The following is a 288,358-nucleotide window of genomic DNA, read 5'->3' as shown; positions in this document are numbered from 1 at the left end:
CAAAGTTGTAGTGCATCTTGAGGCTAGTGATGATGTTATTTATCAAAGTGGACGGGTGTTATCGAAGGCTCTCGTCTTCCCCAATAATTCACCACACTTGAGACACAGTGCCGTACCCCCGGCCGCGAGAGTTCGCCCCTGTTTGGTCTCCGGAGGGGAGGGGCGCACACAGCGCCAGCTGTCACCTCCACATGAAATCACGTAATGCGTTTTTACGTCGCAGGGTGACAGTTATTGGACGGGTGAAGTAATTGCATCGGTTAAACGCTCGAGCGATGTGAGGTGGTGCTGTAATGACATAACAACACAAGTTTTCACCCCAGATGTAAGCATTCCCGTTATACAGTAGTAGGCAAGCATAAGTTCTCTACATTCTGTAATTTCCTGCAGGCGATATTATCGAGTGCGCTACTGCCAAGGCACCCATGTTGATTGGTTTGATTCTGTTTAGAGCGAAGATAACAGAATATCTTGTAGTAGTGAAATCTGTCGTAGGTGTTCTACAGATGAGCAGGATGAAGCCAGAGCATTGTCAACTTGGCCTACTCTTACATGGGCTGAGTTACTTACAATATTGTATACTGTGGAAATATATTTAGACTTCTTATGGGATTTTTGTGAATTGTCACTGGGAGACGTGTGTGGAACTCTTTAAAAAACGACCAACGTTTATTTCCCGTTTTTTACTTTTAATTACTGTTGGTGATTACTTTGACTTTTGCAGTGTTACGTGTTATGTGATTGTTGTGAATTCTACAAAATGCAGTAGCTATGTTTTCACAGTTTGGCTTAGGAGGCCAAAAGTTTCCTTGTGAGACGCTCACAGTTTCTCTGAGAGATAGCTACAGAGTATCCGACAATCGCAGAGGAGGAGTGCTCCAAGCTGCAACTGATTTGGAAATTATTGTATAGTTCGACATACTTTGACACTCGACAGCAAGGCCGGCCGGGGTGGCCGAGCGGTTCTAGGCGCTACAGTATGAACCGCGCGACCGCTACGGTCGCAGGTTCCAATCCTGCCTCGGGCATGGATGTCTGTGATGTCCTTAGGTTAGATATGTTTAAGTAGCTCTAAGTTCCAGGGGACTGATGACCTTAGCAGTTAAGTCCCATAGTGCTCAGAGCCATTTGAACCATTTTTTTCGACATCAAGATGTCTCAACATTCCTTTTGTTGTGATGGAAACAGGAACTATTTGCAGGAAAAGTAGTTATATATGACCTAGTTAACGAATAATAACTTACTACGCGTACATAGTGTTGTTAAGTAAAACTGCAACAATATTCGTTACTTGGGACCTTTTCAGATTCTAGTAAAATAATACAAATAAGTGTAGCCATTCTGAAACTAAGACTGTATTTGAGCTCATAAATCCAACAAAGAAAGGTTCTCAAGCAGCACTGGAGCCTTTTCATATAACGAGTTCTGACAGCTTCCATCTAACAACTTTATGGCGAATCCACCTGAAACACCGCAAAAAGGGTAAAGTATCGTTATATGAATAACTACACCAGCAACAGAGATGTTCAAAAACTTTCACGAATTAGTAATTACAACCAGGAGATTTATCGATTTGCCTTGTGTTAATCCCCACTTACGAGTGAACCATGACTTTTGTTTTATTTCAGATATTTCACTGCACATTCAAATGGCCGTAGTAACACTCTCATAGAATTTAAACTTTCGCTTAAGTTTTCTTCAGATTTCATTTTTATTTCGTTTCATTATCCTTCAGTTAATGTAAATCAACCGTTCTCAAATTTAGCTAACTTTTACATCTTCGGAATATGAGATACCTATGTTCGTCCATCCATTTAACAAATGGGTCGTCCAGTACCTTTAAATTCTATGGCTTCGTGCGCTGTGTTATATTAACGTCACCAGTTTCCACTATTGATGTGACAGATCAGAGTCCTCCCGATAGGATCGTCTACTCCCATGTAATGTTTGCAAACAATGGGGATCGGTGAAGTTTTATTCCTAGCTGACCTGAATATCATGTAGCCCACATATGCTTCTAGTGGGGCTTATTAAATTTAAATTGTATCGAATGAAGAATAAGCTAAAATGCATCAGCTTATTTGTTGTGCTGGCAATATATTTAGAAAATACGTTAAAATGGTACATACCAGCAATCTACTGAACGAAATCACAAGAATAAACAAATTCAGGAGGTTATAAAATAAATAAAATAAATAAAAAAAATGTTGTTATTTTGAATATGTTAATTACTCTATCTGTATGATGGTGATTGTGATTGCAATTGTATTTGCTTATCTGGAACGTGGACGTTTAATTATTCGGTATCAGACGCTTGACAATGGCTTTTTCGTAAAGGCAATGTTACTCGTAGTTGACCATGAAATAAAACTGAATAATCGGACTTCGTAATTAAATCGTTTCCAGAGACTGCTGCGGTAGGTGCGGACTCTTAATCTAAATCTCAATATTACAATAATTTGCCAGCCATGCCAATATGTCGTACAGAGGTGATTGTCTACTAAACATAAAAAAGTTACACAGTTAGTTAAATCAGATATATTCAATGAATAAGCCTACAGTTCATAATCCTACTTACTTTTATAAATATAAATTCTTTACAGAATCGAGTGCCTAGTGTGGTTGCAACTTGCAGTATTCTTCTATAACATGAAATATGGCGGTGTGCCAGACAATAAAATAAAATACGTGCTTCTCGCACCACTTCAACCAGAGCTCTCTCTTTCTTAATCAAACATAAGAGTAACGTAATTGTGCTTTTGTTTTATCAGCGACACAGCGCTGCAGTTGTGTGCCATAGGCTTTATTTATTTGTCACTGATTATTTATTTAATTAATATTTCGTGTTTCCGAGGAAACTCACGCTCGGCATGCAAATGTGCCTTTATATTGCCCCCTGAATTGCGAGGCGAAAGGACACACCTGCAGGCGAGCAATTCACCTAAAGGCACAAGAAAGTCTAAGTTATCTACAACTATTTACATGACTTACATTACACATTATACACATTATATACAAAATTTGAATGACGCGGGTGCGCCGTAAAAGTTCTAATGTTGGCAGATTGAGTGCGCGCATGCGCAGAAGCGTCTGTGTAACTGCGGCACTGCCGTTATATCGTACAGTTAGATCACTCGGTACAGTATTGCAGTTCATATTGTTCGTGTGCGCGCGTTTTTCAGTCGTTGCGCAAAGAAAATATTCAACCAAGATTACATATGAAGACTACATTCTATGACAGGTAACTTAGTTTTAAATTTACAATAATTGTTATAACACAATACAACTTAGATTGTAGAATGTTCTTAGTTACATAGTATTGTTTTGAAATACTTCAAAGAAAAATGTCCTTATTTTTCAGGTCCGTTGACCTATACACATCGTGTCGTTATTACAGTTCATATTCATCCGCTGCACAATAATTTTTTACAGGTTAGTATCGTCGTGGTAAAGTTTTTTGATCACAGTAACATCGTTGTATAACAACGTGATTAATACATAAGCGTGTCCATTTCTCATTTCCATTATAGTCGTAGTGATGCAGTTTGTTGTGACTAAAAGCATTGCTTATTACAGATCAGACATGACCCGTCGAGTAATTGGTCCACGTGCAGTTCGTTTTTTACATTCCGTGGAAGCTTGGTTGCAGAACCTCGGACGGCACATAGCTGGCGTCGATCCTAGGACAGTCCAGGTAAGAGTGTCCGTCACATTTCGAGAACATTTCACTCCCTGAAGTTCCAACCAAAATTCTTCCACCCGTCGTGTTGTTTTCTGGACAGGCACTTTGTGTCCATTTAATCCAGTTAACATCTTGAAGTTGGGTACTGTAGTAATGTCACTAGACGATGCACGAATTATGCACTTCACATTTCAGTTTTTTGCTGAATATAGCTCACCTAAATGTTCGTAGTTATTAATCAAGGAAATCGTTCATCGCGTTTACATAGATACGCTGCATAATGAATGGCATGAACAGTTTCTTTCACATAGGTTTCCGCGTAGTTGCAGAGTTAGTAATGTTCGTTAATGTCCGTGAACAGTGGTTCACTATGCAATGTCTTTTTGGCACTCGTTTTGTTCAAATTTTTTCATAGTAACAGTTGCACTATACATCAGTTAAAAAAATAAGTAATTATACATACACACGTCACATATTTTCTTAGCATAAACATAATATAGTTGCACATAAACATGTTTACATCATCATTACATCGCTATAGGTTATTACATTGTGTCACATTTGATTACATGAATTGCAGATATTTACATCCTGTTTAGCGGTTTTGCTGGGATGTTATCGATGTTTTTTTTGTGATGTCATCTGAAATTAAGATAGGTTAGACACAACATTCATTACATCAGTAGGCAAGACCAGGCGTTTTAACTACTCAATAAATATTCAAAATAGTAAGAGAGAGAAAATGTTCGATTCCTCGCGTTTTGTGCGTGTGTGTAGAGTGTCTGTGTGGCCTTGACTACTGATGGATGCTTTTCGTGTTGAGAGATGTGCGTCAAATCTATTTCTCAAAGTAAAAGATCGCTTCACAGATGACGTCTGTCAGTTCGTCAGGTGTCACACCAAGTCAGTGGTACCTTCAGTAACAAATGTTCCGTGAAAAATTAATATGTCATCCACTGCTACGTAATCATAAATTTTACTTTAATATTCCGTCTTTCAATTGGAGACGCGCGCTGAAAGAAGATTTCTTCTGTATTCAACTGCGTCACTGGAACCGCTGAAATGAAAATTTCTATACTACTTATCATCTGTGTTGTAACAACAGAGTGTTTCGAGTTGCTTAGCAATATTTTGATGGGTATGACTTTGACATTATTCAGCATGAAATGCTCTAAGATCTCAGTGTGCGTATAGCCCAATAATTTTGTTAGTTCTAGGATGTTGTAACAGATACGCACCAGGATGCGGTATGTTAACAATTATATAAGGTCCTTCATATAGCAGACGCCACTTAGCGTTGCGTCGTTTCAGTGCTACAGATTTATGATGAGTACGAAGTAGTACAAGCATTCCTACCTCGAATTTTTGTTTCTTTTTATTATGTTTCTGTGATGTTTGTTTCGTATTTGTGCGTGATGTGTCAATGTAGTCAATACTTCTTTTATTTTCTGTTCAGGTGTGATTTCCTTGTCTGACAACTTAGGTAATGGTTCTATCCACTGATCGTTCTGTTTGCAATTGAACATGATCTCGTTAGGTGTGTAATTCGTATCGTAAATATTTAAGTTATTGTGTACGCCTTCGAAAAGACTTAGGTAGGACACCCAATTAGTATGTTTTGATGAAATATAGGTCCTCATGAATCGATTTAATTCTCGGAAAAGTCTCTCAGTCGCGTTACATTGTGGACTAAACCTCGAAATAAATATACTTTTAATGTTATTGTCCTTCAAGAAATTTCTCCATTTGTACCCAGAGTTGTATGCTGCATTATCTGATAGAATTGCTTTAGGTTTTCCCACGTGCGTCAGGTAATCACTTGAGAATCTTCGTATTATAGCATTTGCAGTGGCGGATTTTAAAGCATAAAGTTTTACATGTTTAGAAAATATATCGTAAAAAGCTAAGATATATTTGACGCCTCCAGAGCTTGCTGGATGCGGTCCACTGATGTCAGTACACAGAATTTCCAAGGGTTTACTAGGTAAAATAGAATGTAAATCTGTTTTTGTGGATAAATTCTGAGGTTTTGATTTTTGACATATGACACGTGTTTTTAGTTCCCTGTAAATTTTTCTTCTCATATTGCTAAAATAACAGTATGTACTGAGCTTTGCCAAACACTTTCTCGTCCCATAATGACCCCAAACTAAGTGTGTGTGCCAAATTACTGATTAACATTGAAGTCGCCCCCCAAGAATTCTTCAGCCACGACCTGGGGTTAAGTAGTGACTGTTTCTAGTTTGTTGGATTATCATTTGTACTAGGTACTGACACAGATTGAGGTTGTGCATCAGGTGTCATTTCTATTATATTCACATTCGGATATTGCCTATTATGATCTCCAAACTTTTGCGGTTGTTGTTGCTGTTGCGCATTGTAACTTACCTGTCGGTCGTAAGGTATGCTCCAATTTTGTCCTGGTGGCTGCTGTGGTAAAGCAGAGTTTGAATGAAAGTACTGATCGTTACGAGTCCAACCTTGATGCTGTCTTGGCTCGTAGTTATTATTATTTCTATTTCTGTTTGTGTTTTTGTTATTACCTTTGTATCCGTTGTTACCGTTGTAGTTATTACCGCGGTGCCTTTTGTATGGATTGCCGCATGAAATGTTATTACTGTTGTAACTATTGTTTGTATTGGAATACGCGTGTTGATTTTGATTTCCGTACTGAGACGGCATGTGAGTTTGCTGTTTTTGTTGTACCGCGTATCCAACTGTGGGCGCGCCAGAATTGTGTTGGCAAGCCTGCATGTTTTGCATACCACTAGTGTAAACATTGTGGCTGCTGTTTTGCCGCGCGAAGCGCTGATCTTCAAGTAACATGTCAACCGAATCTAAGGCTGTTAAAAAATAATCTGAATCGTCATCCGGGATATGTAGGAGTTTTTCTTTAATGTTGAAAGGCAATTTGGCCTTCAACGCACGGAGTATATCACGCGTTGCGACTGGTTCGTCTAAAAAATGTCCCATGTTCAAGTATTTTTCAAAATATCTGCGTAAGTTACCATTTTTACTGTTAAAAGTTTCAGGTTCTAAAATTTGTCTTCTGAGTCGCTCCTGGACGGATTGCGACCAGAATTTGTTCAGAAAAGCACGCTCAAACTCACTGTACGTGGTACATACGTCAGCTTGACTGTATGCCCAGACAGCTGCATCGCCTTGGATGTAACCGACAATATATGAAATCTCTTTTTCGGTCACTCCAAGTGCGTGGAAATGCGTTACTAAAAGATTTAAGAAAAATCACCGGATGAATGGTTCGTTTTTCTGGGATAAAAATCTGAAATTGCCTGTGTTTCATTAAGCTTTCATCTTCCTTCGCATTGTGATATGGATTTATTCCACTGTAATTACTGGTATGTTCAGCTGGCGAGTAATTACGATAATGTTGCTGTGGTTTACCATGATAATAGCTTGTGTTTGTGTTTCCACATCGTGGTATGTGTTGTAGTCGTGGTGTGTTTTGTTCTTGTGTATTTGTCGTGTGCGGAATGTGTGTATCATACTCGAATGTATATTGGTTTCTGAACTGTACATTTTGAGTGATATTTTCGTTACATTCAGACTGTAGTTGATCGGTGAATTGTCTCATGGGTGCAGTGACGGATTGTACTGCGTCACTGATCAGCTGTTTGTTATTAGTAATGTATTGCGCTACGGAGTCGTGCACAATTGTTGGTAAATTTTCACGTAAGCATCTATCAAAATGTTTGTCTTTGTTCTCAACCCAATCATGAAATTCTTTATTAATATTTTGAAAATGAGCTGTGGCATCTGATTGTAAGATGTCAGTCAGGTGTTGTTCAACATTGTCAAATTTATTCTGTACGTCAGTAATTCGTTTTTCAAGGCTGTCATGTACTGAAGGATATGTTTGAATTTGTTCAGTAAGAACTTCACACGTGACATTAAGGTTTTTTACTTGTGTCTGTAAAAGTGCTACGTCAGTTGTAGTCTTTTCTTGTCTCGTATTGAGCTGGGAAAATTTAGTACTGAGTTCGGTCATCTGTTTGGTCAGTGTGGCGTCTATAAGTTCCACACGCTTACATAAAGTGTAATTACCTATCTTGATTGCTATGAGATCAGATTTGATTTCGTCATTTTGTGTTTTTAACTGTTCATTTTGTGTCTCTAATTGTGCCTTTAAGGTTGCCATGTTTTCGGCGTTTTGTTTCATTAGCATTTGTAACATGTCGGCAATGTTTACCGTTTGCAAGGTCTCTGCCCCCGCCGCGTCATTAGACGTGACGTCATGCATTAACATGGGCTCTGATTGAGATTTTGAAATTTTTGTAGTGGACGGCCTATTGTCAAAATTTTCGTCAACACTTGCGTCAATGTTTGATGAATCGTCACTACCGGTTGCTGTCGTAAAGTCATTTTCTAACACTTGTCTCACGTCCGAGTCGGATTGCGTCTGAATAGTACGTCCTTGCTGTTCCATTTTTGCGTATTGTTTTCTAGTTATTACCATGCCACACGTGATATATGTTTCAAGAAAATTTTTGACACTGATTTTAAAATAAAATGTAGTTGAGCATGAATCGCTCGTAGCAACAATGACTGTCTGTTAATTTAAAAATATAAACTGAATTTGAGATTATTGGTAATGGCTGCTAGCCATGTTACATGATATCGTACAGAAGTCGGCCATATTGTACACTCGTGTATTGGTATTGTTGCATACGTTATTGTTTAGGGAAAAGTACTGAGAATGAAATTTATCACTGAAACTGTTATGCAGAAAAGAACCACTACAGAATTTACTGAAAAGCTAATACACTGAATTATACGTCTGGTCAAGCCTACCAATGCAAAGATGCTGCGTCTTACCTTATTTTGCTGGAAGTTTCATTGCGTCTTCCCGCAAAATTTCAGAATTGGAAAATATCTTCAGATTTTGTTATCTCTCATACATTGACGTCCAGGTCCAGAAAGTTGATTTTTTACATGAAACAAAGAGAACAATGTAACAAATGACAAAATAACAAGTTCGACACGCAGTCTCCAATATAAAATAAATAAAATGAATAAAAAAAATATTGTTATTTTGAATATGTTAATTATTCTATCTGTATGATGGTGATTGTGATTGCAATTGTATTTGCTTATCTGGAACGTGGAGGTTTAATTATTCGGTATCAGACGCTTGACAATGGCTTTTTCGTAAAGGCAATGTTACTCGTAGTTGACCGTGAAATAAAACTGAATAATCGGACTTCGTAATTAAATCGTTTCCAAAGACTGCTGCGGTAGGTGCGGACTCTTAATCTAAATCTCAATATTACAATAATTTGCCAGCCATGCCAATACGTCGTACAGAGGTGATTGTCTACTAAACATAAAAAAGTTACACAGTTAGTTAAATCAGATATATTCAATGAATAAGCCTACAGTTCATAATCCTACTTACTTTTATAAATATAAATTCTTTACAGAATCGAGTGCCTAGTGTGGTTGCAACTCGCAGTATTCTTCTATAACATGAAATATGGCGGTGTGCCAGACAATAAAATAAAATACGTGCTTCTCGCACCACTTCAACCAGAGCTCTCTCTTTCTTAATCAAACATAAGAGTAACGTAATTGTGCTTTTGTTTTATCAGCGACACAGCGCTGCAGTTGTGTGCCATAGGCTTTATTTATTTGTCACTGATTATTTATTTAATTAATATTTCGCGTTTCCGAGGAAACTCACGCTCGGCATGCAAATGTGCCTTTATACATATGCTTCTAGTGGGGCTTATTAAATTTAAATTGTATCGAATGAAGAATAAGCTAAAATGCATCAGCTTATTTGTTGTGCTGGCAATATATTTAGAAAATACGTTAAAATGGTACATACCAGCAATCTACTGAACGAAATCACAAGAATAAACAAATTCAGGAGGTGTGTACCTAACTTTTTCGTAACTATTTGGAAGAGAGTTATTGAAATGTACAAGTCACAGTGCTGTTCAAGGTAGAATAAAAGTGTGTGTAGTTGGAGACGATATATGGTTGTATTTAGCAGTAGACGGTTTTACTATCACATTATTCTGGAAGAAAAGATATTCCGGTCTGGCAGACCTTAAGCACAGTGTAACCAAGAACATTGTGAAAGTTATTTAGAAAACTGTGACGAATACAATTCACATTACTATTCCATTATAGTACTGCATAACACCGAGACATCTTCAAGAGAAAAATTATTTGTTTCACCGTATTTTGCTTCCATATCTGAAAACTATCAAGTGCAGTACCGAACTACCTATTAATTTTATTTTATGTCACCTTATCCTAGTCTTTTGTGCTGTAGGCCGTGGGTTGTTACCTGCCATTTCCATTTTTTACGTATTCCTTCTACTGTTAGCAGCTACTATGAACTACATTGTGCTTTATCATAGAGACTAGGAAATATCAGTTTTTATCTACGCATAATGTAAACTGCAACTGACTAGAAATGGTCCAAATTTTAACAATGTTATCATGAAATCATTACTGGGTTTAAGTCACACATCCTGATTTCGTCATATTTACTATGCAACAAGTATTCTCTGTATCACTTAAGCTTCTTTTGTTACTGCGTTATTATTTCACACAAAAGTCCTTAGAAACATGTAAAGTAAGTAACTTATCATTGTTCTCTAACGAAGTATGTTAAAATTCCCCAAATATTATTAAACTAATTCATTATTTTTGAGACAGCATTACTGTGTCATTTTCTTCGGGTTTAAGTTAACTTTACAGCCATGAATATTGCGTAATACTTTAGACTATGACAAAAACTTGGCGTCAAGGTGATCCAGACTTATGTGCTGCGCATCTGGCTCATGTCGTACCCCCATTAATCTCCCAAACGACTCTTCTTTAGTTTTGGTGAAATAAATAAAAAATGAAATAAAAACGTGCCTTCTGCAACAGCATTTTCCTCTGCAACATTATTCCCGAAAGTAAATTTTAACGTCATAACAAATCATAGTGCATAAGGGCCAAAGTATAAATAGCAGCGGCGGTTAAGGGTGCTGCAGTCTGGAACCGCAAGACCGCTACGGTCGCAGGTTCGAATCCTGCCTCAGGCATGGATGTTTGTGATGTCCTTAGGTTAGTTAGGTTTAAGTAGTTCTAAGTTCTAGGGGACTAATGACCTCAGCAGTTGAGTCCCATAGTGCTCAGAGCCATTTGAACCATAAATAGCAGCGGTGATGAACTCTCTCTGAATTCTCAGTCGATGTTAAGGCATCATTAATTTGTTTGTTTACTCGTTTGAGGTTACATCCACATGCTAATCAATTGTTGTTTGCCAATGCAGTTCAGTGAATTGCAACATCAGTTTGATTACACTAAGCGTGCTTTGATTTATGTGTCCCATGCAAAGTCACTCGCCATGCTTCTGTTATTAGCAGCATGTGAGTTTGTTTACATACCTACTACTTCATAAACAGATACACAGATAAGCCAGAATGTTATGGCCGCCGATCTACTGTCGATATAAATCCGTTCAGGCGATAGCAGCGACACATGGCGAGGAATGACTGCTAGTCAAACAAACGCACGGTGCATGTTGTATATCACAAGGGCTAGAGCGTGATGGAATGGAGTGTGTTGAGTGGTTCGATGAACACAGTCCCGATTTCCAGTTGATGTGTTGTCTCTCCCGTCTCGACACATCTAAACCCGATCGAAGACATCTGGGCATGTGGCGTCAGAGCTCATGGCACCCCTCCCCGGAATTTACGGATTTAGGTGACTTGTGTGTGCAGATGTGATGCCAGCTCCGTCCACTGACCTACCAAGGCTTCACTGCATCCCTGCCACGACACGTCCACGTTGATACCCGTGCCAGAGGTGGACATACCGGCTGTTAGGTGTATGGTCATAATGTTGTAGTTGATCAGTGTAGTTTCTGCGTTAAAGTATAGACAGTCGTTAATGAGTGAAAAATGTATGCTGAGGGCTTCAAATGTTGATTACCTTTTAGTTCCTACGTGTGTAGGGCCATATTACTTGTGGCTCACTGTGTTGAATAGCAGATGTCGGGATTATGGAGACTACTTTGTTGTCCTTAGGAGCAGTGATTTTGTAGTCACTCTAGTCTTTTGAGTGTTATCATTAATGTCACTGATTTTCCTACTCTTTTTAGAATTATACTTAGTGTCAATGATATTTCTGTTAAACGCAGTTGGCAAATGTTAATGTTTCACAAAACAGTTTCTTCCATTTCCATAGACGGAGAGGTAATGTCAGATGCAGCTCGCATCGGGGAGAGACTCGAACGAGTTTTATTCCGAAGAACCTTCCATTTGTTTCCATTAATCTACTAAGAGGAACCACCGAAATGTAGATCTTGTTGGTCGGAAGAGACTAAGAAACCACAGTCAACCCCAATGCGAGTCGTCTACACTACCACAACGCCGCCTGTTGCAAATAAAACAAATAACGAGACTTGTTATATCATCAATCCAAAGGTTTATTCGGTTGGTAACTGTGGTTTCAGGTGGTATTGGCCGCGGTATCGCGGTCGCACATTTTAGCAGCCAGACGATATTCTCCAGACGTCGCGTTGGTGGCCAAGCGTCAACACATTCAGCGTCTCTCAAGAGCTGCGCGGTGTGATGTACAGACCTCCTAGGTGGGCGCGGAGGACACCGGAGTGATCTGCCGACAAATATAAATTTCAAAATTATAAACGTCGCCCTATTATGGTGAGTTGATATAACATCTGCAAAGGAAAGTGCTTCATTATCGTAGGACCACATGTTAATAAACGGTCGTTTTCTGTATCCATAGAAGGGATGTTTCTATTGCGCCAACTCATGAACCCTAAAATACTAATTATCGCAAATATGACAATTACCGACAGTGAATGTTTCCCTATTTACTCCTCCCGGAGTGTTATCTATTGTGGTGAAATGATCTACTAAATTATTGCATCATGATGGTAGATAGTTGTAACAAGGATCAGAATATTTGTGAGATAGTCGATATCTCACGCAGACGCATGTATTATCCTCACCTGAACTATATTCATTAAGGAACGGAGAGAATTGTGACTGTTGCTAAATCCATCCATACCAAAATAGTAGAGTTTCTTAAAACAAGTTGTGTAAATGATCAGTTCAAATTCGGAGAGCTTCAAGGATAAATACGGGACAGAAAAAGAAACGATCATGCAGCATAAGAAATGGGATTAAAATACCAAGTATAATCGTGGGAGGCTGAAGGTGAAACTGCGCTGAGAACTTGATAACTGTTATGGGCGGGCGGGGACATAGGAGAACGTTTTCTGAAAGGCTCTCCCTCATCTGAAAGTGTAGGCAACGGAATTGTATGTACCACTGATTCTTGAGTTTAAGTATATGCTACCAATACTAGAGCTAAAAGATACGTATGCCGCGAAAGGATTTTGTATCTGATCAGAGTTCACAATTGGTATAAATGTACAGCAGACTATGGGTACCGAGAAAGTTTATGGGTCGACCAAAGAATTTTGTAGCCATGGTGATATATCTAAACTGACACCATTTCAGTTATGTTAAAAATCGTAAAACTCTATACTCGAATAATATCTTGAAGATTCCCCTTCTGAAGGGAGCTACCATGTGATCATGAAACGAGAAATACACTTAGAAACCAAAATCTGTTGTCCTTTACACAGATCGAAGTACCACTCACCGTAACAGCACCGCCTTAATCCTCCCCCTGCAGCCGTCTCTGCAGCAACTCCACGAAAAAGGCGTCCAGTGTGAACTGACGCTCGTGTTGGAATAGATCTTATTACTTTCATGTTATCTAACACGTGAAGTGATTCACAATTTGTGCTAGTTCCTGTCATATAAAAGTATAACGAATTGTAACATTAATCAAAAATTAGCACGGTTCAGGTATCTAAATTAAGAATATGGTAATTCAATTTAGTATCCAACTAACACAATTCGTTTCACATCTCAGATACTATTAATACTAACAAGTAACTAATATCCCATTATCTTTAACATTTTCTGTGTACGACTGGTTAATGATGTGCTTCTTAGGTTATGCCGTGTTGTTGTTCCTGCTTTATGGTCAACATTTCAACAAGTGACCGAGCCATTTTCTTCATATCGTGAGACGGTTCCTGACTGATACGAGTCAAGCAGAGAATACATTACCGCAAAGTTCGTAGCACATGAAGTTGATGGCTGGGACGTCCGTTGAAGTATTGTGCACAAAATGAACACAACAATTCGGCCTAACACCCGGAAGCAGACCAGTAACTAGTACCATCTTCGAGAGTAAGTTATCATGTAATGGGATAACGAAAAATTCACTTTGAATCCAAATGCTGCTATTCCTACTACTGTTGTAATTTACACTCACCGAAACAGAAAAGGCTTCTTTCTTTTCCTGCAGCCGCTTCTGCAGTATCTCCTCAAAAAACGAGTCCAGGGTGAACTGACACTCCTGTAAGGAAAAGAACTTATTAGTTTTATTAGTCGTAGAGCATGCTTGCTAATTCAGAGATAGCGCTAGTTGTTTACATATACATGTGTTACAAATTCTTACATTTATTTCGAATTTTTGGCATATAGGCAGTGATAGTGAGTATTCACTGACTATCAGTAGTATCAGCTAGAAATCTCTTCTTCCGACATTCACTACCATTATCCTACGTATTATGAGTTGAACTGGAATGACAGAGGCCTACAATGTAACTTCCTGAGCCATTGTCTTTTTATTACGAGCTCCTCCTTGTTCTTTGTCTGTAAAGGAAAGTAAATGGGACTGTAACAAGTTTTGCTAACAGTTCCTGTTTCTCTGTTCTCTGACTAAACTGAACATTTCCTTTGGTCAGTCTCATATTAAACACGGTCAGCAGGTAATTGGTTGGGCAACCAGATGGTCTGCAATGTCGTCTTCAACCAGTCGATCGCGTTCGCAGCATATTTAGTGCGCCTCTGCCCCTAGAATATTTTTCACCATAATATATATGATTGTTAAGTTTAGAGTTAATAGATCAGCATACTCCGAAAGGAACATAACTGGTATACAGGCTGGGCCGGAAGACTTGCTCTTATTAAGTGATTTAAGTTGCTCCACTACTCCGAGGATATTTACTTCCACGTTACTCATGTTGGCAGCTGTTCTCGATTCGAATTCTGGAATATTTACTTCGTATTCTTTTGTGAAGGTATTTCGGAAGGCAGTGTTTAGTAACTCTGCTTGGCAGCACTGTCTTCGACAGTATCTCCATTTGCTATCGCGCAGAGAAGGCATTGATTGTTTCTTGCCGCTAAAATACTTCACATCTGACCAGAATCTCTTTGGATTTTCTGCCAGGTTTCGAGACACAGTTTCGTTGTGGAAACTGTTATTGGCATCTCGCATTGAGGTCCACGCTAAATTTCGAGCTTCTGTAAAAGATCACCAATCTTGGAGATTTTGCGCCTTTTTAAATTTGCCATGTTTCTTTCGTTGTTTCTGCAATAGTGTTCTAACCCGTTTTGGGTACCAAGGAGAGTCAGCCCCATCGTTTGTCAATTTATTTGGTATAAACCTCTCAATTGCTGCCGATGCTATTTTCTGAATTTAAGCCAGATCAGGTCAACACTTATATTATTAATTTGGAATGAGTGGAGATTGTCTCTCAGGAAGGCGTCAAGTTAATGTTTACCTCCTTTCATGAATAGGTATATCTTTCGCTAATTTTTCGAGAATTTGGGGATTACAATATTCAGTTTCGCTACGACAACCCTGTGTTCAGTAATCTCTGAATCGGTTTTGATGCTCGTTATGAACTCAGGATTATTTGTTGCTAAGAGGTCAAGTGTGTTTTCACAACTATTCACGTGGTCTCATGAACTAACTGCTCGAAATAATTTTCAGAAAATGAGTATAGGACAATTTCGAATGATATTTTATGCGTAACTCTGGATTAAAACTCGTACTTTCCACAAACATATTGAGGGTAAATAGAAGTCATCACCAACTGTTATCGTATGAGTCGGGTAAGTGTTTGGAATCAAATTCAAGTTTTCTTTGAACCTTTCAGCAACTGTCTAATCTGATTTGGGAGGTCGCTAAAAGGATCCAGTTATTATTTTATTCCGGTTGCCAACGATGACCTCTTCCCAAACTAACTCACAGGAAGTATCTACTTCAATTTCGCGAAAAAATTAAATACTTCTGACAGCAACAAACACGCCACCGGAACCGTGTTTAGCCTATTTTTTCGGAACACCATTAGGTTCTTCGCAAAAATTTCGCGGAGCTTATATCCGGTCTTAGCCAGCTTTCAGTGCCTATAACGATTTGAGCATCAGTGCTATCTATTAACACTTGGAGCTCTGTTACTTCCAAAACACAGCCACAACAATTTACAACTGTTGTACCAATGGTTCCTGCATCTATGTTCTCCCTGTGTTCAGCGTGCACCCTTTGTGCCTGAAGACCTTCTTGTTTTCCCGAGCCCCCCAAACCTAAAAAACCGCCCAGTCCATGCCACATAGCCCCTGCTACCTGTGTGGCCGCCTCCTGCTTATAGAGCACACCTGACCTCTTTAGCAGAACCCGAAACCCAACCACCCTTTGGCGTAAGTCGTGGAATCTGCAGCCTACACGGTCGCAGAACCGTCGGAGCCTCTGATTCAGACCCTCCACTCGGCTCTGTACCAGAAGTCCGCAATCGGTTCTGTCGACTATGCTGCAAACGGTCACCTCTGCTTTCATCTTGCAAGCAAGACTGTCAGCCTTTACCACTTCTGTTAGCCGCTCGAAACCAGAGAGACTCTCTTCTGATCCAAAGTGACACACATCATTGGTACCGACGTGAGCAACCACCTGCAGTTGGCTGCACCCTGTGCTCATCATGGCATCTGCGAGGACGCTTTCCACATCTGGAATGACTCCACCCGGTATGCACACGGAGTGCACATTGGTTTTCTTATCCTTCTTGTCAGCCAAGTCCCTGAACGGCCCCATAAGGCGCCTAACGTTCGAGCTAACAACTACCAATAATCCCACCCTCTGCGATTGCCCGGATCTTGCAGGCTGAGTGGTTTCCTGTGATACAGGACAGGCGACAGCATCTGGCTCAACGACAGTGTAAGCCACAGACAGCACCTGGTGCCTGTTTGTCAGACAGACTGGGGAGGCCTTACGTGCGGCCGCCTGGGAAGTCTTTCTCCGCCTGCTACGTCCTGGGGCGACCTCCCACTCGACCACAGGTGAGGGGTCAGCCTCAGTGCGAGCAGTAAGTGGGTTGGTCACCGGTGAGGACCGTGCTGGACGTCCGTTGGATCCCCACGGCCGGCCCACAACAGAGGTGGCCATCCACTGCAGCCTCAAGCTGTGTAACCGAAGCCATCACAGCCTTAAGCTGAGAGCGAACTATCACCAATTCGGCTCGCAGCCCCACGCAACAATCGCAGTCCCTGTCCATACCAAAAACCGTCGAAAAGTAAACGATGCAGATAAACGGACTATCAGCAGGTGCTCCGCAAATCTACTATAGACCCTGACGAAAACGCACGAACTGTGTCTAGTAATACTCAGATATTCAGAAACCTAACTACCGAAGCACTCAGGTGAAACTAAATAATTTGTCCCTGATTAGGAACTTTTAATACGTCACAAAATCGGTTTACTTTGTAACGCAAACGAAAACGCGAGAACTGTGCCTATTAGATATTGAAATTTAACGCAGAAGCCAAAACTAAACTATTAATCAGTTACTTCCCTGTTGCTGCTTCTGTCGGATATGGCGAGAAGAATTTGACACAGCACTGGAAGATCTAAGTCGACACACGGACCATGGAGTTGACGACATTCCGTGTGTGCTTCTAACATCCTCCGGAGAGTCAGCCATGTCTTAACTACTCCATCTCCTATGCAAGAAGTATGAGACAGAGAAAATAACTTCACACTTCAAGAACAATTTAAAAATTCCAATCCCAAAGGCTGCAGGTGCTGAAAGGTGTGAATGTTACCGTATAGTCGGCTTAATAACACATGCTTGCAAAATATTGACACAAATTATTTAGAGAAGAATGGAGAAACTAGTAGATGTCGACCTCGGGAAATATCAGATTGGTTTCCGCAGAAGTCTAGGAACACGCGAGGTAATACTTACGCTATGATTTACCTTAGAATACAGGTAAAGGGAAGGCCAACTTTTGTTTATAGCTCCTGTATACTTAAAAAATGCTTTTGTCAGTGTTGGCTGTCATGTACTCTTTGAAATTCTGAAGGTAATGGAGGTAAAATAGAGGGACCCAGGGCTTATTTACAGCTTGCACAGAAACCAAATGGCAGCAGATGGGTATGAAAGGGAACAGTGGCAGAGAAAGGGAGGAGACAGCGTTGTAGCATATCCCTAGTGTTATTCAATCCGTACGTTAAGAAGACTGTGAATGCAATCAGGGAGAAATTTGTTGAAGGACATACAGTTCAGGGAGAAAAAGTTCGAGGTTTGCTGCTAACAGTGAAATTTTCTCGGAGACGGGAAAGGACTTGGAAAAGCAATTGAATGGATGGGCAATGTGTTAGAAGTTCGATGTAAGATGAACATCAAGAAAAGCAACACAAGTGTATTGGAATGCAGGAGAATTAATTCAGGGCAAGCTGAGGGAAGTAGGAACTGAGTTACTTAAAGTAGTAGATGATATAATAGATTATGACCAAAGAAGGAAGGATATGAAATATATACCGGCAATGTTAATAAAAGGGTGTCTGAAGAAGAGATATTTGTTAATACCGATTGTAGATTTAAATGCTGAAAGTCTCTTCTGATAGTTTTTGTCTGGAATGTAGCAATGTACGAAAATGAACCGTGGACATAAACAGTTCACACAAGAAGGGAATAGCGCATTTGAAATGTGTCACTGTAGCATAACGCTGAAAATTAAATGGGTAGATCACGTAACTAATGAGGAAGTACTGAACATAAATTGGGAGAAAAGAAATATGTGTCATAACTTGACTAAAAGGAGGAAGAGCTTGACAGGACAAATTCTGAAAGGTTGAGTAAAAATTAGTGAAGGAAACCAAGAGATGAATACGGTAACCAAGTATGTAAGTTGCAGTGGTTGTTCGAAGATGCAGACACTTGCCCAAGATAGAGTACCGTGGAAACCCACATCAAACGAGTTTTCGGACTGTAGACCGCAATAGCAACAATTTTGCCTATGCATTTACGTTCATACAGAACACCACAAGCCACCTTATGGTGGGCCGTACCATGCACCATTACCAGATATTTCATGTAATATTCCATTCGCAAACTGAGCTGGGGAAAAAAGACTATCAATGTGCCGCTCTACGAGCCCTAATTTATCTTGTCTTCGCGGTCCGTACGCGTAATGCACATTTGTGACAGTAGAGTCGTTCTCAGTCAGTTGTAAATGTCTGTTCTCTAAATTGTCTCGAAAGTGATTGATGAAAAGAACGTCGTCTTCCCTTAGGAATTCCCATTGCGTTTACGAAACACCTCTGTAACACTTGCCAGTTGATCGAATCTACCGACAACAAATCTAGCAGCAAGGCTCTGGACTTCTTCGATGATTTCGTTTAATGCGACCAGCTGAGTTTCCCAAACACTCGAGCTATACTCAAGAACTGGTCACTCTTCTGTTCTACTCGCAGTCTCCTTACTAGAAGATCTACGCTTTCCTAATACTGTCTCAGTAAACAAAAGCCTTCCCTACTGCAGTCCTTAAATGCATGTTATATTTCATTTCGCTTTGCAACAATTCGCCTACATATTTAATCCACGTGATTGTGTAAGTAGGTCAACATAAATTCCAGTTTAATTTAATTGAATTTATTGCAAAGACTTTTAGACCTGTTATCTGGAAACTCTAACGGGTCGTACATATTCGTTAATCATGGTGATATACAACGTTTTAAGTTACGTAGGTAGTAGCAAATCATGTTGACAGCAAACTTCGGTGATACTAATGTACAAATAAAGCCGGGTATTTGAAAGATAATAATAAGTTTAAATAATCAACATTAAGTAAAGGGTATTAACTGAGGATCCAAGTGAATGACTTCCATCTCATATTACAAGATACGTTACTAGCAGCCTCGGAAGAGCTTGAGGTTTTTCGATTAACTCCAACTTTTCTTACTTCTAAACCTATTCTTGCTACACTATTCTATATCGCTAACAGTGGTATGTGTGTGTCTCGGCAGTCCTCGATTCAACGCATACCCGTGTGGGTGGCCTTTGCATTCTTTCTCTTCTTTCCTTTTTACTTTTCTGTTATTGTTAGCATATCGCAGTCTGTCTGCAGTCTCTCTGTACCTGAAAAAAAAGAGACTCTCAGAACGACATGACCAGCCGAACCTTCCTATCCACATTCACAGACTGATGTGTTGCTACGTCCCAGTCGAAGCACATGGTTTAGGTATGGATCGCGACTTGTTAACCGCTGCATCATACCTCGAGTAGGCGCAGCGTCGCAAAGTTTGAGTCTGTTCCTAGTGCTTGGTAATACGCTATAAACACGCCTTGCCATACTGCTAGTGTCCCAGTCAGACTACCAATCATCTAAATTCTGGGCTCTTAAATGTCGTTTATTAATAACCTGTGTTCCGGTTCCAAATGGTTCAAATGGCTATGTGCACTATGGGACTTAACATCTCAGGTCATCAGTCCCCTTGAACTTAGAACTACTTAAACCTAACTAACCTAAGGACATCACACAACACCCAGCCATCACGAGGCAGAGAAAATCCCTGACCTCGCCGGGAATCGAACCCGTCTCCATCCAGTCGTCATTGAGCTATCCACCTTACGAATTGTGGACATGATAGTAGTTCCCTTAACCTTTTCAGTCAACAATTTATTCAGTCTTTGGCAGATGTCTAATTGCAGGTGTATTCCTTCAGTTTCCTGAAGCAAAGTTTTGAAGCGCGTCTTAATAGCCCTGTATTCATGGAGCCTACTACTGCCCTCCGATTGCCCTAGAGTATGTTCGTTCTTCTTGTCGATCGTACCCTTCACCTCAGAGTGGAAAGTTCAAGGCTCTAAGGGATCGTAGTCTGATTGTTTACCTTTTTCCTAGGAATATAAATGTCCTGTGCTCTTTGCAAGAGTTCAGTTAGTAATTGAGCACCCAAAACTACATGAACCGGAAGAGATTCTATTGTAAATACTCCGAGGTAGACTACTAAGCCATCTCAATCAGATTTAGTGATGCCTAACTCAATTCTGCTTTCCTCAGCTTGTCTTCTGTATTATTGTCATTTCCCTCTTCGACGATAATTGTATTATGGCCACTGTATGTTAAGTACTGGAGCACTTGTCAACTATTAATATTAGCTGCTGACATGCGGTTGCTAAAGTGACATCTGTGTTAGTAACTACACCAGCTTATTGTTCGAATGTGCTCGGCTGGTCTTCAAGATTTAAAACAATGAGCTGTAGTTCCTGTATTGCTTCCTTTAGTACATCCCCTCGTTCGTTAGTTTGCCTACTGTGCCACAGAAATGATTATACATCTGTTGTCACAAGAAGACACGCAACTTGTCTATATAGAGAAACCGCTCTGACTTTACCTATATAAGGTACGATAGGGTGAGAGTAATGCATGCTTACTACAACCCACTTTGTCTGCAGTCCTTCACTTCTATTGTGACCCTGTGCTTGTCCAACAGCGTTGCCACCTTGGGTCACACTGTATTTCCATTTGTAACGGCCGTGGCATTCATTCCCTCATCGTGGCCAGTACCTGTTAATATATCCGCACGAAAATGTGGGAGCTCATTCTTTCTACAGTATGGTTCATGCAAACTAAACATATTAACACTCAGCTGGTCAGTTTGTTTTCGTATTTCAGTCATTGTCAATTTACATCGAGCAGCATTTATCTGTACTATGTTTATCCTTTTACGTGTTTCGATTGCCAACAAAGCCCTTCGGAGAAGGAAGGCCTGGTTCAAAGATAAAGCGTCCAAACCCTTATATAAAATCCACGTATTAATGCTCAGTGTCGAATGGTACTTTTACTCTCTTAAACGCCTGTCGAAGGAGGCCACATAATTATTTAAACTCAATGCATATGTTATTTACTCTCAAATGAATTCTGTGTAGTGCATCTGGCGTAGGATACGTAATAGATTTTCCTTTCTGATGCCCACCTCTGAAAATATGTCTTAGAGCAACCTGTAACACACTGGGAGCCTCCAAACTACTTAATAAGACATTCACTTCTAAATTATTATCTGATTTGTATGTGTGTATTTGAAAATCATTTTAGTAGGACTCGAAATATTAGAAATACTTTTTTGTATAGTATAGGAGTACCTGATTTTCACTGCACTTTACTGTTTTGCGATTGTTGTACTCGTTAATGTTACTGCTAGAGACGCCTAGCGGAACAACTGCAGAACTGTTTTCTTGTTTTCTGGTGCATAGCGGTAGCGTGGGTTGTAGGCAGACCAGGTCTTTTTGTGCCGGATAGGGTGTGACCCATACAGGTGGAACGCCGTGACATGCCAGAGGTGCGTGAACTTCTGTGTATGACTAACTGCCCATTCTTCAGCAGGAACCGAAACTAGAAACGATAGCGATAGTGCACTTTGAGGTCTGGATTTAAGTCGACTTTCAATCGAATTCCAGTGAGTTATTGGTTATAAGTGGAACATGGCGCTGGCCAATCAATCTCTAGGACCTTATATAGAATGCCTAAAAGACAAGTCATTGTAGAATGACAGGAGATACTGGACTCATTTGATGAAAGAAGGAAATGTGAAAATGCAGCAGACGAAGCAGCAAACGGGAAACTCATACTGTCTGCAAACCTCTATTTTTCCTTACTCCGCCGTAGTGGGGATCCAAAACACTCGGGCAGTATTCAGGAATTTGTCGCACTACTGTTCTATATACAGTCCTCTTTGTAGATGAACTACACTTTCCTAAGACTCTCCCAGCAAGCCGAAGCCACTCCTGCTACTGTTCTCACGTGCTCGTTTCACTTCATATCGCTTTACAACTTTACGCCTAGAAATTAATCCCCTTGAATGTGTATACGAAAATTACAGTATTGTTTTTTTTTTCCCTTTCATCTGCATTAAGAAATATCTGTTTACATTTAGAGCAAGTTACCCTACATCACACTAAAAGGAAATTCTAAGCCATCGTATACCCATGTACAGTCACAAAACGACGATACAGTCTTCTTACGTCTTATACTAAAAGGTCACCTCAAGCCTTAGCAGACTTCTCCCCAGCCTATCCGTTGTTGTCCACAAATCATTGCCTCACAGACGCTGCCTTATGACATGGTTTTTTGTCATCCTTACATAAACAATCATGTTCTCCATATGTTTCCCTACTGTAGACAGTACATTTTGCTGTAAAATGTGTTATTCTTCAGCGTTTAAAGCTTAATAATTGCAACATTTCGAGCACACCATAACCAAGGAAAACACCCCAATTCCGTGACACCACATCCCTAGTTCTTCATTTTTGGCGATATACAGTGTGAGTCACTAATTATTGCCACCTAGGATAACTCCGAAAGTATGATGGTAGCTGAGATGAATGTGGGACAAAAAATGTATAGGAAAACGGGGGCTATAATATGACGTTGATTTTTTCATGCTAGATGGGGTCGCGTCAGAGATAAGAAGGTCAACTTTGTTTCTTTACATGGGATGCCATAGTTTGGTACTTACTATCTGATAGTGGCTATCGAGACGAATCCAATTACGTGTAACAGCGATGGCCGGCCGATGTAGCCTCGCGGTTCTAGGCACTTCAGTCTGGAACCGCGCGACCGCTTATGTCGCAGGTTCGAATCCTGCCTCGCGCATGGGTGTGTGTGATGTCCTTAGGTTAGTTAGGTTTAAGTAGTTCTATGATAAGAATGGAGGAGACATAACGAAATGCTTCAATTAAAAGTGGTGTAAGGGAGGTGATGCTGTCTTTCGCCCATACTACTCACTGTCTACATCGTAGAACCCATGACGAAGTTTCCAAAGTGTGCTCAAAATTCACAGTAAGAAATTACCACTGATAAGATTTGCTGGTGCCATTGCTATCCTCGGTTGAAATGAATTACAGGACCTATTGAATGAAATTAATAGTGTTCCGAGTAAAGAATAGGTACTGAGAGTAAACCGAAGAGAGACGAAAATAATTAGAAGTAGAAGAGAAACAGAACAGCGAGAAAACATCACATCTTGGGATCAAGAAGTACACGAAGTTAAGGAACTTTGTTATCTTGGAAGCAAAACGACCCATCAACCCATCTTGGACGAGGCAAGAAGAACATATAAAGCAGAGTAGCACAGGAAAAGGAGGCGTTCCTGGACAAAAGAAATCAACTGGTACCAAACGTATGTCGTAAGTTGAGTACGAAATTAATGAGGATGTACGTTTGTAGCACCGCATGGTACAGAAGTGAATTACACTCCTGGAAATGGAAAAAAGAACACATTGACACCGGTGTGTCAGACCCACCATACTTGCTCCGGACACTGCTAGGGGGCTGTACAAGCAATGATCACACGCACGGCACAGCGGACACACCAGGAACCGCGGTGTTGTCCGTCGAATGGCGCTAGCTGCGCAGCATTTGTGCACCGCCGCCGTCAGTGTCAGCCAATTTGCCGTGGCATACGAAGCTCCATCGCAGTCTTTAACACTGGTAGCATGCCGCGACAGCGTGGACGTGAACCGTATGTGCAGTTGACGGACTTTGAACGAGGGCGTATAGTGGGCATGCGGGAGGCCGGGTGGACGTACCGCCGAATTGCTCAACACGTGGGACGTGAGGTCTCCACAGCACATCGATGTTGTCGCCAGTGGTCGGCGGAAGGTGCACGTGCCCGTCGACCTGGGACCGGACCGCAGCGACGCACGGATGCACGCCAAGACCATAGGATCCTACGCAGTGCCGTAGGGGACCGCAACGCCACTTCCCAGCAAATTAGGGACACTGTTGCTCCAGGGGTATCAGCGAGGACCATTCGCAACCGTCTCCATGAAGCTGGGCTACGGTCCCGCACACCGTTAGGCCTTCTTCCGCTCACGCCCCAACATCGTGCAGCCCGCCTCCAGTGGTGTCGCGACAGGCGTGAATGGAGGGACGAATGGAGACGTGTCGTCTTCAGCGATGAGAGTCGCTTCTGCCTTGGTGCCAATGATGGTCGTATGCGTGTTTGGCGCCGTGCAGGTGAGCGCCACAATCAGGACTGCATACGACCGAGGCACACAGGGCCAACACCCGGCATCATGGTGTGGGGAGCGATCTCCTACACTGGCCGTACACCACTGGTGATCGTCGAGGGGACACTGAATAGTGCACGGTACATCCAAACCGTCATCGAACCCATCGTTCTACCATTCCTAGACCGGCAAGGGAACTTGCTGTTCCAACAGGACAATGCACGTCCGCATGTATCCCGTGCCACCCAACGTGTTCTAGAAGGTGTAAGTCAACTACCCTGGCCAGCAAGATCTCCGGATCTGTCCCCCATTGAGCATGTTTGGGACTGGATGAAGCGTCGTCTCACGCGGTCTGCACGTCCAGCACGAACGCTGGTCCAACTGAGGCGCCAGGTGGAAATGGCATGGCAAGCCGTTCCACAGGACTACATCCAGCATCTCTACGATCGTCTCCATGGGAGAATAGCAGCCTGCATTGCTGCGAAAGGTGGATATACACTGTACTAGTGCCGACATTGTGCATGCTCTGTTGCCTGTGTCTATGTGCCTGTGGTCCTGTCAGTGTGATCATGTGATGTATCTGACCCCAGGAATGTGTCAATAAAGTTTCCCCTTCCTGGGACAATGAATTCACGGTGTTCTTATTTCAATTTCCAGGAGTGTATTTCCTGTGAGGAAACCGAAAACGAAGAGAATCCAAGTGTTCGCGACGTGTGCGACAGAAGATTGTTGGAAAGTAGGTGGACTGATAAGGAATGAGGAATTTCACATCTACATCTACATCTACGGGACTACTCTGCTATTCACAATAAAGTGCTTGGCAGAGGGTTCAGTGAACCACCTTCAGGCTGTCTCTACACCGTTCCACTCCCGAGGGGCACTCGGGAAAAACGAGCACTTAAATTTTTCTGTGCGAGACCTGATTTCTCTTGTTTTATTGTCATGATCATTTGTCCCTATGTAAGTTAGTGCCAACAGAATGTTTTCGCAATCGGTGCAGAAAACTGGTGATTGAAATTTCATTAGGAGGTCCCGTCGCAACGATGAACGCCTTTGTTTTAGAGATTTTCATCTCAATTCACGTATCATGTCTGAGACACTATCTCCCCTATTTCGCGATAATACAAAACGAGCTGCCCTTCTTTGTACTTTTCCGATGTCATCCGTCAGTCCCACTTGATGCGGATGCCACACCGCACAGCAATACTCCAGAATATGGCGGACAAGCGTGATGTAAGCAATCTCTTCAGTACACCTTTTGCACCTTCCACGTGTTCTGCCAATGGATCGCAGTCTTTGGTTTGCTCTACCCACAAAATTATCTAGGTGATCGTTCCAATTTAGGTTATTTGTAATTGCCGGCCCTAAGCATTTAGTTGAATTTACAACCTTCAGATTCGTGTGACTTACAGCGTAATCGAAATTTAGCTGATTTCTTTCAGTACTCATGTGAATAACTTCACACTTTTCTTTATTCAGGGTCACTTTTCGCACCATATAGATATCTTATCTAAATCATTTTGCAAGTCGTTTTGATCATCTGATAACTTTACAAGAGGTAAATGACAGCATCAACTGCAAACAGTCTAAGTAGGCTACTCAAATTGTCTCCTATGCGGTTAATATAGATCGGCAACAATAGAGGGCCTATAGCACTTCCTTGTGGAACGCCGGATATTACTTCTGTTTTACTCGATGCCTTTCCGTCTATTACTACGAACAGAGACCTTTCTGACAGGAACAGAGGCAATACTCCGTAGGCAAGCAGTTTGGTTAGAGGACGCTTGTGAGGAACGGTGTCGAAAGCCTTCTGGAAATCTAAAAGTATGGAACCAATTGACATCCCCTATCGATAGTACTTATTACTTCATGAGTGTAAAGAGCTAGTAGTGTTTCACAAGAACGATATATTCTGAATGCGTGCTGACTATGAGTCAATAAATCGTTTTCTTCGAGGTAGTTCATAATGTTCGAATACAGTATATGTTCCAAAACCCTACTCCAAATCGACGTTAGTGATATATGTCTGTAATTCAGCGGATTACTCCTACTTCCCTTTTTGGGTATTGGTGTGACTTGACGAATTTTCCAGTCTTTAGGTACGGATCTTCCTGTGAGCGAGTGGTTGTATATAATTGCTACATATGGTGCTATTTTATCAGCATACTCTGAGAGGAACCTGACTGGTATACAATCTGGACCGAAGGGCTTGCCTTTATTAAGTGATTTAAGCTGCTTTGTTTCAGCGAGGATATCTACTTCTGTGTTTCTCATCTTGTCAGTTGCTCTTGATTGAAAGTCAGGAATATTTACTTCGTCTTCTTTGGTGAAGGAGTTGCGGAAAACCGTATTTATTAACTCTGCTTTAGTGGCACTATCATCAGTGACTTGACCGTTGTTATCGCGCAGTGAAGGTATTGATTGCGTCATGCCACTGGTGTTGTTTATGTATGACCAGAATCTCTTTGCGTTTTCTGCCAGATTTCGAGACATAATTTCGATGTGGAAATTGTTAAAAGCATCTCGGATTGAAGTAGGCGCCATATTTCGAACTTCTGTAAAACTTTGCCAATCTTGGGGATTTTGCGTTCTTTTAAATTTGGCATGCTTTTTTCGTTGCTTCTGCAACAACGATCTGACCCATTTTGTGTACCATGGGGGATCAATACCATCACTTTTTGTTTTATGTGGTATATATCTCTCAATTGCTGTCGATACTATCTCTTTGAAAACATTTCTCACATTTTCTATACTGACAGGATCAGATCGGAAGGAGTGAAGACTGTCTCTTCAAAAGGTGTTAGTGCATTTTTATCAGCTTTTTTAAACAGATATACTGTGCGTTTCTTTTTCTCCGCAAAATAGAGGAGGAAAGGAACATAAGGAAAACGACGTTTCGAGGCATAAGGAAACAAATTCCATGGTGCTAATACAACAAATAATTGAGAATATGTGCCGAATATGTTTCTCTGAGATGAAGAGATTGGTACAAGAGAAGAAATTGCGTGGAGCCGCCACAAACCAGTCAGTAGAATGATGGAAAATGGAAAAAGATGATAACTGGTACGAGCTTAGGACTCCACGATTATTTTCAGTTTCAGTAAAAACTGCTGCATAAATAAAATTACTGAAATCAATACGATGTAAAAGGTTTAATCTATTAAGTGGGCAAGTTCGCTCTCAGTTCAACGAATATATCGGACCACAGCAACCTGTCGCTTGTAGCTAATGGGAATGATGAATTCAAAGCCGAGACGTATTATGACGTTATTACTAAAGTTTCATCCTACATCAGTTAAAATAATGCATTCTCAAAGTTTTAACGATTTTCAATGTTTTTACTGCCATGGACACAAATTATGGCAGCTCCTGAAGAAAAAACTGCTTTTCGAGTTGTTCTGGAGTTCGCTAACGATTTTCATGGAAAGAATTATTGAATTTACCTCTACACCTGGTATATTAGTTCAGATTACGGTGACCAACAGACGAGAAAGCAATCGGTGTTTACGACACAATGTAGGGAAACAAAAACGAGTTCCTTTACGTCACTGAATATGAAAAATTGAAGGAGGGTAACTATTTAACAGCGTACGTCAGCTAGCAGATATTAGTAAAACAGAACCGCAAAAGAGATGTCGTGATGGTCAGGACGTTTCGTGTCAATGCATTGCATGAAGTAAACGCAAATTTTTTTGCATTTGTGATAAATATATGAGACGTGTGGCTAGAAGTAGATCACAGTTGCAAAACAATCAAGGGGCCAGGAGCAGCCTGAAAAAAGTTATCAGACCATCACAGACGTTATGTGCGGGGTTGTTTTCCAGTTATCTTGTATTAGGTTCAGGATAGGGTCTGGGGTACCTGCAACATGCACACACACTCACAACAGTGTAATTGGGCTAGGGGTTTGCAATGGGATCAAACAGTTCCTCAAACATTATTGCTATATGGGACATACATCTTGAATCTTTTATGTATATAAGAAGTAGTGACAGCCGCAGTTTATCAGTATTCTATGTTATCAACACATCTGACTGGTAAAAATGCATATCGCCTTTGCTCTGTGGTTATGAAGCCAAATTTTGCAATAATCAGTAAGCATAAAGCTGTATTTAAGATAGCTGAAGTCAATACCCTCTCCTGTGATTTACTGTACTGTAATTGTAACACACCCCACGTCTACCATAATCCATGTGTTTTAGTGCATATAAGAGGTGATCTTGACAGATAGTATTTTACTGACATAAGTCTCTCTGGATATATTTGGAAGGCGAGGAAGAAGTGATCCTGCAAATACTTTGTAGATACTTTTGGCAGTGAGAGTGAATCTAAATCATCGTTGGACACCAAAGAAACCAAGTCGTGTGGTAGGACAAGAAAAGAAATATTTTTGTACAAAATCTTTATTAATTATTGCGTAGACATACATAAGAAATGTGAAAATAACTGAACACGAAAGGGCAATACGGGATGTTTGCATTAACTGTAAATTCTGATGGAAAGTGGCAAAACACTGGTGTACATGCAGCTAATGATAGAATCGAGGGTGTCTCTACATTAGTGGATATACGAGAGATTTGTTTATAAACTTTCCTTCCCAGATGAATTAGCTGAAAGGAAGGTTCGGTATATTGTATCAACATGCTGTGGACTGGACATTGTGCATTTTATTATTCCACAAGTATTAAGACAAAAGTACCATAAACTGCTATTGTTTCCAAAAATAATTTTATTTTGCAGGTCTTAATAAATAGAAGAAAGGTAGCAAATAGACTTAACCCTTTCCCTATAAAAGAAACTAATTCTTCAAGTCTAGTTAACGAGAAAACTGAAAATGGAATAGATCGACATAAGAAAAACAAAAGCGAAAAGCGGGAAGATTTGGCGGAAACATTTGCCATGAAGGAAAGTTATGAACTGCTACTCGAAAATGCAAGGCTTACAAATTACTTTAATTTGTTGAATCTCTGCATATTAGTCTAATTTATTAGACACAGTTCCTGAGTTTTCGTCAGTCAGTCAGTCGGCAGTTGATGGTTGGAGTGCTGACTCATTATCTGAGTATCCAGTTATGCTGGCAACTGATGTGATATATATAAGGATCACATCAACCTATACCACATCAACAACAGCCTGAAGATGGCGCATTGAAGCGCTGAAACTGGTTGTAACAAAATAAAATAAAATCATAAGGACGGCTGTAGGTGTTTTATTTTGTCGCAATAGTAAACAGCCGTCTTCACAGAGACCTCCTGCCAATAGCATGGACATACAAAAACAATATTCCGCATGTCGTTAGCCATGTGTCTACATCCTGTCCTCGTACACCCATTATGTATAATGGCGTTCGTTTCTACACATTTTACTTTGAACTCGCTTGCCCGGTGTCGGCGGATAAACACGATACTACAGTGGCTATGTTATTCCGAATTACAGTGAAAAATTCCCTCGGATATGCATGCATGTCCTAAGGAACAGGCACTTCGACGACTACAGCCGTTATGAAATGCTAGAAATTTATTCACAGTTGCGAATATGGACAACCATCAGCTGAATAATAGAATGACGACAGTGAAAGACTCTGCCTGACCGGAACTCAAAACCGGATTTCCGGCTTATCGCGAGCGGTCACCTTATCGTTTGACTATCCGAGCAGAACTCATGGCCAGGCCCGAACTACGATAGATGGCGGGCCACATGTCTAAATCCTGTACCCGTACGTCCACTATGTACGAGGGTCAGACAATAATTAAAGAGACAAAATGGTATGGGGAAAAACTGTTAGTAGGGCAAGTTTGATACTTTCGTGGCTATGAGTTGGTATCACTAGGATGAGTCCTGATCAGCTGATGTATAAAAACTGTTTTGTTTATAACGCCAAAAATACATCTCAAGATGGCGAGTCCGCTTCAAACGTCCACATTAGTTGAACAACGTTCTGCTATTCGTTTTCTTTCTTGCTGAAGGCAAGAAACAAGAGAATATATACTGTAGACTGTCTTAAGTTTATGATGAGCGTTGTATAAATCGATAAAATTTTTACAAGTGTGTAGAGCAGTTCAAAAATTTTATCGACTCAGTGACAGACCAACACCGGTCTGTCCGACCTGTTGCAGTTTCCACTCCCTCACTTGAAAGTCGAATTGATGTCATTATTCGTGCCGACCGCCCTTGTGACCGGGAAATGATAGTTGATAAGGTTAAAGTTTGTGCTGACACAGTTCATAACATTATCTGTAACAAGCCGAAGTACCGCAAAACATGTGCAAAATGGGTCCCAAAGGAGTAGACGCGGCTACACTAGGAAACTAGTTTGAGAGTGTGCACAGAGCTAATGGAACGTTATGAAAGTAAAGGTGAGCACTTCTTCAGCAAACTTTTAACTTTTGATGAAACTTGAGTTCGCGATTATGAGCCAGAATCAAAAAGACAAAGCATCGAGTGGAAGCACACCAACTCACAAGTTAAGAAAAAATTCTAAGCCAAGCATCTGCAGGAAAAGTCATGTTGACGTTGTTTTGGAATACTGAAGGTCAAGTTTTTTGTGATTATCTCGAAGAGCAGGGTAGAATGTACAGCCAATATTACTCCTATTTGGTTTTAAACAACATGAAGCCAGCCATAAGAGAGAGATGTCGTGGATCTGAGAGGAGAGGTGTGATTCTCCAGCAAGGCAACGCAAGTCCTCATATTGCTCATCTAGCCCGTGAAACCATCGACAAAATGGGGTGGGAAGTACTGCCTTACAGTCCCCATTTAGCACCTAGTGATTCCCATTTCTTTAGTGCACTGAAGGAGGCATTACGTGGGAAGAGGTTGCAGGACAACGAGGACGTGAAAAATTTTGTCGAAAATTGGTTCAAACATCAAGATAAAGATTTCTTTGCAGCCGGAATAAAAAACCTTGTAGCCCGTTGGAATGAGTGCATAAATGTTCAAGGGTATTATGTTGAAATGTAGGAAAAGTATTGTTTTGTAAAAATAAACTTTTTTTTTCTCCAGACCAATTTGTCTCTTTTATCATTGAATGACCCACGAATAATCCCATACAGAGGAGGCATTTTCCTTGAAAGTCAGCTGCTCAGTGCCGGCGGATAAATGCACTACTGCAGTGCCTGTGTCATCCCCATTTACGATGCAAAGTTCCTTCGGACAAGCACGCATCCATGTCCGAAGATACTCAAACTGCGGCGACTACAGCCGTTATATGGTAAACGAAATACATTTGCAGTATATTCTCGTCAACAAATAGGTTCAATGGCTGTCTGGACGTCAAGATGTACTCACATCAAATACTCGTTTCCGTATTGAAGTATTACAATGTATTACAATTATGTATCCATGATCCCTTAATCGGAACACCATTACGACCTAATATAGGAAGAACGTAACGGACTGCTGGTAATAAGCTCCTGATTCGGCTACATACCTAGCTGTAATAGAAATAATCAAAGTAGATCCATGGCACGATAGACAGAAGATATATACTCGCATAGCCCACGTGATCCCATCGTTTGACGGAACTTTACAAACCACGAAATTGTCAGCGGAATTTGAGGGAAACTTTAACGTCTACATCTGCACTTAAGCTTCATTATATTGTGTGGCAGAGGGTAGTTATGGCATATACATAACTTTCTAATAATCCTACCTGATAATGGTCTGACTGATGAACAATACTCAAGAAATGCCGAACGAGTCTTTTGAAAACCACTTCTCTTGTGTATGAGGTAATTCCCTTCAGATTGTTCCAGAATATCTTAGATACTCCTCTGCTTCTCTATGACAATTTTTTAATTGGTCTGGCCTCTTTAGTCCATATATGACAGCTATTCTGAGGTATTTTCGGTTGTTATTGTATCCAATGTTTTATTGCCAAACTATTAACCTATGCACGTGCAGGACATTACATTTATTTACTTGCAGTATGAAGTAGACCAATCGTGAACTGTTTGCATGTCTTCCCGCATTTCGATACGGTTGTCTGTTGTTGCAACCTGCCTGTAGACAACATCTTCGTCTGACAACTGCCCCGGACAGCTTACGACGTTATCCTCTACGTCATTTACATACAGAGAATTACAAACATTAATAGCCCTGTAGAGCTCTCCTGGGCTACATCTATCGATTTTTTCCCTTTAAGTTACAACTCTTATTACTGTTTGCTAGAACGTCCTGAAACCAGCCATTTGAGCTGCTACTCGTTAAGCTTTTATCAATGGCGTTTCGCGCAGATTTTTTTAGAGGTTCACTGGAAGGTTGTCTACAAAGTTTCAAATGACTAACACACATGGTTTTATAATAGTATAGAAGAAGTACTCTATGGAAATACATACGGTTATGGTGAATGAAGACTGGTTATTCTAACGTAAAGTGTGAAGAACGTGATGTTAGTAATTGAAAGCAATGTACAAAGATGTAGCAGAACTAGTTGAGTTGGGTTGCCTACAGAATGAAGTCGTCAGCTCCAGTTTAGCGCGTAACAACTCACACAAAATGTATTTACGAGTAATTTCAGGGATTTTGCAATTTTCTGTTGAGCTGTATTGGTGGACACTTGTTACTGCATTTTGTCTATCTCGCAATTTAAACCTTTCTGTATCGGTATTGGAGTATTCGTTGTTGTTACCATATTTCGTTAACTTTCGCGATATTTGCTACCTGTACTGGTATTACTTTTTCGCTTTCTATACTGATATTTGTTTGTTTTCAGTATTGGTGTCTGGCTTTTAAGTTAGTTTATATTTATAGAGTGATATCTTCTATACCACTTGAATTTATCTAATTTGTTGCTTTACTTTTGCATTTTCGATGCAGACCTCTGCATGCTATTCTTCATCGTATTCTTCCAGTTGTTTTGTTTTGTATACGCCAGTATTTTTGGGGCTTTGTGGCTTTTACTTGAGAATATAACTCCCCAGATTCCCCTTCAGGCCCAATATTTATTATTTTGAATTTTTAAGTTTCTGAATTTTATTTATATTTTGGTTTTATAGGAACTGTTAAATATGACGTCCTAATCGCCATTATTATATCAAAGTTGTGTTGCATCTTGAGGCTAGTGATGATGTTATTTATCAAAGTGGACGGGTGTTATCGATGGCTCTCGTCTTCCCCAATAATTCACCACACTTGAGACACAGTGCCATACCCCCGGCCGCGAGAGTTCGCCCCTGTTTGGTCTTCAGAGGGGAGGGGCGCACACAGCGCCAGCTGTCACCTCCACATGAAATCACGTAATGCGTTTTTACGTCGCAGGCTGACAGTTATTGGACGGGTGAAGTAAATGCATCGGTTAAACGCTCAAGCGATGTGAAACTGGTGCTGTAACGACATAACAACACAAGTTTTCACCCCAGATGTAAGCATTCCCGTTATACAGTAGTAGGCAAGCATAAGGTCTCTACATTCTGTAATTTCCTGCAGGCGATATTATCGAGTGCGCTACTGCCAAGGCACCCATGTTGATTAGTTTGATTCTGTTTAGAGCGAAGATAACAGAATATCTTGTAGTAGTGAAATCTGTCGTAGGTGTTCTACAGATGAGCAGGATGAAGCCAGAGCATTGTCAACTTGGCCTACTCTTACATGGGCTGAGTTACTTACGAGAGTGTATACTGTGGAAATATATTTAGACTTCTTATGGGATTTTTGTGAATTGTCACCGGGAGACGTGTGTGGAACTCTTTAAAAAACGACCAACGTTTATTTCCCGTTTTAATTATAGGACAATTCTACGAAATGTATGAAACTAGTACGATCAGGAAAAACACGTAGTTCGTTAGATGCCAACTGACGATACATCAGGGTATTATTTTGGTCCCTTCCTGGGTTAAAGAACACATGCTACTAGTCACTGTTACAGAAAGTTATTTATGTACAATTACTGTTGGCGATTACTTTGATTTTTGCAGTGTTATGTGTTATGTGATTGTTGTGAATTTTACAAAATGCAGTAGCTTTGTTTTCACAGTTTGGCTTAGGAGGCCAGAAGTTTTCTTGTGAGACGCTCACAGTTTCTCTGAGAGATAGCTGCAGAGTATCCGACAATCGCAGAGAAGGATTGCTCCATGCTGCAACTGATTTGGAAATTATTGTATAGTTCGACATACTTTGACACTCGACAGCAAGGCCGGCCGGGGTGGCCGAGCGGTTCTAGGCGCTACAGTTGGAACCGCGCGACCGCTACGGTCGCAGGTTCAAATCCTGCCCCGGGCATGGATGTGTGTGATGGCCCTAAGTTAGATAGGTTTAAGTAGTTCGAAGTTCCAGGGGACTGATGACCTTAGCAGTTAAGTCCCGTAGTGCTCAGAGTCATTTGAACCATTTTTTTCGACATCAAGACGTCTCAGCATTCCATTTGTTGTGATGGAAACAGGAACTATTTGCAGGAAAAGTAGTTATATATGACCTAGTTAACGAATAAAAACTTAATACGCGTACATAGTGTTGTTAAGTAAAACTGCAACAGTATTCGTTACATGGGAGCTTTTCAGATTCTAGTAAAATAACACAAATAAGTGTAGCCATTCTGAAACTAAGACTGTATTTGAGCTCATAAATCCAACAAAGAAAGGTTCTCAAGCAGCACTGGAGCGTTCTCATATAACGAGTTCTGACAGCTGCCATCTAACAACTTTGTGTCGAATTCACCTGAAACACCGCAAAAAGGGTAAAGTATCGTTATATGAATAACTACACCAGCAACAGAGATGTTCAAAAACTTTCACGAATTAGTAATTACAACCAGGAGATTTATCGATTTGTCTTGTGTTTATCCCCACTTACGAGTGAACCATGACTTTGGTTTTATTTCAGATACTTCACTGCACATTCAAATGGCTGTAGTAACGCTCTCATAGAATTTAAACTTTCGCTTAAGTTTTCATCAGATTTCATTTTTATTTCGTTTCATTATCCTTCAGTTAATGTAAATCAACCGTTCACAAATTTAGCCAACTTTTACATCTTCGGAATATGAGATACCTATGTTAGTCCTCCCATTTAACAAATGGATCGTCCAGTACCTTTAAATTCTATGGGTTCGTGCGCTGTGTTATATTAACGTCACCAGTTTCCACTTTTGATGTAACAGATCAGAGTCCTCCCGATAGGTTCGTCTACTCCCATGTAATGTTAGCAAACAGGGGGGATCGGTGAAGTTTTATTCCTAGCGGACCTGAATATCATGTAGCCCACACATGTTTATTGTGGGGCTTATTAAATTTAAATTGTATCGAATGAAGGATAAGCTAAAATGCATCAGCTTATTTGTTGTTGTGCAATATATTTAGAAAATTCGTTAAAATGGTACATACCAGCAATGTACTGAACGAAATCACAAGAATAAACAAATTCAGGAGGCATGTACCTAAATTTTTCGTAACTATTTGGAAGAGAGTTATTGAAATGTATAAGTCACAGTGCTGTTCAAGGTAGAATAAAAGTGTGTGGAGTTGGAGACGATATATGCTTGTATTTAGCAGTAGACGGTTTTGCTACTACTGAATTTACATGTGTGTACCAAACTTTTTCGCCTTAAGGTACTAGGCATTTCAGAAGTCTATAATGTACAATATATTTCTAATCATATTTATCTACGCATAATGTAAACTGCAACTGACTAAAAATGGTCCAAATATTAACAATGTTATCATGAAATCATTACTCGGTTTAAGTCACACATCCTGATTTCGTCATATTTACTATGCAACAAACATTCTCTGTATCACTTTTGCTTCTTTTGTGACTGCGTTATTATTTCACACAAAAGTCCTTAGAAACATGTAAAGTAAGTAACTTATCATTGTTATCTAACGAAGTACGTTAAAATTCCCCAAATATTATTAAACTATTTCATTATTTTTGAGACAGCATTACTGTGCCATTCTCTTCGGGTTGAAGTTAACTGTACAGCCATGAATATTGGGTAATACTTTAGACTGTGACAAAATCCTAGTGTGAAGGTGATCCAGACTTATGTGCTGCGCATCTGGCTCATGTCGTACCCCCATTAATCTCCCAAACGACTCTTCTTTAGTTTTGGTGAAATAAATAAAAAATGAAATAAAACGTGCCTTCTGCAACAGCATTTTCCTCTGCAACATTAGCCCCGAAAGTAAATTTTAACGTCATAACAACTCATATTGCATAAGGGCCAAAGTATAAATAGCAGCCGTGATGAACTCTCTCTGAATTCTCAGTCGATCTTAAGGCACCATTAATTTCTTTGTTTACTCGTTTGAGGTTACATCCACATGCTAATCAATTGTTGTTTGCCAATGCAGTTCAGTGAATTGCAACATCAGTTAGATTACACTAAGCGTGCTTTTATTTATGTGTCCCACGCAAAGACACTCGCCATGCTTCTGTTATAAGCAGCATCTGAGTTTGTTTACATACCTACTACTTCATAAACAGATACACACATAAACCAGAATGTTATGGCCGCCGATCTACTGTCGATATAAACCCGTTCAGGCGATAGCAGCGACACATGGCGAGGAATGACCGCTAGTCAGAAAAACGCACGATGCATGTTATATATCACAAGGGCAAGAGCGTGAAGGAATGGAGTGTGTTGAGCGGATCGATGAACACAGTCCCGATTTCCAGTTGATGTGTTGGCACTCCTATCTCGACACATCTAAACCCGATCGAAGACATCTGGGCATGTGGCGTCAGAGCTCATGGCACCCCTCCCAGGAATTTAAGGATTTAGGTGACTTGTGTGTGCAGATGTGATGCCAGCTCCATCCACTGACCTACCAAGGCTTCACTGCAACCCTGCCACGACACGTCCACGTTGATACCCGTGCCAGAGGTGGACATACCGGCTGTTAGGTAGATGGTCATAATGTTGTAGCTGATCAGTGTAATTTCTACATTAAAGTATAAACAGCCGTTAATGAGTGAAAAATGTATGCTGAGGTCTTCAAATGTTGATTACCTTTTAGTTCCTTCGTGTGTAGGGCCATATTACTTGTAGCTCACTGCGTTGAATAGTAGATGTCGGGATTGTGGAGACTACTTTGTTGTCCTTAGGAGCAGTGATTTTGCAGTCACTCTAGTCTTTTGAGTGTTATCGTTAATGTCATTGATTTTCGTACTCTTTTTAGAATTAAACTTAGTGTCAATGATATTTCTGTTAAACGTAGTTGGCAAATGTTAATGTTGCACAAAACAATTTCTTCCATTTCCATCGACGGAGAGGTAATGACAGATGCAGCTCGCATCGGGGACAGACTCGAACGAGTTTTATTCCGAAGAACCTTCCATTTGTTTCCATTAATCTACTAAGAGGAACCACCGAAATGTAGATCTTGTTGGTCGGAAGAGAATATGAACCACAGTCAACCCCAGTGCGAGTCGTCTACATTACCACAACGCCGCCTGTTGCAAATAAAACAAATAACTAGACTTGTTATATTATCAATCCAAAGGTTTATTCGATTGGTAACTGTGGTTTCAGGTGGTATTGGCCGCGGTATCGCGGTCGCACATTTTAGCAGCCAGACGATATTCTCCAGACGTCGCGTTGGTGGCCAAGCGTCAACACATTTAGCGTCTCTCAAGAGCTGCGCGGTGTGATGTACAGACCTCCTAGGTGGGCGCAGAGGACACCGGAGTGATCTGCTGACAAATATAAATTTCAAAATTATAAACGTCGCCCTATTATGGTGAGTTGATATAACATCTGCAGAGGAAAGTGCTACATTATCATAGGACCACATGTTAAAAAATGGTCATTTTCTGTATCCATAGAAGGGATGTTTCTATCGCGCCAACTCATGAACCCTACAATACTAATTATCGCAAATATGAAAATTACCGACAGTGAATGTTTGCCTATTTACTCCTCCCAGAGTGTTATCTATTGTGGTTAAATGATCTACTAAATTATTGCATCATGATGGTAGATAGTTGTTAAAAGGATCAGAATATTTGTGAGTTAGTCGATATCTCACGCAGACGCATGTATTATCCTCACCTGAACTATATTCATTAAGGAACGGAGAGAATTGTGACTGTTGCTAAATCCATCCTTATCAAAATAGTAGAGTTTCTTAAAACAAGTTGTGTAAATGTTCAGTTCAAATTCGGAGAGCTTCAAGGATAATTACGGGACAGAAAAATAAACGATCATGCAGCATAAGAAATGGGATTAAAATACCAAGTATAATCGTGGGAGGCTCAAGGTGAAACTGCGCTGAGAACTTGATAACTGTTATGGGCGGGAGGGGACATAGGAGAACGTTTTCTGAAAGGCTCTCCCTCATCTGAAAGTGTAGGCAACGGTATTGTACGTACCATTGATTCTTGAGTTTAAGTATATCCTACCAATACTAGAGCTAAAAGATACGTATGCCGCGAAAGGAATTTGTATCTGATCAGAGTTCACAATTGGTATGAAAGAACAGCAGGCTATGGGTACCGAGAAAGATTATGGGTCGACCAAAGAATTTTGTAGCCATGGTGATATATCTAAACTGACACCATTTCAGTTATATTAAAAATCGTAAAACTCTATACTCCAATAATATCTCGAAGATTCCCCTTCTGAAGGGAGCTACCATGTGATCATGAAACGAGAAATACACTTAGAAACCAAAATCTGTTGTCCTTTACACAGATCGAAGTACCACTCACCGTAACAGCACCGCCTTAATCCTCCTCCTGCAGCCGTCTCTGCAGCAACTCCACGAAAAAGGCGTTCAGTGTGAACTGGCACTCCTGTTGGAATAGATCTTATTACTTTCATGTTATCTAACATGTGAAGTGATTCACAATTTGTGCTAGTTCCTGTCATATAGAAGTATAACGAATTGTAACATTTATCACAAATTAGCACGGTTCAAGTATCGAAATTAAGAATATAGTAATTCAATTTAGTATCCAACTAACACTATTCGTTTCACATCTCAGATACAATTAATACTAACAAGTAACGAATATCCTATTATCTTTAACATTTTCTGTGTACGACTGGTTAATGATGTGCTTCTGAGGTTATGCCGTGTTGTTGTTCCTGCTTTACGGTCAACATTTCAACAAGTGACCGAGCCATTTTCTTCAGATCGTGAGACGTTTCCTGACTGATATGAGTCAAGCAGAGAGTACATTACCGCAAAGTTCGCAGCACATGGAGTTAATGGCTGGGACGTCCGTTGAAGTATTGTGCACAAAATGAACACAACAATTCGGCCTAACACCCGGAAGGAGACCAGTAACTAGTACCATCTACGAGAGTAACTTATCATGTAATGAGAAAACGAAAAATTCATTTTGAAACCAAATGCTACTATTCCTACTACTGTTGTAATTTACACTCACCGAAACAGAAAAGGCTTCTTTCTCTTCCTGCATCCGCTTCTGCAGTATCTCCTCAAAAAACGAGTCCAGGGTGAGCTGACACTCTTGTAAGGAAAAGAACTTATTAGTTTGATTAGTCGTAGAGCGTGCTTGCTAATTCAGAGATAGCGCTAGTTCTTTACATATACATGTGTTACAAATTCTTACATTTATTTCGAATTTTTGGCCTATAGGCAGTGATAGTGAGTATTCACTGACTATCTGTAGTATCAGCTAGAAATCTGTTCTTAAGACATTCACTACCATTATCCTACGTATTATGAGTTGAACTGGAATAACAGAGGCCTACAATGTAACTTCTTGAGCCACGGTCTTTTTATTACGAGCTCCTCCTCTTTCTTTGTCTGTAAAGAAAAGTAAATGGGACTGTTACAAGTTTTGCTAACAGTTCCTGTTTCTCTGTTCTCTGACTACACTGTACATTTCCTTCGGTCAGTCTCATATTAAACACGGTCAGCAGGTAACTGGTTGGGCAACCAGATGGTCTGCAATGTCGTCTTCAACCAGTCGTTCGCGTTGGCAGCATATTTAGTGCGCCTCTGCCTCTAGAATATTTTTCACCATAATTCTTTTCAAATGGAGAGGGATGTTACCTTTCTCGAGCATCTCATATAGTTATTTGCTCAGTGTTTACAAAGACCACACCCAATTTACCGGAATGATAAATGGTTAGAATCAACTGTCCATGTCTGGGGTCAGTGTTAAGTTTAATGGACTTCAATACAATTGTCAGAATTGTTTAAACAGCATTCAGGTTCGATTATCTACATTAGCTTACCCAATGCGACAAGTCCGGATCTATTGTGGTAATATCACGGAGGAGAGGATCTAGGGCCAGTGGGATCCAGCGGAAAGAGCCAGCATAGTGCAGCAAAGGAGCCCTGCAGAGAACACAGCGAGAGACACAGTGTGAGGCTTCCCTGCAGGTCAGAGAATATACGACTCTGACATGCTAAAGGCTTTTTCTAAGGGCATCATACTCAAGTTTTAGAATGACGACTATTGTGAACTGTTGAGTGACTAGCACATCCCACTTCGCTCCAGTGATCAACAAATCCATCCATCCATCAGTGACATTCATTGCCGCCGGTATTTTGCATCTGATGACGATCCAGAAGAATAGTACGCTAACCACATGCTCCTCCATACAGTGACGTCTCTTGTCTGACGATGACGAGGCGGTCGATCGGTACCTTTGGAACTTCAGTGAAATGATTGGACGGAGTTAGGTAGTTAGGTGGTATTTTATATAATCGTCACAATCATCACTCGTGCAGAGATGCCTATCTAAGACGTGTTATTTACAATGACGTGTCACATGGGATGTTAATAGCAAAAAAATATTCATTTACAGTAAATCGTGACAGTCTGACCACGTTATGTACAATCAGTTAGCTCTCAGACTTTACTGCTTTGCGTGCTATGTCACTGCAATATAACGTGGCTCACCTTTACAGTACCCCGAACAGCGACCAAGTTGTTCTCCAGTCGCAGACCCTCGTCTTTCTCCCCTCCCAAACACCGGGAGAAAATCTTCTTCATGCGGCGGAACATTGCTGTAACGATAACAAACAGCACATTAGACATGACCAGACCGTGTCTACGAGTAAGTTTTGCAGCAATGTCTCACAACTCGATCGCAAGAAAAACCTTGAACCGTGACGACATGTCTGTAACCTTAGCTTTTGTAAAAATGCAGCTGCTTGCATCAAAAACGACATGTACAGCCTATATAATTGATTGAGCTTATACATTTTTTACTAGTCGAGAATTAGTTACTTTAATTTTGTGTCAGTAATTCGTAGAGCATGAATCAAAACAATAACAGTTATTCGAAATTTAGCAAGCGCTTTTTCATTAAGTGGTACTTTTACTCTGAAGAGAATAAATTTGTTTTGATAGCAACTAGCTGAAGGCTTATCTATTAGACTAAATTTAATTAGCAAGTCATTAAAATACTACGATAGTTTCAGATATACAGCTGCTTCGCCGGCCGGTCTGGCCGTGCGGTTCTAGGCGCTTCAGTCTAAAACCGCGTGACCACTACGATCGCAGGTTCGAATCCTGCCTCGGACATGGATGTGTGAGATGTCCTTAGGTTAGTTAGGTTTAAGTAGTTCTAGGTTCTAGGGGACTGATGACCACCGATGTTAAGTCCCATAGTGCTCAGAGCCATTTGAACCATTTTTTATACAGCTACTTCAGATTTTACAACTTGAGATTTTGTCATCTATTACAGCATGATATGCGGAATATCTTCCCCTGGGGCAGGAACAAGAATTTGTTTATTATGTGTGTTGGTGGTGGGATGAAGTTACTAATTAATAAACTACGCTACAATCTGATGGCTGCACCTTCCACGGTATATGACGAGAATACGATTTTTACAGCTATCCTTATTACCGAGTCAGTTTATTCACTCAGGGCTGCACTGTCCCTTCTTTGTGTCAGTCATCGAGAACCCTACATCTAAATTACACTTCATTGCCATGTGAGCTAAACAGTAACGTGCACGACGTAATAACTATATCTGTGGTTGAAATTTACCCACCGGTTTCTACATGAAGAAAACTAAAAACTATCTTATAAACAGCTAATAGGTTTAACATTTGACAGTGCTCCAAGATAATAACTGTACTTCCTTAAGTGACAGGAAAAGATAATACACTCCTGGACATTGAAATAAGAACACCGTGAATTCATTGTCCCAGGAAGGGGAAACTTTATTGACACATTCCTGGGGTCAGATATATCACATGATCACACTGACAGAACCACAGGCACATAGACACAGGCAACAGAGCATGCACAATGTCGGCACTAGTACAGTGTATATCCACCTTTCGCAGCAATGCAGGCTGCTATTCTCCCATGGAGACGATCGTATAGATGCTGGATGTAGTCCTGTGGAACGGCTTGCCATGCCATTTCCACCTGGCGCCTCAGTTGGACCAGCGTTCGGGCTGGACGTGCAGACCGCGTGAGACGATGCTTCATCCAGTCCCAAACATGCTCAATGGGGGACAGATCCGGAGATCTTGCTGGCCAGGGTAGTTGACTTACACCTTCTAGGGCACGTTGGGTGGCACGGGATACATGCGGACGTGCATTGTCCTGTTGGAACAGCAAGTTCCTTTGCCGGTCTAGGAATGGTAGAACGATAGGTTCGACGACGGTTTGGATGTACCGTGCACTATTCAGTGTCCCCTCGACGATCACCAGTGGTGTACGGCCAGTGTAGGAGATCGCTCCCCACACCATGATGCCGGGTGTTGGCCCTGTGTGCCTCGGTCGTATGCAGTCCTGATTGTGGCGCTCACCTGCACGGCGCCAAACACGCATACGACCATCATTGGCACCAAGGCAGAAGCGACTCTCATCGCTGAAGATGACACGTCTCCATTCGTCCCTCCATTCACGCCTGTCGTGACACCACTGGAGGCGGGCTGCACGATGTTGGGGCGTGAGCGGAAGACGGCCTAACGGTGTGCGGGACCGTAGCCCAGCTTCATGGAGACGGTTGCGAATGGTCCTCGCCGATACCCCAGGAGCAACAGTGTCCCTAATTTGCTGGGAAGTGGCAGTGCGGTCCCCTACGGCACTGCGTAGGATCCTATGGTCTTGGCGTGCATCTGTGCGTCGCTGCGGTCCGGTCCCAGGTCGACGGGCACGTGCACCTTCCGCCGACCACTGGCGACAACATCGATGTACTGTAGAGACCTCACGCCCCACGTGTTAAGCAATTCCGCAGTACATCCACCCGGCCCCCCGCATGCCCACTATATGCCCTCGCTCAAAGTCCGTCAACTGCACATACGGTTCACGTCCACGCTGTCGTGGCATGCTACCAGTATTAACGACTGCGATGGAGCTCCGTATGCCTCGGCAAACTGGCTGACACTGACGGCGGCGGTGCACAAATGCTGCGCAGCTAGCGCCATTCGACGACCAACACCACGGTTCCTGGTGTGCCCGCTGTGCCGTGCGTGTGATCATTGCTTGTACAGCCCTCTCGCAGTGTCCGGAGCAAGTATTGTGGGTCTGACACACCGGTGTCAATGTGTTCTTTTTTCCATTTCCAGGAGTGTATATTTGCTACAAATCCATGTCGACTCAGTATGACACTACACAGCCGGAACCTGTTTACGACTTTTCTTTTTCACCGACGGCAGAAGATAAAAGCATGAACCAACGATAGGACATACCGTATAAATGTGTAATCGAAATGGAAGGTGATAGGTGACCCCATTCTATTTGTGAAACTAAGCTATAAATTTGAGAATACATCATTCCAGCAGTTGAACCTTGGCAAAAACTCAGTGAGGATATCTCTCTCTACAAGTCAAGCATTCTCGCAACTTTCTGAAGTTACATTACATATTAAAAAAATGTACTGGAACGTAAATCGAGGCCTGTTTTCCTTTTCCAATTCAGTTCCATTACTAGTAACATTTTGCGAAGTCACATCAAACTATTTCGTAATGCTACAGTATTCTGATACTTCTCCACTACATACATAGTCATCTAAAAACTTATTCAATGTTCTAATTGCAGATGTATACTGAAAATAAATACGTGACAAATCAATGGCTCTTGCCTCTTGGTGAGTATAGTCTATATACCTCGCTTCTGGAACAGAGCGTTCGCTTCATTCAAAGCTTCTAATGCTCCCCAAGAACTAGTTCTCGAAACACAAAATCCAACACTATAACGCCTGAATCAAAATTATAGAATCTTTTACTCAAGAAACTAATTCGTTTCGATACTTCCACTACTCCAGAGAAAACGGAAGTCATTATTATGCAATGGTCCACCACAGTTAAGCTGATGTTTGTTAGCAAACCCTGCGAACAACATTAGGCAGCAACCTCGATAACTGCAGAGAACAACGTTGTACTGGAACGTCGATATCAATGGTTAAACAAGAGCTGCAATGAAAATTCTCAGTAATTTGAATCTATGTAAGACGAAATAATCATGTTATAGCACTGACAATTATGCAGGGGAGTCTTGAATGTTGAAAACGTCCGTACAGTTAATAAACTCCCAAGTGATCTAACAGTTAACAGTACTCAGAGATAGTGCTTTAATTTCCTTAAGCAACAGGGAAGTAAGAATCTCATATTATGGTGCCAAGTCAACTCTGTATAACTCTACACAGTTGTAACCAGTTTCCTACGTGTTTTCCTCTTTGCAGACGGAGGATAATTCTAGCAGTATAACCCTGCAACGATCATAGGCAATAGGTAAGTGTAATCGACGAAACAGGAAGATCGGTTACACTGTTTTCATTGTGAAAGTAAAAATTAATGCAAATAGAAACCGCTCCGAGTCTACCACGACAACCACAGAAAACTTTTACTAACAGTCCGATTATATTATAGGAGAAGGCGATAACAAGATAGACTATCCAAAAATAAATAATATTTTGTAGCGGAGGCGTTGTGCAGCTATAATGAATGTTAACAACTGTATTGTGTAGTAGACAGCTAGGACGGTACGTTTCATTAGGGACCATCGAATTTGGTCTAAAATCAGACCATCATCGGTCCCGAAAGCCGTCTCAGCTATGCTTTCGCGTATATTGCAATGGCAGTTATCAAACGTAGATAGCTCGACCATTGGTATTATCTGTATAGACATTACATTGGTAAAAATGTATATGAAGTAAAATGGACATAATGGACATGACAAGTTAATGTCAATGACGGAACACTGTACATCCGGAATTGCTATTCCTATTACGCAAGTTCATAGCTGAGATCGTTTTTAGGCTTGATGACGGTCTGATCCTCGACCGAAACATACATTCTCTCATAAAATGTACCGTTATAGCTGTGATTGCATAATGCAGTTCTTTCGAAGAGCATATAAAATGAAAGTAAGTGACTGCTGCAGAAACTGACTGGGCAGAAACAAAAAGTAAAAGTTTATAAAGCTAAGATGAATATAACGATAAAATCGAATAATATCTTACACAAATTCCTCTAGAATAAACTCAACGGAAATATAACGAAATCACAAAATTTGATTCCATAAGTTAAAAAATTGTGACTAACATTACTGCTCGTTCCTCTGAGGACAACTTCTACAATGTACTTAGGTTCACGGCTAACACCACCGTAGACAGTTCTCCCATATTACAAAAATAGCTAAAGAATTGCATCAATCAACATGATAAAAATTATCATTAATCACTTCACTCACAAAAATTTATCTTCTGCTCTTAAGGTACTGGTTAACCTCACCATCGTATATCGTTCGAAATACAGAAAGAAACAGTTAAATATATGTCAGAAAAAAAGAAACAATAATCGCTAATAAATTCTCCATTGATAATATAACCTGTGGCCTCAAGTTACCCCCTCCCCCCCCAATAAACACCACCATCGTATATCATGACATATTAGGAATAAACAGCATATTTTACAAACTTTGTAAATTAGAATAGTAACTATCACAAACTCAGATAGCATTTAATAACAGACCGCTTACACGCTCTGCAACGTAAAGTCATGACGTCAAGAGGACGTCATCGGTGAAACCACACGCATAGAATCTGAAAGAGCACTTGTCAAAGTTGTCACTGTTGAACTAAGCTGTTAATTTGAGAATACATGATGAAAGCACATGAACTTAAAAAAATTAAGTGTAGAGGTCTAACTCTACAAGTAACCACCTGACGTTTGAAACCCCATAAAAAATTTAAACCAAATGCTATTTCCCGTTATTACTGTTAAGAACTTCATATTCCGTAATCACACCACACTCCTCTACATGCTTCAATTTTCCAGTACTTCTCCACTAATACACATTCATTTATTAGCTTTTAAGATATTCTCACTCGAGATGATTGTGTATACTCAATAAATACACAAAGTTAAATGAATAGCTCATACCTACTGAGGGTCCGATGCAGCTGGCCTCCGAAGCTGGGCGTTCGCTTTGCTGAGAGCTTCTAAAGCTCCTCAAGAACTTTAAAATGTTTCGCTAGATGTGCTCGAAACACAAAATGCAAGACTGCAATTATTAATTCACAACTGAAGCTCCTTACACTCAATAACTCACAGAACGAATTCGTATGGATACTTCGAGTACTCCAAAGAATACGGAAGTAATTGCTACACAACGGTCCACAACGGTTTACGTGAGATGGCATTGTTGTTTAGATACCCAATATCCTCCCCTGGTAGCTGAGTGGTCAGCGCGACGAAAGTCATACCTAAAGACCCGAGTTCGATTCACGAATGTGTCGGGAGATTTTTCTCCGCTCAGGGACTGGGTGTTGCGTTGCCCTTATCATCGTTATTTCATCCCCATGGACACTCAAGTCGCCGAAGTGGCGTCAACTCAAAAGACTTGCACCAGTCTAATGGGAGGCCCTAGCCACACGGCGTTTCCATTTTATCTGTTAACCGAAATCCCAGTAAAGCAATAACGTTTAGCAACGTGGATATAAATGTTAGACAACCACTGAAACAAAATATTATATAAGTCGATTGAAAATTTCAACTTTACATAAAATAGCATCGAAGCATAACGACGTCGAATGCTGATGCCCTCGATCCCGCTGTTAGTCATGTATTGAAATGTTATGTCACGCGTAAAAATTGATTCCTTCAGCGCGTGTGGCTTCCACCAGATTCGACGTCCGTTTGTGTGATTCCACTAATTGTTTCCTAGTGTATTGATTTTCTATATTGAAACCTGGTTGTCAAGGGAAGGCCGTAGTCATTTATTATTGGTTGCCTTTAACAGTTACACACATTTATTATTAAAGAAGTAGTTCCAGACTCAACAATAAATTAAAAAATACCACGCTTTATTAATGAAAGCATAAACGACAGTGTAAATAATAGTGTTTTCAGTGCGTTACAATTTAGCAAATCACCATAAAATCCTGATACTGATAACGTTTAAAAAGAAAAAACAAGGCACTGTGATGATGACTGAAGGCCTTACCCTCCAAGAAAGACAGCAAATTAAGAATTTTTAAGAACTCGCTGCAATTACAACTTACAGGTATTGAAATATTAAAAGTAAGAGCCTACAAACACAGTAGAAGGTATCAGACCACACGAATGGCAGAAAATAAGGTATTAAGGCTTACTGCTGAAACAGAAATATCGAATTAATTTTTCAGAGCAAATGACCACAATCATGACTGAAGGCCTTACACGCCAGGAACGGCAATTATATAAAAAATTTAGAAACCCACTGTATAACAGCAAATAAAAGCAAAGGTTAATTAAAAGAAACAAGCAATTGACTACGAAACAGGTGAAATAATATGATGGTAATCTTGTAACACAACCCTTACACTGATACAGTCTGGCCTGCAACGGAGGGTGGAAACCTACAAACAGCACCAACGCGAGCACCAGTACGGCTCATATTCACTTCCATTAATCTCCTCATCGCGAAAATGGAAGACTTGCCAATGGGACGGATCACATGCCTCATACATAATTTTATTGGCCTCGTCCATTTTTCTTACTACTTTGTTAATACAATCAAATTATAAATTGAGCGAGTGTCCTTTTTACACAGGGTGTTCCATTGATAGTGACTAGGCCAAATATCTCAAAAAATAAGCATCAAACGAAAAAAACTACATTCGCCGGATAGTTGCGTTATTTACGGTAACAGGAAGTGTTCAGCCACATGTGTAACGTCAACTACGACCTGCAACAAATTATGAAGCCCAAGTAGGTGTTTCAGCTGCTGTCGCCGCTAAACCGCACATCAGTAGCAGACAAATTGCGCGAGAATCGGGACTCTTAAAAACGTCGGTGTTGAGAATGCTACATCAACATTGATTGCACCCGTACCATTTTTCTATGCACCAGGAATTGCATAGCGACGACTTTGAACGTCGTGTACAGTTCTGCCACTTGGCACAAGAGATATTACGGGACGATGACAGATTTTATGCACTTGTTCTATTTAGGGACGAAGCGTCATTCACCAACAGCGGTAACGTAAACTGGCATTATATGCACTATTGCGCCATCTCTCACATAGCGAAAACAGTGGTCCAACAAAAAAATTCATATTTCATTACGTACTGTACGAATATGTAATAAAAGTGGTTGTTCCTATTTTAGAAAACGCAGTTGATATCCGTTTGACTTATGGCAGCGCCATTTAGCAGGCCAACCATAGGGCCATCTGGTTTCCCCCTTCAAGCTAGACAAGTTTCGTTCTTTGTAGTTTTTTCGTTTGACGCTTATTTGTTGAGATATTTGGCCCGGTCACGATCAGTGGACCACCATGTATATTTTAATTGAAGTTCTCCTAAAAAGAATCATTTTAAAAGGCGAACTTCAAAATAAGCTAGGCTGGGTTTGAGAACAGAGGCCCAACATGCTGCCTTGAAAGGTACTCTTCCGTTCTGGAACTTTTCCTTGAATTCCCAGGCGGAAGGATACTAGCCGGAAGGTAAGATGCTGCATAGATTTTCCGTAAGGTCACCAATGCGATGTCGAGGCAGGTGTGGAGGCAGTGGAGGGAGGAAGTCTCCTTGTCACCGAGTCCTTCCTGCTGTATCGACGTCCTAGGCTACCAACTTCAGGTCAAGCTTGATGAGATCACAGCAGGAGCTTTTCGCAGCAGCTGGCGTCATACTAAATTACCCACGGAGATGATGCAAATCGTAACTATAGGTACCTGTCGTTAGATAAGATTAGAAAAGTCTACATTTCAACAACATTGGTTTGTAGCATTATGTTACAGTCTGTTAAGCAGAAAATCTCCTGCTCACTCTCCATTGCCACCATAGGCCTACCGTCATATTACTCAGTTATCCTTTCAAAGTGGACGTTCTACAATACAGTACAGTGCAGTGGAGAGCTTCACTCTTTATCACAATGCATGCATATTTCACGTTGGCAAGCAACAAGTAATTTTTAACGTTATCAATGTTAGACGATCTGTTTCAGTAACTAATGAAAGTATAAATAGTTTTATCATTTCACATTTGTTCGGTGGTTCAGAAAGTAAGTATCAGTCTAGGCCACTGGTTTGTCAGAGGTTTGTCAGAAGCATTTTTTTTTTTTTTTTACATTTGCCGCTTCTTTCAAGTTTGACAATGATTTCTGTTAGTGTGATAAATGCAAGGTTAGTCTATGGTTTGTATTCCATGTTAAACTGCAGAGCCACCTGTAGCAGACTCGCTAAATCAATTAAAAGAATGGAGGAAGCAACACTTCCAAACTACTACGGTGTTCGAACCAGCTTTCGTATTGATGATTCGAGTTTTACTATTACATTTATACGTTACATCGATTATCCTTGTATACTTCAGAAATATTTTTAAATACATTTGAATGATTAGCTGAGTATACACTCCTTTCCCCTCAGAGCGAAGGAATAAAACTACGCTAAACAAAATTTCCTTCTTTTTAGATTAAATAACGCAATGGGATTATGTGTTAGATAATACTCTGGAAAGCATAAATAAAAATTTTATTCCTTATCTTCTTTTTCCTAAAAACATTAAATCTGTCGTACAAGACATACTGTTGTTGTTGTTATGGCTTTCAGTCCGAAAATTAATTTGATGCTGCTCTCCCCCCCTACTCTCACATAGCTGCAAAACTACTGTAAATTGCATCCAGAAAAACCGGTTGTTGTCTCAGGTAGGGTCCTATCAACCAATCCCAGATATATCCTGGTTTAAAACATGTGGAAACAAAATACATTATCTGTCGCCTAAAGGGACACTATTTTTTTTTCTCAGATGTCGATGTCCGAAACTTCATGTCATAGCTGCCAAAAGGCGGCAGTGTCTGACGACGCAATAAATGCATCAGTTTCTCTTTAAGGGGACGTGGACGTGCACGGGCTGCATTTTCATAGCTCGTTCTCAGTGCACATTACTCTTCATCTACAATGAATAACATTAACTCAAGCTGTATAAGGATATTTATTAAAATATCTCCTACAGTTTAAGAATTACAATATTTTGCCTAATAGGTGTTTTTATAATTCATTTCCAATTCAGGTACCATTTTCGGTCCATCATCAGTCTAATAGCATTCAGACTGTGACAGACTGCTGTCAACATTCACAGGAACACATTATGCCTCTCGTTTTGTAGTTTGGAGTATATCTGGGGAAATAGAAAAACCCTTATTTTACCACATTATTATTTTGTCTAAAAAATACCGCTAAAATTGTATACAGAACGACACACATAGATAATTTCTGCGATGTACTACGCACAATACAAAGATGCTATACCATTCTTAATTTGCGGGAAACTTGGTGAACATGGATGAAACCATTGAGAAGTTATATGTACCTAATGTTCTGAAAACGTAGTTTCGAGAAAATGAGAAAAGAATATTCACAGTGTTTTTGACGCATCGTATGCCTCTTTCAGACATTCCAGCAGCATAATCTTCCTTGCCAGCTGCTTCTTTATTATCTGTAGACTTCTTCAGGGGCCTTTTCCTTACACTGGCTTCCACAGCTTCAACTACTCGCTGACAATCTATGGCAGTCAGACCAGATATCCTATTATTTGCTGGCTGGATGCCTTATTTGTCAATTACTTTTATCCTGATGGTTACACCATCATTGAAACACATGACAGCATCCATCGCACCCATTTTGAGTACTGTCCATCCAACAAACACTGTTTTTGGCGCTCGTTGCCACACGCAGATGTTAAAACACTCGTTAGGGTTTTGCATACGGCCATGTAGCCATTTGCAGAGTTATTTTGTATCTGAAAGGTCCCTGCATATTGGCTTTATTGTTTCCAGGACTGTGGCAGGCAAGAAATGTATATGGTGCTATTCGTTGCCTGTCGCATGAGCGTTGCTGATTTGCAGACATTTGTTCAAAGAGCGTTTAAGACCAAATCAAAAATTGAAAAGGAGATAAAAAAATTTTGTGAAACGGGATAAAATTGTCTTTCAGATGGTGACAAGAATTGTTTTCGAAAATTTCAGGCATTTCAAGTCCACGTCCACTTAACAATTAGACATATCAAGTCCACTTTTTAAAAAATTAAAGAAAATACGACGCAACAAGAAGGAATTATACCAATGGCGCGGAAATCAGTAGATGTGATATTCATGTACAGACAAATGAAGGAGTCCCATTTCAAAAACTGAATGGTTTATTCACGAGAAAGAGCTACACAAATTGAGCAAGTCTGTAAGAAAATTATCTATGTCTGGCGCTTATGCAAGTAGCTGTTCGGCTGGCATTGATTGATTGACTTGTTGCATGTCGTCCAGAGGGATATAGTGCCAAATTCGGTCCAATTGGTGCTATAGATGAGCAAAATTCAGAGTTGTTTGTAGGGCCCTGCCCATGTTGTTGTTGTTGTGGTCTTCAGCCCTGAGACTGGTTTGATGCAGCTCTCCATGCTACACTATCGGGTGCAAGCTTCTTCGACTCCCAGTACCTACTGCAGCCTACATCCTTCTGAATCTGCTTAGTGTATTCATCTCTTGGTCTCCCTCTACGATTTTTACCCTCCACGCTGCCCTCCAGTACTAAATTGGTGATCCCTTCATGCCTCAGAACATCTCCTACCAACCGATCCCTTGTTCTAGCCAAGTAGTGCCACAAACTCCTCTTCTCCCCAATTCTATTCAATACCTCCTCATTAGTTATGTGATCTACCCATCTAATCTTCAGCATCCTTCTGTAGCACCACATTTTGGAAGCTTCTATTCTCTTCTTGTCTAAAATATGTTTCACTTCCATACATGGCTACACTCCATACAAATACTTTTAGAAACGACTTACTGATACTTAAATCTATACTCGATGTTAACAAATTTCTCATATTCAGAAAGGCTTTCCATGCCATTGTCAGTCTACATTTTATATCCTCTCTACTTCGACCATCATCAGTTATTTGGCTCTCCAACTACCAAAACTCCTTTACTACTTTAAGTGTCTCATTTCCTAATCTAATTTCCTCAGCATCACCTGACTTAATTCAACTACATTCCATTATCCTCGTTTTGCTTTTGTTGATGTTCGTCTTACACCCTCCTTTCAAGACACCATCCATTCCTTTCAACTGCTCTTCCAAGTCCTTTGCTGCCTCTGACAGAATTACAATGTCATCGGCGAACATCGAAGTATTTATTTCTTCTCAATGGATTTTAATTCCTACTCCGCATTTTTCTTTTGTTTCCTATACTGCTCGTTCAATATACAGATTGAATAGCATCAGGGAGAGGCTACAACTCTGTCTCACTCCCTTCCCAACCACTGCTTCCCTTTCATGTCCCTCGACTCTTATAATTGCCATCTGGTTTCTGTACAAATTGTAAATAGCCTTTCGCTCCCTGTATTTTACCTCTGCCACCCTCAGAATTTGAAAGAGAGTATTCCAATCAACATTGTCAAAAGCTTTCTCTAAATATACAAACGCTAGAAACGTAGGTTTGCCTTTCCTTCATCTTTCTTCTAAGATAAGTTGTAAGGTCAGTATTGCCTCACATGTTACAGTATTTCTACGGAATCCAAACTGATCTCCCCCGACGGTGGCTTCTACCAGTTTTCCATTCCTCTGTGAAGAATTCGCATTAGTATTTTGCAGCTGTGACTTAATAAACTGATAGTTCGGTAATTTTCACATCCGTCAACACCTGCTTTCTTTGGGATTGGCATTATTATATTCTTCCCGAAGTCTGAGGGAATTTCGCCTGTCTCATAAATCTTCCTCACCAGATGGTAGAGTTTTGTCAGGACTGGCTCTTCCATGGCTATCTGTAGTTCTAATGGAGTGTTGTCTACTCCAGTGGCCTTGTTTCGCCTTAGGTCTTTCACCGCTCTGTCAATTTCTTCACGCAGTATCGTATCTCCCATTTCATCTTCACCTGGATCCTCTTCCATTTCCATAATATTGTCCTCAAGAACATCGGCCCTGTATAGACCCTCTATATACTCCGTCCACCTTTCCGCTTTCCTTCTTTGCTTATAACTGAGTTTCCATCTGAGCTCTTGATATTCATGCAAGTGGTTCCCTTCTCTTCAAAAGTTTCTCTAATTTTCCTGTAGGCAGTATCTATCTAACCCCTAGGGAGATAAGCCTCTACATCCTTACATTTGTTCTCTAGCCATCCCTGCTTAACCATTTCGCACTTCCTGTCGATCTCATTTTTGAGAGGTTTCTATTCCTTTTTGCCTGCTTCATTTACTGCATTTTTATATTTTCTCCTTTCATCGATTAAATTCAGTATCTCTTCTGTTACCCAAGGATTTCTACTAGCCTTCGTCTTTTTACCTACTTGATAGTCTGCTGCCTTCACTATTTCATCGCTCAAAGCTACCCATTCTTCTCCTACTGTATTTCTTTCCCCCATTCCTGTCAATTGTTCCCTTATGCTCTCCCTGAAACTCTGTACAACCTCTGGTTCTTTCAGTTTATCTAGATCCCAGCTCCTTAAATTCCCACCTTTTGCATTTTTTCAGCTTTAATCTACAGTTCATAACCAATAGATTGTGGTCAGAGTTTACATCTGCCCCTGGAAATGTCATACAATTTAAAACCTGGTTCCTAAATCTCTCTCTTACCATTATGTAATCTATCTGAAACCTTCCAGTATCTTCAGGGTTCTTCCATGTATACAGCCTTCTTTCATGATTCTTGAACCAAGTGTTAGCTATGATTAAGTTATGCTCTGTGCAAAACTCTACCAGACAGCTTCCTCTTTCATTTCTTAGCCCTAATCCCTATTCACCGACTACGTTTCCTTCTCTTCCTTTTCCTGCTCTCGAATTCAAGTCACCCATGACTCTTAAATTTTCGTCTCCTTTCACTAATTCAATAATTGCACATTATCTCATCATATATTTGATCACTTTCTTCATATTCTGCAGAGCTAGTTGGCATATAAACTTGTACTACTGTAGTAGGCGTGAGCTTCGTGTCTATCTTGGCCACAATAATGCGTCCACTATGCTGTTTGTAGTAGCTTACCCGCACTCCTACTTTTTATTCATTATTGAACCTACTCCTGCATTACCCCTATTTGATTTTGTATTTATAACCCTGTATTCACATGACCAAAAGTCTTGTTCCTCCTGCCACCGAACTTCACTAATTCCCACTATATCTAACATTAACCTATCCATTTAACTTTCTAAATTTTATAACCTACCTGACCGATTAAGGGATCTGACATTCCACGCTCCGATCCGTAGAACGCCAGTTTTCTTTCTCCCTCCTACAGAGCACCAAATGTTCTCAATAGCGGAGAGATCTGAAGACCTTTCTGACCAAGGTAGAGTATGGCAATCACGAAGACAGTTAGTAGATATCCTTCCAGTGTGCGGGTGGACATTATCTTGCAGAAATGCAAGTCCAAGATGCCTTGCCATGAAGGGCAAAAAATATCGCCAACGTACCTCTCTGCTGTAAGGGTGCAGCGGATTACAACGGAAGTGGCCTTGCTATGAAATGAAATCCCACCCCAAGATATCACATCTGGTTGTCGGACTGTATGGTGGCCAACAGTCACATTGGTAGCCCACTTTTATCTGGGGCGTCTTGAGATACATCGTGGCTGGTCATCGGGGCTCAGCTAGAAGCCAGAATCATCACTGAAGACAATTCTGCTCCAGCCAACGCTCTCCCAGGCCGAATGTACCCAGCACACTGCGAACCATCTTCTGGTTGTACATACGTCGATGGTAGTCGGCTTAAGGGGCGCCATGAAGTCAGACTTTCGTCTCTCTAGGTCACCCGTACTTATAAACTCTGTGTTCGGCGATGGTCCGCTCATTTTTGCCAGCATCGTTGAATAGTTGCGTGGTTTCCTATTCATATGTCGATCGATTGGCCAATTACTCCAACCAGCTTCTTTGAACTCAACAACATTTCTTCTTTCAAATACTGTCATCTGATGACATTGTCCACGAGCCTGTTTGCAAGACATGGTGACTGTCAAACTGAGTACACGGAATGAAATCCTCTAGTACTTTATGCGCTGGTATCATCATGAACCCTGTTTACCATTCTTACCAGGTGTGCGGTGACATTGTGCTCCAGCAGTCACACATTCATTCATCGGTCGCCGAAGCCTGCAGTTCTTCATTTTCCGTCGATACCTCTGTGAATAACCATTTGTGACCAATTTGAGTCGTTTTAGTGTCTTAGACTGTATATTAGATGTTAAGAACGAAAGAGAAGCGGAATTCTTATAATAAACGTTTAGAATCAGAAATGTGTGCTCGTTACCGTCTACGACTCACTGAAAATTGTTTTTTTTTTTTAAAGCATTCAATTAGGCTCGTTTTCAGTCGTATTACAATGATCATGTCATCGTTGTGTGCATGAAATACCTTTATGACGACCTGAACTCTGATGAGAACACTTATAATAATGTGTCTGAATTTTGGTGTAGGAACAGCTGCCGTTCTCCGTCAAATAATGAAACCAGATACGTTAGTGGTATTGGACGTTGAAGTTTGGATCAAAGTAGACTTTCTAACTCATTTCAACAGTAGTCCATTGGGTGCAGGTTGGACGTTGGGCAGGCCAATCGATTTCTGCCATGGTACATAAAACAGCTAAAAACACAAGACATAGTAGATAACATTGGATATCAAAGGAGATATTGGACATATTTGATTAAACAGAAAAATATAAAAATGCAGATAATGAAGTAAGCAAAAGGGAATAAATACGTCTAAGGAATGAGACGGACAGAAAGTGTATAATGGATAGGTTGGAATGACTAGAGAACAAATGCAACCCCACAGAAACATGTGTAACTAGGGGAAAGGTAGATACCGCCTATAAGAATATCAAAGTGAGCTTTGAATATAAGAAAATGAGCTGCATGAAATCGAGAGCTCAGATGGGAAGGCAAGGAAGGGAAACCTGAAAGGTGGAAGGAGTATATAGACATCTAAATGCACATGCATACTCTGCCAATCACATTTAAGTGCCTGGCAGAGGGTTCAACGAACCACATTCACAATTCTCAATATTTCCAATCTCGTATTGCGCGCTGAAAGAATGAACACCTATATCTTTCCGTACGAGCTCTGACTTCCCTTATTTTATTGTGGTGGTCGTTCCTCCCGATGTAGGTCTGTGTCAACAAAATATTTTTGCATTCGGAGGAGAAAGTTGGTGATTGGAATTTCGTGAGAAGGTTCCGTCGGAACGAAAACGCTTTTCGTTTAATGATTTCCAGCCTAAACCCTGTATCATTTCTGTGACACTCTCTCCCACATTTTGCGATAGTACAAAACGTGCTGCCTTCCTTTGAACATTTTCGATGTACTCCATCAGTCCTATCAGGTAAGGATCCCACACTGTGTAGCAGTATTCTGAAAGAGGACGGACAAGTGTAGTGTAGGCAGTCTCCTTAGTAGGGCGGTGTCTTTCCAATGAAGCGCAGTCTTTGGTTAGCCTTCCCCACATTTTCTATGTGTTCTTTCCAATTTAAGATGTTCGTAATTGTAATTCCTAGGCGTTTAGATTATACTGATTTATAGTGTAACCGAAGTTTAACGAGTTCCTTATAGCACTCATGTGGATGACCTCACACTTTTCGTTATTTAGGGTCAACTGCCACTTTTCGTACCATTGAGATATTTTTTCTTCTAAATCGTTTTGCGGTTTGCTTTTGTCTTCTGCTGACTTTATTAGTCGATAAACGACAGCGTCATCTGCAAACAACCAAAGACATCTTCTCAGATGGTCTCCCATATCGTTTATATAGATAAGGAGCAGCAAAGGGCCTATAGTACTACCATGGGGAACGCCAGAAATCACTTCTGTTTTACTCGATGACTTTCCGTCAGTTACTACGAACTGTGACCTCTCTGACAGGAAATCACAGATCCAGTCACATAACTGACACGATATTCCATAATCACGCAATTTCACTACGAGTCGCTTGTGTGGTACAGTGTCAAAAACCTTAAGGAAATCCAGAAATACGGAATCGATCTGAAATCCCTTGTCAATAGCACTCAGCACTTCATGTGAATAAAGAGCTAGTAGTATTTCACAGGAACGATGTTTCCTAAGCACATGTTGACTGTGTGTTACTAAATCGTTTCCTTCGAAGTAATTCATAATGTTCCAACACAATATAAGTTCTAAAATCCTGCTGCATATCGACGTAAACCTAATGAGCCTGTAATTTTGTGGATTACTCCTACTACCTTTCTTTATTATTGATGGGACCTGTGCAACATTCCGGTCTTTGGGTACGGATCTTTCGTTGAGCTAACCGTTGTATATGATTGTTAAGCATGGAGCTAATAGATCAGCATACTCCGAAAGGAACATAACTGGTATACAGACTGGGCCAGAAGACTTGCTTTTATTAAGTGATTTAAGTTGCTCCACTACTCCGAGGATATTTACTTCTACGTTACTCATGTTGGCAGCTGTTCTCGATTCGAATTCTGGAATATTTACTTCGTATTCTTTTGTGAAGGTATTTCGGAAGGCTATGTTTAATAACTCTGTTTGGCAGCACTGTCTTCGACAGTATCTCCATTTGCTATCGCGCAGAGAAGGCATTGATTGTTTCTTGCCGCTAACATACTTCACATCTGACCAGAATCTCTTTGGATTTTCTGCCAGGTTTCGAGACAAAGTTTCGTTGTGGAAACTGTTATTGGCATCTCGCATTGAAGTCCACGCTAAATTTCGAGCTTCTGTAAAAGATCACCAATCTTGGAGATTTTGCGCCTTTTTAAATTTGCCATGTTTCTTTCGTTGTTTGTGCAATAGTGTTCTAACCCGTTTAGGGTACCAAGGAGGATCAGCTCCATCGTTTGTTAATTTATTTGGTAGAAACCTTTCAATTGCTGCCGATGCAATTTTTTGAATTTAAGCCAAATGTGGTCTACACTTATATTATTAATTTGGAATGAGTGGAGATTGTCTCTCAGGAAGGCGTCAAGTGAATTTTTACCTGCTTTCTTGAATATGTAACTTTTTCGCTTATTTTTCGAGAATTTGGGGATTACAATATTCAGTTTCGCTACGACAACCCTGTGTTCAGTAATCTCTGAATCGGTTTTGATGCTCGTTATGAACTCAGGATTATTTGTTGCTAAGAGGTCAAGTGTGTTTTCACAACTATTCACGTGGTCTCATGAACTAACTGCTCGAAATAATTTTCAGAAAATGAGTTTAGGACATTTTCGGATGATATTTTATGCGTACCTCTGGAATAAAACTCGTATTTTCCACAAACATATTGAGGGTAAATTAAAGTCATCACCAACTATTATCATATGAGTCGGTAAGTGTATGAAATCAAATTCAAGTTTTCTTTGAACCTTTCAGCAACTGTATAATCTGAATTGGGAGATCGCTAAAAGGATCCAGTTATTATTTTATTCCGGTTGCCAACGATGACCTCTTCCAAAACTAACTCACAGGAAGTATCTACTTCAATTTTGCGACAAAATAAAATACTTCTGACAGCAACAAACACACCACTGGAACCGTGTTTAGCCTATTTTTTTGTAACACCATTAGGTTCTTCGCAAAAATTTCGCGGAGCTTATATCCGGCCTTAGACAGCTTTCAGTGCCTATAACGATTTGAGCATCAGTGCTATCTATTAGCGCTTGGAGCTCTGTTACTTCCCCAACACAGCCACAACAATTTACAACTGTTATACCAATGGTTCCTGCATCTATGTTCTTCCTGTGTTCAGCGTGCACCCTTTGTGCCTGAAGACCTTCTTGTTTTCCCGAGACCCTCTAACCTAAAAAACCGCCCAGTCCATGCCACATAGCCCCTGCTACCTGTGTGGCCGCCTCCTGCTTATAGAGGACACCTGACCTCTTTAGCAGAAACCGAAGCCCAACCACTCTTTGGCGCAAGTCGTGGAATCTGCAGCCCACATGGTCGCAGAACCGTCGGAGCCTCTGATTCAGACCCTCCACTCGGCTCTGTACCAGAAGTCCGCAATCGGTTCTGTCGACTATGCTGGAAACGGTCACCTCTGCTTTCATCTTGCAAGCAAGACTGTCAGCTTTTACCACTTCTGTTAGCCGCTCGAAACCAGAGAGACTCTCTTGTGATCCAAAGTGACACACATCATTGGTACCGACGTGAGCAACCACCTGCAGTTGGCTGCACCCTGTGCTCATCATGGCATCTGCGAGGACCCTTTCCACATCTGGAATGACTCCACCCAGTATGCACACGGAGTGCACATTGGTTTTCTTATCCTCCTTGTCAGCCAAGTCCCTGAGGGGCCCCATAAGGCGCCTAACGTTCGAGCTAACAACTACCAATAATCCCACCCTCCGCAATTGCCCGGATCTTGCAGGCTGAGTGGTTCCCTCTGATACAGGACAGGCGGCAGCATCTGGCTCAACGACAGTGTAAGCCACAGACAGTACCTGGAGCCTGTTTGTCAGACAGACTGGGGAGGCCTTACGTGCGGCCGCCTGGGAAGTCTTTCTCCGCCTGCTACGTCCTGGGGCGACCTCCCACTCGACCACAGGTGAGGGGTCAGCCTCAGTGCGAGCTGTAAGTGGGTTAGTCACCAGTGAGAACCGTGCTGGACGTCCGTTGGATCCCCACGGCCGGCCCACAACAGAGGTGGCCATCCACTATAGCCTCAAGCTGTCTAAACGAAGTCATCACAGCCTTAAGCTGAGAGCGAAGTATCACCAACTCGGCTCGCAGCCCCACGCAACAATCGCAGTCCCTGTCCATACCAAAAACCGTCGAAAAGTAAACGATGCAGATAAACGGACTGTCGGCAGGTGCTCCGCAAATCTACTGTAGACCCTGACGAAAACGCACGAACTGTGTCTAGTAATACTCAGATATTCAGAAACCTAACTACCGAACCACTCAGGTGAAATTAAATAATTTGTCCCTGATTAGAAACTTTTAATACGTCACAAAATCGGTTTACTTTTTGACGCAAACGAAAACGCTAGAACTGTGACTATTAGATATTAAAATTTAACGCAGAAGCCCAAACTAAACTATTAATCAGTTACTTCCCCGTTGCTGCGTCTGTCGGATATGGCGAGAAGAATTTGACACAGCACTGGAAGATCTAAGTCGACACACGGACCATGGAGTTGACGACATTCCGTGTGTGCTTCTAACATCTTCCGGAGAGTCAGCCATGACTTAACTACTCCATCTCCTATGCAAGAAGTATGAGACAGAGAAAATAACTTCACACTTCAAGAACAATTTAATAATTCCAATCCCAAAGGCTGCAGGTGCTGAAAGGTGTGAATGTTACCGTATAATCGGCTTAATAACACACGCTTGCAAAATATTGAGAGAAATTATTTAGAGAAGAATGGAGAAACTAGTAGATGTCGACCTCGGGAAATATTCAGATTGGTTTCCGCAGAAGTCTAGGAACACGCGAGGTAGTACTTACGCTATGACTTACCTTAGAATACATCTTAAGGGAAGGCTAACTTTTGTTTATAGCTCCTGTATACTTAAAAAGTGCTTTTGTCAGTGTTGGCTGTCATATACTCTTTGAAATTCTCAAGGTAATGGAGGTAAAGTAAAGGGACCCAGGGCTTATTTACAGCTTGCACAGAAACCAGATGGCAGCAGATGTGTATGAAAGGGATACAGTGGCAGAGAAAGGGAGGAGACAGCGTTGTAGCATATCCCTGGTGTTATTCAATCCGTACGTTAAGGAGACTGTGAATGAAGTCAAGGAGAAATTTGTTGAAGGACTTACAGTTCAGGGAGAAGAAGTTCGAGGTGTGATGCTAACATTGAACTTTTGTCGGAGACGGGAAAGGTCTTGGAAAAGCAATTGAATGGATGGGCAATGTGTTAGAGGTTGGATGTAAGATGAACATCAAGAAAAGCAACACAAGTGTAATGGAATGCAGGAGAATTAATTCAGGGCATGCTGAGGGAAGTAGGAACTGAGTTACTTAGGGTAGTAGATGACTTTTACTATTATGGCAGTGATATAACAGATTATGACCAAAGAAGGAAGGATATGAAATATATACCGGCAATGTTAATAAAAGGATGCCTCGAATAGGAATGCTGCTAAATCTAGCACTATCTGTGGACCTACCATCGGCACGGCTTCAGAGTATACGCCATCCAGACCAGGTGCGTTTGCAGTTTCGAGCTTCTTAATTGCGACAGCAATTTCTTCTTGACCAGACCGTATCACCAACATCTGATTGTCAAATTCGTTATTTACTGCATTTATAAGTTGTGCGTGTATCTCAGCGTCTGTGTTATCGTCAGGAGGCTGGGCAGTTAGCAGATATTCTGGTGACTCTCTCCGTCCTGTCGTCATTGAGCTATCCACCTTACGAATTGCGGACATGATAGTAGTTCCCTTAACCTTTTCAGTCAACAATTTATTCAGTCTTTGGCAGATGTCAAATTGCAGGTGTATTCCTTCAGTTTCCTGAAGCAAAGTTTTGAAGCGCATCTTAATAGCCCTGTATTCATGGAGCCTACTACCGCACTCCGATTGCCCTAGAGTATGTTCGTTCTTCTTCTCGTTCGTACCCTTCACCTCAGAGTGGAAAGTTCAAGGCTCTAAGGGATCGTAGTCTGATTGTTTACCTTTTTCCTAGGAATATAAATGAACTGTGCTCTTTGCAAGAGTTCAGCTAGTAATTGAGCACCCAAATCTACATGAACCGTAAGCGATTCCATTCTAAATAGTCCGAGGTAGACAACTAAGCAATCTCAATCAGATTTAGTGATGCCTAAATCAATTCTGCTTTCCTCAGCTTGTCTTCTGTATTATTGTCATTTCCCTCTTCGACGATAATTGTATTATGGCCACTGTATGTTAGGTACTGGAGCACTTGTCAACTATTAATTTTAGCTGCTGACATGCGGTTTGCTAAAGTGACATCTATGTTAGTAACTACACCAGCTTATTGTTCGAATGTACTCGGCTGGTCTTCCAGATTTAAAACAATGAGCTGTAGTTCCTGTATTGCCTCCATTAGTACATCTCCTCGTTCGTCTGTTTGCCTACTGTGCCACAGAAATGATTATGCATCTGTTGTCACAAGGAGACACGCAACTTGTCTATATAGAGAAACTGCTCTGACTCTACCTGTATAAGGTACGATAGGATGAGAGTAAGGCATGCTTACTACAACCCACTTTGTCTGCAGTCCTTCACTTCTATTGTGACCCTGTGCTTGTCCAACAGCGTTGCCACCTTGGGTCACACTATATATCCATTTGTAACGACCGTGGCAGTCATTCCCTCATTGTGGCCAGTACCTGTTACTATATCTGCACGAAAATGTGGGAGCTCATTCTTTCTACAGTATGGTTCTTGCAAACAAAACATATTAACACTCAGCTGGTCAGTTAGTTTTCGTATTTCAGTCATTGACAAATTACATTGAGCTGCATTTATCTGTACTATGTTTATCCTTTTACGTGTTTCGATTGCCAACAAAGCCCTTCGGAGAAGGAAGGCCTGGTTCAAAGAAAAAGCGTCCAAACCCTTATATAAAATCCACGTATTAATGCTCAGTGTCGAATGGTACTTTTACTCTCTTGAACGCCTGTCGAAGGAGGCCACATAAGTATTTAAACTCAATGCATATGTTATTTACTCTCAAAAGAATTCTGGTGTAGGATACGTAATAGTTTTTCCTTTCTGATGCCCACCTCTGAAAATATGTCTTAGAGCAATCTGTAACACACTGGGAGCCTCCAAACTACTTCATAAGACATTCACTTCTAAATTATTATCAGATTTGTATGTGTGTAATTGAAAATCATGTAAGTAGGACTTGAAATATTAGAAATACTTCTCTGTAGTTCATAGGAGTACCTGATTTTCACTGCACTTTACTGTTTTCGATTGTTGTACTCGTTAGTGTTACTGCTAGAGACGCCTAGTGGAACAACTGCAGAACTGTTTTCTTGTTTTCTGGTGCAGAGCGGTTGCGTGGGTTGTAGGCAGACCAGAACTTTTTGCGCCGGATAGGGTGTGACCCATACAGGCGGAACGCCGTGACATGCCAGAGGTGCGTGAACTTCTGTGTATGACTAACTGATCATTCTTCAGCAGGAACCGAAACCAGAAACGATAGTGATAGTGCACTTTGAGGTCTGGATTTACTTTGAGGTCTGGATTTAAGTCGACTTTCAATCGCATCCCAATGAGTTATTGGTTATAAGTGTAACATGGCGTTTCCAATCAATTTCTAGGACGTTATGTAAAATGCCTAAAAAGACAAGTCATTGTAGAAAGACAGGAGATACTGGACTCATTTGATGAAAGAAGGAAATGTGAAAATGCAGCAGACGAAGCAGCAAACAGGAAACACATACTGTCTGCAAACCTCTATTTTTCTTTACTCCGCCGTAGTGGGGATCCAAAACACTCGGGCAGTATTCAGGAATTTGAGGCACTACTGTTCTATATACAGTCCTCTTTGTAGATGAACTACACTTTCCTAAGACTCTCTCAGTAAGCCGAAGCCACTCCTGCTACTGCTCTCATGTGCTCGTTTCACTTCATATCGCTTTACAGCTTTACGCCTAGAAATTAATCCCCTTGACTGTGTATACGAAAATTACAGTATTGTTTTTTTTTCCCTTTCATCTGCATTAAGATATATCTCTTTACATTTAGAGCAAGTTACCCTACATCACACTAAAAGGAAATTCTAAGCCATCGTATACCCATGTACAGTCACAAAACGACGATACAATCCTCTTACCTCTTATACTAAAAGGTCACCTCAGGCCTTAGCAGACTTCTCCCCACCCTATCCGTTGTTGTCCACAAATCATTGCCTCACAGACGCTGCTTTATGACATGGTTTTTTGTCATCCTTACATAAACAATCATGGTCTCCATATGTTTCCCTACTGTAGACAGTACATTATGCTGTAAAATGTGTTATTCTTCAGCGTTTAAAGCTTAATAATTGGAACAATTGGAGCACACCATAACCAAGGAAAACACCCCAATTCCGTGACACCACATCCTTAGTTCTTCATTTTTGGTGTTATACAGGGTGAGTCACTAATTATTGCCACCTAGAATAACTCCGGAAGTACGATGGTAGCTGAGATGACTGTGGGACAAAAGATGTATAGGACAACCGGGGCCATAATATGACGTTGATTTTTTGAAGCTAGACGGGTTCGCGGCAGGGATAAAAAGGTCAACTTTGTTTCTTTACATAGGATACTATAGTTTCGTACTTATTATCTGATAGTGGCTATCGAGACGAATCCAATGACATGTAACAGCGATGGCCGGCCGATGCGGCGTCGCGGTTCTAGGCGCTTCAGTCTGGAACCGCGCGACTGCTTATGTCGCAGGTTCGAATCCTGCCTCGCGCATGGGTGTGTGTGATGTCCTTAGGTTAGTTAGGTTTAAGTAGTTCTATGGTAAGAATGGAGGAGACATAACGAAATGCTTCAATTAAAAGTGGTGTAAGGGAGGTGATGCTGTCTTTCGCCCATACTACTCACTGTCTACAACGTAGAACCCTTGACGGAACTGGAAGCAAGTTTCCAAAGTGTGCTCAAAATTCACAGTAAGAAATTACCACTGATACGGTTCGCTGGTGCCATTGCTATCCTTGGTTGAAATGAATTACAGGATCTATTGAATGAAATGAATAGTGTTATGAGTACAGAATAAGTACTGAGAGTAAACCGAAGAGAGACGAAAATAATTAGAAGTAGAAGAGAAACAGAACAGCGAGAAAACATCACAACTTGGGATCAAGAAGTACACGCAGTTAAGGAACTTTGTTATCTTGGAAGCAAAACGACCCATCAACCCATCTTGGACGAGGCAAGAAGGACATATAAAGCAGAGTAGCACAGGAAAAGGAGGCGTTCCTGGACAAAAGAAATCAACTGGTAAAAAACGTATGTCGTAAGTTGAGTACGAAATTACTGAGCACCGCATGGTACAGAAGTGAATCATTTCCTGTGAGGAAACCGAAAACGAAGAGAATCCAAGTGTTCGCGACGTGTGCGATAGACGAATGTTGGAAAGTAGTTGGACTGAGAAGGAGTGACGAATTTCACATCTACATCTACGGGATTACTCTGCTATTCACAATAAAGTGCTTGGCAAAGGGTTCAGTGAACCACCTTCAGGCTGTCTCTACACCGTTCCACTAACGAGCGGCACTCGGGAAAAACGAGCACTTAAATTTTTCTGTGCGAGCCCTGATTTCTCTTGTTTTATCGTCATGATCATTTGCCCCTATGTCAGTTAGTGCCAACAGAATGATTTCGCAATCGGTGCAGAAAACTGGTGATTGAAATTTCATGAGGAGATCCCGTCGCAACGATGAACGCTTTTGTTTTAGTGATTTTCATCTCAATTCACGTATCATGTCTGAGACACTATCTCCCCTATTTCGCGATAATACAAAACGAGCTGCCCTTCTTTGTACTTTTCCGATGTCATCCGTCAGTCCCACTTGATGCGGATGCCACACCGCACAGCAATACTCCAGAATATGGCGGACAAGCGTGATGTAAGCAATCTCTTCAGTACACCTTTTGCACCTTCCACGTGTTCTGCCAATGAATCGCAGTCTTTGGTTTGCTCTACCCACAATATTATCTATGTGATCGTTCCAATTTAAGTTATTTGTAATTGCAGGCCCTAAGTATTTAGTTGAATTTACAACCTTCAGATTCGTGTGACTTACAGCGTAATCGAAATTTAGCTGATTTCTTTCAGTACTCATGTGAATAACTTCACACATTTCTTTATTCAGGGTCACTTTTCGCACCATACAGATATCTTATCTAAATTATTTTGCAAGTCGCTTTGATCATCTGGTAACTTTACATGAGGTAAATGACAGCATCAACTGCAAACAGTCTAAGTAGGCTACTCAAATTGTCTCCTATGCGGTTAATATAGATCAGGAACAATAGAGGGCCTATAACACTTCCTTGTGGAACGCCGGATATTAGTTCTGTTTTACTCGATGACTTTCCGTCTATTACTACGAACAGTGACCTTTCTGACAGGAAATTACGAATTCAGGCGCACAACTGAGGCGATACTCCGTAGGCAAGCAGTTTGGTTAGACGACGCTTGTGAGGAACGGTGTCGAAAGCCTTCTGGAAATCTAAAAGTATGGAACCAATTGACATCCCCTATCGATAGCACTTATTACTTCATGAGTGTAAAGAGCTAGTAGTGTTTCACAAGAAAGATACTTTCTGAATCCGTGCTGACTATGTGTCAATAAATCGTTTTCTTCGAGGTAGTTCATAATGTTCGAATACAGTATATGTTCCAAAACCCTACTCCAAATCGACGATAGTGATATATGCCTGTAACTCAGCGGATTACTCCTACTTCCCTTTTTGGGTATTGGTGTGACTTGAGGAATTTTCCAGTCTTTAGGTACGGATCTTCCTGTGAGCGAGTGGTTGTATATAATTGCTACATATGGTGCTATTTTATCAGCATACTCTGAGAGGAACCTGACTGGTATACAATCCGGATCGAAGGGCTTGCCTTTATTAAGTGATTTAAGCTGCTTTGTTTCAGCGAGGATATCTACTTCTGTGTTTCTCATCTTGTCAGTTGCTCTTGATTGGAAGTCAGGAATATTTACTTCGTCTTCTTTGGTGAAGGAGTTTCGGAAAACCGTATTTATTAACTCTGCTTTAGTGGCACTATCATCAGTGACTTCACCGTTGTTATCGCGCAGTGAAGGTATTGATTGCGTTTTGCCACTGGTGTTCTTTATGTATGACCAGAATCTCTTTGCGTTTTCTGCCAGATTTCGAGACATAATTTCGTTGTGGAAATAATTAAAAGCATCTCGCATTGAAGTAGGCGCCATATTTCGAACTTCTGTAAAACTTTACCAATCTTTCCTTGAAAGTCAGCTGCTCGGTGCCGGCGGATAAATGCGATACTGCAGTGCTTGGGTAATCCCCAATTACGATGCAAAGTTCCTTCGGACAAGGACGCATCCATGTCCGAAGATACTCGAACTGCAGCGACTACTGCCGTTATACAATACACGAAATACATTTGCAGTATATTCTCGGCAAAAAATAGGTTCAATGGCTGTCTGGACGTCAAGATGTACTCACATCAAATACTCGTTTCCTTATTGAAGCATTACAATGTATAACAATTATGTAACCATGATCCCTTAATCGGAACAGAATTACGACCTAATATAGGAAGAACGTAAAGGACTGCTGGTAATAAGCTCCTGATTCGGCTACATACCTAGCTGTAATAGAAATAATCAAAGTAGATTCATGGCACGATAGACAGAAGATATATACTTGCATAGCTCTGAGCCCAGGTGATCCCATCGTTTGACAGAACTTTACAAACCACGAAATTGTCAGCGGAATTTGAGGGAAACTTTAACGTCTACATCTGCACTTAAGCTACATTATATTGTGTGGCAGAGGGTAGTTATGGCATATACATAACTTTCGAATAGTCCTACCTGATAATGGTCCGACTGATGAACAGTACTCAAGAAATGCCGAACGAGTCTTTTGAAAAACACTTCTCTTGTGTACGAGGTAATTCCCTTCAGATTGTTCCAGGATATCTTAGATACTCCTCTGCTTCTCTATGACAATTGTTTTATTGGTCTTGCCTCTTTAGTCCATATATGACAGCTATTCTGAGGTATTTTCCGGTTGTTATAGTATCCAATGTTTTATTGCCAAACTCGTAACCTATGCACGTGCAGGACATTACATTTATTTACTTGCAGTGTCAACTAGACCAATCGTGAACTGTTTGCATGTCTTCCCGCATTTCGATACGGTTGTCTGTTGTTGCAACCTTCCTGTAGACAACAGCTTCGTCTGACAACCGCCCCGGACAGCTTACGACGTTATCCTCTAAGTCATTTACATACAGAGTATTGCAAACATTAATAGCCCTGTAGAGCTCCCCTGGGCTACATCTATCGATTTTTTCCCTTTAAGTTACAACTCTTATTACTGTTTGCTAGAACGTCCTGAAACCAGCCATTTGATCTGCTACTCGATAAGCTTTCACCAATGGTGTTTCGCGCAGATTTTTCTAGGGGTTCACTGGAAGGTTGTCCACAAAGTTTCAAATGTCTAACACACGTGGTTTAATAATAGTAAAAAAGAACTACTCTACGGAAATACATTTACTTTACGATTGACTTTGTCTCTAATAATCCATTCTCCGCTCATTAAGATCAGAGATTCTGTCAGTGAAGCACTCATTCAATTCACTGAATTCTACTATGCTGATGACAATGTCCTTCTCGATTGAGAGCGCTGCTACTGCTCTAAGCAGCTGCTGACTCATAGCACGAAGCAGAAAACCTTCAGGTCCGCGTCAGACGATGTCGCCGGTATGGTAACAGTCACTTTCAGGAGTTTCGATGTCTGACTACAATATTTCTGCAAATCATTTAAGAATAAGGATTCCAGAAATTTCTAAACTCATTCCTCGTGTTTGATATCAGAACTTTTGTTCTCAGTTTATTGCCTTCAAGGATGGGATTTATTTTGCAAGACGCCTGTAGCAATGTTTGCAGAAAGTGACCTGTATATAACACACACTTTTCGGAATTAAATACATTTGCAGCTACGACATAACTGGTAAATTAAAAGCTTTCAGCAACTTGAGCGACAATGTTATCTCACACATCTTTCGAAAAAGCCGTTACTTAACTCATTTTCCTGTCCACATCTCTGTGCAAGCTACAGCAGCTCTCTGCATGTGGAAATCATGTCAGGTACGTTAGCTCGATAATATTTTTGCAGTCTTCTACCCCTTGTTGTACACACAGTGGCTCAACTATTCATTTTTGTAATTGGCTGTACAATGCTGCATGATTGTAAATACAGACAACGAAAATTGAAATGCTGGTGCCTTCATTTCAGACGTTGCACTGTTGCTGAAATAATTGTAGTGGTTTGTCGAGATGGAATCTCAGTTTTCTCCAGGCATTCTACAAGTCACTATTTTCATACACAACTTGCACAGTCCTTGATTTAAAATTCCACCTTGAGTAGGAAACATGGCAGACTTTCTTACTCAGCATGTCAATTACACACTGTGAAGAATGTAGGAAAAACTAAGAATCTCACTAAAGTCAACGAAATATCTTCTAACGTCCCTATTTGGCTCTCTGCATAGGTTAAAATCAGATCCTGCGTTTCGGCATAAAAATCAACTACATAGGCATGTTCAAAATGTTTATTCAGAAGAGTCTGTGCACCTGAAAGACGACCACTCGTGACACCTGTGCAATTCTAGCTCTGAGAAATAACTATACTCTCATTTCTCTAAGCGATTATCCTAAAGTTTTTGAACTCTTTTAGCGAGGTGTCTTGAATGTCAAAGACCTTGCTACAGATATCACGTTAGAGGAAACATATCTGACTATTATGATAAAAAGTGAAATTGTTGAAATCTCACTGCCGTACCTGCGCTAACTGGTACAGAATCAGTGACAGCAATTTTCTTTTTTGCTCTGACATAGTAAACATCCATCATACAAGAAAGAATAAAATTTTGAATATGTTTACATGTGCCTTTGAAAACAGCAGCCTTGTAAAGATGATCGTTACTTACAGTATCAGGTCCAGCAGTGAAACCTAAATGAAATCTAGAAGACGTTGGGAAATTCCTGGATTTGATGAGTTGCTGCATCCATAATTTCCAAGAAGTGCAAGCTCAGAAGCACAATAAACTACAACAGATCACAGAGTGTGTAACGATATTGGCGAATCTGATCATTGTGCCTAGAACCTGTGTATCGGGAGAATGACTGATGCATGCACAGTGACAGATGGTCTGGAAGCGGGTTCATTCGGGTACGTAGTTCCAATTTACATCCACCAGAGAACAGTAGTGCACAGACACATCCAAGAAACAGGTCAAGAGCACGTTTTTGCGAATTATTCTGTTTATTTCATGAACCCCTTTTGTTTATTTATCTCTTTACAGTTTGGTATATGCTTTTAGTAGTGTCAGCGATGCGCGAATGTGGTCTAAAGTAAACATGTAGATCACTGCTCTACTAAAGGACGTTGTACGATGGGGAATTTTTTAACATAATATGTCAAGTAAGTTAATGGTATAAGGAAAGCTAATTCGAGTGCAAATGAAAATAGTTAATAACTTAAAATATAAACAAAATATCAGAATGCTAAATATTTATTTCGGGAAAAAGTACAGTTCGAAAGCATGTTATTTGTTTATTGGTTGGTCATGAAAAGCGCGGACTAACAAGAGAGAATAATGTTTTTCTATTGGCCTTAAAGAAAACTGACCAATCAGAACAGAGTATTCTTCGATCCTCATTTCTCTTGGAGATACAGAAAGCTTTCAGCAGTCTAGAGTACTCGTAGCACAACCTTTCAATGATACGGTCGTGTGTAGTAAGAGCTCCGAAAGAAGTTATAACTTGCCGGTTATCGTTGTGCTACACACCTCAAAAGTGCTTTAAGGTGAAGGCAATGTGCTTTTTAGAATGTACTGATTTTTAAGCAATTTACTGTATGAGAAAAGAGAGTAATTCCTCCTGGCATATTGAGCAGATTGGTGACTAAAAACTTGCGTGCATTAGACACCGAAAACTTAATAGCACGGCGAGCATTTTCATTTAAGAACAATCCGTGCTTAGTGCTTCGTAGATTTCATGAAATACGTTAAGATAAAGTTGCTAACGTGAATGAAAGTATTTTGCGCATACTGTGTTAAGATTAGCACGGTCTTAGAAGTGTACGCGTACAATATCAATGTTAAGAATAGAGCAAAGTTTTGCCAGTACTTCCACCTTTCACTCGAAATGAAGACTTTTTCTCTTTCTTGATATAGTTACGTAGTATGCTGCCCGGTGCGAATTGAAATACCGTAGGATTCTGCTCGGCTTTCACACCGCCGATCTGCTGCAGCGAGTTCACTGGTAGCTGCAGATAAAGGACGGAAGGAGCCGCGCCGCCGCAGTGTATTCACACTGGCTGCCTACAAGCTCTATCTAGTTGTTGTGTAAAACCGCTTTCCCTAAAATATTGTGATCTGGACAAATCCGTCTTTTTTTCTTTTTGTCTTCTGTGACAAATGTCTGAAATCATCAACGCCACATAACTAAGTACTTTTCTGTCATAGAGGCAGAAGAATGGATGATTTAAAATTTAAAATTTTTATGCTCTGTAGTATTCTGTCAGATGTATAATTCTGGGGGATCCACTGCTCCGCTTGCCACAAGACGAACCGACGCTTGCTCGTACTTTGTTCACTAAACGAGAGTGCGACAGGGCGAAGTGAAGGAAAACAGCATTAACCTGGGTCTCGTTTTCTTCTGCTGTATCTCTTATTGACGATGATATTGAATTGAATGTCTCTGGATGTCTGTTTGTGCAATCCGTAATGATTTTTGTAGAAAATCTTCCTCGATCTCGAAGAAGGTCGTACTGCGTGATCATAAAACATGTTCCACATTTCCAGATCCGAACGGATTCAGTGATATAGGCCAATAACTATGTGTGTTTGTTGAAATCGGGGTTGACCTGCCCTTTTTTCCAGCCGCTTAGGGCCTATCGTTGGCCAACTAACTACGAGATGTTGCTGTTCAAAGAGGAGCTATGACCAGTACTCCATTCTTCGGCTGCGTATATTCCTGTGTGTGATTTCTGTTCTAAAGGTACTAGAAATTTGCGTACAGTAAACGTATCCCATGGCTCACCACATGTAAGTTCTCATAGCTCTGCGTAGTAGTAAGGAACTGGTGCGATTGAAAGTGGGCATTAATGTTGGACTGGAAAAGTTAATTTGAGCTATTGCTTCTTGAATTATTCACTTGATAGTAAGTTGGCAACACCAGGGATCGTTTCAAAAGCAGCCGCATTTTGCAAAAAAAAGAGGCTCTGATCACTATGGGACTTAACTTCTGCGGTCATCAGTCCCCTAGATCACAAATCCATGCCCTAGGCAGGATTCGAACCTGCGACCATAGCGGTAGCGCGGTTCCAGACTGTAGCTAATAGAACCGCTCGGCCATCCCAGCGAACAGAATTTTGCACAAATGCAACAAAATTCAGAGCTTAGCGCTGTGCGGTGAATAGAGGAACGAGTTTATTGGTATAGAGCCTTCCGACAACATACACCCAAAGCGAAAACTATGGGAACGGCAAAACTGCATGCGTCTCGGAGGGACATATATTACTCATCAGATGCCTCCCGTATGGAGATGTCTACCGCCAACAGGATGAATCGGAAAAGTGTATCAACTGCAGAGGCTGATGGTTGTTTCAGTAGACAACATTCTGTCGGCACGATACAATCATCGTCAGTCACTGCAGTGCAGAACTGCAGTACTATGGCGTTAATTTAACGAGTAAAATAAACTGACTTGGGAAAGACAGAAAGCAAATGATGTGACAAAACAGTAATTGTGTCGACCTGAAACTACGATATCACCTGTCGGGCTTGAACTGTGACGTATTGGTGTTTGGTGTTTTGGCGGGTGACGTCACACATGTGCGGAGCGTTGGTTTGTTTTCGTTAGGGACGTTTGTATTGTCACCTTATGCTGTGTTTGTAGTCTATATTGGATATATACATAGTGGTGCAAATTTTAATGGAATGAGCATGTTACTGGATCAACCAGTTTAGTTACGTAAGAGAAAGATGAGTTTATGGTGTTCTCCGCTTACGCTCCTAATCAACTAGAGTTTAAACTTTATCTTTGGTTGTCTTGGTAACGTGAGTACACAGTGATTACAACTTATGTGAACTTCGGCACATATTTTTTTCAAAGGTGAGCCAACTTGTAATGTAATGAAATTAATAACTTAGCGAATACTAATAGTAATATTACTGAAATAAGGAACGCTGATAGGTCGACAATAAAGAAACACGAATGTCTTCAGAAGGTTATGGTAAATGAAGACTGGTTTAGTCTAACGTAAAGTGTGAAGAACGTGATGTTAGTAATTGAAAGCAATGTACAAAGATGTAGCAGAATTAGTTGAGTTTGGTTGCCTACAGAATGAAGGCGCCAGATCCAGTTTAGCACGTAACAACTCACACAAAAAGTATTTACGAGTAATTTCAGGGATTTTGCAATTTTCTGTTGAGCTGTATTGGTGAATACATGTTACTGCATTTTATTCATCTCGCAATTTAAACCTTTCTGTATCGGTATTGGAGTATTCGTTGTTGTTACCATATTTCGTTAACTTTCGCGATATTTGCTACCTGTACTGGTATTACTTTTTCGCTTTCTATACTTATATTACTTTTTGTTTTCTGTATTGGTGTCTGTCTTTTAAGTTAGTTTATATTTATAGAGTGATATCTTCGAAACCATCTGAATTTATCTAATTTGATGCTTTACTATTGCATTTTCGATGCAGACCTCTGCATGCTATTCTTCATCGTATTCTTCCGGTTGTTTTGTTTTGTATATGCCAGTATTTTTGGGGCTCTGTGGGTTTTACTTGAGAATATAACTCCCCAGATCCCCCTTAAGGCCCAATATTTATTATTTCGAATTTTTAAGTTTCTGAATTGTTTTTTATATTTTGGTTTTATAGGAACTGTTGAATATGACGTCTTAATCGCCATTTTTAAATCAAAGTTGTGTTTCATCTTGAGGCTAGTGATGATATTATTTATCAAAGTGGACGGGTGTTATCGAAGGCTCATGTCTTCCCCAATAATTCACCATACTTGAGACACAGTGCCATACCCCCGGCCGCGAGATTCGCCCCTGTTTGGTCTTAGGAGGGGAGGGGCGCACACAGCGCCAGCTGTCACCTCCACATGAAATCACGCCGGCCACAGCTATTATTCAGTTTAATAAAGACGTAATGCGTTTTTACGTCGCAGGCTGTCAGTTGTTGGACGGGTGAAGTTATTACATCGGTTAAACGCTCGAGCGATGAGTTGTGATGCTGTAACGACATAACAACACAAGTTTTTGCCCCAGATGTAAGCATTCCCGTTATACAGTAGTAGGCAAGCATAAGTTCTCTAGATTCTGTAATTTCCTGCAGGCGATATTATCAAGTGCGCTGCTGCCAAAGCACCCTTGTTGATTAGTTTGATTCTGTTTAGAGCGAAGATAACAGAATATCTTGTAGTAGTGAATCCTGTCGTAGGTGTTCTATAGATGAGCAGGATGAAGCCAGAGCATTGTCAACTTGGACTACTCTTACATGGGCTGAGTTACTTACGAGAGTGTATACTGTGGAAAGTCATTTAGACTTCTTACGGGAATTTTGTGGATTGTCACCGGGAGACGTGTGTGGAACTCTTTTAAAAACGACCAACGTTTATTTCCCGTTTTAATTATAGGACTATTCTACGAAATGTACGAAACTAGTACGATCAGGAAAAACACGTAGTTCGTTAGATGCCAACTGACGATACATCAGGGTATTATTTTGGTCCCGTCCTGGGTTAAAGAACACACGCTACTAGTCACTGTTATAGAAAGTTATTTAAGTACAATTACTGTTGGCGATTACTATGATTTCTGCAGTGTTATGTGTTATTTGATTGTTGTGAATTTTACAAAATGCAGTAGCTTTGTTTTCACAGTTTGGCTTAGGAGGGCAAAAGTTTCCTTGTGACACGCTCACAGTTTCTCTGAGAGATAGCTACAGAGTATCCGACAATCGCAGAGGAGGAGTGCTCCAAGCTGCAACTGATTTGGAAATTATTGTATACTGCGAAATACTTTGACACTCGACGGCAAGGCCGGCCGGGGTGGCCGAGCGGTTCTAGGCGCTACAGTTGGAACTGCGCGACCGCTACGGTTGCAGGTTCAAATCCTGCCTCGGGCATGGATGTGTGTGATGTCCTTAGGTTAGATAGGTTGAAGTAGTTCTAAGTTCCACGGGACTGATGACCTTAGCAGTTAAGTCCCATAGTGCTCAGAGCTATTTGAACCAATTTTTTCGACATCAAGACGTCTCAACATTCCATTTATTGTCATGGAAACAGGAACTATTTGCAGGAAAAGTAATTATATATGACCTAGTTAACGAATAATAACTTACTACGCGTACATAGTGTTGTTAAGTAAAAGTGCAACAGTATTCGTTACATGGGACCATTTCAGATTCTAGTAAAATAATACAAATAAGTGTAGCCATTCTGAAACTAAGACCGTATTTGAGCTCATAAATCCAACAAAGAAAGGTTCTTAAGCAGCACTGGAGCGTTCTCATATAACGAGTTCTGACAGCTGCCATCTAACAACTTTGTGTCGTATTCACCTGGAACACCGTAAAAAGGGTAAAGTATCGTTATATGAATAACTACACCAGCAACAGAGATGTTCAAAAACTTTCACTAATTAGTAATTACATTCAGGAGATTTATCGATTTGCCTTGTGTTATTCCCCACTTATGAGTGAACCATAACTTTGGTTTTATTTCAGATACTTCACTGCACATTCAAATGGTCGTAGTAACACTCTCATAGAATTTAAACTTTCGCTTAAGTTTTCTTCAGATTTCATTTTTATTTCCTTTCATTATCCTTCAGTTAATTTAAATCAACCGTTCACAAATTTAGCTAACTCTTACATCTTCGGAATTTGAGATACCTATTTTCGTCCATCCATTTAACAAATGGTTCGTCCAGTACCATTAAATTGTATGGCTTTGTGCGCTGTGTTATATTAACGTCACCAGTTTCCACTTTTGATGTAACAGATCAGAGTGCTCCCAATAGGTTCGTCTACTTCCATGTAATGTTAGCAAACAGAGGAGATCGGTGAAGTTTTATTCCTAGCGGACATGAATAAGCTAAATTGCATCAGCTTATTTGTTGTGGTGGCAATATATTTAGAAAATGCGTTGAAATGGTACATACCAGCAATCTACTGAACGAAATCACAAGAATAAACAAATTCAGGAGGTGTGTAGCTAACTTTTTCGTAACTATTAGGAAGAGAGTTATTGAAATGTACAAGTCACAGTGCTGTTCAAGGTAGAATAAAAGTGTGTGGAGTTGGAGACGATGTATGCTTGTATTCAGCTGTAGACGGTTTTTCTATCACATTATTCTGGAAAAAAAGAAATTCCGGTCTGGCAGACGTTAAGCACAATGTAACCAAGAACATTCTGAAAGTTCTTTAGAAAACTGCGACGAATACAATTCACATTACTATTCCATTATCGTACTGCATAACACCGAGACATCTTAAAAAGAAAAATTATTTGTTTCACCTTATTTTGTTTCCATATCTGTAAACTATCAAGTGCAGTACCGAACTACCCATTAATTTTATTTTATGTCACCTTATCCTAGTCTTTTGTTCTGTAGGCCGTGAGTTGTTGCCTGCCATTTCCATTTTTTATGTATTCCATCTACTGTTAGCAGCTAACATGAACTACAATGTGTTTTATCATAGAGACTAGAAAATACTCCTTGTTTTATTACTGAATTTACATGTGTGTACCAAACATTTTCGCCTAAAGGTACTAGGCATTTCAGAAGTCTATAATATACAATATATTTCTAATCAGTTAATATCTACGCATAATGTAAGCTGCAACTGACTAAAAATGGTCCAAATATTAACAATGTTATCATGAAATCATTACTGGGTTTTAAGTCACACATCCTGATTTCGTAGTATTTACCATGCAACAAACATTCTCTGTATCACTTTTGCTTCTTTTGTGACTGCATTATTATTTCACACAAGTCCTTAGAAACATGTAAAGAAAGTAACTTATCATTGTTATCTAACGAAGTACGATAAAATTCCCCAAATATTATTAAACTATTTCATTATTTTCGAGACAGCATTACTGTGTCATTTTCTTCGGGTTCAAGTTAACTGTACAGCCATGAATATTGGGTAATACTTTGGACTGTGACAAAATCCTAGCGTGAAGGTGATCCAGACTTATGTGCTGCGCATCTGGCTCATGTCGTACCCCTATAAATCTCTCAAACGACTCTTCTTTAGTTTTGGTGAAATAAATAAAAAATGAAATAAAAACGTGCCATCTGCAACACCATTTTCCTCTGCAACATTAGCCCCGAAAGTAAATTTTAACGTCATAACAAATCATAGTGCATAAGGGCCAAAGTATAAATAGCAGCGGTGATGATCTCTCTCTGAATTTTCAGTAGATGTTAAGGCACCATTAATTTCCTTGTTTACTCGTTTGAGGTTACATCCACATGCTAATCAATTGCTGTTTGCCAATGCAGTTCAGTGAATTGCAACATCAGTTTGATTACACTAAGCGTACTTTTATTTATGTGTCCCACGCAAAGACACTCGCCATGCCTCTGTTATAAGCAGCATCTGAGTTTGTTTACATACCTACTACTTCATAAACAGATACACAGATAAACCAGAATGTTATGGCCGCCGATCTACTGTCGATATAAATCCGTTCAGGCGATAGCAGCGACACGTGGCGAGGAATGAGTGCTAGCCAGACAAACGCACGGTGCATGTTGTATATCACAAGGGCCAGAGCGTGCTGGAATGGAGAGTGTTGAGCGGTTCGATGAACACAGTCCCGATTTCCAGTTGATGTGTTGGCTCTCCCGTCTCGACACATCTAAACCAGATCGAAGACATCTGGGCATGTGGCGTCAGAGTTCATGGCACCCCTCCCCGGAATTTACGGATTTAGGTGACTTGTATGCGCAGATGTGATGCCAGCTCCGTCTACTGACCTACCAAGGCTTCACTGCATCCCTGCCACAACACGTCCATGTTGATACCCGTGCCAGAGGTGGACATACCGGCTGTTAGGTAGATGGTCATAATGTTGTAGCCGATCAGTGAAGTTTCTACGTTAAAGTATAGACAGTCGTTAATGAGTGAAAAATGTATGATGAGGGCTTCAAATGTTCATTACCTTTTAGTTCCTGCGTGTGTTGGGCCATATTACTTGTGGCTCAGTGTGTTGAATAGTAGATGTCGGGATTATGGAGACTACTTTGTTGTCCTTAGGAGTAGTGATTTTGTAGTCACTCTAGTCTTTTGAGTGTTATCGTTAATGTCATTGATTTTCGTACTCTTTTTAGAATTAAACTTAGTGTCAATGATATTTCTGTTAAACGTAGTTGGCAAATGTTAATGTTGCACAAAACAATTTCTTCCATTTCCATCGACGGAGAGGTAATGACAGATGCAGCTCGCATCGAGGACAGACTCGAACGAGTTTTATTCCGAAGAACCTTCCATTTGTTTCCATTAATCTACTAAGAGGAACCACCGAAATGTAGATCTTGTTGGTCGGAAGAGAATATGAACCACAGTCAACCCCAATGCGAGTCGTCTACATTACCACAACGCCAACTGTTGCAAATAAAACAAACAACGAGACTTGTTATATCATCAATCCAAAGGTTTATTCGAATGGTAACTGTGGTTTCAGGTGGTATTGGCCACAGTATCGCGGACGCACATTTTGGCAGCCAGACGGTCTTCTCCAGACGTCGCGTTGGTGGTCACGCGTCAGCACATTCAGCGTCTGGCATGGCGGCTCTCAAGATCTGCGCGGTGTCATGTACAGACCTCCAAGGTGGGCACGGAGGACACCGGAGTGATCTGCGACAAATATAAATTTCAAAATTATAAACGTCGCCCTATTATGGTGAGTTGATATGACATCTGTAAAGGAAAGTGCTAAATTATCGTAGGACCACATGCTAACAAATGGTCAGTTTCTGTATCCATAGAAGGTATGTTTCTATCGCGCCAACTCATGAACCCTAGAATACTAATTATCGCAAATATGAAAATTACCGACAGTGAATGTTTGCCTATTTACTCCTCCCAGAGTGTTATCTATTGTGGTGAAATGATCTACTAAATTATTGCATCAGATGGTAGATATCTCACGCAGACGCATGTTTTATCCTCACCTGAAATATATTCATAATGGAACGGAGAGAATTGTGACTGTTGCTAAATCCATCCTTACCAAAATAGTAGAGTTTCTTAAAACAAATTGTGTAAATGTTCAGTTCAAATTCGGAGAGCTTCAAGGATAAATACGGGACAGAAAAATAAACGATCATGCAGCATAAGAAATGGGATTAAAATACCAAGTATAATCGTAGGAGGCTGAAGGTGAAACTTCGCTGAGAACTTGATAACTGTTATGGGCGGGAGGGGACATAGGAGAACGTTATCTGAAAGGCTCTCCCTCATTTGAAAGTGTAGCCAACGGTATTGTATGTACCATTGATTTTTGAGTTTAAGTATATCCTACCAATACTAGAGCTAAAAGATACGTATGCCGCGAAAGGATTTTGTATCTGATCAGAGTTTACAATTGGTATAAAAGAACAGCAGACTATAGGTACCGAGAAAGTTTATGGGTCGACCATAGAATTTTGTAGCCATGGTGATATATCTAAACTGACACCATTTCAGTTATATTAAAAATCGTAATACTCTATACTCGAATAATATCTTGAAGACTCCCCTTCTGAAGGGAGCTACCATGTGATCATGAAATGAGAAATACTCATAGAAACCAAAATCTGTTGTCCCTTACACAGATCGAAGTACCACTCACCGTAACAGCACCCCCTTAATCCTCCTCCTGCAGCCGTCTCTGCAGCAACTCCACGAAAAAGGCGTCCAGTGTGAACTGACGCTCCTGTTGGAAAAGATCTTATTACTTTCATGTTATCTAACACGTGAAGTGATTCACCATTTGTGCTAGTTCCTGTCATATACAAGTATAACGAATTGTAACATTTACCACAAATTCGCACGGTTCAGGTATCGAAATTAAGAATATAGTAATTCAATTTAGTATCCAACTAACACAATTCGTTTCACATCTCAGATACTATTAATACTAACAAGTAACTAATATTCCATTATCTTTAACATTTTCTGTGTACGACTGGTTAATGATGTGCTTCTTAGGTTATGCCGTGTTGTTGTTCCTGCTTTATGGTCAACATTTCAACAAGTGACCGAGCCATTTTCTTCAGATCGTGAGACGTTTCCTGACTGATATGAGTCAAGCAGAGAGTACATTACCGCAAAGTTCGCAGCACATGAAGTTGATGGCTGGGACGTCCGTTGAAGTATTGTGAACAAAATGAACACAACAATTCGGGCTAACACCCGGAAGCAGGCCAGTAACAAGTACCATCTTCGAGAGTAAGTTATCATTTAATGAAAAAACGAAAAATTCACTTTGAAACCAAATGCTACTATTCCTGATACTGTTCGGATTTATACTGACCGGAGCAGGACGGACTTCTTTCTCTTCCTGCAGCCGCTTCTGCAGAATCTCCTCAAAAAAGGCGTCCAAAGTGAACTGACGCTCCTGCTGGAAAAGAACTTATTAGTTTTATGTCATCCAACATGTGCAGTAATCCAAAATTAATACTAGTTTCTATCATATAAAAGTGTTACGAAGTGTTACATTTGTCATAAATTTAGCAGTGTACAGGTATCGGTATTTAATATCTAGTAACTCAATTTAATATCCAAGAAACAACAGTCGTGTGATGTCTCAGCAACAATTAATACTAACAAGTATCTAATATCCCATTATCTTTAACATTTTTCTGGGCACGACTGGTTAATGATGTGCTTCTGAGGATATGCCGTGTTGTTGTTCCTGCTTTACGGTCAACATTTCAGTAACTGACCGACCCATGTTCCTCAGGTCGTGTGACGTTCCCTGACTGGTTTGAGTCCAAGCAGCGTGAACAGATTAGTGCAAAGTTCGCAGCACATGAAGTTGATCGCTGGGACGTCCGTCGAAGTAATGTGCACAAAATTAACACAACAATTCGGCCTAATACCCGGAAGCAGACCAGTTTCTAGTATCATATTCGAGAGTAAGTTTTCATGTAGTGATAAAACGAGAAATTCACTTTGAAACCAAATGCTACTATTCCTACTACTTTGTAATTTACACTCACCGAAACAGAAACGACTTCTTTCTCTTCCTGCAGCCGCTTCTGCATTATCTCCTCAAAAAACGAGTCCAGGGTGAACTGACGCTCCTGTAAGGAAAAGAACTTATTAGTTTGATTAGTCATAGAGCACGCTTGGTAATTCAGAGATAGCGCTAGTTCTTTACATGTACATGTGTTACAAATTCTGCAATGTCGTCTTCAACCAGTCGATCGTGTTATCAGCATATTTAGTGCGCCTCTGCCCCAGAATATTTTTCACCATAATTCTTTACAACTGGAGAGGGATGTTACCTTTCTCAAGTCTCTCACATAGTAATTTGCTCAGTGTTAACAAATACCACACCCAATTTACCGGAATGATAAATGGTTAGAATCAACTGTCCATGTCTGAGGTCAGTGTTAAGTTTAATGGGCTTGAATACAATTGTCAGAATTGTTTAAACAGCATTCAGGTTCGATTATCAACATTAGCTTACCTAATGCGACAAGTCCGGATATATTGTGGTAATAACACGGAGGAGAGGATCTAGGGCCAGTGGGATCCAGGGGAAAGGGCCAACATAATGCAGCAAATGAGTCCTGCAGGGAACAAAGTGAGAGACACAGTGTGAGGCTACCCTGCGGGTCAGAGAATATACGACTCTGACATGCTAAAGGCTTTTTCTAAGGGCTTCATACTCATGTTAAACGACCACTATATCTGTGGCGCATGTAGTATTAGAATTCCTATAGTCCATATTTTACGGCGCTTTATCTTTTGATGCGAAGGCAGAAGTAAGTTTGGAAGAGGTCTCAAGCTCTTTGTTTTACTTGAAGTCAAGACCACTATGGCAAATTTTAAAAATTTTATGTAGGTCTGGAGATAAGCTCAAGTTTTAGAATGACGACTATTGTGAACTGTTGAGTGACTAGCACATCTCACTTCGCTCCAGTGAACAACAAATCCATCCATCCATCAGTGACATTCATTGCCGCCGGTATTTTGTATCTGATCACGATCCAGAAGAGCAGTATGCTAACCACATGCTCCTCCATACAGTGACGTCTATTGTCTGACGATGACGAGGCGGTCGATCGGTACCTTTGGAACTTCAGAGGAATGATTGGACCGAGTTAGGTAGTTAGGTGGTATTTTATATAATCGTCACAATCATCACTCGTGCAGAGATGCCTACCTAAGACGTGTTATTTACAATGACGTGTCACATGGGGTGTTTATAGCAAAAAAATATTCATTTACAGTAAATCGTGACAGTCTGTAATATCAACTGACCACGTTACGTACAATCAGTTAGCTCTCAGACTTTACTGCTTTGCGTGCTATGTCACTGCAATATAACGTGGCTCACCTTTACAGTACCCCGAACAGCGACCAAGTTGTTCTCCAGTAGCAGACCCTCGTCTTTCTCCCCTCCCAAACACCGGGAGAAAAACTTCTTCATGCGGCGGAACATTGCTGTAACGATAACAAACAGCACTTTAGACATGACCAGACCGTGTCTACGAGTAAGTTTTGCAGCAATGTCTCACAACTCGATCGCAAGAAAAACCTGTAACCGTGACGACATGTCTGTAACCTTGGCTTTTGTAAAAAAGCAGCTGCTTGTATCAAAAACGACAAGCACAGTCTATATAATTGATTAGAGAATTAGTTACTTTAATTTTGTGTCAGTAATTCGTAGAGCATGAATCATAACAATAACAGTTATTCGAAGTTTAGCAATTGCGGGTTCATTACGTGGTACTTTTACTCTGAAGAGAATAAATTTGTTTTGATAGCAACTAGCTGAAGGCTTATCTATTAGACTAAATTTAATTAGCAAGTCATTATAATACTACAATAGTTTCAGATATACAGCTGCTTCGCCGGCCGGTGTGGCCGTGCGGTTCTAGGCGCTTCAGTCTGTAACCACATGACTGCTACGATCGCATGTTCGAATCCTGCCTCGGACATGGATGTGTGTGATGTCTTTAGGTTAGTTATGTTTAAGTAGTTCTAAGTTCTAGGGGACTGATGACCACCGATGTTAAGTCCCGTAGTGCTCGGAGCCATATGAACCATTTTTTATACAGGTACTTCAGATATTACAACTTCAGAATTTGTCATCTATCACAGCATGATATGCGGAATATCTTCCCCTGGGGCAGGAACAAGAATTTGTTTTTCATGTGTGTTGGTGCTAGGATGAAGTTACTAAATAATAAACTACGCTACGATCTGATGGCTATAACTTCCGCAGTATATTACGAGAATACGATTTTTACTGCTATCCATATTACCGAGTCAGTATATTCTCTCAGGGCTGCACTGTCCCTTCTTTGTGTCAGTCATCGAGAACCCTACATCTAAATTACACTTCATTGCCATGTGAGCTAAACAGTAACGTGTACGACGTATTAACTATATTTGTGGTTGAAATTTACCCACCGGTTTCTACGTGAAGAAAACTTAAAAATAGCTTATAAACAGCTAATAGGTTTAACATTCGACAGTGCTCCAAGATATTAACGGTACTTCCTTAAGTGACAGGAAAAGATAATATTTTTGGTACAAATCCATGTCGACTCAGTATGACACTACACAGCCGGAACCTGTTTACGACTTTTCTTTTTCACCGACGGCAGAAGATAAAAGCATGAACCAACGGTAGGACATACCGTATGTATGTGTAATCGAAAAGGAGAGTGATAGGTGACACCATTCTATTTGTGAAACTAAGCTATAAATTTGAGAATACATCATTCCAGCAGTTGAACTTTGGCAAAAACTCAGTGAGGATATCTCTCTCTACAAGTCAAGCATTTTCGGAACTTTCTGAAGTTGCATTACATATTGAAAAAATTTACTGGAATGGCTCTTGCCTCTTGGTGGGTATAGTCTATATACCTCGCTTCTGAAACAGAGCGTTCGCTTCATTCAAAGCTTCTAATGCTCCCCAAGAACTTGTTCTCGAAACACAAAATCCAACACTATAACGCCTGAATCAAAATTATAGAATCCTTTACTCAAGAAATCAATAAACTAATTCGTTTCGATACTTCAACTACTCCAGAGAATACGGAAGTCATTATTATGCAATGGTCCACCACAGTTAAGCTGATTTTTGTTAGCAAACCCTGCGATCAACGTTGGGCAGCAACCTCGATAACTGCAGAGAACAACGTTGTACTGGAACGTCGATATCAATGGTTAAACAAGATCTGCAATGAAAATTTTCAGTAATTTGAATCTATGTAAGACGAAATAATCATGTTTTAGCACTGACAAATATGCAGCGGAGTCTTGATTGTTGAAAACGTCCGTGCAGTTAATAAACTCCCAAGTGATCTAACAGTTAACATAACTCAGAGATAGTGCTTTAATTTCCTTAAGCAACAGGGAAGTAAGAATCTCCTATTATGGTGCCAAGTCAACTCTGTATAACTCTACACAGTTGTAACCAGTTTCTAACGTGTTTTCTTCTTCGCAGACGGAAGATAAGTCTAGCAGTATAACCCTGCAGCGATCATAGGCAATATGTAAGTGTAATCGACGAAACAGGATGGTCGGTTACACTGTTTTCATTGTGAAAGTAAAAATTAATGTAACTAGAGACCGCTCCGAGTCCCACCACAACAACCACAGATAAATTTTACTAACAGTCCGATTATGTTATTGGAGAAGGCGATAACAAGATAGACTATTACGGTCGAAAACAAAAATAAAAAATATTTTGTAGCGGAGGCGTTGTGCAGCTTTAATTAATGTTAACAACAGTATTGTGCAATAGACAGCTACGACGGTACGTTCCATTAGGGACCATCGAATTTGGTCTAAAATCGGCCCATCATCGGTCCGGAAAACCGTCTCAGCTATGCTTTCGCGTATATTGCAATAGCAGTTATCAAACGCAGATAGCTCGACCATTGGTATTATCTGTATAGACATTACATTGGTAGAAATGTCTATGAAGTTAAATGGACATAATGGACATGACAAGTTAATGTCAATGACGGAACACTGTACATCCGGAATTGCTATTCCTATTACGCAAGTTCATAGTTGAGATCGTTTTTAGGCTTGATGATGGTCTGATCCTCGACCGAAACATACATTCTCTCATAAAATGTACCGTTATAGCTGTGATTGCATAATGCAGTTCTTTCGAAGAGCATATAAAATGAAAGTAACGTCACTGCTGCAGAAACTGACAGGGCAGAAACAAAATGCAAAAATTTATAAAGCTAAGATGAATATAACGAAAAAATCGAATAATATCTTACACAAATTCCTCTAGAATAAACTCAACGAAAATATAACGAAAACACAAAATTTGATTCCAATAATTCGCTTAATCTACACAGATTAAACGAAGACAAGAATACCAATCACACATCCACAAAATAACAACATAATAGAAAAATAACATGCACAAATTCTTCCAGAATGAACCAAAAGAAAATGTACGCTGCACCTATATAGCCCTAACAAAGACAGCAATACCACACACATCCACATAAAACGACATAGTCGATAAATAACACACTGGAACTATTCCATAATAAACCAAAAAATTGTAAACCCACCAAAAAAACAAAAAAAAAAGAAAAGACACACAAGAACACTCCATATAACTACGACTTTATCGAAAAATAACACACACAAATTCCTCAAGAATAAACAGAACGAAAATAAATTCAAAAATTTGGTATCACACTACAAACGAACGTTAACAGGTCAAAAAGTACCATAGAACAAAACGAATCATACATCAAAAGCGCGAGACACTGGCAACAACAATAAGAACCCTACAAAACAATCGATTTCATATACGCTCCCCTTCGGCGGCGTCACATTCGAAAAAAAGCAGCCAACTATTAATAAGTTAAAAAATTATGACTAACATTACTACTCGTTCCTCTCAGGACAACTTCTACAATGTACTTAGGTTCACGGCTAACAGCACCGTAGACAATTCTCCCATATTACAAAAATAGTTAAAGAATTGCAACAATCAACATGATAAAAATTATAATTAATCACTTCACTCACAAAAATTTATCTTCTGCTCTTAAGGCACTGCCTAACCTCACCATCGTATATCGTGCGAAATACAGAAAAAAACAGTTAAATATATGTCATAAAAAAAGAAACATTAGTCGCTAATAGTTTCTCCATTTATAATACAACCTGTGGCCTCAAGTTACCCCCTCCCCCCAATAAACAACACCATCGTATATCACGACACATTTGCAATAAACAGCATATTTTACAAACTTTATAAATTACATTAGTAACTAACACAAACACAGATAGCATTTAATAACAGACCGCTTACACGCTCTGCAACGTAAAGTCATGACGTCAAGAGGACGTCATGGGTGAAACCACACGGATAGAATCTCATAGAGCACTTGACAAAGTTGTCAATGTTGAACTAAGCTGTTAATTTGAGCATACGTGATGAAAGCACATGAACTTAAAAAAATTAAGTGTAGAGGTCTAACTCTACAAGTAACCACCTGACGTTTGAAACCCCATAAAAAATTAAAACGAAATGCTATTTCGCGTTATTACTGTTAAGAACTTCATATTCCGTAATCACACCACACTCCTCCACATGCTTCAATTTTCCAGTACTTCTCCACTAATACACATTCATTTATCAGCTTTTAAGATATTCTTACTCGAGATGACTGTGTATACTCAATAAATATACAAAGGTAAATCAATAGCTCATACCTACTGCGGGTACGATGCAGCTGGCCTCTGAAGCCGGCGTTCGCTTCGCTGAGAGCTTCTAAAGCTCCTCAAGAACTTTAAAATGTTTCGCTAGATGTGCTCGAAACACAAAATACAACACTGCAATACTTAATTCACAACAGAAGCTTCGTACACTCAATAACTCGCAGAACGAATTCGTATGAATACTTCGAGTACTCTAGAGAATACGGAAGTAATTGCTAGGCAACGGTCCACAATGGTTCAAGTGACATGGCATTGTTGTTAGCATACACTGTGATGAACATTAAGTAGCAACCCCGGTAACTACAGAGCACATCAGTATATAGAGACGTCGATATCCATGGTTAAATAAGAACAGCATTTAAAATTTAAACAATTTAAATCTTTGTAAGACGAAATAACCATGTTTTGGGATCGAAAGATATCCAGAAGTATGTAAATAATGAAACCGCCCGAATAGCCTATAGATTCCCATTGGAATTCTTGTTTAGCAGTTCGAGGTGCGTGGGAAGAGTAATTAGACTGACAATATTCTGAGGGATCTGGCCGCGCTGTGTTGTTCTACTGCTGTAAAGAACGGTTTGCACTCTCTTCTAGTTGCTGAGTACGCCGTCACATGGTTTTTGAAAGCGCCATCGGGGAAGTTGTGTTTTTGTTGCGTGTTGTAAAAGTGGAAAAGTGTAATTTAGAGCAATGTTATGCCATCAAGTGTTAAACTTGGGGCACCAGCGAGAGTGATCTTCTCAGAATTGAAAGAAGCCTATGGGGAACATTCCTTATCAGTAGTCCAAGTTTCTGTGTGGCACAAATCATTTCTGGAAGGCCGAGAACACGTTGAAGATGGACCTCGTACAGGGTAGACCTTCACCTTATAAAACCGACGAAAACGTCGAACGTATGCGTTCTCTTGCGACATCAGACCGGTGTGTAAAAATAAAGGTGATGGATGACATGGTTAAACATTTTCAGCATGCATCAAATTTGCATCGGAGTTTTGCACGTGCGAAAGATTTATGCCAAACGGTGCCATAAAACCTCACAACTGAGCAGGAGGAGAATGGAAGAAACGTGTGCGTTGTCCTCTTGCGAGAATTGCCCATGGCCACGAATGGTTCAGTTGTATAATCACAGGTTATGAATCCTGAATTTCAAAGTACGATCCTGGGACCAAGTGGCAGAGTGAGGAGTGGAACACTGTGGAATCTCCTCGACTGAAATGAGCTCGAATCATGAAGTCAAAGGCGGAAGCAAAACTGATTTGCTGTTATGACAGATTTGCTTTTTTCCATATAGATTTGTTAATCCACGACAAACCGTCAAACAGCTGTGTTACAACGATGTCCTGGAAAAGCTCAGGAATGAGGTGGCCGTGTGGTTCTAGGCGCTACAGTCTGGAACCGGGCGACCGCTACGGTCGCAGGTTCGAATCCTGCCTCGGTCATGGATGTGTGTGACGTCCTTAGGTTGGTCAGGTTTAATTAGTTCTAAGTTCTAGGCGACTGATGACCTCAAAAATTAAGTCGCATAGGGCTCAGAGCCATTTTTGAAACAGGTGAATCGAGTAAGATCAAACATTGCAGATTGGACGGCGCATCAAGATAACGCCCCATGCCACAGGGCCACTTCCAACACGGATTTTTTAACTTCAAAAGGCATTCCTGTTGTTCCACAGACACCCCCCCCCCCTATTCACAGAACCGTGGTAACTGTGACTTGTTTTTTTTTCCAATTTCGGAAAATGTCTTAAAAGGATTTCATTTTGGGACTCTGGAGAATATTTAAGAGCATATGACCGACATGGGAAATGCCCTACCAGTTGAAGGCTTTCTACGCTTCTACCGATACCGAGGAACAACGACTTCGCCGGCCTATAGCTGCCGATGGGAACTAATTTGCAGGAGACATTATTGTCGTTTGAAAGAAATAAAACCTTGGTATATTAGAAATCAGTCTCACTGCTTTTCTCACACGCCTCCTACTCCAAGATATTGATTCACATATCTTGCGTAACAGAAGAGAAAAACTCTTTTGTTAAGCTGCCAGCTTCCCTCGATACGATGCAGTGCACTTGCCAGGAGTTCCAAAACAAAATTTTTCTTCACACAAGGAAAAAAATTCCAGCAACACTAATCTCCAGCATCGCAGGGAGTACGTGTGCGTAATTCACAAGAGAGAAAGATTGCTTACACCGTCATCATTGTGGAACTAAGCATTTAATTTGATAATACATGATGCATGGGCACGAACTTCGCCAAAAACAAAGTACAGATATCTGCCTCTACAAGTAAATGTCCATCCTTTGAAACTGCATAAAAAAGTAAAACAATGTTCTATTTCACACTGCATACCGTTAATAGCGGCATGTTCTGAGATGATACCACACTCCAGCACCCGCATCAATTTTCCAGTAATTCTCCGCTATATACTCAGCCATTAACAAGTTTATACGATATTCTGTATGACAAATAAATAGGTGGCAGTTAAATCAACGGCTCATACCTCTTGTAGCACAACGCAGCTCGCCTCTGAAGCTGGGCGTTCGCTTTGCTGAAAGCTACTAAAGCTCCTCAAGAACTTTAAAATGTTTCGCTAGATGTGCTCGAATCACAAAATGCAAGACTGCAATACTTAATTCACAACTGAAGCTCCTTACACTCAATAACTCGCAGAACGAATTCGTATGGATACTTCGAGTACTCCAAAGAATACGGAAGTAATTGCTACGCAACGGTCCACAACGGTTTACGTGAGATGGCATTGTTGTTTACATACCCGAGATCCTCCCCTTTTAGCTGAGTGGTCAGCGCGACGTAAGTCATACCTAAAGACCCGAGTTCGATTTACGAATGTGTCGGGAGACTTTCTCCGCTCAGGGACTGGGTGTTGCGTTGCCCTTATCATCGTTATTTCATCCCCATGGACACTCAAGTCGCCGAAGTGGCGTCAACTCAAAAGACTTGCACCAGGGGAATGGGAGGCCCTAGCCACACGGCATTTCCATTTTATCAGTAAACCGAAATCCCAGTAAAGCAATATCGTTTAGCAACGTGGATATAAATGTTAGACAACCACTGAAACAAAATTTTACATAAGTCAATTGTACATTTCAACTTTTCATAAAATAGCATCGAAGCATAACGACGTCGAATGCTGATGCCCTCGATCCCGCTTTTAGTCATGTATTGAAATGTTATGGCACGCGTAAAAATTGATTCCTTCAGCGCATGTGACTTCCACCAGATTCGACGTCCGCTTGTGTGATTCCACTAATTGTTTCCCAGTCTAGTGATTTTCTATATTGAAACCTGGTTGTCAAGGGAAGGCCGTAATCATTTACTATTGGTTGCCTTTAACAGTTACACACATTTATTATTAAAGAAGTAGTTCCAGACTCAACAATAAATTAAAAAATATCACGCTTTATTAATGAAGGCATAAACGACAGTGTAAATAATAGTGTTTTCAGTGCGTTACAATTTAGCAAATCACCATAAAATCTTGATACTGATAACGTTTAAAAAGAAAAAAACAAGGCACTGTGATGATGACTGAAGGCCTTACACTCCAAGAAAGACAGTAAATTAAAAATGTTTAAGAACTCGCTGCAATTACAACTTACAGGTATTGAAATATTAAAAGTAAGAGCCCACAAACACAGTAGAAGGTATCAGACGCCACGAATGGCAGAAAATAAGGTTTTAAGGCTTACTGCTAAAACAGAAATATCGAATTAATTTTTCAGAGCAAATGACCACAATCATGACTGAAGGCCTTACACGCCAGGAACGGCAATTATATAAAAAATTTAGAAACGTACTGTAAAACAGCAAATAAAAGCAAAGGTTAATTAAAAGAAACAAGCAATTGACCACGAAACAGGTGAAATAATATGATGGTAATCATGTAACACAACCCTTACACTGATATGGTCTGGCCTGCAACGGAGGGTGGAAACTTACAAATAGCACCAACGCGAGCACCAGCACGGCTCATATACCCTTCGATTAATCTCCTCATCGCGAAAATGGAAGACTTGCCAATGGGACGGATCACATGTCTCATACATATTTTTATTGGCCTCGTCCATGCTTTTACTACTTTGTCAATACAATCAAATTATAAATTGAACGAGTGTCTTTTTTACACAGAGTAATCCATTGATAGTGTCTGGCCACATATCTCAAAAAATAAGCATCAAACGAAAAAAACTACAAAGAACGAAACTCGTTTAGCTTGAAGGGGGAAACCAGAGGGCGCTATGGTTGGCCCGCTAGATGGCGCTGCCATAGGTCAAACGGATATCAACTGCGTTTTTTAAATAGGAACCCCCATTTTTATTACATATTCGTGAAGTACGTAAAGAAGTATGAATGTTTTAGTTGGACCACTTTTTTCGCTTTGTGATAGATGGCGCTGTAATAGTCACAAACGAATAAGTACGTGGTATCACGTAACATTCCGCCAGTGCGGACGGTATTTGCTTCGTGATAGATTACCCGTGTTAAAATGGACGGTTTACCAACTGTGGAAAACGTCGATATAGCGTCGATGTATGGCTATTGTGATCATAATGTCCAATGAGCGTGTGCTATGTATGCTGCTCGGTATCCTGGACGACATCATCCAAGTGTCCGGACCATTCGCCAGATAGTTGCGTTATTTAAGGTAACAGGAAGTGTTCAGCCACATGTGTAACGTCAACTACGACCTGCAACAAATTATGAAGCCCAAGTAGGTGTTTTAGCTGCTGTCGCCGCCTAACCGCACATTAGTAGCAGACAAATTGCGCGAGAATCGGGACTCTCAAGAACGTCGGTGTTGAGAATGCTACATCAACATTGATTGCGCCCGTACCATATTTCTATGCACCAGGAATTGCATAGCGACTACTTTGAACGTCGTGTACAGTTCTGCCACTGGGCACAAGAGAAATTACGGGACGATGACAGATTTTTTGTACTCGTTCTATTTAGCGATGAAGCGTCATTAACCAACAGCGGTAACGTAAAACGGCATTATATGCACTATTGGGCAACGGAAAATCCACGATGGCTGCGACAAGTGGAACATCAGCGACCTTGGCGGGTTAATGTATGGTGTGGCTTTATGGGAGGAAGGATAATTGGCCCCCATTTTATCGATGGCAGTCTGAATGGTGCAATGTATGCTGATTTCCTACGTAATGATCTACCCATGTAACTGCAAGATGTTTCACAGCATGACAGAATGGCGATGTACTTCCAACATGATGGATGTCCGGCACAATCTCACGTGCGATTGAAACGGTATTGAAAATCGTATTTCATGACAGGTGGATTCGTTGTCGAAGCACCATACCGTGGCGCGCACGTTCACCGGATCTGACGTCCCCGGATTTCTTTCTGTGGGAAAAGTTGAAGGATATTTGCTATCGTGATCCACCGACAACACCTGACAACATGCGTCAGTGCATTGTCCATGCATGGGCGAACATTACGGAAGGCGAGCTACTCGCTGTTGAGAGGAATGTCGTTACACGTATTGCCAAATGCATTGAGGTTGACGGACATCATTTTGAGCATTTATTGCATTACTGTGGTATTTACAGGTAATCACGCTGTGACAGCATGCGTTCTCAGAAATGATAAGTTCACAAGGGTACATGTATTACATTGGAATAACCGAAATAAATTGTCCAAACGTACCTACATTCTGTATTTTAATTTAAATAACTTACCTGTTACCAACTATTCGCCTAAAATTGTGAGCCATATGTTTGTGACTATTACAGCGCCATCTATCACAAAGCGAAAACAGGGGTCCAACAAAAAAAAATCATATTTCATTACGTACTACACGAATATGTAATAAAACTGGTGGTTCCTAATTTAAAAAACGCAGTTGATATCCGTTTGACCTATGGCAGAGCCATTTAGCAGGCCAACCATAGGGCCATCCGGATTCCCCCTTCAAGTTTCGTTCTTTGTAGTTTTTTCGTTTGACACTTATTTCATAAGATATTTGGCCCAGTCACAATCATTAGACTACCATGTATATTTTTATTGAAGTTCTCCTAAAAAGAATCATTTTAAAAGGCGAACTTCAAAATAAGCTAGGCGGGGTTTGAGAACAGAGGCCCAACATGCTGCCTTGAAAGGTACTCTTCCGTTCTGGAACTTTTCCTTGAATTCCCAGGCGGAAGGATACTAGCCGGAAGGTAAGATGCTGCATAGATTCTCCGTAGGGTCACCAATGCGATGTCGAGGCAGGTGTGGAGGCAGTGGAGGGAGGAAGTCTCCTTGTCACCGAGTCCTGCCTGCTGTTTCGACGTCCTAGGCTACCAACTTCAGGTCAAGCTAGATAAGATCACAGCTGGAGCAAATCGTAACTATAGGTACCTGTCGTTAGATGAGATTAGAAAAGTCTACATTTCAACAACATTGGTTTGTAGCATTATGTTACAGTCTGTTAAGCAGAAAATCTCCAGCTCACTCTCCATTGCCACCATACCGTCATATCACTCAGTTATCCTTTCAAAGCGGACGTTTTACTATACAGTGCTGCGCAGTGGAGAGCTTCACTCTTATCACTATGAGTGCATATTCACGTTGGAAAGCAACAAGTAATTTTTAACGTTATCAGTGTTAGACGATCTGTTTCAAAACTAATGAAATTATAAATAGTTTTATCATTGCAAATTTGTTCGGTGGTTCAGAAAGTAAGTATCGGTCTAGGCCACAGTGTTGTAACCGAGGTTTGTCAGAAGCATTTTTTTTTTTTTTTACATTTACCAGTTCTTTCAAGTTCGACAATGATTTCTGTTAATGTGATAAATGCGAGGTTAGTCTATTGCTTGAATTCCATGTTAAACTGCAGAGCCACCTGTAATAGACCCGCTAAATCAATTTCAAGAATGGAGGAAGCAACACTACCAAACTACTACGGTGTTCGAACCAGCTTTCGTATTGATTCGAGTTTTACTATTACATTTATACATTACATCGATTATCCTTGTATACTTCAGTAATATTTTTAAATACATTTGAGTGATTAGTTGAGTATACACTCCTTTCCCCTCAGAGCGAAGGTATAAAATTACGCTAAACAAAATCCCCTTCTTTTTAGATTAAATAACACAATGGGATTATGTGTTAGATAATACTCTGGAAAGTATAAATAAAAATTTTATTCCTTATCTTCTTTTTTCTAAAGACATTAAATCTGTCGTACAAGACATACTGTTGTTGTTGTTATGGTTTTCAGTCCGAACATTAATTTGATGCTGCTCTCCCCCCCCCCCCCTACTCTCACATAGCTGCAAAACTACTGTAAATTGCATCCAGAAAAACCGGTTGTTGCCTCAGGTAGGGTCCTATCAACCAATCCCAGATATATCCTGGTATAAAAAATGTGGAAGCTAAATACATTATCTGTCGCATAAAGGGACACGATTTTTATTTTCTCAGATGTCGATGTCCGAAACTTTATGTCATAGCTGCCAAAAGGCGGCAGTGTCTGACGACGCAATAAATGCATCAGTTTCTCTTTAAGGGGACCTGGACGTGCATGGGCTGCATTTTCATAGCTTGCTCTCAGTGCACATTATTCTTCATCTACAATGAATAACATTAACGCAAGCTGTATAAGGATATTTATTAAAATATCTCCTACAGTTTAAGAATTACAGTATTTTGCCTAATAGATGTTTTTGTAATACACTTCCCATTCAGGTACCATTTTCTGGTCCATCGTCAGTCTAATAGCTTTCAGACTGTGACAGACCGCTGTCAACATTCATAGGAACACATTATGCCTCTCGTTTTGTAGTTTGGAGTATATCTGAGGAAATAGGAAAAGCCTTATTACACCACATTATTATTTTGTCTAAAAAATACCGCTAAAATTATATACAGAATGACAAACATAGATCTTTTCTGCGATGTATTACGCACAATACAAAGATGCTATCCCATTCTTCACTTGAGGGAAATTTGGTGAACATGGATGAAATCATTGAGAAGTTATATGTACCTAACGTTCTGAAAACGTAGTTTCGAGAAAATGAGAAAAGAATATTCACAGTGTTTTTGACGCACCGTATGCGTCTTTCAGAACATTCCAGCAGCATAATCTTCCTGGCCAGCTGCTTCTTTATCATCTGTAGACTTCTCAGGGGCCTTTTCCTTACACTGGCTTCCACTGCTTCAACTACTCGCTGACAATCTATGGCAGTCAGAGCAGCTATCCTATTACTTGCTGGCTGGATGCCTAATTTGTCCAGCCGGCCGAAGTGGCCGTGCGGTTAAAGGCGCTGCAGTCTGGAACCGCAAGACCGCTACGGTCGCAGGTTCGAATCCTGCCTCGAGCATGGATGTTTGTGATGTCCTTAGGTTAGTTAGGTTTAACTAGTTTTAAGTTCTAGGGGACTAATGACCTCAGCAGTTGAGTCCCATAGTGCTCAGAGCCATTTGAACCTAATTTGTCCATTACTTTTATCCTGATGGTTACACCATCATTGAAACACATGACAGCATCCATCGCACCAATTTTGAGTACTGCCAATCCAACAAAACTCCTTTACTACTTTAAGTGTCTCATTTCCTAATCTAATTTCCTCAGCATCACCCGACTTAATTCGACTACAATCCATTATCCTCGTTTTGCTTTTGTTAATGTTCGTCTTACACCCTCCTTTCAAGACACTATCCATTCCGTTCAACTGCTCTTCCAAGTCCTAAGCTGCCTCTGACAGAATTACAATGTCATCGGCGAACATCGAAGTATTTATTTCTTCTCAATGGATTTTAATTCCTACTCCGCATTTTTCTTTTGTTTCCTATACTGCTTGTACAGTATACAGATTGAATAGCATCGGGGAGAGGCTAAAACTCTGTCTCACTCCCTTCCCAACCACTGCTTCCCTTTCATGTCCCTCGACTCTTATAACTGCCATCTGGTTTCTGTACAAATTGTAAATAGCCTTTCGCTCCCTGTATTTTACCTCTGCCACCCTCAGAATTTGAAAGAGAGTATTCCAATCAACATTGTCAAAAGCTTTCTCTACATATACAAACGCTAGAAATGTAGGTTTGCCTTTCCTTCATCTTTCTTCTAAGATAATTTGTGAGGTCAGTATTGCTTCACGTGTTCCAGTATTTCTACGGAATCCAAACTGATCTTCCCTGATGGTGTCTTCTACCAGTTTTCCATTCGTCTGTAAAGAATTCGCGTTAGTATTTTGCAGCTGTGACTTATTATACTGATAGTTCGGTAATTTTCACATCTGTCAACACCTGCTTTCTTTGGGATTGGAATTATTATATTCTTCTTGAAGTCTGAGGGAATTTCGCCTGTCTCATACATCTTCCTCACCAGATGGTAGAGTTTTGTCAGGACTGGCTCTTCCAAGGCTATCTGTAGTTCTAATGGAATGTTGTCTACTCCAGTGGCCTTGTTTCGACTTAGGTCTTTCAGTGCTCTGTCAAACTCCTCACGCAGTATCGCATCTCCCATTTCATCTTCACCTGCATCCTCTTCCATTTCCATAATATTGTCCTCAAGAACATCGGCCCTGTATAGACACTCTATATACTCTGTCCAACTTTCCGATTTCCCTTCTTTGCTTATAACTGGGCTTCCATCTGAGCTCTTGATATTCATGCAAGTGGTTCCCTTTTCTTCAAAAGTTTCTCTAATTTTCCTGTAGGCAGTATCTATCTTACCCCTAGGGACAAAAGCCTCTACATCCTTACATTTGTCCTCTAGCCATCCCTGCTTAGCCATTTCGCACGTCCTGTCGATCTCATTTTTGAGAGGTTTCTATTCCTTTTTGCCTGCTTCACTTACTGCATTTTTATATTTTCTCCTTTCATCGATTAAATTCAGTATCTCTTCTGTTACCCAAGGATATCTACTAGCCTTCGTCTTTTTACCTACTTGATAGTCTGCTGCCTTCATTATTTCATCGCTCAAAGCTACCCATTCTTCTGCTACTGTATTTCTTTCCCCCATTCCTGTCAATTGTTCCCTTATGCTCTCCCTGAAACTCTGTACAACCTCTGGTTCTTTCAGTTTATCCAGATCCCATCTCCTTAAATTCCCACCTTTTTGCAGTTTCTTCAGTTTTAATCTACAGTTCATAACCAATAGATTGTGGTCAGAGTCCACATCTGCCCTGGAAATGTCATACAATTTAAAACCTGGTTCCTAAATCTCTCTCTTACCATTATGTAATCTATCTGAAACCTTCCAGTATCTTCAGGGTTCTTCCATGTGTACAGCCTTCTTTGATGATTCTTGAACCAAGTGTTAGCTATGATTAAGTTATGCTGTGTGCAAAATTCTACCAGACGGCTTACTCTTTCATTTCTTAGCCCTAATCCCTATTCACCTACTACGTTTCCTTCTCTTCCTTTTCCTGCTCTCGAATTCCAGTCGCCCATGACTATTAAATTTTCGTCTCCCTTCACAAATTCAATAATTTCTTTTACCTCATCATATATTTCATCACTTTCTTCATCATCTGCAGAGCTAGTTGGCATATAAACTTGTACTACTGTAGTGGCTGAGCGGTTCTGGCGCTACAGTCTGGACCCTCGCTACCGCTACGGTCGCAGGTTCGAATCCTGCCTCGGGCATGGATGTGTGTGTTGTCCTGAGGTTAGTTAGGTTTAAGTAGTTCTAAGTTCTAGGGGACTGATGACCACTGATGTTAAGTCCCATAGTGCTCAGAGCCATTTTTCTTTTTGTACTACTGTAGTAGGCGTGAGCTTCGTGTCTATCCCGGCCACAATAATGCGTTCACTACGCTGCTTGTAGTAGCTTACCCGCACTCCTACTTTTTATTCATTATTGAACCTACTTCTGCATTACCGCTATTTGATTTTGGATTTATAACCCTGTATTCACATGACCAAAAGTCTTGTTCCTCCTGCCACCGAACTTCACTAATTCCCACTATATCTAACTTTAACCTATCCATTTCATTTTCTAAATTTTATAACCTACCTGACCGATTAAGGGATCTGACATTCCACGCTCCGATCCGTAGAACGCCAGTTTTCTTTCTCCCGCCCATAGAGCACCAAATGTTCTCAATAGCGGAGAGATCTGAAGACCTTTCTGACCAAGGTAGAGTATGGCAATCACGAAGACAGTTAGTAGATAACCTTCCAGTGTGCGGGTGGACATTATCTTGCTGAAATGCAAGTCCAAGATGCCTTGCCATGAAGGGCAAAAAATATCGCCAACGTACCGCTCTGCTGTAAGGGTGCAGCGGATTACAACGGAAGTGGCCTTGCTATGAAATGATATCCCACCCCAAGATATCATATCTGGTTGTCGGACTGTATGGTGGCCAACAGTCACATTGGTAGCCCACTTTTATCTGGGGCGTCTTGAGATACATCGTGGCTGGTCATCGGGGCTCAGCTAGAAGCCAGAATCATCACTGAAGACAATTCTGCTCCCGCCAACGCTCTCCCAGGCCGAATGTACCCAGCACACTGCGAACCATCTTCTGGTTGTACATACGTCGATAGTAGTCGGCTTAAGGGGCGCCATGAAGTCAGACTTTCGTCTCTCTAGGTCACCCGTACTTATAAACTCTGTGTTCGGCGATGGTCTGCTCATTTTTGCCAGCATCGCTGAATAGTTGCGTGGTTTCCTATTCAAATGTCGATCGATTGGCCAATTACTCCAACCAGCTTCTTTGAACTCAACTACATTTCTTCTTTCAAATACTGTCATCTGCTGACATTGTCCACGAGCCTGTTTGCAAGGCATAGTTACTGTCAAACTGAGTACACGGAATGAAATCCTCAAATACTTTATGCGCTGGTATCATCATGACCCCTGTTTACTATTCTTGCCAGGTGTGCGGTGACATTGTGCTCCAGCAGTCACACATTCATTCATCGGTCGCCGAAGCTTGCAGTTCTTCATTTTCCGTCGATACCTCTGTGAATAATCATTTGTGACCAATTTGAGTCGTTTTCGTGTCTAAGACTGTATATTAAATGTTACGAACGAAAGAGAAGCGGAATTCTTATAATAAACGTTTTGAATCAGAAATGTGTGCTAGTTACCGTCTACGACTCAATGAAAATGGTTATTTTAAAGCATTCAATTAGGCTCGTTTTCAGTCATATTACAATGATCATGTCATCGTTGTGTACATGAAATACCTTTATGACGACGTGAACTCTGATGACGACACTTATAATAATGTGTCTGAATTTTGGTGTAGGAACAGCTGCCGTTCTCCGTCAAATAATGAAACCAGATACGTTAGTGGTATTGGACGTTGAAGTTTGGATCAAAGTAGACTTTTTAACTCATATCGACAGTAGTCCATTGGGTGCTGGTTGGACGTTGGGCAGGCCAATCGATTTCTGCCATGGTACATAAAACAGCTAAAAACACAAGACATAGTAGAAAACATTGGATATCAAAAGGAGATATTGGACATATTTGATTAAACAAAAAAATATAAAAATGCAGAAAATGAGGTAAGCAAAAGGGAATAAATACGTCTAAGGAATGAGACGGACAGAAAGTGTACAATTGATAGGTTGGAATGACTAGAGAACAAATGCAAGCCCATAGAAACATGTATAACTAGGGGAAAGGTAGATACCGCCTATAAGAAAATCAAAGAGAGCTTTGAATATAAGAAAACCAGCTGCATGAAATCGAGCGCTCAGATGGGAAGGCAAGGAAGGGAAACCGGAAAGGTGGAAGCAGTATATAGACGTCTACACGTACATGCATACTCTGCCAATCACATTTAAGTGCCTGGCAGAGGGTTCAACGAAGCACATTCACAATTCACTATTATTCCAATCTCGTATAGCGTGGGGAAAGAATGAATACCTATATCTTTCCGTACGAACTCTGACTTCCTTTATTTTATTGTGGTGATCGTTCCTCCCGATGTAGGTCTGTGTCAACAAAATATTTTTGCATTCGGAGGAGAAAGTTGGTGATTGGAATTTCGTGACAAGGTTCCGTCGGAACGAAAAACGCTTTTCTTTTAATGGTTTCCAGCCTAAACCCAGTATCACTTCTGTGACACTCTCTGCCACATTTTGCGATAATACAAAACGTGCTGCCTTCCTTTGAACATTTTAGATGTACTCCGTCAGTCCTATCTGGTAAGGATGCCACACCGTGTAGCAGTATTGTGCAAGAGGACGGACAAGTGTAGTGTAGGCAGTCTCCTTAGTAGGGCTGTGTCTTTCCAATGAAACACAGTCTTTGGTTAGCCTTCCCCACATTTTCTATGTGGTCTTTCCAATTTAAGATGTTCGTAATTGTAATTCCTAGGCTTTTAGATTATACTGATTTATAGTGTAACCGAAGTTTAACGAGTTCCTTTTAGCACTCATGTGGATGACCTCACACTTTTCGTTATTTAGGGTCAACTGCCACTTTTCGTACCATTGAGATATTTTTTCTTCTAAATCGTTTTGCAGTTTGCTTTTGTCTTCTGATGACTTTATTAGTCGATAAACGACAGCGTCATCTGCAAACAACCGATGAGATCTTCTCAGATGGTCTCCCAAATCGTTTATATAGATAAGGAACAGCAAAGGGCCTATAATAGTACCATGGGGAACGCCAGAAATCACTTCTATTTTACTCGATGACTTTCCGTCAGTTAGTACGAACTGTGACCTCTCTGACAGGAAATCACAAATCCAGTCACATAACTGACACGATATTCCATAAGCACGCAATTTCACTACGAGTCGCTTGTGTGGTACAGTGTCGAAAGCCTTAAGGAAATCCAGAATTACGGAATCGATCTGATATCCCTTGTCAATAGCACTCAGCACTTCATGTGAATAAGGAGCTAGTAGTGTTTCACAGGAACGATGTTTTCTAAGGACATGTTGACTGTGTGTTACTAAATCGTTTCCTTCGAAGTAATTCATAATGTTCGAACACAATATATGTTCTAAAATCCTGCTGCATATCGAAGTTAACCTAATGAGCCTGTAATTTAGTAGATTACTCCTACTACCTTTCTTGATTATTGATGTGACCTGTGCAACTTTCCGGTCTTTAGGTACGGATCTTTCGTCGAGCTAACGGTTATATATGAGTGTTAAGTATGGAGCTAATAGATCAGCATACTCCGAAAGGAACATAACTGGTATACAGGCTGGGCCAGAAGACTTGCTTTTATTAAGTGATTTAAGTTGCTCCACTACTCCGAGGATATTTACTTCTACGTTACTCATGTTGGCAGCTGTTCTCGATTCGAATTCTGGAATATTTACTTCGTATTCTTTTGTGAAGGTATTTCGGAAGGCTGTGTTTACTAACTCTGTTTGGCAGCACTGTCTTCGACAGTATCTCCATTTGCTATCGCGCAGAGAAGGCATTGATTGTTTCTTGCCGCTAACATACTTCACATCTGACCAGAATCTCTTTGGATTTTCTGCCAGGTTTCGAGACAAGGTTTCGTTGTGGAAACTGTTATTGGCATCTCGCATTGAAGTCCACACTAAATTTCGAGCTTCTGTAAAAGATCACCAATCTTGGAGATTTTGCGCCTTTTTCAATTTGCCATGTTTCTTTCGTTGTTTGTGCAATAGTGTTCTAACCCGTTTTGGGTACCAAGGAGGATCAGCTCCATCGTTTGTTAATTTATTTGGTATAAACCTCTCAATTGCTGCCGATGCTATTTTTTGAATTTAAGCCAGATCTGGTCTACACTTGTATTATTAATTTGGAATGAGTGGAGATTGTCTCTCAGGAAGGCGTCAAGTGAATTTTTACCTGCTTTCTTGAATAGGTATATTTTTCGCTTATTTTTCGAGAATTTGGAGATTACAATATTCAGTTTCGCTACGACAACCCTGTGTTCAGTAATCCCTGAATCGGTTTTGATGCTCGGTATCAACTCAGGATTATTTGTTGCTAAGAGGTCAAGTGTGTTTTCACAACTATTCACGTGGTCTCATGAACTAACTGCTCGAAATAATTTTCAGATAATGAGTTTAGGACAATTTCGGATGATATTTTATGCGTACCTCTGAAATAAAACTCGTATTTTCCACAAACATATTGAGGGTAAATTAAAGTCATCACCAACTATTATCGTATGAGTCGGGTAAGTGTTTGAAATCAAATTCAAGTTTTCTTTGAACCTTTCAGCAACTGTATAATCTGAATTGGGAGGTCGCTAAAAGGATCCAGTTATTATTTTATTCCGGTTGCCAACGATGACCTCTTCCCAAACTAACTCCCAGGAAGTATCTACTTCAATTTTGCGACAAAATAAAATACTTCTGACAGCAACAAACACACCACTGGAACCGTGTTTAGCCTATTTTTTTGTAACACCATTAGGTTCTTCGCAAAAATTTCGCGGAGCTTATATCCGGCCTTAGACAGCTTTCAGTGCCTATAACGATTTGAGCATCAGTGCTATCTATTAGCGCTTGGAGCTCTGTTACTTCCCCAACACAGCCACAACAATTTACAACTGTTATACCAATGGTTCCTGCATCTATGTTCTTCCTGTGTTGAGCGTGCACTCTTTGTGCCTGAAGACCTTCTTGTTTTCCCAAGGCCCTCTAGCCTAAAAAACCGCCCAGTCCATGCCACATAGCCCCTGCTACCTGTGTGGCTGACTCCTGCTTATAGAGGACACCTGACCTCTTTAGCAGAACCCGAAACCCAACCACCCTTTGGCGCAAGTCGTGGAATCTGCAGCCTACACGGTCGCAGAACCGTCGGAGCCTCTGATTCAGACCCTCCACTCGGCTCTGTACCAGAAGTCCGCAATCGGGTCTGTCGACCATTCTGCAAACGGTCACCTCTGCTTTCATCTTGCAAGCAAGACTGTCAGCCTTTACCACTTCTGTTAGCCGCTCGAAACCAGAGAGACTCTCTTCTGATCCAAAGTGACACACATCATTGGTACCGACGTGAGCAACCACCTGCAGTTGGCTGCACCCTGTGCTCATCATGGCATCTGCGAGGACCCTTTCCACATCTGGAATGACTCCACCCGGTGTGCACACGGAGTGCACATTGGTTTTCTTATCCTCCTTGTCAGCCAAGTCCCTGAGCGGCCCCATAAGGCGCCTAACGTTCGAGCTAACAACTACCAATAATCCCACCCTCTGCGACTGCCTGGAACTTGCAGCCTGAGTGGTTTCCTGTGATACAGGACAGGCGACAGCATCTGGCTCAACGACAGTGTAAGCCACAGACAGCACCTGGAAACTGTTTGTCAGACAGACTGGGGAGGCCTTACGTGCGGCCGCCTGGGAAGTCTTTCTCCGCCTGCTACGTCCTGGGGCGACCTCCCACTCGACCACAGGTGAGGGGTCAGCCTCAGTGCGAGCAGTAAGTGAGTTGGTCACCGGTGAGGACCGTGCTGGACGTCCGTTGGATCCCCACGGCCGGCCCACAACAGAGGTGGCCATCCACTGCAGCCTCAAGCTGTGTAACCGAAGCCATCACAGCCTTAATCTGAGAGCGAAGTATCACCAACTCGGCTCGCAGCCCCATGCAACAATCGCAGTCCCTGTCCATACCAAAAACCGTCGAAAAGTAAACGATGCAGATAAACCGACTATCGGCAGGTGCTCCGCAAATCTACTGTAGACCCTGAGGAAAACGCACGAACTGTGTCTAGTAATACTCAGATATCCAGAAACTTAACTACCGAAGCACTCAGGTGAAACTAAATAATTTGTCCCTGATTAGGAACTTTTAATAACTCACAAAATCGGTTTACTTTGTGACGCAAACGAAAACGCAAGAACTGTGCCAATTAGATATTAAAATTTAACGCAGAAGCCCAAACTAAACTATTAATCAGTTACTTCCCTGTTGCTGCGTCTGTCGGATATGGCGAGAAGAATTTGACACAGCACAGGAAGATCTAAGTCGACACACGGACCATGGAGTTGACGACATTCCGTGTGTGCTTCTAACATCCTCCGGAGAGTCAGCCATGACAATGCAAGAAGTATGAGACAGAGAAAATAACTTCACACTTCAAGAACAATTTAATAATTCCAATCCCAAAGGCTGCAGGTGCTGAAAGGTGTGAATGTTACCGTATAATCGGCTTAATAACATACGCTTGCAAAATATTGACACAAATTATTTAGAGAAGAATGGAGAAACTAGTAGATGTCGACCTCGGGAAATATCAGATTGGTTTCCGCAGAAGTCTGGGAACACGCGAGGTAATACCTACGCTATGACTTACCTTAGAATAAAGGTAAAGGGAAGGCCAACTTTTGTTTATAGCTCCTGTATACTTAAAAAGTGCTTTTGTCAGTGTTGGCTGTCATATACTCTTTGAAATTCTCAAGGTAATGGAGGTAAAGTAGAGGGACCCAGGGCTTATTTACAGCTTGCACAGAAACCAGATGGCAGCAGATGTGTATGAAAGGGATACAGTGGCAGAGAAAGGGAGGAGACAGCGTTGTAGCATATCCCTGGTGTTATTCAATCCGTACGTTAAGGAGACTGTGAATGAAATCAAGGAGAAATTTCTTGAAGGATTTACAGTTCAGGGAGAAAAAGTTCGAGGTTTGCTGCTAGCAGTGAACTTTTCTCGGAGACTGGAAAGGTCTTGGAAAAGCAATTGAATGGATGGGCAATGTGTTAGAAGTTGGATGTAAGATGAACATCAAGAAAAGCAACACAAGTGTAATGGAATGCAGGAGAATTAATTCAGGGCATGCTGAGGGAAGTAGGAACTGAGTTACCTAGAGTAGTAGATGACTTTTACTATTCTGGCAGTGATATAACAGATTATGACCAAAGAAGGAAGGATATGAAATATATACCGACAATGTTATTAAAGGGTGTCGGAAGAAGAGAAATTTGTTAATACCGATTGTAGATTTAAATGCTGAAAGTCTCTTCTGATATTTTTTGTCTGGAATGTAGCCATGTACGGGATTGAACCGTGGACATAAACAGTTCACACAAGAAGGGAATAGCGCCTTTGAAATGTGTCACTGTAGCATAACGCTGAACATTAAATGGGTAGATCACGTAACTAATGTGGAAGTACTGAACATAAATTGGGAGAAAAGAAATATGTGTCATAACTTGACTAAAAGGAGGAAGAGCTTGACAGGACGTATTTTGAAACATCGAGAAAAAATTACTGAAGGATACCAAGAGATGAATACGGTAACCAAGTATGTAAGTTGCAGTGGTTGTTCGAAGATGCAGACGCTTGCCCAAGATAGAGTACCATGGAAACCCACATCAAACGAGTTTTCGGACTGTAGACCGCAACAGCAACAATTTTGCCTATGCATTTACGTTCATACAGAACACCACAAGCCACCTTATGGTGGGCCGTACCCGGCACCATTACCAGATACTTCATGTTATATTCCATTCGCAAACTGAGCTGGGGAAAAAAGACTATCAATGTGCCTCTGTATGAGCCCTAAGTTATCTTGTCTTCGCGGCCCGTACGCGTAATGCACATTTGTGGCAGTAGAATCGTTCTCAGTCAGTTGTAAATGTCTGTTCTCTAAATTGTCTCATAAGTGTTTGGTGAAAAGAACGTCGTCTTCCACTAGGAATTCCCATTGCGTTTACAAAACATCTCTGTAACACTTGCCAGTTGATCGATTCTACCGACAACAAATCTAGCAGCAAGGCTCTGGACTTCTTCGATGATTTCGTTTAATGCGACCAGCTGAGTTTCCCAAACACTCGAGCAATACTCAAGAACTGGTCACTCTTCTGTTCTACTCGCAGTCTCCTTTCTAGAAGAGCTACGCTTTACTAATACTGTCTCAGTAAACAAAAGCCTTCCCTACTGCAGTCCTTAAATGCTTGTTATATTTCATTTCGCCTTGCAACAATTCGCCTACATATTTAATCCACGTGATTGTGTCAAGAAGGTCAACATAAATTCCAGTTTAATTTAATTGAATTTATTGCAAAGATGTTTAGACCTGGTATCTGGAAACTCTAACAGGTCGTACATACTCGTTAATCATGGTGACATACAACGTTTTAAGTTACGTAGGTAGTAGCAAATCATGTTGACAGCAATCTTCGGTGATACTAATGTAGAAATAAAGCCGGATATTTGAAAGATAATAATAGGTTTAAATAATCAACATTAAATAAAGGGTATTAACTGAGGATCCAAGTGAATGACTTCCATCTTATATTACAAATAAGTTACTAGCAGAATCGGAAGGGCTTGAGGTTTTTCCATTAACTCCAACTTTACTTACTTCTAAACCTATTCCTGCTACACTATTCTCTATCGCTAACAGTGGTATGTGTGTGTCTCGGCAGTCCTCGATTCTACACATACCCGTGTGGGTGGCCTTTGCATTCTTTCTCTTCTTTCCTTTTTACCTTTCTGTTATTGTTTGCATATCGCAGTCTAACTGTCTGCAGTCTCTCTCTACCTGAAAAAAAGAGACACTCAGAACGACATGACCAGCCGAACCTTCCTCTCCACATTCACTGACTGATGTGTTGCTACGTCCCAGTCGAAGCACATGGTTTAGGTATGGATCGCGACCTGTTAACAGCTGCATCACACCTCGAGTAGGCGCAGCGTCGCACAGTTTGAGCCTGTTCCTAGTGCTTGGTAATACGCTATAAACACGCCTTGCCGTACTGCTAGTGTCCCAGTCAGACTACCAATCATCTAAATTCTGGGCTCTTAAGTGTCGTTTATTAATAACCTGTGTTCCGGTTCCAAATGGTTCAAATGGCACTGTGCACTATGGGACTTAACATCTCAAGTCATCAGTCCCCTTGAACTTAGAAACTACTTAAAACTAACTAACCTAAGGACATCACACACATCCATGCCCGATGCAGCATTCGAATCTGCGACCGTAACGGTCGCGTGGTTCCAGACTGAAGCGCCTAGAACGGCTCGGCCACTCTGTGTTCCTGTGATTTCATACACATGATCATATTGCTCACGGTCCGTCCAAAAGATTGCTGACCTGTAACGTAGTACGATATCCATCCGGCATATCCCGAGGATTACCAGTAAACCTTCGACCGGTACAAAAGCCCCCTGTGATCCTCAGAATACGCTCCGCTGAATTCGTCCCATATTGTTTTGTAGCTGCCTAATCTAAGACGAGGTGCCCAGCCGCTGGCAGCGAAGTTGACTATGGCGTTGAAGATAGCTTCGTAGTATCATCGCACCACACGCAACGGTAATTTATCGTCAGCACTACCGGCATGGACAATCTTGTGTATAATTCTGGCCACTTTCTGAGTAACAGATTCTACGTGTTCTACAATGTTTCTATTCTCGTTTGGAAGAGTGCCTAAATATTTATAAACAGTGCTGCCTGAAACAAATATTCCTTCAAACGTCAGGGAACGATTTCTGGCAAGAGAAAGCCATCCTTTCTCAAACATGTATGTGGTTTTATAAACACCTACACTTAGTTTGTTCCTCTTACAACAATGCTGCATCCGAATAAGCACATGTTTCATCTTTTCCTCCAGTCTCCCCCTGGAGTATAGATACAACTACTAGAATGTCATCTCGTTATGCAACAACAGCTACAATAACATATAACCTGTATAGTAGATGTAATATGGGTTCAGTACCAAGATCTCAGAACAGTGGACCACTTATGGAGCCTTGAGGACAGCCTTGGTAACCTTTTTGATTACCTTTCTCTGCTCCGCAAGCCATGGACGCTACAGTAATTAAAAAAGCCATTGTACACACATTTTCGGACCCTGAGAGCTATAATTTTTTTAAACAGATATACTGTGCGTTTCTTTTTCTCCGCAAAATAGAGGAGGAAAGGAACATAAGGAAAACGACGTTTCGAGACATAAGGAAACAAATTCCATGGTGCTAATACAACAAATATTTTTTTCAGTTTCAGTAAAAACTGCTGCATAAATTAAATTACTGAAATCAATACGATGTAAAAGGTTTAATCTTTTAAGTGGGCATGACGGATATATCCGGCCCTTGGCACGTTCGCTCTCAGTTCAACGATTATATCGGACCACAGCAACCTGTCGCTTGTAGCTAATGGCAATGATGAATTCAAAGCCGAGACGTACTATGACGTTATTACTAAAGTTTCATCCTACATCAGTTAAAATAATGCATTCTCAAAGTTTTAACGATTTTCAGTGTTTTTACTGCCATGGACACAAATTATGGCAGCTCCTGAAGAAAAAACTGCTTTTCGAGTTGTTTTGGAGTTCGCTAACGATTTTCATGGAAAGAATTATTGAATTTACCTTACAATTGGTATATTAGTTCACATTACGGTGACCAACAGACGAGAAAGCAAGCGGTGTTTTCGACACAATGTAGGAAAACAAAAACGAGTTTCTTTACCTCACTGAATATGAAAAATTGAAGGAGGGTAACTATTTGACAGCGTACGTCAGCTAGCAGATATTAGTAAAACAGAACCGCAAAAGAGATGTCGTGATGGGCAGCACGTTTCGTGACAATGCATTGCATGAAGTAAACGCAAATTTTTCTTGCATTTGTGGTAAATATATGAGACGCATGGCTAGAAGTAGATCACAGTTGTAAAACTATCAAGTGGCCAGGAGCAGCCTGAAAAAAGTTATCAGACCATCACAGACGTTAAGTGCGGGGTTGTTTTCCAGTTATCTTGTATTAGGTTCAGGATAGGGTCTGGGGTACCTGCAACATGCACACACACTCACAACAATGTAATTGGGCTAGGGGTTTGCAATGGGATAAAACAGTTCCTCAAACATCATTCCTATATAGGACATACATCTTGAATCTTTTAAGTATATAAGAAGTATTGACAGCTGCAGTTTATCAGTATTCTATGTTATCAACACATCTGACTGGTAAAAATGCATATCGCCTTTGCTCTGTGGTTATGAAGCCAAATTTTGCAATAAGCAGTAAGCATAAAGCTGTATTTAAGATAGCTGAAGTCAATACCCTCTCCTGTGATTTACTGTACTGTAATTGTAACACACCCCACGTCTACCATAATCCATGTGTTTCAGTGCATATAAGAGGTGACCTTGACTGATAGTATTTTACTGACATAAGTCTCTCTGGGTATATTTGGAAGACGAGGAAGAAGTGATCCTGCAAATACTTTGTATATACTTTTGGCAGTGAAAGTGAATCTAAATCATCGTTGGACACCAAAGAAACCAAGTCGTGTGGTAGGACAAGAAAAGAAATATTCTTGTACAAAATCATTATTAATTATTGCATAGACATACATAAGAAATGTGAAAATAACTGAACACGAAATTGCAATACGGGATGTCTGCATTAACTGTAAATTCTGATGGAAAGTGGCCAAACACTGGTGTACATTCAGCTAATGATAGAATCGAGGGTGTCTCTACATTAGTGGATATACGAGAGATTTGTTTATAAACTCTCCTTCCCAGATGAATTAGCTTAAAGGAAGATTCATTACATTGTATCAACATGCTGTGGACTGGAGGTTGTGGATTCTATTATTCCACAAGTATTAAGACAAATGTACCATAAACTGCTATTGTTCCCAAAAATAATTTTAGTTTGCAGATCTTAATAAAAAAAAGAAAGGTATCAAATAGAATTAACCCTTTCCCTATTAAAGAAACTAATTCTTCTAGTCTAGTTAACGAGAAAACTGAAAATGGAATAGATCGATATAAGAAAAAGAAAAGCGAGAAGTGGGAGATTTGGCGGAAACATTTTCCATGAAGGAAAACTATAAACTGCTACTCGAAAAAGCAAGGCTTACAAATTACTTTAATTTTTTGAATCTCTGCATATTAGTCTAATTTATTAGACACAGTTCCTGAGTTTTCGTCAGTCAGTCAGTCGGCAGTTGATGGTTGGAGTGCTGACTCATTATCTGAGTATCCAGTTATGCTGGCAACTGATGTGATATATATAAGGATCATATCAACCTATACCACATCAACAACAGCCTGAAGATGGCGCATTGAAGCGCTGAAACTGGTTGTAACAAAATAAAATGAAATCATAAGGACGGCTGTAGGTGTTTTATTTTGTCGCAATAATAAACGGCCGTCTTCCCAGAGACCTCCTGCCAATAGCATGGACATACAAAAACAATTCCGCATGTCGTTAGCCATGTGTCTACATCCTGTCCTCGGACATCCATTATGTATAATGGCGTTCGTTGGACACATTTTACTTTAAACTCGCTTGCCCAGTGTCGGCGGATAAACACGATACTACAGTGGCTATGTTATTCCAAATTACAGTGAAGAATTCCCTCGGACATGCATGCATGTCCTAAGGAACAGGCACTTCGACGACTACAGCCGTTATGAAATGCAAGAAATTTATTCACAGTTGCGAATATGGACAACCATCAGCTGTATAATAGAATGACGACAGTGAAAGCCTCTGCCTGACCGGAACTCAAAACCGGATTTCCGGCTTATCGCGAGCGGTCACCTTATCATTTGACTATCCGAGCAGAACTCATGGCCAGGCCCGAACTACGATAGATCGTGAGCCACATGTCTAAATCCTGTACCCGTACGTCCACTATGTACGAGGGTCAGTCAATAATTAAAGAGACAAAAAGGTCTGGGGAAAAACTTTTAGTAGGGCAAGTTTGATACTTTCGTGGCTATGAGTTGGTATCACTAGGATGAGTCCTGATCAGCTGATGTATAAAAATAGTATTGCTTACAACGCCAAAAATCCATCTCAACACGGCGAGTCCGCTTCAAACGTCCACATAAGTTGAACAACGTTCTGTTATTCGTTTTCTTTCTTGCTGAAGGCGAGAAACAGGAGAATATATACTGTAGACTGTCTTAAGTTTATGATGAGCGTTGTATAAATCGATAAAATTTTTACAAGTGTGTAGAGCAGTTCAAAAATTTTCTCCACTCAGTGACAGACCAACACCGGTGTGGCCGACCTGTTGCAGTTTCCACTCCCTCACTTGAAAGTCGAATTGATGACATTATTCGTGCCGACCGCCCTTGTGACCGGGAAATGATAGTTGATAAGGTTCAAGTTAGTGCTGACACAGTTCATAACATTATCTGTAACAAGCCGAAGTACCGCAAAACATGTGCAAATTGGTTCCCAAAGAAGTGGACGCGGCTACACTAGGAAACTAAGTTGAGAGTGTGCACAGAGCTAACGGAACGTTATGAAAGAAAAGGTGAGCACTTCTTCAGCAAACTTTTAACTTTTGATGAAACTTGAGTTCGCGATTATGAGCCAGAATCAAAAAGACAAAGCATCGAGTGGAAGCACACCAACTCAGGAGTTAAGAAAGAATTCAAAGCCAAGCATCTGCAGGAAAAGTCATGTTGACGTTGTTTTGGAATACTGAAGGTCAAGTTTTTTGTGATTATCTCGAAGAGCAGCGTAGAATGTACAGCCAAAATTACTCCTATTTGCTTTTAAACAAGATGAAGCCAGCCATGAGAGAGAGACGTCGTGGATCTGAGAGGAGAAGTGTGATTCTCCAGCAAGACAACGCAAGTCCTCATATTGCTCATCTTGCCCGTGAAACCATCGACAAAATGGGCTGGGAAGTACTGCCTTACAGTCCTTATTTAGCACCTATTGATTCCCATTTGTTTAGTGCACTGATGGAGGCATTACGTGGGAAGAGGTTGCAGGACAACGAGGACGTGAAAAATTTTGTCGGAAATTGGTTCAAACATCAAGATAAAGAGTTCTTTGCAGCCGGAATAAAAAACCTTGTAGCCCGTTGGAATAAGTGCATAAATGTTCAAGGGTATTATGTTGAAATGTAGGAAAAGTATTGTTTTGTAAAAATAAACGCTTTTTTTCCTCCAGACCAATTTGTCTCTTTTATCATTGAATGACCCTCGAATATTCCCATACAGAGGAGGCATTTTCCTTGAAAGTCAGCTGCTCGGTGCCGGCAGATAAATGCGATACTGCAGTGCTTGTGTAATCCCCAATTACGATGCAAAGTTCCTCTGGACAAGCACGCATCCATGTCCGAAGATACTCGAACTGCGGCGACTACAGCCGTTACACAATACACGAAATACATTTGCAGTATATTCTCGGCAACAAATAGGTTCAATGGCTGTCTGGACGTCAAGATGTACTCACATCAAATACTCGTTTCCTTATTGAGGCATTACAATGTATTACAACCATGTAACCATGATCCCTTAATCGGAACAGCATTACGACCTAATATAGGAAGAACGTAACGGACTGCTGGTAATAAGCTCCTGATTCGGCTACATACATAGCTGTAATAGAAATAATCAAAGTAGATCCATGGCACGATAGACAGAAGATATATACTTGCATAGCTCTGAGCCCAGGTGATCCCATCGTTTGACAGAACTTTACAAACCACGAAATTGTCAGCGGAATTTGAGGGAAACTTTAACGTCTACATCTACACTTAAGCTACATTATATTGTGTGGCAGAGGGTAGTTATGGTATATACATAACTTTCTAATAATCCTACCTGTTAATGGTCCGACTGATGAACAATACTCAAGAAATGCCGAACGAGTCTTTTGAAAACCACTTCTCTTGTGGATGAGGTAATTCCCTTCAGATTGTTCCAGGATATCTTAGATACTCCTCTGCTTCTCTGTGACAATTTTTTAATTGGTCTTGCCTCTTTAGTCCATATATGACAGCTATTCTGAGGTATTTTCCGGTTGTTATAGTATCCAATGTTTTATTGCCAAACTCATAACCCATGCACGTGCAGGACATTACATTTATTTACTTGCAGTGTCAACTAGACCAATCGTGAACTGTTGGCATATCTACCCGCGTTTCGATAGGGTTGTCTGTTGTTGCAACCTTCCTGGAGACAACAGCTACGTCTGACAACCGCCAAGGACAGCTTACGACGTTATCCTCTACGTCATTTACATACAGAGAATTGCAAACATTAATAGCCTTGTAGAGCTCCCCTGGGCTACATCTATCGATTTTTTCCCTTTAAGTTACAACTCTTATTACTGTTTGCTAGAACGTCCTGAAACCAGCCATTTGATCTGCTACTCGATAAGCTTTTATCAATGGCGTTTCGCGCAGATTTTTCTACGGGTTCACTGGAAGGTTGTCTACAAAGTTTCAAATGACTAAAACACATGGTTTAATAATAGTAAAAAAGAACTACTCTACGGAAATACATTTATTTTACGAATGACTTTGTCTCCAATAATCCATTCTCCGCTCATTAAGATCAGAGATTCTGTCAGTGAAGCATTCATTCAATTCATTGAATTCTACAATGCTGTTGAAAATGACCTTCTCGATTGAGAGCGCTGCTACTGCTCTTAGCAGCTGCTGACTCATAGCACGAAGCAGAAAACATTCAGGTCCGCATCAGACGATGTCGCCGGTATGGTAACAGTCACTTTCAGGAGTTTCGTTGTCTGACTACAATATTTCTGCAAATCATTTAAGAATAGGGATTCCATAAATTTCTTAACTCATTCCTCGTGTTTGATATCAGAAATTTTGTTCTCAGTTTATTGCCTACAAGGATGGGATTTATTTTGCAAGACACCTGTAGCAATGTTTGCAGAAAGTGACCTGCATACAACACACACTTTCCGGAATTAAATAAATTTTCAGCTACGACATATCTGGTAAATTAAAAGCTTTCAGCAACTTGAGCGACTATGTTATCTCACACATCTTCCGAAAAGCCGTTATTTAATTCATTTTCCTGTCCATATCTCTGTGCAAGCTGCAGCATCTCTCTGCATGTGGAAATCATGTCAGATACGTTAGCTCGATTATATTTTTGCAGTCTTCTACCCCTTGTTGTACACACAGTGGCTCAACTATTCATTTTTGTAATTGGCTGTACAATGCTGCATGATTGTAAATACAGACAACCAAAATTGAAATGCTGGTGCCTTCATTTCAGACGTTGCACTGTTGCTGAAATAATTATAGTGGTTTGTCGAGATGGAATCTCAGTTTTCTCCAGGCATTCTACAAGTCACTATTTTCATACACAACTTGCACAGTTCTTGATTTAAAATTCCACCTTGTGTAGGAAACATGGCAGACTTTCTTACTCAGTATGTCAATTACACACTGTGAAGAATGTAGGAAAAACTAAGAATCTCACTAAAGTCAAAGAAATATCTTCTAACGTCCCTATTTGCCTCTCTGCATAGGTTAAAATCAGATCCTGCGTTTCGGCATAAAAGCGAACTACATAGGCATGTTCAAAATGTTTAATCAGAAGACTCTGTGCACCTGGATGACGACCGCTCATGACACCTGTGCAATTGTAGCTCTGAGAAATAACTATACTCTGATTTCTCTGAGCGATTATCCGAAAGGTTTTGAACTCTGTTCGCGAGGTGTCTTGAATGTCAAAGACAGTGATATAGATATCACGTTAGAGGAAAAATGTCAGACTATTATGATAAAAAGTGAAATTGTGGAAATCTCACTGTCGTACCTGCGCTAACTGAAACAGAATCAGTGACAGCAGTTTTCGTTTTTGCTCTGACATAGTAAAAATCCATCATACAAGAAAGAATAAAATTTTGAATATGTTTTCATGTGCCTTTGAAAACAGCAGCCTTCTAAAGATGATCGTTACTTACAGTATCAGGTCCAGCAGTGAAACCTAAATGAAATCTAGAAGTCATTGGGAAATTCCTGGATTTGATGAGTTGCTGCATCCATAATTTCCAAGAAGTGCAAGCTCAGAAACACAATAAACTACAACAGATCACAGAGTGTGTAACGATATTGGCGAATCTGATCATTGTGCCTAGAACCTGTGTATCGGGAGAATGACTCATGCATGCACAGTGACAGATGGTCTGGAAGCGGGTTCATTCGGGTACGTAGTTCCAATTTTCATCCACCAGAGAACAGTAGTGCACAGACACATTCAAGAAACAGGTCAAGAGCACGTTTTTGCGAATTATTCTGTTTATTTCCTGAAGCCCTTTTGTTTATTTATCTCTTTACAGTTTTGTATATGCTTTTAGTAGTGTCAGTGATGCGCGAATGTGTTCTAAAGTAAACATGTAGATCACTGCTCTACTGAAGGACGTTGTACGATGGGGAATTTTTTAACATAATATGTCAAGTAAGTTTATGGTAAAAGGAAAGCTAATTCGAGTGCAAATGAAAATATTTAATAACTTAAAGTATAAACAAAATATCAGAATGCTAAATATTTATTTTGGGAAAAAGTACAGTTCGAAAGCATGTTATTTGTTGATTGGTTGGTCATGAAAAACGCGGACCAACAAGAGAGAATAATGTTTTTCTATTGGACTTAAAGAAAACTGACCAATCAGAACAGAGTATTCTTCGTTCCTCATTTCTCTTGGAGATACAGAAAGCTTTCAGCAGTCTAGAGTACTCGGAGCACAACCTTTCAATGGTATGGTCGTGTGTAGTAAGAGCTCCGAAGTAAGTTATAATTTGCCGGTTACCGTTGTGCTACACTCCTCAAAAGTGCTTTAAGGTGAAGGCAATGTGCTTTTTAGAATGTACGGATTTTTAAGCAATTTACTGTATGAGAAAAGACAGTAATTCCTCGTGGCATATTGAGCAGATTGGTGACTAAAAACTTGCGTGCATTAGACACCGAGAACTTAATAGCATGGCGAGCATTTTCATTTAAGAACAATCCGTGCTTAGTGCTTAGTAGATTTCATAAAATACGTTAAGATAAACTTGCTAACGTGAATGAAAGTATTTTACACATACTGTGTTAAGATTAGCACGGTCTTAGAAGTGTACGTATAGAATACCAATGTTACGAATATAGCAAAGTTTTGCCAGTACTTCCACCTTTCACTAGAAAATTAAGACATTTTCCCGATTCTTGAAATAGTTACGTAGTATGATGCCCGGTGCGAATTGAAATACCGTAGGATTCTGCTCGGCTTTAATACCGCCGATCTGCTGCAGTGAGTTCACAGGTAGCTGCAGATAAAGGACGGAAGGAGCCGCGCCGCCGCAGTGTCTTCCCATTGGCTGCCTGCAAGCTCTATCTAGTTGTTGTGTAAAACCACTTTCCCTAAAATATTGTGATCTGGACAAATCCGTCTTTTTTTCTTTTTGTCTTCTGTGACAAATGTATGAAATCATCAACACCTCATAACTAAGTACTTTTCTGTCATAGAGACAGAAGAATGGATGATTTTAAATTTAAAATTTTTATGTACTGTAGTATTCTGTCAGATGAATATTTCTGTGGGATCCACTGCTCCGCTTGCCACAAGACGAACCGACGCTTGCTCGTACTTTGTTCACTAAACGAGAGTGCGACAGGGCGAAGTGAAGGAAAACAGCATTAACCTGGGTCTCGTTCTCTTCTGCTCTATCTCTTATTGACGACGATATTGAACTGAATGTCTCTGGATGTCTGTTTGTGCAATCCGTAATGATTTATGTAGAAAATCTTCCTCGATCTCGAAGAAGGTCGTAATGCGTGATCATAAAACATGTTCCACATTTCCAGAACCGAACGGAGTCAGTGATATAGGCCAATAACTATGTGTGTTTGTTGAAAACACGGTTGACCTGCCCTTTTTTCCAGCCACTTAGGGCCTTTCGTTTTCCAACTAACTACGAGAAGTTGCTGTTCAAAGAGGAGCTATGACCAGTACTCCATTCTTCGGCTGCGTATATTCCTGTGTGTGATTTCTGTTCTAAAGGTACTAGAAATTTGCGTACAGTAAACGTATCCCATGGCTCACCACATGTAAGATCTCATAGCTCGGCGTGGTAGTAAGGAACTGGTGCGATTGAAAGTGGGCATTAATGTTAGACTGGAAAAGTTAATTTGAGCTATTGCTTCTTGGATTATTCACTTGTTAGTAAGTTGGCAACACCAGGGATCGTTTCAAAAACAGCAGCATTTTGCAAAAAAAAGAGGCTCTGAGCACTATGGGACTTAACTTCTGAGGTCATCAGTCCCCTAGAACACACATCCATGCCCGAGGCAGGATTCCAACTTGCGACCATAGCGGTAGCGCGGTTCCAGACTGTAGCTAATAGAACCGCTCAGCCACCCCAGCCGGCAGAATTTTGCACAAAAGCTACAAAATTCAGAGCTTAGCGCTGTGCAGTGAATAGAGGAACGAGTTTATTGGTATAGAGCCTTCCGACAACATACACCCAAAGCGAAAACTATGGGAACGGCAAAACTGCATGCGCCTCGGAGGGACATATTATTCCTCATCAGATGCCTCCCGTATTACAAGCATGGAGATGTCTACCGCCAACAGGATGAAACGGAAAAGTGTATCAAATGCAGAGGATGATGGTTGTTTCAGTAGACAACATTCTGTCAGCACAATACAATCATTGTCAGTCACTGCAGTGCAGAACTGCAGTACTATGGCGTTAATTTAACGAGTGAAATAAACTGACTTGGGAATGACAGAATGCAAGTGATGTGACAAAACAGTAATTGTCTCAACCTGAAACTACGATATCACCTGTCGGGCTTGAACTGTGACGTATTGGTGTTGTGGCGGGTGACGTCACACGTATGCGGAGCGTTGGTTTGTTTTCGTTAGGGACGTTTTTATTGTCACCTTATGCTGTGTTTGTAGTCTATATTGGATATATACATAGTGGTGCAAATTTTGATGGAATGAGCATGTTACTGGATCAACCAGTTTAGTTACTTAAGAGAAAGATGAGTTTACGGTCTTCTCCGCTTACGCTCCTAATCAACTAAAGTTTAAACGTTATCTTTGGTTGTCTTGGTAACGTGAGTACACAGTGATTACAAGTTAAGTGAACTTCGGCACATATTTTTTTCAAAGGTGAGCAAACCTGTAATGTAATGAAATTAATAACTTAGCGAATACTAATAGTAATATTACTGAAATAAGGAACGCTGATAGATCGACAATAAAGAAAAACGAATGTCTTCAGAAGGTTATGGTAAATGAAGACTGGTTATTCTAACGTAAAGTGTGAAGAACGTGATGTTAGTAATTGCAACCAATGTACAAAGATGTAGCAGAACTAGTTGATTTGGGTTGCCTACAGAACGAAATCGCCAGATCCAGTTTAGCGCGTAACAACTCACACAAAAAGTATTTACGAGTAATTTCAGGGATTTTGCAATCTTCTGTTGAGGTGTATTGGTGAATACATGTTACTGCATTTTGTCTATCTCACAATATAAACCTTTCTGTACCAGTATTGGAGTATTCGTTGTTGTTACCACATTTCGTTAACTTTCGCGATATTTGCTACCTGTACTGGTATTACTTTTTCGCTTTCTATACTGATATTTCTTTTTGCTTTCTGTATTGGTGTCTGGCTTTTAAATTAGTTTATATTAATAGAGTGATATCTTCGATAGCAGTTGAATTTATCTAATTTGATGCTTTACTTTTGCATTTTCGATGCAGACCTCTGCATGCTATTCTGCATCGTATTCTTCCGGTTGTTTTGTTTTGTATAAGCCAGTATTTTTGTGGCTCTGTGACTTTTATTTGAGAGTATAACTCCCCAGATTCCCTTTAAGGCCCAATATTTATTATTTCGAATTTTGAAGTTTCTGAATTGATTTTTATATTTTGGTTTTATAGGAACTACTGAATATGACGTCCTAATCGCCATTTTTAAATCAAAGTTGTGTTTCATCTTGAGACTAGTGATGATGCTATTTATCAAAGTGGACGGGTGTTATCGAAGGCTCTCGTCTTCCCCAATAATTCACCATACTTGAGACACAGTGCCGTACCCCCGGCCGCGAGAGTTCGCCTCTGTTTGGTCTTAGGAGGGGAGGGGCGCCCACAGTGCCGGCTGTCACCTCCACATGAAATCACGCCGGCCACAGCTGTTATTCAGTTTAATAAAGACGTAATGCGTTTTTACGTCGCAGGCTGACAGTTATTGGACGGGTGAAGCAATTGCATCGGTTAAACGCTCGAGCGATGTGATGATGTGCTGTAACGACATAACAACACAAGTTTTCACCCCAGATGTAAGCATTCCCGTTATACAGTAGTAGGAAAGCATAAGTTCTCTACATTCTGTAATTTCCTGCAGGCGATATTATGGAGTGCGCTGCTGCCAAGGCAGCCATGTTGATTAGTTTGATTCTGTTTAGAGCGAAGATAACAGAATATCTTGTAGTAGTGAATCCTGACGTAGGTGTTCTATAGATGAGCAGGATGAAGCCAGAGCATTGTCAACTTGGACTACTCTTACATGGGCTGAGTTACTTACGAGAGTGTATACTGTGGAAAGTCATTTAGACTTCTTATGGGAATTTTGTGGATTGTCACCGGGAGACATGTGTGGAACTCTTTTAAAAACGACCAACGTTTATTTCCCGTTTTAATTATAGGACTATTCTACGAAATGTACGAAACTAGTACGATCAGGAAAAACACGTAGTTCGTTAGATGCCAACTGACGATACATCAGGGTATTATTTTGGTCCCGTCCTGGGTTAAAGAACACACGCTACTAGTCACTGTTATAGAAAGTTATTTAAGTACAATTACTGTTGGCGATTACTTTGATTTTTGCAGTGTTATGTGTTATGTGATTTTTGTGAATTTTACAAAATGCAGTAGCTTTGTTTTCACAGTTTGGCTTAGGAGGGCAAAAGTTTCCATGTGAGACGCTCACGGTTTCTCTGAGAGATAGCTACAGTGTATCCGAGAATCACAGAGGAGGAGTGCTCCAAGCTGCAACTGATTTGGAAATTATTGTATAGTGCGAAATACTTTCACACTCGACAGCAAGGCCGGCCGGGGTGGCCGAGCGGTTCTAGGCGCTACAGTTGGAACCGCGCGACCGCTACGGTCGCAGGTTCAAATCCTGCCTCGGGCATGGATGTGTGTGATGTCCTTAGGTTAGATAGGTTTAAGTAGTTCTAAGTTCCAGGGGACTGATGACCTTAGCAGGTAAGTCCCATAGTGCTCAGAGCCATTTGAACCATTTTTTTCGACATCAAGACGTCTCAACATTCCATTTATTGTGATGGAAACAGGAACTATTTGCAGGAAAAGTAATTATATATGACCTAGTTAACGAATAATAACTTACTACGCGTACATAGTGTTGTTAAGTAAAAGTGCAACAGTATTCGTTACATGGGACCATTTCAGATTTTAATAAAATAATACAAATAAGTGTAGCCATTCTGAAACTAAGACCGTATTTGAGCTCATAAATCCAACAAAGAAAGGTTCTTAAGCAGCACTGGAGCGTTCTCATATAACGAGTTCTGACAGCTGCCATCTAACAACTTTGTGTCGAATTCACCTGAAACACCGCAAAAATGGTAAAGTATCGTTATATGAATAACTACACCAGCAACAGAGATGTTCAAAAACTTTCACGAATTAGTAATTACAACCAGGAGATTTATCGATTTGCCTTGTGTTAATCCCCACTTATGAGTGAACCATAACTTTGGTTTTATTTCAGATACTTCACTGCACATTCAAATGGCCGTAGTAACACTCTCATAGAATGTAAACTTTCGCTTAAGTTTTCTTCAGATTTCATTTTTATTTCGTTTCATTATCCTTCAGGTAATGTAAATCAACCGTTCACAAATTTAGCTAACTCTTACATCTTCGGAATATGAGATACCTATTTTCGTCCATCCATTTAACAAATGGATCGTCCAGTACCTTTAAATTGTATGGCTTTGTGCGCTGTGTTATATTAACGTCACCAGTTTCCACTTTTGATGTAACAGATCAGAGTGCTCCCAATAGGTTCGTCTACTCCCATGTAATGTTAGCAAACAGGGGAGATCGGTGAAGTTTTATTCCTAGCGGACCTGAATAAGCTAATTTGCATCAGCTTATTGTTGTGGTGGCAATATATTTAGAAAATGGGTTAAAATGGTACATACCAGCAATATACTGAACGAAATCACAAGAATAAACAAATTCAGGAGGTGTGTAGCTAACTTTTTCGTAACTATTAGGAAGAGAGTTATTGAAATGTACAAGTCACAGTGCTGTTCAAGGTAGAATAAAAGTGTGTGGACTTGGAACGATGTATGCTTGTATTCAGCAGTAGACGGTTTTGCTATCACATTAGTCTGGAAAAAAAGAAATTCCGGTCTGGCAGACGTTAAGCACAATGTAACCAAGAACATTCTGAAAGTTATTTAGAAAACTGTGACGAATTACTATTCCATTATCGTACTGCATAACTTAAAAAGAAAAATTATTTGTTTCGCCTTATTTTGTTTCCATGTCTGTAAACTATCAAGTGCAGTACCGAACTACCTATTAATTTTATTTTATGTCACCTTATCCTAGTCTTTTGTTCTGTAGGCCGTGAGTTGTTACCTGCCATTTCCATTTTTTATGTATTCCTTCTACTGTTAGCAGCTAACATGAACTACATTGTGTTTTATCATAGAGACTAGAAAATACTCCTTGTTTTATTACTGAATTTACATGTGTGTACCAAACTTTTTCGCCTAAAGGTACTAGGCATTTCAGAAGTCTATAATATACAATATATTTCTAATCAGTTATTATCTACGCATAATGTAAGCTGCAACTGACTAAAATGGTCCAAATATTAACAATGTTATCATGAAATCATTACTGGGTTTAAGTCACACATCCTGATTTCGTTGTATTTACCATGCAACAAACATTCTCTGTATCACTTTTGCTTCTTTTGTGACTGCGTTATTATTTCACACAAGTCCTTAGAAACATGTAAAGAAAGTAACTTATCATTGTTATCTAACGAAGTACGATAAAATTCCCCAAATATTATTAAACTGTTTCATTATTTTCGAGACAGCATTACTGTGTCATTTTCTTCGGGTTGAAGTTAACTGTACAGCCATGAATATTGGGTAATACTTTAGACTGTGACAAAATCCTAGCGTGAAGGTGATCCAGACTTATGTGCTGCGCATCTGGCTCATGTCGTACCACTATAAATCTCCCAAACGACTCTTCTTTAGTTTTGGTGAAATAAATAAAAAATGAAATAAAAACGTGCTTCTGCAACAGCATTTTCCTCTGCAACATTAGCCCCGAAAGTAAATTTTAACGTCATAACAAATCATAGTGCATAAGGGCCAAAGTATAAATGGCAGTGGTGATGAACTCTCTCTGAATTCTCAGTCGATCTTAAGGCACCATTAATTTAGTTGTTTACTCGTTTGAGGTTACATCCACACGCTAATCAATTGTTGTTTGCCAATGCAATTCAGTGAATTGCAACATCAGTTTGATTACACTAAGCGTACTTTTATTTATGTGTCCCACGCAAAGACACTCGCCATGCCTCTGTTATAAGCAGCATCTGAGTTTGTTTACATACCTACTACTTCATAAACAGATACACAGATAAACCAGAATGTTATGGCCGCCGATCTACTGTCGATATAAATCCGTTCACGCGATAGCAGCGACACATGGCGAGGAATGACTGCTAGTCAGACAAACGCACGATGCATGTTGTATATCACAAGGGCAAGAGCGTGATGGAATGGAGTGTGTTGAGCGGTTCGATGAACACAGTCCCGATTTCCAGTTCATGTGTTGGCTCTCCTATCTCGACACATGTAAACCCGATCGAAGACATCTGGGCATGTGGCGTCAGAGCTCATGGCACCCCTCCCCGGAATTTACGGATTTAGGTGACTTGTGCGTGCAGATGTGATGCCAGCTCCGTCTGAGGGCTTCAAATGTTGATTACCTTTTAGTTCCTGCGTGTGTAGTGCCATATTACTTGTGGCTCACTTTGTTGAATAGTAGATGTCGGGATTATGGAGACTACTTTGTTGTCCTTAGGAGCAGCGATTTTGTAGTCACTCTAGTCTTTTGAGTGTTATCATTAATGTCATTGATTTTCCTACTCTTTTTAGAATTATACTTAGTGTCAATGATATTTCTGTTAAACGTAGTTGGCAAATGTTAATGTTGCACAAAACAGTTTCTTCCATTTCCATCGATGGAGAGGTAATGACAGATGCAGCTCGCATCGGGGACAGACTCGAACGAGTTTTATTCCGAAGAACCTTCCATTTGTTTCCATTAATCTACTAAGAGGAACCACCGAAATGTAGATCTTCTTGGTCGGAAGAGAATATGAACCACAGTCAGCCCCAATGCGAGCCATCTACATTACCACAACGCCAACTGTTGCAAATAAAACAAACAACGAGACTTGTTATATCATCAATCCAAAGGTTTATTCGATTGGTAACTGTGGTTTCAGGTGGTATTGGCCGCAGTATCGCGGACGCACATTTTGGCAGCCGGACGGTCTTCTCCAGACGTCGCGTTGGTGGTCACGCGTCAACACATTCAGCGTCTGGCATGGCGGCTCTCAAGATCTGCGCGGTGTCATGTACAGACCTCCAAGGTGGGCACGGAGGACACCGGAGTGATCTGCGACAAATATAAATTTCAAAATTATAAACGTCGCCCTATTATGGTGAGTTGATATGACATCTGTAAAGGAAAGTGCTAAATTATCGTAGGACCACATGCTAACAAATGGTCAGTTTCTGTATCCATAGAAGGGATGTTTCTATCGCGCCAACTCATGAACCCTAGAATACTAATTATCGCAAATATGAAAATTACCGACAGGGAATGTTTGCCTATTTACTCCTCCCGGAGTGTTATCTATTGTGGTGAAATGATCTACTAAATTATTGCATCAGATGGTAGATATCTCACGCAGACGCATGTATTATCCTCACCTGAAATATATTCATTATGGAACGGAGAGAATTGTGACTGTTGCTAAATCCATCCTTACCAAAATAGTAGAGTTTCTTAAAACAAATTGTGTAAATGTACAGTTCAAATTCGGAGAGCTTCAAGGATAAATACGGGACAGAAAAATAAACGATCATGCAGCATAAGAAATGGGATTAAAATACCAAGTATAATCGTGGGAGGCTGAAGGTGAAACTTCGCTGAGAACTTGATAACTGTTATGGGCGGGAGGGGACATAGGAGAACGTTATCTGAAAGGCTCTCCCTCATCTGAAAGTGTAGCCAACGGTATCGTATGTACCATTGATTCTTGAGTTTAAGTATATCCTACCAATACTAGAGCTAAAAGATACGTATGCCGCGAAAGGATTTTGTATCTGATCAGAGTTTACAATTGGTATAAAAGAACAGCAGACTATAGGTACCGAGAAAGTTTATGGGTCGACCATAGAATTTTGTAGCCATGGTGATATATCTAAACTGACACCATTTCAGTTATATTAAAAATCGTAATACTCTATACTCGAATAATATCTTGAAGACTCCCCTTCTGAAGGGAGCTACCATGTGATCATGAAATGAGAAATACTCATAGAAACCAAAATCTGTTGTCCCTTACACAGATCGAAGTACCACTCACCGTAACAGCACCGCCTTAATCCTCCTCCTGCAGCCGTCTCTGCAGCAACTCCACGAAAAAGACGTCCAGTGTGAACTGACGCTCCTGTTGGAATAGATCTTATTACTTTCATGTTATCTAACACGTGAAGTGATTCACAATTTGTGCTAGTTCCTGTCATATACAAGTATAACGAATTGTAACATTTACCACAAATTCGCACGGTTCAGGTATCGAAATTAAGAATATAGTAATTCAATTTAGTATCCAACTAACACAATTCGTTTCACATCTCAGATACTATTAATACTAACAAGTAACTAATATTCCATTATCTTTAACATTTTCTGTGTACGACTGGTTAATGATGTGCTTCTTAGGTTATGCCGTGTTGTTGTTCCTGCTTTATGGTCAACATTTCAACAAGTGACCGAGCCATTTTCTTCAGATCGTGAGACGTTTCCTGACTGATATGAGTCAAGCAGAGAGAACATTACCGCAAAGTTCGCAGCACATGAAGTTGATGGCTGGGACGTCCGTTGAAGTATTGTGCACAAAATGAACACAACAATTCGGCCTAACACACGAAAGCAGACCAGTAACTAGTACCATCTTTGAGAGTAAGTTATCATGTAATGAGAAAACGAAAAATTCACTTTGAAACCAAATGCTACTATTCCTGATACTGTTCGCATTTATACTAACCGGAGCAGGACGGACTTCTCTCTCTTCCTGCAGCCGCTTCTGCAGAATCTCCTCAAAAAAGGCGTCCAGAGTGAACTGACGCTCCTGTTGGAAAAGAACTTATTAGTTTTATGTCACCCAACATGTGCAGTAATCCAAAATTAATACTAGTTCCTATCATATAAAAGTGTTACGAAGTGTTACATTTGTCATAAATTTAGCAGTGTACAGGTAAGGTATTTAATATCTAGTAACTCAATTTAATATCCAAGAAACACCAGTCGTGTGATGTCCCAGCAACAATTAATACTAACAAGTATCTAATATCCCATTATCTTTAACATTTTTCTGGGCACGACTGGTTAATGATGTGCTTCTGAGGTTATGCCGTGTTGTTGTTCCTGCTTTACGGTCAACATTTCAGTAACTGACCGACCCATGTTCCTCAGGTCGTGTGACGTTCCCTGACTGGTTTGAGTCCAAGCAGCGTGAACACATTAGTGCAAAGTTCGCAGCACATGAAGTTGATCGCTGGGACGTCCGTCGAAGTAATGTGCACAAAATGAACACAACAATTCAGCCTAATACCCGGAAGCAGACCAGTTTCTAGTATCATATTCGAGAGTAAGTTTTCATGTAGTGATAAAACGAGAAATTCACTTTGAAACCAAATGCTACTATTCCTACTACTTTGTAATTTACACTCACCGAAACAGAAACGACTTCTTTCTCTTCCTGCAGCCGCTTCTGCATTATCTCCTCAAAAAACGAGTCCAGGGTGAACTGACGCTCCTGTAAGGAAAAGAACTTGTTAGTTTGATTAGTCATAGAGCATGCTTGGTAATTCAGAGATAACGCTAGTTCTTTACATGTACAGGTGTTACAAATTCTGCAATGTCGTCTTCAACCAGTCGATCGCGTTATCAGCATATTTAGTGCGCCTCTGCCCCAGAATATTTTTCACCATAATTCTTTACAACTGGAGAGGGATGTTACCTTTCTCAAGTCTCTCACATAGTTATTTGCTCAGTGTTAACAAATACCACACCCAATTTACCGGAATGATAAATGGTTAGAATCAACTGTCCATGTCTGAGGTCAGTGTAAAGTTTAATGGGATTGAATACAATTGTCAGAATTGTTTAAACAGCATTCAGGTTCGATTATCAACATTAGCTTACCTAATGCGACAAGTCCGGATATATTGTGGTAATAACACGGAGGAGAGGATCTAGGGCCAGTGGGATCCAGGGGAAAGGGCCAGCATAATGCAGCAAAGGAGTCCTGCAGGGAACAAAGCGAGAGACACAGTGTCAGGCTACCCTGCGGGTCAGAGAATATACGACTCTGAATTGCTAAAGGCTTTTTCTAAGGGCTTCATACTCATGTTAAATGACCACTATATCTGTGGCGCATGTAGTATTAGAATTCCTATAGCCCATATTTTACGGCGCTTTATCTTTTGATGCGAAGGCAGAAGTAAGTTTGGAAGAGGTCTCAAGCTCTTTGTTTTACTTGAAGTCAAGACCACTATGGCAAATTTTAAAAATTTTATGTAGGTCTGGAGATAAGCTCAAGTTTTAGAATGACGACTATTGTGAACTGTTGAGTGACTAGCACATCTCACTTCGCTCCAGTGATCAACAAATCCATCCATCCATCAGCGACATTCATTGCCGCCGGTATTTTGCATCTGATCACGATCCAGAAGAGCAGTATGCTAACCACATGCTCCTCCATACAGTGACGTCTATCGTCTGACGATGACGAGGCGGTCGATCGGTACCTTTGGAACTTCAGAGGAATGATTGGACGGAGTTAGGTACTTAGGTGGTATTTTATATAATCGTCACAATCATCACTCGTGCGGAGATGCCTATCTAAGACGTGTTATTTACAATGACGTGTCACATGGGATGTTTATAGCAAAAAAATATTCATTTACAGTAAATCGTGACAGTCTGTAATATCAACTGACCACGTTACGTACAATCAGTTAGCTCTCAGACTTTACTGCTTTGCGTGCTATGTCACTGCAATATAACGTGGCTCACCTTTACAGTACCCCGAACAGCGACCAAGTTGTTCTCCAGTCGCAGACCTTCGTCTTTCTCCCCTCCCAAACCCCGGGAGAAAAACTTCTTCTTGCGGCGGAACATTGCTGTAACGATAACAAACAGCACATTAGACATGACTAGGCCGTGCCTACGAGTAAGTTTTGCAGCAATGTCTCACAACTCGATCGCAAGAAATACCTGTAACCGTGACGACATGTCTGTAACCTTGGCTTTTGTAAAAATGCAGCTGCTTGTATCAAAAACGACATGCACAGTCTATATAATTGATTGAGCTTATACATTTGTTACTAGTCGAGATTTAGTTACTTTAATTTTGTGTCAGTAATTCGTAGAGCATGAATCATAACAATAACAGTTATTCGAAGTTTAGCAATCGCGGGTTCATTACGTGGTACTTTTACTCTGAAGAGAATAAATTTGTTTTGATAGCAACTAGCTGAAGGCTTATCTATTAGACTAAATTTAATTAGCAAGTCATTATAATACTAGAATAGTTTCAGATATACAGCTGCTTCGCCGGCCGGTGTGGCCGTGCGGTTCTAGGCGCTTCAGTCTGTAACCGTGTGACCGCTACGATCGCAGGTTCGAATCCTGCCTCGGACATGGATGTGTGTGATGTCCTTAGGTTAGTTAGGTTTAAGTAGTTCTAAGTTCTAGGGGACTGATGACCACCGATGTTAAGTCCCATAGTGCTCGGAGCCATATGAACCATTTTTTATACAGCTACTTCAGATATTACAACTTCAGATTTTGTCATCTATTACAGCATGATATGCGGAATATCTTCCCCTGGGGCAGGAACAAGAATTTCTTTTTTATGTGTGTTGGTGGTAGGATGAAGTTACTAAATAATAAACTACGCTACGATCTGATGGCTATACCTTCCGCAGTATATTACGAGAATACGATTTTTACTGCTATCCATATTACCGAGTCAGTATATTCTCTCAGGGCTGCACTGTCCCTTCTTAGTGTCAGTCATCGAGAACCCTACATCTAAATTACACATCATTGCCATGTGAGCTAAACAGTAACGTGTACGACGTATTAACTATATTTGTGGTTGAAATTTACCCACCGGTTTCTACATGAAGAAAACTTAAAAGCAGCTTATAAACAGCTAATAGGTGTAACATTCGACAGCGCTCCAAGATATTAACTGTGCTTCCTTAAGTGACAGGAAAAGATAATATTTTTGCTACAAATCCGTGTCGACTCAGTATGACACTACACAGCCGGAACCTGTTTACGACTTTTCTTTTTCACCGACGGCAGAAGATAAAAGCATGAACCAACGGTAGGACATACCGTATGTATGTGTAATCGAAAAGGAGAGTGATAGGTGACACCATTCTATTTGTGAAACTAAGCTATAAATTTGAGAACACATGATTCCAGCAGTTGAACATTGGCAAAAACTCAGTGAGGATATCTCTCTCTACAAGTCAAGCATTTTCGGAAATTTCTGAAGTTGCATTACATATTGAAAAAATGTACTGGAATGGCTGTTGCCTCTTGGTGGGTCTAGTCTATATACCTTGCTTCTGAAACAGAGCGTTCGCATCATTCAAAGCTTCTAATACTCCCCAAGAACTTGCTCTCGAAACACAAAATCCAACACTATAACGCCTGAATCAAAATTATGGAATCTTTTACTCAAGAACTCAAGAAACTAATTCGTTTCGATACTTCAACTACTCCAGAGAATACGGAAGTCATTATTATGCAATGGTCCACCACAGTTAAGCTGATTTTTGTTAGCAAACCCTGCGATCAACATTGGGCAGCAACCTCGATAACTGCAGAGAACAACGTTGTACTGGAACGTCGATATAAATGGTTAAACAAGAACTGCAATGAAAATTTTCAGTAATTTGAATCTATGTAAGACGAAATAATCATGTTATAGCACTGACAAATATGCAGCGGAGTCTTGATTGTTGAAAACGTCCGTACAGTTAATAAACTCCCAAGTGATCTAACAGTTAACCTAACTCATAGATAGTGCTTTAATTTCCTTAAGCAACAGGGAAGCAAGAATCTCATATTCTGGTGCCAAGTCAACTCTGTATAACTTTACACAGTTGTAACCAGTTTCTAACGTGTTTTCTTCTTCGCAGACGGAAGATAAGTCTAGCAGTATAACCCTGCAGCGATCATACGCAATATGTAAGTGTAATCGACGAAACAGGAAGGTCGGTTACACTGTTTTCATTGTGAAAGTAAAAATTAATGTAACTAGAGACCGCTCCGAGTCTACCACAACAACCACAGATAAATTTTACTAACAGTCCGATTATATTATTGGAGAAGGCGATAACAAGATAGACTATTACGGTCGAAAAAAAAAAAAAAAAATTGTAGCGGAGGCGTTGTGCAGCTTTAATGAATGTTAACAACTGTATTGTGCAATAGACAGGTACGACGGTACGTTTCATTAGGGGCCATCGAATTTGGTCTAAAATCGGCCCATCATCGGTCCCGAAAACCGTCTCAGCTATGCTTTCGCGTATATTGCAATAGCAGTTATCAAACGCAGATAGCTCGACCATTGGTATTATCTGTATAGACATTACATTGGTAGAAATGTCTATGAAGTTAAATGGACATAATGGACATGACAAGTTAATGTCAATGACGGAACACTGTACATCCGGAATTGCTATTCCTATTACGCAAGTTCATAGTTGAGATCGTTTTTAGGCTTGATGATGGTCTGATCCTCGACCGAAACATACATTCTCTCATAAAATGTACCGTTATAGCTGTGATTGCATAATGCAGTTCTTTCGAAGAGCATATAAAATGAAAGTAACGTCACTGCTGCAGAAACTGACAGGGCAGAAACAAAATGCAAAAATTTATAAAGCTAAGATGAATATAACGAAAAAATCGAATAATATCTTACACAAATTCCTCTAGAATAAACTCAACGAAAATATAACGAAAACACAAAATTTGATTCCAATAATTCGCTTAATCTACACAGATTAAACGACGACAAGAATACCAATCACACATCCACAAAATAACAACATAATAGAAAAATAACATGCACAAATTCTTCCAGAATGAACCAAAAGAAAATGTACGCTGCACCTATATAGCCCTAACAAAGACAGCAATACCACACACATCCACATAAAACGACATAATCGATAAATGACACACTGGAACTATTCCATAATAAACCAAAAAATTGTAAACCCCACCAAAAAAACAAAAAAAAGAAAAGACGCACAAGAAAACTCCATATAACTACGACTTTATCGAAAAATAACACACACAAATTCCTCAAGAATAAACGAACGAAAATAAATTCAAAAATTTGGTATCACACTACAAACGAACGTTAACAGGTCAAAAAGTACCATAGAACAAAACGAATCATACATCAAAAGCGCGAGACACTGGCAACAACAATAAGAACCCTACAAAACAATCGATTTCATATACGCTCCCCTTCAGCGGCGTCACATTCGAAAAAAAGCAACCAACTATTAATAAGTTAAAAAATTATGACTAACATTACTATTCGTTCCTCTCAGGACAACTTCTACAATGTACTTAGGTTCACGGCTAACAGCACCGTAGACAATTCTCCCATATTACAAAAATAGCTAAAGATCTGCAACAATCAACATGATAAAAATTATCATTAATCATTTCACTCACAAAAATTTATCTTCTGCTCTTAAGGTACTGCCTAACCTCACCATCGTATATCGTGCGAAATACAGAAAAAAAACAGTTAAATATATGTCAGAAAAAAAAGAAACATTAGTCGCTAATAGTTTCTCCATTGATAATATAACCTGTGGCCTCAAGTTACCCCCTCCCCCCAATAAACAACACCATCGTATATCACGACACATTTGCAATAAACAGCATATTTTACAAACTTTATAAATTACATTAGTAACTAACACAAACACAGATAGCATTTAACAACAGACCGCTTACACGCTCTGCAACGTAAAGTCATGACGTCAAGAGGACGTCATGGGTGAAACCACACGGATAGAATCTCATAGAGCACTTGACAAAGTTGTCACTGTTGAACTAAGCTGTTAATTTGAGCATACGTGATGAAAGCACATGAACTTAAAAAAATTAAGTGTAGAGGTCTAACTCTACAAGTAACCACCTGACGTTTGAAACCCCATAAAAAATTTAAACGAAATGCTATTTCACGTTATTACTGTTAAGAACTTCATATTCCGTAATCACACCACACTCCTCCACATGCTTCAATTTTCCAGTACTTCTCCACTAATACACATTCATTTATTAGCTTTTAAGATATTCTTACTCGAGATGACTGTGCATACTCAATAAATATACAAAGGTAAATGAATAGCTCATACCTACTGCGGGTACGATGCAGCTGGCCTCTGAAGCCGGCGTTCGCTTCGCTGAGAGCTTCTAAAGCTCCTCAAGAACTATAAAATGTTTCGCTAGATGTGCTCGAAACACAAAATACAACACTGCAATACTTAATTCACAACAGAAGCTTCGTACACTCAATAACTCGCAGAACGAATTCGTAAGAATACTTCGAGTACTCTAGAGAATACGGAAGTAATTGCTAGGCAACGGTCCACAATGGTTCAAGAGACATGGCATTGTTGTTAGCATACACTGTGATGAACATTAAGTAGCAACCCCGGTAACTACAGAGCACGTCACTATATAGAGACGTCGATATCCATGGTTAAATAAGAACAGCATTTAAATTTTAAACAATTTAAATCTATCTAAGACGAAATAACCATGTTTTGGGATCGAAAGATATGCAGAAGTATGTAAATAATGAAACCGCCCGAATAGCCTATAGATTCCCATTGGAATTCTTATTTAGCAGTTCGAGGTGCGTGAGAACAGTAATGAGACTGACAATACTCTGAGGGATCTGGCCGCGCTGTGTTGTTCTACTGCTGTAAAGAACGGTTTGCAATCTCTTCTAGTTTCTGAGTACGCCGTCACATGGTTTTTGAAAGCGCCATCGGGGAAGTTGTGTTTTTGTTGCGTGTTGTAAAAGTGGAAAAGTGTAATTTAGAGCAAAGTTATGCCATCAAGTGTTAAACTTGGGGCACCAGCGAGAGTGATCCTCTTAGAATTGAAACAACCCTATGGGGAACATTCCTTGTCAGTAGTCCAAGTTTCTGTGTGGCACAAATCATTTCTGGAAGGCCGAGAACACGTTGAAGATGGACCTCGTTCAGGGTAGACCTTCAGCTTATAAAATCGACGAAAACGTCGAACGTATGCGTTCTCTTGTGACATCAGACCGGTGCGTAAAAATAAAGGTGATGGATGACATGGTTAAACATTTTCAGCATGCATCAAATTTGCATCGGAGTTTTGCACGTGCGAAAGATTTATGCCAAACGGTGCCATAAAACCTCACAACTGAGCAGGAGGAGAATGGAAGAAACGTGTGCGTTGTCCTCTTGCGAGAATTGCACATGGCCACGAATGGTACAGTTGTATAATCACAGGTTATGAATCCTGAATTTCAAAGTACGATCCTGAGACCAAGTGGCAGAGTGAGGAGTGGAACACTGTGGAATCTCCTCGACTGAAATGAGCTCGAATCATGAAGTCAAAGGCGGAAGCAAAACTGATTTGCTGTTATGACAGATTTGCTTTTCTCCATATAGATTTGTTAATCCAGGACAAACCGTCAAACAGCTGTGTTACAACGATGTCCTGGAAAAGCTCAGGAATGAGGTGAATCGCCGGCCTGAGTGGCCGTGTGGTTCTAGGCGCTACAGTCTGGAACCGGGCGACCGCTACGGTCGCAGGTTCGAATCCTGCCTCGGTCATGGATGTGTGTGACGTCCTTAGGTTGGCCAGGTTCAATTAGTTCTAAGTTCTAGGCGACTGATGACCTCAGAAGTTAAGTCGCATAGGGCTCAGAGCCATTTTTGAAAGAGGTGAATCGAGTAAGATCAAAGATTGCAGATTGGACGGCGCATCAAAATAACACCCCATGCCACAGGGCCACTTCCAACACGGATTTTCTGACTTCAAACGGCATTCCTGTTGTTCCACAGACACCCCCCCCCCCCCCTATTCACAGAACCGTGGTAACTGTGACTTGTTTTTTTTCCAATTTCGGAAAATGTCTTAAAAGGATTTCATTTTGGGACTCTGGAGAATATTTAAGAGCATATGACCGACATGGGAAATGCCCTACCAGTTGAAGGCTTTCTACGCTTCTGCCGATACCGAGGAACAATGACTTCGCCGGCCTATAGCTGCCGATGGGAACTAATTTGCAGGAGACATTATTGTCGTTTGAAAGAAATAAAACCTTGGTATATTAGAAATCAGTCTCACTGCTTTTCTCACACGCCTCCTACTCCAAGATATTGATTCACATATCTTGCGTAACAGAAGAGAAAAACTCTTTTATAAAGCTGCCAGCTTCCCTCGATACGATGCAGTGCACTTGCCAGGAGTTCCAAAATAAATTTTTCTTCACACACGGAAAAAAATTCCAGCAGCACTAATCTCCAGCATCGCAGGGAGCACGTGTGCGTAATTCACAAGAGAGAATGATTGCTTACACCGTCATCATTGTGGAACTAAGCAATTAGTTTGATAATACATGATGCATGGGCACGAACTTCGCCAAAAACAAAGTACAGAAATCTGCCTCTAAAAGTAAACATCCAACCTTTGAAACTGCATAAAAAAGTAAGACAATGTTCTATTTCACACTGCATACCGTTAATAACGGCATGTTCTGAGATGATACCACACTCCAGCACCCGCATCAATTTTCCAGTAATTCTCCGCTATATACTCAGCCATTAACAAGTTTATACGATATTCTGTATGACAAATAAATAGGTGGTAGTTAAATCAACGGCTCATACCTCTTGTAGCACAGCGCAGCTCGCCCCTGACGCTGGGCGTTCGCTTTTCTGAAAGCTTCTATAGCTCCTCAAGAACTTTAAAATGTTTCGCTAGATGTGCTCGAAACACAAAATGCAAGACTGCAATACTTAATTCACAACTGAAGCTCCTTACACTCAATAACTCCCAGAACAAATTCGTATGGATACTTCGAGTACTCCAAAGAATACGGAAGTAATTGCTACGCAACGGTCCACAACGGTTTACGTGAGATGGCATTGTTGTTTACATACCCAATATCCTCCCCTGGTAGCTGAGTGGTCAGCGCGACGAAAGTCATACCTAAAGACCCGAGTTCGATTCACGAATGTGTCGGGAGATTTTCTCCGCTCAGGGACTGGGTGTTGCGTTGCCCTTATCATCGTTATTTCATCCCCATGGACACTCAAGTCGCCGAAGTGGCGTCAACTCAACAGACTTGCACCAGGGGAATGGGAGGCCCTAGCCACACGGCATTTCCATTTTAACAGTAAACCGAAATCCCAGTAAAGCAATATCGTTTAGCAACGTGGATATAAATGTTAGACAACCACTGAAACAAAATATTATATAAGTCAATTGTACATTTCAACTTTTCATAAAATAGCATCGAAGCATAACGACGTCGAATGCTGATGCCCTCGATCCCGCTTTTCGTCATGTATTGAAATGTTATGTCACGCGTAAAAATTGATTCCTTCAGCGCATGTGTCTTCCACCAGATTCGACGTCCGTTTGTGTGACTCCACTAATTGTTTCCTAGTGTAGTGATTTTCTATATTGAAACCTGGTTGTCAAGGGAAGGCCGTAATCATTTACTATTGGTTGCCTTTAACAGTTACACACATTTATTATTAAAGAAGTAGTTCCAGACTCAACAATAAATTAAAAAATACCACGCTTTATTAATGAAAGCATAAACGACAGTGTAAATAATAGTGTTTTCAGTGCATTACAATTTAGCAAATCACCATAAAATCCTGATACTGATAATGTTTAAAAAGAAAAAACAAGGCACTGTGATGATGACTGAAGGCCTTACCCTCCAAGAAAGACAGCAAATTAAGAATTTTTAAGAACTCGCTGCAATTACAACTTACAGGTATTGAAATATTAAAAGTAAGAGCCCACAAACACAGTAGTAGGTATCAGACGCCACGAATGGCAGAAAATAAGGTTTTAAGGCTTACTGCTAAAACAGAAATATCGAATTAATTTTTCAGAGCAAATGACCACAATCATGACTGAAGGCCTTACACGCCAGGAACGGCAATTATATAAAAAGTTTAGAAACCTACTGTAAAACAGCAAATAAAAGCAAAGGTTAATTAAAAGAAACAAGCAATTGACCACGAAACAGGTGAAATAATATGATGGTAATCTTGTAACACAACCCTTACACTGATACAGTCTGGCCTGCAACGGAGGGTGGAAACTTACAAACAGCACCAACGCGAGCACCAGCACGGCTCATATACCCTTCGATTAATCTCCTCATCGCGAAAATGGAAGACTTGCCAATGCGACGCATCACATGCCTCATACACATTTTTATTGGCCTCGTCCATGTTTTTTACTACTTTGTTAATACAATCAAATTATAAATTGAACGAGTGTCCTTTTTATACAGGGTGGTCCATTGATAGTGACTGGGCCAAATATCTCAAAAAATAAGCATCAGACGAAAAAACTACAAAGAACGAAACTCGTTTAGCTTGAAGGGGGAAACCAGAGGGTGCTATGGTTGGCCCGCTAGATGGCGCTGCCATAGGTCAAACGGATATCAACTGCGTTTTTTAAATAGAACCCCCATTTTTATTACATATTCGTAAAGTACGTGAAGAAGTATGAATGTTTTAGTTGGACCACTTTTTTCGCTTTGTGATAGATGGCGCTGTAATAGTCACAAACGAATAAGTACGTGGTATCACGTAACATTCCGCCAGTGCGGACGGTATTTGCCTCGTGATACATTACCCGTATTAAAATGGACCGTTTACCAACTGTGGAAAACGTCGATATAGCGTCGATGTATGGCTATTGTGAGCAAAATGTCCGATGAGCGTGTGCTATGTATGCTGCTCGGTATCCTGGACGACATCATCTAAGTGTCCGGATCATTCGCCGGATAGTTGCGTTATTTAAGGTAACAGGAAGTGTTCAACCACATGTGTAACGTCAACTACGACATGCAACAAATTATGAAGCCCAAGTAGGTGTTTTAGCTGCTGTCGCCGCTAAACCGCACATCAGTAGCAGACAAACTGCGCGAGAATCGGGACTCTTAAAAACGTCGGTGTTGAGAATGCTACATCAACATTGATTGCACGCGTACCATATTTCTATGCACCAGGAATTGCATAGCGACGACTTTGAACGTCGTGTATAGTTCTGCCACTTGGCACAAGAGATATTACGGGACGATGACAGATTTTTTGCACTCGTTCTACTTAGCGACGAAGCGTCATTCACCAACAGCGGTAACGTAAACTGGCATTATATGCACTATTGCGCCATCTCTCACAAAGCGAAAACAGTGGTCCAACAAAAAAATTCATATTTCATTACGTACTGTACGAATATGTAATAAAACTGGTGGTTGCTATTTTAAAAAAACGCAGTTGTTATCCGTTTGACCTATGGCAGCGCCATTTAGCAGGCCAACCATAGGGCCATCTGGTTTCCCCCTTCAATCTAGACAAGTTTCGTTCTTTGTAGTTTTTTCGTTTGACGCTTATTTGTTGAGATATTTGGCCCGGTGACGATCAGTGGACCACCATGTATATTTTAATTGAAGTTCTCCTAAAAAGAATCATTTTAAAAGGCGAACTTCAAAATAAGCTAGGCTGGGTTTTAGAACAGAGGCCCAACTTGCTGCCTTGAAAGGTACTCCTCCGTTCTGGAACTTTTCCTTGAATTCCCAGGCGGAAGGATACTAGCCGGAAGGTAAGATGCTGCATAGATTCTCCGTAAGGTCACCAATGCGATGTCGAGGCAGGTGTGGAGGCAGTGGAGGGAGGAAGTCTCCTTGTCACCGAGTCCTGCCTGCTGTTTCGACGTCCTAGGCTACCAACTTCAGGTCAATCTTGATCAGATCATAGTTGGAGCTTTTCGCAGCAGCTGGCGTCATATTAAATTATCCACGGAGATGATGCAAATCGTAACTATAGGTACCTGTCGTTAGATAGGATTAGAAAAGTCTACATTTCAACAACATTGGCTTGTAGCATTATGTTACAGTCTGTTAAGCAGAACATCTCCTGCTCACTCTCCATTGCCACCATACGCCTACCGTCATATCACTCAGTTATCCTTTCAAAGCGGACGTTCTACAATACAGTACCGTGCAGTGGAGAGCTTCACTCTTATTACAATGAATGCATATTCACGTTGGAAAGCAACAAGTAATTTTTAACGTTATCAATGTTAGACGATCTGTTTCAGTAACTAATGAAAGTATAAATAGTTTTATCATTTCACATTTGTTCGGTGGTTCAGAAAGTAAGTATCAGTCTAGGCCACAGGTTTGTCAGAGGTTTGTCAGAAGCAATTTTTTTTTTTTTTTTTACATTTACCGCTTCTTTCAAGTTTGACAATGATTTCTGTTAATGTGATAAATGCGAGGTTGGTCTATGCCTTGTATTCCATGTTAAACTGCAGAGCCACCTGTAACAGACTCGCTAAATCAATTAAAAGAATGGAGTAATCAACACTTCCAAACTACTACGGTGTTCGAACCAGCTTCCGTATTGATGATTCGAGTTTTACTATTACATTTATACATTACATCGATTATCCTTGTATACTTCAGTAATATTTTTAAATACATTTGAGTGATTAGCTGAGTATACACTCCTTTCCCCTCAGAGCAAAGGAATAAAATTACGCTAAACAAAATTTCCTTCTTTTTAGATTAAATAACACAATGGGACTTGGTGTTAGATAGTACTCTGGAAAGCATAAATAAAAATTTTATTCCTTATCTTCTTTTTCCTAAAAACATTAATTCTGTCGTACAAGACATACTGTTGTTGTTGTTATGGTTTTCAGTCCGAAGGTTAATTTGATGCTGCTCTCCCCTCCCTACTCTCACATAGCTGCAAAACTACTGTAAATTGCATCTAGAAAAACCGGTTGTTGTCTCAGGTAGGGTCCTATCAACCAGTCCCAGATATATCCTGGTGTAAAACATGAGGAAACAAAATACATTATCTGTCGCCTATAGGGACACTATTTTTGTTCTCAGATATCGATGTCCGAAACTTTATGTCATAGCTGCCAAAAGGCGGCAGTGTCTGACGACGCAATAAATGCATCAGTTTCTCTTTAAGGGGACGTGGACGTGCACGGGCTGCATTTTCATAGCTCGCTCTCAGTGCACATTACTCTTCATCTACAATGAATAACATTAACTCAAGGATATTTATTAAAATATCTCCTACAGTTTAAGAATTACAGTATTTTGCCTAATAGGTGTTTTTATAATTCATTTCCAATTCAGGTACGATTTTCGGTCCATCATCAGTCTACTAGCATTCAGACTGTGACAGACTGCTGTCAACATTCACAGGAACACATTATGTCTCTTGTTTTGTAGTTTGGAGTATATATGAGGAAATAGGAAAACCCTTATTATACCACATTATTATTTTGTCTAAAATATACCGCTAAAATTATATACGGAATGACAAACATGGATCATTTCTGCGATGTATTACGCACAATACAAAGATGCTATCCCATTCTTGACTTGAGGGAAACTTGGTGAACATGGATGAAACCATTGAGAAGTTATATGTACCTAATGTTCTGAAAACGTAGTTTCGAGAAAATGAGAAAAGAATATTCACAGAGTTTTTGACGCACCGTATGCCTCTTTCAGAACATTCCAGCAGCATAATCTTCCTGGCCAGCTGCTTCTTTATCAACTGTAGACTTCTTGAGGGGCCTTTTCCTTACACTGGCTTCCACAGCTTCAACTACTCGCTGACAATCTTTGGCAGTCAGAGCAGCTATCTTCTTATTTGCTGGCTGGATGACTAATTTGTCCATTACTTTTATCCTGATGGTTACACCATCATTGAAACACATGACAGCATCCATTGCACCCATTTTGAGTACTGTCCATCCAACAAACACTGTTTTTGGCACTCGTTGCTACACGCAGACGTTGAAACCCTCATTAGGGTTTTGCGTACGGCCATGTAGACATTTGCTGAGTAGTTTTGTATCTGAAAGGTCCCTGCATATTGGCTTTATTGTTTCCATGACTGTGGCAGGCAAGACATGTATATGGTGCTATTCCTTGCCTGTCGCATGAGCGTGGCTGGTTTGCAGACATTTGTTCAAAGAGCGTTTAAGACCAAATCAACAACTGAAAAGTAGATAAAAAAAAATTTTGCGAAACGGGATAAATTTGTCTTTCAGATGGTGACAAGAATTGTTTTCGAAAATTTCAGACATTTCAAGTCTATGTCCACTTAACAATTAGACATATCAAGTACACTTTTTAAAAAGTTAAAGAAAATACTACGCAACGAGAAGGAATTATACCAATGACGCGGAAATCAGTAGATGTGATGTTCATGTACAGACAAATGAAGGAGTCCCTTTTCAAAAACTGAAGGGTTTATTCACGAGAAAGAGCTACACAAATTGAGCAAGTCTGTAAGAAAATTATCTATGTCTGGTGCTTATGCAAGTAGCTGTTCGGCTGGCATTGATTGATAGACTTGTTGCATGTCGTCCACAGGCATATAGTGCCAAATTCGGTCCAATTGGTGCTATAGATGAGCAAAATTCAGAGTTGTTTGTAGGGCCCTGCCCATGTTGTTGTTGTTGTGGTCTTCAGCCCTGAGACTGGTTTGATGCAGCTCTCCATGCTACTCTATCGTGTGCAAGCTTCTTCGTCCCCCAGTACCTACTGCAGCCTACATCCTTCTGAATCTGCTTAGTGTATTCATCTCTTGGTCTCCCTCTACGATTTTTACTCTCCACGCTGCCCTCCAGTACTAAATTGGTGATCCCTTCATGCCTCAGAACATGTCCTACCAACCGATCACTTGTTCTAGTCAAGTAGTGCCACAAACTCCTCTTCTCCCTAATTCTATTCAATACCTCCTCATTAGTTATGTGATCTACCCATCTAATCTTCAGCATTCTTCTGTAGCACCACATTTCGGAAGCTTCTATCCTCTTCTTGTCTAAAATATGTTTCACTTCCATACATGGCTACACTCCATACAAATACTTTTAAAAACGTCTTCCTGACACTTAGATCTATACTCTATGTTAACAAATTTCTCTTCTTCAGAAACGCTTTCCATGCCATTGTCAGTCTACATTTTATATCCTCTCTACTTCGACCATCATCAGTTATTTTGCTCTCCAAATAGCAAAACACCTTTACTTCTTTAAGTGTCTCATTTCCTAATCTAATTTCCTTAGCATCACCCGACTTAATTCAACTACATTCCATTATCCTCGTTTTGCTTTTGTTGATGTTCGTCTTACACCCTCCTTGCAAGACACTATCCATTCCGTTGAACTGCTCTTCCAAGTCCTTTGCTGCCTCTGACAGAATTACAATGTCATCGGCGGACATCGAAGTATTTATTTCTTCTCAATGGATTTTAATTCCTACTCCGCATTTTTCTTTTGTTTCCTATACTGCTTGTTCAATATACCTCTGCCACCCTCAGAATTTGAAAGAGAGTATTCCAATCAACATTGTCAAAAGCTTTCTCTAAATATACAAACGCTAGAAACGTAGGGTTGCCTTTCCTTCATCTTTCTTCTTAGATAAGTTGTAAGGTCAGTATTGCCTCACGTGTTCCAGTATTTCTACGGAATCCAAACTGATCTTCCCCGACGGTGGCTTCTACCAGTTTTCCATTCCTCTGTGAAGAATTCGCGTTAGTATTTTGCAGCTGTGACTTATTAAACTGATAGTTCGGTAATTTTCACATCTGTCAACACCTGCTTTCTTTGGGATTGGAATTATTATATTCATCTTGAAGTCTGAGGGAATTTCGCCTGCCTCATACATCTTCCTCACCAGATGGTTTTGTCAGGACTGGCTCTTCCAAGGCTATCAGTAGTTATAATGGAATGTTGTCTACTCCAGTGGCCTTGTTTCGACTTAGGTCTTTCAGTGCTCTGTCAAACTCTTCACGCAGTATCATATCTCCCATTTCATCTTCACCTGCATCCTCTTCCATTTCCATAATATTGTACTCAAGAACTTCGCCCCTGCATAGACCCTTTATATACTCCGTCCTCCTTTCCGCTTTCCCTTCTTTGCTTAGAACTGGGTTTCCATCTGAGCTCTTGGTATTCATGCAAGTGGTTCCCTTTTCTTCAAAAGTTTCTCTAATTTTCCTGTAGGCAGTATCTATCTTGCCCCTAGAGAGATAAGCCCCTACATCCTTACATTTGCCCTCTAGCCATCCCTGCTTAGCCATTTCGCACTTCCTGTCGATCTCATTTTTGAGAGGATTCTATTCCTTTTTGCCTGCTTCATTTACTGCATTTTTATATTTTCTCCTTTCATCGATTAAATTCAGTATCGCTTCTGTTACCCAAAGATTTCTACTAGCCTTCGTCTTTTTACCTACTTGATAGTCTGCTGCCTTCACTATTTCATCGCTCAAAGCTACCCATTCTTCTCCTACTATATTTCTTTCCCCCATTCCTGTCAATTGTTCCCTTATGCTCTCCCTGAAACTCTATACAACCTCTGGTTCTTTCAGTTTATCTAGATCCCAGCTCCTTAAATTCCCACCTTTTGCATTTTTTCAGCTTTAATCTACAGTTCATAACCAATAGATTGTGGTCAGAGTGTACATCTGCCCCTGGAAATGTCATACAATTTAAAACCTGGCTCCTAAATCTCTCTCTTACCATTACATATTCTATCTGAAACCTTCCAGTAACTTCAGGGTTCTTCCATGTATACAGCCTTCTTTCATGATTCTTGAACCAAGTGTTAGCTATGATTAAGTTATGTTCTGTGCAAAATTCTACCAGACAGCTTTCTCTTTCATTTCTTAGCCCTAATCCCTATTCACCTACTACGTTTCCTTCTCTTCCTTTTCCTGCTCTCGAATTCCAGTCGCCCATGACTATTAAATTTTCGTCTCCCTTCACTAATTCAATAATTTCTTTTACCTCATCATATATTTCATCACTTTCTTCATCATCTGCAGAGCTAGTTGGCATATAAACTTGTACTACTGTAGTAGGCGTGAGCTTCGTGTCTATCTTGGCCACAATAATGCGTCCACTATGCTGTTTGTAGTAGCTTACCCGCACTCCTATTTTTTATTCATTATTGAACCTACTCCTGCATAACCCCTATTTGATTTTGTATTTATAACCCTGTATTCACATGACCAAAAGTCTTGTTCCTCCTGCCACCGAACTTCACTAATTCCCACTATATCTAACTTTAACCTATCCATTTCACTTTCTAAATTTTATAACCTACCTGACCGATTAAGGGATCTGACATTCCACTCTCCGATCCGTAGAACACCAGTTTTCTTTCTCCCGCCCATAGAGCACCAAATGTTCTCAATAGCGGAGAGATCTGAAGACCTTTCTGACCAAGGTAGAGTATGGCAATCACGAAGACAGTTAGTAGATAACCTTCCAGTGTGCGGGTGGACATTATCTTGCTGAAATGCAAGTCCAAGATGCCTTGGCATGAAGGGCAAAAAATATCGCCAACGTACCGCTCTGTTGTAAGGGTGCAGCGGATTACAACGGAAGTGGCCTTGCTATGAAATGAAATCCCACCCCAAGATATCATATCTGGTTGTCGGACTGTATGGTTGCCAACAGTCACATTGGTAGCCCACTTTTATCTGGGGCGTCTTGAGATACATCGTGGCTGGTCATCGGGGCTCAGCTAGAAGCCACAATCATCACTGAAGACAATTCTGCTCCAGCCAACGCTCTCCCAGGCCGAATGTACCCAGGGAAGGCAAGGGAAACCGGAAAGGTGGAAGGAGTATATAGACATCTACATGTACATGGATACTCTGCCAATCACATTTAAGTGCCTGGCAGAGGGTTCAACGAACCACATTCACAATTCACTATTATTCCAATCTCGTATAGCGCGTGGAAAGAATAAACACCTATATCTTTCCGTACGAGCTCTGAGATCCCTTATTTTATTTTGGTGATCGTTCCTCCCGATGTAGGTCTGTGTCAACAAAATATTTTTGCATTCGGAGGAGAAAGTTGATGATTGGAATTTCGTGAGAAGGTTCCGTCGGAACGAAAAACGCTTTTCGTTTAATGATTTTCAGCCTCAACCCTGTATCATTTCTGTGACACTCTCTCCCACATTTTGCGATAACACAAAACGTGCTGCCTTCCTTTGAACATTTTCAATGTACTCCGTCAGTCCTATCTGGTAAAGGATCCCACACCGTGTAGCAGTATTCTGAAAGAGGACGGACAAGTGTAGTGTAGGCAGTCTCCTTAGTAGGGCTGTGTCTTTCCAATGAAACGCAGTCTTTGGTTAGCCTTCCCCACATTTTCTATGTGTTCTTTCCAATTTAAGATGTTCGTAATTGTAATTCCTAGGCTTTCAGATTACACTGATTTATAGTGCAACCGAAGTTTAACGAGTTCCTTTTAGCACTTATGTGGATGACCTCACACTTTTCGTTATTTAGGGTCAACTGCCACTTTTCGTACCATTGAGATATTTTTTTTTTCTAAATCGTTTTGCAGTTTGATTTTGTCTTCTGATGACTTTATTAGTCGATAAACGACAGCGTCATCTGCAAACAACCGAAGACATCTTCTCAGATGGTCTCCCAAATCGTTTATATAGATAAGGAACAGCAAAGGGCCTTTAATACTACGATGGGGAACGCCAGAAATCACTTCTGTTTTACTCGATGACGTTCCGTCAGTTAATACGAACTGTGACCTCTCTGACAGGAAATCACAAATCCAGTTACATAACTGACACGATATAAGCACGCAATGTCACTACGAATCGCTTGTGTGGTACAGTGTCAAAAGCCTTAAGGATATCCAGAAATACGGAATCGATCTGAAATCCCTTGTCAATAGCACTCAGCACTACATGTGAATAAAGAGCTGGTAGTATTTCACAGGAACGATGTTTCCTAAGCACATGTTGACTGTGTGTTACTAAATCGTTTCCTTCGAAGTAATTCATAATGTTCGAACACAATATATGTTCTAAAATCCTGCTGCATATCGACGTTAACCTAATGAGCCTGTAATTTAGTGGATTACTCCTACTACCTTTCTTGATTATTGATGTGACCTGTGCAACTTTCCGGTCTTTGGGTACGGATCTTTCGTCGAGCTAACGGTTGTATATGATTGTTAAGTATGGAGCTAATAAATCAGCATACTCCGAAAGGAACATAACTGGTATACAGGCTAGGCCAGAAGACTTGCTTTTATTAAGTGATTTAAGTTGCTCCACTACTCCGAGGATATTTACTTCTACGTTACTCATGTTGGCAGCTGTTCTTGATTCGAATTCTGGAATATTTACTTAGTATTCTTTTGTGAAGGTATTTCGGAAGGCTGTGTTTAGTAACTCTGTTTGGCAGCACTGACTTCGACAGTATCTCCATTTGCTATCGCGCAGAGAAGGCATTGATTGTTTCTTGCCGCTAACATACTTCACATCTGTCCAGAATCTCTTTGGATTTTCTGCCAGGTTACGAGACAAAGTTTCGTTGTGGAAACTGTCATTGGCATCTCGCATTGAAGTCCACGCTAAATTTCGAGCTTCTGTAAAAGATCACCAATCTTGGAGATTTTGCGCCTTTTTAAATTTGTCATGTTTCTTTCGTTGTTTGTGCAATAGTGTTCTAATCCGTTTAGGGTACCAAGGAGGATCAGCTCCACCGTTTGTTAATTTATTTGGTAGAAACCTTTCAATTGCTGCCGATGCAATTTTTTGAATTTAAGCCAAATGTGGTCTACACTTATATTATTAATTTGGAATGAGTGGAGATTGTCTCTCAGGAAGGCGTCAAGTGAATTTTTACCTGCTTTCTTGAATATGTAACTTTTTCGCTTATTTTTCGAGAATTTGGGGATTACAATATTCAGTTTCGCTACGACAACCCTGTGTTCAGTAATCTCTGAATCGGTTTTGATGCTCGTTATGAACTCAGGATTATTTGTTGCTAAGAGGTCAAGTGTGTTTTCACAACTATTCACGTGGTCTCATGAACTAACTGCTCGAAATAATTTTCAGAAAATGAGTTTAGGACATTTTCGGATGATATTTTATGCGTACCTCTGGAATAAAACTCGTATTTTCCACAAACATATTGAGGGTAAATTAAAGTCATCACCAACTATTATCGTATGAGTTGGGTAAGTGTATGAAATCAAATTCAAGTTTTCTTTGAACCTTTCAGCGACTGCATAATCTGAATTGGGAGGTCGCTAAAAGGATCCAGTTATTATTTTATTCAGGTTGCCAACGATGACCTCTTCCCAAACTAACTCACAGGAAGGATCCGCCCAGTCCATGCCTCATAGCCCCTGCTACCTGTGTGGCCGCCTCCTGCTTATAGAGGACACCTGACCATTTTAGCAGAACCCAAAACCCAACCACACTTTGGCGCAAGTCGTGGAATCTGCAGCCTACACGGTCGCAGAACCGTCGGAGCCTCTGATTCAGACCCTCCTCAAGGCTCTGTACCAGAAGTCCGCAATCGCTTCTGTCGACTATGCAGCAAACGGTCACCTCTGCTTTCTTCTTGCAAGCAAGACTGTCAGCCTTTACCACTTCTGTTAGCCGCTCGAAACCAGAGAGACTCTCTTGTGATCCAAAGTGACACACATCATTGGTACCGACGTGAGCAACCACCTGCAGTTGGCTGCACCCTGTGCTCATCATGGCATCTGCGAGGACCCTTTCCACATGTGGAATGACTCCACCCGGTATGCACACGGAGTGCACATTGGTTTTCTTATCGTCCTTGTCAGCCAAGTCCCTGAGCGGCACCATAAGCCGCCTAACGTTCGAGCTAACAACTACCAATAATCCCACCCTCTGCGTTGCCCGGATCTTGCAGGCTGAGTGGTTTCCTGTGATACAGGACAGACGACAGCATCTGGCTCAACGAAAGTGTAAGCCATTGACAGCACCTGGAGCCTGTTTGTCAGACAGACTGGGGAGGCATTACGTGCGGCCGCCTGGGAAGTCTTTCTCCGCCTGCTACGTCCTGGGGCGACCTCCCACTCGACCACAGGTGAGGGGTCAGCCTCAGTGCGAGCAGTAAGTGGGTTGGTCACCGGTGAGGACCGTGCTGGACGTCCGTTGGATCCCCACGGCCGGCCCACAACAGTGGTGGCCATCCACTGCAGCCTCAAGCTGTGTAACCGAAGCCATCACAGCCTTAAGCTGAGAGCGAAGTATCACCAACTCGGCTCGCAGCCCCATGCAACAATCGCAGTCCCTGTCCATACCAAAAACCGTCGAAAAGTAAACGATGCAGATAAACGGACTATCGGCAGGTGCTCCACAAATCTACTGTAGACCCTGACGAAAACGCACGAACTGTGTCTAGTAATACTCAGATATTCAGAAACCTAACTACCGAAGCACTCAGGTGAAACCAAATAATTTGTCCCTGATTAGGAACTTTTAATACGTCACAAAATCGGTTTACTTTGTGACGCAAACGAAAACGCAAGAACTGTGCCTATTAGATATTAAAATTTAACGCAGAAGCCAAAACTAAACTATTGATCAGTTACTTCCCTGTTGCTGCGTCTGTCGGATATGGCGAGAAGAATTTGACACAGCACTGGAAGATCTAAGTCGACACACTGACTGTGGAGTTGAAACATTCCGTGTGTGCTTCTAACATCCTCCGGAGAGTCAGCCATGACTTAACTACTCCATCTTCTATGCAAGAAGTATGAGACAGAGAAAGTAACTTCACACTTCAAGAACAATTTAATAATTCCAATCCCAAAGGCTGCAGGTGTTGAAAGGTGTGAATGTTACCGTATAATCGGCTTAATAACACACGCTTGCAAAATATTGACACAAATTAATTAGAGAAGAATGGAGAAACTAGTAGATGTCGACCTTGGGAAATATCAGATTGGTTTCCGCAGAAGTCTAGGAACACGCAAGGTAATACTTACGCTATGACTTACCTTAGAATACAGGTTAAGGGAAGGCCAACTTTTGTTTATAGCTCCTGTATACTTAAAAAATGCTTTTGTCAGTGTTGGCTGTCATATACTCTTTGAAATTCTGAAGGTAATGGAGGTAAAGTAGAGGGACCCAGGGTTTATTTACAGCTTGCACTGAAACCAAATGGCAGCAGATGGGTATGAAAGGGAAACAGTGGCAGAGAAAGGGAGGAGACAGCGTTGTAGCATATCCCTGGTGTTATTCAATCCGTACGTTAAGGAGTCTGTGAATGAAGTCAAGGAGAAATTTGTTGAAGGACTTACAGATCAGGGAGAAAAAGTTCGAGGTGTGCTGCTAACAGTGAACTTTTCTCGGAGACGGGAAAGGTCTTGGAAAAGCAATTGAATGGATGGGCAATGTGTTAGAGGTTGGATGTAAGATGAACACCAAGAAAAGCAACACAAGTGTAATGGAATGCAGGAGAATTAATTCAGGGCATGCAGAGGGAAGTAGGAACTGAGTTACTTAGGGTAGTAGATGACTTTTACTATTATGGCAGTGATATAACAGATTATGAGCAAAGAAGGAAGGATATGAAATACATACCGGCAATGTTAACAAAAGGGTGTCTGAAGAAGAGAAATTTGTTAATACCGATTGTAGATTTAAATGTTGAAAGTCTCTTCTGATAGTTTTTGTCTGGAATGTAGCCATGTACGAGAATGAACCGTGGACATAAAGAGTTCACACAAGAAGGGAATTGCGTTTTTGAAATGTGTCACTGTAGCATAACGCTGAAAATTAAATGGGTAGATCACGTAACTAATGACGAAGTACTGAACATAAATTGGGAGAAAAGAAATACGTGTCATAACTTGACTAAAAGGAGGAAGAGCTTGACAGGACATATTCTGAAACGTCGAGTAAAAATTAGTGAAGGAAACCAAGAGATGAATACGGTAACCAAGTATGTAAGTTGCAGTGGTTGTTCGAAGATGCAGGCGCTTGCCCAAGATAGAGTACCGTGGAAACCCACATCAAACGAGTTTTCGGACTGTAGACCGCAACAGCAACAGTTTTGCCTATGTATTTACGTTCATACAGAACACCACAAGCCACCTTATGGTGGCCGTACCATGCACCATTACCAGATATTTCATGTAATATTCCATTCGCAACCTGATTTGGGGAAAAAAGACTATCAATGTGCCTCTGTACGAGCCCTAATTTATCTTGTCTTCGCGGTCCGTACGCGTAATGCACATTTGTGGCAGTAGAATCGTTCTCAGTCAGTTGTAAATGTCTGTTCTCTAAATTGTCTCGTAAGTGTTTGGTGAAACGAACGTCGTCTTCCCTTAGGAATTCCCATTGCGTTTACAAAACATCTCTGTAACACTTGCCAGTTGATCGAATCTACCGACAACAAATCTAGCAGCAAGACTCTGGACTTCTTCGATGATTTCGTTTAATGCGACCAGCTGAGTTTCCCAAACACTCGAGCAATACTCAAGAACTGGACACTCTTCTGTTCTGCTCGCAGTCTCCTTTCTAGAAGAGCTACGCTTTCCTTATACTGTCTCAGTAAACAAAAGCCTTCCCTACTGCAGTCCTTAAATGCTTGTTATATTTCATTTCGCTTTGCAACAATTCGCCTACATATTTAATCCACGTGATTGTGTCAAGTAGGTCAACATAAATTCCAGTTTAGTTTAATTGAATTTATTGCAAAGATTTTTAGACCTGTTATCTGGAAACTCTAACAGGTCGTACATATTCGTTAATCATGGTGACATACAACGTTTATAGTTACGTAGGTAGTAGCAAATCATGTTGACAGCAATCTTCGGTGATACAAATGTAGAAATAAAGCCGGATATTTGAAAGATAATAATAAGTTTAAATAACCAACATTAAATAAAGGGTATTAACTGAGGATCCAAGTGAATGACTTCCATCTTATATTACAAGATACGTTACTAGCAGCCTCGGAAGTGCTTGAGGTTTTTCGATTAACTCCAACTTTACTTACTTCTAAACCTATTCTTGCTACACTATTCTATATCGCTAACAGTGGTATGCGTGTGTCTCGGCAGTCCTCGATTCTACGAATACCCGTGTGGGTGGCCTTTGCATTCTTTCTCTTCTTTCCTTTTCACTTTTCTGTTATAGTTTGCATATCGCAGTCTAACTGTCTGCAGTCTCTCTCTACCTGAAAAAAAAGAGACTCTGAGAACGACATGACCAGCCGAACCTTCCTCTCCACATTCACAGACTGATGTGTTGCTACGTCCCAGTCGAAGCACATGGTTTAGGTATGGATCGCGACCTGTTAACAGCTGCATCATACCTCGAGTAGGCGCAGCGTCGCACAGTTTGAGCCTGTTCCTAGTGCTTGGTAACACGCTATGAACACGCCTTGCCGTACTGCTAGTGTCCCAGTCAGACTACCAATCATCTAAATTCTGGGCTCTTAAGTGTCGTTTATTAATAACCTGTGTTCCGGTTCCAAATGGTTCAAATGGCTATGTGCACTATGGGACTTAACATCTCAAGTCATCAGTCCCCTTGAACTTAGAAACTGCTTAAAACTAACTAACCTAAGGACATCACACACATCCATGCCCGATGCAGCATTCGAATCTGCGACCGTAACGGTCGCGTGGTTCCAGACTGAAGCGCCTAGAACCGCTCGGCCACTATGTGTTCCTGTGATTTCATACACATGATCATATTGCTCACGGTCCGTCCAAAAGATTGCTGACCTGTAACGTAGTACGATATCCATCCGGCATATCCCGCGGATTACCAGTAAACCTTCGACCGGTACAAAAGCCCCCTGTGATCCTCAGAATACCCTCCGCTGAATTCGTCTCATATTGTTTTGTAGCTGCCTAATCTAAGACGAGGTGCCCAGCCGCTGGCAGCGAAGTTGACTATGGCGTTGAAGATAGCTTCGTAGTATCATCGCACCACACGCAACGGTAATTTATCGTCAGCACTGCCGGCACGGAAAATCTTGTGTATAATTATAGCCACTTTCTGAGTAACAGATTTTACGTGTTCTACAATGTTTCTTTTCTCGTTTAGAAGAGTGCCTAAGTATTTATAAACAGTGCTGCCTTAAACAAATATTCCTTCAAACGTCAGGGAACGATTGCTGGCAAGAGAAAGCCTTCCTTTCTCAAACATGTATGTGGTTTTATAAATACCTACACTTAGTTTGTTCCTCTTACAACAATGCTGCATCCGAATAAGCACATGTTTCTTCTTTTCCTCCAGTCACCCCCTGGAGTATAGAAACAACTACTAGAATGTCATCTGGTTATGCTACAACAGCTACAATAACATATAACCTGTATAGTAGATGTAATATGGGTTCAGTACCAAGATCCCAGAACAGTGGACCACTTATGGAGCCTTGAGGACAGCCTTGGTAACCTTTTTGATTACCTTTCACTGCTCCTCAAGCCATGGACGCTACAGTAATTTAAAAAGCCCTTGTACACACATTTTCGGTCCCTGAGAGCTATAAGGCATACGAACGTCGCAGGCCACCAAAGACTGTCGAATTCTCCTGCAGTGTCAGTCATTGGCGTGACTGCAAACTTCGCTGTCGAATTTTCTACACTCTGAAGAAATCTATTAATCGCTTCATCTATAGACTTCCTTTTTCTGAAGCCATGTTGACACTGGTTGAGACGCAAGAGCTCTCTGCGCTCCTGCAACCGGTCACAGAGCAGACGTTGGTGAACTTTGGCCGAGACGTTTAATAAGCAAACATGTCCACAGCTTTTCGGTGATGCCTCTTTTTTATTGTTCCTTTTTCGTTCATTACTGGTTTAGCTGGTTTCCATATTTCCAGGATCCTACCTATTCGTAAAGCCTCGAATAGGAATGCTGTTAAATCTAGCACTATCTGTGGACCTGCCATCGGCACGGCTTCAGAGTATACGCCATCCAGACCAGGTGCGTTTGCAGTTTTGAGCTTCTTAATTGCGACAGCAATTTCTTCTTGACCAGACCGTATCACCAACATCTGATTGTCATATTCGTTATTTACTGCATTTATAAGTTGTGCGTGTATCTCAGCGTCTGTGTTATCGTCAGGAGGCTGGGCAGTTAGCAGATATTCTGGTGACTCTCTCCGTCCAGTCGTCATTGAGCTATCCACCTTACGAATTGCGGACATGATAGTAGTTCCCTTAACCTTTTCAGTCAAAAATTTATTCAGTCTTTGGCAGATGTCAAATTGCAGGTGCATTCCATCAGTTTCCTGAAGCAAAGTTTTGAAGCGCGTCTTAATAGCCCTGTATTCATGGAGCCTACTACTGCACTCCGATTGCCCTAGAGTATGTTCGTTCTTCTTCTCGATCGTACCCTTCACCTCAGAGTGGAAAGTTCAAGGCTCTAAGGGATCGTAGTCTGATTGTTTACCTTTTTCCTAGGAATATAAATGTCCTGTGCTCTTTGCAAGAGCTCAGTTAGTAATTGAGCACCCACATCTACATGAACCGGAAGAGATTCTATTCTAAATACTCCGAGGTAGACAACTAAGCCATCTCAATCAGATTTAGTGATGCCTAACTCAATTCTGCTATCCTCAGCTTGTCTTCTGTATTATTGTCATTTCCCTCTTCGACGATAATTGTATTATGGCCAGTGTATGTTAGGTACTGGAGAACTTGTCAACTATTAATTTTAGCTGCTGACATGCGGTTTGCTAAAGTGACATCTGTGTTAGGAACTACACCAGCTTATTTTTCGAATGTACTCGGCTGGTCTTCCAGATTTAAAACAATGAGCTGTAGTTCCTGTATTGCTTCCTTTAGTACATCCCCTCGTTCGTCAGTTTGCCTACTGTGCCACAGAAATGATTATGCATCTGTTGTCACAAGGAGACACACAACGTGTCTATATAGAGAAACCGCTCTGACTTTACCTATATAAGGTACGATAGGATGAGAGTAATGCATGCTTACTACAACCCACTTTGTCTGCAGTCCTTCACTTCTATTGTCACCCTGTGCTTGTCCAACAGCGTTGCCACCTTGGATCACACTGCATTTCCATTTGTAACGACCGTGGCAGTCATTCCCTCATTGTGGCCAGTACCTGTTACTATATCTGCACGAAAATGTGGGAGCTCATTCTTTCTGCAGTATGGTTCTTGCAAACAAAACATATTAACACTCAGCTGGTCAGTTAGTTTTCGTATTTCAGTCATTGTCAATTTACATCGAGCAGCATTTATCTGTACTATGTTTATCCTTTTACGTGTTTCGATTGCCAACAAAGCCCTTCGGAGAAGGAAGGCCTGGTTCAAAGAAAAAGCGTCCAAACCCTTATATAAAATCCACGTATTAATGCTCAGTGTCGAATGGTACTTTTACTCTCTTGAACGCCTGTCGAAGGAGGCCACATAATTATTTAAACTCAATGCATATGTTATTTACTCTCAAAAGAATTCTGTATAGTGCGTCTGGTGTAGGATACGTAATAGATTTTCCTTTCTGCTGCCCACCTCTGTCTTAGAGCAACCTGTAACACACTGGGAGCCTCCAAACTACTTAATAAGACATTCACTTCTAAATTATTATCAGATTTGTATGTGTGTAATTGAAAATCATTTTAGTAGGACTCGGAATATTAGAAATACCTTTTTATGTCTCATAGGAGTACCTGATTTTCACTGCACTTTACTGTTTTCGATTGTTGTACTCGTTAGTGTTACTGCTAGAGACTGCAGAACTGTTTTCTTGTTTTCTGGTGCAGAGCGGTTGCGTGGGTTGTAGGCAGACCAGGACATTTTGTGCCGGATAGGGTGTGACCCATACAGGCGGAACGCCGTGTTATGCCAGAGGTGCGTGAACTTCTGTGTATGACTAACTGCCCATTCTTCAGCAGGAACCGAAACCAGAAACGATAGCGATAGTGCACTTTGAGGTGTGGATTTACTTTGAGGTCTGGATTTAAGTCGACTTTCAATCGCATCCCAATGAGTTATTGGTTATAAGTGGAACATGGCGCTGGCCAATCAATTTCTAGGACGTTATATAAAATGCCTAAAAAGACAAGTCACTGTAGAAAGACAGGGGATACCGGACTCATTTGATAAAAAGAAGGAAATTTGAAAATGCAGCAGACGAAGCAGCAAACAGGAAACACATACTGTCTGCAAAACTCTATTTTTCTTTACTCCGCCGTAGTGGGAATCCAAAACACTCGGGCAGGATTCAAGAATTCGTCGCACTACTGTTCTATACACAGTCCTCTTTGTAGATGAACTACACTTTCCTAAGACTCTCCCAGTAAGCCGAAGCCACTCCTGCCAGTGTTCTCATGTGCTCGTTTCACTTCATATCGCTTTACGACTTTACGCCTAGAAATTAATTCCCTTGACTGTGTATACGAAAATAACAGTATTGTTTTCTTTTTCCTTTCATCTGCATTAAGATATATCTCTTTACATTTAGAGCAAGTTACCCTTCATCACACTTAATTGAAATTCTAAGCCATCGTATACCCATGTACAGTCACAAAACGACGAAACAGTGCTCTTACCTCTTATACTAAAAGGTCATTTCAAGCCTTAGCAGACATCTCCCCACCCTATCCGTTGTTGTCCACAAATCATTGCCTCACAGACGCTGCTTTATGACATGGTTTTTTGTCATCCTTGCATGTACAATCATGGTCTCCATATGTTTCCCTACTGTAGACAGTACATTATGCTGTAAAATGTGTTATTCTTCAGCATTTAAAGCTTAATAATTGCAACAATTGGAGCACACCATAACCAAGGAAAACACCCCAATTCCGTGACACCAACTCCTTAGTTATTCATTTTTGGCGATATACAGGGTGAGTCACTAATTATTGCCACCTAGAATAATTCCGAAAGTATGATGGTAGCTGAGATGACTGTGGGACAAAAGATGTATAGGACAACGGGGGCCATAATATGACGTTGATTTTTTGATGCTAGATGGGGTCGCGTCAGAGATAAGAAGGTCAACTTTGTTTCTTTACATGGGATGCCATAGTTTGGTACTAATTATCTGATAGTGGCTATCGAGACGAATCCAATGACGCGTAACAGCGATGGCCGGCCGATGTGGCCTCGTGGTTCTAGGCCCTTCAGTCTGGAATCGCGCGACCGCTTATGTCGCAGGTTCGAATCCTGCCTCGCGTATGGGTGTGTGTGATGTCCTTAGGATAGTTAGGTTTAACTAGTTCTATGGTAAGAATGGAGGAGACATAACGAAATGCTTCAATTAAAAGTGGTGTAAGGGAGGTGATGCTGTCTTTCGCCCATACTACTCACTGTCTACAACGTAGAACCCTTGACGGAAATGGAAGCAAGTTTCCAAAGTGTGCTCAAAATTCACAGTAAGAAATTCCCACTGATACGGTTCGCTGGTGCTATTGCTATCCTTGGTTGAAATGAATTACAGGATCTATTGAATGAAATGAATAGTGTTATGAGTACAGAATAGGTACTGAGAGTAAAGCGAAGAGAGACGAAAATAATTAGAAGTAGAAGAGAAACAGAACAGCGAGAAAACATCACAACTTGGGATCAAGAAGTACACGCAGTTAAGGAACTTTGTTATCTTGGAAGCAAAACGACCCATCAACCCATCTTGGACGAGGCAAGAAGGACATATAAAGCAGAGTAGCACAGGAAAAGGAGGCGTTCCTGGACAAAAGAAATCAACTGGTAACAAACGTATGTCGTAAGTTGAGAACGAAATTAATGAGGATGTACGTTTGTAGCACCGCATGGTACAGAAGTGAATTATTTCCTGTGAGGAAACCGAAAACGAAGAGAATCCAAGTGTTCGCGACGTGTGCGATAGAAGAATGTTGGAAAGTAGGTGGACTGAGAAGGAATGAGGAAATTCACATCTACATCTACATCTACAATTACGGGATTACTCTGCTATTCACAATAAAGTGCTTGGCAGAGGTTTCAGTGAACCACCTTCAGGCTGTCTCTACACCGTTCCACTCCCGAGCGGCACTCGGGAAAAACGAGCACTTACATTTATCTGTGCGAGCCCTGATATCTCTTGTTTTATCGTCATGATCATTTGTCCCTATGTAAGTTAGTGCCAACAGGATGTTTTCGCAATCGGTGCAGAAAACTGGTGATTGAAATTTCATGAGGAGATCCCGTCGCAACGATGAACGCCTTTGTTTTAGTGATTTTCATCTCAATTCACATATCATGTCTGAGACACTATCTCCCCTATTTCGCGATAATACAAAACGAGCTGCCCTTCTTTGTACTTTTCCGATGTCATCCGTCAGTCCCACTTGATGCGGATGCCACACCGCACAGCAATACTCCAGAATATGGCGGACAAGCGTGATGTAAGCAATCTCTTCAGTACACCTTTTGCACCTTCCACGTGTTCTGCCAATGAATCGCAGTCTTTGGTTTGCTCTACCCACAATATTATCTATGTGATCGTTCCAATTTAGGTTGTTTGTAATTGCAGGCCCTAAGTATTTAGTTGAATTTACAACCTTCAGATTCGTGTGACATACAGCGTAATCGAAATTTAGCTGATTTCTTTCAGTACTCATGAGAATAACTTCACACTTTTCTTTCTTCAGGGTCACTTTTCGCACCATACAGATATCTTATCTAAATCATTTTGCAAGTCGCTTTGATCATCTGATAACTTTACAAGAGGTAAACACAACATACACCCAAAGCGAAAACTATGGGAACGGCAAAACTGCATGCGTCTCTTAGGGACATATATTCCTCATCAGATGCCTCCCGTATTACAAGCATGGAGATGTCTACCGCCAACAGGATGAAACGGAAAAGTGTATCAACTGCAGAGGCTGCTGGTTGTTTCAGTAGACAACATTCTGTCGGCACGATACAATCATCATCAGTCACTGCAGTGCAGAACTGCAGTACTATGGCGTTAATTTAACGAGTAAAATAAACTAACTTGGGAAAGACGGAATGCAAGTGATGTGACAAAACAGTAATTGTCTCGACCTGAAACTACGATATCACCTGTCGGGCTTGAACTGTGACGTATTGGTGTTGTGGCGGGTGACGTCACACGTGCGCAGAGCGTTGGTTTGTTTTCGTTAGGGACGTTGGTATTGTCACTTTATGCTGTGTTTGTAGTCTATATTGGATAAATACATAGTGGTGGAAATTCTGATGGAAAGATGAGTTTACGGTGTTCTCCACTTACGCTCCTAATCAACTAGAGTTTAAACGTTATCTTTGGTTGCCTTGGTAACGTGAGTACACAGTGATTACAACTTATGTGAACTTCGGCACATATTTTTTTCAAAGGTGAGCCAACCTGTAATGTAATGAAATTAATAACTTAGCGATTACTAATAGTAATATTACTGAAATAAGGAACGCTGATAGATCGACAATAAAGAAAAACGAATGTCTTCAGAAGGTTATGGTAAATGAAGACTGGTTATTCTAACGTAAAGTGTCAAGAACTTGATGTTAGTAATTGAAAGCAATGTACAAAGATGTAGCAGAATTAGTTGAGTTGGGTTGCCTACAGAATGAAGTCGCCAGATCCAGTTTAGCGCGTAACAACTCACACAAAAAGTATTTACGAGTAATTTCAGGGATTTTGCAATTTTCTGTTGAGCTGTATTGGTGAACACATGTTACTGCATTTTGTCCATCTCGCAATTTAAACCTTTCTGTGTCGGTATTGGGGTATTCGTTGTTGTTACTATACTTCGTTAATTTTCGCGATATTTGCTACCTGTACTTTTTCGCTTTCTATACTGATATTTCTTTTTGATTTCTGTATTGGTGTCTGGCTTTTAAGTTAGTTTATATGTATAGAGTAATATCTTGGAAACCAGTTGAATTTATCTAATTTGATGCTTTACTTTTGCATTTTCGATGCAGACCTTTGTATGCTATTATTCATCGTATTCTTCCGGTTGTTTTGTGTTGTATACGCCAGTCGTTTTGGGGCTCTGTGGCTTTTACTTGAGAATATAACTCCCCAGATTCCTCTTCAGGCCCAATATTTATTATTTCGAATTTTTAAGTTACTGAATTGATTTTTATATTTTGGTTTTATAGGAACTGTTGAATATGACGTCCTAATCCCCATTTTTAAATCAAAGTTGTGTTGGATCTTGAGGCTAGTGATGATGTCATTTATCAAAGTGGACGGGTGTTATCGAAGGCTCTCGTCTTCCCCAATAATTCACCATACTTGAGACACAGTGCCGTACCCCCGGCCGCGAGAGTTCGCCCCTGTTTGGTCTTTGGAGGGGAGGGGCGCACACAGCGCCGGCTGTCACCTCCACATGAAATCACGTAATGCGTTTTTACGTCGCAGGCCGACAGGTATTGGACGGGTGAAGTAATTGCATTGGTTAAACGCTCGAGCGATGTGATGTGGTGCTGTAACGACATAACAATACAAGTTTTCGCCCCAGATGTAGGCATTCGCGTTATACAGTAGTAGGCAAGCATAAGTTCTCTACATTCTGTAATTTCCTGCAGGCGATTTTATCGAGTGTGCTACTGCCAAGGCACCCATGTTGATTAGTTTGATTCTGTTTAGAGCGTAGATAACAGAATATCTTGTAGTAGTGAATCCTGTCGTAGGTGTTCTACAGATGAGCAGGATGAAGCCAGAGCATTGTCGACTTGGACTACTCTTACATGGGCTGAGTTTCTTGCGAGAATGAATACTGTGGAAAGTCATTTAGACTTCTTATGGGAATTTTGTGGATTGTCACCGGGAGACGTGTGTGGAACTCTTTAAAAAAACGACCAACGTCTATTTCCCGTTTTAATTATAGGACTATTCTACGAAATGTACGAAACTAGTACGATCCGGAAAAACACGTAGTTCATTAGATGCCAACTGACGATACATCAGGATATTATTTTGTTCCCTTCCTGGGTTGAAGAACACATGCTACTAGTCACTGTTACAGAAAGTTATTTAAGTACAATTACTGTTGGCGATTACTTTGATTTTTGCAGTGTTATGTGTTAAGTGATTGTTGTGAATTTTATAAAATGCAGTAGCTTTGTATTCACAGTTTGGCTTAGAAGGCCAAAAATTTCCTTGTGAGTCGCTCACAGTTTCTCTGAGAGATAGCTACAGAGTATCCGACAATCGCAGAGGAGGAGTGCTCCAAGCTGCAACTGATTTGGAAATTATTGTAAAGTTCGACATACTTTGACACTCAACAGCAAGGCCGGCCGGGGTGGCCGAGCGGTTCTAGGCGCTACAGTTGGAACCGCGCGACCGCTACGATCGCAGGTTCAAATCCTGCCTCGGGCATGGATGTGTGTGATGTCCTCATGTTAGATATGTTTAAGTAGTTCTAAGTTCCAGGGGACTGATGACCTTAGCAGGTAAGTCCCATAGTGCTCAGAGCCATTTGAACCATTTTTTTCGACATCAAGACGTCTCAACATTCCATTTGTTGTGATGGAAACAGGAACTATTTGCAGGAAAAGTAGTTATATATGGCCTAGTTAATGAATAAAAACTTACAACGCGTACATAGTGTAGTTAAGTAAAACTGCAACAGTATTCGTTACATGGGACCTTTTCAGATTCTAGTAAAATAATACAAATAAGTGTAGCCATTCTGAAACTAAGACCGAATTTGAGCTCATAAATCCAACAAAGAAAGGTTCTCAAGCAGCACTGGAGCGTTCTCATATAACGAGTTCTGACAGCTGCCATCTAACAACTTTGTGTCGAATGCATCTGAAACACCGCAAAAAGGGTAAAGTATCGTTAGATGAATAACTACACCAGCAACAGATATGTTCAAAAACTTTCAATAATTAGTAATTACATTCAGGAGATTTATCGATTTGCCTTGTGTTAATCCCCACTTACGAGTGAACCATGACTTTGGATTTATTTCAGATACTTCACTGCACATTCAAAAGGCCGTAGTAACACTCTCATAGAATTTAAACTTTCGCTTAAGTTTTCTTCAGATTTCATTTTTATTTCGTTTCATTATCCTTCAGTTAATGTAAATCAACCGTTCACAAATTTAGCTAACTTTTACATCTTCGGAATATGTGATACCTATGTTCGTCCTTCCATTTGACAAATGGGTCGTCCAGTACCTTTAAATTCTACGGCTTCGTGCGCTGTGTTATATTAACGTCACCAGTTTCCACTTTTGATGTAACAGATCAGAGTCCTCCCGATAGGTTCGTCTACTCCCATGTAATGTTAGCAAACAGGGGGGATCGGTGAAGTTTTGTTCCTACCGGACCTGAATATCATGTAGCCCACACATGTTTCTAGTGGGGCTTATTAAATTTAAATTGTATCGAATGAAGAATAAGCTAAAATGCATCAGCTTATTTGTTGTGGTGGCAATATATTTAAAAAATACGTTAAAATGGTACATACCAGCAATCTACTGAACGAAATACCAAGAATAAACAAATTCAGGAGGTATGTACCTAACTTTTTCGTAACTATTTGGAAGAGAGTTATTGAAATGTACAAGTCACAGTGCTGTTCAGGTAGAATAAAAGTGTGTGGAGTTGAAGACGATGTATGCTTGTATTTAGCAGTAAACGGTTTTGCTATCACATTATTCTGGAAAAAAAGATATTCCGGTCTGGCAGACCTTAAGCACAGTGTAACCAAGAACATTCTGAAAGTTATTTAGAAAACTTTGACGAATACAATTCACATTACTATTCCATTATCGTACTGCATAACACCGAGACGTCTTAAAAAGAAAAATTATTTGATTCACCGTATTTTGCTTCCATATCTGAAAACCATCAAGTGCAGTACAGAACTACCTATTAATTTTATTTTATGTCACCCTATAATAGTCTTTTGTGCTGTAGGCCGTGAGTTGATACCTGCCATTTCCATTTTTTATGTATTCCTTCTACTGTTAGCAGCTACTATGAACTACATTGTGCTTTATGATAGAGACTAGAAAATACTCCTTCTTTTACTACTGAATTTACATGTGTGTACCAAACTTTTTCGCCTAAAGGTCCTAGGCATTCCAGAAGTCTACAATATACAATATATTTCTAATCTGTTTTTATCTACGCATAATGTAAACTGCAACTGACTAAAAATGGTCCAAATATTAACAATGTTATCATGAAATCATTACTGGTTTTAAGTCACACATCCTGATTTCGTCATATTTACTATGCAACAAACATTCTCTGTATCACTTTTGCTTCTTTTGTGACTGCGTTATTATTTCACACAAAAGTCCTTAGAAACATGTAAGGTAAGTAACTTATCATTGTTATATAACGAAGTACGTTAAAATTCTTCAATTATTTTTAAACTAATTCATTATTTTTGAGACAGCATTACTGTGTCATTTTCTTCCGGTTCAAGTTAACTGTACAGCAATGAATATTGGGTAATACTTTAGACTGTGACAAAATCCTAGCGTCAAGGTGATCCAGACTTATGTGCTGCGCATCTGGCTCATGTCGTACCCCCATAAATCTCCCAAACGACTCTTCTTTAGTTTTGGTGAAATAAATAAAAAATGAAATAAAAACGTGCCTTCTGCAACAGCATTTTCCTCTGCAACATTAGCCCCGAAAGTAAATTTTAACGTCATAACAAATCATAGTGCATAAGGGCCAAAGTATAAATAGCAGTGGTGATGAACTCTCTCTGAATTCTCAGTCGATCTTAAGGCACCATTAATTTAGTTGTTTACTCGTTTGAGGTTACATCCACATGCTAATCAATTGTTGTTTGCCAATGCAGTTCAGTGAATTGCAACATCAGTTTGATTACACTAAGGGTACTTTTATTTATGTGTCCCACGCAAAGACACTCGCCATGCCTCTGTTATAAGCAGCATCTGAGTTTGTTTACATACCTACTACTTCATAAACAGATACACAGATAAACCAGAATGTTATGGCCGCCGATCTACTGTCGATATAAATCCGTTCAGGCGATAGCAGCGACACATGGCGAGGAATGACTGCTAGTCAGACATACGCACGGCGCATGTTGTATATCACAAGGGCAAGAGCGTGATGGAATGGAGTGTGTTGAGCGGTTCGATGAACACAGTCCCGATTTCCAGTTGAGGTGTTGGCTCTCGTATCTCGACACATCTAAACCCGATCGAAGACATCTGGGCATGTGGCGTCAGAGCTCATGGCACCCCTCCCCGGAATTTACGGATTTAGGTGACTTGTGTGTGCAGATGTGATGCCAGCTCCGTCCACTGACCTACCAAGGCTTCACTGCATCCCTGCCACGACACGTCCACGTTGATACCCGTGCCAGAGGTGGACATACCGATTGTTAGGTAGATGGTCATAACGTTGTAGCTGATCAGTGTAGTTTCTACGTTAAAGTATAGACAGCCGTTAATCAGTGAAAAATGTATGCTGAGGGCTTCAAATGTTGATTACCTTTTAGTTCCTGCGTGTGTAGGGCCATAATACTTGTTGCTCACTGTGTTGAATAGTAGATGTTGGGATTATGGAGACTTCTTTGTTGTCCTTAGGAGCATTGATTTTGCAGTCACTCTAGTCTTTTGAGTGTTATCATTAATGTCATTGATTTTCCTACTCCTTTTAGAATTATACTTCGTGTCAATGATATTTCTGTTAAACGTAGTTGGCAAATGTTAATGTTGCACAAAACAGTTTCTTCCATATCCATCGATGGAGAGGTAATGACAGATGCAGCTCGCATCGGGGACAGACTCGAACGAGTTTTATTCCGAAGAACCTTCCATTTGTTTCCATTAATCTACTAAGAGGAACCACCGAATTGTAGATCTTGTTGGTCAGAAGAGAATATGAACCCCAGTCAACCCCAATGCGAGTCGTCTACATTACCACAACGCCGCCTGTTGCAAATAAAACAAATAACGAGACTTGTTATATCATCAATCCAAAGGTTTATTCGATTGTTAACTGTGGTTTCAGGTGGTATTGGCCGCGGTATCGCGGTCGCACATTTTAGCAGCCAGACGGTCTTCTCCAGACGTCGCGTTGATGGCCACGCGTCAACACATTCAGCGTCTGGCATGGCGGCTCTCAAGAGCTGCGCGGTGTGATGTACAGACCTCCTAGGTGGGCGCAGAGGGCACCGGAGTGATCTGCTGACAAATATAAATTTCAAAATTATAATCGTCGCCCTATTATGGTGAGTTGATATAACATCTGCAGAGGAAAGTGCTACATTATCGTAGGACCACATGTTAAAAAATGGTCATTTTCTGTATCCATAGAAGGGATGTTTCTATCGCGCCAACTCATGAACCCTAGAATACAAATTATCGCAAATATGAAAATTACCGACAGTGAATATTTGCCTATTTACTCCTCCTGGAGTGTTATCTATTGTGGTGAAATGATCTACTAAATTATTGCATCATGATGGTAGATAGTTGTTAAAAGGATCAGAATGTTTGTGAGTTAGTCGATATCTCACGCAGACGCATGTATTATCCTCACCTGAACTATATTCATTAAGGAACGGAGAGAATTGTGACTGTTGCTAAATCCATCCATACCAAAATAGTAGAGTTTCTTAAAACAAGTTGTGTAAATGTTCAGTTCAAATTCGGAGAGGTTCAAGGATAAATACGGGACAGAAAAATAAACGATCATGCAGCATAAGAAATGGGATTAAAATACCAAGTATAATCGTGGGAGGCTGAAGGTGAAACTGTGCTGAGAACTTGATAACTGTTATGGGCGGGAGGGGACATGGGAGAACGTTTTCTGAAAGGCTCTCCCTCATCTGAAAGTGTAGGCAACGGTATTGTATGTACCATTGATTCTTGAGTTTAAGTATATCCTACCAATATTAGAGCTAAAAGATACGTATGCCGCGAAAGGAATCTGTATCTGATCAGAGTTCACAATTGGTATGAAAGAACAGCAGACTATGGGTACCGAGAAAGTTTATGGGTCGACCAAAGAATTTTGTAGCCATGGTGATATATCTAAACTGACACCATTTCAGTTATATTAAAAATCGTAAAACTCTATACTCGAATAATATCTTGAAGATTCCCCTTCTGAAGGGAGCTACCATGTGATCATGAAACGAGAAATACACTTAGAAACCAAAATCTGTTGTCCTTTACACAGATCGAAGTACCACTCACCGTAACAGCACCGCCTTAATCCTCCTCCTGCAGCCGTCTCTGCAGCAACTCCACGAAAAAGGCGTCCAGTGTGAACTGACGCTCCTGTTGGAATAGATCTTATTACTTTCACGTTATCTAACATGTGAAGTGATTCACAATTTGTGCTAGTTCCTGTCATATAATAGTATAACGAATTGTAACATTTATCACAAATTGGCACGGTTCAGGTATCGAAATTAAGAATATACTAATTCAATTTAGTATCCAACTAACACAATTCGTTTCACATCTCAGATACTATTAATACTAACAAGTCCAGGGTGAGCTGACACTCTTGTAAGGAAAAGAACTTATTAGTTTGATTAGTCGTAGAGCGTGCTTGCTAATTCAGAGATAGCGCTAGTTCTTTACATATACATGTGTTACAAATTCTTACATTTATTTCGAATTTTTGGCCTATAGGCAGTGATAGTGAGTATTCACTGACTATCTGTAGTATCAGCTAGAAATCTGTTCTTCCGACATTCACTACCATTATCCTACGTATTATGAGTTGAACTGGAATAACAGAGGCCTACAATGTAACTTCTTGAGCCATGGTCTTTTTATTACGAGCTCCTCCTCGTTCTTTGTCTGTAAAGAAAAGTAAATGGGACTGTAACAAGTTTTGCTAACAGTTCCTGTTTCTCTGTTCTCTGACTACACTGTACATTTCCTTTGGTCAGTCTCATATTAAACACGGTCAGCAGGTAACTGGTTGGGCAACCAGATGGTCTGCAATATCGTCTTCAACCAGTCGATCGCGTTTTCAGCATATTTAGTGCGCCTCTGCCTCTAGAATATTTTTCACCATAATTCTTTTCAAATGGATAGGGATGTTACCTTTCTCGAGCATCTCATATAGTTATTTGCTCAGTGTTTACAAAGACCACACCCAATTTACCGGAATGATAAATGGTTAGAATCAACTGTCCATGTCTGGGGTCAGTGTTAAGTTTAATGGACTTCAATACAATTGTCAGAATTGTTTAAACAGCATTCAGGTTCGATTATCTACATTAGCTTACCCAATGCGACAAGTCCGGATCTATTGTGGTAATATCACGGAGGAGAGGATCTAGGGCCAGTGGGATCCAGCGGAAAGAGCCAGCATAGTGCAGCAAAGGAGCCCTGCAGGGAACACAGCGAGAGACACAGTGTGAGGCTACCCTGCAGGTCAGAGAATATACGACTCTGACATGCTAAAGGCTTTTTCTACGGGCATCATACTCAAGTTTCAGAATGACGACTATTGTCTACTGTTGAGTGACTAGCACATCCCACTTCGCTCCAGCGATCAACAAATCCATCCATCCATCAGTGACATTCATTGCCGCCGGTATTTTGCATCTGATCACGATCCAGAAGAATAGTACGCTAACCACATGCTCCTCCATACAGTGACGTCTATTGTCTGACGATGACGAGGCGGTCGATCGGTACCTTTGGAACTTCAGAGGAATGATTGGACGGAGTTAGGTAGTTAGGTGGTATTTTATATAATCGTCACAATCATCACTCGTGCAGAGATGCCTATCTAAGACGTGTTATTTACAATGACGTGTCACATGGGATGTTTATAGCAAAAAAATATTCATTTACAGTAAATCGTGACACTCTGACCACGTTATGTACAATCAGTTAGCTCTCAGACTTTACTGCTTTGCGTGCTATGTCACTGCAATATAACGTGGCTCACCTTTACAGTACCCCGAACAGTGACCAAGTTGTTCTCCAGTCGCAGACCCTCGTCTTTCTCCCCTCCCAAACACCGGGAGAAAAACTTCTTCATGCGGCGGAACATTGCTGTAACGATAACAAACAGCATATTAGACATGACCAGACCGTGTCTACGAGTAAGTTTTGCAGCAATGTCTCACAACTCGATCGCAAGAAAAACCTTGAACCGTGACGACATGTCTGTAACCTTAGCTTTTGTAAAAATGCAGCTGCTTGCATCAAAAACGACATGTACAGCCTATATAATTGATTGAGCTTATACATTTTTTACTAGTCGAGAATTAGTTACTTTAATTTTGTGTCAGTAATTCGTAGAGCATGAATCAAAACAATAACAGTTATTCGAAATTTAGCAAGCGCGTTTTCGTTAAGTGGTACTTTTACTCTGAAGAGATTAAATTTGTTTTGATAGCAACTAGCTGAAGGCTTATCTATTAGACTAAATTTAATTAGCAAGTCATTAAAATACTACAACAGTTTCAGATATACAGCTGCTTCGCCGGCCGGTGTGGCCATGTGGTTCTAGGCGCTTCAGTCTGGAACCGCGTGACCACTACGATCGCAGATTCGAATCCTGCCTCGGACATGGATGTGTGAGATGTTCTTAGGTTAGTTAGGTTTAAGTAGTTCTACGTTCTAGGGGACTGATGACCACCGATGTTAAGTCCCATAGTGCTCAGAGCCATTTGAACCATTTTTTATACAGCTACTTCAGATTTTACAACTTCAGATTTTGTCATCTATTACAGCATGTTATGCGGAATATCTTCCCCTGGGGCAGGAACAAGAATTTTTTTTTATGTGTGTTGGTGGTCGGATGAAGTTACTAATTAATAAACTACGCTACAATCTGATGGCTGCACCTTCCGCGGTATATGACGAGAATACGATTTTTACGGCTATCCTTATTACCGAGTCAGTTTATCCTCTCAGGGCTGCACTGTCCCTTCTTTGTGTCAGTCATCGAGAACCCTACATCTAAATTACACTTCATTGCCATTTGAGCTAAACAGTAACGTGTACGACGTAATAACTATATCTGTGGTTGAAATTTACCCACCGGTTTCTACATGAAGAAAACTTAAAAATAGCTTATAAACAGCTAATAGGTGTAACATTTGACAGTGCTCCAAGATATTAACTGTACTTCCTTAAGTGACAGGAAAAGATAATATTTTTGCTACAAATCCATGTCGACTCAGTATGACACTACACAGCCGGAACATGTTTACGACTTTTCTTTTTCACCGACGGCAGAAGATTAAAGCATGATCCAACTATAGGACGTACCATATGTATGTGTAATCGAAAAGGAGAGTGATAGGTGACACCATTCTATTTGTGAAACTAAGCTATAAATTTGAGAATACATGATTCCAGCAGATGAAGTCAAGCATTCTCGCAACTTTCTGAAGTTTCATTACATATAAAAAAAAATGTACTGGAATGTAAATCGAGGACTGTTTTCCTTTTCCAATTCAGTCCCATTACTAGTAACATTTTGCGAAGTCACATCACACAATTTCGTAATGCTACAGTATGCTGATACGTCTCCACTACATACATAGTTATCTAAAAGCTTATTCGATGTTCTAATTGCAGATGTATACTGAAAATAAATACGTGACAAATCAATGGCTCTTGCTTCTTGGTGAGTATAGTCTATATACCTCGCTTCTGAAACAGAGCGTTCGCTTCATTCAGTGCTTCTAAAGCTCCCAAAGAACTTGTTCTCGAAACACAAAATACAACACCATAACGCCTGAATCAAAATTATAGAATCTTTTACTCAAGAACTCAAGAAACTAATTCGTTTCGATACTTCAACTACTCCAGAGAATACGGAAGTCATTATTATGCAATGGTCCACCACAGTTAAGCTGATTTTTGTTAGCAAACCCTGCGATCAACATTAGGCAGCAACCTCGATAACTGCAGAGAACAACGTTGTACTGGAACGTCGATATCAATGGTTAAACAAGATCTGCAATGAAAATTTTCAGTAATTTGAATCTATGTAAGACGAAATAATCATGTTTTAGCACTGACAAATATGCAGCGGAGTCTTGAATGTTGAAAACGTCCGTACAGTTAATAAACTCCCAAGTGATCTAACAGTTAACAATACTCAGAGATACTGCTTTAATTTCCTTAAGCAACAGGGAAGTGAGAATCTCATATTATGGTGCCAAGTCAACTCTGTACAACTCTACACAGTTGTAACCAGTTTCCTACGTGTTTTCCTCTTCGCAGACGGAAGATAATTCTAGCAGTATAACCCTGCGACGATCATAGGCAATATGTAAGTGTAATCGACGAAACAGGAAGATCGGTTACACTGTTTTCATTGTGAAAGTAAAAGTTAATGTAAATAGAGACCGCTCCGACTGTACCACAACAACCACAGAAAACTTTTACTAACAGTCCGATTATATTATTGGAGAAGGCGATAACAAGATAGACTATTACGGTCGAAAACAAAAGTAAAAAACATTTTGTAGCGGAGGCGTTGTGCAGCTTTAATGAATGTTAACAACTGTATTGTGCAATAGACAGCTACGACGGTACGTTCCATTAGGGACCATCGAATTTGGTCTAAAATCAGACCATCATCGGTCCCGAAAGCCGTCTCAGCTATGCTTTCGCGTATATTGCAATGGCAGTTATCAAACGCAGATAGCTCGACCATTGGTATTATCTGTATAGACATTACATTGGTAAAAATGTCTATGAAGTTAAATGGACATAATGGACACGACAAGTTAATGTCAATGACGGAACACTGTACATCCGGAATTGCTATTCCTATTACGCAAGTTCATAGCTGAGATCGTTTTTAGGCTTGATGACGGTCTGATCCTCGACCGAAACATACATTCTCTCATAAAATGTACCGTTATAGCTGTGATTGCATAATGCAGTTCTTTTGAAGAGCATATAAAATGGAAGTAACGTGACTGCTGCAGAAACTGACTTTGCAGAAACAAAAAGTAAAAGTTTATAAAGCTAAGATGAATATAACGAAAAAATCGAATAATATCTTACACAAATTCCTCTAGAATAAACTCAATGGAAATATAACGAAATCACAAAATTTGATTCCATAAGTTAAAAAATTGTGACTAACATTACTGCTCGTTCCTCTGAGGACAACTTCTACAATGTACTTAGGTTCACGGCTAACACCACCGTAGACAGTTCTCCCATATTACAAAAATAGCTAAAGAATTGCATCAATCAACATGATAAAAATTATCATTAGTCACTTCACTCACAAAAATTTATCTTCTGCTCTTAAGGTACTGGTTAACCTCACCATCGTATATCGTTCGAAATACAGAAAGAAACAGTTAAATATATGTCAGAAAAAAAAGAAACAATAATCGCTAATAGTTTCTCCATTGATAATATAACCTGTGGCCTCAAGTTACCCCCTCCCCCCCAATAAACACCACCATCGTATATCATGACATATTAGGAATAAACAGCATATTTTACAAACTTTGTAAATTAGAATAGTAACTAACACAAACTCAGATAGCATTTAATAACAGACCGCTTACACGCTCTGCAACGTAAAGTCATGATGTCAAGAGGACGTCATCGGTGGAACCACACGCATAGAATCTGAAAGAGCACTTGTCAAAGTTGTCACTGTTGAACTAAGCTGTTAATTTGAGAATACATGATGAAAGCACATGAACTTAAAAAAATTAAGTGTAGAGGTCTAACTCTACAAGTAACCACCTGACGTTTGAAACCCCATAAAAAATTTAAACGAAATGCTATTTCACGTTATTACTCTTAAGAACTTCATGTTCCGTAATCACACCACACTCCTCTACATGCTTCAATTTTCCAGTACTTCTCCACTAATACACATTCATTTATTAGCTTTTAAGATATTCTCACTCGAGATGATTGTGTATACTCAATAAATATACAAAGTTAAATGAATAGCTCATACCTACTGAGGGTCCGATGCAGCTGGCCTCCGAAGCTGGGCGTTCGCTTCGCTGAGAGCTTCTAAAGCTCCTCAAGAACTTTAAAATGTTTCGCTAGATGTGCTCGAAACACAAAATGCAAGACTGCAATAATTAATTCAAAACTGAAGCTCCTTACACTCAATAACTCGCAGAACGAATTCGTATGGATACTTCGAGTACTCCAAAGAATACGGAAGTAATTGCTACACAACGGTCCACAACGGTTTACGTGAGATGGCATTGTTGTTTACATACCCAATATCCTCCCCTGGTAGCTGAGTGGTCAGCGCGACGAAAGTCATACCTAAAGATCCGAGTTATATTCACGAATGTGTCGGGAGATTTTTCTCCGCTCAGGGACTGGGTGTTTCGTTGCCCTTATCATCGTTATTTCATTCCCATTTACACGCAAGTCGCCGAAGTGCGTCAACTCAATAGACTTGCACCAGTCGAATGGGAGGCCCTAGCCACACGGCGTTTTCATTTTATCTGTTAACCGAAATCCCAGTAAAGCAATAACGTTTAGCAACGTGGATATAAATGTTAGACAACCACTGAAACAAAATATTATATATGTCAATTGAAAATTTCAACTTTACATAAAGTAGCATCGAAGCATAACGACGTCGAATGCTGATGCCCTCGATCCCGCTTTTAGTCATGTATTGAAATGTTATGTCACGAGTAAAAATTGATTCCTTCAGGGCATGTGGATTCCACCAGATTCGACGTCCGTTTGTGTGATTCCACTAATTGTTTCCTAGTGTAGCGATTTTCTATATTGAAACCTGGTTGTCAAGGGAAGGCCGTAGTCATTTATTATTGGTTGCCTTTAACAGTTACACACATTTATTATTAAAGAAGTAGTCCAGACTCAACAATAAATTTAAAAATACCACGCTTTATTAATGAAAGCATAAACGACAGTGTAAATAATAGTGTTTTCAGTGCGTTACAATTTAGCAAATCACCATAAAATCCTGATACTGATAACGTTTAAAAAGCAAAAAACATGGCACTGTGATGATGACTGAAGGCCTTACACTCCAAGAAAGACAGCAAATTAAGAATGTTTAAGAACTCGCTGCAATTACAACTTACAGGTATTGAAATATTAAAAGTAAGAGCCTACAAACACAGTAGAAGGTATCAGACGCCACGAATGGCAGAAAATAAGGTATTAAGGCTTACTGCTAAAACAGAAATATCGAATTAATTTTTCAGAGCAAATGACCACAATCATGACTGAAGGAATTACACGCCAGGAACGGCAATTATATAAAAAATTTAGAAACCTACTGTAAAACAGCAAATAAAAGCAAAGGTTAATTAAAAGAAACAAGCAATTGACCACGAAACTGGTGAAAGAATATGATGGTAATCTTGTAACACAACCCGTATACTCATACGGTCAAACGGATATCAACTGCGTTTTTTAAATAGGAACCCCCATTTTTACTACATATTCGTGGAGTACGTAAAGAAATATGAATGTTTTAGTTGGACCACTTTTTTCGCTTTGTGATAGATGGCGCTGTAATAGTCACAAACGAATAAGTACGTGGTATCACGTAACATTCCGCCAGTGCGGACGGTATTTGCCTCGTGATACATTACCCGTGTTAAAATGGAACGTTTATCAACTGTGGAAAACGTCGATATAGCGTCGAAGTATGGCTATTGTGATCAAAATGTCTAATGAGCGTGTGCAACGTATGCTGCTCGGTATCCTGGACGACATCATCCAAGTGTCCGGACGATTCGCCGGATAGTTGCGTTATTTAAGGTAACAGGAAGTGTTCAGCCACATGTGTAACGTCAACTACGACCTGCAACAAATTATGAAGCCCAAGTAGGTGTTTTAGCTGCTGTCACCGCTAAACCGCACATCGGTAGCAGACAAATTGCGCGATAATCGGGACACTTAAAAACGTCGGTGTTGAGAATGCTACATCAACATTGATTGCACCCGTACCATATTTCTATGCACCAGGAATTGCATAGCGACGACTTTGAACGTCGTGTACAGTTCTGCCACTTGGCACAAGAGATATTACGGGACGATGACAGATTTTTTGCTCTCGTTCTACTTAGCGACGAAGCGTCAATCACCAACAGCGGTAACGTAAACTGGCATTATATGCACTATTGCGCCATCTCTCACATAGCGAAAACAGTGGTCTAACAAAAAAATTCATATTTCATTACGTACTGTACGAATATGTAATAAAAGTGGTTGCTCCTATTTTAGAAAACGCGGTTGATATCCGTTTGACCTATGGCAGCGAAATTTAGCAGGCCAACCATAGGGCCATCTGGTTTCCCCCTTCAAGCTAGACAAGTTTCGTTCTTTGTAGTTTTTTCGTTTGACGCTTATTTTTTGAGATATTTGGCCCGGTCACGATCAGTGGACCACCATGTATATTTTAATTGAAGTTCTCCTAAAAAGAATCATTTTAAAAGGCGAACTTCAAAATAAGCTAGGCTGGGTTTGAGAACAGAGGCCCAACATGCTGCCTTGAAAGGTTCTCTTCCGTTCTCGAACTTTTCCTTGAATTCCCAGGCGGAAGGATACTAGCCGGAAGGTAAGATGCTGCATAGATTCTCCGTAAGGTCACCAATGCGATGTCGAGGCAGGTGTGGAGGCAGTGGAGGGAGGAAGTCTCCTTGTCACCGAGTCCTGCCTGCTGTATCGACGTCCTACGCTACCAACTTCAGGTCAAGCTTGATGAGATCACAGCAGGAGCTTTTCGCAGCAGCTGGCGTCATACTAAATTACCCACGGAGATGATGCAAATCGTAACTATAGGTACCTGTCGTTAGATAAGATTAGAAAAGTCTACATTTCAACAACATTGGTTTGTAGCATTATGTTACAGTCTGTTAAGCAGAAAATCTCCTGCTCACTCTCCATTGCCACCATACGCCTACCGTCATATCACTCAGTTATCCTTTCAAAGCGGACCGTGCAGTGGAGAGCTTCACTCTTTATTACAATGCATGCATATTTCACGTTGGAAAGCAACAAGTAATTTTTAACGTTATCAATGTTAGACGATCTGTTTCAGTAACTAATGAAAGTATAAATAGTTTTATTATTTCACATTTGTTCGGTGGTTCAGAAAGTAAGTATCAGTCTAGGCCACAGGTTTGTCAGAGGTTTGTCAGAAGCATTTTTTTTTTTTACATTTACCACTTCTTTCAAGTTTGACAATGATTTCTGTTAATGTGATAAATGCAAGGTTAGTCTATGGTTTGTATTCCATGTTAAACTGCAGAGCCACCTGTAACAGAGTCGCTAAATCAATTAAAAGAATGGAGGAAGCAACACTTCCCAACTACTACGGTGTTCGAACCAGCTTTCGTATTGATGATTCGAGTTTTACTATTACATTTATACATTACATCGATTATCCTTGTATACTTCAGTAATATTTTTAAATACATTTGAGTGATTAGCTGAGTATACACTCCTTTCCCCTCAGAGCGAAGGAATAAAACTACGCTAAACAAAATTTCCTTCTTTTTAGATTAAATAACGCAATGGGATTACGTGTTAGATAATACTCTGGAAAGCATAAATAAAAATTTTATTCCTTATCTTCATTTTCCTAAAAACATTAAATCTGTCGTACAAGACATACTGTTGTTGTTGTTATGGCTTTCAGTCTGAAAATTAATTTGATGCTGCTCTCCCCCCCTACTCTCACATAGCTGCAAAACTACTGTAAATTGCATGTAGAAAAACCGGTTGTTGTCTCAGGTAGGGTCCTATCAACCAATCCCAGATATATCCTGGTATAAAACATGTGGAAACAAAATACATTATCTGTCGCCTAAAGGGACACTATTTTTTTTTTCTCAGATGTCGATGTCCGAAACTTCATGTCATAGCTGCCAAAAGGCGGCTGTGTCTGACGACGCAATAAATGCATCAGTTTCTCTTTAAGGGGACGTGGACGTGCACGGGCTGCAGTTTCATAGCTCGCTCTCAGTGCACATTACTCTTCATCTACAATGAATAACATTAACTCAAGCTGTATAAGGATATTTATTAAAATATCTCCTACAGTTTAAGAATTACAGTATTTTGCCTAATAGGTGTTTATATAATTCATTTCCAATTCAGGTACCATTTTCAGTCCATCATCAGTCTAATAGCATTCAGACTGTGACAGACTGCTGTCAAGATTCATAGGAACACATTATGCCTCTCGTTTTGTAGTTTGGAGTATATCTGGGGAAATAGAAAAACCCTTATTTTACCACATTATTATTTTGTCTAAAAAATACCGCTAAAATTATATACAGAATGACACACATAGATCATTTCTGCGATGTATTACGCACAATACAAAGATGCTATACCATTCTTAATTTGCGGGAAACTTGGGGAACATGGATGAAACCATTGAGAAGTTATATGTACCTAATTTTCTGAAAACGTAGTTTCGAGAAAATGAGAAAAGAATATTCACAGTGTTTTTGACGCATCGTAAGCCTCTTTCAGAACATTCCAGCAGCATAATCTTCCTGGCCAGCTGCTTCTTTATCATCTGTAGACTTCTTCAGGGCCCTTTTCCTTACACTGGCTTCAACTACTCGCTGACAATCTATGGCAGTCAGAGCAGCTATCCTATTATTTGCTGGCTGGATGCCTAATTTGTCCATTACTTTTATCCTGATGGTTACACCATCATTGAAACACATGACAGCATCCATTGCACCCATTTTGAGTACTGTCCATCCAACAAACACTGTTTTTGGCACTCGTTGCCACACGCAGATGTTGAAACTCTCATTAGGGTTTTGCATACGGCCATGTAGACATTTGCAGAGTTATTTTGTATCTGAAAGGTCCCTGCATATTGGCTTTATTGTTTCCATGACTGTGGCAGGCAAGAAATGTATATGGTGCTATTCGTTGCCTGTCGCATGAGCGTGGCTGGTTTGCAGACATTTGTTCAAAGAGCGTTTAAGACCAAATCAAAAACTGAAAAGTAGATAAAAAAAATTTTGTGAAACGGGATAAAATTGTCTTTCAGATGGTGACAAGAATTGTTTTCGAAAATTTCAGACATTTCAAGTCCATGTCCACTTAACAAATAGACATATCAAGTACACTTTTTAAAAAATTAAAGAAAATACGACGCAACAAGAAGGAATTATACCAATGGCGCGGAAATCAGTAGATGTGATATTCACGTACAGACAAATGAAGGAATCCCTTTTCAAAAACTGAAGGGTTTATTCACGAGAAAGAGCTACACAAATTGAGAAAGTCTGTAAGAAAATTATCTATGTCTGGCGCTTATGCAAGTAGCTGTTCGGCTGGCATTGATTGATTGACTTGTTGTATGTCGTCCAGAGGGATATAGTGCCAAATTCGGTCCAATTGGTGCTATAGATGAGCAAAATTCAGAGTTGTTTGTAGGGCCCTGCCCATGTTGTTGTTGTTGTGGTCTTCAGCCCTGAGACTGGTTTGATGCAGCTCTCCATGCTACTCTATCGTGTGCAAGCTTCTTCGTCTCCCAGTACCTACTGCAGCCTACATCCTTCTGAATCTGCTTAGTGTATTCATCTCTTGGTCTCCCCCTACGATTTTTACCCACCACGCTGCCCTCCAGTACTAAACTGGTGATCCCTTCATGCCTCAGAACGTGTCCTACCAACCGATCCCTTCTTCTAGTTAAGTTGTGCCACAAACTTCTCTTCTCCCCAATTCTATTCAATACCTCCTCATTAGTTATGTGATCTACCCATCTAATCTTCAGCATCCTTCTGTAGCACCACATTTCGGAAGCTTCTATTCTCTTCTTGTCTAAAATATGTTCCACTTCCATACATGGCTACACTCCATACAAATACCTTTAGAAACTACTTCCTGACACTTAAATCTATACTCGATGTTAGCAAATTTCTCATATTCAGAAAGGCTTTCCATGCCATTGTCAGTCTACATTTTATATCCTGTCTACTTCGACCATCATCAGTTATTTGGCTCTCCAACTACCAGAACTCCTTTACTACTTTAAGTGTCTCATTTCCTAATCTAATTTCCTCAGCATCACCTGACTTAATTCTACTACATTCCATTATCCTCGTTTTGCTTTTGTTGATGTTCGTCTTACACCCTCCTTTCAAGACACCATCCAATCCTTTCAACTGCTCTTCCAAGTCCATTGCTGCCTCTGACAGAATTACAATGTCATCGGCGAACATCGAAGTATTTATTTCTTCTCAATGGATTTTAATTCCTACTCCGCATTTTTCTTTTGTTTCCTATACTGCTCGTTCAATATACAGATTGAATAGCATCAGGGAGAGGCTACAACTCTGTCTCACTCCCTTCCCAACCACTGCTTCCCTTTCATGTCCCTCGACTCTTATAATTGCCATCTGGTTTCTGTACAAATTGTAAATAGCCTTTCGCTCCCTGTATTTTACCTCTGCCACCCTCAGAATTTGAAAGAGAGTATTCCAATCAACATTGTCAAAAGCTTTCTCTAAATATACAAACGCTAGAAACGTAGGTTTGCCTTTCCTTCATCTTTCTTCTAAGATAAGTTGTAAGGTCAGTATTGCCTCACGTGTTCCAGTATTTCTATGGAATCCAAACTGATCTTCCCCGACGGTGGCTTCTACCAGTTTTCCATTCCTCTGTGAAGAATTCGCGTTAGTATTTTGCAGCTGTGACTTAATAAACTGATAGTTCGGTAATTTTCACATCTGTCAACACCTGCTTTCTTTGGGATTGGAATTATTATATTCTTCTTGAAGTCTGAGGGAATTTCGCCTGTCTCATACGTCTTCCTCACCAGATGGTAGAGTTTTGTCAGGACTGGCTCTTCCATGGCTATCTGTAGTTCTAATGGAATGTTGTCTACTCCAGTGGCCTTGTTTCGACTTAGGTCTTTCACCACTCTGTCAGATTCTTCACGCAGTATCGTATCTCCCATTTCATCTTCACCTGGATCCTCTTCCATTTCCATAATATTGTCCTCAAGAACATCGGCCCTGTATAGACCTTAAATATACTCTATCCACCTTTCCGCTTTCCTTCTTTGCTTATAACTGAGTTTCCATCTGAGCTCTTGATATTCATGCAAGTGGTTCCCTTCTCTTCAAAAGTTTCTCTAATTTTCCTGTAGGCAGTATCTATCTTACCCCTAGTGAGATAAGCCTCTACATCCTTACATTTGTTCTCTAGCCATCCCTGCTTAACCATTTCGCACTTCCTGTCGATCTCATTTTTGAGAGGTTTCTATTCCTTTTTGCCTGCTTCATTTACTGCATTTTTATATTTTCTCCTTTCATCGATTAAATTCAGTATCTATTTTGTTACCCAAGGATTTCTACTAGCCTTCGTCTTTTTACCTACTTGATAGTCTGCTGCCTTCACTATTTCATCGCTCAAAGCTACCCATTCTTCTCCTACTGTATTTCTTTCCCCCATTCCTGTCAATTGTTCCCTTATGCTCTCCCTGAAACTCTGTACAACCTCTGGTTCTTTCAGTTTATCCAGAACCCATCTCCTTAAATTCCCACCTTTTTGCAGTTTCTTCAGTTTTAATCTACAGTTCATAACCAATAGATTGTGGTCAGAGTCCACATCTGCCCTGGAAATGTCATACAATTTAAAACCTGGTTCCTAAATCTCTCTCTTACCATTATGTAATCTATCTGAAACCTTCCAGTATCTTCAGGGTTCTTCCATGTGTACAGCCTTCTTTGATGATTCTTGAACCAAGTGTTAGCTATGATTAAGTTATGCTGTGTGCAAAATTCTACCAGACGGCTTACTCTTTCATTTCTTAGCCCTAATCCCTATTCACCTACTACGTTTCCTTCTCTTCCTTTTCCTGCTCTCAAATTCCAGTCGCCCATGACTATTAAATTTTCGTCTCCCTTCACAAATTCAATAATTTCTTTTACCTCATCATATATTTCATCACTTTCTTCATCATCTGCAGAGCTAGTTGGCATATAAACTTGTACTACTGTAGTAGGCGTGAGCTTCGTGTCTATCTTGGCCACAATAATGCGTCCACTATGCTGTTTGTAGTAGCTTACCCGCACTCCTATTTTTTATTCATTATTGAACCTACTCCTGCATTACCCCTATTTGATTTTGTATTTATAACCCTGTATTCACGTGACCAAAATTCTTGTTCCTCCTGCCACCGAACTTCACTAATTCCCACTATATCTAACATTAACCTATCCATTTAACTTTCTAAATTTTATAACCTACCTGACCGATTAAGGGATCTGACATTCCACGCTCCGATCCGTAGAACGCCAGTTTTCTTTCTCCCTCCCATAGAGCACCAAATGTTCTCAATAGCGGAGAGATCTGAAGACCTTTCTGACCAAGGTAGAGTATGGCAATCACGAAGACAGTTAGTAGATATCCTTCCAGTGTGCGGGTGGACATTATCTTGCTGAAATGCAAGTCCAAGATGCCTTGCCATGAAGGGCAAAAAATATCGCCAACGTACCGCTCTGCTGTAAGGGCGCAGCGGATTACTACGGAAGTGGCCTTGCTATGAAATGAAATCTGACCCCAAGATATCATATCTGGTTGTCAGACTGTATGGTGGCCAACAGTCACATTGGTAACCCACTTTTATCTGGGGCGTCTTGAGATAAATTGTGGCTGGTCATCGGGGCTCAGCTAGAAGCCAGAATCATCACTGAAGACAATTCTGCTTCAGCCAACGCTCTCCCAGGCCGAATGTACCCAGCAAACTGCGAACCGTCTTCTGGTTGTACATACGTCGATGGTAGTCGGCTTAAGGGGCGCCATGAAGTCAGACTTTCGTCTCTCTAGGTCACCCGTACTTATAAGCTCTGTGTTTGGCGATGGTCCGCTCATTTTTGCCAGCATCGTTGAATAGTTGCGTGGTTTCCTATTCATATGTCGATCGATTGGCCAATTACTCCAACCAGCTTCTTTGAACTCAACTACATTTCTTCTTTCAAATACTGTCATCTGATGACATTGACCACGAGCCTGTTTGCAAGGCATAGTTACTGTCAAACTGAGTACACGGAATGAAATCCTCTAATACTTTATGCGCTGGTATCATCATGAACCCTGTTTACCATTCTTTCCAGGTGTGCGGTGACATTGTGCTCCAGCAGTCACACATTCATTCATCGGTCGCCGAAGCTTGCAGTTCTTCATTTTCCGTCGATACCTCTGTGAATAACCATTTGTGACCAATTTGAGTCGTTTTAGTGTCTTAGACTGTATATTAGACGGTAAGAACGAAAGAGAAGCGGAATTCTTATAATAAACGTTTAGAATCAGAAATGTGTGCTAGTTACCGTCTACGACTCACTGAAAATTGTTTTTTTTTAAAGCATTCAATTAGGCTCGTTTTCAGTCGTATTACAATGATCATGTCATCGTTGTGTACATGAAATACCTTTATGACGACCTGAACTCTTATGAGGACACTTATAATAATGTGTCTGAATTTTGGTGTAGGAACAGCTGCCGTTCTCCGTCAAATAATGAAACTAGATACGTTAGTGGTATTGGACGTTGAAGTTTGGATCAGAGTAGACTTTCTAACTCATTTCAACAGTAGTCCATTGGGTGCAGGTTGGACGTTGGGCAGGCCAATCGATTTCTGCCATGGTACATAAAACAGCTAAAAACACAAGACATAGTAGATAACATTGGATATCAAAGGAGATATTGGACATATTTGATTAAACAAAAAAATATAAAAATGCAGATAATGAAGTAAGCAAAAGGGAATAAAGACGTCTAAGGAATGAGACGGACAGAAAGTGTACAATGGATAGGTTGGAATGACTAGAGAAATATGCAAGCCCATAGAAACATGTGTAACTAGGGGAAAGGTAGATACCGCCTATAAGAATATCAAAGAGAGCTTTGAATATAAGAAAACCAGCTGCATGAAATCGAGAGCTCAGATGGGAAGGCAAGGAAGGGAAACCTGAAAGGTGGAAGGAGTATATAGACATCTAAATGCACATGCATACTCTGCCAATCACATTTAAGTGCCTGGCAGAGGGTTCAACGAACCACATTCACAATTCTCAATAATTCCAATCTCGTATAGCGCGCTGAAAGAATGAACACCTATATCTTTCCGTACGAGCTCTGACTTCCCTTATTTTATTGTGGTGGTCGTTCCTCCCGATGTAGGTCTGTGTCAACAAAATATTCTTGCATTCGGAGGAGAAAGTTGGTGATTGGAATTTCGTGAGAAGGTTCCGTCGGAACGAAAAACGCTTTTCGTTTAATGATTTCCAGCCTAAACCCTGTATCATTTCTGTGACACTCTCTCCCACATTTTGCGATAGTACAAAACGTGCTGCCTTCCTTTGAACACTTTCGATGTACTCCATCAGTCCTATCAGGTAAGGATCCCACACTGTGTAGCAGTATTCTGAAAGAGGACGGACAAGTGTAGTGTAGGCACTCTCCTTAGTAGGGCTGTGTCTTTCCAATGAAACGCAGTCTTTGGTTAGCCTTCCCCACATTTTCTATGTGTTCTTTCCAATTTTAGATGTTCGTAATTGTAATACCTAGGCGTTTAGATTATACTGATTTATAGTGTAACCGAAGTTTAACGAGTTCCTTATAGCACTCATGTGGATGACCTCACACTTTTCGTTATTTAGGGTCAACTGCCACTTTTCGTACCATTGAGATATTTTTTCTTCTAAATCGTTTTGCGGTTTGCTTTTGCCTTCTGATGACTTTATTAGTCGATAAACGACAGCGTCATCTGCAAACAACCAAAGACATCTTCTCAGATGGTCTCCCATATCGTTTATATAGATAAGGAGCAGCAAAGGGCCTATAATACTACCATGGGGAACGCCAGATATCACTTCTGTTTTACTCGATGACTTTCCGTCAGTTACTACGAACTGTGACCTCTCTGACAGGAAATCACAAATCCAGTCACATAACTGACACGATATTCCATAATCACGCAATTTCACTACGAGTCGCTTGTGTCGTACAGCGTCAAAAGCCTTAAGGAAATCCAGAAATACGGAATCGATCTGAAATCCCTTGTCAATAGCACTCAGCACTTCATGTGAATAAAGAGCTAGTAGTATTTCACAGGAACGATGTTTTCTAAGCACATGTTGACTGTGTGTTACTAAATCGTTTCCTTCGAAGTAATCCATAATGTTCCAACACAATATAAGTTCTAAAATCCTGCTGCATATCGACGTTAACCTAATGAGCCTGTAATTTAGTGGATTACTCCTACTACCTTTCTTTATTATTGATGTGACCTGTGCAACATTCCGGTCTTTGGGCACGGATCTTTCGTCGAGCTAACCGTTGTATATGATTGTTAAGTATGGAGCTAATAGATCAGCATACTCCGAAAGGAACATAACTGGTATACAGGCTGGGCCGGAAGACTTGCTTTTATTAAGTGATTTAAGTTGCTCCACTACTCCGAGGATACTTACTTCTACGTTACTCATGTTGGCAGCTGTTCTCGATTCGAATTCTGGAATATTTACTTCGTATTCTTTTGTGAAGGTATTTCGGAAGGCTGTGTTCAGTAACTCTGTTTGGCAGCACTGTCTTCGACAGTATCTCCGTTTGCTATCGCGCAGAGAAGGCATTGATTGTTTCTTGCCACTAACATACTTCACATACGACCAGAATCTCTTTGGAATTTCTGCCAGGTTTCGAGACAAAGTTTCGTTGTAGAAACTGTTATTGTCATCTCCCATTGAAGTCCACGCTAAATTTCGGGCTTCTGTAAAAGATCACCAATCTTGGAGATTTTGCGCCTTTTCAAATTTGCCATGTTTCTTTCGTTGTTTCTGCAATAGTGTTCTAACCCGTTTTGGGTACCAAGGAGGATCAGCTCCATCGTTTGTTAATTTATTTGGTATAAACCTCTCAATTGCTGCCAATGCTATTTTTTGAATTTAAGCCAGATGTGGTCTACACTTATATTATTAATTTGGAATGAGTGGAGATTGTCTCTCAGGAAGGCGTCAAGTGAATTTTTACCTGCTTTCTTGAATATGTAAATTTTTCGCTTATTTTTCGAGAATTTGGTGATTACAATATTCAGTTTCGCTACGACAGCCCTGTGTTCAGTAATCCCTGAATCGATTTTGATGCTCGATATTAACTCAGGATGATTTGTTGCTAAGAGGTCAAGTGTGTTTTCACAACTATTCACGTGGTCTCATGAACTAACTGCTCGCAATAATTTTCAGAAAATGAGTTTAGGACAATTTCGGATGATATTTTATGCGTAACTCTGGAATAAATTTCGTATTTTCCACAAACATATTGAGGGTAAATGGAAGTCATCACCAACTATTATCGTATGAGTCGGGTAAGTGTTTGAAATCAAATTCAAGTTTTCTTTGAACCTTTCAGCAACTGTATAATCTGAATTGGGAGGTCGCTAAAAGGATCCAGTTATTATTTTATTCCGGTTGCCAACGATGACCTCTTCCCAAACTAACTCACATGAAGTATCTACTTCAATTTCGCGACAAAATAAAATACTTCTGACAGCAACAAACACGCCACCGGAACCGTGTTTAGCGTATTTTTTCGGAACACCATTAGGTGCTTCGCAAAAATTTCGTGGAGCTTATATCCGGCCTTAGCCAGCTTTCAGTGCCTATAACGATTTGAGCATCAGTGCTATCTAGTAGCGCTTGGAGCTCTGTTACTTCCCCAACACAGCTACAACAATTTACAACTGTTATACCGATGGTTCCTGCATCAATGTTCTTCCTGTGTTTAGCGTGCACCCTTTGTGCCTGAAGACCTTCTTGTTTTCCCGAGACCCTCTAGCCTAAAAAACCGCCCAGTCCATGCCACATAGCCCCTGCTATCTGTGTGGCCGCCTCCTGCTTATAGAGGACACCTGACCTCTTTAGCAGAACCCGAAACCCAACCACCCTTTGGCTCAAGTTGTGGAATCTTCAGCCCACACGGTCGCAGAACCGTCGGAGCCTCTGATTCAGACCCTCCACTCGGCTCAGTACCAGAAGTCCGCAATCGGTTCTGTCGACTATGCTGCAAACGGTCACCTCTGCTTTCATCTTGCAAGCAAGACTGTCAGCTTTTACCACTTCTGTTAGCCGCTCGAAACCAGAGGGACTCTCTTGTGATCCAAAGTGACACACATCATTGGTACCGACGTGAGCAACCACCTGCAGTTGGCTGCACCCTGTGCTCATCATGGCATCTGCGAGGAATCTTTCCACATCTGGAATGACTCCACCCAGTATGCACACTGAGTGCACATTGGTTTTCTTATCCTCCTTGTCAGCCAAGTCCCTGAGGGGCCCCATAAGGCGCCTAACGTTCGAGCTAACAACTACCAATAATCCCACCCTCCGCAATTGCCCGGATCTTGCAGGCTGAGTGGTTTCCTCTGATACAGGACAGGCGGCAGCATCTGGCTCAACGACAGTGTAAGCCACAGACAGTACCTGGAGCCTGTTTGTCAGACAGACTGGGGAGGCCTTGCGTGCGGCCGCCTGGGAAGTCTTTCTCCGCCTGCTACGTCCTGGGGCGACCTCCCACTCGACCACAGGTGAGGTGTCAGTGCGAGCTGTAAGTGGGTTAGCCACCGGTGAGGACCGTGCTGGACGTCCGTTGGATCCCCACGGCCGGCCCACAACAGAGGTGGCCATCCACTGCAGCCTCAAGCTGTCTAAACGAAGTCATCACAGCCTTAAGCTGAGAGCGAAGTATCACCAACTCGGCTCGCAGCCCCACGCAACAATCGCAGTCCCTGTCCATACCAAAAACCGTCGAAAAGTAAACGATGCAGATAAACGGACTGTCGGCAGGTGCTCCGCAAATCTACTGTAGACCCTGACGAAAACGCACGAACTGTGTCTAGTAATACTCAGATATTCAGAAACCTAACTACCGAACCACTCAGGTGAAACTAAATAATTTGTCCCTGATTAGGAACTTTTAATACGTCACAAAATCGGTTTACTTTGTGACGCAAACGCAAACGCGAGAACTGTGCCTATTAGATATTAAAATTTAACGCAGAAGCCCAAACTAAACTATTAATCAGTTACTTCCACGTTGCTGCGTCTGTCGGATATGGCGAGAAGCATTTGACACAGCACTGGAAGATCTAAGTCGACACACGGACCATGGAGTTGACGACATTCCGTGTGTGCTTCTAACATCTTTCGGAGAGTCAGCAATGACTTAACTACTCCATCTCCTATGTAAGAAGTATGAGACAGAGAAAATAACTTCACACTTCAAGAACAATTTAATAATTTCAGTCCCAAAGGCTGCAGGTGCTGAAAGGTGTGAATGTTACCGTATAATCGGCTTAATAACACACGCCCACAAAATATTGACAGAAATTATTTAGAGAAGAATGGAGAAACTAGTAGATGTCGACCTCGGGAAATATTCAGATTGGTTTCCGCAGAAGTCTAGGAACACGCGAGGTAGTACTTACGCTATGACTTACCTTAGAATACATCTTAAGGGAAGGCCAACTTTTGTTTATAGCTCCTGTATACTTAAAAAATGCTTTTGTCAGTGTTGGCTGTCATATACTCTTTGAAATTCTGAAGGTAGTGGAGGTAAAGTAGAGGGACCCAAGAAGGAAGGATATGAAATATATACCGGCAATGTTAATAAAAGGGTGTCTGAAGAAGAGAAATTTCTTAATACCGATTGTAGATTTATATGTTGAAAGTCTCTTCTGATAGTTTTTGTCTGGAATGTAGCCATGTACGAAAATGAACCGTGGACATAAATAGTTCACACAAGAAGGGAATAGCGCCTTTGAAATGTGTCACTGCAGCATGTCGCTGAAAATTAAATGGGTAGATCACATAACTAATGAGGAAGTACTGAACATGAATTGGGAGAAAAGAAATATGTGTCATAACTTGACTAAAAGGAGGAAGAGTTTGACAGGACATATTTTGAAACGTCGAGTAAAAAGTACTGAAGGAAACCAAGAGATGAATACGGTAACCAAGTATGTAAGTTGCAGTGGTTGTTCGAAGATGCGGACGCTTGCCCAAGATAGAGTACCGTGGAAACCCACATCAAACGAGTTTTCGGACTGTAGACCGCAACAGCAACAGTTTTGCCTATGTATTTACGTTCATACAGAACACCACAAGCCACCTTATGGTGGGCCGTACCATGCACCATTACCAGATATTTCATGTAATATTCCATTCGTAAACTGATCTGGGGAAAAAAGACTATCAATGTGCCTCTGTACGAGCCCTAATTTATCTTGTCTTCGCGGTCCGTACGCGTAATGCACATTTGTGGCAGTAGAATCGTTCTCAGTCAGTTGTAAATGTCTGTTCTCTAAATTGTCTCGTAAGTGTTTGGTGAAAAGAACGTCGACTTCCCTTAGGAATTCCCATTGCGTTTACAAAACATCTCTGTAACACTTGCCAGTTGATCGAATCTACCGGCAACAAATCTAGTAGCAAGGCTCTGGACTTCTTCGATGATTTCGTTTAATGCGACCAGCTGAGTTTCCCAAACACTCGAGCAATACTCAAGAACTGGTCACTCTTCTGTTCTACTCGCAGTCTCCTTTCTAGAAGAGCTACGCTTTCCTAATACTGTCTCAGTAAACAAAAGCCTTCCCTACTGCAGTCCTTAAATGCTTGTTATATTTCATTTCGCTTTGCAACAAATCGCCTACATATTTAATCCACGTGATTGTGTCAAGTAGGTCAACATAAAGTCCAGTTTAATTTAATTGAATTTATTGCAAAGATTTTTAGACCTGTTATCTGGAAACTCTAACAGGTCGTACATATTCGTTAATCATGGTGACATACAACGTTTAAAGTTACGGAGGTAGTAGCAAATCATGTTGACAGCAAACTTCGGTGATACTAATGTAGAAATAAAGCCGGATATTAGAAAGATAATATAAAGTTTAAATAATCAACATTAAAAAAAGTGTATTAGCTGAGGATCCAATTGAATGACTTCCATCTTATATTACAAGATACGTTACTAGCAGCCTCGGAAGAGCTTGAGGTTTTTCGATTAACTCCAACTTTACTTACTTCTAAACCTATTCTTGCTACACTATTCTATATCGCTAACAATGGAATGTGTGTGTCTCGGCAGTCCTCGATTCTACGCATACCCGTGTGGGTGGCCTTTGCATTCTTTCTCTTCTTTCCTTTTCACTTTTCTGTTATTGTTTGCATATCGCAGTCTAACTGTCTGCAGTCTCTCTCTACCTGAAAAAAAGAGACTCTCAGAACGACATGACCAGCGGAACCTTCCTCTCCACATTCACAGACTGATGTGTTGCTACGTCCCAGTCGAAGCACATGGTTTAGGTATGGATCGCGACCTGTTAACAGCTGCATCATACCTCGAGTAGGCGCAGCGTCGCACAGTTTGAGCCTGTTCCTAGTGCTTGGTAATACGCTATAAACACGCCTTGCCGTACTGCTAGTGTCCCAGTCAGACTACCAATCATCTAAATTCTGGGCTCTTAAATGTCGTTTATTAAAAATCTGTGTTCCGGTTCCAAATGGTTCAAATGGCTCTGTGCACTATGGGACTTAACATCTCAAGTCATCAGTCCCCTTGAACTTAGAAACTACTTAACACTAACTAACCTAAGGACATCACACACATCCATGCCCGATGCAGCATCCGAACCTGCGACCATAACGGTTCCGTGCTTCCAGACTGAAGCACCTAGAACCGCTCGGCCACTATGTGATAATGTGATTTCATACACGTGATCATATTGCTCACGGTCCGTCCAAAAGATTGCTGACCTGTAACGTAGTACGATATCCATCCGGCATATCCCGAGGATTACCGGTAAACCTCCGATCGGTACAAAAGCCCCCTGTGATCCTCAGAATACCCTCCGCTGAATTCGTCTCATATTGTTTTGTAGCTGCCTAATCTAAGACGAGGTGCCCAGTCGCTGGCAGCGAAGTCGACTATGGCGTTGAAGATAGCTTCGTAGTATCATCGCACCACACGCAACGGTAATTTATCGTCAGCACTGCCGGCACGGACAATCTTGTGTATAATTATGGCCACTTTCTGAGTAACAGATTTTACGTGTTCTACAATGTTTCTTTTCTCGTTTAGAAGAGTGCCTAAGTATTTATAAACAGTGCTGCCTTAAACAAATATTCCTTCAAACGTCAGGGAACGATTTCTGCCAAGAGAAAGCATTCCTTTCTCAAACGTGTATCTGGTTTTATAAACACCTACACTTAGTTTGTTCCTCTTACAACAATGCTGCATCTGAATAAGCACATGTTTCTTCTTTTCCTCCAGTCTCCCCCTGGAGTATAGAATCAACTACTAGAATGTCATCTGGTTATGCTACAACAGCTACAATAACATATAACCTGTATTGTAGATGTAATATGGGTTCAGTACCAAGATCCCAGAACAATGGACCACTTATGGAGCCTTGAGGACAGCCTTGGTAACCTTTTTGATTACCTTTCTCTGCTCCGCAAGCCATGGACGCTACAGTGATTTAAAAAGCGCTTGTACACACATTTTCGGACCCTGAGAGCTATAAGGCATACGAACGTCGCAGGTCACCAAAGACTGTCAAATTCTCCTGCAGTGTCAGTCATTGGCGTGACTGCAAACTTCGCTGTCGAATTTTCTACACTCTGAAGAAATCTGTTAATCGCTTCACCTATAGACTTTTCTAAAGCCATATTGACACTGGTTGAAACGCAAGAGCTCTCTGCGCGCCTGTAACTGTTCACAGCGCAGACGTTGCTGAACTTTGGCCGAGACGTTTAATAAGCAAACAGGGTAATAGCTTTTCGGTGATCCGCTTTTTTATCATTCCTTTTTCGTTCATTATTGGTTTAGCTGGTTTCCATATTTCCCGGATCCTACCTATTCGTAAAGCCTCGTATAGGAATGCTGTTAAATCTAACACTATCTGTGGACCTACCATCGGCAGGGCTTCAGAGTATACGCCATCCAGACCAGGTGCGTTTGCAGTTTTGAGCTTCTTAATTGCGACAGCAATTTCTTCTTGACCAGACCGTATCACCAACATCTGATTTTCATATTCGTTATTTACTGCATTTATAAGTTGTGCGTGTATCTCAGCGTCTGTGTTATCGTCAGGATGCAGGGCAGTTAGCAGATATTCTGGTGACTCTCTCCGTCCTGTCGTCATTGAGCTATCCACCTTACGAATTGCGGACATGATAGTAGTTCCCTTAACCTTTTCAGTCAACAATTTATTCAGTCTATGGCAGATGACAAATTGCAGGTGTATTCCTTCAGTTTCCTGAAGCAAAGTTTTGAAGCGCATCTTAATAGCCCTGTATTCATGGAGCCTACTACTGCACTCCGACTGCCCTACAGTATGTTCGTTCTTCTTCTCGTTCGTACCCTTCACCTCAGAGTGGAAAGTTCAAGGCTCTAAGGGATCGTAGTCTGATTGTTTACCTTTTTCCTAGGAATATAAATGTCCTGTGCTCTTTGCAAGAGTTCAGCTAGTAATTGAGCATCCAAATCTACATGAACCGTAAGCGATTCCATTCTAAATACTCCGAGGTAGACAACTAAGCCATCTCAATCAGATTAGTGATGCCTAACTCAATTCTGCTTTCCTCAGCTTGTCTTCTGTATTATTGTCATTTCCCTCTTCGACGATAATTGTATTATGGCCACTGTATGTTAGGTACTGGAGCACTTGTCAACTATTAATTTTAGCTGCTGACATGCGGTTTGCTAAAGTGACATCTATGTTAGTAACTACACCAGCTTATTGTTCGAATGTACTCGGCTGGTCCTCCAGATTTAAAACAATGAGCTGTAGTTCCTGTATTGCCTCCATTAGTACATCCCCTCGTTCGTCTGTTTGCCTACTGTGCCACAGAAATGATTATGCATCTGTTGTCACAAGGAGACACGCAACTTGTCTATATAGAGAAACTGCTCTGACTCTACCTGTATAAGGTACGATAGGGTGAGAGTAAGGCATGCTTACTACAACCCACTTTGTCTGCAGTCCTTCACTTCTATTGTGACCCTGTGCTTGTCCAACAGCGTAGCCACCTTGGGTCACACTGTATATCCATTTGTAACGACCGTGGCAGTCATTCCCTCATTGTGGCCAGTACCTGTTACTATATCTGCACGAAAATGTGGGAGCTCATTCTTTCTACAGTATGGTTCTTGCAAACAAAACATATTAACACTCAGCTGGTCAGTTAGTTTTCGTATTTCAGTCATTGACAATTTACATCGAGCTGCATTTATCTGTACTATGTTTATCCTTTTACGTGTTTCGATTGCCAACAAAGCCCTTCGGAGAAGGAAGGCCTGGTTCAAAGAAAAAGCGTCCAAACCCTTATATAAAATCCACGTATTAATGCTCAGTGTCGAATGGTACTTTTACTCTCTTGAACGCCTGTCGAAGGAGGCCACATAATTATTTAAACTCAATGCATATGTTATTTACTCTCAAAAGAATTCTGGTGTAGGATACGTAATAGTTTTTCCTTTCTGATGCCCACCTCTGAAAATATGTCTTAGAGCAATCTGTAACACACTGGGAGCCTCCAAACTACTTCATAAGACATTCACTTCTAAATTATTATCAGATTTGTAAGTGTGTAATTGAAAATCATGTAAGTAGGACTTGAAATATTAGAAATACTTCTCTGTAGTTCATAGGAGTACCTGATTTTCACTGCACTTTACTGTTTTCGATTGTTGTACTCGTTAGTGTTACTGCTAGAGACGCCTAGTGGAACAACTGCAGAACTGTTTTCTTGTTTTCTGGTGCAGAGCGGTTGCGTGGGTTGTAGGCAGACCAGGACTTTTTGCGCCGGATAGGGTGTGACCCATACAGGCGGAACGCCGTGACATGCCAGAGGTGCGTGAACTTCTGTGTATGACTAACTGATCATTCTTCAGCAGGAACCGAAACCAGAAACGATAGTGATAGTGCACTTTGAGGTCTGGATTTACTTTGAGGTCTGGATTTAAGTCGACTTTCAATCGCATCCCAATGAGTTATTGGTTATAAGTGTAACATGGCGTTTCCAATCAATTTCTAGGACGTTATATAAAATGCCTAAAAAGACAAGTCATTGTAGAAAGACAGGAGATACTGGACTCATTTGATGAAAGAAGGAAATGTGAAAATGCAGCAGACGAAGCAGCAAACAGGAAACACATACTGTCTGCAAACCTCTATTTTTCTTTACTCCGCCGTAGTGGGGATCCAAAACACTCGGGCAGTATTCAGGAATTTGAGGCACTACTGTTCTATATACAATCCTCTTTGTAGATGAACTACACTTTCCTAAGACTCTCCCAGTAAGCCGAAGCCACTCCTGCTACTGCTCTCATGTGCTCGTTTCACTTCATATCGCTTTACAGCTTTACGCCTAGAAATTAATCCCCTTGACTGTGTATACGAAAATTACAGTATTGTTTTTTTTCCCTTTCATCTGCATTAAGATATATCTCTTTACATTTAGAGCAAGTTACCCTACATCACACTAAAAGGAAATTCTAAGCCATCGTATACCCATGTACAGTCACAAAACGACGATACAATCCTCTTACCTCTTATACTAAAAGGTCACCTCAGGCCTTAGCAGACTTCTCCCCACCCTATCCGTTGTTGTCCACAAATCATTGCCTCACAGACGCTGCTTTATGACATGGTTTTTTGTCATCCTTACATAAACAATCATGGTCTCCATATGTTTCCCTACTGTAGACAGTACATTATGCTGTAAAATGTGTTATTCTTCAGCGTTTAAAGCTTAATAATTGGAACAATTGGAGCACACCATAACCAAGGAAAACACCCCAATTCCGTGACACCACATCCTTAGTTCTTCATTTTTGGTGATATACAGGGTGATCACTAATTATTGCCACCTAGAATAACTCCGGAAGTACGATCGTAGCTGAGATGACTGTGGGACAAAAGATGTATAGGACAACGGGGGCCATAATATGACGTTGATTTTTTGAAGCTAGACGGGTTCGCGGCAGGGATAAAAAGGTCAACTTTGTTTCTTTACATAGGATGCTATAGTTTCGTACTTATTATCTGATAGTGGCTATCGAGACGAATCCAATGACATGTAACAGCGATGGCCGGCCGATGCGGCGTCGCGGTTCTAGGCGCTTCAGTCTGGAACCGCGCGACCGCTTATGTCGCAGGTTCGAATCCTGCCTCGCGCATGGGTGTGTGTGATGTCCTTAGGTTAGTTAGGTTTAAGTAGTTCTATGGTAAGAATGGAGGAGACATAACGAAAAGCTTCAATTAAAAGTGGTGTAAGGGAGGTGATGCTGTCTTTCGCCCGTACTACTCACTGTCTACAACGTAGAACCCTTGACGGAAATGGAAGCAAGTTTCCAAAAGGTGCTCAAAATTCACAGTAAGAAATTACCACTGATACGGTTCGCTGGTGCCATTGCTATCCTTGGTTGAAATGAATTACAGGATCTATTGAATGAAATGAATAGTGTTATGAGTACAGAATAGGTACTGAGAGTAAAGCGAAGAGAGACGAAATTACTGAGCACCGCATGGTACAGAAGTGAATTATTTCCTGTGAGGAAACCGAAAACGAAGAGAATCCAAGTGTTCGCGACGTGTGCGATAGACGAATGTTGGAAAGTAGTTGGACTGAGAAGGAATGACGAATTTCACATCTACATCTACGGGATTACTCTGCTATTCACAATAAAGTGCTTGGCAAAGGGTTCAGTGAACCACCTTCAGGCTGTCTCTACACCGTTCCACTCCCGAGCGGCACTCGGGAAAAACGAGCACTTAAATTTTTCTGTGCGAGCCCTGATTTCTCTTGTTTGATCGTCATGATCATTTGTCCCTATGTAAGTTAGTGCCAACAGAATGATTTCGCAATCGGTGCAGAAAACTGGTGATTGAAATTTCATGAGGAGATCCCGTCGCAACGATGAACGCTTTTGTTTTAGTGATTTTCATCTCAATTCACGTATCATGTCTGAGACACTATCTCCCCTATTTCGCGATAATACAAAACGAGCTGCCCTTCTTTGTACTTTTCCGATGTCATCCGTCAGTCCCACTTGATGCGGATGCCACACCGCACAGCAATACTCCAGAATATGGCGGACAAGCGTGATGTAAGCAATCTCTTCAGTACACCTTTTGCACCTTCCACGTGTTCTGCCAATGAATCGCAGTCTTTGGTTTGCTCTACCCACAATATTATCTATGTGATCGTTCCAATTTAAGTTATTTGTAATTGCAGGCCCTAAGTATTTAGTTGAATTTACAACCTTCAGATTCGTGTGACTTACAGCGTAATCGAAATTTAGCTGATTTCTTTCAGTACTCATGTGAATAACTTCACACCTTTCTTTATTCAGGGTCACTTTTCGCACCATACAGATATCTTATCTAAATTATTTTGCAAGTCGCTTTGATCATCTGGTAACTTTACAAGAGGTAAATGACAGCATCAACTGCAAACAGTCTAAGTAGGCTACTCAAATTGTCTCCTATGCGGTTAATATAGATCAGGAACAATAGAGGGCCTATAACACTTCCTTGTGGAACGCCGGATATTAGTTCTGTTTTACTCGATGACTTTCCGTCTATTACTACGAACAGTGACCTTTCTGACAGGAAATTACGAATTCAGGCGCACAACTGAGGCGATACTCCGTAGGCAAGCAGTTTGGTTAGACGACGCTTGTGAGGAACGGTGTCGAAAGCCTTCTGGAAATCTAAAAGTATGGAACCAATTGACATCCCCTATCGATAGCACTTATTACTTCATGAGTGTAAAGAGCTAGTAGTGTTTCACAAGAAAGATATTTTCTGAATCCGTGCTGACTATGTGTCAATAAATCGTTTTCTTCGAGGTAGTTCATAATGTTCGAATACAGTATATGTTCCAAAACCCTACTCCAAATCGACGATAGTGATATATGCCTGTAACTCAGCGGATTACTCCTACTTCCCTTTTTGGGTATTGGTGTGACTTGAGGAATTTTCCAGTCTTTAGGTACGGATCTTCCTGTGAGCGAGTGGTTGTATATAATTGCTACATATGGTGCTATTTTATCAGCATACTCTGAGAGGAACCTGACTGGTATACAATCTGGATCGAAGGGCTTGCCTTTATTAAGTGATTTAAGCTGCTTTGTTTCAGCGAGGATATCTACTTCTGTGTTTCTCATCTTGTCAGTTGCTCTTGATTGGAAGTCAGGAATATTTACTTCGTCTTCTTTGGTGAAGGAGTTTCGGAAAACCGTATTTATTAACTCGGCTTTAGTGGCACTATCATCAGTGACTTCACCGTTGTTATCGCGCAGTGAAGGTATTGATTGCGTCTTGCCACTGGTGTTCTTTATGTATGACCAGAATCTCTTTGCGTTTTCTGCCAGATTTCGAGACATAATTTCGTTGTGGAAATAATTAAAAGCATCTCGCACTGAAGTAGGCGCCATATTTCGAACTTCTGTAAAACTTTACCAATCTTTCCTTGAAAGTCAGCTGCTCGGTGCCGGCGGATAAATGCGATACTGCAGTGCTTGGGTAATCCCCAATTACGATGCAAAGTTCCTTCGGACAAGGACGCATCCATGTCCGAAGATACTCGAACTGCAGCGACTACTGCCGTTATACAATACACGAAATACATTTGCAGTATATTCTCGGCAAAAAATAGGTTCAATGGCTGTCTGGACGTCAAGATGTACTCACATCAAATACTCGTTTCCTTATTGAAGCATTACAATGTATAACAATTATGTAACCATGATCCCTTAATCGGAACAAAATTACGACCTAATATAGGAAGAACGTAAAGGACTGCTGGTAATAAGCTCCTGATTCGGCTACATACCTAGCTGTAATAGAAATAATCAAAGTAGATTCATGGCACGATAGACAGAAGATATTTACTTGCATAGCTCTGAGCCCAGATGATCCCATCGCTTGACAGAACTTTACAAACCACGAAATTGTCAGCGGAATTTGAGGGAAACTTTAACGTCTACATCTGCACTTAAGCTACATTATATTGTGTGGCAGAGGGTAGTTATGGCATATACATAACTTTCGAATAGTCCTACCTGATAATGGTCCGACTGATGAACAATACTCAAGAAATGCCGAACGAGTCTTTTGAAAACCACTTCTCTTGTGGATGAGGTAATTCCCTTCAGATTGTTCCAGGATATCTTAGATACTCCTCTGCTTCTCTACGACAATTTTTTAATTGGTCTTGCCTCTTTAGTCCATATATGACAGCTATTCTGAGGCATTTTCCGGTTGTTATTGTATGCAATGTTTTATTGCCAAACTCGTAACCTATGCACGTGCAGGACATTACATTTATTTACTTACAGTGTCAACTAAACCAATCGTGAACTGTTTGCATGTCTTCCCGCATTTCGATACGGTTGTCTGTCGTTGCAACCTTCCTGTAGACAACAGCTTCGTCTGACAACCGCCCCGGACAGCTTACGACGTTATCTTCTACGTCATTTACATACAGAGTATTGCAAACATTAATAGCCCTGTAGAGCTCCCCTGGGCTACATCTATCGATTTTTTCCCTTTAAGTTACAACTCTTATTACTGTTTGCTAGAACGTCCTGAAACCAGCCATTTCATCTGCTACTCGATAAGCTTTTATCAATGGCGTTTCGCGCAGATTTTTCTAGGGGTTCACTGGAAGGTTGTCTACAAAGTTTCAAATGACTAACACACATGGTTTAATAATAGTAAAAAAGAACTACTCTATGGAAATACATTTACTTTACGATTGACTTTGTCTCTAATAATCCATTCTCCACTCATTAAGATCAGAGATTCAGTCAGTGAAGCATTCATTCAATTCATTGAATTCTACAATGCTGTTTACAATGTCCTTCTCGATTGAGAGCGCTGCTACTGCTCTTAGCAGCTGCTGACTCACAGCACGAAGCAGAAAACCTTCAGGTCCGCGTCAGACGATGTCGCCGGTATGGTAACAGTCACCTTCAGGAGTTTCGTTGTCTGACTACAATATTTCTGCCAATCATTTAAGAATAGGGATTGCAGAAATTTCTAAACTCATTCCTCGTGTTTGATATCAGAACTTTTGTTCTCAGTTTATTGCCTTCAAGGATGGGATTTATTTTGCAAGACGCCTGTAGCAATGTTTGCAGAAAGTGACCTGCATATAACACACACTTTTCGGAATTAAATAAATTTGCAGCTACGACATATCTGGTAAATTAAAAGCTTTCAGCAACTTGAGCGACAATGTTGTCTCACACATCGTTCGAGAAAGCCGTTATTTAATTGATTTTCCTGTCCACATCTCTGTGCAAGCTGCAGCAGCTCTCTGCATGTGGAAATCATGTCAGATACGTTAGCTCGATAATATTTTTGCAGTCTTCTACCCCTTGTTGTACACCCAGTGGCTCAACTATTCATTTTTGTAATTGGCTGTACAATGCTGCATGATTGTAAATACAGACAACCAAAATTGAAATGCTGGTGCCTTCATTTCAGACGTTGCACTGTTGCTGAAATAATTATAGTGGTTTGTCGAGATGGAATCTCAGTTTTCTCCAGGCATTCTACAAGTCACTATTTTCATACACAACTTGCACAGTCCTTGATTTAAAATTCCACCTTGAGTAGGAAACATGGCAGACTTTCTTACTCAGTATGTCAATTACACACTGTGAAAATGTAGGAAAAACTAAGAATCTCACTAAAGTCAACGAAATATCTTCTAACGTCCCTATTTGCCTCTCTGCATAGGTTAAAATCAGATCCTGAGTTTCGGCATAAAAGTGAACTACATAGGCATGTTCAAAATGTTTATTCAGAAGAGTCTGTGCACCTGAAAGACGACCACTCGTGACACCTGTGCAATTCTAGCTCTGAGAAATAACTATACTCTCGTTTCTCTAAGCGATTATCCTAAAGTTTTTGAACTCTGTTCGCGAGGTGTCTTGAATGTCAAAGACCTTGCTACAGATATCACGTTAGAGGAAACATATCTGACTATTATGATAAAAAGTGAAATTGTTGAAATCTCACTGTCGTACCTGCGCTAACTGGTACAGAATCAGTGACAGCAATTTTATTTTTTGCTCTGACATAGTAAACATCCATCATACAAGAAAGAATAAAATTTTGAATATGTTTACATGTGCCTTTGAAAACAGCAGCCTTGTAAAGATGATCGTTACTTACAGTATCAGGTCCAGCAGTGAAACCTAAATGAAATCTAGAAGACGTTGGGAAATTCCTGGATTTGATGAGTTGCTGCATCCATAATTTCCAAGAAGTGCAAGCTCAGAAGCACAATAAACTACAACAGATCACAGAGTGTGTAACGATATTGGCGAATATGATCATTGTGCCTAGAACCTGTGTATCGGGAGAATGACTGATGCATGCACAGTGACAGATGGTCTGGAAGCGGGTTCATTCGGGTACGTAGTTCCAATTTACATCCACCAGAGAACAGTAGTGCACAGACACATTCAAGAAACAGGTCAAGAGCACGTTTTTGCGAATTATTCTGTTTATTTCATGAAGCCCTTTTGTTTATTTATCTCTTTACAGTTTTGTATATGCTTTTAGTAGTGTCAGCGATGTGCGAATGTGGTCTAAAGTAAACATGTAGATCACTGCTCTACTAAAGGACGTTGTACGATGGGGCATTTTTTAACATAATATGTCAAGTAAGTTAATGGTATAAGCAAAGCTAATTCGAGTGCAAATGAAAATAGTTAATAACTTAAAGTATAAACAAAATATCAGAGTGCTAAATATTTATTTCGGGAAGAAGTACAGTTCGAAAGCATGTTATTTGTTTATTGGTTGGTAATGAAAAGCGCGGACTAACAAGAGAGAATAATGTTTTTCTATTGGCCTTAAAGAAAACTGGCCAATCAGAACAGAGTATTCTTCGTTCCTCATTTCTCTTGGAGATACAGAAAGCTTTCAGCAGTCTAGAGTACTCGTAGCACAACCTTTCAATGATACGGTCGTGTGTAGTAAGAGCTCCGAAGGAAGTTATACTTTGCCGGTTATCGTTGTGCTACACACCTCAAAAGTGCTTTAAGGTGAAGGCAATGTGCTTTTTAGAATGTACTGATTTTTAAGCAATTTACTGTATGAGAAAAGAGAGTAATTCCTCCCGGCATATTGAGCAGATTGGTGACTAAAAACTTGCGTGCATTAGACACCGAAAACTTAATAGCATGGCGAGCATTTTCATTTAAGAACAATCCGTGCTTAGTGCTTCGTAGATTTCATGAAACACGTTAAGATGAAGTTGCTAACGTGAATGAAAGTATTTTACGCATACTGTGTTAAGATTAGCACGGTCTTAGAAGTGTACGTGTACAATATCAATGTTAAGAATAGTGCAAAGTTTTGCCAGTACTTCCACCTTTCACTCGAAATTAAGACTTTTTCTCTTTCTTGATATAGTTACGTAGTATGCTGCCCGGTGCGAATTGAAATACCGTAGGATTCTGCTCGGCTTTCACACCGCCGATCTGCTGCAGCGTGTTCACTGGTAGCTGCAGATAAAGAACGGAAGGAGCCGCGCCGCCGCAGTGTCTTCCCACTGGCTGCCTACAAGCTCTATCTAGTTGTTGTGTAAAACCGCTTTCCCTAAAATATTGTGATCTGGACAAATCCGTCTTTTTTTCTTTTTGTCTTCTGTGACAAATGTCTGAAATCATCAACGCCTCATAACTAAGTACTTTTCTGTCATAGAGGCAGAAGAATGGATGATTTTAAATTTAAAATTTTTATGTTCTGTAGTATTCTGTCAGATGTATAATTCTGTGGGATCCACTGCTCCGCTTGCCACAAAACGAACCGACGCTTGCTCGTACGTTGTTCACTAAACGAGAGTGCGACAGGGCGAAGTGAAGGAAAACAGCATTAACCTGGGTCTCGTCCTCTTCTGCTGTATCTCTTATTGACGATGATATTGAACTGAATGTCTCTGGAGGTCTGTTTGTGCAATCCGTAATGATTTTTGTAGAAAGTCTTCCTCGATCTCGAAGAAGGTCGTAATGCGTGATCATAAAACATGTTCCACATTTCCAGATCCGAACGGATTCAGTGATATAGGCCAATAACTATGTGTGTTTGTTGAAAACGCGGTTGACCTGCCCTTTTTTCCAGCCGCTTAGGGCCTTTCGTTGGCCAACTAACTACGAGAAGTTGCTGTTCAAAGAGAAGCTATGACCAGTACTCCATTCTTCGGCTGCGTATATTCCTGTGTGTGTTTTGTGTTCTAAAGGTACTAGAAATTTGCGTACAGTAAACGTATCCCATGGGTCACCACATGTAAGTTCTCATAGCTCTGCGTGGTAGTAAGGAACTGGTGCGATTGAAAGTGGGCATTAATGTTAGACTGGAAAAGTTAATTTGAGCTATTGCTTCTTGGATTATTCACTTGTTAGTAAGTTGGCAACACCAGGGATCGTTTCAAAAACAGCCGCATTTTGCAAAAAAAAGATTCTCTGAGCACTATGGGACTTAACTTCTGCGGTCATCAGTCCCCTAGATCACACATCCATGCCCGAGGCAGGATTCGAACCTGCGACCATAGCAGTAGCGCGGTTCCAGACTGTAGCTAATAGAACCACTCGGCCATCCCAGCCGGCAGAATTTTGCACAAATGCAACAAAATTCAGAGCTTAGCGCTGTGTGGTGAATAGAGGAACGAGTTTATTGGTATGGAGCCTTCCGACAACATTCACCCAAAGCGAAAACTATGGGAACGGCAAAACTGCGTGCGTCTCGGAGGGACATATATTCCTCATCAGATGCCTCCCGTATTACGAGCATGGAGATGTCTACCACCAACAGGATGAAACGGAAAAGTGTATCAACTGCAGAGGCTGATGGTTGTTTCAGTAGACAACATTCTGTCAGCACGATACAATCATCGTCAGTCACTGCAGTGCAGAACTGCAGTACTATGGCGTTAATTTAACGTGTAAAATAAACTGACTTGGGACAGACAGAATGCAAGTGATGTGACAAAACAGTAATTGTCTCGACCTGAAACTGCGATATCACCTGTCGGGCTTGAACTGTGACGTATTGGTGTTGTGGCGGGTGACGTCACACGTGTGCGGAGCGTTGGTTTGTTTTCGTTAGGGACGTTGGTATTGTCACCTTATGCTGTGTTTGTAGTCTATATTGGATATATACATAGTGGTGCAAATTTTGATGGAATGAGCATGTTACTGGATCAACCAGTTTAGTTACGTAAGAGAAAGATGTGTTTATGGTGTTCTCCGCTTACGCTCCTAATCAACTAGAGTTTAAACTTTATCTTTGGTTGTCTTGGTAACGTGAGTACACAGTGATTACAACTTATGTAAACTTCGGCACATATTTTTTTCAAAGGTGAGCCAACCTGTAATGTAATGAAATTAATAACTTAGCGAATACTAATAGTAATATTACTGAAATAAGGAACGCTGATAGGTCGGCAATAAAGAAAAACGAATGTCTTCAGAAGGTTATGGTAAATGAAGACTGGTTATTCTAACGTAAAGTGTGAAGAACGTGATGTTAGTAATTGAAAGCAATGTACAAAGATGTAGCAGAATTAGTTGAGTTTGGTTGCCTACAGAATGAAGTCGCCAGATCCAGTTTAGCACGTAACAACTCACACAAAAAGTATTTACGAGTAATTTCAGGGATTTTGCAATTTTCTGTTGTGCTGTATTGGTGAATACATGTTACTGCATTTTATTCATCTCGCAATTTAAACCTTTCTGTATCGGTATTGGAGTATTCGTTGTTGTTACCATATTTCGTTAACTTTCGCGATATTTGCTACCTGTACTGGTATTACTTTTTCGCTTTCTATACTTATATTACTTTTTGTTTTCTGTATTGGTGTCTGTCTTTTAAGTTAGTTTATATTTATAGAGTGATATCTTCGAAACCATTTGAATTTATCTAATTTGATGCTTTACTATTGGATTTTCGATGCAGACCTCTGCATGCTATTCTTCATCGTATTCTTCTGGTTGTTTTGTTTTGTGTACGCCAGTATTTTTGGGGCTCTGTGGGTTTTACTTGAGAATATAACTCCCCAGATCCCCCTTAAGGCCCAATATTTATTATTTCGAATTTGTAAGTTTCTGAATTGATTTTTATATTTTGGTTTTATAGGAACTGTTGAATATGACGTCCTAATCGCCATTTTTAAATCAAAGTTGTGTTTCATTTTGAGGTTAGTGATGATGTTATTTATCAAAGTGGACGGGTGTTATCGAAGGCTCATGTCTTCCCCAATAATTCACCATACTTGAGACACAGTGCCGTACCCCCGGCCGCGAGATTCGCCCCTGTTTGGTCTTAGGGGGGGAGGGGCGCACACAGCGCCAGCTGTCACCTCCACATGAAATCACGCCGGCCACAGCTGTTATTCAGTTTAATAAAGACGTAATGCTTTTTTACGTCGCAGGCTGACAGTTGTTGGACGGGTGAAGTTATTACATCGGTTAAACGATCGAGCGATGTGTTGTGATGCTGTAACGACATAACAACACAAGTTTTTGCCCCAGATGTAAGCATTCCCGTTATACAGTAGTAGGCAAGCATAAGTTCTCTACATTCTGTAATTTCCTGCAGGCGATATTATCAAGTGCGCTGCTGCCAAGGCACCCATGTTGATTAGTTATATTCTGTTTAGAGCGAAGATAACAGAATATCTTGTAGTAGTGAATCCTGTCGTAGGTGTTCTATAGATGAGCAGGATGAAGCCAGAGCATTGTCAACTTGGACTACTCTTACATGGGCTGAGTTACTTACGAGAGTGTATACTGTTGAAAGTCATTTAGACTTCTTACGGGAATTTTGTGGATTGTCACCGGGAGACGTGTGTGGAACTCCTTTAAAAACGACCAACGTTTATTTCCCGTTTTAATTATAGGACTATTCTACGAAATGTACAAAAGTAGTACGATCAGGAAAAACACGTAGTTCGTTAGATGCCAACTGACGATACATCAGGGTATTATTTTGGTCCCGTCCTGGGTTAAAGAACACATGCTACTAGTCACTGTTATAGAAAGTTATTTAAGTACAATTACTGTTGGCGATTACTTTGATTTTTGCAGTGTTATGTGTTATTTGATTGTTGTGAATTTTACAAAATGCAGTAGCTTTGTTTTCACAGTTTGGCTTAGAAGGCCAAAAGTTTTCTTGTGAGATGCTCACAGTTTCTCTGAGAGATAGCTACAGAGTATCCGACAATCGCAGAGGAGGAGTGCTCCAAGCTGCAACTGATTTGGAAATTATTGTATAGTGCGAAATACTTTGACACTCGACGGCTAGGCCGGCCGGGGTGGCCTAGCGGTTCTAGGCGCTACAGTTGGAACTGCACGACCGCTCCGGTCGCAGGTTCAAATCCTGCCTCGGGCATGGATGTGTGTAATGTCCTTAGGTTAGATAGGTTGAAGTAGTTCTAAGTTCCACGGGACTGATGACCTTAGCAGTTAAGTCCCATAGTGCTCAGAGCTATTTGAACCAATATTTTCGACATCAAGACGTCTCAACATTCCATTTATTGTGATGGAAACAGGAACTATTTGCAGGAAAATAAATTATATATGACCTATTTAACGAATAATAACTTACTACGCGTACATTGTGTTGTTAAGTAAAAGTACAACAGTATTCGTTACATGGGACCATTTCAGATTCTAGTAAAATAATACAAATAAGTGTAGCCATTCTGAAACTAAGACCGTATTTGAGCTCATAAATCCAACAAAGAAAGGTTCTCAAGCAGCACTGGAGCGTTCTCATATAACGAGTTCTGACAGCTGCCATCTAACAACTTTGTGTCGAATTCACCTGAAACACCGCAAAAAGGGTAAAGTATCGTTATATGAATAACTACACCAGCTACAGAGATGTTCAAAAACTTTCACTAATTAGTAATTACATTCAGGAGATTTATCGATTTGCCTTGTGTTATTCCCCACTAGTGAGTGAACCATAACTTTGGTTTTATTTCAGATACTTCACTGCACATTCAAATGGCCGTAGTAACACTCTCATAGAATTTAAACTTTCGCTTAAGTTTTCTTCAGATTTCAATTTTATTTCGTTTCATTATCCTTCAGGTAATGTAAATCAACCGTTCACAAATTTAGCTAACTCTTACATCTTCGGAATATGAGATACCTATTTTCGTCCATCCATTTAACAAATGGTTCGTCCAGTACCTTTAAGTTGTATGGCTTTGTGCGCTGTGTTATATTAACGTCACCAGTTTCCACTTTTGATGTAACAGATCAGAGTGCTCACAATAGGTTCGTCTACTCCCATGTAATGTTAGCAAACAGAGGAGATCGGTGAAGTTTTATTCCTAGCGGACCTGAATAAGCTAAATTGCATCAGCTTATTTGTTGTGGTGGCAATATATTTAGAAAATGCGTTGAAATGGTACATACCAGCAATCTACTGAACGAAATCACAAGAATAAACAAATTCAGGAGGTGTGTAGCTAACGTTTTCGTAACTATTAGGAAGAGAGTTATTGAAATGTACAAGTCACAGTTCTGTTCAATGTAGAATAAAAGTGTGTGGAGTTGGAGACGATGTATGCTTGTATTCAGCTGTAGACGGTTTTGCTATCACATTATACGGGAAAAAAAGATATTCCGGTCTGGCAGACCTTAAGCACAGTGTAACCAAGAACATTCTGAAAGTTCTTTAGAAAACTGTGACGAATACAATTCACATTACTATTTCATTATCGTATTGCATAACACCGAGACATCTTAAAAAGAAAAATTATTTGTTCCACCGTATTTTGCTTCCATATCTGAAAACTATCAAGTGCAGTACCGAACTACCTATTAATTTTATTTTATGTCACCTTATCCTAGTCTTTTGTGCTGTAGGCCGTGAGTTGTTACCTGCCATTTCCATTTTTTATGTATTCCTTCTACTGTTAGCAGCTACTACGAACTACATTGTGCTTTATCATAGAGACTAGAAAATACTCCTTCTTTTACTACTGAATTTACTTGTGGGTACCAAACTTTTTCGCCTAAAGGAAATAGGCAATTCAGAAGTCTATAATATACAATATATTTCTAATCAGTTTTTATCTACACATAATGTAAACTGCAACTGACTAAAAATGGTCCAAATATTAACAATGTTATCATGAAATCATTACTGGGTTTAAGTCACACATCCTGATTTCGTCATATTTACTATGCAACAAACATTCTCTGTATCACTTTTGCTTCTTTTGTGACTGCGTTATTATTTCACACAAAAGTCCTTAGAAACATGTAAAGTAAGTAACTTATCATTGTTATCTAACGAAGTACGTTAAAATTCCCCAAATATTATTAAACTATTTCATTATTTTTGAGACAGCGTTACTGTGTCATTCTCTTCGAGTTGAAGTTAACTGTACAGCCATGAATATTGGGTAATACATTAGACTGTGACAAAATCCTAGCGTGAAGGTGATCCAGACTTATGTGCTGCGCATCTGGCTCATGTCGTACCCCCATAAATCTCCCAAACGACTCTTCTTTAGTTTTGGTGAAATAAATAAAAAATGAAATAAAACGTGCCTTCTGCAACAGCATTTTCCTCTGCAACATTAGCCCCGAAAGTAAATTTTAACGTCATAACAAATCATAGTGCATAAGGGCCAAAGTATAAATAGCAGCGGTGATGAACTCTCTCTGAATTCTCAGTCGATCTTAAGGCACAATTAATTTCTTTGTTTAGTCGTTTGAGGTTACATCCACATGCTAATCAATTGTTTGCCAATGCAGTTCAGTGAATTGCAACATCAGTTTGATTACACTAAGCGTGCTTTGATTTATGTGTCCCATGCAAAGACACTCGCCATGCTTCTGTTATAAGCAGCATCTGAGTTTGTTTACATACCAACTACTTCATAAACAGATACACAGATAAGCCAGAATGTTATGGCCGCCGATCTACTGTCGATATAAATCCGTTCTGGCGATAGCAGCGTCACATGGGGAGGAATGACTGCTAGTCAGACAAACCCACGGTGCATGTTGTATATCACAAGCTGCGTATGATGGCTTCAGATGTTGATTACCTTTTAGTTCCTGCGTGTGTAGTGCCATATTACTTGTGGCTCACTGTGTTGATTAGTAGATGTTGGGATTATAGAGACTACTTTGTTGTCCTTAGGAGCAGTGATTTTGTAGTCACTCTAGTCTTTTGAGTGTTATCATTAATGTCATTGATTTTCCTACTCTTTTTAGAATTATACTTAGTGTCAATGATATTTCTGTTAAACGTAGATGGCAAATGTTAATGTTGCACAAAACAGTTTCTTCCATTTCCATCGACAGAGAGGTAATGACTGATGCAGCTCGCATCGGGGACAGACCCGAACGAGTTTTATTCCGAAGAACCTTCCATTTGTTTCCATTAATCTACTAAGAGGAACCACCGAAATGTAGATCTTGTTGGTCGGAAGAGAATATGAACCACAGTCAACCCCAATGCGAGCCATCTACATTACCACAACGCCGCCAGTTGCAAATAAAACAAATAACGAGACTTGTTATATCATCAATCCAAAGGTTTATTCGATTGGTAACTGTGGTTTCAGGTGGTATTGGCCGCGGTGTCGCGGACGCACATTTTGGCAGCCGGACGGTCTTCTCCAGACGTCGCGTTGGTGGCCACGCGTCAACACATTCAGCGTCTGGCATGGCGGCTCTCAAGAGTTGCGCGGTGTGATGTACAGACCTCCTAGGTGGCCGCGGAGGACACCGGAGTGATCTGCCGACAAATATAAATTTCAAAATTATAAACGTCGCCCTATTATGGTGAGTTGATATAACATCTGCAAAGGAAAGTGCTAAATTATCGTAGGACCACATGTTAATAAATGGTCATTTTCTGTATCCATAGAAGGGATGTTTCTATCGCGCCAACTCATGAACCCTAGAATACTAATTATCGCAAACATGAAAATTACCTACAGTGAATGTTTGCCTATTTACTCCTCCTGGAGTGTTATCTATTGTGGTGAATTGACCTACTAAATTATTGCATCAGATGGTAGATAGTTGTTAAAAGGATCAGAATATTTGTGAGTTAGTCGATATCTCACGCAGACGCATGTATTATCCTCACCTGAACTATATTCATTATGGAACGGAGAGAATTGTGACTGTTGCTAAATCCATCCTTACCAAAATAGTAGAGTTTCTTAAAACAAGTTGTGTAAATGTTCAGTTCAAATTCGGAGAGTTTCAAGGATAAATATGGGACAGAAAGGTAAACGATCATGCAGCATAAGAAATGGGATTAAAATACCAAGTATAATCGTGGGAGGCTGAAGGTGAAACTTCGCTGAGAACTTGATAACTGTTATGGGCGGGAGGGGACAATGGAGAAAGTTTTCTGAAAGGCTCTCCCTCATCTGAAAGTGTAGGCTACGGTATTGTATGTACCATTGATTCTTGAGTTTAAGTATATCCTACCAATACTAGAGCTAAAAGATACGTATGCCGCGAAAGGCTTTTGTATCTGATCTGAGTTCACAATTGGTATAAAAGAACAGCAGACTAAGGGTACCGAGAAAGTTTATGGGTCGACCAAAGAATTTTGTAGCCATGGTGATATATCTAAACTGACACCATTTGAGTTAATCGTAAAACTCTATACTCGAATAATATCTTGAAGATTCCCCTTCTGAAGGGAGCTACCATGTGATCATGAAACGAGAAATACACTAAGAAACCAAAATCTGTTGTCCTTTACACAGATCGAAGTACCACTCACCGTAACAGCACCGCCTTAATCCTCCTCCTGCAGCCGTCTCTGCAGCAACTCCACGAAAAAGCAGTCCAGTGTGAACAGACGCTCCTGTTGGAAAAGATCTTATTACTTTCATGTTATCTGACATGTGAAGTGATTCACAATTTGCGCTAGTTCCTGTCATGTAAAAGTATAACGAATTGTAACATTTATCACAAATTAGCACGGTTCAGGTATTGAAATTAAGAATATAGTAATTCAATTTAGTATCCAACTAACACAATTCGTTTCACGTCTCAGATACAATTAATACTAACAAGTAACTAATATCCCATTATCTTTAACATCTTCCGTGTACGACTGGTTAATGATGTGCTTCTGAGGTTATGCCGTGTTGTTGTTCCTGCTTTACGGTCAACATTTCAACAAGTGACCGAGCCATCTTCTTCAGGTCGTGTGACGTTCCCTGACTCGTTTGGGTCCAAGCAGCGAGAACACATTAGTGCAAAGTTCGCAGCGCATGAAGTTGATCGCTGGGACGTCCGTCGAAGTAATGTGCACAAAATGAACACAACAATTTGGCCTAATACCCGGAAGCAGACCAGTAACTAGTACCATCTTCGAGAGTAAGTTAACATGTCATGAGAAAACGAAAAATTCACTTTGAAACCAAATGCTACTATTCCTGGTACTGTTCGCATTTATACTAACCGGAGCAGGACGGACTTCTTTCTCTTCCTGCAGCCGCTTCTGCAGAATCTCCTCAAAAAAGGCGTCCAAAGTGAACTGACGCTGCTGTTGGAAAAGAACTTATTAGTTTTATGTCATCCAACATGTGCAGTAATCCAAAATTAATACTAGTTTCTATCATATAAAAGTGTTACGAAGTGTTACATTTGTCATAAATTTAGCAGTGTACAGGTATCGATATTAAATATCTTGTAACTCAATTTAATATCCAAGAAACACCAGTCGTTTGATGTCTCAGCAACAATTAATACCAACAAATATCTAATATCCCATTATCTTTAACATTTTTCTGGGCACAACTGGTTAATGATGTGCTTCTTAGGTTATGCCGTGTTGTTGTTCCTACTTTATGGTCAACATTTCAGTAACTGACCGACCCATCTTCTTCAGGTCGTGTGACGTTCCCTGACTCGTTTGAGTCCAAGCAGCGAGAACACATTAGTGCAAAGTTCGCAGCACATGAAGTTGATCTCTGGGACGTCCGTCGAAGTAATGTGCACAAAATGAACACAACAAATCGCCCTAATACCCGGAAGCAGACCAGTTTCAAGTATCATATTCGAGAGTAAGTTTTCATGTAGTGATAAAACGAGAAATTCACTTTGAAACCAAATGCTACTATTCCTACTACTGTTGTAATTTACACTCACCGAAACAGAAAGGACTTCTTTCTCTTCCTGCAGCCGCTTCTGCAGTATCTCCTCAAAAAACGAGTCCAGGGTGAACTGACGCTCCTGTAAGGAAAAGAACTTATTTGTTTAATTAGTCGTAGAGCATGCTTGGTAATTCAGAGATAGCGCTAGTTCTTTACATATACATGTGTTACAAAATCTTACATTTATTTCGAATTTTTGGCCTAGAGGCAGTGATTGTGAGTATTCACTGACTATCTGTAGTATCAGCTAGAAATCTGTTCTTCCGACATTCACTATCATTATCCTACGTATTATGAGTTGAACTGGAATTACAGAGGCCTACAATGTAACTTCTTGAGCCACGGTCTTTTTATTACGAGCTCCTCCTCGTTCTTTGTCTGTAAAGAAAATTAAATGGGACTGTAACAAGTTTTGCTAACAGTTCCTGTTAATCTGTTCTCTGACTACACTGTACATTTCCTTTGGTCAGTCTCATATTAAACACGGTCAGCAGGTAACTGGTTGGGCAACCAGATGGTCTGCAATGTCGTCTTCAACCAGTCGATCGCGTTGGCAGCATATTTAGTGCGCCTCTGCCCCTAGAATATTTTTCACCATAATTCTTTTCAAATGGAGAGGGATGTGACCTTTCTTAAGCATCTCACATAGTTATTTGCTCAGTGTTAACGAAGACCACACCCAATTTACCGGAATGATAAATGGTTAGAATCAACTGTCCATGTCTGGGGTCAGTGTTAAGTTTAATATGCTTCAATACAGTTGTCAGAATTGTTTAAACAGCATTCAGGTTCGATTATCAACATTAGCTTACCTAATGCGACAAGTCCGGATATATTGTGGTAATAACACGGAGGAGAGGATCTAGGGCCAGTGAGATACAGGGGAAAGAGCCAGCATAATGCAGCAAAGGAGCCCTGCAGGGAACACAGCGAGAGACACAGTGTGAGGCTACCCTGCAGGTCAGAGAATATACGACTCTGACATGCTAAAGGCTTTTTCTAAGAGCATCATACTCAAGTTTTAGAATGACGACTATTGTGAACAGTTGAGTGACTAGCACATCCCACTTCGCTCCAGTGATCAACAAATCCATCCATCCATCAGTGACATTCATTGCCGCCAGTATTTTGTATCTGATCACGATCCAGAAGAGCAGTATGCTAACCACATGCTCCTCCATACAGTGACGTCTATCGTCTGACGATGAAGAGACGGTCGATCGGTACCCTTGGAACTTCAGAAGAATGATTGGACGGAGTTAGGTAGTTAGGTGGTATTTTATATAATCGTCACAATCATCACTCGTGCAGAGATGCCTAACTAAGACGTGTTATTTACAATGACGTGTCACATGGGATGTTTATAGCAAAAAAATTTTTTTGTACAGTAAATCGTGACAGTCTGACCACGTTATGTACAATCAGTTAGCTCTCAGACTTTACTGCTTCGCGTGCTATGTCACTGCAATATAACGTGGCTCACCTTTACAGTACCCCGAACAGCGATCAAGTTGTTCTCCAGTCGCAGACCCTCGTCTTTCTCCCCTCCCAAACACCGGGAGAAAAACTTCTTCATGCGGCGGAACATTGCTGTAACGATAACAAACAGCACATTAGACATGACCAGACCATGTCTACGAGTAAGTTTTGCAGCAATGTCTCACAACTCGATCGCAAGAAAAACCTTGAACCCTGACGACATGTCTGTAATCTTAGCTTTTGTAAAAATGCAGCTGCTTGCATCAAAAACGACATGTACAGTCTACATAATTGATTGAGCTTATACATTTTTACTAGTCGAGAATTAGTTACTTTAATTTAGTGTCAGTAATTCGTAGAGCATGAATCAAAACAATAACAGTTATTCGAAGTTTAGCAATCGCGGGTTCATTAAGTGGTACTTTTACTCTGAAGAGAATAAATTTGTTTTGATAGCAACTAGCTGAAGGCTTATCTATTAGACTAAATTTAATTAGCAAGTCATTACAATACTACAATAGATTCAGATTTACAGCTGCTTCGCCGGCCGGTGTGGCCGTGCGGTTCTAGGCGCTTCAGTCTGTAACCGCTATGATCGCAGGTTCGAATCCTGCCTCGGACATGGATGTGTGTGATGTCCTTAGGTTAGTTAGGTTAAAGTAGTTCTAAGTTCTAGGGGACTGATGACCACCAATGTTAAGTCCCATAGTGCTCGGAGCCATTTGAACCATTTTTTTGCAGCTACTTCAGATATTACAACTTCAGATTTTGTCATCTATTACAGCATGATATGCGGAATATCTTCCCCTGGGGCAGGAACAAGAATTTGTTTTTTATGTGTGTTGGTGGTGGGATGAAGTTACTAATTAATAACTACGCTACAATCCGATGGCTATACCTTCCGCGGTATATGACGAGAATACGATTTTTACGGCTATCCATATTACTGAGTCAGTATATTCTTTCAGGGCAGCACTGTCCCTTCTTTGTGTCAGTCATCGAAAACCCTACATCTGAATTACACTTCATTGCCATGTGGGCTAAGCAGTAACGTGTACGACGTAATAACTATATCTGTGGTTGAAATTTACCCATCGGTTTCCACATGAAGAAAACTTAAAAATAGCTTATAAACAGCTAATAGGTTTAACATTTGACAGTGCTCTAAGATATTAACTGTACTTCCTTAAGTGACAGGAAAAGATAATATTTTTGCCACAAATCCATGTCAACTCAGTATGACACTACACAGCCGAAACCTGTTTACGACTTTTCTTTTTCACCGACGGCAGAAGATAAAAGCATGAACCAACGATATGACATACCGTATGTATGTGTAATCGAAAAGGAGCGTGATAGGTGACACCATTCTATTTGTGAAACTAAGCTATAAATTTGAGAATACATCATTCCGCCAGTTGAACATTGGCAAAAACTCAGTGAGGATATCTCTCTCTACAAGTCAAGCATTTTCGGAACTTTCTGAAGTTGCATTACATATTGGAAAAATGTACTGGAATGTTAATCGAGGACTGTTTTCCTTTTCCAATTCAGTCCCATTACTAGTAACATTTTGCGAAGTCACATCACACTATTTCGTAATGCTACAGTATTCTGATACTTCTCCACTACATACATATTCATCTAAAAGCTTATTCGATGTTCTGATTGCAGATGTATACTGAAAATAAATACGTGACAAATCAATGGCTCTTGCCTCTTGGTGAGTATAGTCTATATACCTCGCTTCTGAAACAGAGCGTTCGCTCCATTCAAAGCTTCTAAAGCTCCCCAAGAACTTGTTCTCGAAACACAAAATCCAACACTATAACGCCTGAATCAAAATTATAGAATCTTTTACTCAAGAACTCAAGAAACTAATTCGTTTCGATACTTCAACTACTCCAGAGAATACGGAAGTCTTTATTATGCAATGGTCCACCACAGTTAAGCTGATTTTTGTTAGCAAACCCTGCGAACAACGTTAGGCAGCAACCTCGATAACTGCAGAGAACAACGTTGTACAGGAACGTCGATATCAATGGTTAAACAAGATCTGCAATGAAAATTTTCAGTAATTTGAATCTATGTAAGACGAAATAATCATGTTATAGCACTGACAAATATGCAGCGGAGTATTGATTGTTGAAAACGTCCGTACAGTTAATAAACTCCCAAGTGATCTAACAGTTAACAAAACTCAGAGATAGTGCTTTAATTTCCTTAAGCAACAGGGAAGTAAGAATCTCATATTATGGTACCAAGTCAACTCTGTATAACTCTACACAGTTGTAACCAGTTTCTAACGTGTTTTCTTCTTCGCCGACGGAAGATAAGTCTAGCAGGATAACCCTGCAACGATCATAGGCAATATGTAAGTGTAAACAGGAAGATCGGTTACACTGGTTTCATTGTGAAAGTAAAAATTAATGTAAATAGAGTCTACTACAACAACCACAGAAAACTTTTACTAACGGTCCGATTATATTATTTGAGAAGGCGATAACAAGGTAGACTATTATGGTCGAAAACAAAAATAAAAAATATTTTGTAGCGGAGGCGTTGTGCAGCTTTAATGACTGCTGCAGAAACTGACTGGGCAGAAACCAAAAGTAGAAGTTTATGAAGCTAAGATCAATATCACGAAAAAATCGAATAATATCTTACACAAATTCCTCTAGAATAAACTCAACGGAAATATAACGAAACCACAAAATTTGATGCAAATAATTCGCTCAATCTACACAGATTAAACGAAGACAAGGATACCAATCACACATCCACAAAATAACAACTTAATAGAAAAATAACATGGACAAATTCTTCCAGAATGAACCAAAAGAAAATATACGCTGCACCTATATAGCCCTAACAAAGACAGCAATACCACACATATCCCCATATAACGACATAATCGATAAATAACACACTGGAACTATTCCATAATAAACCAAAAAATTATAAACCCCCCAAAAAACAAAAAAAAGACGCACAAGAAAACTCCATATAACTACGACTTTATCGAAAAGTAACACACACAAGTTCCTCAAGATAAACAGAACGAAAATAAATTCAAAAATTTGGTATCACACTACAAACAAACGTTAACAGGTCAAAAAGTACCATAGAACAAAAAGAATCATACATCAAAAGCGCGAGCCACTGGCAACAACAATAAGAACCATACAAAACAATCGATTTCATATACGCTACCCCTCAGCGGCGTCACATTCGAAAAAAAGCAGCCAACAATTAATAAGTTAAAATATTATGACTAACATTACTACTCGTTCCTCTCAGGACAACTTCTACAATGTACTTAGGTTCACGGCTAACTCCACCGTAGACAATTCTCCCATATTACAAAAATAGCTAGAGAATTGCAACAATCAACATGATAAAAATTATCATTAATCACTTCACTCACCAAAATTTATCTTCTGCTCTTATGGTACAGCCTAACCTCACCATCGCATATTGTGCGAAATACAGAAATAAACAGTTAAATATATGTCAGGAAAAAAACAAACAATAATCGCTAAAAGTTTCTCCATTGATAATACAACCTGTGGCCTCAAGTTACCCCCTCCCCCCAATAAACAACATCATCGTATATCACGACATATTTGCAATAAGCAGCATATTTTACAAGCTTTGTAAATTACAATAGTAACTAACACAAACACAGATAGCATTTAATAACAGACCGCTTACACGCTCTGCAACGTAAAGTCATGACGTCAAGAGGACGTCATGGGTGTAACCACACGGATAGAATCTGAAAGAGCACTTGACAAAGTTGTCACTGTTGAACTAAGCTGTTAATTTAGGAATACATGATGGAACCACAAGAACTTAAAAAAATTAAGTGTAGAGGTCCAACTCTACAAGTAACCACCTGACGTTTGAAACCCCATAAAAAATTAAAACGAAATGCTATTTCACGTTATTACTGTTAAGAACTTCATATTCTGTAATCACGCCACACTCCTCCACATGCTTCAATTTTCCAGTACTTCTCCACTAATACACATTCATTTATTAGCTTTTAAGATATTCTTACTCGAGATGACTGTGTATACTCAATAAATATACAAAGGTAAATCAATAGCTCATACCTACTGCGGGTACGATGCAGCTGGCCTCTGAAGCTGGGCGTTCGCTTCGCTGAGAGCTTCTAAAGCTCCTCAAGAAATTTAAAATGTTTCGCTAGATGTGCTCGAAACACAAAATGCAAGAATGCAATAATTAATTCACAACTGAAGCTCCTTACACTCAATAACTCGCAGAACGAATTCGTATGAATACTTCGAGTACCCTAGAGAATACGGAAGTAATTGCTAGGCAACGGTCCACAATGGTACAAGTGACATGGCATTGTTGTTAGCATACACTGTGATGAACATTAAGTAGCAACCCCGGAAACTACAGAGCACATGACTATATAGAGACGTCGAAATCCATGATTAATTAAGAGCAGCATTTAAATTTTAAACAATTTAAATCTATGTAAGACGAAATAGCCATGTTTTGGGATCGAAAGATATCCAGAAGTATGTAAATGATGAAACCGCCCGAATAGTCTATAGATTCCCATTGGAATTCTTATTTAGCAGTTCGAGGTGCGTGAGAAGAGTAATGACACTGACAATACTCTGAGGGATCTGGCCGCGCTGTGTTGTTCTACTGCTGTAAAGAACGGTTTGCAATCTCTTCTAGTTGCTGAGTACGCCGTCACATGGTTTTTGAAAGCGCCATCGGGGAAGTTGTGTTTTTGTTGCGTGTTGTAAAAGTGGAAAAGTGTAATTTAGAGCAATGTTATGCCATCAAGTGTTAAACTTGGGGCACCAGCGAGAGTGATCCTCTTAGAATTGAAACAACCCTATGGGGAACATTCCTTATCAGTAGTCCAAGTTTCTGTGTGGCACAAATCATTTCTGGAAGGCCAAGAACACGTTGAAGATGTACCTCGTTCAGGGTAGACCTTCACCTTATAAAATCGACGAAAACGTCGAACGTATGCGTTCTCTTGTGACATCAGACCGGTGTGTAAAAATAAAGGTGATGGATGACATGGTTAAACATTTTCAGCATGCATCAAATTTGCATCAGAGTTTTGCACGTGCGAAAGATTTATGTCAAACGGTGCCAAAAAACCTCACAACTGAGCAGGAGGAGAATGGAAGAAACGTGTGCGTTGTCCTCTTGAGACGACTGCCCATGGTCACAAATGGTTCAGTTGTATAATCACAGGTTATGAATCCTGAATTTCAAAGTACGATCCTGAGACCAAGTGGCAAAGTGAGGAGTGGAACACTGTGGAATCTCCTCGACTGAAATGAGCTCGAATCATCAAGTCAAAGGCCGAAGCAAAACTGATTTGCTGTTTTGACAGATTTGCTTTTTTCCATATGGATTTGTTCATCCAGGACAAACCGTCAAACAGCTGTGTTACAACGATGTCCTGGAAAAGCTCAGGAAAGAGGTGAATCGCCGGCCTGAGTGGCCGTGCGGTTCTAGGCGTTACAGTCTGGAACCGGGCGACCGCTACGGTCGCAGGTCCGAATCCTGCCTCGGGCATGGATGTGTGTGACGTCCTTAGGTTAGTCAGGTTTAATTAGTTCTACGTTCTAGGCGTCTGATGACCTCAAAAGTTAAGTCGCATAGTGCTCAGAGCCATTTTTGAAAGAGGTGAATCGAGTAAGATCAAACATTGCAGATTGGACGGCGCATCATGATAACGCCCCATGCCACATGGCCACTTCCATCACGGATTTTTTGACTTCAAAAGGCATTCCTGTTGTTCCACAGACACCCCCCCCCCCCCTCACCTATTCACCTATTCACAGAAACGTGGTAACTGTGACTTGTTTGTTTTTCCAATTTCGGAAAATGTCTTAAAAGGATTTCATTTTGGGACTCTGGAGAATATTTAAGAGCATATGACCGACATGGCAAAGGCCCTACCAGTTGAAGGCTTTCTACGCTTCTACCGATACTGAGGAACAACGACTTCGCCGGCCTATAGCTGCCGATGGGAACTAATTTGCAGGAGACATTATTGTCGTTTGAAAGAAATAAAACCTTGGTATATTAGAAATCAGTCTCACTGCTTTTCTCACACGCCTCCTACTCCAAGATATTGATTCACATATCTTGCGTAACAGAAGAGAAAAACTCTTTTGTTAAGCTGCCAGCTTCCCTCGATACGATGCAGTGCACTTGCCAGGAGTTCCAAAACTAAATTTTTCTTCACACACGGAAAAAAATTCCAGCAACACTAATCTCCAGCATCGCAGGGAGTACGTGTGCGTAATTCACAAGAGAGAAAGATTGCTTACACCGTCATCATTGTGGAACTAAGCAATTAGTTTGATAATACATGATGCATGGGCACGAACTTCGCCAAAAACAAAGTACAGAAATCTGCCTCTAAAAGTAAACATCCAACCTTTGAAACTGCATAAAAAAGTAAGTCAATGTTCTATTTCACACTGCATACCGTTAATAACGGTATGTTCTGAGATGATACCACTCTCCAGCACCCGCATCAATTGTCCAGTTCTTCTCCGCTGTAAACTCAGCCATTTTCAAGTTTATGCGATATTCTAACCGCAAATGATTCTGTATGACAAGTAAATAGGTGGTAGTTAAATCAACGGCTCATACCTCCTGCTGCACAACGCAGCTCGCCTCTGAAGCTGGGCGTTCGCTTTGCTGAAAGCTACTAAAGCTCCTCAAGAACTTTAAAATGTTTCGCTAGATGTGCTCGAAACACAAAATGCAAGACTGCAATATTTAATTCACGACTGAAGCTCCTTACACTCAATAACTCCCAGAACGAATTCGTATGGATACTTCGAGTACTCCAAAGAATACGGAAGTAATTGCTACGCAACGGTCCACAACGGTTTACGTGAGATGGCAAAGTTGTTTACATACCCGAGATCCTCCCCTGGTAGCTGTGTGGTCAGCGTGACGAAAGTAATACCTAAAGACCCGTGTTCGATTCACGGCTGTGTCGGGAGATTTTCTCCGCTCAGGGACTGGGTGTTGCGTTGCCCTTATCATCGTTATTTCATCCCCATGGACACGCAAGTTTCCGAAGTGGCGTCAACTCAAAAGACTTGCACCAGTCGAATGGGAGGCCCTAGCCACACGGCATTTCCATTTTATCAGTAAACCGAAATCCCAGTAAAGCAATAACGTTTAGCAACGTGGATATAAATGTTAGACAACCACTGAAACAAAATATTATATAAGTCGATTGTACATTTCAACTTCTCATAAAATTGCATCGAAGCATAACGACGTCGAATGCTGATGCCCTCGATCCCGCTTTTAGTCTGGTATTGAAATGTTATGTCACGCGTAAAAATTGATTCCTTCAGCGCATGTGACTTCCACCAGATTCGACGTCCGTTTGTGTGATTCCAGTAATTGTTTCCTAGTGTAGTGATTTTCTATATTGAAACCTGGTTGTCAAGGGAAGGCCGTAATCATTTACTATTGGTTGCCTTTAACAGTTACACACATTTATTATTAAAGAAGTAGTTCCAGACTCAACAATAAATTAAAAAATACCACGTTATATTAATGAAGGAATAAACGACAGTGTAAGTAATAGTGTTTTCAGTGCGTTACAATTTAGCAAATCACCATAAAATCCTGATACTGATAACGTTTAAAAAGAAAAAAACAAGGCACTGTGATGATGACTGAAGGCCTTACACTCCAAGAGAGACAGTAAATTAAGAATGTTTAAGAACTTGCTGCAATTACAACTTACAGGTATTGAAATATTAAAAGTAAGAGCCCACAAACACAGTAGAAGGTATCAGACGCCAGGAATGGCAGAAAATAAGGTTTTAAGGCTTACTGCTAAAACAGAAATATCGAATTAATTTTTCACAGCAAATGACCACAATCATGACTGAAGGCCTTACACGCCAGGAACGGCAATTATATAAAAAATTTAGAAACCTAGTGTAAAACAGCAAATAAAAGCAAAGGTTAATTAAAAGAAACAAGCAATTGACCACGAAACAGGTGAAATAATATGATGGTAATCTTGTAACACAACCCTTACACTGCTAGGTTTATTCCAGAGGCGGCCAGAATTATTAACTAGACATACGTAACGTTTTAATGTAGGCATTACAGGGTATGGTAATAAATAATACAGTAACAAAACACAAGGACCAGTCACAGACGATACTCCAGGAAATGACCTCTGAGAAGGTCCGGCAACAGACACTTTCGCGTGCGATGGAACAACACGCCAAAGCCGGAACCGTCGGAGTGCACTACGCCCCCAGAATACTGTGCTCAGAGCGCCCAGAAAGGGAACACAGCCACCAGAGTAGAAGAATCACAAACGGCCTACAATCAAGAAAGCTGTCAAAACTACACACCTTACCGGACAGCAGCGGCAGGACGAGGAAACGTACACTGTTGTTACATACACTAACCCCCAGGGTAGGTAACTGGGGCGTTAGCGGCCACCAGGCAGGAAAAATACCGCTGGTTGAACTTAATTTGTAATAAACTGCACGCAGTAAATAGAAATAAGAAGTCGAGGAAAGCTAATCAGATCCGCCTTCCCCAAGCACTCTACTCGCTGCTCTTTGCCTCAGCGACACTACGAGCAGCAACATGAACCCAAGTCACTGGAGAATCACGAGATGTCACAATGGTAGAAGTTTCTCAGCTTGAATTGAAATTTACCCATCTTAAAGCCTGCAGGATCTGGTTTACGATGAGGTCATACACCCTCGTGACCACAGCCCTTCCATCTGGCAGTCCATGAGCGCTGCCAGCGGTCCCGGCGTGTTCTAGCACTGGTCTGACGTGGCTCCTCCTGAGTCCCCAACCGATCAGCCACACTCACACGACACGGAAAAACATCCACGTCGCCCCAAAGATAGGGCGATAAATTACTACATATCGATAACCGCCGCTGCTGCCACTAGCGGACCGGAAACGCTTGTGAAACGAGTGGCGCCAGTCAAGACGAGAAGAAGACAAACAACCTCAACCATGTCAACTAAAGGATACGGTCTGGCCTGCAACGGAGGGTGGACACCTACAAACAGCACCAACGCGAGCAGCAGCACGGCTCATATACCCTTCGATTAATCTCCTCATCGCGAAAATAGAAGACTTGCCAATGCGACGCATCACATGTCTCATACATATTTTTATTGGCCTCGTCCATGTTTTTTACTACTTTGTTAATACAATCAAATTCTAAATTGAACGAGTGTTCTTTTTACACAGGGTGGTCCATTGATAGCGACTGGGTCAAATATCTCAAAAAATAAGCATCAAACGAAAAAAACTACAAAGAACGAAACCCGTTTAGCTTGAAGGGGGAAACCAGAGGGCGCTATGGTTGGCCCGCTAGATGGCGCTGCCATAGGTCAAACGGATATCAACTGCGTTTTTTAAATAGGAACCCCCATTTGTATTACATATTCGTGAAGTACGTAAAGAAGTATGAATGTTTTAGTTGGACCACTTTTTTCGCTTTGTGGTAGATGGCGCTGTAATAGTTACAAACGAATAAGTACGTGGTATCACGTAACATTCCGCCAGTGCGGACTTTATTTGCTTCGTGATACATTACCCGTGTTAAAATGGACCGTTTACCAACTGTGGAAAACGTCGATATAGCGTCGATGTATGGCTATTGTGATCAAAATGTCCAATGAGCGTGTGCTACGTATGCTGCTCGGTATCCTGGACGACATCATCCAAGTGTCCGGACCATTCGCCGTATAGTTGCGTTATTTAAGGTAACAGGAAGTGTTCAGCCACATGTGTAACGTCAACTACGACCAGCAACAAATTATGAAGCCCAGGTAGGTGTTTTAGCTGCTGTCGCCGCCTAACCGCACATCAGTAGCAGACAAATTGCGCAAGAATCGGGACTCTTAAAAACGTCGGTGTTGAGAATGCTACATCAACATTGATTGCACCCGTACCATATTTCTATGCACCAGGAATTGCATAGCGACGACTTTGAACGTCGTGTACATTTCTGCCACTGGGCACAAGAGATATTACGGGACGATGACAGATTTTTTGCACTCGTTCTATTAAGCGATGAAGCGTCATTCACCAACAGCGGTAACGTAAACTGGCATAATATGGCCTATTGCGCCTTCCCTCACAAAGCGAAAACAGTGATCCAACAAAATAATTCATATTTCATTACGTACTGTACGAATATGTAATAAAACTGGTGGTTCCTATTTTAAAAAACGCAGTTGACATCCGTTTGACCTATGCAGCGCCATTTAGCAGGCCAACCATAGGGCCATCTGGTTTCCCCCTTCAAGCTAGAGAAGTTTCGTTCCTTGTAGTTTTTTCGTTTGACGCTTATTTTTTGAGATATTTGGCCCGGCCACGATCAGTGGACCACCATGTATATTTAAATTGAAGTTCTCCTAAAAAGAATCATTTTAAAAGGCGAACTTCAAAATAAGCTACGCTGGGTTTGAGAACAGAGGCCCAACATGCTGCCTTGAAAGGTACTCTTCCGTTCTGGAACTTTTCCTTGAATCCCCAGGCGGAAGGATACTAGCCGCATGATAAGATGCTGCATAGATTCTCCGTAAGGTCACCAATGCGATGTCGAGGCAGGTGTTGAGGCAATGGAGGGAGGAAGTCTCCTTGTCACCGAGCCCTGCCAGTTGTTTCGACGTCCTAGGCTACCAACTTCAGGTCAAGCTTGATCAGATCACAGCTGGAGCATTTCGCAGGAGCTGGCGTCATACTAAATTACCCACGGAGCTGATGCAAATCGTAACTATAGGTACCTGTCGTTAGATAGGATTAGAAAAGTCTACATTTCAACAACATTGGCTTGTAGCATTATGTTACAGTCTGTTAAGCAGAACATCTCCTGCTCACTCTCCATTGCCACCATATGCCTACCGTCATATCACTCAGTTATCCTTTCAAAGCGGACGTTCTACAATACAGTATCGTGCAGTGGAGAACTTCACTCTTATCACAATGCATGCATATTTCACGTTGGAAAGCAACAAGTAATTTTTAACGTTATCAATGTTAGACGATCTATTTCAGCAACTAATGAAAGTATAAATAGTTTTATCATTTCAAATTTGTTCGGTGGTTCAGAAAGTAAGTATCAGTCTAGGCCACAGGGTTCTATCCGAGGTTGGTCAGAAGCTTTTTTTTTTTTTTTTTTACATTTACCGCTTCTTTCAAGTTCGACAATGATTTCTGTTAATATGATAAATGCAAGGTTAATCTATGGCTTGTATTCCATGTTAAACTGCAGAGCCACCTGTAACAGACTCGCTAAATCAATTAAAAGACTGGAGGAAGCAACACTACCAAACTACTACGGTGTTCGAACCAGCTTTCGTATTGATGATTCGAGTTTTACTATTACATTTATACATTACATCGATTACCCTTGTATACTTCAGTAATATTTTTAAATACATTTGAGTGATTAGCTGAGTATACACTCCTTTCCCCTCAGAGCGAAGGAATAAAATTACGCTAAACAAAATTTCTTTCTTTTTAGATTAAATAACACAATGGGATTATGTGTTAGATAATACTCTGGAAACAATAAATAAAAATTTTATTCCTTATCTTCTTTTTCCTAAAAAACATTAAAACTGACAAACAAGACATACTGTTGTTGTTGTTATGGTTTTCTGTCCGAAGATTAATTTGAAGCTGCTCTCCCCCCCTACTCTCTTATTGCTGCAAAACTACTGTAAATTGCATCCAGAAAAACCGGTTGTTGTCTGAGGTAGGGTCCTATCAACCAATCCCAGATATATCCTGATATAAAACATGTGTGAACAAAATACAATATCTGTCGCCTAAAGGGACACTATATTTTTTTCTCAGATGTCGATGTCCGAAATTTCATGTCATATCTCCCAAAAGGCGGCAGTGTCTGACGACGCAATATATGCATCAGTTTCTCTTTAAGGGGACCTGGACGTGCACGGGCTGCATTTTCATAGCTTGCTCTCAGTGCACATTATTCTTCATCTACAATGAATAACATTAACGCAAGCTGTATAAGGATATTTATTAAAATATCTCCTACAGTTTAAGAATTACAGTATTTTGCCTAATAGGTGTTTTTATAGTACACTTCCCATTCGGGTACCATTTTCGGTCCATCATCAGTCTAATAGCATTCAGACTGTGACAGACTGCTGTCAACATTCACAGGAACACATTATGCCTCTCGTTTTGTAGTTTTGAGTATATCTGAGGAAATAGGAAAACCCTTATTTTACCACATTATTACTTTGTCTAAAAATACCGCTAAAATTATATACAGAATGACAAACATAGATCATTTCTGCGATGTATTACGCACAATACAAAGATGCTAGCCCATTCTTCACTTGAGGGAAACATGGTGAACATGGATGAAACCATTGAGAAGTTATATGCACCTAATGTTCTGAAAACGTAGTTTCGGGAAAATGAGAAAAGAATATTCACAGTGTTTTTGACGCATCGTATGCCTCTTTCAGAACATTCCAGCAGCATTATCTTCCTGGCCAGCTGCTTCTTTATCATCTGTAGACTTCTTCAGGGGCCTTTTCCTTACACTGGCTTCCACAGCTTCAACTACTCGCTGACAATCTATGGCAGTCAGAGCAGCTATCCTATTATTTCCTGGCTGGATGCCTAATTTGTCCATTACTTTTATCCTGATGGTTACACCATCATTGAAACACATGACAGCATCCATCGCACTCATTTTGAGTACTGTCCATCCAACAAACACTGTTTTTGGCACTCGTTGCCACACGCAGATGTTGAAACTCTCATTAGGGTTTTGTGTACGGCCATGTAGACATTTGCTGAGTAATTCGGTATCTGAAAGGTCCCTGCATATTGGCTTTACCGTTTCCATGACTGTGGCAGGCAAGAAATGTATATGGTGCTATTCCTTGCCTGTCGCATGAGCGTGGCTGGTTTGCAGACATTTGTTCAAAGAGCGTTTAAGACCAAATCAACAACTGAAAAGTAGATAAAAAATACATTTTTTGAAACGGGATAAAATTGTCTTTCAGATGGTGACAAGAATTGTTTTCGAAAATTTCAGACATTTCAAGTCAACGTCCACTTAACAATTACACATATCAAGTACACTTTTTTAAAAATTTAAGAAAATACGACGCAACAAGAAGGAATTATACCAATGGCGCGGAAATCAGTAGATGTGATGTTCACGTACAGACAAATGAAGGAGTCCCATTTCAAAAACTGAATGGTTTATTCACGAGACAGAGCTACACAAATTGGGCAAGTCTGTAAGAAAATTATCTGTGTGTGGCGCTTATGCAAGTAGCTCTACGGCTGGGATTGATTGATAGACTTGTTGTATGTCGTCCAGAGGGATATAGTGCCAAATTCGGTCCAATTGGTGCTATAGATGAGCAAAATTCAGAGTTGTTTGTAGGGCCCTGCCCATGTTGTTGTTGTTGTGGTCTTCAGTCCTGAGACTGGTTTGATGCAGCTGTCCATGCTACTCTTTCTTGTGCAAGCTTCTTCGTCTCCCAGTACCTACTGCAGCCTACATCCTTCTGAATCTGCTTAGTGTATTCATCTCTTGGTCTCCCTCTACGATTTTTACCCTCCACGCTGCCCTCTGGTACTAAATTGGTGATCCCTTCATGCCTCAGAACATGTCCTACCAACCGAACCCTTCTTCTAGTCAAGTTGTGCCACAAACTCCTCTTCTCCCCAATTCTTTTCAATACCTCCTCATTAGTTATGTGATCTACCCATCTAATCTTCAGCATTCTTCTGTAGCACCACATATCGAAAGCTTCTATTCTCTTTTTGTCTACAATATGTTCCACTTCCATACATGGCTACACTCCATACAAATACCTTTAGAAACTACTTCCTGACACTTAAATCTATACTCGATGTTAACAAATTTCTCTTCTGCAGAAACGCTTTCCATGCCATTGTCAGTCTACATTTTATATCCTGTCTACTTCGACCATCATCAGTTATTTGGCTCTCCAACTACCAGAACTCCTTTACTACTTTAAGTGTCTCATTTCCTAATCTAATTTCCTCAGCATCACCCGAATTAATTCGACTACATTCCATTATCCTCGTTTTGCTTTTGTTGATGTTCGTCTTACACCCTCCTTTCAAGACACTATCCATTCCGTTCAACTGCTCTTCCAAGTCCTTTGCTGCCTCTGACAGAATTACAATGTCATCGGTGAACATCGAAGTATTTATTTCTTCTCAATGGATTTTAATTCCTACTCCGCATTTTTCTTTTGTTTCCTATACTGCTTGTTCAATATACAGATTGAATAGCATCAAGGATAGGCTACAACTCTGTCTCACTCCCTTCCCAACCACTGCTTCCCTTTCACGTCCCTCGACTCTTATAACTGCCATCTGATTTCTGTACAAATTGTAAATAGCCTTTCGCTCCCTGTATTTTACCTCTGCCACTCTCAGAATTTGAAAGAGAGTATTCCAATCAACAACGTCAAAAGCTTTCTCTAAATATACAAACGCTAGAAACGTTGGATTGCCTTCCCTTCATCTTGCTTCGAAGATAAGTTGTAAGGTCAGTATTGCCTCACGTGTTCCAGTATTTCTACGGAATCCAAACTGATCTTCCCCGACGGTGGCTTCTACCAGTTTTCCATTCGTCTGTAAAGAATTCGTGTTAGTATTTTGCAGCTTTGACTTATTAAACTGATAGGTCGGTGATTTTCACATCTGTCAACACCTGCTTTATTTGGGATTGGAATTATTATATTCTTCTTGAAGTCTGAGGGAATTTCGCCTGTCTCATACATCTTCCTCACCAGATGGTAGAGTTTTGTCAGGACTGGCTCTTCCAAGGCTATCAGTAGTTCTAATGGAATGTTGTCTACTCCAGTGGCCTTGTTTCGACTTAGATATTTCAGTGCTCTGTCAAACTCTTCACGCAGTATCGTATCTTTCATTTCATCTTCACCTGCATCCTCTCCCATTTCCATTATATTGTCCTCAAAAACATCGGCCCTGTATAGACCCTCTATATACTCCGTCCACCTTTTCGCTTTCCCTTCGTTGCTTATAACTGGGTTTCCATCTGATCTCTTGATATTCATGCAAGTGGTTCCCTTTTCTTCAAAAGTTTCTCTAATTTTCCTGTAGGCAGTATCTATCTTACCCCTAGGAAGATAAGCCCCTACATCCTTACATTTGCCCTCTAGCCATCCCTGCTTAGCCATTTCGTACTTCCTGTCGATCTCATTTTTGAAAGATTTCTATTCCTTTTTGCCTGCTTCATTTACTGCATTTTTATATTTTCTCCATTCATCGATTAAATTCAGTATCTCTTCTGCTACCCAAGGATTTCTACTAGCCTTCGTCTTTTTACCTACTTGATAGTCTGCTGCCTTCACTATTTCATCGCTCAAAGCTACCCATTCTTCTCCTACTGTATTTCTTTCCCCCATTCCTGTCAATTGTTCCCTTATGCTCTGCCTGAAACTCTGTACAACCTCTAGTTCTTTCAGTTTATCTAGATCACATCTCCTTAAATTCCCACCTTTTTGCAGTTTCTTCAGTTTTAATCTACAGTTCACAACCAATAGATTGTGGTCAGAGTCCACATCTGCCCCTGGAAATGTCATACAATTTAAAACCTGGTTCCCAAATCCCTCTCATACCATTATATAATCTATCTGAAACCTTCCAGTATAAAGCCTTCTTTCATGATTCTTGAACGAAGTGTTAGCTATGATTAAGTCACGCTCTGTGCAAAATTCTACCAGACGGCTTCCTCTTTCATTTCTTAGCCCTAATCCCTATTCGTCTACTACGTTTCCTTCTCTTCCTTTTCCTGCTCTCGAATTCCAGTCGCCCATGACTATTAAATTTTCATCTCCCTTCACTAATTCAATAATTTCTTTTACCTCATCATATATTTCATCACTTTCTTCATCATCTGCAGAGCTAGTTGGCATATAAACTTGTACTACTGTAGTAGGCGTGAGCTTCGTGTCTATCTTGGCCACAATAATGCGTTCACTATGCTGTTTGTAGTAGCTCACCCGCACTCCTATATTTTATTCATTATTGAACCTACTCTTGCGTTACCCCTATTTGATTTTGTATTTATAACCCTGTATTCACATGACCAAAAGTCTTGTTCCTCCTGCCACCGAACTTCACCAATTCCCACTATATCTAACTTTAACCTATCCATTTCACTTTCTAAATTTTATTACCTACCTGACCGATTAAGGGATCTGACATTCCACGCTCCGATCCGTAGAACGCCAGTTTTCTTTCTCCCGCCCATAGAGCACCAAATGTTCTCAATAGCGGAGAGATATGAAGACCTTTCTGACCAAGGTAGAGTATGGCAATCACGAAGACAGTTAGTAGATAACCTTCCAGTGTGCGGGTGGACATTATCTTGCTGAAATGTAGGTCCAAGATTCCTTGCCATGAAGGGCAAAAATTATTGTCAACGTACCGCTCTGCTGTAAGGGTGCAGCGGATTACTACGGAAGTGGCCTTACTATGAAATGAAATCCGACCCCAAGATATCATATCTGGTTGTCAGACTGTATGGTGGCCAACAGTCACATTGGTAGCCCACTTTTATCTGGGGCGTCTTGAGATACATCGTGGCTGGTCATCGGGGCTCAGCTAGAAGCCAGAATCATCACTGAAGACAATTCTGCTCCAGCCAACGCTCTCCCAGGCCGAATGTACCCAGCACACTGCGAACCATCTTCTGGTTGTACATAGGTCGATGGTAGTCGGCTTAAGGGACGCCATGAAGTCATACTTTCGTCTCTCTAGGTCACCCGTACTTATAAACTCTGTGTTCGGCGATGGTCAGCTCATTTTTGCGAGCATCGTTGAATAGTTGCGTGGTTTCCTATTCATATGTTGATCGATTGGCCTGAAGCAAAGTTTTGAAGCGCGTCTTAATAGCCCTGTACTCATGGAGCCTACGACTGCACTCCGATTGCCCTAGAGTATGTTCGTTCTTCTTCTCGATCGTACCCTTCACCTTAGAGTGGAAAGTTCAAGGCTCTAAGGGATCGTAATCTGATTGTTTACCTTTGTCCTAGGAATATTATGTCCTGTGCTCTTTGCAAGAGTTCAGTTAGTAATTGAGCACCCAAATCTACATGAACGGGAAGCGATTCCATTCTAAATACTCCGAGGTAGACAAATAAGCCATCTCAATCAGATTTAGTGATGCCTAACTCTATTCTGCTTTCCTCAGCTTGTCTTCTGTATCATTGTAATTTCCCTCTTCGACGATAACTGTATTATGGCCACTGTGTGTTAGGAACTGGAGCACTTGTCAACTATTAATTTTAGCTGGTGACATGCGGTTTGCTAAAGTTACATCTATGTTAGTAACTACACCAGCTTATTGTTCGAATGTACTCGGCTGGTCTTCCAGATTTAAAACAATGAGCTGTAGTTCATGTATTGCTTCCTTTAGTACATCCTCTCGTTTGTCAGTTTGCCTACTGTGCCACAGAAATGATTATGCATCTGTTGTCACAAGGAGACACGCAACTTGTCTATATAGAGAAACCGCTCTGACTTTACCTATTTAAGGTACGATAGGGTGAGAGTAATGGTTGCTTACTACAACCTACTTTGTCTGCAGTCCTTCACTTCTATTGTGACCCTGTGCTTGTCCAACAGCGTTGCCACTTTGGGTCACACTGTATTTCCATTCGTAACGACCGTGGCAGTCATTCCCTCATCGTGGCCAGTACCTGTTACTATATCCGCACGAAAATGTGGGAGCTCATTCTTTCTACGGTATGGTTCTTGCAAACAAAACATATTAACACTCAGCTGGTCAGTTAGTTTTCGTATTTCAGTCATTGTCAATTTACATCGAGCAGCATTTATCTGTACTATGTTTATCCTTTTACGTGTTTCGACTGCCAACAAAGCCCTTCGGAGAATGAAGGCCTGGTTCAAAGAAAAAGTGTCCAAACCCTTATATAAAATCCACGTATTAATGCTCAGTGTCGAATGGTCCTTTTACTCTCTTAAACGCCTGTCGAAGGAGGCCACATAATTGTTTAAACTCAATGCATATGTTATTTACTCTCAAAAGAATTCTGTGTAGTACATCTGGTGTAGGATACGTAATAGATTTTCCTTTCTGATGCCCACCTCTGAAAATATGTCTTAGAGCAACCTGCAACACACTGGGAGCCTCCAAACTACTTAATAAGACATTCACTTCTAAATTATTATCAGATTTGTATGTGTGTAATTGAAAATCATTTTAGTAGGACTCGAAACATTAGAAATACTTGTTTTGTAATTCATAGTACTACCTGATTTTCACTGCACTTTACTGTTTTGCGATTGTTGTACTCGTTAGTGTTACTAAGGTTACCGCACACTTCTTCAAGCGCAAATGGGGGGAGGGTCTGCAGATGATGTCGAAGCTTCTTGGGTGTCTACTGGTACAGCACATGCGGTGTCAATGTTATCATAACCATCATCATAATCGTAATCATAGCATTTGGCGCGAGTTCCTCGTAGATGCGGCGTCGGCCTGGGTCAGGAGAATGCCGTTGCTGGGGTTGCTGCACCGGGAACAGCTCTTCTGTCAGCACCCGCTGCAGCTTGGGTTGATGCAAGTGCTTCACAAATCGTCTCCCCCGAACGAAGTTCACGAACTTCATCTGGTGTGATTTCTCACGTGATGAGCAAGTGCTCTACTCAAAGCAGGATACATCACTGAAGACAGTTATACTCCAGCCAATGCGACTCCACCCCGCGTGTGCCCGACACCACTGACAACATGCTATTAGGTGGGTGTAGGTCAATGGTAGGCGGCGAGGGCGGCGCCGTGAGCTCAGCATCCCTTCTGTGAGCCGCCTTTTGTTAGTCTCAGAGGTCACTGAAGCATTAGTTGCACTTCAGGTTGTTGATAATGGTGTTCGGGAATCTGTGTGTCTCTCTGGCGATTACTCGGTCCTCTCCGTCAGCTCTCTGGGTCGATCGCTTCCTTCTTGACGCTGTGTTCAGCCATGGTTCACCCGTTCCTGCCTGTATTGTCGAATAGTGTCGTTGCTCCTATTCAAATGTCGAGCCAATAGCCGATTACTCCAAGTGCCTTCTTTTAAATGCTGACATCCACATATATTGAGCGAATAGCCGATTATTCCAAAAGCTTTCTTTTGAATGCTGATATGAGCGTTTGGCATCATTGGCCGGGAGACCCCTTACAGGGCAGGTCCAGCCGCCTTGGTGCAGTTCTTATTACATTCGACGCCACATTGGGCGACCTGCGCGCCGTGTGGCGATGAAATGATGAATAAGACAACACAACACCCAGACCCTGAGCAGAGAAAATTTCCGACCCAGCCAGAATTCGAACACGGGCCCCTTAGGACAGCAGTCCATCACGATGACCTTTCAGCTATCGAGGCGCACTAAATGCTGATATCTACATATATTGTTCAGTAACTGGCTGCGAGTATGGTTATGTCCAACTGAGTACACAGAATGAACTTTAGCAAAAGTTTTAAGCCCTCGTATCGACAAGTACCCTGTTTACTGTGTCTGTGCCCAAGTACGTCGATCGCCAAATCCTTTATGAGTATCATCTTGTAACGTTTGCATCACTCCTTCATGGTGCATCATTTTTTGTGTTAGAGTGGTTATTAGACATTAATAACGAAAGATAAACAGAGTTCCTGTGATAAACGTTTGTAATCAAAGATGTGTGATACTAGCCATCTACGAACCATCGAAAATTGTCACTGTTTAATTCATTTTGATAGGCTTGTTTTCAGTTTATCACAATATGAACATGTCATCATTACGAGGGTGGAAAGCATGCAGCTCTATCACTTATTAGTGTGTCCGTTCCTCGTCTTTATGACTTCTTGAACTCGGCTGAAGATACTTTCAGTAAGGTTAAAGAATCCACCATAGGCGGAACAAAAACTCTAATTTTCCCAAAATATAGTTCATTGGTGAAAATTGTACACTCGTCTGCGCCAACAATTCAAATACAATTATCACTCAAAAGTGACTAACAGGCTGATTTTGTTTATCCAACAACTCAAATCCACGAACTTTGTCGAATTTTCCACAAAATCATACTCACAAAGTTCCACTGCTGCACAGGGAAACCAAATTCCACAAGAGTTTACTTTTAATATGTGCACAGTGACGTAGATCCTAGAAAAAACTGAACACAGTCGATGTTCTGCCAAAGTTAGTGAACCAAATTACAACATCCGATCACGAAGACTGGACGTCGATGGTGCTGCAGAGGCAAGGCGGTGTTCTTGAGGAGGCAGCTGGTCGACAGCAGGAAGCGGATGTCCATCCGTACCTCTGGCTCGACGAGAGCTCACTTTTGCACAGCGATGCGCGGGCCTAAATATTGCCACACAGCTGGATATCGCAGGAACTTTTTCAGGTCACGTGATTCCCGGATGGGTCGTCCAACCTACCCACTCCCTCACCCCCCCTACCCAACACACACAGAGTTCGTGATTTTTATGGCGCTGCTAGAGACACCTATTGGAACAACCGCAGAACTGTTTTCTTGTTTTCTGGTGTAGAGCAGTAGCGTGGGTTGTAGGCAGACCAGGACTTTTTGCGCCAGATGGGGTGTGACCCATACAGGTGGAACGCCGTGACATGCCAGAGATGTGTGAACTTCTGTGTATGACTAACTGCCCATTCTTCAGCTGGAACCGAAACCAGAAACGATAGCGTTAGTGCACTTTGAGGTCTGGATATACTTTGAGGTCGGGATTTAAGTCGACTTTCAATCGCATTCCAATGAGTTATTGGTTATAAGTGGAACATGGCGCTGGCCAATCAATTTGTAGGACATTATATAAAATGCCTAAAAAGACAAGTCATTGTAGAATGACAGGAGATACTGGACTCATTTGAAGAAAGAAGGAAATGTGAAAATGCAGCAGAAGAAGCAGCAAACGGGAGACACACATTGTCTGCAAACCTCTATATTTCTTTACTCCGCTGTAGTGGGGATACAAAACACTCGGGCAGTATTCAGGAATTTGTTGCAGTACTGTTCTATATAGAGTCCTCTTTGTAGATGAACTACACTTTCCTAAGACTCTCCCAGTAAGCCGAAGCCACTCCTACTACTGTTCTCATGTGCTCGTTTCACTTCATATCGCTTTACGCCTAGAAATTAATCCCCTTGACTGTGTATACGAAAATTACAGTATTATTTTTTTTTCCTTTCATCTGCATTAAGATATATCTCTTTACATTTAGAGCAAGTTACCCTACAGCACACTAAAAGGAAATTCTAAGCCATCGTATACCCACGTACAGTCACAAAACGACGATACAGTCCTCTTACCTCTTATACTAAAAGGTCACCACAAGCCTTAGCAGACCTCTCCCCACCCTATCCGTTGTTGTCCACAAATCATTGCCTCACAGATGCTGCTTTATGACATGGTGTTTTGTCATCCTTACATAAACAATCATGGTCTCCATATGTTTCCCTACTAGACAGTACATTATGCCGTAAAATGTGTTATTCTTCAGCGTCTAAAGCTTATTAATTGCAACAATTACAGCACACCATAACCAAGGAAAACACCCCAACTCCGTGACACCAAATCCTTAGTTCTTCATTTTTGGCGATATACAGGGTGAGTCACTAAATATCGCCACCTAGAATAACTCCGAAAGTATGATGGTAGCTGAGATGACTGTGGGACAAGAGATGTATAGGACAACGGGGGCCATAATATGACGTTGATTTTTTTATGCTAGATGGGGTCGCGTCAGAGATAAGAAGGTCAACTTTGTTTCTTTACATGGGATGCTATAGTTTGGTACTTATTATCTGATAGTGGCTATCGAGACGAATCCAATGACGTGTAACAGCGATGGCCGGCCTATGTGGCCGCGCTGTTCTAGGCGCTTCAGTCTGGAACCGCGCGACCGCTTATGTCGCAGGTTCGAATCCTGCCTTGCACATGGGTGTGTGTGATGTTCTTAAGTTAGTTAGGTTTAGGTAGTTCTATGTTCTAGGGGACTGATGACCTCAGATGTTAAGTCCCATAGTGCCAAGCGCGATTTTGTAATAGTAATGTATTTGAAGGTCAACGAAGGTGAAAAATTTGGCATGAACGACCAGTTACAGAAGGCATTCGAAGTGATGCCCATTCGTATCAAAGCAATGCTGCAATCTTCTTATCACCGACTGAGTGGTATTCCTTATCACTGCGGATTTATCGTAGCACATGCTGTGACATTCTCTCTCGTATATCGTGCAAACAGTAAATATTCACCGAATATGGCGTAGGCTTCCAAGGTGCCATTGACATGTAAACACCATTCCACGGTTTCGCAATACAACTCTAATAGGAACGGTAAGACTAGTATCGTCGAATCAAGCAAATGTGAATGATGTATTTCTTCGAAGAACATGTCGATATGCTTCTCATTTATGGAGAATGCCAACGAAATTCAGTGAGAGCTAGAGACATTCGCTGAAAGATATCCTCAACGTAGTCACCCTACACGATGTACATTTAAATATGTGTGTGATAAATTGAAAGCAACTGGATTTTTAATGCATCGGAAACATATCTGGCAAAGGAAAGTTACTAACGAGGAAACAGAAACTGGTACTCTTGCCACTGTGGTTCGGGAACCTTGAGCTAGTTCGTGTCAAATCGCAAGGGAATCTGGCATGAGCCAGAGTACTGTCGTTCATGCTCTGAATCGCCATAAATATCATCCTTACCATACCATTCTCTACCAAGAATTAACTGGTAGACTGATGCGTCGCATTGAATTCTGCAGATGGCTTAGCTTCAGATTTAAAGGAATGACACATTTATTAATTTGATTTTATTTACTGACGAGGCTACGTTCACGAACAATGGAAATGTTAATTTGCATAACATGCATTACTGACAACTGAAGATCCATGTTGGCTGGGGTAAGTTACAAACCAAACACCGTGGTCGGTGGATGTATGGTGCTGGATTCTGAAGGACAGAATTATAGGCCCCTATTTCATCGAAGGAAATCTTAATGGTAGGAAGTACACCACATTCCTGCAAGAAACATTAGGTCTGTTATTGGAAGAAAGAACAAGGAACAGAATGTGGTATCAACACGATAGGTGTCCGGCACATTTTTCGGTCGTGGCTAGAAATGAGTTGCAGAGCCAATTCCCAGATCGTTGGATTGGACGCGGAGATGTGTCATGGCCGTCTCGTTCGCCACACTTGACGCCTCTGGACTTTTTCTTGTGGGGATTCGTAAAAGACATTGTTTATAAAGAAGTTCCAACTACACCGGAACTCTGGTTAATTTTTATCAGACAGTATACGTCTGAAACAGTGCACCCTCATTTAGTTTATCCCTAATGTTCGATACTGTCGTGTTTAGACATTCTTGCAGAGAAGATATCTCGTAAAGTAAATAGCTAATGGTGTACACCTCATTCGTATCTCAACACCAGTTACTTCAAGTACTAGCAACTAATATCAGTAACACGACAAATATTGCTGCCTTCCCTTTCGTTAAGCGCAACTTTCTATTCTCTGCCGATGAAATTCCTCTGTAGACAGTAAAGCAATAAAATTTTTGGGCTTGTGGTTTCGCTGCAGGAGGCCAAGGTTATATAACCACTAAGGCATAGGTATGCCAAAGATGCTGCCTGAGGACTGTGCAAGGGCGATTAATTATAGCGGAGACCACAGTGGGGTGGACAGGAGGAGAAGGGGAGAGGAGTAGATGAAGTAGGTACCTGCAGCCGGCTGCAAGCAGATTCTGCCGCACCTGCTGGATTTCTGCCTTGATGTGCGTTTCTCCACCTGTCTAGTTCCAGGTAGTGGGCGTCTCACTCCCTTCACACTCTGGGAACTCACCAGCACAAATTCGTTGCCCTGATTTCGAAGCAGGCACCGCAAACACTGAAAAATCAGCATAACAGCCCATGCATTCAAACTGCTCACAAGGATAATATGCAGAACAATGGAAAAAGTTGAGGATCTGTTATTTGAGGATCACTTGGAGTTTAGGCACGAGAGAGACAGTTCTGACGTTGCGCTTCATGACAGAAGCAAGACATGAGAAAAATTAAGACACATTCATAGGATTTGTCGAACTAGAAAAAGTGATTGACACTCTAAAATGACACAAGACAATCGAAATTCTGAACAAAGTAGGAGTAAGGTACGGGACGTGTAATACACAGTATGTACAAGAACCTAGAGAGAATGGTAAGAATGGAGGAGACATAACGAAATGCTTCAATTAAAAGTGGTGTAAGTGAGGTGATGCTGTCTCACGCCCATACTACTCACTGTCTACATCGTAGAACCCACGACGGAAATGGAAGAAAGTTTCCAAAGTGTGCTCAAAATTCGCAGTAAGAAATTACCACTGATACGATTCGCTGGTGCCATTGCTATCGTTGGTTGAAATGAATTACAGGATCTATTGAATGAAATGAATAGTGTTATGAGTACAGAATAGGTACTGAGAGTAAACTGAAGAGAGACGAAAATAATTAGAAGCAGAAGAGAAACAGAACAGCGAGAAAACATCACAACTTGGGATCAAGAAGTACACGAAGTTATGGAACTTTGTTATCTTGGAAGCAAAACGACCCATCAACCCATCTTGGACGAGGCAAGAAGGACATATAAAGCAGAATAGCACAGGAAAAGGAGGCGTTCCTGGACAAAGAAATCAACTGGTAACAAACGTATGTCGTAAGTTGAGTACGAAATTAATGAGGATGTACGTTTGTAGCACCGCATGGTACAGAAGTGAATTATTTCCTGTGAGGAAACCGAAAACGAAGAGAATCCAAGCGTTCGCGACGTGTGCGATAGAAGAATGTTGGAAAGTAGGTGGACTGATAAGGAATGAGGAAATTCACATCTACATCTATATCTACGCGATTACTCTGCTATTCACAATGAAGTGCTTGGCAGAGGGTTCAGCGAACCACCTTCAGGCTGTCTCTATACCGTTCCACTCCCGAGCGGCACTCGGGAAAAACGAGCACTTAAATCTTTCTGTGCGAGCCCTGATTTCTCTTGTTTTATCGTCATGATCATTTGTCCCTATGTAAGTTAGTGCCAACAGAATGTTTTCGCAATCGGTGCAGAAAACTGGTGATTGAAATTTCGTGAGGAGATCCCGTCGCAACGAAGAACGCCTTTGTTTTAATAATTTTCATTTCAATTCATCATGTCTGGGCCACTATCTCCCCTATTTCGCGATAATACAAAACGAGCTGCCCTTCTTTGTACTTTTCCGATGTCATCCGTCAGTACCACTTGATGCGGATGCCACACCGCACAGCAATACTCCAGAATATGGCGGACAAGCGTGATGTAAGCAATCTCTTCAGTACACCTTTTGCACCTTCCACGTGTTCTGCCAATGAATCGCAGTCTTTGGTTTGCTCTACCCACAATATTATCTATGTGATCGTTCCAATTTAGGTTATTTGTAGTTGCAGGCCCTAAGTGTTTAGTTGAATTTACAACCTTCAGATTCGTGTGACTTATAGCGTAATCGAAATTTAGCTGATTTCTTTCAGTACTCAAGTGAATAACTTCACACTTTTCTTTATTCAGGGTCACTTTTCGCACCAGACAGATATCTTATCTAAATCATTTTGCAAGTCGCTTTGATCATCTGATAACTTTACAAGAGGTAAATGACAGCATCAACTGCAAACAGTCTAAGTAGGCTACTCAAATTGTCTCCTATGCGGTTAATATAGATCAGGAACAATAGAGGGCCTATAACACTTCCTTGTGGAACGCCGGATATTACTTCTGTTTTACTCGATGACTTTCCATCTATTACTACGAACAGTGACCTTTCTGACAGGAAATTACGAATTCAGGCGCACAACTGAGGCGATACTCCGTAGGCAAGCAGTTTGGTTAGAAGACGCTTGTGAGGAACGGTGTCGAAAGCCTTCTGGAAATCTAAAAGTATGGAACCAATTGACATCCCCTATCGATAGCACTTATTACTTCATGAGTGTAAAGAGCTAGTAGTGTTTCAAAAGAACGATATTTTCTGAATCCGTGCTGACTATGTGTCAATAAATCGTTTTCTTTGAGGTACTTCATAATGTTCGAATACAGTATATGTTCCAAAACCCTACTCCAAATCGACGTTAGTGATATATGTCTGTAATTCAGCGGATTACTCCTACTCCCCTTTATGGGTATTGGTGTGACTTGAGGAATTTTCCAGTCTTTAGGTACGGATCTTCCTGTGAGCGAGTGGTTGTATATAATTGCTACATATGGTGCTATTTTATCAGCATACTCTGAGAGGAACCTGACTGGTATACAATCCGGACCGAAGGGCTTGCCTTTATTAAGTGATTTAAGCTGCTTTGTTTCACCGAGGATATCTACTTCTATGTTTCTCATCTTGTCAGTTGCTCTTGATTGAAACTCAGGAATATTTACTTCGTCTTCTTTGGTGAAGGAGTTTCGGAAAACCGTATTTATTAATCCTGCTTTAGTGGCACTATCATCAGTGACTTCACCGTTGTTATCGCGCAGTGAAGGTATTGATTGCGTCATGCCACTGGTGTTCTTTATGTATGACCAGAATCTCTTTTCGTTTTCTGCCAGATTTCGAGACATAATTTCGTTGTGGAAATTATTAAAAGCATCTCGCATTGAAGTAGGCGCCATATTTCGAACTTCTGTAAAACTTTGCCAATCTTGGGGACTTTTAGTTGTTTTAAATTTGGCATGCTTTTTTCGTTGCTTCTGCAATAACGATCTGACCCATTTTGTGTACCATGGGGGATCAATACCATCACTTATTATTTTACGTGGTGTATATCTCTTAATTGCTGTCGATACTATCTCTTTGAAAACATTCCCCACATTTTCTATACTGACACGATCAGATCGGAAGGAGTGAAGACTGTCTCTTCAAAAGGTGTTAGTGCATTTTTATCAGGTTTTTTAAACAGATATACTGTGCGTTTCTTTTTCTCCGCAAAATTGAGGAGGAAAGTAACATAAGGAAAACGACGTCTCGAGGCATAAGGAAACAAATTCCATGGTGCTAATACAACAAATAATTGAGAATATGTGCCGAATATGTTTCTCTGAGATGAAGAGACTGGTACAAGAGAAGAAATCGCGGTGAGCCTCCACAAACCAGTCAGTAGAATGATGGAAAATGGAAAAAGAAGATAACTGGTACGAGCTTAGGACTCCACGAGTTTTTTCAGTTTCAGTAAAAACTGCTGCATAAATTAAATTACTGAAATCAATACGATGTAAAAGGTTTAATCTTTAAAGTGGGCATGTTCGCTCTCAGTTCAACGAATATATCGGACCACAGCAACCTGTCGCTTGTAGCTAATGGGAATGAAGAATTCAAAGCCGAGACGTACTATGACGTTATTACTAAAGTTTCATCCTACATCAGTTAAAATAATGCATTCTCAAAGTTTTAACGATTTTCAATGTTTTTACTGCCATGGACACAAATTATGGCAGCTCCTGAAGAAAAAACTGCTTTTCGAGTTGTTTTGGAGTTCGCTAACGATTTTCATGGAAAGAATTATTGAATTTAGCTCTACACCTGGTATATTAGTTCAGATTACGGTGACCAACAGACGAGAAAGCAAGCGGTGTTTTCGACACAATGTAGGAAAACAAAAACGAGTTCCTTTACGTCACTGAATACGAAAAATTGAAGGAGGGTAACTATTTAACAGCGTACGTCAGCTAGCAGATATTAGTAAAACAGAACCGCAAAAGAGATGTCGTGATGGTCAGCACGTTTCGTGACAATGCATTGCATGAAGTAAACGCCATTTTTTTTTGCATCTGTGGTAAATATATGAGACGCGTGGCTAGAAGTAGATCACAGTTGCAAAACTATCAAGTGGACAGGAGCAGCCTGAAAAAAGTTTTCAGACCATCACAGACGTTAAGTGCGGGGTTGTTTTCCAGTTATCTTGTATTAGGTGACCTTGACTGATAGTTGTGCATTTTATTATTCCACAAGTATTAAGACAAAAGTACCATAAACTGCTGTTGTTTCCAAAAATAATTTTATTTTGCAGGTCTTAATAAAAAGAAGAAAGGTAGCAAATAGATTTAACCCTTCCCTATTACAGAAACTAATTCTTCAAGTCTAGTTAACGAGAAAACTGAAAATGGAATAGATCGACATAAGAAAAACAAAAGTGAAAAGTGGAAGATTTGGCGGAAACATATCCCATGAAGGAAAACTATAAACTGCTACTCGAAAAAGCAAGGCTTACAAATTACTTTAATTTTTTGAATCTCTGCATATTAGTCTAATTTATTAGACACAGTTCCTGAGTTTTCGTCAGTCAGTCAGTCGGCAGTTGATGGTTGGAGTGCTGACTCATTATCTGAGTATCCAGTTATGCTGGCAACTGATGTGATATATATAAGGATCATATCAACCTATACCACATCAACAACAGCCTGAAGATGGCGCATTGAAGCGCTGAAACTGGTTGTAACAAAATAAAATAAAATCATAAGGACGGCTGTAGGTGTTTTATTTTGTCGCAATAGTAAACGGCCGTCTTCCCAGAGACCTCCTGCCAATAGCATGGACATACAAAAACAATATTCCGCATGTCGTTAGCCATGTGTCTACATCCGGTCCTCGGACATCCATTATGTATAATGGCGTTCGTTGGACACATTTTACTTTAAACTCGCTTGCCCGGTGTCGGCGGATAAACACGATACTACAGTGGCTATGTTATTCCGAATTACAGTGAAAAATTCCCTCGGACATGCATGCATGTCCTAAGGAACAGGCACTTCGACGACTACAGCCGCTATGAAATACAAGAAATTTATTCACAGTTGCGAATATGGACAACCATCAGCTGTATAATAGAATGACGACAGTGGAAGCCTCTGCCTGACCGGAACAAAAACCGGATTTCCGGCTTATCGCGAGCGGTCACCTTATCGTTTGACTATCCGATCAGAACTCATGGCCAGGCCCGAACTACGATAGATCGTGAGCCACATGTCTAAATCCTGTACCCGTACGTTAACTATGTACGAGGGTCAGTCAATAATTAAGGAGACAAAATGGTCTGGGGAAAAACTGTTAGTAGGGCAAGTTTGATACTTTCGTGGCTATGAGTTGGTATCATTAGGATGAGTCCTGATCTGCTGATGTATAAAAATTGTTTTGTTTATAACGCTAAAAATAAACTTTTTTTTTTCTCCAGACCAATTTATCTCTTTTATCATTGAATGACCCTCGAATATTCCCATACAGAGGAGGCATTTTCCTAGAAAGACAGCTGCTCCGTGCTGGCGGATAAATGCAATACTGCAGTGCTTGTGTAATCCCCAATTACGATGCAAAGTTCCTTCGGACAAGCACGCATCCATGTCCGAAGATACTCGAACTGCAGCGACTACAGCCGTTATACAATACACGAAATACATTTGCAGTATAATCTCGGCAACAAATAGGTTCAATGGCTGTCTGGACGTCAAGATGTACTCACATCAAATACTCGTTTCCTTATTGAAGCAGTAAAATCTATTACAACCATGTAAACATGATCCCTTAATCGGAACAGCATTACGAGCTAATATAGGAAGAACGTAACGGGCTGCTGGTAATAAGCTCCTGATTCGGCTACATACCTAGCTGTAATAGAAATAATGAAAGTAGATCCATGGCACGATAGACAGAAGATATATACTTGCATAGCTCTGAGCCCACGTGATCCCATCGTTTGACAGAACCTTACAAACCACGAAATTGTCAGCGGAATTTGAGGGAAACTGTAACGTCTACATCTGCACTTAAGCTACATTATATTGTGTGGCAGAGGGTAGTTATGGTATATACATAACTTTTTAATAATCCTACCTGATAATGGTCCGACTGATGAACAATACTCAAAAAATTCCGAACGAGTCTTTTGAAAACCACTTCTCTTGTGGATAAGTTAGTTCCCTTCGGATTGTTCCAGGATATCTTAGATACTCCTCTGCTTCTCTATGACAATTTTTTAATTGGTCTTGCCAAACTCGTAACCTATGCACGTGCAGGACATTACATTTATTTACTTGCAGTGTCAACTAGACCAATCGTGAACTGTTTGCATGTCTTCCCGCATTTCGATACGGTTGTCTGTTGTTGCAACCTTCCTGTAGACAACAGCTTCGTCTGACAACCGCCCCGGACAGCTTACGACGTTATCCTCTACGTCATTTACATACAGAGAATTGCAAACATTAATAGCCCTGTAGAGCTCCCCTGGGCTACATATATCGATTTTTTCCCTTTAAGTTACAGCTCTTACTACTGTTTGCTAGAACGTCCTGAAACCAGCCATTTCATCTGCTACTCGATAAGCTTTTATCAATGGCGTGTCGCGCAGATTTTTTTAGGGGATCACTGGAAGGTTGTCTACAAAGTTTCAAATGACTAAAACACATGGTTTAATAATAGTAAAAAAGAACTACTCTACGGAAATACATTTACTTTACGATTGACTTTGTCTCGAATAATCCATTCTCCGCTCATTAAGATCACAGATTCTGTCAGTGAAGCATTCATTCAATTCATTGAATTCTACAATGCTGTTTACAATGTCCTTCTCGATTGAGAGCGCTGCTACTGCTCTTAGCAGCTGCTGACTCACAGCACGAAGCAGAAAACCTTCAGGTCCGCGTCAGACGATGTCGCCGGTATGGTAACAGTCACTTGCAGGAGATTCGTTGTCTGACTACAATATTTCTGCAAATCATTTAAGAATAGGGATTCCAGAAATTTCTAAACTCATTCCTCGTGTTTGATATCAGAACTTTTGTTCTCAGTTTATTGCCTTCAAGGATGGGATTTATTTTGCAAGACGCCTGTAGCAATGTTTGCAGAAAGTGACCTGCGTACAACACACACTTTTCGGAATTAAATAAATTTGCAGCTACGACATATCTGGTAAATTAAAAGCTTTCGGCAACTTGAGTGACAATGTTATCCCACACAGCTTTCGAAAAAGCCGTTATTTAATTCATTTTCCTGTCCATATCTCTGTGCAAGCTGCAGCAGCTCTCTGCATGTGGAAATCATGTCAGATACGTTAGCTCGATTATATTATTGCAGTCTTCTACCCCTTGTTGTACACACAGTGGCTCAACTATTCATTTTTGTAATTGGCTGTACAATGCTGCATGATTGTAAATACAGACAACCAAAATTGAAATGCTGGTGCCTCCATTTCAGACGTTGCACTGTTGCTGAAATAATTATAGTGGTTTGTCGAGATGGAATCTCAGTTTTCTCCAGGCATTCTACAAGTCACTATTTTCATACACAACTTGCACAGTTCTTGATTTAAAATTCCACCTGGAGTAGGAAACATGGCAGACTTTCTTACTCAGTATGTCAATTACACACTGTGAAGAATGTAGGAAAAACTAAGAATCTCACTAAAGTCTACGAAATATCTTGTAACGTCCCTATTTACCTCTCTGCATAGGTTAAAATCAGATCCTGCGTTTCGGCATAAAAGTGAACTACATAGACATGTTCAAAATGTTTATTCAGAAGAGTCTGTGCACCTGAAAGACTACCACTCGTGACACCTGTGCAATTGTAGCTCTGAGAAATAACTATACTCTGATTTCTCCAAGCGATTATCCTAAAGTTTTTGAACTCTGTTCGCGAGGTGTCTTGAATGTCAAAGACCTTGCTACAGATATCACGTTAGAGGAAACATATCTGACTATTATGATAAAAAGTGAAATTGTTGAAATCTCATTGTCGTACCTGTGCTTACTGGTACAGAATCAGTGACAGCAATTTTCTTTTTTGCTCTGACATAGTAAACACCCATCATACAAGAAAAAATAAAATTTTGAGTACGTTTACATGTGCCTTTGAAAACAGCAGCCTTCTAAAGATGATCGTTACTTTCAGTATCATGTCCAGCAGTGAAACCTAAATGAAATCTAGAAGACGTTGGGAAATTCCTGGATTTGATGAGTTCCTGCATCCATAATTTCCAAGAAGTGCATGCTCAGAAACACAATAAACTACAACAGATCACAGAGTGTGTAACGATTTTGGCGAATCTGATCATTGTGCCTAGAACCTGTGTATCGGGAGAATGACTGATGCATGCACAGTGACAGATGGTCTGGAAGCGTGTTCATTCGGGTACGTAGTTCCAATTTTCATCCACCAGAGAACAGTAGTGCACAGACACATTCAAGAAACAGGTCAAGAGCACGTTTTTCGAATTATTCTGTTTATTTCCTGAAGCCCTTTTGTTTATTTATCTCTGTACAGTTTTGTATATGCTTTTAGTAGTGTCAGTGATGCGCGAATGTGGTCTAAAGTAAACATGTACATCACTGCTCTACTGAAGGACGCTGTACGATGGGGAATTTTTTAACATAATATGTCAAGTCAGTTTATGGTAAAAGGAAAGCTAATTCGATTGCAAATGAAAATAGTTAATAACTTAAAGTATAAACAAAATATCAGAATGCTAAATATTTATTTCGGGAAAAAGTACAGTTCGAAAGCATGTTATTTGTTGATTGGTTGGTCATGAAAAGCGCGGACTAACAAGAGAGAATAATGTTTTTCTATTGGCCTTAAAGAAAACTGACCAATCAGAACAGAGTATTCTTCGTTCCTCATTTCTCTTGGAGATACAGAAAGCTTTCAGCAGTCTAGAGTACTCGGAGCACAACATTTCAATGGTACGGTCGTTTGTCGAAAGAGCTCCGAAGTAAGTTATAATTTTCCGGTTATCGTTGTGCTACACTCCTCAAAAGTGCTTTAAGGTGAAGGCAATGTGCTTTTAAGAATGTACGGATTTTTAAGCAATTTACTGTATGAGAAAAGACAGTAACTCCTCGTGGCATATTGAGCAGATTGGTGACTAAAAACTTGCGTGCATTAGACACCGAAAACTTAATAGCATGGCGAGCATTTCCATTTAAGAACAATCCGTGCTTAGTGCTTAGTAGATTTCATGAAATACGTTGAGATAAACTTGCTAACGTGAATGAAAGTATTTTACGCATACTGTGTTAAGATTAGCACGGTGTTAGAAGTGTACGTATACAATATCAGTGATAAGAATATAGCAAAGTATTGCCAGTACTTCCACCTTTCACTCGAAATTAAGACCTTTTCCCGATTCTTGAAATAGTTACGTAGTATGCTGCCCTGTGCGAATTGAAATACCGTAGGATTCTGCTCGGCTTTCATACCGCCGATCTGCTGCAGTGAGTTCACTGGTAGCTGCAGATAAAGGACGGAAGGAGCCGCGCCGCCGGAGTGTCTTCCCATTGGCTGCCTACAAGCTCTATCCAGTTGCTGTGTAAAATCACTTTCCCTAAAATGTTGTGATCTGGACAAATCCGTCTTTTTTTCTTTTTGTCTTCTGTGACAAATGTATGAAATCATCAACGCCTCATAACTAAGTACTTTTCTGTCATAGAGGCAGAAGAATGGATGATTTTAAATTTAAAATTTTTATGTACTGTAGTATTCTGTCAGATGAATATTTCTGTGGGATCCACTGCTCCGCTTGCCACAAGACGAACCGACGCTTGCTCGTACTTTGTTCACTAAACGAGAGTGCGACAGGGCGAAGTGAAGGAAAACAGCATTAACCTGGGTCTCGTTCTCTTCTGCTCTTATCTCTTATTGACGATGATATTGTACTGAATGTCTCTGGATATCTGTTTGTGCAATCCGTAATGATTTTTGTAGAAAATCTTCCTCGATCTCGAACAAGGTCGTAATGCGTGATCATAAAACATGTTCCACATTTCCAGAACCGAAGGGAGTCAGTGATATAGGCCAATAACAATGTGTGTTTGTTGAAAACGCGGTTGACCTGCCCTTTTTTCCAGCCGCTTAGGTGCTTTCGTTGGCCAACTAACTACGAGAAGTTGCTGTTCAAAGAGGAGCTATGACCAGTACTCCATTCTTCGGCTGCGTATATTCCTGTGTGTGATTTCTGTCCTAAAGGTACTAGAAATTTGCGTACAGTAAACGTATCCCATGGCTCACCACATGTAAGTTCTCATAGCTCTGCGTGGTAGTAAGGAACTGGTGCGATTGAAAGTGGGCATTAATGTTAGACTGGAAAAGTTAATTTGAGCTATTGCTTCTTGGATTATTCACTTGTTAGTAAGTTGGCAACACCAGGGATCGTTTCAAAAACAGCAGCATTTTGCAAAAAAAAAAAAAAGAGGCTCTGAGCACAATGGGACTTTACTTCGGAGGTCATCAGTCCCCTAGAACACACATCCATGCCCGAGGCAGGATTCGAACTTGTGACCATAGCGGTAGCGCGGTTCCAGACTGTAGCTAATAGAACCGCTCAGCCACCCCAGCCGGTAGAATTTTGCACAAAAGCCTTCCGACAACATACACCCAAAGCGAAAACTATGGGAACGGCAAAACTGCATGCGTCTCGGAGGGACATATATTCCTCATCAGATGCCTCCCGTATTACAAGCATGGAGTTATCTACCGCCAACAGGATGAAACGGAAAAGTGTATCAACTGCAGAGGCTGATGGTTGTTTCAGTAGACAACATTCTGTCGGCATGATACAATCATCGTCAGTCACTGCAGTGCAGAACTGCAGTACTATGGCGTTAATTTAAAGAGTAAAATAAACTGACTTGGGAAAGACAGAATGCAAGTGATGTGACAAAACAGTAATTGTCTCGACCTGAAACTATGATATCACCTGTCGGGCTTGAAATGTGACGTATTGGTGTTGTGGCGGGTGACGTCACACGTGTGCGGAGCGTTGGTTTGTCTTCGTTAGGGACGTTTGTATTGTCACCTTATGCTGTGTTTGTAGTCTATATTGGATATGTACATAGTGGTGCAAATTTTGATGGAATGAGCATGTTACTGGATCAACCAGTTTAGTTACTTAAGAGAAAGATGTGTTTACGGTGTTCTTCGCTTATGCTCCTAATCAACTAGAGTTTAAACGTTATCTTTGGTTGTCTTGGTAACGTGAGTACACAGTGATTACAACTTATGTGAACTTCGGCACATATTTTTATCAAACGTGGGCCAACCTGTAATGTAATGAAATTAATAACTTAGCGAATACTAATTGTAATATTACTGAAATAAGGAACGCTGATAGTTCGACAATAAAGAAAAACGAATGTCTTCAGAAGGTTATGGTAAATGAAGCCTGGTTATTCTAACGTAAAGTGTGAAGAATGTGATGTTAGTAATTGAAAGGAATGTACGAAGATGTAGCAGAACTAGTTGAGTTGGGTTGCCTTCAGAATGAAGTCGCTAGATCCAGTTCAGCGCGTAACAACTCACACAAAAAGTATTTACGAGTAATTTCAGGGATTTTGCAATTTTCTGTTGAGCTGTATTTGTGAACATATGTTACTGCATTTTGTCCATCTCGCAATTTAAACCTTTCTGTATCGGTATTGGAGTATTCGTTGTTGTTACCATATTTCGTTAACTTTCGCGGTATTTGCTACTTGTACTGGTATTACTTTTTTGCTCTCTTTACTGATATATCTTTTTGTTTTCTGTATTAGTGTCTGGCTTTTAAGTTAGTTTATATTTATAGAGTGATATCTTCGATACCAGATGAATTTATCTAATTTGATGCTTTACTTTTGCATTTTCGATGCAGACCTCTGCATGCTATTCTTCATCGTATTCTTCCGGTTGTTTTGTTTTGTATACGCCAGTATTTTTGGGGCTCTGTAGCTTTTACATGAGAATATAACTCCCCAAATTCCCCTTCAGGCCCAATATTTATTATTTCGAATTTTTAAGTTTCTGAATTGATTTTTATATTTTGGTTTTATAGGAACTGTTGAATATGGCGTCCTAATCGCCATTTTTAAATCAAAGTTGTGTTGCATCTTGAGGCTAGTGATGATGTTATTTATCAAAGTGGACGGGTGTTATCGTAGGCTCTCGTCTTCCCCAATAATTCACCATACTTGAGACACAGTGCCGTACCCCCGGCCGCGAGAGTTCGCCCCTGTTTGGTCTTAGGAGGGGAGGGGCGCGCACAGCGCCGGCTGTCACCTCCACATGAAATCACGTAATGCGTTTTTACGTCGCAGGCTGACAGTTATTGGACGGGTGAAGTAATTGAATCGGTTAAACGCTCGAGCGATGTGATGTGGTGCTGTAACGACATAACAACACAAGTTTTCGCCCCAGATGTAAGCATTCCCGTTATACAGTAGTAGGCAAGCATAAGTTCTCTACAGTCTGTAATTTCCTGCAGGCGATTTTATCGAGTGCGCTACTGCCAAGGCACCCATGTTGATTAGTTTGATTCTGTCTAGAGCGAAGATAACAGAATATCTTGTAGTAGTGAATCCTGTCGTAGGTGTTCTATAGATGAGCAGGATGAAGCCAGAGCATTGTCGACTTGTACTACTCTTACATGGGCTGAGTTACTTACGAGAGTGTATACTGTGGAAAGTCATTTTGACTTCTTATGGGAATTTTGTGCATTGTCACCGGGAGACGTGTGTGGAACTCTTTAAAAAACGACCAACGTTTATTTCCCGGTTTAATTATAGGACTATTCTACGAAATGTACGAAACTAGTACGATCAGGAAAAACACGTAGTTCGTTAGATGCCAACTGACGATACATCAGGGTATTATTTTGGTCCCGTCCTGGGTTAAAGAACACACGCTACTAGTCACTGTTATAGAAAGTTATTTAAGTACAATTACTGTTGGCGATTACTTTGATTTTGCAGTGTTATGTGTTATTTGATTGTTGTCAATTTTACAAAATGCAGTAGCTTTGTTTTCACAGTTTGGCATAGGAGGCCAAAAGTTTCCTTGTGAGACGCTTACGGTTTCTCTGAGAGATAGCTACAGAGTATCCGACAATCGCAGAGGAGGAGTGCTCCAAGCTGCAACTGATTTGGAAATTATTGTATAGTGCGAAAAACTTTCACACTCGACAGCAAGGCCGGCCGGGGTGGCCGAGCGGTTCTAGGCGCTCCAGTTGGAACCGAGCGATCGCTACGGTCGCAGTTTCAAATCCTGCCTCGGGCATGGTTGTGTGTGATGTCCTTAGGTTAGATAGGTTTAAGTAGTTCTAAGTTCCAGGGGACTGATGACCTTAGCAGTTAAGTCCCATAGTGCTGAGAGCCATTTGAACCATTTTTTTCGACATCAAGACGTCTCAACATTCCATTTATTGTGATGGAAACAGGAACTATTTGCAGGAAAAGTAGTTATATATGACCTAGTTAACGAATAATAACTTACTACGTGTACATAGTGTTGTTAAGTAAAAGTGCAACAGTATTAGCTACATGGGACCTTTTCAGATTCTAGTAAAATAATACAAATAAGTGTAGACATTCTGAAACTAAGACCGTATTTGAGCTCATAAATCCAACAAAGAAAGGTTCTTAATCAGCACTGGAGCGTTCTCATATAACGAGTTCTGACAGCTGCCATTTAACAACTTTGTGTCGAATTCACCTGGAACACCGAAAAAAGGGTAAAGTATTGTTATATGAATAACTAAACCAGCAACACAGATGTTCAAAACTTTCACTAATTAGTAATTAAATTCAGGAGATTTATCGATTTGCCTTGTGTTAATCCCCACTTATGAGTTAACCATAACTTTGGTTTTATTTCAGATACTTCACTGCACATTCAAATGGCCGTAGTAACACTCTCATAGAATTTAAACTTTCATTTTTATTTCGTTTCATTATCCTTCAGTTAATGTAAATCAACCGTTCACATATTTAGCTAACTTTTACATCTTCGGAATATGCGATACCTATTTTCGTCCATCCATTTAACAAATGGGTCGTCCAGTACCTTTAAATTGTATGGCTTTGTGCGCTGTGTTATATTAACGTCACCAGTTTCCACTTTTGATGTAACAGATCAGAGTGCTCCCAATAGGTTCGTCTACTCCCATGTAATGTTAGCAAACAGGGGAGATCGGTGAAGTTTTATTCCTAGCGGACCTGAATAAACTAAATTGCATCAGCTTATCTGTTGTGGTGGCAATATATTTAGAAAATGCGTTAAATGGTACATACCAGCAATCAACTGAACGAAATCACAAGTATAAACAAATTCAGGAGGTGTGTACCTAACTTTTTCGTAACTATTAGGATGTGAGTTATTGAAATGTACAAGTCACAGTGCTGTTCAAGGTAGAATGAAAGTGTGTGGAGTTGGAGACGATGTATGCTTGTATTCAGCAGTAGACGGTTATGCTATCACATTATTATGGAAAAAAAGATATTCCGGTCTGGCAGACCTTAAGCACAATGTAACCAAGAACATTCAGAAAGTTACTTAGAAAACTGTGACGAATACAATTCACATTACTATTCCATTATCGTACTGCATAACACCGAGACATCTTAAAAAGAAAAATTATTTGTTTCGCCTTATTTTGTTTCCATATCTATAAACTATCAAGTGCAGTACCGAACTACCTATTAATTTTACTTTATGTCACCTTATCCTAGTCTTTTGTGCTGTAGGCCGTGAGTTGTTACCTGCCATTTCCATTTCACTAAGCGTGCTTCTGTAATAAGCAGCATCTGAGTTTGTTTACATACCTACTACTTCATAAACAGATACACAGATAAGCCAGAAAGTTATGGCCGCCGATCTACTGTCGATATAAATCCGTTCAGGCGATAGTAGCGACACATGGCGAGGAATGACTGCTAGTCAGACAAACGCACAGTGCATGTTGTATATCACAAGGGCAAGAGCGTGATGGAATGGAGTGTGTTGAGTGGTTCGGTGAACACAGTCCCGATTTCCAGTTGATGTGTTGGCTCTTCCGTCTCGACACATCTAAACCCGATCGAAGACATCTGGGCATGTGGCGTCAGAGCTCATGGCACCCCTCCCCGGAATTTACGGATTAAGGTGACTTGTGTGTGCAGATGTGATGCCAGCTCCGTCTAAGGGGTTCAAATGTTGATTACCTTTTAGTTCCTGCGTGTGTAGTGCCATATTACTTGTGGCTCACTGTGTTGAATAGTAGATGTCGGGATTATGGAGACTACTTTGTTGTCCTTAGGAGCAGTGATTTTGTAGTCACTCTAGTCTTTTGAGTGTTATCATTAATGTCATTGATTTTCCTACTCCTTTTAGGATTATACTTCGTGTCAATGATATTTCTGTTAAACGTAGTTGGCAAATGTTAATGTTGCACAAAACAGTTTCTTCCATATCCATCGATGGAGAGGTAATGACAGATGCAGCTCGCATCGGGGACAGACTCGAACGAGTTTTATTCCGAAGAACCTTCCATTTGTTTCCATTAATCTACTAAGAGGAACCACCGAAATGTAGATCTTGTTGGTCGGAAGAGAATATGAACCACAGTCAACCCCAATGCGAGCCGTCTACATTACCACAACGCCGCCTGTTGCAAATAAAACAAATAACTAGACTTGTTATATTATCAATCCAAAGGTTTATTCGATTGGTAACTGTGGTTTCAGGTGGTATTGGCCGCGGTATCGCGGTCGCTCATTTTAGCAGCCAGACGGTCTTCTCCAGACGTCGCGTTGGTGGTCACGCGTCAACACATTCAGCGTCTGGCATGGCGGCTCTCAAGAGCTGCGCGGTGTGATGTACAGACCTCCAAGGTGGGCGCGGAGGACACCGGAGTGATCTGCGACAAATATAAATTTCAAAATTATAAACGTCGCCCTATTATGGTGAGTTGATATAACATCTGTAAAGGAAAGTGTTAAATTATCGTAGTACCACATGCTAATAAATGGTCAGTTTCTGTATCCATAGAAGGGATGTTTCTATCCCGCCAACTCAAGAACCCTAGAATACTAATTATCGGAAATATGAAAATTACCGACAGTGAATGTTTGCCTATTTACTCCTCCCGGAGTGTTATCTATTGTGGTGAATTGACCTACTAAATTATTGCATCAGATGGTAGATAGTTGTTACAAGGATCAGAATATTTGTGAGTTAGTCGATATCTCACGCAGACGCATGTATTATCCTCACCTGAACTATATTCATTATGGAACGGAGAGAATTGTGACTGTTGCTAAATCCATCCTTACCAAAATAGTAGAGTTTCTTAAAACAAGTTGTGTAAATGTTCAGTTCAAATTCGGAGAGTTTCAAGGATAAATATGGGACAGAAAGGTAAACGATCATGCAGCATAAGAAATGGGATTAAAATACCAAGTACAATCGTGGGAGGCTGAAGGTGAAACTTCGCTGAGAACTTGATAACTGTTATGGGCGGGAGGGGACATAGGAGAACGTTTTCTGAAAGGCTCTCCGTCATCTGAAAGTGTAGGCAACGGTATTTTATGTACCATTGATTCTTGAGTTTAAGTATATCCTACCAATACTAGAGCTGAAAGATACATATGCCGCGAAAGGATTTTGTATCTGATCAGAGTTCACAATTGGTATAAAAGAACAGCAGACTATAGGTACCGAGAAAGTTTATGGGTCGACCATAGAATTTTGTAGTCATGGTGATATATCTAAACTGACACCATTTCAGTTATATTAAAAATCGTAAAACTATACTCGAATAATATCTTGAAGGTTCCCCTTCTGAAGGGAGCTACCATGTGATCATGAAATGAGAAATACTCTTAGAAACCAAAATCTGTTGTCCTTTACACAGATCGAAGTACCACTCACCGTAACAGCACCGCCTTAATCCTCCTCCTGCAACCGTCTCTGCAGCAACTCCACGAAAAAGGCGTCCAGTGTGAACAGACGCTCCTGTTGGAAAAGATCTTATTACTTTCATGTTATCTAACACGCGAAGTGATTCAAAATTTGTGCTAGTTCCTGTCATATACAAGTATAACGAATTGTAACATTTACCACAAATTCGCACGGTTCAGGTATCGAAATTAAGAATATAGTAATTCAATTTAGTATCCAACTAACACAATTCGTTTCACATCTCAGATACTATTAATACAAACAAGTAACTAATATCCCATTATCTTTAACATTTTCTGTGTACGACTGGTTAATGATGTACTTCTGAGGTTATGCCGTGTTGTTGTTCCTGCTTTGTGGTCAACATTTCAACAAGTGACCGAGCCATTTTCTTCAGATCGTGAGACGTTTCCTGACTGATATGAGTCAAGCAGAGAGTACATTACCGCAAAGTTCGCAGCACATGAAGTTGATGGCTGGGACGTCCGTTGAAGTATTGTGCACAAAATGAACACAACAATTCGGCCTAACACCCGGAAGCAGACCAGTAACTAGTACCATCTTCGAGAGTAAGTTATCATGTAATGAGAAAACGAAAATTTCACTTTGAAGCCAAATGCTACTATTCCTGATACTGTTCGCAATTATACTAACCGGAGCAGGACGGACTTCTTTCTCTTCCTGCAGCCGCTTCTGCAGAATCTCCTCAAAAAAGGCGTCCAAAGTGAACTGACGCTCCTGTTGGAAAAGAACTTATTAGTTTTATGTCATCCAACACGTGCAGTAATCCAAAATTAATGCTAGTTTCTATCATATAAAAGTGTTACGAAGTGTTACATTTGTCATAAATTGAGCAGTGTACAGGTATCAGTATTTAATAACTAGTAACTCAATTTAATATCCAAGAAACACCAGTCGTGTGATGTCTCAGCAACAATTAATACTAACAAATATCTAATATCCCATTATATTTAACATTTTTCTGCGCACGACTGGTTAATGATGTGCTTCTGAGGTTATGCCTTGTTGTTGTTCCCGCTTTACGGTCAACATTTCAGTAACTGACCGACCCATCTTCTTCAGGTCGTGTGACGTTCCCTGACTGGTATGAGTCCTAGCAGCGTGAACACATTAGTGCAAAGTTCGCAGCACATGAAGTTGATCGCTGGGACGTCCGTCGAAGTATTGTGCACAAAATGAAAACAACAATTCGGCCTAATACCCGGAAGCAGACCAGTTTCTAGTATCATATTCGAGAGTAAGTTTTCATGTAGTGATAAAACGATAAATTCACTTTGAAACCAAATTCTGCTATTCCTACTACTTTGTAATTTACACTCACCGAAACAGAAACGACTTCTTTCTCTTCCTGCAGCCGCTTCTGCATTATCTCCTCAAAAAACGAGTCCAGGGTGAACTGACGCTCCTGTAAGGAAAAGAACTTATTAGTTTGATTAGTCATAGAGCATGCTTGGTAATTCAGAGATAGCACTAGTTCTTTACATGTACATGTGTTACAAATTCTGCAATGTCGTCTTCAACCAGTCGATCGCGTTGGCAGCATATTTAGTGTGCCTCTGCCCCTAGAACATTTTTCACCATAATTCTTTTCAAATGGAGAGGGATGTTACCTTTCTCAAGCATCTCACATAGTTATTTGCTCAGTGTTAACAAAGACCACACCCAATTTACCGGAACGATAAATGGTTAGGATCAACTGTCCATGTCTGGGGTCAGTGATAAGTTTAAGGGGCTTCAATACAATTGTCAGAATTGTTTAAACAGCATTCAGGTTCGATTATCAACATTAGCTTACCTAATGCGACAAGTCCGGATATATTGTGGTAATAACACGGAGGAGAGGATCTAGGGGCAGTGGGATGCAGGGGATAGAGCCAGCATAATGCAGCAAAGGAGCCCTGCAGGGAACACAGCGAGAGACACAGTGTGAGGCTACCCTGCAGGTCAGAGAATATACGACTCTGACATGCTAAAGGCTTTTTCTAAGGGCATCATACTCAAGTTTTAGAATGACGACTATTGTGAACTGTTGAGTGACTAGCACATCCCACTTCACTCCAGTGATCAACAAATCCATCCATCCATCAGTGACATTCATTGCCGCCGGTACTTTGTATCTGATCACGATCCAGAAGAGCAGTATGCTAACCACATGCTCCTCCATACAGTGACGTCTATTGTCTGACGATGACGAGGCGGTCGATCGGTACCTATGGAACTTCAGAGGAATGATTGGACGGAGTTAGGTAGTTAGGTGGTATTTTATATAATCGTCACAATCATCACTCGTGCAGAGATGCCTATCTAAGACGTGTTATTTACAATGACGTGTCACATGGGATGTTTATAGCAAAAAAATATTCATTTACAGTAAATCGTGACAGTCTGTAATATCAACTGACCACGTTACGTACAATCAGTTAGCTCTCAGACTTTACTGCTTTGCGTGCTATGTCACTGCAATATAACGTGGCTCACCTTTACATTACCCCGAACAGCGACCAAGTTGTTCTCCAGTCGCAGACCCTCGTCTTTCTCCCCTCCCAAACACCGGGAGAAAAACTTCTTCATGCGGCGGAACATTGCTGTAACGATAACAAACAGCACATTAGACATGACCAGACCGTGTCCACGAGTAAGTTTTGCAGCAATGTCTCACAACTCGATCGCAAGAAAAACCTGTATCCGTGACGACATGTCTGTAACCTTAGCTTTTGTTAAAAAGCAACTGCTTGTATAAAAAACAACATGTACAGTCTATATAATTGATTGAGCTTATACATTTGTTACTAGTCAAGAATTAGTTACTTTAATTATGTGTCAGTAATTCGTAGAGCATGAATCAAAACAATAACAGTTATTCGAAGTTTAGCAATCGCGTGTTCATTAGGTGTAACTTTTACTCTGAAGAGAATAAATTTGTTTTAATAGCAACTAGCTGAAGGCTTTTCTATTAGACTAAATTTAATTAGCAAGTCATTACAATACTACAATAGTTTCAGATATACAGCTGCTTCGCCGGCCGGTGTGGCCGTGCGGATCTAGGCGCTTCAGTCTGTAACCGCGTGACCGCTACGATCGCAGGTTCGAATCCTGCCTCGGACATGGATGTGTGTGATGTCCTTAGGTTAGTTAGGTTTAAGTAGTTCTAAGTTCTAGGGGACTGATGACCACTGATATTAAGTTCCATAGTGCTCGGAGCCATTTGAACCATTTTTTATACAGCTACTTCAGATATTACAACTTCAGATTTTGTCAACTATTACAGCATGATATGCGGAATATCTTGCCTTGGGGCAGGAACAAGAATTTGTTTTTTATGTGTGTTGGTGGTGGGATGAAGTTACTAAATAATAAACTACGCTACAATCTGATGGCTATATCTTCCTCGGTATATGACGAGAATACGATTTTTACTGCTATCCATATTACCGAGTCAGTATATTCTCTCAGGGCTGCACTGTCCCTTCTTTGTGTCAGTCATCGAGAACCCTACATCTAAATTACACTTCATTGCCATGTGAGCTAAACAGTAAAGTGTACGACGTAATAACTATATCTGTGGTTGATATTTACCCACCGGTTTCTACATGAAGAAAACTTAAAAATAGCTTATAAACAGCTAATAGGTTTAACATTCGACAGTGCTCCAAGTTATTAACTGTACTTCCTTAAGTGACAGGAAAAGATAATAATTTTGCTACAAATCAATGTCGACTCAGTATGACACTACACAGCCGGAACCTGTTTACGACTTTTCTTTTTCACCGACGGCAGAAGATAAAAGCATGAACCAACGATAGGACATACCGTATGTATGTGTAATCGAAATGGAGAGTGATAGGTGACACCATTCTATTTGTGAAACTAAGCTATAAATTTGAGAATACATCATTCCAGCAGTTGAACATTGGCAAGAACTCAGTGAGGATATCTCTCTCTACAAGTCAAGCATTTTCGGAACTTTCTGAAGTTGCATTGCATATTGAAAAAATGTACAGGAATGGCTCTTGCCTCTTGGTCGGTATAGTCTATATACCTCGCTTCTGAAACAGAGAGTTCGCTTCATTCAAAGCTTCTAAAGCTCCCCAAGAACTTGTTCTCGAAACACAAAATCCAACACTATAACGCCTGAATCAAAATTATAGAATCTTTTACTCAAGAAACTAATTCGTTTCGATACTTCAACTACTCCAGAGAATACGGAAGTCATTATTATGCAATGGTCGACCACAGTTAAGCTGATTTTTGTTAGCAAACCCTGCGATCAACATTAGGCAGCAACCTCGATAACTGCAGAGAACAACGTTGTACTGGAACGTCGATATCAATTTTTTAAACAAGAATTTCATATTATGGTGCCAAGTCAACTCTGTATAACTATACACAGTTGTAACCAGTTTCCAACATGTTTTCTTCTTCGCAAACGGAAGATAAGTCTAGCAGTATAACCCTGCAACGATCATAGGCAATATGTAAATGTAATCGAAGAAACAGGAAGGTCGGTTACACTATTTTCATTGTGAAAGTAAAAATTAATGTAACTAGAGACCGCTCTGAGTCTACCACAACAACGACAGATAACTTTTACTAACAGTCCGATTATATTATTGGAGAAGGCGATAACAAGATAGACTATTACGGTCGAAAACAAAAATAAAAAATATTTTGTAGCGGAGGCGTTGCGCAGCTTTAATGAATGTTAACAACTGTATTGTGCAATAGACAGCTACGACGGTACGTTTCATTAGGGACCATCGAATTTGGTCTAAAATCAGACCATCATCGATCCCGAAAACCGTCTCAGCTATGCTTTCACGTATATTGCAATAGCAGTTATCAAACGTAGATAGCTCGACCATTGGTATTATCTGTATAGACATTACATTGGTAAAAATGTCTATGAAGTTAAATGGACATAATGGACATGACAAGTTAACGTCAATGACGGAACACTGTACATCCGGAATTGCTATTCCTATTACGCAAGTTCATAGTTGAGATCGTTTTTAGGCTTGATGAAGGTCTGATCCTCGACCGAAACATACATTCTCTCATAAAATGTACCGTTATAGCTGTGATTGCATAATGCAGTTCTTTCGAAGAGCATATAAAATGAAAGTAACGACACTGCTGCAGAAACTGACTGGGCAGAAACATAAAGTAAAAGTTTATAAATCTAAGATCAATATAACGAAAAAATCGAATAATATCTTACACAAATTCCTCTAGAATAAACTCAACGGAAATATAACGAAAACACAAAATTTTATTCCAATAATTCGCTTAATCTACACAGATTAATCGAAGACAAGGATACAATCACACATCCACATAATAACAACATAATAGAAAAATAACATGCACAAATTCTTGCAGAATGATCCAAAAGAAAAGTACGCTGCACCTATATAGCCCTAACAAAGACAGCAATACCACACACATCCCCATATAACGACATAATCGATAAATAACACACTGGAACTATTCCATAATAAACCAAAAATTATAAACCCCCCAAAAAAACAAAAAAAAGAAAATACGCACAAGAAAACTCCATATAACTACGACTTTATCGAAAAATAACACACACAAATTCCTCAAGAATAAACAGACCGAAAATAAATTCAAAAATTTGGTATCACACTACAAACGAACGTTAACAGGTCAAAAAGTACCATAGAACAAAAAGAATCAGCCACTGGCAACGACAATAAGAACCCTACAAAACAATCGATTTCATATACGCTACCCCTCAGCGGCGTCACATTCGAAAAAAAGCAGCCAACTATTAATAAGTTAAAAAATTATGACTAACATTACTACTCGTTCCTCTCAGGACAACTTCTTCAATGTACTTAGGTTCACGGCTAACAGCACCGTAGACAATTCTCCCATATTACAAAAATAGCTAAAGAATTGCAACAATCAACATGATAAAAATTATCATTAATCACTTCACTCACAAAAATTTATCTTCTGCTCTTAAGGTACTGCCTAACCTCACCATCGTATATCGTGCGAAATACAGAAAGAAACAGTTAAATATATGTCAGAAAAAAAGAAACAATAATCGCTAATAGTTTCTCCATTGATAATATAACCTGTGGCCTCAAGTTACCCCCTCCCCCCAATAAACAACACCATCGTATATCACGATATATTTGCAATAAAGAGCATATTTTACAAACTATGTAAATTACAATAGTAACTAACACAAACACAGATAGCATTTAATAACAGACCGCTTACACGCTCTGCAACGTAAAGTCATGACGTCAAGAGGACGTCATGGTTGAAACCACACGGATAGAATCTAAAAGAGCACTTGACAAAGTTGTCACTGTTGAACTAAGCTGTTAATCTGAGAATACGTGATGAAAGCACATAAACTTAAAAAAAATGCTATTTCACGTTATTACTGTTAAGAACTTCATATTCTGTAATCACACCACACTCCTCCACATGCTTCAATTTACCAGTACTTCTCCACTTATACACATTCATTTATTAGCTTTTAAGATATTCTTACTCGAGATGACTGTGTATACTCAATAAATATACAAAGGTAAATCAATAGCTCATACCTAGTGCGGATACGATGCAGCTGGCCTCTGAAGCCGGCGTTCGCTTCGCTGAGAGCTTCTAAAGCTCCTCAAGAACTTTAAAATGTTTTGCTAGATGTGCTCGAAACACAAAATACAACACTGCAATACTTAATTCACAACAGAAGCTTCGTACACTCAATAACTCGCAGAACGAATTCGTATGAATACTTCGAGTACTCTAGAGAATACGGAAGTAATTGCTAGGCAACGGTCCACAATGGTTCAAGAGACATGGCATTGTTGTTAGCATACACTGTGATGAACATTAAATAGCAACCCCGGTAACTACAGAGCACATCACTATATAGAGACGTCGATATCCATGGTTAAATAAGAACAGCATTTAAATGTTAAACAATTTAAATCTATGTAAGACGAAATAACCATGTTTTGGGATCGAAAGATATCCAGAAGTATGTAAATAATGAAACCGCCCGAATAGCCTATAGATTCCCATTGGAATTCTTATTTAGCAGTTCGAGGTGCGTGAGAAGAGTAATGAGACTGACAATACTCTGAGGGATCTGGCCGCGCTGTGTTGTTCTACTGCTGTAAAGAACGGTTTGCAATCTCTTCTAGTTGCTGAGTACGCCGTCACATGGTTTTTGAAAGCGCCATCGGGGAAGTTGTGTTTTTGTTGCATGTTGTAAAAGTGGAAAAGTGTAATTTAGAGCAATGTTATGCCATCAAGTGTTAAACTTGGGGCACCAGCGAGAGTGATCTTTTCAGAATTGAAACAACCCTACGGGGAACATTCCTTATCAGTAGTCCAAGTTTCTGTGTGGCACAAATCATTTCTGGAAGGCCGAGAACACGTTGAAGATGGACCTCGTTCAGGGTAGACCTTCAGCTTATAAAATCGACGAAAACGTCGAAAGTATGCGTTCTCTTGTGACATCAGACCAGTGTGTAAAAATAAAGGTGATGGATGACATGGTTAAACATTTTCAGCATGCATCAAATTTGCATCGGAGTTTTGCACGTGCGAAAGATTTATGCCAAACGGTGCCAAAAAACCTCACAACTGAGCAGGAGGAGAATGGAAGAAACGTGTGCGTTGTCCTCTTGCGAGAACTGCCCATGGCCACGAATGGTTCAGTTGTATAATCACAGGTTATGAATCCTGAATTTCAAAGTACGATCCTGAGACCACGTGGCAGAGTGAGGAGTGGAACACTGTGGAATCTCCTCGACTGAAATGAGCTCGAATCATCAAGTCAAAGGCCGAAGAAAAACTGATTTGCTGTTATGACAGATTTGCTTTTTTCCATATAGATTTGTTCATCCAGGACGAACCGTCAAACAGCTGTGTTACAACGATGTCCTGGAAAAGCTCAGGAAAGAGGTGAATCGCCGGCCTGAGTGGCCGTGCGGTTCTAGGCGCTACAGTCTGGAACCGGGCGACCGCTACGGTCGCAGGTTCGAATCCTGCCTCGGTCATGGATGTGTGTGACGTCCTTAGGTTAGTCAGGTTTAATTAGTTCTAAGTTCTAGGCGACTGATGACCTCAGAAGTTAAGTCGCATAGTGCTCAAAGCCATTTTTGAAAGAGGTGAATCGAGTGAGATCAAACATTGCAGATTGGACGGCGCATCATGATAACGCCCCATGCCACATGGCCACTTCCATCACGGATTTTTTGACTTCAAAAGGCATTCCTGTTGTTCCACAGACCCCCCCCCCCCCCCCATTCACAGAAACGTGGTAACTGTGACTTGTTTTTTTTCCAATTTCGGAAAATGTCTTAAAAGGATTTCATTTTGGGACTCTGGAGAATATTTAAGAGCATATGACCGACATGGGAAATGCCCTACCAGTTGAAGGCTTTCTACGCTTCTACCGACACCGAGGAACAACGACTTCGCCGGCCTATAGCTGCCGATGGGAACTAATTTGCAGGAGACATTATTGTTGTTTGAAAGAAATAAAACCTTGGTATATTAGAAATCAGTCTCACTGCTTTTCTCACACGCCTCCTACTATAAGATATTAGTTCCCATATCTTGCGTAAGAGAAGAGAAAAACTCTTTTGTTAAGCTGCCAGCTTCCCTCGATACGATGCAGTGCACTTGCCAGGAGTTCCAAAACAAAATTTTTCTTCACACACGGAAAAAAATTCCAGCAACACTAATCTCCAGCATCGCAGGGAGTACGTGTGCGTAATTCACAAGAGAGAAAGATTGCTTACACCGTCATCATTGTGGAACTAAGCATTTAATTTGATAATACATGATGCATGGGCACGAACTTCGCCAAAAAGAAAGTACAGAAATCTGCCTCTACAAGTAAACATCCAACCTTTGAAACTGCATAAAAAGTAAGACAATGTTCTATTTCACACTGCATACCGTTAATAACGGCATGTTCTGAGATGATACCACACTCCAGCACCCGCATCAATTTTCCAGTAATTCTCCGCTATATACTCAGCCATTAACAAGTTTATACGATATTCTGTATGACAAATAAATAGGTGGCAGTTAAATCAACGGCTCATACCTCTTGCAGCACAACGCAGCTCGCCTCTGAAGCTGGGCGTTCGCTTTTCTGAAAGCTTCTAAAGCTCCTCAAGAACTTTAAAATGTTTCGCTAGATGTGCTCGAAACACAAAATGCAAGACTGCAATATTTAATTCACAAATGAAGCTCCTTACACTCAATAACTCGCAGAACGAATTCGTATGGATACTTCGAGTACTCCAAAGAATACGGAAGTAATTGCTACGCAACGGTCCACAACGGTTTACGTGAGATGGCATTGTTGTTTACATACCCGAGATCCTCCCCTGGTAGCTGAGTGGTCAGCGCGACGAAAGTCATAACTAAAGACCCGAGTTCGATTCACGAATGTGTTGGGAGATTTTCTCCGCTCAGGGACTGGGTGTATTGTTGCCCTTATCATCGTTATTTCATCCCCATGGACACTCAAGTCGCCGAAGTGGCGTCAGCTCAAAAGACTTGCACCAGGGGAATGGGAGGCCCTAGCCACACGGCATTTCTATTTTATCAGTAAACCGAAATCCCAGTAAAGCAATATCGTTTAGCAACGTGGATATAAATGTTAGACAGCCACTGAAACAAAATATTATATAAGTCAATTGTACATTTCAACTTTTCATAAAATAGCATCGAAGCATAACGACGTCGAATGCTGATGCCCTCGATCCCGCTTTTAGTCATGTATTGAAATGTTATGTCACGCGTAAAAATTGATTCCTTCAGCGCATGTGTCCTCCACCAGATTCGACGTCCGTTTGTGTGACTCCACTATTTGTTTCCTAGTGTAATGATTTTCTATATTGAAACCTAGTTGTCAAGGGAAGGCCGTAATCACTTACTATTGGTTACCTTTAACAGTTACACACATTTCTTATTAAAGAAGTAGTTCCAGACTCAACAATAAATTAAAAAATATCACGCTTTATTAATGAAGGAATAAACGGCAGTGTAAATAATAGTGTTTTTAGTGCGATACAATTTAGCAAATCACCATAAAATCCTGATACTGATAACGTTTAAAAAGAAAAAAAAAAACAAGGCACTGTGATGATGACTGAAGGCCTCACACTCCAAGAAAGACAGTAAATTAAGAATGTTTAAGAACTCGCTGCAATTACAACTTACAGGTATTGAAATATTAAAAGTAATAGCCCACAAACACAGTAGAAAGTATCAGACGCCAGGAATGGCAGAAAATAAGGTTTAAGGCTTACTGCTAAAACAGAAATATCAAATTAATTTTTCACAGCAAATGACCACAATCATGACTGAAGGCCTTACACGCCAGGAACGGCAATTATATAAAAAATTTAGAAACCTACTGTGAAACAGCAAATAAAAGCAAAGGTTAATTAAAAGAATCAAGCAATTGACCACGAAACAGGTAAAATAATATGATGATAATCTTGTAACACAACCCTTACACTGATACGGTCTGGCCTGCAACGGAGGGTGGAAACCTACAAACAGCACCAACGCGAGCACCAGCACGGCTCATATACCCTTCGATTAATCTCCTCATCGCGAAAATGGAAGACTTGCCAATGGGACGGATCACATGTCTCACACATATTTTTATTGGCCTTGTCCATGTTTTTACTACTTTGTTAATACAATCAAATTATAAATTGAACGAGTGTCCTTTTTATACAGGGTTGCCCATTGATAGTGACTGGGCCAAATATCTCAAAAAATAAGCATCAAACGAAAAAAGCTACAAAGAACGAAACTCGTTTAGCTTGAAGGGGGAAACCAGAGGGCGCTATGGTTGGCCCGCTAGATGGCGCTGCCATAGGTGAAACGGATATCAACTGCGTTTTTTAAATAGAACCCCCATTTTTATTACATATTCGTGAATTACGTAAAGAAGTATGAATGTTTTAGTTGGACCACTTTTTTCGCTTTGTGATAGATGGCGCTGTAATAGTCACAAACGAATAAGTACGTGGTATCACGTAACATTCCGCCAGTGCGGACGGTATTTGCTTCGTGATACATTACCCGTGTTAAAATGGACCGTTTACCAACTGTGGAAAACGTCGATATAGCGTCGATGTATGGCTATTGTGATCAAAATGTCCAATGAGCGTGTGCTATGTATGCTGCTCGGTATCCTGGACGACATCATCCAAGTGTCCGGACCATTCGCCAGATAGTTACGTTATTTAAGGTAACAGGAAGTGTTCAGCCACATGTGTATCGTCAACTACGGCCTGCAACAAATTATGAAGCCCAGCTAGGTGTTTTAGCTGCTGTCGCCGCCTAACCGCACATTAGTAGCAGACAAATTGCGCGAGAATCGGGACTCTCAAAAACGTCGGTGTTGAGAATGCTACATCAACATTGATTGCGCCCGTACCATATTTCTATGCACCAGGAATTGCATAGCGACGACTTTGAACGCCGTGTACAGTTCTGCCACTGGGCACAAGAGAAATTACGGGACGATGACAGATGTTTTGTACTCGTTCTATTTAGCGATGAAGCGTCATTAACCAACAGCGGTAACGTAAACCGGCATTATATGCACTACTGGGCAACGGAAAATCCACGATGGCTGCGACAAGTGGAACATCAGCGACCTTGGCGGGTTAATGTATGGTGTGGCTTTATGGGAGGAAGGATAATTGGCCCCCATTTTATCGATGGCAATCTGAATGGTGCAATGTATGCTGATTTCCTATGTAATGATCTACCCATGTTACTGCAAGATGTTTCACTGCATGACAGAATGGCGATGTACTTCCAACATGATGGACGTCCGGCACAATCTCGCGTGCGACTGAAGCGGTATTGAATAGCTTATTTCATGACAGGTGGATTCGTCGTCGAAGCACCATACCATGGCCCGCACGTTCACCGGATCTGACGTCCCCGGATTTCTTTCTGTGGGAAACGTTGAAGGATATTTGCTATTGTGATCCACCGTCAACACCTGGCAACATGCGTCAGCGCATTGTCCATACATGTGTGAACATTACGGAAGGCGAGCCACTCGCTGTTGAGAGGAACGTCGTTACACGTATTGCCAAGTGCATTGAGGTTGACGGACATCAGTTTGAGCATTTATTGCATTACTGTGGTATTTACAGGTAATCACGCTGTAACAGCATGCGTTCTCAGAAATGATAAGTTCACAAGGGTACATGTATTACATTGGAACAAACGAAATAAATTGTCCAAACGTACCTACGTTCTGTATTTTAATTTAAATAACTTACCTGTTACCAACTATTCGCCTAAAATTGTGAGCCATATGTTTGTCACTATTACATCGCCATCTATCACAAAGCGAAAACAGTGGTCCAATAAAAAAATTCATATTTCATTACGTACTACACGAATAAGTAATAAAACTGGTGGTTCCTAATATAAAAAACAAAGTTGATATCCGTTTGACCTATGGCAGAGCCATTTAGCAGGCCAACCATAGGGCCATCTGGTTTCCCCCTTCAAGTTTCGTTCTTTGTAGTTTCTTCGTTTGACACTTATTTCATAAGATATTTGGCCCGGTCACGATCAGTGGACCACCATGTATATTTTAATTGAAGTTCTCCTAAAAAGAATCATTTTAAAAGGCGAACTTCAAAATAAGCTAGGCTGGGTTTGAGAACAGAGGCCCAACATGCTGCCTTGAAAGGTACTCTTCCGTTTTGGAACTTTTCCTTGAATTCCCAGGCGGAAGGATACCAGCCGGAAGGTAAGATGCTGCATAGATTCTCCGTAAGGTCACCAATGCGATGTCGAGGCAGGGGTGGAGGCAGTGGAGGGAGGAAGTCTCCTTGTCACCGAGTCCTGCCTGCTGTTTCGACGTCCTAGGCAACCAACTTCAGGTCAAGCTTGATCGGATCATAGTTGGAGCTTTTCGCAGCAGCTGGCGTCATATTAAATTACCCACGGAGATGATGCAAATCGTAACTATAGGTACCTGTCGTTAGATAAGATTAGAAAAGTCTACATTTCTACAACATTGGTTTGTAGCATTATGTTACAGTCTGTTAAGCAGAAAATCTCCTACTCACTCTCCATTGCCACCATACGCCTACCGTCATATCACTCAGTTATCCTTTCAAACCGGACGTTCTACAATACAGACCCGTGCAGTGGAGAGCTTCACTCATTATCACAATGCATGCATATTTCACGTAGGGAAACAACAAGTAATTTTTAACGTTATCAGTGTTAGACGATCTGTTTCAAAAACTAATGAAAGTATAAATAGTTTTATCATTTCAAATTTGTTCGGTGGTTCAGGAAGTAAGTATCAGTCTAGGCCACAGGGTTCTATCCGAGGTTTGTCACAAGCATTTTTTTTTTTTTTTTTTACATTTACCGCTTCTTTCAAGTTCGACAATGATTTCTGTTAAAGTGATAAATGCGAGGTTAGTCTATGGCTTGTATTCCATGTTAAACTGCAGAGCCACCTGTAACAGACTCGCTAAATCAATTACAGGAATGGAGGAAGCAACACTACCAAACTACTACGGTGTTCGAACCAGCTTTCATATTGTTGATTCGAGTTTTACTATTACATTTATACATTACATCGATTATCCTTGTATACTTCAGTAATATTTTTAAGTACATTTGAGTGATTAGCTGAGTATACACTCCTTTCCCCTCAGAGCGAAGGAATAAAGTTACGCTAAACAAAATTTCCTTCTTTTTAGATTAAATAACACAATGGGATTATGTGTTAGATAATACTCTGGAAAGCATAAATAAAAATTTTATTCCTTATCTTCTTTTTCCTAAAAACATTAAAACTGTCGTACAAGACATACTGTTGTTGTTGTTATGGTTTTCAGTCCGAAGATTAATTTGATGCTGCTCTCCCCCCCCCCCCTACTCTCACATAGCTGCAAAACTACTGTAAATTGCATCCAGAAAAACCGGTTGTTGTCTCAGGTAGGGTCCTATCAACCAATCCCAGATATATCCTGGTATAAAACATGTGGAAACAAAATACATTATCTGTCGCCTAAAGGGACACTATTTTTTTTCTCGGATGTCGATGCCCGAAACTTCATGTCATAGCTGCCAAAAGGCGGCAGTGTCTGACGACGCAATAAATGCATCAGTTTCTCTTTAAGGGGACCTGGACGTGCACGGGCTGCATTTTCATAGCTCGCTCTCAGTGCACATTACTCTTCATCTACAATGAATAACATTAACTCAAGCTGTATAAGGATATTTATTAAAATATCTCCTACAGTTTAAGAATTACAGTATTTTGCCTAATAGGTGTTTTTATAATACACTTCCCATTCAGGTACCATTTTCTGGTCCATCATCAGTCTAATAGCATTCAGACTGTGACAGACTGCTGTCAACATTCACAGGAACACATTATGCCTCTCGTTTTGTAGTTTGGAGTATATCGGAGGAAATCGGAAAAGCCTTATTATACCACATTATTATTTTGTCTAAAAATTACCGATAAAATTATATACAGAATGACAAACATAGATCATTTCTGCGATGTATTACGCACAATACAAAGAAGCTATCCCATTCTTCACTTGAGGGAAATTTGGTGAACATGGATGAAACCATTGAGAAGTTATATGTACCTAATTTTCTGAAAACGTAGTTTCGAGAAAATGAGAAAAGAATATTCACAGTGTTTTTGACGCATCGTATGCCTCTTTCAGACATTCCAGCAGCATAATCTTCCTTGCCAGCTGCTTCTTTATTATCTGTAGACTTCTTCAGGGGCATTTTCCTTACACTGGCTTCCACAGCTTCAACTACTCGCTGACAATCTATGGCAGTTAGAGCAGCTATCCTATTATTTGCTGGCTGGATGCCTAATTTGTCAATTACTTTTATCCTGATGGTTACACCATCATTGAAACACATGACAGCATCCATCGCACCCATTTTGAGTACTGTCCATCCAACAAACACGGTTTTTGGCACTCGTTGCCACACGCAGATGTTGAAACTCTCATTAGGGTTTTGCGTACGGCCATGTAGACATTTGCTGAGTAATTTTGTATCTGAAAGGTCCCTGCATATTGGCTTTATTGTTTCCATGACTGTGGCAGGCAAGACATGTGTATGGTGCTATTCCTTGCCTGTCGCATGAGCGTGGCTGGTTTGCAGACATTTGTTCAAAGAGCGTTTAAGACCAAATCAACAACTGAAAAGTTGATAAAAAATACATTTTTTGAAACGGGATAAAATTGTCTTTCATATGGTGACAAGAATTGTTTTCGAAAATTTCAGACATTTCAAGTCCAAGTTCACTTAACAATTAGACATATCAAGTACACTTTCTAAAAAATTAAAGAAAATACGACGCAACAAGAAGGAATTATACCAATGGCGCGGAAATCAGTGGATGTGATGTTCATGTACAGACAAATGAAGGAGTCCCTTTTCAAAAACTGAAGGGTTTATTCACGAAAAAGAGCTACACAAATTGAGCAAGTCTGTAAGAAAATTATCTATGTCTGGCGCTTATGCAAGTAGCTGTTCGGCTGGCATTGATTGATAGACTTGTTGCATGTCGTCCAGAGGGATATACTGCCAAATTCGGTCCAATTGGTGCTATAGATGAGCAAAATTCAGAGTTGTTTGTAGGGCCCTGCCCATGTTGTTGTTGTTGTGGTCTTCAGTCCTGAGACTGGTTTGATGCAACTCTCGATGCTACTCTATCGTGTGCAAGATTCATCGTCTCCCAGTACCTACTGCAGCCTACATCCTTCTGAATCTGCTTAGTGTATTCATCTCTTGGTCTCCCTCTACGATTTTTACCCTCCACGCTGCCCTCCAGTACTAAATTGGTGATCCCTTCATGCCTCAGAACATGTCCTACCAACCGATCCCTTCTTCTAGTCAAGTTGTGCCACAAACTCCTTTTCTCCCCAATTCTATTCAATACCTCCTCATTAATTATGTGATCTGCCCATCTAATCTTCAGCATTCTTCTGTAGCACCACATTTCGGAAGCTTCTATTCTCTTCTTGTCTAAAATATGTTTCACTTCCATACGTGGCTACACTCCATACAAATACTTTTAGAAACGACTTCCTGACACTTAAATCTATACTCGATGTTAACAAATATCTATTCTTCAGAAACGCTTTCCATGCCATTGTCAGTCTACATTTTATATCCTCTCTACTTTGACCATCATCAGTTGTTTTGCCCTCCAAATAGCAAAACTCCTTTACTACTTTAAGTGTCTCATTTCCTAATCTAATTTCCTCAGCATCACCTGACTTAATTCGACTACATTCCATTATCCTCGTTTTGCTTTTGTTGATCATCGTCTTACATCCTCCTTTCAAGACACTATCCATTCCGTTCAACTGCTCTTCCAAGTCCTTTGCTTCCTCTGACTGAATTACAATGTCATCGGCGAACATCGAAGTATTTATTTCTTCTCAATGGATTTTAATTCCTACTTCGCATTTTTCTTTTGTTTCCTATACTGCTTGTTCAATATACAGATTGAATTGCATCGGGGAGAGGCTACAAATCTGTCTCACTCCCTTCCCAACCACTGCTTCCCTTTCATGTCCCTCGACTCTTATAACTGCCATCTGGTTTCTGTACAAATTGTAAATAGCCTTTTGCTCCCTGTATTTTACCTCTGCCACCCTCAGAATTTGAAAGAGAGTATTTCAATCAACATTGGCAAAAGCTTTCTCTAAATATACAAACGCTAGAAACGTAGGTTTGCCTTTCCTTCATCTTTCTTCTAAGATAAGTTGTAATGTCAGTATTACCTCACGTGTTCCAGTATTTCTACGGAATCCAAACTGATCTTCCCCGACGGTGGCTTCTACCAGTTTTCCATTCGTCTGTAAAGAATTCGCGTTAGTATTTTGCAGCTGTGACTTATTAAACTGATAGTTCGGTAATTTTCACATCTGTCAACACCTGCTTTCTTTGGGATTGGAATTATTATATTCTTCTTGAAGTCTGAGGGAATTTCGCCTGTCTCATACATCTTCCTCACCAGATGGTAGAGTTTTGTCAGGACTGGCTCTTCCAAGGCTATCAGTAGTTCTAATGGAATGTTGTCTACTCCAGTGGCCTTGTTTCGACTTAGATATTTCAGTGCTCTGTCAAACTATTCACGCAGTATAGTATCTCCCATTTCATCTTCACCTGCATCCTCTTCCATTTCCATAATATTGTCCTCAAGAACATCGGCCCTGTATAGACCCCGGAATACTCCGTCCACCTTTCCGCTTTCCCGTCTTTGCTTATAACTGGGCTTCCATCTGAGCTCTTGATATTCATGCAAGTGGTTCCCTTTTCTTCAAAAGTTTCTCTAATTTTCCTGTAGGCAGTATCTATCTTACCCCTAGGGAGATCAGCCTCTAAATCCTTACATTTGCCCTCCAGCCATCCCTGCTTAGCCATTTCGCACTTCCTGTCGATCTCATTCTTGAGAGGTTTCTATTCCTTTTTGCCTGCTTTTGTACTGCATTTTTATATTTTCTCCTTTCATCGATTAAATTCAGTATCTCTTCTGTTACCCAAGGATTTCTACTAGCCTTCGTCTTTTTACCTACTCGATAGTCTGCTGCCTTCACTATTTCATCGCTCAAAGCTACCCATTCTTCTCCTACTGTATTTCTTTCCCCCATTCCTGTCAATTGTTCACTTATGCTCTCCCTGAATCTCTGTACAACCTCTGGTTCTTTCAGTTTATCCAGATCCCATCTCCTTAAATTTCCACCTTTTTGGAGGTTCTTCAGTTTTAATCTATAGTTCATAACCAATAGATTGTCGTCAGAGTCCACATCTGCTCCTGGAAATGTCATACAATTTAAAACCTGGTTCCTAAATCTCTCTCTTACCATTATATAATCTATCTGAAACCTTCCAGTATACAGCCTTCTTTCATGATTCTTGAACCAAGTGTTAGCTATGATTAAGTCACGCTGTGTGAAAAATTCTACCAGACGGCTTCCTTTTCATTTCTTAGCCCTAATCCCTATTCACCTACTACGTTTCCTTCTCATCCTTTTCCTGCTCTCGAATTCCAGGTGCCCATGACGATTAATTTTTCATCTCCCTTCACTAATTCAATAATTTCTTTACCTCATCATATATTTCATCACTTTCTTCATCATCTGCAGAGCTAGTTGGCATATAAACTTGTACTACTGTAGTAGGCGTGAGCTTCGTGTCTATCTTGGCCACAATAATGCGTTCACAATCCTGTCTGAAGTAGCTTACCTGCACTCCTATTTTTTGTTCATTATTGAACCTACTCCTGCATAACCCCTATTTGAGTTTGCATTTATAACCCTGTATTCACATGACCAAATGTCTTGTTCCTCCTGCCCCCGAACTTCACTAATTCCCACTATATCTAACTTTAACCTATCCATTTCATTTTCTAAATTTTATAACCTACCTGACCGATTAAGGGATCTGACATTCCACGCTCCGATCCGTAGAACGCCAGTTTTCTTTCTCCCGCCCATAGAGCACCAAATGTTCTCAATAGCGGAGAGATCTGAAGACCCTTCTGACCAAGGTAGAGTATGGCAATCACGAAGACAGCTAGTAGATATCCTTCCAGTGTGCGGGTGGACATTATCTTGCTGAAATGCAAGTCCAAGACGCCTTGCCATGAAGGCCAAAAAATATCGTCAACGTACCGCTCTGCTGTAAGGGTGCAGCGGATTACAACGGAAGTGGCCTTGCTATGAAATGAAATCCCACCCCAAGATATCATATCTGGTTGTCGGACTGTATGGTGGCCAACAGTCACATTGGTAGCCCACTTTTATCTGGGGCGTCTTGAGATACATCGTGCCTGGTCATCGGGGCTCAGCTAGAAGCCAGAATCATCACTGAAGACAATTCTGCTCCAGCCAACGCTCTCCCCGGCCGAATGTACCCAGCACACTGCGAACCATCTTCTGGTTGTACATACGTCGATGGTAGTCGGCTTAAGGGGCGCCATGAAGTCAGACTTTCGTCTCTCTAGGTCACCCGTACTTATAAACTCTGTGTTCAGCGATGGTCCGCTCATTTTTGCCAGTATCGTTGAATAGTTACGTGGTTTCCTATTCATATGTTGATCGATTGGCCAATTACTCCAACCAGCTTCTTTGAACTCAACTACATTTCTTCTTTCAAATACTGTCATCTGCTGACATTGTCCACGAGCCTGTTTGCAAGGCATAGTTACTGTCAAACTGAGTATATGGAATGAAATCCTCAAATACTTTATGCGCTGGTATCATCATGACCCCTGTTTACTATTCTTGCCAGGTGTGCGGTGACATTGTGCTCCAGCAGTCACACATTCATTCATCGGTCGCCGAAGCTTGCAGTTCTTTATTTTCCGTCGATACCCCTGTGAATAACCATTTGTGACCAATTTGAGTCGTTTTCGTGTCTTAGACTGTATATTAGATGTTAAGAACGAAAGAGAAGCGGAATGCTTATAATAAACGTTTAGAATCAGAAATGTGTGCTAGTTACCGTCTACGACTCACTGAAAATGGTTATTTTAAAGCATTCAATTAGGCTCGTTTTCAGTCGTATTACAATGATCATGTCATCGTTGTGTACATGAAATACCTTTATGACGACGTGAACTCTGATGAGGACACTTATAATAATGTGTCTGAATTTTGGTGTAGGAAGAGCTGTCGTTCTCCGTCAAATAATGAAACCAGATACGTTAGTGGTATTGGACATTGAAGTTTGGATTAAAGTAGACTATCTAACTCATATCAACAGTAGTCCATTGGGTGCAGGTTGGACGTTGGGCAGGCCAATCGATCTCTGCCATGGTACATAAAACAGCTAAAAACACAAGACATAGTAGAAAACATTGGATATCAAAGGAGATATTGGACATATTTGATTAAACAAAAAAATATAAAAATGCCGAAAATGAAGTAAGCAAAAGGGAATAAAGACGTCTAAGGAATGAGACGGACAGAAAGTGTTAAATGGATAGGTCGGAATGACTAGAGAACAATTGCAAGCCCATAGAAACATGTGTAACTAGGGGAAAGGTAGATACTGCCTATAAGAATATCAAAGAGAACTTTGAATATAAGAAAACCAGCTGCATGAAATCGAGAGCTCAGATGGGAGGGCAAGGAAGGGAAACCTGAAAGGTGGAAGGAGTATATAGACATCTACATGTACATGGATACTCTGCCAATCACATTTAAGTGCCTGACAGACGGTTCAACGAACCACATTCACAATTCTCTATTATTCCAATCTCGTATAGCGCGCGGAAAGTATGAACACCTATATCGTTCCGTACGATCTCTGACTTCCCTTATTTTATTGTGGTGATCGTTCCTCCCGATGTAGGTCTGTGTCAACAAAATATTTTTGCATTCGGAGGAGAAAGTTGGTGATTGGAATTTCGTGAGAAGGTTCCGTCGGAACGAAAAACGCTTTTCTTTTAATGATTTCCAGCCTAAACCCTGTATCATTTCTGTGACACTCTCTCCCACATTTTGCGATAATACAAAACGTGCTGCCTTCCTTTGAACATTTTCGATGTACTCCGTCAGTCCTATCTGGTAAGGATCCCACACCGTGTAGCAGTATTCTGAGAGAGGACGGACAAGTGTAGTGTAGGCAGTCTCCTTAGTAGGGCTGTGTCTTTCCAATGAAACGCAGTCTTTGGTTAACCTTCCCCACATTTTCTATGTGTTCTTTCCAATTTAAGATGTTCGTAATTGTAATTCCTAGGCTTTTAGATTATACTGATTTATAGTGTAACCGAAGTTTAACGAGTTCGTTTTAGCACTCATGTGGATGACCTCACACTTTTCGTTATTTAGGGTCAACTGCCACTTTTCGTACCATTGAGATATTATTTCTTCTAAATCGTTTTGCAGTTTGCTTTTGTCTTCTGATGACTTTATTAGTCGATAAACGACAGCGTCATCTGCAAACAACCGAAGACATCTTCTCAGATGGTCTCCCAAATCGTTTATATAGATAAGGAACAGCAAAGGGCCTATAATACTACGATGGGGAACGCCAGAAATCACTTCTTTTGTACTCGATGACTTTCCGTCAGTCACTACGAACTGTGACCTCTCTGACAGGAAATCACAAATCCAGTCACGTAACTGACACGATATTCCATAAGCACGCAATTTCACTACGAGTCGCTTGTGTGGTACAGTGTCAAAAGCCTTAAGGAAATCCAAAAATACGGAATCGATCTGAAATCCCTTGTCAATAGCACTCAGCACTTCATGTGAATAAAGAGCTAGTAGTGTATCACAGCAACGATGTTTCCCAAGCACATGTTGACTGTGTGTTACTAAATCGTTTCCTTCGAAGTAATTCATAATGTTCGAACACAATATATGTTCTAAAATCCTGCTGCATATCGACGTTAACCTAATGGACCTGTAATTTAGTGGATCACTCCTACTACCTTTCTTGAATATTGATGTGACCTGTGCAACTTTCCAGTCTCTGGGTACGGATATTTCGTCGAACTAACGGTTGTATATGATTGTTAAGAATGGAGCTAATAGATCAGCTTACTCCGAAAGAAACATAACTGGTATGCAGACTGGGCCAGAAGACTTGCTTTAATTAAGTGACTGAAGTTGATCCACTACACCGAGGATATTTACTTCTACGTTACTCATGTTAGCAGCTGTTCTCGATTCGAATTCTGGAATATTTACTTCGTATTCTTTTGTGAAGGTATTTCGGAAAACTGTGTTTAGTAACTCTGTTTGGCAGCACTGCCTTCGACAGTATCTCCATTTGCTATCGCGCAGAGAAGGCATTGATTGTTTCTTGCCGCTAACATACTTCACATCTGACCAGAATCACTTTGGATTTTCTGCCAGGTTTCGAGACAAAGTTTCGTTGTGGAAACTGTTATACGCATCTCACATTGAAGTCCACGCTAAATTTCGAGCTTCTGTAAAAGATCACCAATCTTGGAGATTTTGCGTCTGTTTAAATTTGCCATGTTTCTTTCGTTGTTTCTGCAATGGTGTTCTAACCCGTTTTGTGTACCAAGGAGGATCAGCTCCATCGTTTGTTAATTTATTTGGTATAAACCTCTCAACTGCTGCCGATGCTATTTTTTGAATTTAAGCCAGATCAGGTCTACACTTATATTATTAATTTGGAATGAGTGGAGATTGTCTCTCAGGAAGGCGTCAAGTTAATTTTTACCTGCTTTATTGAATAGGTAAATTTTTCGCTTATTTTTCGAGAATTTGGGGATTGAATTTTCAGTTTCGCTACGACAACCCTGTGTTCAGTAATCTCTGAATCGGTTTTGATGCTCGTTATTAACTCAGGATTATTTGTTGCTAAGAGGTCAAGTGTGTTTTCACAACTATTCACGTGGTCTCATGAACTAACTGCTCGAAATAATTTTCAGAAAATGAGTTTAGGACAATTTCGGATGATATTTTATGCGTACCTCTGGAATAAAACTCGTATTTTCCACAAACAAATTGAGGGTAAATTAAAGCCATCACCAACTATTATCGTATGAGTCGGGTAAGTGTTTGAAATCAAATTCAAGTTTTCTTTGAATCTTTCAGCAACTGTATAATCTGAATTAGGAGGTCGCTAAAAGGATCCAGTTATTATTTTATTCCCGTTGCCAACAATGACCTCTTCCCAAACTAACTCACATGAAGTATCTACTTCAATTTCGGGACAAAATAAAATACTTCTGACAACAACAAACACGCCACTGGAACCGTGTTTAGCCTATTTTTTTTGAACACCATTAGGTTCTTCGCATAAATTTCGCGGAGCTTATATCCGGCCTTAGCCAGCTTTCAGTGCCTATAACGATTTGAGCATCAGTGCTATCTATTAGCGCTTGGAGCTCTGTTACTTCCCCAACACAGCCACAACAATTTACAACTGTTATACCGATGGTTCCTGCATCTATGTTCTTCCTGTGTTTAGCGTGCACCATTTGTGCCTGAAGACCTTCTTGTTTTCCCGAGTCCCTCTAACCTAAAAAACCGCCCAGTCAATGCCACATAGTCCCTGCTACCTGTGTGGCCGCCTCCTGCTTATAGAGGACACCTGACCTCTTTAGCAGAACCCGAAACCCAACCACACTTTGGCACAAGTCGTGGAATCTGCAGCCGACACGGTCGCAGAACCGTCGGAGCCTCTGATTCAGACCCTCCACTCGGCTCTGTACCAGAAGTCTGCAATCGGTTCTGTCGACTATGCTGCAAACGGTCACCTCTGCTTTCATCTTGCAAGCAAGGCTGTCAGCCTTTACCACTGCTGTTAGCCGCTCGAAACCAGAGAGACTCTCTTCTGATCCAAAGTGACACACATCATTGGTAGCGACGTGAGCAACCACCTGCAGTTGGCTGCACCCTGTGCTCATCATGGCATCTGCGAGGACGCTTTCCACATCTGGAATGACTCCACCCGGTATGCACACGGAGTGCACATTGGTTTTCTTATCCTTCTTGTCAGCCAAGTCCCTGAGCGGCCCCATAAGGCGCCTAACGTTCGAGCTAACAACTACCAATAATCCCACCCTCTGCGATTGCCCAGATCTTGCAGGCTGAGTGGTTTCCTATGATACAGGACAGGCGACAGCATCTGGCTCAACGACAGTGTAAGCCACAGACAGCACCTGGAGCCTGTTTGTCAGACAGACTGGGGAGGCCTTACGTGCGGCCGCCTTTGAAGTCTTTCTCCGACTGCTACGTCCTGGGGCGCCCTCCCACTCGACCACTGGTGGGGTCAGCCTCAGTTGGTCACGGTGAGGACCGTGCTGGACGTCCGTTGGATCCCCACGACCGGCCCACAACGGAGGTGGCCATCCACTGCAGCCTCAAGCTGTCTAAACGAAGCCATCACAGCCTTAAGCTGAGAGCGAAGTATCACCAACTTGGCTCGCAGCCCCACGCAACAATCGCAGTCCCTGTCCATACCAAAAACAGTGGAAAAGTAAACGATGCAGATAAACGGACTATCGGCAGGTGCTCCGCAAATCTACTGTAGACCCTGACGAAAACGCACGAACAGTGTCTAGTAATACTCAGATATTCAGACACCTAACTACCGAAACACTCAGGTGAAACTAAATAATTTGTCCCTGATTAAGAACTTTTAATACGTCACAAAATCGGTTTATCTTTGTGATGCAAGCGAAAACGCGAGAACTGTGCTTATTATATATTAAAATTTAACGCAGAAGCCCAAACTAAACTATTAATCAGTTAGTTCCCTGTTGCTGCGTCTGTCGGATATGGCGAGAAGAATTTGACACAGCACTGGAAGATCTAAGTCGACACACGGACCATGGAGTTGACGACAATCCGTGTGTGCTTCTAATATCCTTCGGAGAGTCAGCCATGAGTTAACTACTCCATCTCCTTTGCAAGAAGTATGAGACAGAGAAAATAACTTCATACTTCAAGAACAATTTAATAATTCCAATCCCAAAGGCTGCAGGTGTTGAAAGGTGTGAATGTTACCGTATAATCGGCTTAATAACACACGCTTGCAAAATATTGACACAAATTATTTAGAGAAGAATGGAGAAACTAGTAGATGTCGACCTCGGGAAATATCAGATTGGTTTCCGCAGAAGTCTAGGAACACGCGAGGTAATACTTACGCTATGACTTACCTTAGAATACAGGTTAAGGGAAGGCCAACTTTTGTTTATAGCTCCTGTATACTTAAAAAATGCTTTTGTCAGTGTTGGCTGTCATATACTCTTTGAAATTCTGAAGGTAATGGAGGTAAAGTAGAGGGACCCAGGGCTTATTTACAGCTTGCACAGAAACCAAATGGCAGCAGATGGGTATGAAAGGGAAACAGTGGCAGAGAAAGGGAGGAGACAGCGTTGTAGCATATCCCTGGTGTTATTCAATCCGTACGTTAAGGAGACTGTGAATGAAATCATGGAGAAATTTGTTGAAGGACTTACAGTTCAGTGAGAAAAAGTTCGAGGTTTGCTGCTAACAGTGAAATTTTCTCGGAGACGGGAAAGGTCTTGGAAAAGCAATTGAATGGATGGGCAATGTGTTAGAAGTTGGATGTAAGATGAACATCAAGAAAAGCAACACAAGTGTAATGGAATGCAGGAGAATTAATTCAGGGCATGCTGAGGGAAGTAGGAACTGAGTTACTTAAAGTAGTAGATGACTTTTACTATTATGGCAGTGATATAACAGATTATGACCAAAGAAGGAAGGATATGATATATATACCGGCAATGTTAATAAAAGGGTGTCTGAAGAAGAGAAATTTGTTAATACCGATTGTAGATTTAAATGCTGAAAGTCTCTTCTGATAGTTTTTGCCTGGAGTGTAGCCATGTACGAAAATGAACTGTGGACATAAACAGTTCACACAAGAAGGGAATAGCGCCTTTGTAATTTGTCACTGTACCATAACGCTGAAAATTAAATGGGTAGATCACGTAACTAATGAGGAAGTACTGAACATAAATTGGGAGAAAAGAAATATGTGTCATAACTTGACTAAAAGGAGGAAGAGCCTGACACGACATATTCTGAAACGTCGAGTATAAATTAGTGAAGGAAACCAAGATATGAATACGGTAACCAAGTATGTAAGTTGCGGTGGTTATTCGAAGATGCAGACGCTTGCCCAAGATAGCGTACCATGGAAACCCACATCAAACGAGTTTTCGGACTGTAGACCGCAACAGCAACAATTTTGCCTATGCATTTACGTTCATACAGAACACCACAAGCCACCTTATGGTGGGCAGTAGCATGCACCATTACCAGATATTTCATGTAATACTCCATTCGCAAACTGAGCTTGGGAAAAAAGACTATCAATGTGCCTCTGTACGAGCCCTAATTTATCTTGTCTTCGCGGTCCGTACGCGTAATGCACATTTGTGGCAGTAAAATCGTTCTCAGTCAGTTGTAAATGTCTGTTCTCTAAATTGTCTCATAAGTGTTTGGTGAAAAGAACGTCGTCTTCCCTTAGGAATTCCCATTGCGTTTACAAAACATCTCTGTAACACTTGCCAGTTGATCGAATCTACCGACAACAAATCTAGCAGCAAGGCTCTGGACTTCTTCGATGATTTCGTTTCATGCGACCAGCTGAGTTTCCCAAACACTCGAGCAATACTGAAGAACTGGTCACTCTTCTATTCTACTCGCAGTCTCCTTTCTAGAAGAGCTACGCTTTCCTAATACTGTCTCAGTAAACAAAAGCCTTCCCTACTGCAGTCCTTAAATGCTTGTTATATTTCATTTCGCTTTGCAACAATTCGCCTTCATATTTAATCCACGTGATTGTGTCAAGTAGGTCAACATAAATTCCAGTTTAATTTAATTGAATTTATTGCAAGGATTTTTAGACCTGTTATCTGGAAACTCTAACAGGTCGTACATATTCGTTAATCATGGTGACATACAACGTTTTAAGTTACGTAGGTAGTAGCAAAACATGTTGACAGCAAACTTCGGTGATACTATTGTAGAAATAAAGCCGGATATTTGAAAGATAATAATAAGTTTAAATAATCAACATTAAATAAAGGGTATTAACTGAGGATCCAAGAGAATGACTTCCATCTTATATTACATCTGTTATTGTTTGCATATCGCAGTCTAACTGTCTGCAGTCTCTCTCTACCTGAAAAAAAAAAAACTCTCAGAACGACATGACCAGCCGAAACTTCCTCTCCACATTCACAGACTGATGTGTTGCTACGTCCCAGTCGAAGCACATGGTTTAGGTATGGATCGCGACCTGTTAACAGCTGCATCATACCTCGAGTAGGCGCAGCGTCGCACAGTTTGAGCCTGTTCCTAGTGCTTGGTAATATGCTATAAACACGCCTTGCCGTACTGCTAGTGTCCCAGTCAGACTACCAATCATCTAAATTCTGGGCTCTTAAATGTCGTTTATTAATAACGTGTGTTCCGGTTCCAAATGGTTCAAATGGCTATGTGCACTATGGGACTTAACATCTCAAGTCATCAGTCCCCTTGAACTTAGAAACTACTTAACACTAACTAACCTAAGGACATCACACACATCCATGCCCGATGCAGCATTCGAACCTGCGACCATAACGGTCGCGTGCTTCCAGACTGAAGCGCCTAGAACCGCTCGGCCACTATGTGTTCCTGTGATTTCATACACATGATCATATTGCTCACGGTCCGTCCAAAAGATTGCTGACCTGTAACGTAGTACGATATCCATCCGGCATATCCCGAGGATTACCAGTAAACCTTCGACCGGTACAAAAGCCCCCTGTGATCCTCAGAATACCCTCCGCTGAATTCGTCTCATATTGTTTTGTAGCTGCCTAATCTAAGACGAGGTGCCCAGCCGCTGGCAGCGAAGTGGACTATGGCGTTGAAGATAGCTTTGTAGTATCATCGCACTACACGCAACGGTAATTTATCGTCAGCACTACTGGCACGGACAATCTTGTGTATAATTCTGGCCACTTTCTGAGTAACAGATTCTACGTGTTCTACATTGTTTCTATTCTCGTTTAGAAGAGTGCCTAAATATTTATAAACAGTGCTGCCTTAAACAAATATTCCTTCAAACGTCAGGGAACGATTTCTGGAAAGAGAAAGCCATCCTTTCTCAAACATGTATGTGGTTTTATAAACACCTACACTTAGTTTGTTCCTCTTACAACAATGCTGCATCCGAATAAGCACATGTTTCATCTTTTCCTCCAGTCTCCCCCTGGAGTATAGAAACAACTACTAGAATGTCATCTGGTTATGCAACAACAGCTACAATTACATATAATCTGTGTAGTAGATGTAATATGGGTTCAGTACCAAGATCCCAGAACAGTGGACCACTTATGGAGCCTTGAGGACAGCCTTGGAAACCTTTTTGATTACCTTTCTCTGCTCCGCAAGCCATGGACGCTACAGTAATTAAAAAAGCCCTTGTACACACATTTTCGTACCCTGAGAGCTATAAGGCATACGAACGTCGCAGGCCACCAAAGACTGTCGAATTCTCCTGCAGTGTCAGTCATTGGCGTGACTGCAAACTTCGCTGTCGAATTTTCTACACTCTGAAGAAATCTATTAATCGCTTCATCTACAGACTTTTCTGAAGCCATATCGACACTGGTTGAGACGCAAGAGCTCTCTGCGCGCCTGCAACCGTTCACAGAGCAGACGTTGCTGAACTTCGGCCGAGACGTTTAATAAGCAAACAGGTCGATAGCTTTTCGGTGATGCCGCTTTTTTATCGTTCCTTTTTCGTTCATCACTGGTTTAGCTGGTTTCCATATTTCCCGGATCCTACCTATTCGTAAAGCCTCGTATAGGAATGCTGTTAAATCTAGCACTATCTGTGGACCTACCATCGGCACGGCTTCAGACTATACGCCATCCAGACCAGGTGCGTTTGCAGTTTTGAGCTTCTTAATTGCGACAGCAATTTCTTCTTGACCAGACCGTATCACCAACATCTGATTGTCACATTCGTTATTTACTGCATTTATAAGTTGTGCGTGTATCTCAGCGTCTGTGTTATCGTCAGGAGGCAGGGCAGATAGCAGATATTCTGGTGACTCTCTCCGTCCAGTGGCTCTGGCTCTGAGCACTATGGGACTTAACATTTATGGTCATCAGTCCCCTAGAGCTTAGAACTACTTAAACCTAACTAACCTAAGGACATCACACAACACCCAGCCATCACGAGGCAGAGAAAATCCCTGACCTCGCCGGGAATCGAACCCGTCTCCGTCCAGTCGTCATTGAGCTATCCACCTTACGAATTGTGGACATGATAGTAGTTCCCTTAACCTTTTCAGTCAACAATTTATTCAGTCTTTGGCAGATGTCAAACTGCAGGTGTATTCCTTCAGTTTCCTGAAGCAAAGTTTTGAAGCGCGTCTTAATAGCCCTGTATTCATGGAGCATACTACTGCACTCCGATTGCCCTAGAGTATGTTCGTTCTTCTTCTCGATCGTACCCTTCATCTCAGAGTGGAAAGTTCAAGGCTCTAAGGGATCGTAGTCTGATTGTTTACCTTTTTCCTAGGAATATAAATGTCCTGTGCCCTTTGCAAGAGTTCAGTTAGTAATTGAGCACCCATATCTACATGAACCGGAAGAGATTCTATTCTAAATACTCCGAGGTAGACAACTAAGTCACCTCAATCAGATTTATTGATGCCTAACTCAATTCTGCTTTCCTCAGCTTGTCTTCTGTATTATTGTCATTTCCCTCTTCGACGATAATTGTATTATGGCCACTGTATGTTAGGTACTGGAGCACTTGTCAACTATTAATTTTAGCTACTGACATGCGGTTTGCTAAAGTGACATCTATGTTAGTAACTAAGCCAGTTTATTGTTCGAATGGACTCGGCTGGTCTTCCAGATTTAAAACAATGAGCTGTAGTTCCTGTATTGCTTCCTTTAGTACATCCCATCGTTCGTCAGTTTGCCTACTGTGGCACAGAAATGATTATGCCTCTGTTGTCACAAGGAGACACGCAACTTGTCTATATAGAGAAACTGCTCTGACTCTACCTGTATAAGGTACGATAGGGTGAGAGTAAGGCATGCTTACTACAACCCACTTTGTCTGCAGTCCTTCACTTCTATTGTGACCCTGTGCTTGTCCAACAGCGTTGCCACCTTGGGTCACACTATATATCCATTTGTAACGACCGTGGCAGTCATTCCCTCATTGTGGCCAGTACCTGTTACTATATCCGCACGAAAATGTGGGAGCTCATTCTTTCTACAGTATGGTTCTTGCAAACAAAACATATTAACACTCAGCTGGTCAGTTAGTATTCGTATTTCAGTCATTGACAATTTACATCGAGCAGCATTTATCTGTACTATGTTTATCCTTTTACGTGTTTCGATTGCCAACAAAGCCCTTCGGAGAAGGGAGGCCTGGTTCAAAGATAAAGCGTCCAAACCCTTATATAAAATCGACGTATTAATGCTCAGTGTCGAATGGTCCTTTTACTCTCTTAAACGCCTGTTGAAAGAGGCCACATAATTATTTAAACTCAATGCATGTGTTATTTACTCTCAAAAGAATTCTGTGTAGTGCATCTGGTGTAGGATACGTAATAGATTTTCCTTTCTGATGCCCACCTCTGAAAATATGTCTTAGAGCAACCTGTAACACACTGGGAGCCTCCAAACTACTCAATAAGACATTCAATTCTAAATTATTATCAGATTTGTATGTGTGTAATTGAAAATCATTTTAGTAGGACTCGAAATATTAGAAATACTTTTTTGTATTTCATAGGAGTACCTGATTTTCACTGCACTTTACTGTTTTCGATAGTTGTACTCGTTAGTGTTACTGCTAGAGACGCCTAGTGGAACAACTGCAGAACTGTTTTCTTGTTTTCTGGTGCAGAGCGGTTGCGTGGGTTGTAGGCAGACCAGGACTTTTTGTGCCGGATAGGGTGTGACCCATACTGCGGAACGCCGTGACATGCCAGAGGTGCGTGAACTTCTCTGTATGACTAACTGCCCATTCTTCAGCAGGAACCGAAACCAGAAACGATAGCGATAGTGCACTTTGAGGTCTAGATTTACTTTGAGGTCCGGATTTAAGTCGACTTTCAATCGCATCCCAATGAGTTATTGGTTATAAGTGGAACATGGCGCTGGCCAAGCAATTTCTAGGACGTTATATAAAATGCCTAAAAAGACAAGTCATTGTAGAAAGACAGGAGATACTGGACTCATTTGATGAAAGAAGGAAATGTGAAAATGCAGCAGACGAAGCAGCAAACAGGAAACACATACTGTCTGCAAACCTCTATTTTTCTTTACTCCGCCGTAGTGGGGATCCAAAACACTCGGGCAGTATACAGGAATTTGAGGCACTACTGTTCTATATACAGTCCTCTTTGTAGATGAACTACACTTTCCTAAGACTCTCCCAGTAAGCCGAAGCCACTCCTGCTACTGTTCTTATGTGCTCGTTTCACTTCATATCGCTTTACAGCTTTACGCCTAGAAATTAATCCCCTTGACTGTGTATACGAAAATTACAGTATTGTTTTTTTTTCCCTTTCATCTGCATTAAGATATATCTCTTTACATTTAGAGCAAGTTACCCTACATCACACTAAAAGGAAATTCTAAGCCATCGTATACCCATGTACAGTCACAAAACGATGATACAGTCCTCTTACCTCTTATACTAAAAGGTCACCTCAAGCCTTAGCAGACTTCTCCACAGCCTATCCGTTGTTGTCCACAAATCATTGCCTCACAGACGCTGCCTTATGACATGGTTTTTTGTCATCCTTACATAAACAATCATGGTCTCCATATGTTTCCCTACTGTAGACAGTACATTATGCTGTAAAATGTGTTATTCTTCAGCGTTTAAAGCTTAATAATTGCAACATTTGGAGCACACCATAACCGAGGGAAACACCTCAATTCCGTGACACCACATCCCTAGTTCTTCATTTTTGGCGATATACAGTGTGAGTCACTAATTATTGCCACCTAGGATAACTCCGAAAGTATGATGGTAGCTGAGATGACTGTGGGACAAAAGATGTATAGGACAACGGGGGCCATAATATGACGTTGATTTTTTGATGCTAGATGGTGTCGCGTCAGAGATAAGAAGGTCAACTTTGTTTCTTTACATGGGATGCCATAGTTTGGTACTTACTATCTGATAGTGGCTATCGAGACGAATCCAGCCGGCCGATGTGGCCTCGCGGTTCTAGGCACTTCAGTCTGGAACCGCACGACCGCTTATGTCGCAGGTTCGAATCCTGCCTCGCGCATGGGTGTGTGTGATGTCCTTAGGTTAGTTAGATTTAAGTAGTTCTATGATAAGAATGGAGGAGACATAACGAAATGCTTCAATTAAACGTGGTGTAAGGGAGGTGATGCTGTCTTTCGCCCATACTACTCACTGTCTACATCGTAGAACCCACGACGGAAATGGAAGAAAGTTTCCAAAGTGTGCTCAAAATTCACAGTAAGAAATTACCACTGATACGATTCGCTGGTGCCATTGCTATCGTTGGTTGAAATGAATTACAGGATCCATTGAATGAAATGAATAGTGTTATGAGTACAGAATAGGTACTGAGAGTAAACCGAAGAGAGACGAAAATAATTAGAAGCAGAAGAGAAACAGAACAGCGAGAAAACATCACAACTTGGGATCAAGAAGTACACGAAGTTAAGGAACTTTGTTATCTTGGAAGTAAAACGACCCATCAACCCATCTTGGACGAGGCAAGAAGGACATATAAAGCGGAGTAGCACAGGAAAAGGAGGCGTTCCTGGACAAAAGAAATCAACTGGCAACAATCGTATGTCGTAAGTTGAGTACGAAATTAATGAGGATGTACGTTTGTAGCACCGCATGGTACAGAACTGAATTATTTCCTGTGAGGAAACCGAAAACGAAGAGAATCCAAGCGTTCGCGACGTGTGCGATTGAAGAATGTTGGAAAGTAGGTGGACTGATAAGGAATGAGGAAATTCATATTTACATCTACATCTACGGGATTACTCTGCTATTCACAATAAAGTGCTTGGCAGAGGGTTCAGTGAACTACCTTCAGGCTGTCTCTACACCGTTCCACTCCCGAGCGGCACTCGGGAAAAACGAGCACTTAAATTTTTCTGTGCGAGCCCTGATTTCTCTTGTTTTATCGGAGGAGATAGAGAAGATCCAAAGAAGAGCGGCGCGTTTCGTCACTGGGTTATTTGGTAACCGTGATAGCGTTACGGAGATGTTTAATAAACTCAAGTGGCAGACTCTGCAAGAGAGGCGCTCTGCATCGCGGTGTAGCTTGCTCGCCAGGTTTCGCAAGGATGCGTTTCTGGATGAGGTATCGAATCCCCCTACTTATACTTCCCGAGGAGATCACGAATGTAAAATTAGAGAGATTAGAGCGCGCACGGAGGCTTTCAGACAGTCGTTCTTCCCGCGAACCATACGCGACTGGAACAGGAAAGGGAGGTAATGACAGTGGCACGTAAGGTGCCCTCCGCCACACACCGTTGGGTGGCTTGCGGAGTATCAATGTAGATGTAGATGTAGATGTAGATCATTTGTCCAGATGTAAGTTAGTGCCAACAGAATGTTTTCGCAATCGGTGCAGAAAACTGGTGATTGAAATTTCATTAGGAGATCCCGTCGCAACGATGAACGCCTTTGTTTTAGAGATTTCCATCTCAATTCACGTATCATGTCTGAGACACTATCTCCCCTATTTCGCGATAATACAAAACGAGCTGCCCTTCTTTGTACTTTTCCGATGTCATCCGTCAGTCCCACTTGATGCGGATGCCACACCGCACAGCAATACTCCAGAATATGGCGGACAAGCGTGATGTAAGCAATCTCTTCAGTACACCTTTTGCACCTTCCACGTGTTCTGCCAATGAATCGCAGTCTTTGGTTTGCTCTACCCACAATATTATCTAGGTGATCGTTCCAATTTAGGTTATTTGTAATTGCCGACCCTAAGCATTTAGTTGAATTTACAACCTTCAGATTCGTGTGACTTACAGCGTAATCGAAATTTAGCTGATTTCTTTCAGTACTCATGTGAATAACTTCACACTTTTCTTTATTCAGGGTCACTTTTCGCACCATACAGATATCTTATCTAAATCATTTTGCAAGTCGCTTTGATCATCTGATAACTTTACAAGAGGTAAATGACAGCATCAACTGCATACAGTCTAAGTAGGCTACTCAAATTGTCTCCTATGCGGTTAATATAGATCGGCAACAATAGAGGGCCTATAGCACTTCCTTGTGGAACGCCGGATATTACTTCTGTTGTACTCGATGACTTTGCGTCTATTACTACGAACTGTGACCTTTCTGACAGGAAATCACGAATTCAGGCGCACAACTGAGGCGTTACTCCGTAGGCAAGCAGTTTGGTTAGAAGACGCTTGTGAGGAACGGTGTCGAAAGCCTTCTGGAAATCTAAAAGTATGGAACCAATTGACATCCCCTATCGATAGCACTTATTACTTCATGAGTGTAAAGAGCTAGTAGTGTTTCACAAGAAAGATATTTTCTGAATCCGTGCTGACTATGTGTCAATAAATCGTTTTCTTCGAGGTACTTCATAATGCACGAATACAGTACATGTTCCAAAACCCTACTCCAAATCGACGTTAGTGATATATGTCTGTAATTCAGCGGATTACTCCTACTTCCCTTTTTGGGTATTGGTGTGACTTGACGAATTTTCCAGTCTTTAGGTACGGATCTTCCTGTGAGCGAGTGGTTGTATATAATTGCTACATATGGTGCTATTTTATCAGCATACTCTGAGAGGAACCTGACTGGTATACAATCTGGACCGAAGGGCTTGCCTTTATTAAGTGATTTAAGCTGCTTTGTTTCAGCGAGGATATCTACTTCTGTGTTTCTCATCTTGTCAGTTGCTCTTGATTGGAAGTCAGGAATATTTACTTCGTCTTCTTTGGTGAAGGAGTTTCGGAAAACCGTATTTATTAACTCTGCTTTAGTGGCACTATCATCAGTGACTTGACCGTTGTTATCGCGCAGTGAAGGTATTGATTGCGTCATGCCACTGGTGTTCTTTATGTATGACCAGAATCTCTTTGCGTTTTCTGCCAGATTTCGAGACATAATTTCGTTGTGGAAATTATTAAAAGCATCTCGGATTGAAGTAGGCGCCATATTTCGAACTTCTGTAAAACTTTGCCAATCTTGTGGATTTTGCGTTCTTTTAAATTTGGCATGCTTTTTTCGTTGCTTCTGCAACAACGATCTGACCCATTTTGTGTACCATGGGGGATCAATACCATCACTTATTATATTATGTGATGTATATCTCTTAATTCCTGTCGATACTATCTCTTTGAAAACATTCCTCACATTTTCTGTACTGACACGATCAGATCGGAAGGAGTGAAGACTGTGTCTTCAAAAGGTGTTAGTGCATTTTTGTCAGCTTTTTTAAACAGATATTCTGTGCGTTTCTTTTTCTCCGCAAAATAGAGGAGGAAAGGAACATAAGGAAAACGACGTTTCGAGGCATAAGGAAACAAATTCCATGGTGCTAATACAACAAATAATTGAGAATATGTGCCGAATATGTTTCTCTGAGATGAAGAGATTGGTACAAGAGAAGAAATCGCGTTGAGCCGCCACAAACCAGTCAGTAGAATGATGGAAAATGGAAAAAGATGATAACTGGTACGAGCTTAGGACTCCACGATTATTTTCAGTTTCAGTAAAAACTGCTGCATAAATTAAATTACTGAAATCAATACGATGTAAAAGGTTTAATCTTTTAAGTGGGCATGTTCACTCTCAGTTCAACGAATATATCGGACCACAGCAACCTGTCGCTTGTAGCTAATGGGAATGATGAATTCAAAGCCGAGACGTACTATGACGTTATTACTAAAGTTTCATCCTACATCAGTTAAAGTAATGCATTCTCAAAGTTTTAACGATTTTCAATGTTTTTACTGCCATGGACACAAATTATGGCAGCTCCTGAAGAAAAAACTGCTTTTCGAGTTGTTTTGGAGTTCGCTAACGATTTTCATGGAAAGAATTATTGAATTTACCTCTACACCTGATATATTAGTTCAGATTACGGTGACCAACAGACGAGAAAGCAATCGGTGTTTACGACACAATGTAGGAAAACAAAAACGAGTTCCTTTACGTCACTGAATAAGAAAAATTGAAGGAGGGTAACTATTTAACAGCGTACGTCAGCTAGCAGATATTAGTAAAACAGAACCGCAAAAGAGATGTCGTGATGGTCAGCACGTTTCGTGACAATGCGTTGCATGAAGTAAACTCAAAATTTTTTTGCATTTGTGGTAAATATATGAGACGCGTGGCTAGAAGTAGATCACAGTTGCAAAACTATCAAGTGTCCAGGAGCAGCCTGAAAAAAGTTATCGGACCATCACAGACGTTAAGTGCAGGGTTGTTTTCCAGTTATCTTGTATTAGGTTCAGGATAGGGTCTGGGGTACCTGCAACATGCACACACAGTCACAACAGTGTAATTGGGCTAGGGGTTTTCAATGGGATAAAACAGTTCCTCAAACATTATTGCTATATGGGACATACATCTTGAATCTTTTAAGTATATAAGAAGTAGTGACAGCCGCAGTTTATCAGTATTCTATGTTATCAACACATCTGACTGGTAAAAATGCATATCGCCTTTGCTCTGTGGTTATGAAGCCAAATTTTGCAATAATCAGTAAGCATAAAGCTGTATTTAAGATAGCTGAAGTCAATACCCTCTCCTGTGATTTACTGTACTGTAATTCTAACACACCCCACGTCTACCATAATCCATGTGTTTCAGTGCATATAAGAGGTGACCTTGACTGATAGTATTTTACTGACATAAGTCTCTCTGGGTATATTTGGAAGACGAGGAAGAAGTGATCCTGCAAATATTTTGTAGATACTTTTGGCAGTGAGAGTGAATCTAAATCATCGTTGGGCACCAAAGAAACCAAGTCGTGTGGTAGGACAAGAAAAGAAATATTCTTGTACAAAATCTTTATTAATTATTGCGTAGACATACATAAGAAATGTGAAAATAACTGAACACTAAAGGGCAATACGGGATGTCTGCATTAACTGTAAATTCTGATGGAAAGTGGCCAAACACTGGTGTACATGCAGCTAATGATGGAATCGAGGGTGTCTCTACATTAGTGGATATACGAGAGATTTTTTTCTAAACTTTCCTTCCCAGATGAATTAGCTTAAAGAAAGGTTCGTTATATTGTATCAACATGCTGTGGACTGCAGATTGTGGATTTTATTATTCCACAAGTATTAAGACAAAAGTACCATAAACTGCTATTGTTTCCAAAAATAATTTTATTTTGCAGGTCTTAATAAATAGAAGAAAGGTAGCAAATAGACTTAACCCTTTCCCTATAAAAGAAACTAATTCTTCAAGTCTAGTTAACGAGAAAACTGAAAATGGAATAGATCGACATAAGAAAATCAAAAGCGAAAAGTGGGAAGATTTGGCGGAAACATTTCCCATGAAGGAAAGTTATAAACTGCTACTCGAAAATGCAAGGCTTACAAATTACTTTAATTTGTTGAATCTCTGCATATTAGTCTAATTTATTAGACACAGTTCCTGAGTTTTCGTCAGTCAGTCAGTCGGCAGTTGATGGTTGGAGTGCTGACTCATTATCTGAGTATCCAGTTATGCTGGCAACTGATGTGATATATGTAAGGATCATATCAACCTATACCACATCAACAACAGCCTGAAGATGGCGCATTGAAGCGCTGAAACTGGTTGTAACAAAATAAAATAAAATCATAAGGACGGCTGTAGGTGTTTTATATTGTCGCAATAGTAAACGGCCGTCTTCCCAGAGACCTCCTGCCAATAGCATGGACATACAAAAACAATATTCCGCATGTCGTTAGCCATGTGTCGACATCCTGTCCTCGGACACCCATTATGTATAATGGCGTTCGTTGGACACATTTTACTTTAAACTCGCTTGCCCGGTGTCGGCGGATAAACACGATACTACAGTGGCTATGTTATTCCGAATTACAGTGAAAAATTCCCTCGGACATGCATGCATGTCCTAAGGAACAGGCACTTCGACGACTACAGCCGTTATGAAATGCAAGAAATTTATTCACAGTTGCGAATATGGACAACCATCAGCTGTATAATAGAATGACGACAGTGAAAGACTCTGCCTGACCGGAACTCAAAACCGGATTTCCGGCTTATCGCGAGCGGTCACCTTATCGTTTGACAATCCGAGCAGAACTCATGGCCAGGCCCGAACTACGGTAGATCGTGAGCCACATGTCTAAATCCTGTACCCGTACGTCCACTACGTACGAGGGTCAGTCAATAATTAAAGAGACAAAATGGTCTGGGGAAAAACTGTTAGTAGGGCAAGTTTGATACTCTCGTGGCTATGAGTTGGTATCACCAGGATGAGTCGTGATCAGCTGATGTATAAAAATTGTTTTGTTTATAACGTCAAAAGTACATCTCAAGATGGCGAGTACGCTTCAAACGTTCTCCTAAGTTGAACAACGTTCACTTATTCGTTTTCCTTCTTGCTGAAGGCGAGAAACAAGAGAATATAGACTGTAGACGGTCTTAAGTTTATGATGAGCGTTGTATAAATCGATAAAATTTTTACAAGTGTGTAGAGCAGTTCAAAAATTTTCTCGACTCAGTGACCGGCCAACACCGGTTTGGCCGACCTGTTGCAGTTTCCACTCCCTCACTTGAAAGTCGAATTGATGACATTATTCGTGCCGACCGCCCTTGTGACCGGGAAATGATAGTTGATAAGGTTCAAGTTAGTGCTGACACAGTTCATAACATTATCTGTAACAAGCCGAAGTACCGCAAAACATGTGGAAAATGGGTCCCAAAGGAGTAGACGCGGCTACACTAGGAAACTAGGTTGAGAGTGTGCACAGAGCTAATGGAACGTTATGAAAGAAAAGCTGAGCACTTCTTCAGCAGACTTTTAACTTTTGATGAAACATGAGTTCGAGATTATGAGCCAGAATCAAAAAGACAAAGCATCGAATGGAAGCACACCAACTCACAAGTTAAGAAAAAATTCAAAGCCAAGCATCTGCAGGAAAAGTCATGTTGACGTTGTTTTGGAATTCTGAATGTCAAGTTTTTTGTGAATATCTAGAAGAGCAGCGTAGAATGTACAGCCAATATTACTCCTATTTGCTTTTAAACAACATGAAGCCAGCCATAAGAGAGAGATGTCGTGGATCTGAGAGGAGAGGTGTGATTCTCCAGCAAGACAACGCAAGGCCTCATATTGGTCATCTAGCCCGTGAAACCATCGACAATATGGGCTGGGAAGTACTACCTTACAGTCCTCATTTAGCACCTAGTGAT

At 40.7% G+C, this 288,358-nt stretch overlaps 1 protein-coding gene across 1 annotated transcript; it reads right to left on the bottom strand.

Annotated features, from left to right (window-relative positions):
- Positions 1 to 80,707: 80,707 nt before the first annotated feature.
- LOC124620280 (nexilin-like) lies at positions 80,708 to 251,986 on the bottom strand. Its single transcript, XM_047146948.1, has 12 exons — positions 251,849 to 251,986; positions 250,692 to 250,775; positions 250,004 to 250,087; positions 232,359 to 232,524; positions 208,545 to 208,651; positions 207,057 to 207,140; positions 206,368 to 206,451; positions 126,480 to 126,563; positions 125,793 to 125,876; positions 82,065 to 82,148; positions 81,377 to 81,460; positions 80,708 to 80,776 (listed from the first exon to the last, which is right to left on the bottom strand). Exons 1-12 carry the CDS (start codon positions 251,984 to 251,986, stop codon positions 80,708 to 80,710), a joined length of 1,152 nt encoding a protein of 383 aa, XP_047002904.1.
- Positions 251,987 to 288,358: the final 36,372 nt, after the last annotated feature.

Source organism: Schistocerca americana, chromosome 6 (assembly GCF_021461395.2).
Source record: "Schistocerca americana isolate TAMUIC-IGC-003095 chromosome 6, iqSchAmer2.1, whole genome shotgun sequence".
Taxonomy (NCBI): domain Eukaryota; kingdom Metazoa; phylum Arthropoda; class Insecta; order Orthoptera; family Acrididae; genus Schistocerca; species Schistocerca americana.
The sequence above is the reverse complement of the archived record's forward strand: the minus strand, read 5'-3'. Positions and strand labels throughout refer to the sequence as shown.

What these genes read in the sequence shown, in the direction of transcription:
- LOC124620280 (XM_047146948.1), bottom strand. Translation starts at nt 251,986, where the DNA reads ATGTCTAATGTGCTGTTTGTTATCGTTACAGCAATGTTCCGCCGCATG. An exon ending in AAGAAGTCCTTTCTGTTTCG is followed by an intron (nt 206,452 to 207,056) that starts GTGAGTGTAAAT and finishes CTTTTCCAACAG; the next exon opens with CAGCGTCAGTTCACTTTGGA. An exon ending in AAGAAGTCCGTCCTGCTCCG is followed by an intron (nt 80,777 to 81,376) that starts GTCAGTATAAAT and finishes CTTTTCCAACAG; the next exon opens with GAGCGTCAGTTCACACTGGA.